The 288,358-nt window shown below is 33.7% G+C and overlaps 1 long non-coding RNA gene and 1 other non-coding gene across 5 annotated transcripts; one reads left to right on the top strand and one right to left on the bottom strand.

The window, feature by feature from the left end:
* Window positions 1–107,666: 107,666 nt before the first annotated feature.
* Window positions 107,667–272,791, top strand: LOC112653926 (uncharacterized). 4 transcript variants are annotated; one of them, XR_007409735.1, is made up of 6 exons: window positions 107,667–107,797; window positions 114,457–114,508; window positions 201,048–201,149; window positions 210,348–210,496; window positions 271,399–271,483; window positions 272,652–272,791. It is a non-coding gene; the product is annotated as an uncharacterized LOC112653926 (long non-coding RNA). The 4 variants fall into 4 exon arrangements; XR_007409734.1 differs by lacking the exons at window positions 271,399–271,483; window positions 272,652–272,791 and adding exons at window positions 216,452–216,850; window positions 217,659–217,827; XR_007409736.1 differs by lacking the exons at window positions 271,399–271,483; window positions 272,652–272,791 and adding an exon at window positions 243,190–243,298.
* LOC112654253 (U6 spliceosomal RNA) lies at window positions 119,692–119,798 on the bottom strand. The gene has a single exon (XR_003132902.1). It is a non-coding gene; the product is annotated as a U6 spliceosomal RNA (small nuclear RNA).
* Window positions 272,792–288,358: the final 15,567 nt, after the last annotated feature.

Raw genomic sequence — 288,358 nt, 5'->3', positions numbered from 1 at the left:
AGATTATTTCCAATTATTAATGCCCGCTAGTAAGTTGAGAGAAAATGAAGTGTAAAAACAAAGTTACGAAAATTTTAATATTTTACATTTGATTAGCTCAACCAAAAAACACACAAAATGCAGTGACTTAAATGTAACCACATTACATTTGAGGTTCTTCTTGAATATGAAATTTAGGCCAAATGTTCTGCTGTCCCCATAAAATTACCCTAGATACAAAATTTCTAAAATATTCAGGGGTGTGGGAAAGTCAAAGTGTAGCTCCTACAAATGAATACTCCATTAAATTCAGGTGGTATAGTCAGAATTTAAGAGCAGAAACTCTGAAGCCAGAGTGGCTGGGGGTGAATATTGGCTCTACTATTTACCAGTTGTATACACATATCTTTTTTTAATAATAAATTTATTTTTTATTGGTGTTCAATTTGCCAACATACAGAATAACACCCAGTGCTCATCTCGTCAAGTGCCCCCCTCAGTGCCCGCCACCCAGTCACCCCCATCCCCCACCCTCCTCCCCTTCCACCACCCCTAGTTCATTTCCCAGAGTTAGGAGTCTTCGTGTTCTGTCTCCCTTTCTGATATTTCCTACCCATTTCTTCTCCTTTCCCTTCTATTCCCTTTCACTATTATTTATATTCCCCAATTGAATGAGAACATACACTGTTTGTCCTTCTCCGATTGACTTACTTCACTCAGCATAATACCCTCAAGGTCCATCCACATCGAAGCAAATGGTGGGTATTTGTCATTTCTAATGACTGAGTAATATTCCATTGTATACATAAACCACATCTTCTTTATCCATTCATCTGTCAATGGACACCGAGGCTCCTTCTACAGTTTGGCTATTGTGGACATTGCTGCTAGAAACATCGGGGTGCAGGTGTCCTGGCGTTTCATTGCATCTGTATCTTTGGGGTAAATCCCCAACAGTGCAATTGCTGGGTCGTAGGGCAGGTCTATTTTTAACTCTTTGAGGAACCTCCACACAGTTTTCCAGAGTGGCTGCACCAGTTCACATTCCCACCAACAGTGTAAGAGGGTTCCCTTTTCTCTGCATCCTCTCCAACATTTGTGGTTTCCTGCCTTGTTAATTTTCCCCATCCTCACTGGTGTGAGGTGGTATCTCATTGTGGTTTTGATTTGTATTTCCCTGATGGCCAGTGCTGCAGAGCATTTTCTCATGTGCATGTTGGCCATGTCTATGTCTTCCTCTGTGAGATTTCTGTTCATGTCTTTTGCCCATTTCGTGATTGGATTGTTTGTTTCTTTGGTGTTGAGTTTAATAAGTTCTTTATAGATCTTGGATACTAGCCCTTTATCTGATACGTCATTTGCAAATATCTTCTCCCATTCTGTAGGTTGTCTTTTAGTTTTGTTGACTGTATTCTTTGCTGTGCAAAAGCTTCTTACCTTGATGAAATCCCAATAGTTCATTTTTGCTTTTGTTTCTTTTGCCTTCGTGGATGTATCTTGCAAGAAGTTACTGTGGCCGAGTTCAAAAAGGGTGTTGCCTGTGTTCTCCTCTAGGATTTTGATGGAATATTGTCTCACATTTAGATCTTTCATCCATTTTGAGTTTATCTCTGTGTATGGTGCAAGAGAGTGGTCTAGTTTCATTCTTCTGTATGTGAATGTCCAATTTTCCCAGCACCATTTATTGAAGAGACTGTCTTTCTTCCAGTGGATAGTCTTTCCTCCTTTGTCAAATATTAGTTGACCATAAAGTTGAGGGTCCACTTCTGGTTTATCTATTCTGTTCCATTGATCTATGTGTATGTTTTTGTGCCAGTACCACACTGTCTTGATGCCCACAGCTTTGTAGTACAACCTGAAATCTGGCATGCCCCAGATTTGATGCCCCAGCTATGGTTTTCTTTTTTAAAATTCCCCTGGCTATTCGGGGTCTTTTCTGATTCCACACAAATCTTAAAATAATTTGTTCTAACTCTCTGAAGAAAGTCCATGGTATTTTGATAGGGATTGCATTAAACGTGTAAATTGCCCTGGGTAACATTGACATTTTCACAGTATTAATTCTGCCAATCCATGAGCATGGAATATTTTTCCATCTCTTTGTGTCTTCCTCAATTTATTTCAGAAGTGTTCTATAGTTTTTAGGGTATAGATCCTTCACCTCTTTAGTTAGGTTTATTCCTAGGTATCTTATGCTTTTGGGTGCAATTGTCAATGGGATTAACTCCTTAATTTCTCTTTCTTCAGTCTCATTGTTAGTGTATAGAAATGCCACTGACTTCTGAGCATTGATTTTGTATCCTGCCATGCTACCAAATTGCTGTATGAGTTCTAGCAATCTTGGGATGGAGGCTTTTGGGTTTTCTATGTACAGTATCATGTCATCGGCGAAGAGGGAGAGTTTGACTTCTTCTTTGCCAATTTGAATGCCTTTAATGTCTTTTTGTTGTCTGATTGCTGAGGCTAGGACTTCCAGTACTATGTTGAATAGCAGTGGTGAGAGTGGACATCCCTGTCTGGTTCCTGATCTTAGGGGAAAGGCTCCCAGTGCTTCCCCATTGAGAATGATATTTGCTGTGGGTTTTTCATAGATGGCTTTTAAGATGTTGAGGAATGTTCCCTCTATCCCTACACTCTTCTCTTTGTGTTTCCTACCACTGCAGTGTGTCTTTCTCACAGATGGAGAGTCATGGGTGAGGTATGTGTTGCAGTAGTCACAACAAAACTTAGGCGTGTTGCTCTGCAGGCCGTTGGCCACTCCGTCCCATGCCGCCTGTATACACATATCTTGTTTCCTCTTTTATACAGCATGAATAATAACATTACTTACTTTATGAGCTCATCATAAGGACTAAATGATTTAACATTTACAAAGTGCTTAAGAGAATTCCTTAGCACATATATGTATGTATTTTTGTTAAATAAATAAAACAAAAAGTTAGCATTGTATATTGTTCGCTTCTATAACAAACAGTCACAAAATGTCAGTGGTTCAGATTAATGGAATTGTGTTTATTACAATCCCATGTGAGTTTGGAGACTCTACTGAAAAACCCTTCTCAAATTACTTAAATAGGGACCCAGGCTACTTCATTCCTATGGTTCTCTCATGTGCCTCCTGATGTGCCTCCCAGGTATCCTCTGCATTCAGCTGATCGGTAGGTACACAAAAAGAGAGTGTGGAGGCTTACTTAGGGTGTTTTATGAGAGGTATACAATTTCCACCCACATCAGACCTTAATGGCATGGCTTTGACCAAGTGGAAGAAGTTTGGGAATTGCAAGTGCATATATACAGGACAACAAAACAGGGCTGATTTGCATCTGATGAACCAGGAACATAAATGATAAATGTCACATTAAGAATTTTATCTGTTCCAAAAGAGTCTGAAAAAACACAGTGCAATGGTACTCAAAATTTACAAAGAATTTCAAATAAATCTGCCTTTCACTTTCTTTTTTATTCCAATAAAGATGTAGGAGTCAGTCTTTTAAAGATGGGTAATAAAATTGGCAATTATGTATCTTTATTTATTTATTTATATATTTTTAAAGTATGTATCTTTTAAATCAATCAGAAACTACTGTTAGTTTGACCAGGTAAATGCAATAGTTTGAGGGTATTTTTGAGGTCTGTTTTTCCTTTGGACAGATCTATTTCCTTCCTTTACCCTTCTTTTCTTGTTTTATGACCCTAAAAACCAATTTTCTGTAAGGCTCATTTTACCTCGAAATATTTCTCAGACACATCCACTTTCCCCCACCTCTTTGGCATAACTTGAGATCAAATCACTATTTTTCTTGCCTGGCCTATCACACTGACTTCTGAATGGATCTCCCTGTATCTACTGTGGCTTACTTCCAATGTATTTACTGCAGCTATTTGGTTTTATCTCCTAAATCTTTTTAGAATTAGCCCCCCCCGCTTTTTTTTTTAAAAAGTCTGCCCCACAAGATTCTAATCTAACTGGACCCGCATTTTCTTTTGGTGTTATTCTCCTACCTGGTCTCTCTACCACACAAATTATCCTTCATTTCTGGGACATACTGTAATGCTTGCTACCCCGGGACTCCAGAAGATGCTATTCCTTATGTTCCAAAGTTTCTTTCTCCAAGCATTGGTTAGTTAATTCCTACTTATGGAGCAAACCTCTGAGATATCTCTTCTTCAAAGAAGCAATGACCACCTAGACTATTTAACTATCTACTTTTACTTGGCACTCTTACTTCTCACTCACAAAGTAATTTTAAAATTACTTTTAAAAATTATTTTAAGTAAATAATTACTGATGCAATTATATATATAATATCTGTGTCTTTACTAAAATGCGATCTATAAGATGGTGTTGTTCAGAACACTATCTCTAGCACCTGGCAGTTGATATCATAAAGAATAGACAGTTAATAATTGTGACTTATTTTAATTCCATTGCCTATGGCTTCTACCTATGTCTCTACTTCTCTCTCTCTCTCTGTGTCTCTCATGAATAAATAAATAAAAAATCTTAAAAAAATTAATTCTGTGTCACCAAATAATTTCATTCATTTGCCAGTTTATATTTGATGTCTCACAATATACTAAAGGATTATGCTACATATTATGGATTCAAATTTGAGAAATACTCTGGTCTTTGAGTTGCTGGTGATGCAGTGGTGGGGGCAATAAAAAAATGAGGGTAATAAAATGTGATAAGCAATATTGGGTACAAAGTTCATAAGGAAGCAGATGAATATATATATATATAAATATATATATATATATACATATGATTTTAATGAGGGGATTTTCAGGAAGAGTAATATTTGGTATTTTTTCCTTTGCTTATTACTGAAGGTCTTAATATCTACTAAATTAGGCAGCATGTGTGCACACACAAAGTCCTGTGAACTTAAATTCTAAAGCCATTACTGATTAGTGAAAGCCCTATCCTTTCTCTGAGAAAAAAAAAAAAAAAAAGATTTGTATCTTTGATGGAGACATTACTGATTGTAAGGAAGAGAGACAAATTCAAACTGAGTGGAAAAAAAGCTCTCTACGAGTTCGTTGTAGGGATACAAAGAAGTACCATGGAATCCAGAGCAATGGCTGGAGGCAGCTAATTGATGATAAATTTTTTGAATCTTGTTTTATTCACACATTTGAGATAAGTGCCACACAAATATCTCAAATTAACCATTTCAAAAAAGGTGGCAACCCAAAAAATTCTCAAGAAAGACTATTCTAAACTACAATTTATCCTATTTGTCTTCCCAAACTGTTCTGCCTTCTTGTTCTTATATTGAAATCTCTTCATTGGAAATCCCTTGTCCATTGCTTTTCTTCACTTTTTGATGTTGCAAATTTATCATTACTGACTCCTCATTGTGAATTTCATATCTTAATGATCTCACATCCCAATTTTTTTCCTAAGATTTACTTATTCATGAGAGACACAGAGAGAGAGAGGCAGAGACACAGGCAGAGGGACAGTAGCAGGCTCCATGCAGGGAGCCCAACGTGGGACTCAATTCTGGGTCTCCAGGACCACACCCTGGACAGAAAGCAGTGCTAAACTGCTGAGCCACTCGGGCTGCCCTAACATTTCATTTAGTAATTCCATTATTTTTATTAGTTTTGTTATTCCATTAATTCTTTAGTTTTCTCTTTTATTTATTCTTTACGTAGTACCTCCCATGTACCAGGTATTGACTTGCTAGAAATATAACAGAGAACAATATTGTTAAGCGCGACCCAGATAACTCTCCAGATGCCAGAAGTATTCAATGTAGACTTTAATTAAAAATTTAAAGAGAGAAATTAGAATTAGCAATCATTTAAAGTGAACAAAAAAAAGCATGATATATAGAAACCAAACATTTGAAAGAGAAGAACTTACCCTCAAGTAACACAGTCATTAGAGGAAAAAAGGAAATCACTAAAGTAAATATAATAAATATCTATGGAATTATTTGGGGGGATTAATAGAGCCCATTAAAAAATATGAGACTCGTTCCACTTTCTCATTAAAGGAAATCAGGGAAGCTGAAAATTCTTTAGCCATAAAATCATAAGAAATTTTCCCTAAAATATTAAAAACATGCTGATACCCTATAGTTGATCTGTCAGTAAGGAAAATTCATAGGTTTTCTCCAAAAAGAGGAAAAACTAAAAATCCTAGTGATTAAGCACATGCTGAAGCTTCAATGGTGGTGGTAGTGGTGGAAGTAGTGATTGGTGGGAATGTTGGGGGAGGTTGCTAATCTTTTTATCTGCTAATTTTATCTTTAACTCTTTATTTTGACATCAGTTCAGAAGCACAGAAAATTTGCAAGGATAGTACACAGAATTCCCAAATATACTTCTTTAAGATTCCCAAAATTTTGAAATTTACTTATGTATGCTTTTTTATTTCTTCAATCTCTCTTTCTCTGCACCCATTTTATCATTTGAGGATTATTTATTGAAATCAAATGAAAATACAATGAACCAATTGTTAAACTAATTTTTAAAAGCTAGGATAATACAACCAAAAGGAGATGAAAAAGAAATTAGGAAATTCTCTAAATTTGGACATGCAGATAATGTGTATACAATCCTCAATACTTTATCTCAAATTCTCCACTGAAGAGGCTTCATTTATATCTGTTTTTAATGAAGAAACTGTCATTTTGGAACTGAGTAACCAAACTTTCAAAGCCTGGATATTTGATATAGAGAGCATTACTCCATTTCAGAATTGGCAGAAACAATTTCATGATATATTACAGTTTTATGTATCTGAGTGATTGTTAACCAACATTAGTTGTTTTAGTTTGTTCATGCTTCCACAGCCACTTCTAACATCTTTGGGGTATAATAAGAGTAAAATGCATTCACTTACACGCTAGAAAGAAAAATGCTTTCTATTTAATTATTAACTTAGGAAAAATGATTGAATACACAAGAAATCCCTGCTCAAATTTTACACTTGATTTCATTATCAGCAATACTTCCGCTAGTTTTAGATCATTTTTCAGCTTATAAACATCTCTTGGAACCTATCCTGTGGGACAATGTTCTCTAAAATTGTTCTCTACGATTAGTTACTTTTCATATAGAATTCATGTTGACAAAATTCCCTTTAAAAAGTGTCTCTGTGAACATAAAGATGAGTTTAGCAAGAACAACTATTTGCTTATCTTCACTCCTCTTCTGCATATGAATACACTTCCCATTTTCTTCTATTGTTGATACACAACTGAAAATTTAAGTTTTACAATTCACTGGATACTCACTAAGTTATCTAAAGGACTCTAGATACCCTTTGAAAATTAGTTTAAGTCTTACTGACTCACTGGGTACTTACTAAGTTATCTAAAGGATTCTAGAAACCATTTTCACTGCTTTATATTCATAATTTATTTGAGTCCTACTTTGTGATTAATCTAAAAATAATTGAAAATATGTTCCTAATACTGTTATTGTACTTAAAAGAGACACAAAACAATAAAATAGTTCAGAATTATAGTTCAAAGAGCAACATTTCCATGTTTGGTATGTGTGAGCTGGTCTCTGCTGGTAATGCTAATAAAAAATGTGCAGTTAATTATTCAGATGGTTGCCAAACCTGAGTTTTATTATGCAAGTAGATCTCAATAAAACTTCCATTCATAAGAAAAACATTCAAATATATTCATTCACTTCATTTTACACAGAAATACACGACCTGAATTTCAACGTGATGCTATTATTGCAATTAGGCCTATATACTATATAAGGTATATTATCTGCTTTTTGCTGGTGGGTGGGGGAGCTAAATTCTATCTGAAGGGCAGACACCAATTATTTTTTGGCTACATAAGGCTTAACAGATGTAGAAATCCTTCAATGAAACAGAATACTTTAGCTTAAAGGGAATATTTCTAAATGCAGTATCAGAAGATAACTTACCTCAGTTCCAGCTCTGTGCTGGGAGAACTTCTACCCACAGCACAAAGGCAACATAGTTGCCCTAATCATACATACTGGACTTCCCATGTGAAGAAAGCAAAGCCCCAGGCCTTCTGTGAACTCAGCTAAAACTTTAATTTGAACAGAATGGAGTTAACTCATCTTCTGATTTAAAACAAAACAAAAGAAAACAAAAAACAAACACAAAAACCTACTCTGATCTAAATTTGTGAGATGAGCTGAGGAACGAGAGAAGAATCACTGGGAAGCAAAAGTGCTAGAAAAGGATTCCTGTGTCAGAGGGCCAAAGGGATTCAGCTTTTATTCCTGACTTTCCTCTTCTGGAACAGCAACCTCTACTATCTTTTTTTTTTTTTTCTTGAGTTCTAGGAGATCCTGCTGGCCAAGAAAATAATATTTTTTCTCTATTTTTCATTTATTCTGAAAAATGAATGAGTCTGTTTATTAAAACCAAGATAGTAGCTTTGATAGGCTGAGATTAAAGTTAGAACAGACTTGTGGTAAAGTTCATGGACTCGTTGAAAACAAGATCTTTTTTATTAGGTAAATTGAGTCAAATTGCCCATTACATATGTCCAAATAATGCTAAAATAAGAAACGTTAAGGTAAAACACTCAGGAACCAATGTATAGGCAAAGTGATTGCAGGAGTGATTTGCAAATGTTATTAATTATTATTATTATTATTATTATTATTATTATTTTTTTTTTTGGTGGATGTGTTCCATCTCAAAGAACACTGGAAACATTTGGTAAATATTAACTGTTTTCAGTAACATGTTGATGTTGCTGATAATGACATATTTTCTGTATTGGGTTAATTTATCAGGGCAGGATACTAATGAGGTTATAGTCATAGATCTTACAGTTAGTTCAGTTCCATTTAGTGACCAGACTTGGACTTCTCACCTTAGTAAGTCACCACTGCTGTGTGTCATTAACTTCAGTAGAGACTAAATTAAAGTGTGAGATTGCATCTGCAAAATGATGATGACTTTAGAAAAATAACTCAAACCTTGTGCTTTATTTATTATGGGTTACTAGTTTCATCTCTGTGTTTAAAAATTAGGCTAGTTTCTATCTTTCATGATTGAGAGATAGAAAATCTCTATCTCTTTTTTGAAGAGATCAAAAAAATTCAGCCCTTTCTTAATTTTGTTTTTTTCCTATCCCTGTGCATATTTGTATAGAAGACTTACTTTAAGGGATCCCTGGGTGGCACAGCGGTTTGGCGCCTGCCTTTGGCCCAGGGCGCGATCCTGGAGACCCGGGATCGAATCCCACGTCGGGCTCCTGATGCATGGAGCCTGCTTCTCCCTCTGCCTCTCTTTCTCTCTCTCTCTCTCTCTCTCTCTCTCTGTGTGTGTGTGTGTGTGTGACTATCATTAAAAAAAAAAAAAGACTTACTTTAAAAATATCTTAAAACATAAATTGATTCTTGCTTAAAATTTGGAAGACTAATTTCTATTCCCCAACAATTATTACATCAGCCACTCGAATGCTTTTGTTTGTCTAATATAGTTTTTCCACTTAATTGCACTAAGAAGAGACACCAACTAACAGTTAAAGCTGCGAATGCAATTAGAATAATTATCTTAATGTTATAAACTTATAGTAGATCCAGTGGGAATTATTAATGGCAGCAGTCAAATATTATATAATTCAAAATAATTTTTTTAACTCCACTGATTTGTGTTAACTTTGTATATTAAAGTGAATGAAAATGAGACAGAACATGAGAGACTCCTAACTCTGGGAAACGAACAAGGGATGGTAGAAAGGGAGGTGGGCGGAGGGGTGGGAGTGACTGGGTCACAGGCACTGAGGGGGGCACTTGATGGGATGAGCACTGGGTATTACGCTATATGTTGGCAAATTGAACTTCAATAAAAAAACACATAAATAAAAAAATAAAACCAAAAAAATAAAGTGAACGAAAACAACAGAAAAGAATAGAAATCACAGTGACGTATAGAGTCAGAACTTAATAAACAAAAAAATTCCTGGTTGTATGGAGAAAACTGGAAGCTCTGTATTCTTGAAAAATAAAAATTTAATGAACTGCTAATCTCATGACAATTTCTGAATTTCTCATATAACAGCTGTAGGTAGCTCACCAGGGCTTTACCTAAAGCTGGTCTCAGAGTATATCAGATTATAACTTTCACTTATTCAATTTGAATATATGGTAAATAGGTGAGATTCTTGAGTGTTTACCTGATGATAATTAAGTGATTTACTTTTCCTTTCCTATTTCTTGAGTTTAAAGAGGAACCCAAATTCTATCACTGTTTTAGTCTATGCTTTTTAATTTTTTTAAAGGTAGATTTATTTATTTATTTATTTATTTATTTATTTATTTATTTATTATTTATTATTTATTTATTTATTTAAGAGAGCCCAAAAGACCATGTGTGCACACGTGGTAGGGGGTTATGGTGTGCAGAGGGAGACTCAGAGAAAGAATCTCAAGTAGACTCCCGCTGAGCAAAAAGCCTGACATGGGGCTCTATCTCAGGATCTTGAGATCATCACCTGAGCTGAAATCAAGAGTTTGACCTTAACTGACTCAGCCACTAGGTATCCCAGTCTATGCTTTTTTTAAATGTAAAAAAGTGGTTCAGGTTAATGTGGGCATCACATTAAATCAGCTATGCTTACATAATCAATTTCCTGCATCTAAGTGTCTGTTTCAGACCCAGCACTCATTAAACACCTTATTACTGGACCTGAATGATGAGCTTTAGGGAACATCAAAATTAACATAATTCTTCCCAATCTTGCTCTGCAAATGACTGCAACTTCAATTCTGAGATTCATTTTATGAAAGGATTTTGCACCTCAGAGAATGTTTCCCTTACTTTAAACTATGCTGTTTTAAGAAGCATGTATAAGTATATACACAATATAGTTTATGTTTGTTTGATTTTACTATAATACAGTAATAATATAATAATACTGTTTCTTAATCATATATAATGCAAATCCCCAGATTATTATATAAATATTTTTTAAAACTATAACATTGGTACACAAAATGTATGTATATACATTATTTGATGTCAATTGGATTACCTTATACATGCTGTATGATTTTTTCCTTAATTGGCACAGGGTTGCCAGATTTATTTATTTATTTTAAGATTTTATTTGTTTATTTGAGAGAGACAGAGAGAGAGAGAGAGAGCATGAGCTTGATTCCAAGACCCTGCGATCATTACCTGAGCCGAAGGCAGATGCTTAACTGATTGAGCCACCCAAGTGCCCTTAGGTTGTCAGATTTAGCATAAACAATTTAAAAAATAAATACAGGTTGCTCAGTTAAATTTAAATTTCAGAAAAATAAAAATATATTTTTCGTATATGTATGTTCCAAATATTGCATGGGGCATACTTATACTAAAATTATTATTCTTTTTTTAAATTTTTTATAATAAATTTATTTTTTATTGGTGTTCAATTTGCCAACATACAGAATAACACCCAGTGCTCATCCCATCAAGTGCCCCCCTCAGTGCCCATCACCCATTCACCCCCATCCCCCATCCTCCTCCCCTTCCACCACCCCTAGTTCGTTTCCCAGAGTTAGGAGTCTTCCATGTTCTGTCTCCCTTTCTGATATTTCCCACACACTTCTTCTCCCTTCCCTTATATTATTCTTAAAAAATAAAATAAAATAAAATAAATAAAATAAAATAAATAAAATAAAATAAAATAAAATAAAACAAAATAATTATTCTTTGTTTATCTGAAATTCCAATTTAACTGGGTGTCTTATATTTTATGTGCAACCCAGGTAAGCAGAGGTTTTTATTTTCTTTTTTTTCTTTTTGTCTAACTCTAGCTTCCTTGCCCCGCCCCTTGATTTATCCCTCCACTGTCCTATACAAGGCAGTCTATCTTAAAATATCAAGGGTAAAGCCTTTGAGACTTTTGTTTAAACCTATATGCTTTTAAAACAACAATAATAATAAGCAACTGAGTACTTTTGGTAAACAAGGTACATGTTATTTATGTATTCAGATTAATTCTCAGAAAAACAAACAATATGCTATAAGTACCAACATGAGCCTCATTTTACAGATTTGGAAAATGAGGCTACAGAGGTTAAGCAACATGACTGAAGTGATGCAGCTAATAAATCACATACCAAAACTTGGATTTAGACTCTGGGATACTGACTCCTGCATCCACATTTTAACTACTCATTGTTTTTTATACATACCTTTATATAACTGTATTTTACAAATATTAAACCTAGAGGTCATTTAGAAAATGCTAATTGATTGAAAACTCTGACTACTGATATTCAAAGAGTTTAGATTATTCAATTTTCATATGCCAGCTCTGGCATTCTTGTTAAAATGGTATTTTAACATATAGTAAATTAACATTATAATAAAGTTTATTTCAAAGCTTTGTGTAGTATAAATTGTGACTTTGTAAAACCTTTCGATTTCTTCAAACCTTACTTCTCTTTTTTTTTTTTTTTCAAACCTTACTTCTCTTATGAATTTTCTCTCTACATTTTTCTTTCATATACATATAAAGGGGTATAGATATTACATATTTTACATATTTGTTATAAAAATATGGATATAAATGTAGAAAATATCTATTAAGATTTTTACCAAGCATGTATGCTTACTCTGAAGTTTTTTTTTCCTTGTTTCTTTTTTTTTTCTTTTAAACTTGTATGCCAGTGTAGGTTTTCTAAAACAAGAACTGTGCAACTTACATGTCAAGCCAGTTTGAAACACATTTAACTGTGGTTATCTGAGTCCCAAACTGCCACAAACCAACCTTAGTGAGGCAGGCTTGAAAGCAGAGAACATCTTACAGCTTTTCTTTGATATCTGAACTATAACATTTTTTTCAAAACACTCGGCTAATAAATTCAGCAGTGTTTGGACAGAAAAAAAAACCAAGGTGTTTCTAAATTAATTGCCACCTACCAAAATTTAAGATAAAAAATTGAACAAATCCATTCACCATTAGCATTTTTAAGTCCCAGTTTTCCATACTAATACATTTGTGATGTAATTGTACATATTAATAATACAGATGTGAATGCCATGTATTCTTTTTGCAAGAATAGGCAGTGATAATACTTAATATCATTGAATAGGTCAGGTCAAAACTATACAAAGCTATTTTGACAGAAATAAGATTATTTGACTACTAGAAAAAAATATCAATATATATTTTAATAAATTTTTTAAATGTCTAGTAATCTATAGACAAAGATTTTCAAGTCCTGGGATCCCTGCGTGGCTCAGTGGTTTAGCGCCTGCCTTTGTCCCAGAGCATGATCCTGGAGTCCCGGGATCGAGTCCCATGTCAGGCTCAGTGCATGGAGCCTGCTTCTCCCTCTGTCTGTGTCTCTGCCTCTCTCTGTGTGTGTGTGTCTCTCATGAATGAATAAATAAAATCTTTAAAAAAAAAAAAAGATTTTCAAGTCCTAATGAATCTGTTGATATAAAAATTTATTATAATGACACACTTCAGATAGAAGTATGGAGATATTACCACTAATAAACTAAAAATAATAAAATTAATTGTAATAAATTTAATTATTATGTTAACAGTGTGTACTGAAAAATTCCTATAGGTCAAGGATCTTTTAAGGGTGATAAATACACTCAATTATTTATTTAACCATTACATGGTCATATTGGGATGGATATTGTCCTAGTCTGTTCAGTCGGCTATAATAACACACCACAGACTGGGTGGCTTACAAAGAGCAGATATTTATTGCTCACAGTTCTTCCAGCTGGAAGTCTGAACTCAGGGTGCCAGAGTGGTCAGGAAAAGACCTGCTTCCACATCACAGACTTCTAGCTGAGTCCTCACATGGTGGAAAGGGATAGGGATCTCTCTGGATCCTCTTTTATATGAGTACTTACTGATCCATGAGAGCTCCACCATCATGCTTTAAGCACCTCCCAAAGGTTCTACCTACTAATACTCTCAACTTTGGTGCTTAGGATTTTAACATATGGATTTTGAGGGGACACAGTCAGATCATAGCAGGTACTATTTTTATCCATTTTTGAGTGAGTAAGTTAGGGCATAGCAAAATTAAACAAGAGGCACAGCATTACCCAGCGCCTATGTGTTGTTTAAACACTAGCAGGTTTAATACAAAATCTGGCTTCTTAAAAGAGATCTGTGAAAGTTCCTCACATGTTGAGGCATAAAGATGTAGATTCAGAGATCAATGTCCTTTAAGTAGAAGAGTGCATTAGTTAAATTTTTATTTAAAATTATTATTAATAAATACACACTTGGTATAAAAATCAATATAATAGTTGGTAAAAACAGAAGTCCTTCTGTCCATCCTTTGACTCTAATATTACAAATAGCACAATTCCACATAAAATCTAATTATTTTAAAAATGCAGAGAAAAAAACGTGATTTTTAAAGTATTTTTTGCATAATTTTTCAGATAAACTGTGGTTTTCTTAGTTATGCTCTAGTTTTAATTTTGTGATGACCTTATTCTATCTATAGCTTTCATACTTTACATCTGTACATTACTCTGTCCAAAGCAAGTATGTTCATTGTTTACTATTCTCAGCCACTATACAAAAGTAGTGTCTTTAACGTCTCCCTGATCCATCAACATACTTTGCAAGGTCACCTCAGAAACAATTACTGTGCCCATTAGGATTTCAGCTTTAGGATTGATTAATCAGCCAATGCAGTAATGTGCCCACCACTGACCCAATCATAATGGCAAGGGATTTGTATCAATGCCACTGGTAACTGGGGGAGAGGTCAGCCCCACTAAAACTTCTGACTTCTTCAAAATGGAGAACATTTCATAGGATATAAATAAATAAATCTGTTTAATTCTCACACTGAGGGGAGATTGAGTTTAATTTTCTTTTTCCTTTGTAGGAGACCACTGCAGACACTTTTATAGGTTATTTTATTTATTCACAAAAATTTCCTTATATTCACTGGACATCACTAAATCTCCATTTTTTAAAAAAATCTGACATTCATAGATGTGACATTTTAATGATAGAATTAGGTATTTGTACATTTCAGGAAATCTTGATTATAAATGTGAGCGCTTTTTCTTGTTCCAATTGTTTTACTTCTTGTTAAAGAGATAAAATATACGTGTATACGCACAACTTACCTGTATATGCACATACAGGTATTTAGATATGATCTTCTAATGGCTGTTCACTCTTCATCCTTTTTCATGTCACTGGTGACCTTTTAAAGTTTTGGAGTGATTATGTACTTTCCAAAATAATATCAACCCATGAGTTATTCAATTTATTATAGTCTAGAGTAATATTATGATAAATCAAACTCCACAATTCCACAATCATCTATCTATAGTCATTGTAAAAAGATGCATTCATAAATCTATATAGTTTATTTTCATGTAGATGCCCATATTTTCACATGCACTTAAGATATGAAACACATACACAGGAACTCATATGCATGCCAATTGATTGAACTTTGACAATTTAAAATTATTCTTTAATTTTAAAGAGTTTCCTGTTTTAAATATTTTATTATTCTGACAAATGATGTTTTCTTGAACAAGTAGTTACAAATTTAGAAAGAAAAGAATCACTTCAAATAAAAGTTTGAGAGATTTATAAACAAGAATTTCAACAATCAGCCCGCCAAATTGTCTAGTTAAACATTGATTTATGAGAAAGATGTTCCTCAGATGAATAAAGGGAAAGAAGAATTCAACTAATACGATCCATAAAACTCAGTGTGGAGTCTATTAGGGCTTGAAGACTTTTTACTTGTTTGGAAAATGAAGCAGATGTTTCACTGAACAGGAGACAATAAAGAGAACACTAAAAATATGCGGCAGCACAGCCACATCTGTGTCAATTTTTCTGACCTGGTATTTTTGAGAAAAGTAAGTCAGTTTTTATTTTCCACTTGTTTTAGTTATGTTCACTGTAATTGTGACACTGAATTCAAATTCATAATTCATAAACATGGGGTTGAGGTGCCAATCTGAAATAGAAGGGATAACTCAGGTTTTATACCTTAATTGATTAGACAAATATACCAGACAGACCAAAATATTGGGAAGGTGCCAATTTTCTTGTTACTAAACATAATATAATCAATCAAGCCATGTATTTCTGGAAAGCAATAAAGTAATTTTCTTCCTAAAAGAGGGCCTCAAACTTGAATTGTTCACATTACTACGCTTTAGCTTTCTGGATGTAATCTATGATTTGAAATTTTCCCTGAAAATGGAATCATTCTTGTCATGTAAGTGTACCTAACCCCTTTTAAAATTTCTTGTAAAATGTTTTTTGTTAAGCTCAAAACAAAGAAAGGCAAGGTTGTTGCTTTTATATAAACTCACTACCATAATAATAACTACCATAAGTTTATGTTTACACACTTCTATGTTGTGTGCAAAGCACATTCCTGAGATATTTAAATAAGTATGTGCAGATATATATAGTATTTTCTCATTTACTTTAAAATTATTAGTATAAAAGGTTTTTAAAATATCTCTTGTAATTAAAATCATTTAGAATTATATAATAGTTTCAGTGTAATTTTTTTCACTTTGGTACATGATTTTGGAGATAAAAAAAATCAAATTATGAGAAACTAACCTAGAAGAACTTCTCTTCAAATAGCAGGAGGAAACCAAAAGATGTCATTAAAAATTTACTATATAGATAAATATTCATCGAGATATTTCATTTATGATTTAATTTGATTCAATTACTTTAAATTGAAATAAGCATATATTAAGGATTAAATTCCCTAATATGAATCAGTTGACTTAAAAAAGAAGAGCTGGAGAGATAGAAATAAATTCCTATAATCAGGTCTACAATTCCTTATCCAAATCCCAGGGGCCAAACATATTCTACAATTGGGATTATGTTTGAATTTTTTAAGGGTAACATTTTGCATGTATCTTGTATTATGTAACTCCCAGGGGGGGTTGGGATGGCATCTCACAATCAGCCATGTTAATACTTCAAATATATATATAATATGAATATTTAATCTAAATGAAAAAAAAAAACAATATTCTTATATTGAGATAGGTCTGGTTTTGTCACTATATGAAAAAAACCTTTTGGTGATCAGAATTCCCTGGATACAGGAATTGCAGGTAAGGGATTTTTGGATAAGTATTACAACATACACTAATTTCTCTATTCATGTTTTCCTCTGCCTTGTGCTCTGAACTATGTAAATGTTCCTGGGTGGCAGCCATTTGACCATAGCCATGAGTGTTTAACAGTGTTCGATGACGAATCATGGTGGTATTTGGGCTATTCCAAGCTTTTAATTATTATTAAAACATGAGAAATTTCATTAAGCAGTTCTGAGAATATGAAGAATAATATAAGGTGAAAGGAATATTCTTTACTATGCTAGGGACAGCGGAATCCAGTCATAATTTTATCAGATGTATTTACATTTATTTACATTCTACATCTCATAATTATAAATTTTCTTACCTGGAGTTCTTTTTCTATATTTTTAATTATTTCATTAAAGTTTTGGCATCATACCTCTTATCTTTATGATTATATGTTTTTGTGAGCATTATATAGTCTGGTCCCAAGTGTTTGTTAATCTTTCATTGAATAAAATTCTTTCCATATTTGTTACTTTTCTTCTCCCCACCTCCCCAACATTACATAAACAGTCTTATAATATTCTGGATATGAATAATTCTGGTTAGAAAATCATTTTTTTCTTCCCTGTCTGGCTTGTTCTCAGAAGAGTGAAATATCCAAAGCACTCTCATTTAGGCGAATGTGTCCTATAGGTTAGCCTATAGGTTAAGCTCAGTATTATCAACTTTGTGCAGCAAAATACATGATAGTTACTGACCCCACAATATACCTAAAGCAATATATTTTGATTACGGAATTTCAGAGGGTATAGAAGGTAAGAGGAGTCACCAATACAGTCTATCTGTGTACAGTTAGCCAGAAGGGTTGACCAGGACATTTCCAAGATGAGAAGAGGTTAAAGAATTATAGAGGACTGAGGTTTGAGCAAAACTCCTTGAGGAGATCATGGGCCTCAGAAGTTTCCATCCTTTTGCCCCTGGACAGATTCATAGAGCTTTAGGACCATTCAGTTCAGAAAGCTAAGAAAGCTTCCTCTGTACTAGCTTTCAGGCCAGAGAATCCTCCAAGCACACACCAAATTTGCAGCTTTCTCAATATCCTTGGATCCTGCAAGTCCCTGGATGGTCATCTCTCAGAGTCAAAATAAGCCAATGCTGAATATCACAGATATCACAAACTTGTGAGTGGTGGAGTGAGAACTTGAAGCCCAGTTCTCTGAGGCCAAGTATTCAGCTATCTTTCCATAATTTTATAGATATTTCAAAAGGTACCTTTTGGTAAGTGGAATCTTTTTTTTTTACTCAAAATATCCTTTCATGAAATGCAAAATTTTATCTGTTTAATTATAACAAATGTCTTAGATATGATTTTGCACTACTTCTGCCAGATACACTAGTAAACAAACAAACAAAGAAAATTAAATGGCTTGACTTCATTATGGACGTAAAGGCAACAACTGAGGAAGAATCTCTATGACCAGTTCCAGGAACTTTACTGAAGTTCTACTTCATCACACTCACATGTATTCATAAACTAAACATTAGCCTTAAAAGAATACCTTTCAACCAGATCAATTTTAAAATCCCAATACTAATTAGTACAAAATGGACTGTCAGTCTTGAGATCTCTATTTCCCTTGGAAAAAGATGGGTTTACTCTATACTGCCAAATGAGAGAAAGTGAATAAAGAGATGTAATTTAACTGTATCAATAAGGGGAAAGGGAATTGCATGAATCTCAAAAGAAGAGAGAATATGTTTGAAAATTGCTTGAATCATTTAAACTTTTTTATTGTTATTAATACTAAAGCATATCCTCCATTAGAAAAATAGTAGGTATAATTGAATTGCTATTGAACAACTTTCAGTGATTCCTTTTTGGGCTGAGACATCAGAATAATTTTATTATAATTTCATAAAATTTTATTTTCATTTGTTTTGTCTATCTGTCAAAAGAGATGACTGATGAAAAGAATGTGTATAATAGAATAATTTTTGCTATTGAAAAGTAGCTAGGCTTCTGTAGATAGAACTCTAGTTTCTATTTAAAATCTTATTATAAGAAGACTTGAAGCTTGTGATTCTTCTATTAGACAATAAGATAGTGAATTTATCAGAAGGTCAAATATTTTTAAACAGATAATTGTTAATGTTCCAGGTAAATTTTATGAGAATAAATTTCTTAAATTATGTTAAACCTCATAATAAGTGGAATTAAATTTGAAATAGGGAAAATTTTTAAAAAAGAATTATTGTTTCAAATTTAAAGATAGTTCCATAATATTAAGGAGAACTATTAAATAAACTGGGCATTTATTTGTATGTATTGTATCATTTAGATCCAATGGCAATTGTGTTGGATTGTGTTCAGAGAACTTCTCACAATTCCTTTTATTAAAAATGCAATTGCAGAAAGAGTTAAATCCCTTAGGAATTTGATATTCACATCTCAGAAAAATACAACACTAAGTGCAAGTTTATATTTGAAAATGAATGTTAACCCTTTGTGTCTAGTTTGAAGCTTCCTGTATTTGTCTAAAACTACATGCTAGAACTTTGTATCTCCTTTGATAAAAATGTGTATAACACAGTTTTGCGTATTCTTGTGCTGCACATGATCTGATTTTTTTAATTTAAAGATTTGAAAAAAAAACCCTGCAATTTGTTTAAATGATGTGCAGAATCCTACTATAAAATGTGAAAAGTATGCAATGTTTTGAATAAAACCAAAAAATGCAGAATTAAAAACATACAATTGCCTTGGGGTGCCTGGGTGGCTCAGTCGGTTAAGTATCTGCCTTCCGCTCAGGTCATGATCCCACGGTCCTGGGATGAAACCCCACATCTGGTTCTCTACTCAGCAGAGAGCTTGCTTCTTCCTCTTCTTCTCCTAATCCTCCTGCTTGTGTGTTTTTTCTCTCTCCTTGTCAAATAAATAAAATATTTTTTTAAAGTACAGTTGACTTAAAGATTTTTTTACAAAGCTTAAATCATCTGAAATTAATAACCTTTATGATTGATAGATCATTATTGTTTCCTAAAAGTCATATTTGGTAATATTATTACTATTTCAGGTTTAAATGTCAACTGAAGTACCCTCTTGATAGCACATTTGAGATCTGCATACTTTCTTTCCATCATCTCCATGGTTTGGGGACCTGTTAAGAGGTTGGACTTGCTTCCTTTTTGTTGATTTTCAGCTTCTATAGCTTTATGGTTGGATCACCTTACCATCCCCTTACCAAACAGTCTGCTCCTGTTTTGGGTCACACTGTCCTAGATGTGAAATATGACCTACTTTATTTATTTATATACCATCATCAAAATACTAAGCAAGCAAATGAAAAAACCAGCTTATGTAGCTGATTTTGTTACAGGCCTAGAAAAATAAATTATAGGTGTTTCCATAAGAACACCAAAGAATGCATTTTAAATATAGAAAAGTTTTTCATTGGCCACTATTCACAAGGTTTGAGGTACCACCATATTTGTTCTTTTATCTACAGTGTTCTTCACTCCCTTTTCCTTCTCTGTTTTTCTCCATCATCAGGTTTTGTTCTGTTTTTTTTGTGTGTTTGTTTTAATTAAAAGCTATTGATTATCTTTCTATCTGCTTCCAATTTGTCTTCTCAAAGTCTCATATGTACTTTAAAGAATTTTCCCAATATATTCTTGGAAGAAAATCCTTTCTAAATAGAACTATAATTCTATGGAATTAAATAATAATTGTTATGATTGGGATCCCTGGGTGGCGCAGCGGTTTGGCGCCTGCCTTTGGCCCAGGGCGCGATCCTGGAGACCCGGGATCGAATCCCACATCGGGCTCCCGGTGCATGGAGCCTGCTTCTCCCTCTGCCTGTGTCTCTGCCTCTCTCTCTCTCTCTCTGTGTGTGTGACTATCATAAAAAAAAAAAAAAAAAAAAAAAAAATTGTTATGATTATTATAATTACATTTTATAATAATATGAATAACAAAATCATTAATAATATAATCATTATTTTAAAAATCATTATTAATAGTATAATCATTCTTATAAATCATCATTAATAATAATATATTAATTATTAATGATATAATCATTATTTTTTCAATCAACTTCCCTTTTCTTCCAGTAAAGTTCTGTCGACTGTACAATAGCCATCTGTTTGCTCCACAAATATGATGTCGTCATGACAAAATACATTCACTATGTGGTTGGAACATTGTGCTGTTGAAAGATAGCCTCCTCAGTTTTTTTTCTTTTCTTTGTTTTGTTTTAAATATTTTGTTTATCTATGAGAGAGAGAGAGAGAGAGCAGAGCAGGAGATAGGAGCAGAGAGGGAAGCAGGCTCGACGCTGGGGTCATAACAGACCCCAAGGCAGATGCTTAACAAACTGAGACAACTTCGCTCCCCTCTCCTCAGTTTTTTAAGTATAGCTGATGCAGTATATCAAATAGTGGTGAGCAATGAAGATATTTTTTTTTTCATTGTGAAAAATGGGACAATGTAAATAAGAGCTAAAAGTTTTCTAACCTTCAGAGGAGATGCATGTTATATGTTTTCTATGTGGTGCTATGCTATGCAGTACATTTTGCTATACAATGTTATCTCTTTCTTCTAGATGTTTGCTTTCAGTTCTATGAAGGTGTCTCTAGGTGACTGCCCAGCTTAAGTTATCCTGAATTTGGAATAGATGCTGAGGTATATGGAAAAGGAAGAAGAGGTTTACAGTAGGATGTTATATTCTGCATCTTTCACCTCTAACTCATAGTCCTATACTCTCTCTACTTTGATGGTGAATTATATTCAGGTACAGAGATCTGGGAATGCTCTTCATCCTTCCTCATTGGATATTAACTCTTCACACTCAATCTCAACCCTAGTGCAGTCTTCTCTACAACTGGGTTCACCATGCCAGCCAAAATTTCTATGCATCAGAGAGAGTCTCCAGTAGGCCTCAGGTAATTGGGGAATAAATTGCCATTATTGCTGCAATACCTTCAGCATAAAGGATTGGAGTTGATGGAAAGTCAGGCTGAATCTGCAGTCAACGTATGCGGGGCTGGCTCCATACACAGATGTTGGTAACTGGATTATTACCCTGAGAGCTTTAGGCTCTGAGGCATGAGTTCCTGCTTTCTTTAACATTGGTGTTGTTAATTTTTCCCATTCTGTCCTCAGTCCCTCTAGATAAGCTTTAACATCTGTTTGAGCTTTGAGTCCTTCAACTTTAACCTCTGCAGGACCGAATTTTCAGAATTGTGAAGTCTGTTGGATCTGAGATACCATCTATAATATGTGCACCACTATCATATGTATCACTAATAGCAAAGGGGGCATGAATCTCTGCCAGTCTAACAGGGGCTCAATATTTTTATATCACAGCTTTTATTTTATTCTCACTGAAATAACTCTTATGTATCAGTCTGTGTAGGCACAAGACAGAAAATGTAAGAGAAATAATTGATTAAATGATTCTAAAACTTCTTTACATTCAGAGTCCAACTTTTTTGACATGGGATCATCAAAGTGCTTATTTTTTCTGACATAACTATCCTCTAATCATCAGCATTATTGATTCATCATTTCCTAAAAGAATGCTGTACTACATTTTCCAGGATTATTATCCAAGCAGCTGACACCATTCCATAATTATTGGTGTCTGGGGGAAGGCAATAACAACCACAGCATACCTGCTTCTTGATGACAATAATTATAAATTGTCGACATTTAGGTATGTGAAAATCTGGAAAAAAATCCAGAAAATGATGCAGTTGCATTTTATCTGGAAATTTCAGATTCTCAATCATCATAACTAAAGGGTGAGCATTTCTGCATTTAAACATCCAGGGCTCGGGCAGCCCAGCCCGGGGGGCCTCAGCAGTTTAGTGCCGCCTTTGGCCCAGGGCATGATCCTGGAGACCCACGATCCAGTCCCACGTCAGGCTCCCTGCATGGAGCCTGCTTCTCCCTCTGCCTGTGTCTCTGCCTCTCTCTCTCTCTCTCTCTCTTTCTCTCTGTGTGTCTCTCATGGATAAATAAATAAAATCTTTAATAATAATAATAATAATAATAATAATAATAATAATAATAAATCCAGGGCTCATCCCCATAAGCATTCCTGACCCTGCATTGGCACATTTCCAGTAGCCAATAAAAAAATTCCATGGGTCACTGAGTTCTTGGTAGCACAAGGATGCATTTTGTCTAGAAAATCTTGCTTCCTTATAACCATAGCAAAATTATGAGCATTTTTAATATCAGTCCTGAGTTTTACTCCAATAAACCCTCCTCATACAGGGCTTGGGAAATCTCCAGAAACTGCTGGTATAATTCATTATATCATGGGATGTGTGGTACCACAGCCCACTATAGTCCTATGCATTCTTGGAAACCCTCCCTGCTTTACCTCTACATACACATGCACTCACAATTATTTCAGCATTTTCCAGGTTGCATGGGAAGATAGGATAGCAGATTATAAGAGTTTATATTTTATTGGTGAGCCACATGCCTTTCCTGGTAGCAGACTAAGGTTAAATAATTGACAAGTACCCTAAGACAGAGGAAGAGAGTCTGTCAGCATGTCTGCAATAACTCTGATTCCTCAAGTCTATAGCCCCAGAAGTAAAACACAGCCTCTACTCTCATTGATTTCTTCAAAGCCACCTAGGGAAGCATTTGTGTATGTGTGTAGGCAACTTTACCAATATTTGAGAAGACAGAGGGAAAACATGAAAATGGAACAAAAAACTTGAATAGTCTTTATTCTTATCCTCAACAACATCTCTGTGGCGATCTGATCTGCAAGACCCTCCTTCCCTCTGCTGTTCACAAATTCTTTTCTTCTTTCTCCTCTGCTCTTTTTCACACTATTTCACACTCCTCTGCTCGCTTTTGCACCATAATCCCTACTATTTTCTTGTCTACAGAAGTTGAATGATCTCTTTTCTGTTTCCTCAGCTCATATATTTATTTATCTAAGGGCTCCAGGAGTTAAAAAAAAAAAAAAGGTTCAAATAGAAAGGAAGCTAGCCATATATGTATGCCATGGTCTATATAGTTCTCAAAGGCTTTGTGGAAGGGTTAGGCTTGAACTCTAATTTTAAGTACAGCAAAAAATGAGAAAAGACAGGAAGAAATTCTAGGCAAGAAGGCAGAAGAAGTAACAGAAGCATGAAGGAGAATCCTGCCTCACTTATTTGGGGAAATTAGCTCTCTATAATTAGTTTTAACCAGTCAGACACTTTAACATAAGCCCTTCTGCTTCACTCCAACACCCTTGCTTCTGCATCGGTGGTAAAGCAGATGCTCACTAAAATCAATTCATGGGTAAGCTGAATTAGGGAACACATTTTTATTTTCCTCTAATTTCCTAAGCCCCACCTTCAGAAGTTCACACTAACAGTTTCTGTGCTTGGTACTGTGAATACATAATAATTTAATTCATTTTAAATTTTCAGCTGACTTAGCAATCATCCAGATTAGTAAATGACTGCATTTAAAAAGATTTAATTTAGTTATGTGATCTAATATTTAAAGCAGTCATTCTGAGAAAACAAACAAATAAACATGTTTTTCAAGGAGGAACAAATAACAGTGCAAGAAAAAGGTTCAGAAAGGGAGGACCAAAGGAAGATACCAAAAATGTGGGCACTTGGAGATATTGAGTTTAGTATGAAGTTAAAGAGAATTTTACAGGATAGGGGAAAATAAAATTTGTTAGGTAAAATTTGTTCCAAAATAAAGGACCTGGAGAGTAGCAAAATAATATTCCTCATATTTTCTATTTTATTTAGGTCCCTCATAAAAAAGACAAACATTTGCATGCATCTGAATATCATCTTATTGCCATTGTTGATTATTAAGGGAAGAGGCGCAGTGAGGGTGGCAGTGTTTGGTTGGAGCTTCACTGTTGCTTATGCTCTACAAAGCCCATGAGTCTTGCAAAGGAAAGAAAGCATCTTCGCTGATGGAATTAAATCATGCATATTTCTTCAAAAGATTTCCAACTCTTCTTGGTTTTATTATCCAAGGCCCTCAGGGGAATTACATCCTAACGTGTTTTAACTTCAGGCTCTCTAAAAAATCCTTTTGTTTCACATGGTACTTGACACTTGGTTGGTGTATAATAAATATCTTTTGGATGTGTGAATGATTGAATATATTATTGAATGTACAACAAGCTTATCCTGAAGAAAGAGAAAAGTTTTACTCTCTCATTTAGCTCTGTGGAGTTCTTGGGATGGTAAAACTAGATTCCTTATATGATGTCTTGGTATACTACTTGCATCATAAATTAAATTAGCCATCTGAATTTTTTCATAAGTATTTTGAACAAATGAAAGTCTTTTGTTCTTTCTTACAGAATGTCAACCACAATCATGGCAGTATTAGATATAAATAATATTTGTATATTTACAATGCTTCATAGATTTCCAAGAGCCAAAAACTTACCTTTTGCTCTGGCCATGCAACTTTCTGGAGAAAATTTCTTTTTTTTTTTTTTTTTTTTTAATTTTTTTTTTTTTAATTTTTATTTATTTATGATAGTCACAGAGAGAGAGAGAGAGAGGCAGAGACACAGGCAGAGGGAGAAGCAGGCTCCATGCACCGGGAGCCTGATGTGGGATTCGATCCTGGGTCTCCAGGATCGCGCCCTGGGCCAAAGGCAGGCGCCAAACCGCTGCGCCACCCAGGGATCCCGAGAAAATTTCTTTGTAATAGGAGAAAGTTTGTAGAAGGTTCTGTGCAGTCCGCTGCACACCACTGTTACAAGAAATGCGGGCAAGTATTGGTATGCTAGTGTTCCTGCAGAGTACTGATCATTTCCAAGGAATTTAAAACAAAAACTTTCCACATAATGGAATTTCCCAACTGAATTTTCCTTCTGCTTAATCATAATTAGTCTACATACTCTATTGAAATTTAGTCTTATCTTTGGAAATTGCATGGTGTTCAGATAATACCATGTCTTTCATCTTGCATTTGATTTCATTCCCTTTGTCATCATAAATCATTTTCTCTATGGGTAGACCAGTCATACTATTTCTAGTTGTAATATAAAGAATCATTGCTGGGAAAGCCAGGACAAAATAAACCTGCAATCTGGTAAGAAAGACTATAAGGTATATACATAAATGTCAAATAACTCTTACAAATTCCAGCTTTTTGAGCAGTGTACATTACATGCACAGAAAACAGAATATAATATTTGGTAAAATTTAACTCCATTCATAAGTTAATTCACATGTGGAAAGTAAATTTCATTTCTTTAAATTTGTTCAGCTTATTTTTGTTTTCTCTGTACTACTGATTATTCACAAGTGAATAATTTCAAGATCAAGGTATAAGAACTTAAGTTAAAGCAATGATCTCAATTCCAAAATCTTATATGGACAAAAGAAGCAGTTTTACTCTTAAACTGGTCTTTAGGGGATACATTCCTGTTAACTCCAAGGCTCGAACAATATATGATATACAAGTTTATGCCATCATGACTGACTGATGATTTCCTATTTAAATGGTTACTCATATGTCCTATCAGGTCATGATTGTTCATGTAGTGATATCAACTAGGCAAATCTTCACTGCACTGAGGAGATCAGCTACTCAACTCTATTTAATGTCATTCTTCCTTAACACTTACAGTAATTGCCTAGGGATGCTTAGACTTGCTTCTAACCAGGCCTGGTTATTCTGTGATGGCATCAAGACCCACAAACCTCTTCACATATTACAAAATATTTGTGTTCCTGAGTTATAATTTACTATAATTTATCTTGCCTATTACATATTGTGAAATATTTGGAGTTATGTTACATTTTTTACATTATAAATTAAGTCAGATGACTGTTAGACTGAATACCAATCATCTACAATGGAAGTCTTTGGAAAGATCACTTTACCAGCACTTACTGTTTAACCTGATTCAAATATTCTCCATTTTTTCCATATATCTCAATCGTATATTGCTTTCATTAATGAATTCGTGAAAAGAAACTCTGACCAAATAATGTTAATAGCAACCTCATATCAACTCACTTCTCCTAAAGAATAACTCCTTTTGCTCTGCTTTATTTCTGCCATACAGATACACAAACATGTAGAATTTATTTCCCTTTTATCTTACTAACCACAGCATATAAGCCCCATGATGTCTAGATCTTTTTAAAAATATTTTATTTATTTATTCATGAGAGACACAGAGAGATGCAGAGAGAGAGGCAGAGACACAGGCAAAGGGAGAATCAGGCTCCCCAGGGGGGAGCCTAATGTGGGACTTGATCCCAGGATCCCGGGATCACGCCCTGAGCCAAAGGCAGATGCTCAACCACTGAGCCACCCAGGTGTCCCTCTAGGTCTATTTTTTGTTCCACTGCTATATCTTCATTACCTACGAAAATATTTGGCACAATTTGAGGGTAAACTAAATACTTGTTAAACAAATTAAGAACAACATTTAGGGCATTATAGATTCATACATAGGGACTAGGACTGAAGGAATAGAAGAATGAGATGGAAATGTTTACCTTTGATTTCTCTGTCCACATCATAAAAATAAATACATTTATATTATTCTTAAGATGTGCATGTGAGCATGTGAAAGTTTAAATGGTCTCTATATAAATTCACAAAGTTAGTCCATGAACCATTTTACAATGGCAAGGGATCAGTTAGCATCATCATCAAAGAAACTTGTATAAAGGTCCTATATAAGAATAAACTGCAAGAAATGCAATATCTAATCTAATACAGCACATGCATCTGATGCAACCAATAGAAATGTATTAGGATGGTCAATGCCTGTTGTGTAAAAGCCAAATGATAAGTTCTCCTAGACTACCAAGAATTATGTTTCTCTTTATATCTCCTCTAACAAAAATTATATAATTTATTTAAATCAGAACATGATATTATAAAAATACTCCCTTGGAGTTAACTTAGTTATTAAATTCGGGAACCCGGTTTTTGCTCTAGATTTCTGATTTAATTATTATTTACTATTTGTCAACATGATTTTTTATTTTCTATCCCTATTCTAACATTTATTTGTTTTGGTGTTGTTTTTCTTTTTTTTTTTTTTTTTTTTTTTTTTTTTTTTTTTAAATTTTTATTTATTTATGATAGTCACACAGAGAGAAAGAGAGAGAGGCAGAGACACAGGCAGAGGGAGAAGCAGGCTCCACGCACCAGGAGCCCGATGTGGGATTCGATCCCGGGTCTCCAGGATCGCGCCCTGGGCCAAAGGCAGGCGCCAAACCGCTGCGCCACCCAGGGATCCCTTGGTGTTGTTTTTCAAGCTTCAAATCTGTTGCATGATATGGGCTTTTATAATAACTCTCTTTTTAAAAATGCAGACCATCATATTTCACTCATTACAGAAAAGTACTGGATTAAATAATATTGATTATTCATTAGCAAATCTTAATTAATTAATTAATTAATTAGTAAATCTTCTCCTTCATTAGTAAATCATCCAAAAATGGAATAATAGCTCATCTTGAGCTATTGTCATCTTGATGGACAGAGTCAAGCATCCTCCGAGCTACATTTTGCTAGTGTTTGGAGATTGATATTCTCTCCATAAGTGGCCTAAACCTAACTACAGGCCATGGCATATATTGTCTCTTTCCAACAAAGAGGTGAATGGACACATTCTCTGTTCTGGCTCCCCTGACTTCTAGGGAATAGCGGCTTTGATCAGTTCTTTGGAGTAATGGGTGTGGTTGAACATTAATCATCACAGGTTGTAGATCTAAGCCTCATTCTCCAACTCAGCATTCCGAGGAAGCCTTATACTTTGGCTTACTGAGCCAAAGAAAATAAGAAAGTGGCTGAGAGGGGAAAAAAAAATCAAATAAATATTTAAAGGGTTAGCAAAAGACCAGAAGAGTGAATGAGAATACATCCACAGACACACAGCACTATGCAATTTTACATTTCTGAGGACAAAGATTCTGTAAACTTCTGAGAGGAGGAAAAAGATGGTCCACATACAAGATGTAAGGAATAATAATGGCTTTAAAGTTCTTAATACAACACTACAGGCATTCACTCTGCAAAAATACTTTGGAACATTTTACAGGAAATATCTAAATTCTTCACCTAGCTTAATATCAATTATGATTAAAGATAAAATGAAGTTATTTTCAGAAGTGTAAAATGTCAAACATTATCTCCCATTATCTTTTCTTAGAAGCAATTTGATATGCATCAATCAAAACAAAGGAGTAAACCTAGACAGAAAATATGATCTCATTTCAGAAAGAAAGAAACTGAGGACTACATGAGATGTTGGTGAAGGGAAGAATGATTAATGACAAATGCATACCAGACTGAAAGGAGGCATAGATTGGTCTAGAGAAAGTCAGAAGCCTCTGGGAGTTCTTTAAGAATTTTTGAGTTCTTTAACAATTTTCAAGCTCTTCAAGAAAATTACATCAACAAATCTTGATGTACTGAAATAGTGAGAGGGGATTTAAACAACTGAAAGACAGTTGGGAGTTGAAATAGTGTCATTTTCTTAAAAAAAATCTGCAAAAAGTTAAAAATGAGGAAGAACTCCAGAGAAAAAATTACGCAAGAAATGAAAATCAACTAATTTATATGTATATATTTGCATATATAAATGTTAGTGGGAGAAGGATTTATAGAATTAATGTAATATAGGGCAGCCCAGGTGGCTCAGCGGTTTAGCGCCGCCTTCAGTCCAGGGCCTGATACTGGAGACCCAGGATCGAGTCCCAGGTTGGGCTCCCTGCATGGAGCCTTCTTCTCCCTCTGCCTGTGTCTCTGCTCCCCCCCCCCCTGTCTCTCATGAATAAATAAAATAAAAAAAAAGATTAATGTGATATTAACAGATACTATTGGTAGCACCAAAATGATCATAAGGCCTTATTGGGAATGGGTGGGATGGTAGAGAAATTTGGGAGTGATACTTAGCCTTTTTTGTAGTATGTTCTGTAGAACTTTTAACTCCATAAATTCTGTTCATGGAGCTAAGATGCATATTTTTCCTGTTTGCCCAGGACTACCCATGTGTTTGTCTGTAGTCTTGGGATAATCATTAATAGCACACCATTCATTCTCAAACGATTCCTAGTCTGAATGATAAATTATAGTGTCACCATGATTTAGAGCAATAGGACTTATTTCTTGCTCATGTTAAATGTAAGGGTTACTGGTGGTTGTACTACTACTGCTTGTTTTTCCTTTATTCTAAAATCTAGGCTAAAAGAACAGCTCCCAGTAGGTTATGCTTTTCTTATGACAAAGGGGAAAGAGCAAGAGGGCAATAAATGAGCATCATGGCTTTTAAAGCTTCTGCCAGAGAAGGACACATCATCACTGTTGCTCATATTTATTGACTAAGGCAAGTCACATGTCTGAACCAGCTGTCAGGGGCGGGGGACAAGGAAGGTACTGCTTGTTATAGGGTAATAAGTGGTGATGTACACATCGCCTACAAGGAAGGAAGGTATAAGGAGAGGAGCGACAATAAATCTGTCACAGTACACACAAAAGTAATACTTGAAAAAATACAGTAGTTGTAGATAATATATGAATAATAGCTAAATAACTGCTGTGAGAATTTGGATTGAAATAATTTCTATTTTGTTTTTTATTTTACCCTAGGCTTAACATATATGGTCATATTTGGTACATCCATCATAAAATGGACATTTTTTAATGTCTGTTTTACAGATGATGTAATTCACATAAAAGGTTAAATAATCTGATCAATGTAATAATTTGATAGAAATAATAAAGCAATCTTGTTACATACTTGGTTGATTTGATCTTTGTAGATGTCTAGCTACTTCTTTCTACCACACCACATGCATCTACATAGAAGAAAAGAGGTATAGAACCATCAGCGGTTTTGGAAACTTATTAAGTTGAAAGTGGTTTAAAATGAGGATATATTTCTTTTCACTGGACATGGGGTTTTACTTTGTTAATGCTGTAATAAATATTGATTCTTTGTTTTCTTACTTTGGAAAAAATGAAGTCTGGTCCTACTACAACATTGTGTTAGGTGGTAAGCGAATGATTACAGAATGAGAAGTATAACAGCACTATGTGACTGCTGCTAAATATGTAGACTCAAAATATTGGTTTAAGACTCAATAATAAAAACATCTGAGTATAACTTTTGATGAAGTCAGTCTCCTACAGGGATAAAATGTGCTGTTCATATAACAAATACACGGGAGCATACAGAAGGTAATGAGACAATCACTTGTAGAAATTTTCATCCTCAAGCCAAATTTCTACCCTTATTAATTCACTTGTGCATTCATTCATTTAACAGTGTTTTAATAATTACTGTGCCAGTAAGAAAAATGTCCTGTGCTTTAAGAGCTCAAAATCATGTGGTGGAGGCAGAAATATATACAAGTAATTGTTAAAGAGTGAGATACATGCTAATACAAGTATATGCAAAAGGCTCAAATAACACAGGATGTGCCTGCGGGTTTGTGACATTTGAGTCAGAGTTAGAGAAAAGTGTGAATCTGCCAGGTTGCTCTCCAGAGAAAGAGGCAGGAAGAGGAGTAGAGAGCACAGGTTAGAGAACATTTCTTCATCGTGGAAGAAGAAATAAAACCCAAACATAGATATTCTCTTCACAGTTTTCTTTGAGATGAACCTTGCCAACGTGAAATTGTGTACCAGTGAATCTTACATCTCATTATTGGTTCTGCTTTATTCTTTTTTTGTTTGTTGTTTAATTTTTTATTTATTTATGATAGTCACACAGAGAGAGAGGCAGAGACACAGGCAGAGGGAGAAACAGGCTCCATGCACCGGGAGCCCGACGTGGGATTCGATCCCGGGTCTCCAGGATCGCGCCCTGGGCCAAAGGCAGGCGCCAAACCGCTGCACCACCCAGGGATCCCTGCTTTATTCTTGACTTCCAAATGCTAGATATGAAAGTCTATCCTTGAGGAATCTCTAACTGGAAGGACCAGGGGAAAGAGGCATGATGGCTTCAATGCACAACGAAAAGACAGCGCTGAAGACTCCGAATGCCTTGAGCAAGAAATTAAAAACACGTAGTAAGAGTAGAAGCAGAAAAAATAGAGAAGGCTAGAAATTCTGGTGCCAGTAAAGGCACTGGAAAGGCAGGGAGGGTCAATCACGATAGGGCTTCCAATGTGAGAGGGTAAAGTTTTGATTTAAGATTGGGAAGCTTTTGATAGTGGAGAAACCCAAAATAACCAAGAAACACATCTGCTACATAAGATCAATGCCATTTTTAAAGCACCAGGATAAATTGGACTGAGTTGAATCTCCTGCTGTGATTCTAACACTCCCACCGCTCAGCTCTTCCCTAGTGAAGCTTTAATGGTTTTACAGAAGCTTTTATTTGTCTGGTAGTATCTAAAGAAGGCTCTCTGTTTTTAGCTGCCAATTCAAACAACCAAAATAACTTGGTTATTGTCTTGTCTCAGGCTTATATTCTTTGAGGTACTAGAGATTTTTCTCTTTCTGAGAATATTAAATTTGAAGTCCTTGACTTTGCTTAATAATTTGTTACTGATAGGGCATCATCCAAAACTAAATGGCATTTGTTATCAGATGAAACTGTGCTCTTACTAAATCTGAACAAACAATAAGCATGCTTGAATATTCACATATAGATAAATGAACATATATGGATATATGTCATGTCAGTTATGTTAACTTTGTGAAGGTGAGCATTTTGTAGCCAAAACCAAACCCAAACCCAAACCAAATGACAATAGAATGTATCAGAGGACTCAGCAGAAGAAGAACATTTATATAATTAAAGAAATGTTTTAGTTTGTAATTTTTGCAACTAAAGCTCTATAAAAAAGAAACCTGGAGGATCCTGGGTGGCTCAGGTGGTTAATCATCCAAATCATGATTTTGACTCAGGTCATGATCTCAGAGCCCCTTCTCAGACTCTGTGCTCAGTAGGGAGCCTGCTTGAGATTCTCTCTCTCTCTCTCCTTCTGCTCCTCCTCAACTCATGCACGCTCCTTCTCTCTTTCTCTCTCTCAAATAAATCCTTTTTTTAAAGAGAGAAAAGTGTTTGAATCCTTGATTGAATATGCACTAAAGTTTTTTCTTCCCTGAATTATCATCTTCGATATTGAATATTGATATGTACTCTAAACATATTGATTTTCACAATTCAGCCAACTGACTTAAATAAAAAAGTAATCAAAGCATAGTTTCATGATGATTAAATAATTATGCAGTAATTCATGATGTCATCTAATTATTATAGGTTTGGTTCAAGGTTTCCATTTATTTTACTCAATATTAGTATCAGGTCTGAGTAACAAGTTTGGCATATTTGGAAAGCAAACAATTATTTATATTCTATACTCTTTTGTAAACTATAACAAAAAATTTTATCATGCTAAAATAAGTTTTATTTCAAGTTTTCTTTATTATTAATTGACAACTAAAATGCCTTGATTGAACATCAACAAAATTTTAGTTTTCTTTAATAAATAACTAATAACTATGAATATAACTTAAATTTTATAAAACAAAAAAAAACAGGTCAGATAACATATGATACACCAAATTTTGATAAATAAATCTAATGCAGAGGAGGAGGATATGGCAATAATTGTAATAATTATCATATCAATATAACCATAGGCTAGAATTCAATGTAAAATTCTCTATTTAAGTAAGGTGTTGTTAATATAATGTCTAGATGTTTATTTCCTTCAAAAGAACTAGATAGCTTGAAATAGAATCAAGCTGAAGGCACAGCTTCTTAGATTAGCTTGTTAAATACCATAAAAGGATGTGACTGGTGAGTGAACATAACATATTTTAATATATACAGTGAAAAATCAATATCTTTTATAGGCAATAAATTTAGACATTTAATTAGATTAATTCAAGCTATGTGTGTGCATTTTTTCTAAAACATTTAAAATTTAAAATACATAATTAAAATTTTATTAGAGATACATCAGATGCTTAATACGTTCCTCAATGAATATTAATAATATAACTTAACTGAAAATATTTCAGCTAAATTCCCTGTAAGACTTAATAGTGTATTGATTTTATCTTGAACATTTCTCTTTTTTGTAATTGTCTAAAATAAAAAATCTACACATTAAAATATGAAATTCAGAGAATTAAGTAAATAGGTGATGAATTTAATCAAATTTTCCCTAAACTTGACTCCCAGAAAAGTAAAATATGTAAAATAATTTTCACATAATTACGCAGAAAATTAATTACATCAATTGACCATTTTATCTCATAAAGTTAATTGGAGGTTAAACTCTTTGTTTAATATTAGCAGATTTATTTGTAAATATGAAAAAATTTTAAAGTTATATATGAATCTTTAAAGTGAATTTCTAAAAATTGTATTTTGTTTAAAGTATGCACAAAAAAACACACAAATATTAATGGTCCAAGCAACAGAACATTTCTAGCATCTGCATGAGATGGAAATCCAGAATAGATGGCAAAGAGTTAGTCATTTTATAGAGCTGTGACCCTGTAACTGTGCTCTTCTATGCAAGTAGCTCACATTAGTGAAAGTGGAAATAGGGAGGTGGAGGGAAGGAGGGATGGAGGGAAGAGACATGAAAATTCAAGGCAATAAAGTGGGAAGCATTTTGGGGTCAGATGCCTATGATCTGACTGTAGTTGTAACAGATGTGAAACTTACCAACGTATTTAGTTTCTCTGTTAATATTGATTTTATCACCTGTCAAATTCAAAAATTAACACCATCTGTACATGGCTATTAGAATGAACAACATAATTTCTATAAATAGCCTACTATCATGCCAGGCATGTTGCATTGAAGGGTTATTTCTTTTTCTTTCTCTTTTTCTCTTCATTCTCCTCCTTCGCCCTCCCCTTTTCCTATCCCACTTCTCCTCCTCCATCTTATTCTTTTTGTTTTTCTTCTCCCTTTCTTTCCTCTGCTATTTTGCCTTTTGCCTCTCCTTCCCCCTCTATCATTGTCACTACCCCAAGAATAGAAAAGGGAATGAATAGGAGCTGCTCCAGGTCAGAGGCCGATGAAAGGTGAGATGTAAGCGAGCCAGGATAATTTACTGTTTTGAAACCATTTGGGAACAGATTAAAAGTTGAGACATTACTTGCTGAAATATGTGCTCAAGGGACGCCCAGGTGGCTCAGCGGTTAAGCGTCTGCCTTTGGCCCAGGATATGATCCTGGAGTCCTGGGATCGAGTCCCACATCGGGCTCCCTGCATGAAGCCTGTTTCTCTCTCTGCCTATGCCTCTGCCTCTGTGTCTCTCAAGAATAAATAAATAAAATCTTAAAAAAAAGTTACTTAAAAAAAATTAATCTAGTTCTTTATGGGGCATTTCATGGCTTAGGTGTGGTAAATCAAGACAATGAATCTGTGTTAACTACATAATTACATATTTTTAAAGCAATATTTGTTATTAAACAGCATCTCCCCAGTTTTCATAGTTTCGTATATCTGAGCTAAATCTAATCAATTTGACTTTGCAATACTCTTGAAATGTTAGTCATTTCATTAGTACTTGGACTGTAGGCAGGTTAAATGAGACATAACAGCATATCTGTGACTTCTGACAAATCTAAAAAATGTTCACATTACTAAAGCACAGTATTATATTGTATATTTGGAAAATATGTGAAAATGCAAGTTATAGTACTATTCATTTGATTATCATGATAATTATAATTGGCTCAAATTTCTCTTTTTGAAAGCTATCTTGTTCTATTCTTGAACATGTATTGGCTTTTATAATAATAAAATAAAATTCTATGTCTATGTGTGTGCACATATTCATTGTAGAAAATTTAGAATGTAAAAATATTATAAAATATAAATAAAATTCTGTGTTGCAAACCAGATACAAAGAGTAAATGTTTGGTTCACACCTATCCAAAGTACACATATGAATTTATATACACATATTTAACAAATGGGATCATAGTGTCTATATCATTTTGCACTCTGAAAGTGTCATCACATTGCGTCATGTGATTGTCCAGTGAATTGACAAATGATAGGAATAACATTCACATAGTATTCCATTCCTGTTTAATTTGGAAAGATGGTTCTATGATTTGATTAGATAGATAGAGATAAGATGATAGATAAATTTCTCTAAAATTGGGAGAAGGTTCTTTCCAAAGACCTCTCTATTTGTGTGTTAAGTCTAGTTGTTCCTAAATATCTAATAGTATATTTTCAAGCAATGTCCATCAATCATTCAGTAGCAACAGACTATAATATTCTTACATGTTTCCTTGCTACAATTGTTAAACAAATATTTTGTATTCCACATCTTTAGCAGAGTTTTTACTTTTCCAAAAATATAATCATTTTCATGACTTTATTTTTCTTGTTTAAAGGAGAAGTATTTCTAAGAAACTTGAGAGTGCTTTTTAAATTATTAATATGAAAGTATACTTTAGGAATACAACCACAGTAATAGATCCAGACAGCACGTCTCTGGGTACTAACATAGTGCTTTCCTTTTAGGTAAAGAAAATGAAAAATATTGATTTTTCAAAGCCGTGTTAGTGTAGAAAAGGTCAGTTATTGACCCTCTGTAGTCTGAATCTTTATATTTTTTGGTCTGCAGATGGCCTATTCCTGTAAACATTTATTTATAGGAAATAACTCATTTTTGAATTTTCCACTTCAGTCATGAACTCTTACATAAAATAAATCTGGTGTTCAATAAGCTTTACATTATACTATTAAAAAATAACTGTTTGATCTTAATCATATCTATACTGGTTAAAAGAGTTAAGATACCAAAAAGTTGACAAAATAAAATTGAGACTGACTAAAATGTCAAGATTTAACATGAAATTACTGTTAAATAATCCCAACAAATTTTATAAGAAGTTTGCACCAAATTAAAAGAGTGACACTTTTGTTGTTGTTGTTGTAATTATATTGTTATTTCAATGGGTTGCTTTGATCAGTTTCAAATAATAAAAATTTCCAAGCAAACTTTCATTTCAGTTGTTGAAGAATCCTCTTCTTTTACAGATAATGCTTCTCTTAAATTTGCTCACTTTTATTTAGTAAAATAAAATAAAATAAAATAAAATAAAATTTTTCTAATAAAAGAAATTTTTATTTCTGAATCTAATGGCATCTCTAGCTCCTTAGGCTTAAGATGATTAACCTGGGAAGACAATTATCTTGTGTTATGGTTCTTTTCAAAATGACCTACTTGGACTTTTTCTGGGTCCATATATGATCCATGGGAAAATACACCTCTCTTTGTCCTACTTCCACTATCCTGCAGTCCCTCTTTCTGACCAGATCTTCCACCCTGCATTGCCCATTCTTACTTCTTATAGTGGGACCTCTCTCCTAAAGTTCTTATATTTGAAGAGGGGCTGTCTTTCATGGGCACTTTTGCTTCAAAGAACTCAGAGAAAGCAGGGTATCATTATTATTAGAAACTATTATTTTTTTCTCTTAAAAAGATGAAGTTTAGCAATGCTGGAGATCAAATCATTTCAGTGTCTGGGTCATGCTGACTAGTACAAAATTATCCCTAAATTGTTTATTCAGAAAGCTATACCCAGATATATTCAGTTTGGCTCTGAACTTATCAAGGTGGGATAGGAGAAAATTCTTGAGACATTCCCCACACAATTTAGTCTAATAATTGGTACCTCCTCATCCTTCATCTTTTCCCTTGTCTGTCATTTCCATTTTCAATTTTTTATTTATTTTTAAAGATTTTTTAATTAATTTATTTGACAGAGAGAGAGAAAGAGAGAGCAAAAGCAGGAGGAATATCAGAGGGAGAGGGAGAAGCAGGCTCCCAGCTCAGCAGGGATGTGGGGCTCAATCCTGGAACTCCAGGATCATGACCTGAGCTGAAGACAGATGCTTAACTGACTGAGCCACCCAGGTGCCCCATCTGCCATTTCCTATTGGGCTCAAGTCATACTTACAAATCTTTAAAGACTGGAAAACAGAACTTGGAAGTAAAAGAAAGCAAATAATATATTTAGCCTTTTTAACATAAAATATTAGACAATGAGAGTTTGGTTACAGTTCTATCTACAGAACTAAATCTTTTTAATATAAGACAGCATCAAAATATTGGGGTTCCAAATCCACTCGAATTTCTATATATGCTATAGCATTTACTCTTCATGTATTTAAGTCACTGCATTACCAATTTATTACTGCATCACAAATTACCTGGAAATATTACTTTTTAAAACTATGGATAGGACCTTACAGTTTCTGTAAATCAGGGATTCAGATATAACTGAACTGGGTTCTTTGGTACAGGATCTCTCTTGAGGCTACAATCAAAGGGCTGGCTGGGACCGCAGTCATTGCAAGGCGTAAGTGAAAGAGGTTCTACTCCCAAGCTCACTTACTTGTTTTTTGCCAGGATTCAGGTTTTCACTGGCCTTGGCCAGATTCACTTGCCCCATGAATCTCTTTATAGGCAGCTGACAGACTAAAAAGGTACATTGCAGGAGAACTGACAACAACTTCTTGCAAGACACATCTATGAAAGCAAGGGAAACAAAAGCAAAAATGAACTATTAGGACTTAATCAAGATAAAAAGTTTCTGCACAGCAAAAGAAACAGTCAACAAAACTAAAAGACAACCTACAGAATGGGAGAAGAAATTTGCAAATGACCTATCAGATAAAGGGCTAGTATCCAAGATCTAGAAAGAATTTATTAAACTCAACAGGAAAGAAACAAACAATCCAATCATGAAATGGACAGAAGACATGAACAGAAATTTCACCAAAGAAGACCTACACATGGCCAACAAGCACATGAGAAAATGCTCCGCATCACTGGCCATCAGGGAAATACAAATCCAAACCACAATGAGATACCACCTCACACCAGTGAGAATGGGGGGAATGAACAAGACAGGAAACAACAAATGTTGGAGAGGATGTGGAGAAAAGGGAACCCTCTTGCACTGTTGGTGGGAATGTGAACTGGTGCAGCCACTCTGGAAAACTGTGTGGAAGTTCCTCAAAGAATTAAAAATAGACCTGCCCTATGACCCAGCAATTGCACAGCCGGGGATTTACCCCAAAGATACAGATGCAATGAAACGCCGGGACACCTGCACCCCAATGTTTATAGCAGCAATGGCCACAATAGCCAAACTGTGGAAGGAGCCTCGGTGTCCATCGACAGATGAATGGATAAAGAAGATGTGGTTTATGTATACAATGGAATATTCTTCAGCCATCAGAAACGACAAACACCCACCATTTGTGTTGATGTGGATGGAACTGGAGGGTATTATGCTGAGTGAAGTAAGTCAATCAGAGAAGGACAAACATTATATGGTCTCATTCATTTGGGGAATATAAAAAATAGTGAAAGGGAATAAAGGGGAAAGGAGAGAAAATGAGTGGGAAATATCAGAGAGGGAGACAGAACATGAGAGACTCCTAACTCTGGGAAATGAACAAGGGGTAGTAGAAGAGAAGGTGGGCAGGGGGTTGGGGTGACTGGGTGATGGGCCCTGAGGGGGCCACTGGATGAGATGAGCACTGGGTGTTATACTATATTTTGGCAAATCAAACTCCAACAAAAAAATATACAAAAAGAGAGAGAGAGAGAGAGAGAGAGAGAACTGACATCCTATCACTTTTTCCTATGTTCTTTGCATTGGAAGTGAGTTCCTTGGTCTAGCTTTCACACAAGGGCACTGGATTGCCCTATTTATGAGATCCAGGGGATAAAGCTGATTGGAAGCCATTTTAGATGCTCCATAATAGGGCTAATCATTTATCATTTATTAGCCTTCTAACAACAGACATACATTTTTTACACCATTGATCAATTTTTGGAGTACTACAAATTGTTTTAGTTCCAAGGCATACAGAGTTGCATAATATCTGTCTTAAAATTCTATCTAGAGTTTAGTTATTAAATGATTCCTCCATGTCAATAAAGATGATCGCATGTGAGATGATCAAAGGCAAAGTAAGAAGCTTTCCATTCAAAAATTAAACCTACAGAAACAGCTTGTCATGTGTGATGCAGACATTTTATTTGATAATTAATACCCTCAAATAACACATGAAAATCATTTGTACACTCTCTCTATATCAAATAGATAAATAAAATCTTAAAAAACAAAACAAAACAGAATGTCTGCCATTCTTATTGCTGTTAGATAACCACAAAGTTAGTGACTGGAAAAAACCCACAAATTTATTATCTTCGTTCTGGAGGTCCAAAGTTCAAATGGGTCTCACTGAGATAAAAACAGAGGCTCTATAACATCATATTATTTTATGAAACGCTAGACTAGATTTGGTTCTTACTTTCCACCACCCCCCCTCCTATTTTAGCTCCTAGAAGTTGCATGCATTCCTTGACTTGTGGGCCCCTTCCATCTTAAAAGCCAGCAATGACTAGTTGAGTCTTTCCCACACTGTATCAAAGTGACATTGACTCTCTTACCTCCCACTTGTCTCTTATAAGGACTCTGAGATTTTATTAGGCCTACCCAGATAACCCAGGATAATCGCCACATCTCAAGGTCTGCTGATTAGCAAAATTAATTCCATCTGCAACTTTAAACCCCTCTTGCCACCTAACATAATATATTGATTAGTTCTTGGAATAAGTACATATACAATTTGGGGGGGGGTGCGTTATTCTACAATCACATTTTGAGATGTAAGATTTAATTGAAGTAAGTTTGGACTACATTTAAATATTTTCAATATACACGGTACATTGTGCAATTCTTTTAGCAACTTCAGAGCAGATCTATATTTATTTATTTGATAAATGAATAAAGCAATACGTATCCATCAGCTAGAGTTGTTTTGACTCTACACAAAGTTACTGCATCTACTAGGCTATGTGTAGAGAGACACAGAAAACCACACTTTCTATTCAGAATCCTTTTGACTTGGACTCTCCTTTGCACTTTTTAGTTGATGGCTACAATTTCCAAATTATATTTTCTTTGTGTTTTATTCTTAAAGTACGATGACCAGAAATGTTACATAAAAAGATATAATGAGAATAAGAGCCACAGGAGGAATAAAGTAAGTAATCAGATAAGGCAAATCTCCATCATACTGTAGTGAATCAAGCAGACCATTTGACTTCTTATGACCTGATCATCAATTGCCTTTTCTCTGTGGGTCCTGATGATATGATTTCTATTCATTATTTTTTCAAGGTTGCCTATTATCTGAGGTTTTCTGAGTATTACAGTATTGCAATCTGACAAAGTCTAATAAATAAACTCCTTATTTTCCTCCCTCCATCTCTAAATCTATGTTATCCATTTCAGTGACTGATTTCACACACAGTTGCTAGAAAACTGAACTCATCTCTGCTCTTTATCCTCCCTTATCTTCCAACTCAATCCTTTTAAGTCCTGTAGTTTTCACCCTTTCACCTCTATCTTCACTTCCAGAGCACACTCAGGCCTACTCAGCTCATACAACTTTAATCTCTGTCTCTTCGGCTCCCCATTTGTCTTCTACATATTGTCAGAAATAAACTTTCAAAATTCACATATGATTGAAATGATCTTCCACTTAAATTTTATCAAGGACACTCCATTTATTATAAACTCTTGAGCCTGGCTTTTAGGGCTTTTTACAATATTACTTGAAACTATTTTTTCAAACTTCTTTGCAACTGTTCCTCTGGATCTATCCAGTATTCTAACCCCCTGATTCATTTGCAGTTTACACAGCACACACATTTACGTACATGTCTTTATTCAAGGCTACTATTAGGTATGCCCTTCCTCTCTTTTACTTCTTAGGTTCCTATAACTACCCAGGAAAACTGTGAAGTCTCCTGCTTCCCTTACCAGCTCCCAAACTGGCTTAAGTAAAATCCAATCCCTGTCTCACTATGTCTTCCACATCTATTTTAAAATCTCTACTATAACAATGTCCTTTTTTTTCTTTCTTTCCTTCTTTTTCCTTCTCTTTCCTTGCCTCCCTCTCTTTCTTTTTTTTCTTTCTTTCTTCTTTCTCTTTCCTTCTTTCTTTTTTCCAGTTTGGCCAAAAAGTATTTAAGCTGGTATTTAACTATCTTGCATTGAGCACCCTGATTTGAACTGAGACAGTATCCTGAATATGTACATATATAGCGTGTGCTCATAGAAATCTAAAATTACACTCAGCTTGAAAGAAAACAGCACTGAGTTGCAGGAAGAATTCCCAATCCAGGGATGTTATACAAATGTACAGAGCAAGATCTGGACAACCTTGTTAAGTTTTTGAGCTTTTTCATCTCCTTCTCACTCTCCCCCAAGTAAACCCTCAGGACATCCCCTCTCTGGGACGGATGCTCCCCTGGGAGCCTGGAGACTTCTATCCTCAGTGTGATATAGCCACCCAATGCAGATTTAATAAATGGGCAAATAAATGACATTAAATGAAAAATAACGCACCTTGGCCTCATTTCTTTTGTGCTTTTCTCCCAGATGTGCACTGACCCATTACTTACAGCAAACTTAGACTATAAATCTTCACATTTACATATCTTTGGAGTTATGTGAGTCAGACTTCACCTGAATAATTTTAAGAGGCTCTTGAGGGCAAAAGAGACAGAAAATGACATGTTCATCCGGAGACTAGATTACATCAATTATTATTACTGGGCTCTATTATCCTACTGCCAGTCTCCCCTCTGTGACCATTTTTATTACATAAATTTTTTATTACTATTATTTTTTAATTTGTGAGTACTAAGTGTGCACAATGGTGCAGTACACGACACAAAGAAGCCATCATTCTTTCTCAGGGTTTTGCAATGTAAGTAATCAAGTTCAATATTTGGGTGTGTTATTTCACACATACACACACATATACAAATACACACACTGCACACACGCAGATATAAATGTCAATAAATTAATTGATTGAAAACCAAAGTACTAATACAAAATGATTAGTAGCTGCCTGATAAGGACAACTTAAAAGGAAATATATGGCAGAGTACAATTTTAAATCATAGTAATTTTTTTCTATTTCTGTTTTTCAGATAGAATTTCAAATAACTAAATAATTTCAGGGTACATTCTGCATATGGCCTTTGGCACCATTACCACATAATCTCAAAGTACCCCACATATAACACAATCTCCTCTCATAATTTAGAACTAGAAAAAGTCTCAGATGGATATATAAGTCATTTAGCAGATAGTTGAAAAGGAGTAGTAAACTACATGAATTTCATGGAATCTAGATCTAGATAGAATCAGGGTTATTTGAGGAAGAGTGTTTGCATAGTTAGCTAGTTGGCCAATAAAATATACTATTTGGTGCAGCTTTTACGCCTTAAGTATGCTAGCGCAGGAGTTCAGAAGTGGTGTCAATGACATGCTTTATTTTGAGTGATTAAAAAATACAAAAGGACTTTACTCCAGTTGGTTTAAGTACAAATCAAAAAAGGGAGAGACAGCAGGCTGTAATGCTTATAGGAATAGATGGAGACAGAAAGAAGGTGAATCACCTGATTGATGATCACCAAAACCAGATCCCTGTTTTGTTTTTGTTTTTGTTTTTGTTTTTGTTTTTTTCTGCTATGATTTCCTGAACTAAAGCCCAATCCTTCTTGAGGCCTGGCCTTGTGACTATTGAGACATTGTGCTCTACTGACCTAATTCCTCCAGAAATTAGTATAGTATGCCTTCAATATTTCATGTATTCTTAATATGCCTCTATTTACAACATGAAGAAGTTTAAGATCAGTAAGAAGTGAGAGGTTGAGACAGAAGAAGAAAAAAAAAAGAAGGGAAAGGATGGATGGAAGAAGGGAGAGAGGAAATGAGCGGGAAGGCTGAGATACTGGGGGTTTGGGAGAGTCCATGAAAGGAATTAAGGATGTAAAGTTATAACTTAGGGGTATTAATTTATTTTTATTATACAGGTAATTTTCAAAATATTTATATTAAATTTTGAAAATAACAAAAAATTATCTCCAAGGTATGTTTTTTAATAGACTATTTTTTGATGAATTTTAGGTTCCTGGTAAACTTATTCAGAAAGTAGAAATTTTTTATTTCAGCATAATAGATACAACATTTATCCATCCAAATACAAAAATTTATCCATCTTATCCATCCAGCATGCATACCTGCTTTTTTTTTTTTAAAGAAACAATTTTTTTAAATTTTTTTTCTTTATTTATTTATGATAGTCACACACACACAGAGAGAGAGAGAGAGACAGAGAGGCAGAGACACAGGCAGAGGGAGAAGCAGGCTCCATGCACCGGGAGGCTGACGTGGGATTCGATCCCGGGTCTCCAGGATCGCGCCCTGGGCCAAAGGCAGGCGCCAAACCGCTGCGCAACCCAGGGATCCCGCATACCTGCTTTATACTTTTTAACTTCTGAAGGAATTGTAAATATTAACTGTAGGTTGATCCATTCACTTTGAGGGATAGTTCATAAATGTCCTTATCTACAAGTCTTTTCTCTTGAATGTCTCAGTCTACTCATAGAACAATTTTCCAATTTCTTTCTGAGGGCTATAAGACTATTGTCATCTTCATGGGAACCAAGTGGCAATAGATAAATAGCAGGGCCTCTTTAACTAGTACACAGAATCTCTTCTCTTAATTTCTCTGATTTCTGTATATTACTCAGCATGGCCTAGTTTCTTGGAGATCACTTCTTCTAGGACAGGAGTTGTTTTCCAGTATAAAAACCTCCAGTCATCAGATGTTAGGAGTTTAGTTACCTGGCAGTATAAAACCAAGAATATGTATAGAAGATTCTAGTTTCTTCAGCCACCTTTCTATTTTCCTCACCTTTCCAAGGCACTTCCTTTAGGGGAAACTGCATGACATGTCTGTGCTCTAGGCACTTAGTACTCAGCTTCCCTACTTTCTCATCCACAATTGTTATCTCCAGAAAAGTAGCCATCCCTATCTGCTATTTTTCTCCTGTTTTCTTTATTTATATGAGTTCATATTTTATTACTACTATTACTGCTATGATTATTATTGCTATTATTATGATTATCACTCATTTTCTGTCAGTTAAATAAAGATTTTGGTACAATTTGAAATAAATATGTTACCATATTCTTCTAGTACTGTTTTTTAAAGGAAGATAATAAAAACATTTTAATTTTCTACAATAATATTGGTATGTTCTGTTTATCAATTTATATCAAGTATTAAAATATAGCATTTCTAAAAGTTCATTTATTTCATGAAAATCTGATAATTTTGTTAGAATAAAGCCACTTACATTATTTCATTCAAGAATTCATATTGATTGCATATCTATTATATTGTATACTCTGTTCTAGATACTTAGGATATGCCAATGAATAATGCATATAAAAATCTCTGACCTCATGGAATTTTCCTTCTAGTGGAGAAGGGATGGATAATAAGCAATACAAATTATGACTAAGTCAATTATATAGCACCTCACAATGTTATAAATATTTTGGCAAAAAAATAGAATACTTCATGGTAAGACACTTGTATTACTCTTTTTATAAAGAAATACAGATCGAGATATTACCAACAAAACATACATGCTAGCCACTTACGTTTATGATTATTATTTTTTGAATATCCATTATATGATATATGATACATGTAATGACCATGTAATGACCAAAACTGATTAGAATGAATTTCATTAAAATCCAATTTTGTAAATACATGTTTCCACTATAAAGTGAGCCTTTCAAAAATAATCACAGAATGACCCTAGTTTCTAAGTATACTTTTTACAGAGTAACTTATGCCTCAGCTGAAATGCAAAGAAACTATGTGAATGAATCATAAAGTATGGATTTTGTAGTTTTGACTTGAATTAAATTCAATTAACACATTACCATTTTTATAATGAAGGGATTTTTAGAACTTATTTGAATGAGTTAAATGTTAGTTACTTCATATTTGCTACAACTCCAGTAGCCTCAATACTTCTAACAAAAAAGAGAATTCCAAACAATGTATTTAGAGAATGAAAACATACAAACTAGAGTATAATTTCATCTATCAGTAGATGGAAAGTTACCTTTATCAATTTTGTTTGATACATTCAGTGAAACTACACCTAACTACCTCTACAGCAGCACCCCTAAGGGATGTCACATCATTGGATATCCATACACACAAATAAAATATATTCAAACACATTTACACTAATAGTATTGGTCTGTTTAAAACATTTGCTAACAACAACAGCAGCAAAAGTTTTTTAACAAATAACATCCTTTGCCACTCTATTCCTCACAGTACCTAATATCATCTGATAGAGATTACAGAGTGTAGCTGTATGTGATATGACCTCCATTCAATGTAACTGACAATTTCTTTAATGGAAAGTGCTTAGAATTGCCCAGCAATTGATTTTGTTTCCTTCCTATAGTGGGCAATGAGTGTTCCTACTTTGATTACTGTTGCTTCATAAAGACATTCAAAACTCCTGAGGAAACAATGCCATTAATGAGAAGCATAATTTTTCTTTTACAATAGTAAGTTTTGTACTGTGCATACCTGAGCACAATTAACATAATTAAAATAAGATTTAAGTTTTACTTTGAAAATTGGGCCAAGATTACTTTTGTATCCAAGAATTTCATGTGAATTCTCCATAAAAACTTTTTATTCTTTCAATATAATCCTTTGTAAAATGGCAGCAGGAATCAACAAGACATATATTACATTCAAAATAAATATTTAAAAAGTTGTAAATGCATATTTTATATGCCTTAATGACTACATGAAGACATTTCTTTTGTAGTGTTTGGCATTCACATCATATAGCTATGCTCCATATATTATTAAAAGATTTTAAAATTGCAGTTAGTTAATTTCTGTTCCAAGATATCTTGTTCTGTGTAAGTCCTGACAGTATTTCAAAACTCAAGAAACTCAAAAAATGTTGCTAAATATCCATTTTTATAATAAGGAAGAGTTAACTAAATCACTCTTATGATGATTATATACACATATGTATATATATTCATATACATTAGTTATGTCTCCATAATTATTAATAGGATTCAAGATTGTACACAATTTTTACACAATAGCTTTGTGTTTTTTATATAAAGTGTTCCTGGAAATGTAAGAAACATTTTTTTTCAAAAGTCATAAATGATACATTTGAGATAAACAAAAATAGATTATTTTGTCAGTATTTTGGGTTAAAATTTCACTCTTGAAAGACAGTATTCAAACACATTCTTTTATAAAAATATTTTATTTTTAAGTAATCACGGGGCTTGAACCTAAACCCTGAGATCAAGAGTCACATGCTCTATTAATTTAGTCAGCCAGATGTCTCTAAACACATTTTTGCTTCAAGTAAATCTTTCCACTCATGAAGCAGTATTTAAAGAAAATATAGAGATTTTAAATCTAATTGGCATGAATACATTAATCAAAAAGTACTTTATTAAATCAGTGGTTGAGAAAACAAAAATAAACTTTCTAAATGTGATAACTTATATTATTAGAAGTAATGCTATTATTACACCAAGCTATATAATTTTTTAACATGTAGAAATGTTTTTCTTTTACAAAGTTTTCCTACTATATAGAGTTTTTCATACATCAATGTTAAAAATTATAAGACAGTCTCAGCTTTAATTTATCTTTGTATTTTTGTATTAAACTTAGTTGTTAACATTGAACCAACATTGAATGTACAAAAAAGCATTTATTTGCCATCAGATATTGGGTCTGGAAGATTCCCACTGAAGCTTCACTTGATTTTCTTTTGAATGATGAAAACAATAATACCCACAGACATGTACAAAGCCCTCTGCCCCCAGTTTAAGTATTTATATATGATATTTTATTTAATCATCATGATCACCTTGTTGGGTGGATATTATTATTAGATTCATCTTACACAAGTGGAAACTAAGCTGTAATTATGTTCAATAATTTTCCTATGTTTCATACCTAACAAATATTGGCTTGCATTAATTATTTTCTTAAAAATATTGAATCTAGGGATCCCTGGGTGGCGCAGCAGTTTGGCGCCTGCCTTTGGCCCAGGGAGCGATCCTGGAGACCCAGGATGGAATCCCACATCGGGCTCTCGGTTCATGGAGCCTGCTTCTCCCTCTGCCTGTGTCTCTGCCTCTCTCTCTCTCTCTCTCTCTCTGTGACTATCATAAATAAATAAAAATTTTTAAAAAAAATTGAATCTACCTTGTCTAAGTATATATGTAAAAAATTCCAGGTAAATCACTGAATACCTACAATGTGCAAAGTCATTTATTTTATACAGATACTACATAGCTAGAAAAATGTTACATGAATAGTTAACATTGGAACTTGAATTAAAATCCAAATAGTCTGTAGCACATTTAAAAATATTTATTAAGTAACTCAAAACTCAAATTGCCCTTGTTTTTATTTTTTTATGTATTTTTTAACATTTTATTTGTTTATTCATGAGAGACAGAGAGAGAGAGAGGCAGAGATACAGGCAGAGGGAGTAGCAGGCTCCATGCAGGAAGGCCGATGTGGAACTTGATCCCAGGTCTCCAGGATCATGCCCTGGGCCAAAGACAGATGCTAAACTGCTGAGCCACCCAGGGATCTGCCCTTGTTTTTCTAATATAAACTTGCTTTAATATTTTGGTAAACTTGATTAGCCAGGAAGAAAAAAAACTTCTAAAAATATTGACCATTTTTGATGAAAAAGTATTCATTAGTCAAAACGTGTTTTATGCATATAAAAACCACCTAGTGGGACCCCTGGGTGGCGCCATGGTTTGGCGCCTGCCTTTGGCCCAGGGTGATCCTGGAGACCTGGGATCGAATCCCACATCAGGCCCCAAACAAAACAAAACAAAACACCTAGCGTTGGAGGATATACATCACTATGATTTTTTTAAGAAGCTGCTTATGATTTTTCTGCAGGTTTAATCATAACATATTTCATGACATTATTTTAATCATTTTGTGTGCTAAATTCATAACTATGGGTTTACATGTCCCAGGGAATCAAATAAAATACTTAGTGCTAAACTTATAATTGTGGGTTTACAAGTACCAGGGAATCAAATAAAATACTTAATCCTTAGCTTATTTCATTCATTCATTTATTCATCCAATCACCTTCTTCCTATGATTAGTCTACCTGCTGAGGATATATTTTGAAAAAGATAGACTGGCTCCTCATTCTTACAGAACTTACATTTTAGTAAGTGAGACAGGCCATAAACAGGTAAAGCATTAAATGAAAGAAGTAAATATGATACTGCTTTAGAAATCAATGGCTTATCTGTAAAAGGCTTTTCAGAGAAACTGACATTTTGAAGGGAAGTAAAGATAAGAAAGAATCTACCAGAAAAGAAGTGGTGAGAAATCTATTTCAGGGAATATTATGCTCAAGGCTCCCAGGTGGGAAGAGCTCCGTGTGTTCTAGGACTGACAGGGGACCAGAATGAGGCTGTAGAGGGAGAAGGACAGAACATAGTCTGAGATGTGCTGGGGAGAAAGACAGGAGCCTGACATGCTGGGGCAAATAGCAGGAACAGAAGCTACTGATAGGTTGTTAGTAGGGGAGTTATATATTCTTTTTTTTTTTGAGTTATATATTCTGATTTATATTTTATACGGATAACTCTTGATCCTGTCTGAGAATGGATGGGAATGGGCCAGAAATGGAAGGCGATGGGGACCAGTTCTGAGTCTATTTTGATAGTCTATTTCATAAAATGACATTTGGACAATGGTGGAGGTAAGGGAATTATGAAGTGGATGCATCTGAGCAAGAATCTGCCTACCTTTTGAGGTGCAGCTTTTGATCTAATGATGAAAAAACTGCACTCTACTGAAGATGGAGGGAAATCCCGCCTGTCTCAGCTCCTCACAACATATGCTGGCTTAGTATTCTGTTCACTGCTTAGATTAAGTGACTGCATTTTCCTGGGAGCTGTTGAAAGTAGGTGCAATAGTCTAGAAGCAGGGGAAGGGGAGGGGGACCTGCCCTGTTTGGCAGAGGGCCCTGTTTTTTGCCGAGTCTCCTGCTGTCTGCCGCTGAGGCCCAGATCCTCCTGCCAGGCCTCCAGAGTCCTCTAATGAGTACAGCTCCTAACAGATAGAAAAGAGGCATCTGGGCTGAGATGCATTGAGAATGGCCATTTTCTAAGTAAAATTAATTGATTGCTATAGCTGTTGAATAAAAACGAGAACAAGTTCAAGAAATATTCATTTCCTTTGAGGTTCATTGTATCACAAGTTTCTCCCATCCCTCTAACCTCTCTTTTTCAATTTTCTTTGAAGTCTTTTTCATCTACATTCTGCCTCTAAATATTAAGATTCTCAATTCTAGTTACCCAACACTCCTGCCCTAGGCCTTTTCACTCATTTCCAAGACTTCAAATATTTATAAGCGGTAAATGTAATATAACTCATTCAGAGTCATCTGAGTTCCAAATCAGATGTCTCTAAACACCCCTTCTTAGAAACATCTATAATATAATATAGATAATTAATATAATGTATTCTGTTCAAAATTTATTGCTTTTCCCCACACTGGAGTGATTTCTTCTCTCACTAATGATACTTCTATCTTTCTAAGTTTCTTTTCAAGTCTGATGTATTAGTTTAAATCTTCTATCTTATCAAATATAAAGAAACCATCACCAAATCTTGTCCATTCACTAACCTTAATGTGATCTATAAATGTGGTCCTGGCCTCTGCCTACCTCTATGGCTTCATCTTGTCCAATTCTCTTCCTCACTCAAATCTTTCCATCCATCTGGTCTGCTTTCCGGCCTCTAATGCTTTAAGCACTTTTGTGACTCAAGGCCCTTCCAGATGCTGTCTTCTCTGCTCAGGGTATTCTCCTCCTTTCTACCTTCTTGCTTCTACCTTGATAAAGGTTAAATTCTACTCAATGTCCCCATTGAACCATAAATGTTACTTTCCAAATATCTTATGCAACATCTTCCTAGTCTAAATTAGATTTTTCTACTTATTTTCCCAAAGCTCTCCCCACTTTTTCCTACACAGCCTTTATCATAGTTCGTCACGACACTTTTGTAATTATGCCTTGTTTACCATAATCTCAAACACTAAACCATATGCTCCATGACAGTACGAATCCTGTCTATTTTGTTGACTATTATATCCACAGGTCCTCAAGTTGCTGGAGATTTGGAGTTCCAAGGTGAATGCAATAAGAATACTTTGCTTGCTTTGTTTGCAATATATAGAAAATCTTATTTTAAAGATTATTTCTAATAAGCAATATGAAATAAATTATATTTCAAAGTTACTGTCTTTTCAGGTAATAAAGAAAAATAAGAATTAAAGTAGCTTCAAAACATGAATAAATTGGGGGATCCCCAGGTGGCCCAGCAGTTGAGCTCCTGCCTTCGGCCCAGGGCGTAATTCTGGAGACCTGGGATTGAGTCCCACATCGGGCTCCCTGCATGGGGACTGCTTCTCCCTCTGCTTGTGTCTCTGCCTCTCTCTCTCTCTCTCTCATGAATAAATAAATAAAAATCTTAAAAAACAAACAACAACAAAAAACTTAAAAAAAAAGATTTGCAGCCATTGATTTTCTCACTTTTTATTCTTTCCAAAATACTGCATGCAAATATGTGTATTTTTTCCACTGGTAAGCCTTTGAGCAAATGGTTGTTGACTAATGATATGTCATTTCTTTTGTGATATAGTTTATTGGTTTTCTCAGAAGGCATTGGAATTCACAACTGGATACTTAAAAAACTTTAAGACCACAGAAATTATTGAAATTTTGAAAGTTAGCATTATACTAGGTTGGACTACTCTTAGGCAATTATTAGATAAACTATTCAATAGGTTATTTAAATGAAATATTTTTAAGTAAAAGAAAGTGACAATAAAAGGAAAAAGCAAGAAATATTGAGACTATCCAATGAAACATTATTTTCAGTAATTCTATTTTTTCTCAAAATTATACAACACAATTTTATTTTTTTCTAAGATTTTATTTATTTATTCATGAAAGACACACACAGAGAGAGAGAGAGAGAGAGAGAGAGGCAGAGATAGAGGCAGAGGGAGAAGCAGGCTCCATGCAGGGAGCCCGATGTGGGACTCGATCCAGGGACTCCAGGATCACACCCTGAGACAAAGGCAGATGCTCAACCGCCAAGCCACCTAGGGATCCTAACACAATTTTATTTAAAAGTATATTATTTAAACATATTCTAAAATATGTTAGGATTTTTGCCATTCTAAATAATAATTATCATTGATTTGTGATTACCAGCTAATAAAGCTTCAACTTAAAAAGAAAAACAAAAACTAATGATATTTAGGAGAGCATATATTATCCTGTTTTAGGGAATGGCTTGCTTGTTGGTTGTTTTATTTATTTTGCTGTAAGTAACCAAAATGGAATACTTTTATGCAAATCCAGAGTTATACATTTAGTATGCAAAACTTGGTAGATGAGAAATAATAAGATATTCAGAGCAACATTTTCTCATTAACTTAACCTTTATATTTTTCTTTTCTTATTAAGTACATTTAAAACTGCATAAAATCTGAATTTTTGGTAGTATGAAAATGTGGTTTGGAGAATGAACAATACACCCATGATTATATGATTTTGACTATGCAATTCTTTGTTATTTCCTGTGTATAATTTACTCCTTTCTTTATAGAATTTATTTCTAGCTCATTCAGTTTCACTAAAAGAGTATCTGAAAACTGTTAAAAGATTCTTTATGCTTTCTAATGTATCAGGAATATCAGCCTTGATAATACCATGATAAAAGTTCCAGGACTTAGCTAAGAGTCCTACTATTGTCTTTCCCCCCTCTCCTCCTGTTTTCCTGCAAATTAAAATCCAGTTGCTCTGTCTGCAAAGCAGTTTTCCAGATGTCTCCAAGTCTAAGTGAAAAAACGACAGATGAAACATAAAAATGGAAAAGGCTTAAAAAATGAAAACCAGAAAAATGAACCAGGTTGGGCTCAGTGTAGTGTGTACAGTCTTGCCTTAATTTTCTTACCGACACCTGTTAGGATCAATATAAATGATAAAACTCAGATCATTAGTCCTAAAATGAAATTCTATTAAAGAAAATATCACACAGTGTAGCTTTTTAAATGCTCAGTCATTCAATTTCGGCAGTGCCAAGTCATTAAAAAATAATTTTATAGGTCTGTGCAAGCTGAGCCATGGATATTTGTTTTTCCTAAGATCTTAAATATACAATTTTAAATAGTGGGAAAGCTGAACAATAAAGACTTCCTGCAGATAAGAAAATAAATGATCATAACTAATATTACATCAAAAGTGATCAAGGCTTTCTTAGAAAAGGCCAAAGAAGACAGAGAAGCCCGGAGAACTTTCCAAATCTTCCTTAGCCAAGGAAAAAACTTATAGAAAAAGAGAATGACAGGAATGCTGCCTAGCTATCAAAACACACCATCAACATCCAAACAAATCCTTCTTTTCATGCTTGCAGGATTACTGATTTTATAATTTGAAATACAAAAATTACCAAATCTTACTCATGTCACTAAATATATTTAACACATTATTTTCTCTTTCTAATAAGCTGCTGGTCTGTTTTTTCTAAAGCAAATTTCTTGAAGCAACTTTTCCATTAATATTTTTATTAGCTAATATTTTGAATTCTTCATACTTAAATCCTGCTCTTCTGTTGTCTCTGACTGAAATGCTCTTTCCCTATCCCTACATATTGTCTCTTTCTTGATAGATAGGCTTTCCCCACCATCTCATTTATACTTTACTTGATTTATACCCTCCCCACAACTCCTTATTATATTATTTTAGATTGTTTTCTCTAAAACAAATCACAGGGACGCCTGGGTGGCTCAGCGGTTGAGCACCTGCCTTTGGCTCAGGGCTTGATCCTAGGATCCTGGATTGAATCTTGCATCAGGCTTCCTATTGGGAGCCTGCTTCTCCCTCTGCCTATGTCTCTGCCTCTCTCTCTGTGTGTCTATTATGATTAAATAAATAAATCTTTTAAAAAATAAAATAAAACAAATCACAATTTAAAATCAGCTGTGTTATTTGTGTTTGTTACTCATTTTCTGTCTTCTCTTTCATGAGACTCTATTGGCCCAAATTGCAAGAACTGATTGGTTTATTATAATCTAGTGCTTTTAATATTTTCTGACACATAGTAGGCACTTTAGAAAATTTTATTTAAATGCAGCATGCAGTTTTTTTTAAATAAAAAGAACAGTGGAGGCAAAATTTTATTATTTTATATATAGTTTGTAACTATATTTCCTTACTTTATCATCTTAATTTTTACTTAATAAAAATTATTTTTATTAACCTTAGAATTCATATTTACTAATATTATTTTATTAACTTTATTAACATTTATGTTAATGCTTGTCTTGCCTCTCCAACAACAATAAGTCACGTGAGTATTTGTCATCTAATTTTTAAAATCTTTCTCAGGACCACGAGGGCTATGGTATAAAAACAGTGCTAATAGTGTTAGTTGAAACGGAAAGAAAACGAAGACTAAAGAAAGGATTGAAGAAAGAGAGAAAAGAAGAAGGAAGAATTGGAGGAACAAGGCAAATGTTGAGGAATATCTTTTGACATAATGGACCCAGTACAGAGGTTTATTCCAAAGAAACATGTAAAAAATAACTCACTTGAGATGTCATTATATTTTAACATTCTGCTATTCCTTTTTTTTTTAATCTATCCTTTTTTAAGAAAATAAACTAATGTACACTAAAATTAACTTTTATCTTTTGATGCAGTCTGAACTTTAGCTCATCTATAAATTTGTGTAAGCACCACAGATGTTTACAGGATTTGAAATGGTTCTTTCATCCCTAGAAAACCCCATGCTGTTCCTCTGTAGTCAAACCCTCTCACCTCCACTAACACCTGGAAACCACAGATCTGTTCTCTTTCCTTATAGTTTTGTCTTTTCTGGGATGTAATACCAATGGGCCAATACATTATATAACTATTTGAGACAACTTTTTCACTTAGCATAAGTGATTCATCCATGTAGGGTTTACCTATAGTAGTTTGTTCTCCTTTATTAAGGTGTAGCATTTCACCATATGGATGCATAAGAGTGTATGTCCCACTGAAAGGACATATTGGCTGATTCTGATCTTTGGTTATTATGGATAAAACTGTATAAATAAACATTTGTAGACAAGTTTGTATGTGTGCATAAATTTTTACTTCCTTAAGATAAAAAACTAAAAATTGCTTCTTAAAAATAAGAATTGCTATATAGTAAGGCAACTATATGCCAAGTTTTATAAGAAATTGCCTAAATGTTAACTTTGTTTCACTTGTATCAACAGTGATGTATATTGCTGGTGCTCTACATCCTGTCAGAATGCTAAGTCTGTGTGTGCGCACACGCCCACCTCTGTTTGTGTGTTGCCATTCAAAGAGGTGTGCTGTGGTAGCTCGTTGATGTCACCATTTTTCATTTCCCCACTGACATCTCATGTTGAGCATTTTTGTGCGCTTATTTGCCATCCTGTGTATCTGCTTTGTTGCAGTATCTTTATAGATATTTTTCTCATTTTGAAATAGTTGTTTCCTGTAGAGTTTTCAGAATTCTTTACATATTCTAGATAGACTTACTCTGTTTGATATCTTACTGGCAAATATTTCCTCCTAGTCTGTTTGTCTTGAGATTTTCTTAAGGATGCTTTTGGCATAGCAAACATTTTTAATTTTGATGAAGTCCTAATTACCATTTTATTCATTTATAATCACACATTTGGTATAATTTCTAAAAACTCTTTGCCTACCTAACCCACAATTAGGCAAATATTCTCATGTTTTTCTCACTAAAGTTTTCTAGTTTTATATTTTATAATTCAATACATGATCATTTTGAGTAGAATGTGTTGTATAGATCAACATTCACTTAAAAAGAAATATACAAATCTCTAAATGTGTCCATTTGCTTAAAGAAACTATTTTTTTTTCATTGATTGCCTTTATAGTTTTGTTAGAAATCAACTGTCCATATTTCTTTAGGTCTATTTCTAGAATCCATTCTACATCTTTATGGCTGTCTTTGTGCCAGCGCCACATTTTCTTTAGTACATCAGCCTTATTCTAAATCTTAAAATCAGAAGACAATCTTCTTTTCCAAAATTGATTTGGCTATTTTATGTCTTTTCCTTTTTCATATAAATTTTAAAAATTTCGGGGATCCCTGGGTGGCTCAGCAGTTTAGCGCCTGCCTTTGGCCTATGGCATGATCCTGGAGTCCCAAGATCGAGTACCACATTCGACTCCCTGCAAGGAGCCTGCTTCTCTGCCTGTGTCTCTGCCTCTCTCTCTCTCTCTCTGGGTCTCTCATGAATAAATAAATAAGACCTTAAATTTTTTTTAATGTCCATAAACAGCTTGCTGGGATTTTTTTTTTCAGGAATTGCATTTAATGTGTGTATCAATTTAGGGAAAACCAACAGCTTAAGAATGTTGAGACGTCTAGTTCATGATACCTGCCTTTTTAATTTACTTAGGCCTTCCTTCATTTCTTTTTCAGGATTTTGTACTTACCAGCATACAAATCATGTGTATATTTGTTAGATTTATATCTACAAACTTCATTTTGTTGGATCAATTAAAAATACTTTTAAAAGCTACTTCTAATCATTGATTAATAGCATATAGAAATATGATTGTACGTGGTAGCTTGTCCTAACTAAACTCACTCATTAATTTTAGGTACTAAAAACTTATTAGTTTTAGAGCTCTTTGGTAGATATTTTGAAATTCCAATTTAGAAAATTGCATCTGCAAATCGAAAGAGTTTTATTTCTTCCTTTATAAACTGTAATTTCCCCCTTCTTACACTGACCAGGAGTTTAAGAAATATATTGAGTAATAATGATGAGTGTAAATCTATACCTTGCTCATGATCCTACAGTAAAAGATTTAGTTATTCACCCTAGGATGCTATCTGTAGTTTTTGCTAATGCCCTTCATCAAGTTCAGAAATTTCTTTCTCTTCCTAGGTTGCCAGATGTTTTATCTTAGATGTTGATTTTTGTTAAATACCTCTGCATCAGTTGATAGGGTCATGTTTTTAAAAATTATTTTTAGTTTATTAAAGCTGTGAATTACATTGATTGATTTTTGAAATTGGAAACCGGCTTAATATTCTAGATAATATCTATTTGATGAAAATTGACTTCATGTATTGCTGGATTCAATTTGTTAATATGTTGTTAAGGATTTAGATCCTATGCTCATAAAGGATATTAGTCAGTAATTCTCTTTCCTTAATGACTTTGGATGACTTTGGTATCAGGGTAATGCTGGCTTCATTAAAGGATCTGCGAAGAATTTCTCATTTATTTTCTGAAAGTGTTACATGCAATTGCTATGGACTTAAGAAATATTTGATAGAATTTGCCATCTGGGCATCAGATTTTTTTCAGAAAGTATTTAATTATGAAATAAATTTCCATATAGATATGACACTATTCAGGTTATCTGGTTCTTCTTGAGTGAGTTTTGAGAGTTACTGGCTTTCAAGAAATTTATGGTCCATTACGTTGAAGTTGTTGAATGTATGCACCTGAAGTTGTTCATAGTCTTCTACTACTTTATATTCCTCTATGTAATATTGCTTTTCATATCTGAGGGATCTGTATAGATACCTTTCTTTCATTCTCGTAATTATTAGTTTATGTTCTTTGTCTCTTGTTGGCAATTGTTTTTCAACTTGGCTAGAGTTTATCAATTTCATTAATCTTTTTCAATGAATCCGTTTAGAGGTTTATTGATTTTCTCCATTGTTTGTGATTTTCTATTATTTCTCTTCTCCCTGTTTGCTTTGGGTTTGTTTTGCTCTTCTCATTCTAGTGTCTCAAGGCAGAGTTTATATTACTGATATGAGACCTTTCTTATTTTATACTATAAGCATATATTATAAATGTCCCCTCAAGATCCTTTTAGCTGAATCTCATACATCTTGGTATATGTATCCTTATTTTGTTCTCTTTGAACTATTTCTAATTTTCCTTAAGACTTTCCTTTTAGCAATGTCATATTTATATATCTTGTTGATCTTTCAACTAATTGTGAGACTTCCCATATATTTTCCTGATATTCATTTCTAGCTTAATTTCAGTATGGTCAGGGAGCATAATTTGTTAAGGTTTGTTTCACAAATATTATGCACTTCTAAATACTCTGTATTCTGTTTGATATAATAGGGTTATATAAATATCAATGAGTTCAAATGAACTGATAATATTTCTCAAATCTCTATCCTTACTGATTGTCTATCTCCTTTTCTAATCTATTGCTTTTAATAAAGTACTGTAGTTTCTTGCTACAGTTGTGGATTTGCTCTTTTCTTCTTTAGCTTACTACTTTTTACTTCCTGTATTTTGTAACTTTATTGTGAGGTTTATATATAATAAAATTATTGTATCTTCTTAGTGAAATAGTTTTTCACTATTATTGTGCAATGCCTAGGAAAGTCTACTATTATGAAGTCTGCATTGCTTAATATAAATATCACCCCTACATTTCTTTTGCTTAATATTTGCATGGTATATATTTTTCTATCCTTTTCAATTTAACCTATTTATATCATTATATGTAAAGTAGGGTTCTTATATATAGCTTAGAGTTGGCTCTCTTTCATTTCTCTAATAAATAGTTCTCGTCTTTTAATTGGTTTGTACAGACCATTATGCTTAATTTAATTATTAATATGTTTGAATTTATTTTTTTAAATATGTTTGAATTTAGATCTAACCAGTCATTCATCACTTATTTTTTGTTTGTCCTCTTTTTTGTTGTTCTGTTTCTTCTTTCCAGCTTTCATTTTGATTATTTAAATATTTTATAATATTCTATTTTATTTTATCTATTGAGTCTATGAATAGTTTGTTTTTTTTTTTTTATTGGTTGCTTTAGAGATTACAATATACATTCTAAACTCTTCACAATGTCAAGGATGATGAAGTGTCCAAGATTTTGTCTCATGACACAGCAAGCAGCATGAACTTCATATTCACATCTGTTCCCCTTTCCTCTCAAACCCCATAGAGGCTTCATGAAGAGCCCAGATGGATGCTGTATACACACTGGGTTTGAACTGTTGCTGAAAACTTAAAGATAGGGAACTCACATTTTTATATTAGCCACAAGCATACTGCCCAGGATGGAGACATTATTTTATCATACTGGAATAAATAAACCTGCCTTCTGCTCTGGATAGATACACTGTATCTGTCTTCAAAGGCTGTTCAGTATACAAGCATTCTTGAAGAGATATTCTGAAACAAACTCTCTGCTCACAAAATATAAAAACACAAAAGACCCACAGATAATTGTATTCAACAATAGCCATCCCTCATTTCAATTCTATCTCAGCTTCTGACAAGTTGTCTCATGATACATCCCTCTCTTGGTCACTCTGATTAATGCGGCGTACAGAGGTTAATTTAATTGGCCTTATACAGTATTTAATTAAGGCTACTATCAAGAGGACTCCAAGAAGCAGGTTGATATCAGTCTTTAGTACTGACCTCAATCATGCTTCTCAGAGTCTTGAGCCAACCAGGTAAACAGATCCCATAAACCACCACAATTTTCTTAAATTTCTGTATTGACCTTTTTACTTGGTCTTATGCATCAATTTAGGTACAGAAGAATGTATGAGCTATTGCATAGACTGTTTAAATCCATAAAGAGGAAAACAAGGTAAACTCTATCATTCGTAACAACGCTGATCAGTGAGTTGAGGCTGATATGAATGACTTTCAGTATTGAGGTAATGCCATTGATAAACACAGCTGAAGCCATTGATAAACACATATTTCATGCCACCTTATCAACTTGAACACTCCTCTTGAGGGAAAACTGCTCAGGGGGTGGATATATATGATTCAGTTATCCCTCTGGGAGCTTCCTTAAGTATCATTTTGGAGAGATATCCAGAGTCTTCTGTTACTGTTTCCTTAAGAATCAGGAAGCCTCTTATGAAAACCTCTAAAGTGTATGTCATCTTGTTTTGGAGGGGAAGGCAAATTAACATCAGGCTCCTAGAGTACAATCTTGAGGAAACATGATGACATTATACTCAAGGAAGAAATTGTGATATTTTGTTTGTTTGTGTGTTTGTTTTACAAGTGTTGAGATCTGTATCATTAGGGGTCATAGGTTTAAAGTTACTCTTAATGGGCTCATAAGTCAAAATATTCCAGCAGAACTGGGACTATGGTAAGACAAGTGGGGTGACTGGGGTGCAAAATGTAAGGAGTTATTTATTTTCAGGTCCATGCAGGTGCTAGAGCTAGTCCTGGTTATGGGTTATATTAAATTCAAATAGTTGAGTCTAGTGTTTTTATTTTTTGTTTTTATTTTTTTTTTGAGAGACTGCCTGAAAGCATCTATCTATCTTGTTTAACTACCCCGGAAGCTATGGAACATTTGCTCACTCAATGACAGAGTGACAATTATGAGAGTGGGGATCAGGGGGACATCTGAAAGTGCTGAAAGGCATTTTGAGTGGGAGGAGCAAGAAATGGGGCTATCCCCTGTTGCTTCTAACATAATTCTTAGAAATATTAAGGAGAATGTTGATTAAAAGTGATTAAATATTGTTTAAATAGTGGTCAGAGTCATCAGGCAGAGAATAACATGTCCAGAAGCCATTTACATTTAAGATACACATCATAATTTGGAAAACCCATGCCAGGGAGTTTGGTTTTGTGAGGAAATCTTCAGGGGCTACTTTTGAGTCTGGAATGGAAGATACAAAGGAGAAAAAACATATATAAAATGCACCGTTGTTCTGTTTGTGTTCTGGTTTCCTTTCCTGATTTACCTTCTGCTCTTATTTTTCAGAACCTTCAGGCAGTTGCTCTATATATTCCATTTTGGGTTTGATAGTCATAATTGTTAGAATTAAAAAAAGAAAAACAAAGGGTGCCAAGTTAAATTTTAATTTCAAAGAAACTACAACTATTTTGTTATGAAAAGAGTGTCCAAAATACTGTAAGAAACACACTTTTAATTAAAAAAAAAAAACCTGTTATTTATCTGAAGTTAAAACCTAACTAGGTGCCCTATATTTTGCACAGAATCTATGAAAGAGATGGAGTGGAGTGGAATTATACCATCTTAGCCAGAATCACAACCAAAGGTATACACCAAAATACTGCTTTTATAACCAGAAATGCAAATACTCAAATTCTTAAATGGTAGTATTTACATAAATGAGTATTGATACATTTGTTTGATAGAATAACATGTCGACTTCTTAAAAAAAGTAATAGAAGAGCATTTGATTGCATGATAAAATATTCATACTTCATCACTACATGAAGAAGTGTTTTACCATAGCTAACTAGCTAGACAGTAGACATAGCTAGACAGGTAGACAGATTGATAGATTGATATGTTCTCCTTTACTCTTGGTAAGTGCCTACTAAAACAAAATTTAAATAAGATCTTGAGTCTTATGTCCAAATTTCAATTAAAGAAAAAACTTCTCATATTTACAATGAAGGAGATCTCAAATTGGATGAGAAAAGATAATCAATAGATGCCAGAATCAAGATGGCAGAGATGTTGGAATTACCTGACAATCATCTTAAGGTATAAATCATAAAAATGCTTCAACAAACATTTATGGGCTACACTGAAAAAAATAAAAAAATAGAAATTCTCAGTAAAGTAACAGTCTCAGCAAAGAAAAAAAATTACAAACAGCCAAATGAAACTTAGAAATGTATAATACAATGGGAAAACCAATGGATGGGTTCAACAGCAGAGTGGAGAACATAAGTCTCAGTGAATTTAAAAATTGAACAATGGATACTACCCAATGTGAACAATGACAAGAAAATGAAAATGGGGAAAATGAAGAGTCTCCAGGACATGCGGGACTATAACAAAAAGTCTGGCAATCATGCCATTGTAGTTCCTCTTTTTAAGAAGAAAGAGAAAATGGTTTGAAAAGGCATTTGTGCAAATAATGATAGAAAAAAGTATCAAATTTGGTGGTTAAACTAAAATTAGAAACTTAGGAAGGTAAATAAATCTCAAATAAAATAATTACCCAGGAAAATTTATACCAAGACACAGTCAAACTTATGAAAACTAAAAACAAAGAAAAAAATCTTAGAAACAGCCGGAGAAGAATGACACATTTCTTATAGAAGACAAAACTTCCAATGATGAATTTCTCAGAAGGAACACGTCTTTCCAAGAAGTGCACAATACTTTTCAAGTGATGAAAGATAAGAACTCTGAAACTGGAATTCTTATATCCTACACAAATTAAGAAATCAAGACATTCTAAGATGTAGAAAAAACTCTAAAAATTTCTCACAAGTTCATGTATCATAAAATAATGGCTAAACACAGTTCTCTAAACAGAAATAAAATGATAACAGAAGAAAAATATGAACATCCCAGAAGGAAAGAACTACCATGAACAGAGAAGAAAATATTAATAAATAGAACAGAATAGACTTTCTTTGTCTACAGCTTTCTAAATTATGTTTGAAATTGAAGAAAAATTATAATTCTATCTTATTTGTTTCTCACTGTATGCAGACACAATATTTTAGACAATTATACTAAAAGTGGAGGTGGGAAGTAAATAGATGTAAAGAGTTTTTTTTTCTTTCAACTTCAATTAATCTGGTAGAGTGCTGACATTAGCAGGCTTTTATAAGTTATAAATATACAATGTTAGTCCTGGACTGGCCACTTGAAAAGCTCTACAAAGAGATATTCAAAAACATTGCAGATATATGAAAATGAATTCTTAAAAAAAAAAAAGTTTAAGTAACCTACATTAATGCAGAAAAAAGAAAGCAGTGGAATTTTTAAAAAGAAAGATAACAACAGTTAAAAAAAGACAAATGTAAGCCTTATATCAACAATTACATTATGTATAAAGACTATAAAAATAGGGATGCCTGGGTTGCTCAGTTGGTTAAGCATCTGCCTTTGGCTCAGGTCATGATCCCAGGGTCTCATGCTTGAGCCCAGCATCAGGCTCCCTTGCTTGTCTGGGAGCTTGCTTCTGTCTCTCTCTGCCTGATGCTCCCTTGCCTGTGCTCTCTCTGTCTCTGCCAAATAAATAAATAAAATATTTAAAAATATCATATATATCTAATAATCTTTAAAAATATCATATCTATATATACACATAACTTAAAAGACCGTGGTTGGCAGAGTGAATAAAAAAAAACCCTGACTAAAACATATGTTCTCTATAGAAACTCAGTTGAAATATAATGAGATTTGTAGATTGAAAGAAAATGATGAAAAAAAGATATAATATGCAACAACGATCAAAAAAAGAAAAAGTGGCTACATTAATATCAGGTAAAATAGACTTCATACAAAAGTTTTTCCAAAACTATGGAAAGAAGGCTATTACATATTTATTAAAGGGTTAATCCACCAAGAATATATGACAATCCTAAATGTGTGTATACTTAAAAGAAAAAAAAAAGCAGAAGAAATTCTAGTCAATTAACATACAGTGTATTAGTTACAGATATAGACTTTAGTGATTCATCACTTGCATACAACACCCAGTGAAAAATGATATAATTTAAATGAGAATTAGAGAAATCCACAATTAAAGTGGAAGACTTCAACATTCTTCTCTTTATATGTGACAAAAAATGACATAGAACTATATACAATTTCCCACTGTCAACCTCTTGGTTTTAATACTGTATTCTAGTTAAGATATAAGTAAGATGTAAGATGTAACCACTGGGGGTAAACTGGGTGAGGGCTTTCTCTGTAGTATCATTGTAACTTCCTGGGAATCTATCATTATAGCCAAGTGTTATTATTCCTGATAGCTATGTTCTATAAGATCACCCTGTGCTCTAAATTAGCAAATACTGAACCAATGCCTCTGGAGGAAATATAAGGTTAGGCTTCTATGAGCTTCTGGTCACATTTCAGTAGTGATCAATACATAAGCTTGTTTTATGTGTGTTCCTATTTAAATACAAGTAATTCTTTAAAATAGTTAATTATATAAAGGATTACTTTATCATAAAATACTAGCTTAGAAGGATTTAATGATTTCCCGATGCAGGGTAACACAGCCATAAATTTCTTCGTCTTTTAGCTGCAGAACAATGCCATCTACTATACTTTCTATTTAGTCATCATTTCAGGAATCTACAACTATAGCTACTTTTTCATTGTTTTTCAAAACTTCATCAGACACAGTAGAATGTAACTACAGATGTACATGTAACTACAGATGCTACTTCCCAAAGCAGCTTCACATACAGATTAGCAACATTTTCTCTTCTAATTTTTCGAATGTATCATATTGTTGATTGCCACTGAACTCATGGTCACTAGCACTGTAACTCATGCCTAAACCAAGCTTACTCTAATACAACACACTTTCTCTCTAAGGCATATATATTATGACATCCTTGTGCTTAGGAACACTAGATAGTACTTCAGCACACTACACTTGGGGGCAATTTAAATAATAAAACCACTAGCAAAAATACAGAAATGTAAAAGGAAACAAAAATAAACAAACAAAAACAACAACAAAAAAACATATGGCATTAAATAGACCATGAAAAGGACACTGGACTATGAGAGCTCAAACAAGAAGGCGAATGTCACCTTGTTCAACCTTAGCTGGGAACATGCATTCAAGAACTCAAAGCCTTTGTTACTCTGTGCATGTCTGCAAATGATCAAGAACTGTGAGTATTGATTTTGAGGTTAAGAACAATTTTAAAAAGATAAAAATGTTGATTATCAGGGCCTAGGGTAAGGGGACGATGGGAAGATGTTGGTTAAGGGATACAAAGTTTTAGTTATGCAAGAATAAGTTCCAAAGATCTAATGTATAACATAGTGACTACAGGTAACAATATTGTGGAGTATACTAGAAATTTCTTAAGATGGTAAATTGTAAGTGATCTCACCACATAGACATACACAAAAAGTAACTATGTGAGGTGATGGGAATGTTAATTACCTTGACTGTGGTGATTCTTTCACAGTGTATACATATATCAAGTCAGTAGGTTATACATCTTAAACGTACACAATAAAAATACAGAGTGGGCGAATATGCAAATGAATCCACAAAGATTGAGGAATGACTGTTTCAGATTATAGAGCTAACCTGTAGGAATTAAAAAATAAGTAACTGGAGGTTGCTGTGTCTGAACATCTCACTACCATTCAAAATATGAAATAGCTAGTGCCCTCTTCCGGAATTGCCCAATACAGAATTAGCACAATTATACGCGGCAACACATCCTGGGCATTACATATTCCAGGAGGGGCATGGCACATAGTATGTCCATATTTGTAACTGCTAAATTGAGAGCATTAGAGACAAACATCCCTACTGTGGGAACTGCTGAGCGCCAAAGTGAAATAACAAGTCATTGAATATTATTTAAAAAATCATACATGTATTATTTTGGAAAGTGGTCAGGAAACTCAAAGCTACTCTGAGAAAACATGCAAAGGAAATCCTCGTCAATTCATGTGGTTCAGTGCTAATGGGAGAATAGCTTTTAAAAGTAAGTAAGTTACTCTCTTACTAAATAGCCTTTTCAGTGTTTAATTTTTTAAAAAGTTATTAGAAAGTGATCAGTACTGGCAGAGCAGATATTAATGAACTGCAGTAACTGTGGTTTAGCCTTAGAAACTAAAAGGTAAGCAACATATGTGCACATTCTACAGAGTAAATAAATTAATCAATTAAATGTGTTTTTCTAAGATCCTTGTCACTTTCAAGTAGATATTAATTCCAAGAAAAATAAATTATGATTAAGACAAATGATGTTTAGTTAGTGGAAATGTTTATGTTGGAAATGAAGGATCAGGGAAAAGAAAAAGTAATATCCCTTTAGGTTTGGCTTAGAAAACAAATCATGTGAAATAACAAAAATATCTTCAGCAAAGATCACTGATGCTTCATGTTTTTAAAGATTTTTATTTACTTTTATTTGAGAGGGTGAGCAAGAGAGTAAGCGAGAAAGAGAGAGAGAGTGAGAGAGAGAGAGAGAGAGAGTGAGAGAGAGCACAAGCACGGGGAGCTATAGAGAAAGGGAGAAGCAGGCTCCTCGCTGAGCAGGCAGCCGGACGTGGGGCTCGATCCCACAACCCTGAGATCATGACCTGAGCTGAAGGCAGATGCTTAACAACTGGGCCGTTCAGGTGTCCCTCATTGATGCTTTATAATCAGTTACTGACGTCAGCATGGCTATAGTGAGATGGGAAAAAAAATCTAAGATAGCGGTCATTAAAATAAAGATCTTATTAGTTGCCAATGTCTTTATCCACTTATTTGGTCACACATAGGCAAATAAAGCAGATCATGATTTGTTCTTTTAAAATAGGTTTTAAGTGCATGGTAACATTTTAGTGACACACTCTTCTGTAACGAATTTAATTAACTACAAGCCTTAGGTTTATTACTGATAACTATCCCACCATTGCTTGCAAAATATACTTGTGGCTAATTCCATTACAGTAGAAAGGCAAAAGCCCTCTTGAAGATCAATATTCCGTTTATATGTCTGATTTCTTCTGCTGGGTGGGTGTGATTAATTAAGCTTAGTGTCACATAATTCTATTTAATGGATTTAAGACAGGATAACTTCAGGTCATAGAGAATAGACAGTGATTTCACAGTTCAAAGGTTAGCATTAATGCATTTCAGTTCATATACTAAAATTAGTCAGTAATAGCAAGTCGTCATCCCTTGTTAGGTAACTTTTCCACTCTTAACCATGTGAAAAGAAAATGTTCTCAATATATACTTTACTTCAATTGCTAGACCAGTGATTTCACAATGGAGAAAACTATATGTGTTTGAACAACTTGAAAGAACTTTTCCAATTATATACTTTGTCCTGGTTAATGAAAAACAATATAGATGTGAATTATATTCATACACCATGAATTTCTTAAAAAAAACACAGACTTAAAATTTGAAATAGTTAGGCTCAAGTCCAGACAAATGAATTAAATCTTAGTTAAAATATTTTTAAAAGGAGGTAGTTTCATTATTGTTCTGTACTTCAATGTCAATCACTGGACCTACTGACACAAGAGTAAATGAAAATATTTTCAAACTCTAGTAATGTTGCTAAGCCATTATGAAGACTTAAAATATTTTGTTCTTCAAGCAGTGGGCATAGTAATTTTTCATAGCATTTGGGAAAATCTTTAAATTGCATGGTGTACTTCTTTCCTCAAATAGTAACAATAGCAATCACAAATAAAACACACAAATAATGTAAATAGTATGTCAGGCACTTTGCAAGCTTTATATAGATTCTCTTATGTAATCCTCACAGCAACCTTATGATATAGGCACTATGATTACACTCATTTTACAATTGAAGAAATTGAGGCACAGAAGGATTACATAACTTTCCCAAGATCACAGAGCTAGTTAGTGGTAAGTTCAAGATGAAAATCCATACCGTACTGCTTTATAGCTTATGTTTCATGTCTACAGTTTCATTACCAAACACTTAGTAATGTTGCTGGTAAATTTTAGATCTTGGGCAAGAATTGTACTCCAATTTTTATACTTTTTGCCCTGACTCACTTTCATATTTGATGTTCCTATAAATAACTGCATGAGGATTGAAAATTTTTACACTTTTCAGGACAAGAGGGTATCCTGGAAATGTGAGGTAACCCACACACTATTTTGTAGGACAAATATGTGAATATTACACACAGATATGTACATTTATACTACATTTTCATAAAATTTAGTCTGCAGGTGCCTAAATCTCACCTTATAGAGCCCAGTTTGAAAGCTCTTCCCTATGACCTACCCTACTAATCCTGTGTTTGTTTAAAATTTTGATACCCTATCAATTATGGATGTCTTTTCATTAAATTTGATTTTTTGAAACACATTAACACATTTATCTTGATTATATGGGGATTTTGCTTGTTTTGTTTTGGTGTTCTCATTGCCCAGGACTTAGAATAGGTGAGTGAGGCATTGGTGTCCCAGACTTACAGGCCAAACTTTGAAACATGAGTAGCTTTTATTGTGGCCAATAAAGAAAATGAAAGCTTACTTCTCAGGTCCCCTGGCTCTCTGAACATCACGTGTATATCACGTGACTACAAATAGATAAAGTTTATGGCCAATTTTCCCTTAACACAGTGGGCTAATAGCTCAATGACTAGTCATTCCTAAATTCCTCATCTTGAGATAACAAAATATTAAATTAAAAAGATCTATTTCATAAAATACTATTTTTATAATAAAATTTCAATATTTAAGATGGCAAATGAGATTCCGTCATTTTACTGACATAGTTTCAGTTTCTGAAGAGAAAAAGAAATTCCTGTGTAATATGATAGATTTGGGAATACTCATTTGTTTTGGAATATAACATGTTTAATGCTCATTAATGATTACCTATGATTAAAATCTATGAATGGCTCTTCGTCATTTCCATCTGTGCCATTCAACTACAAAATATTCTGTAACAAATCCCTGGTACTGCTGCTGAGCCTTAACCCAACAGGCTTTTGTCTTAAAAAAAGCCTTTAAATCTTAAAGTCCACATACAGTTACAAGTTTTCTATCTCATAATCCACATATCATACTTTATGGTAGATTATTAATCTATCAGTCTTTAATATAGGACTATGAATTATTTCATAAATATTCTATGACAGCAATTTGAAAGAAGAAAAAAATGAAATTAGAAAAATTGTGGAGCACAATAAATTATTAGCTGAAGAGAGCCACCTAGTCTTGATGAGGTATTACAGAAGGAAGTTCTAGAGAGACAAGGGAACAGGTTGAGGGGTTTGAAACCTGAAGAGCCAACACCTGGAAAGATCTTGGGATAGGCAAGGAGAAATATACTATAATTGTTTTTAAATACTTAGATTCAATGAATCGTCATGAGTGTATGCATTCATTTTGAAATATGACACTTTCTAAAACAAGATTGCCTCGAAATACCTTCGATAGACAAATCAAAAAGAGTAGGTATATAGTTTATACTCTTGGTTTATTTGGAATACTTATTTTTGTATATTCATTAGCACTCCTCTATTTATTATGAATCCACGCCTATTTACACTTTATGTCTAACAGGACATGCGTGTGAGATTGGGAACAAGAGGGAAGGAGGCAGGAAGCACAACCACCAGAATTTCTTCATTTTTGCATATGATTTTCTGAAGAAATGTAAATGGCTTGTTATTTATGCACTCATTCATTCATCATACATTTATTGATTGATCTTCAAACAATCTAAGATTTCTCTGCTTAGACCATTTGGGTTTGAACTCACATTACTGTTTTTCTGCTGAAACTAGTAATTAAGTTTTATTAAAAATTTTCTGATCACTTCATATAAAGGACCGAAATAAAACTATTTCACAATTGTAACAACCATATAGAAAAGAATATTCTCTGTGGTTTGCTTTGGTGAGAAAATTTGAGAGGGAATGATGGGTGCCACTTCAGGGTGGAAGCTCAAAGAGCTGACACATGCTTCACATCATGTTTTCCCTCTGCCACAAGACTGGTGGCAGGACTTCCTCTCAAGTCAAAGTGACAGAGTGAAGACATGAAGTCATGGAGCAGGGCCAGAGATGACACATGATGGGCAGATCGCTCCAGGGAGAAGTAAACTTTGGTTCTTGTAAACCACTGAGATGCTGGATAAGTTTATTTGCACTGCCACATAACTTAGACAAAATTAAGATATTCATTCCTTTATTTTTTTTTTTATTCATTCCTTTATATGTCAAAAAGTTTAACTTCCTTTTAGACTTAGGAATATTCTAGAAAATTGGTTAATATTATCAAGTGATAGATGGCTATTCTCTGAGATGCTTTTACAATCCTGATCTTAATGTCATTTCTGACTGATTGAAAAAGGAATGCCACAACACGTACTCTCTGAAATTGCTTCAAGATTGTTGGTCATCTCAAACAATGCAAACTAGCCACCCAAAACAAAGATTACAAGGTGTTCTTTTCACCTTAACAAAGAAATTTCAACAGAGGTAAAGATCATTAAAGGAGGAACACAAAGAGGTATAGGAAAATGTAAAAAGGAACCAATAAGGAAGTAAATTAAACACTGCTTCTCACATGTTAGTGATAGCTTACTGCAATGAAAATGTAGATAAAAAAAAAAATTCTTATGCATCCCTTGCTCCTAGAATCTTATGTAAACTTCATTTACATTCATTTTTTCTGACAAACTTAAATGTGGTTGCACAAACTCAACAAATATATATGTAAATGACAAAAAGCTGAAATTTAACATAGTAGTCACTTAACAGAACTACCATATGTCTGAACAGTCATTATGTAGAGAAAACAGTGAGTGAGATTTTGCCTAAGAGACAAATAGATCACATTATATCCTGAAGAATAACATTTAAATGAATTGGGATTATTATTTTTTTGAATGTGCCAAAAGCAGTAGATTTCTAAGAAAGGTGGGAGCTCAGTTTGGAATTTACTGCAATTTATGAATGATGATGAAAGCACTAATTAGAGGCTATAAATTTTGCAGAACCCAAATATTCTGATAAATCTTGATCCTCTAAACTCAGTTAATCTTTGAGAGAAAAGTATACCGGAGCCTATTATGAACAGTTGTCACAAATGTAAAATAATAAGTGTTAAAGAAAAGATACTTATTCATATACAAATGAAGTAGAATTATTGAAAAATTAACATGGAGAAGTAAAAAGGAATATTTTTTAGTTTCAATTAGCATTTTAAAAATTCTTAAAAGGATTTCTGCATATTTCACCAAAAGTGCATACTTGCTGGATTGTAAAAAAAAGTACCCACCCTGTATAAATTATGAGTGATGAATTTAGCTTTTAGTTGATATAGTGGATATCCAAGTTTCAAAACTGTTATTTACTGATAGGTCAACTTTGAAACTAATAGGAAGGATAGGAAAAACACATTATTGTTATATAAATTGAGAAAGAAAGTTAAATTATATATTTTTGGCATTTTATGTTTTCCTAACTTCAATATTTGTGCTGATATTGAAATATATGTATGAAAATATAATTTTGAAAAATATAAAGCTATTTAGGGGTTTGGAGAAAATATTACGATGTACCATAGATCAAATAGCAAGATATCACTTAATTTTTTTCAAAGTTATAATAGCAATGAACTTGAAGCTATGACTCAAAGGTGTTAAGTGGTAAGTGGCTTCTACATTGAAGTTAAAATCATAACAAAATAAGTCCTGACAGGGCTGATATAGGATATTGCCACAGGGCAAATCCCCATTTTCAATCTAACTAAAATATGACCCAACAGACAGTAAAACTCTTACTGTTGTCTAATGTGGTATCACCAGTCACATCTTTAAACTTCAAAGAGCATTTCAGATCACTGCATGGACGCATGGACCCTGATAGACTGACCCTAGTTAGGTACTAAAAGAAAGAAAAGTACAGATAAACAATTGAGGGGGCGGTAAATTATAGGGCATTCTATTATCAGATACCCTAAAACTAACTTTGACATTGATGGAAAATGAAGGTCGAAGGAGACAGAAATGTCAGATTATAGGTATGAAGATACATGCATTTCTTTATTAAACATATCAGATGTCTAATCCTTTCTGCCACGTGTCAGAGCATGATAAGGGAAGATTATAGCTGCCGTCTATGCAGTCCATAATTTATTCTTTTCTTCCAGATGTATCTTTTTGATCATATAATTTATTGAAGTACTGGATAAACCACAAAATATAAAGACAAAAAATCTCTAAGGCATATATTTGCCATGTAAAAAATGTAAAATATATAACTAGTACACATTTTTTATCTTAGTACATTTTGACAAGTCAATTAAATAAGTTACAGTATATATAAAATATAAATGTATACTAATTCAGTATCATTGAAAATATATGTGAATAAGTACTAATTTATACTCAGATTGCCTTCACCATTCTTTTAAGAACCAAATATATTGCCTTGTAAACACTTTGTTTTTAAACTCCTAATGTCAGAGTATAATTTGACTTTTTAAAAATGTTCTTGTAAGGATTTTGTGCACCTCAGGCTAAACTACCTGAAGATGAAAAGTACACTTTTCACCAAAATATCCCTGCCTTTTTGTAAATACTAAATGGGTGATGGAGAATAAAGGGTAATGGGTACATTTTCATTTGTGGTTTTTTTAGATGGATATCATCTCCCAAATAAAATCCACCAAATTAGATTCCTTAAAATATCTTGTAGCCTTGCCTCTCCAGACTTTGTTGTTGTCTGTCCTCTGAATAGATAAAAGGCACAACTGTGAAACATAATTCAGTTAGTGGTAGACTATAATACAAGAATATAAAATGACAAAACACATAATCCCCAAATTAGGTCTTATTACCTATTCTGAGACACAGGCACAGCCACAACTGCAATTACCTAGAAAGATTACCTGTATTTAACTGCTCATTCAGATGGACTCCCAATTCTGTCCCGGGGGTTGTCATGTAAAAATCCCAGCAGATCCTATGTTTAAGTGAAATATTCTCTTCTGTGATGTCACACCAGCTAAGGCTCAAATCGATACTTCCACTAGAATGATAGAGATGGACCACTTTTTCCTCCTGGTGATTTGAAATTGTAAGGGCTATTAAGTTCCTTTTTCTTAATGGTCCTATTTACCTCCCACATAGAGGGAAAATAAAGCTTAATACAAACCAGTCATCAATGGAAAGCATGTAAGTTTTTTTAAAAAAGATGATTTATGAGCTGCATTTTGCAAAATATGACAGCAATCATAGCTTTAGGTTCTGTTCAACTATAAATGATTGTAGGAAATGGGGGAGCGGGGTCGCCTGAGGAAAAGAACATTTATGAATAAGTGTAGAAATCTGAATTAAATGTAGATTTTTAACTCTCCAGGCTTGCCATCAAAAAAACTGTATAGGACGTTCAGAAAGAATGAAACTTGGTCTGAGATTTATAGAGCAATGAGGAGCAGAAAGGCACTGGTTAGTATGAGATATATCTAAACAAACACTAAATTAAACAAAAATAATACCATGTAGGATTAAATATAATGCAAAACTCACAAATGTAATAACTAGTATATACATCAAAAGGGATTGCAACTGAAATTAAGTTCCTTATATCTCAGGGGTGAGGATTAAAGGACAAATGACATGACTTTAGATTTGGAACATTACAAGAGGGGCAAAGATTAAATGGTATATTAATATTTAAATTTCGAGCATTTAAAATGTTCTATGGTCACCAATAAATGAATAGAATATATAACTCCCAAAGTAGTTGAGGAAAACTGTAGGATGTTAAAATTATCCAGTGTAAAAGAAGGCAGGAATAGAGAAAATAAATGCACAGAAAGGCAGAGTATATAGGAAGCACATAAAAGTTGATGACATAAATAAATCCAAATGTAAAAACATAAAACATAAAAACATTCTAGTTATAATATTTTTTTTGAGAGCAAGAATAAAATATACAATTCCAGGGGTGCATAGTTTACAAAAACCTATATTAAAAAAGAACAAAAATATTAAAAGTGAAATGGTAGAAAAAGTTACGCCAAACAAAAACTTACCAAAGGAAGATTTAATACTGATAAAGTATGCTTTACATTTTTCACTAGAAATAAGGAGGACATGCTTGGATCTGGCCTATTTTCCCTTGGATCCACTCCTCACTTTCCCTGGCTGTGCCCATTGATACAGGGTTCTGGCTCTTGCAGGCTTCATGTCACCTGGTCAGAGGGTGGCATTCGCAGGAATGGAAGAGGTGGGCCGAGAGGGAAGTCAGTGTTGAAACTCCTCTCCCTGTGCGTTAGACTGAGTGTCCCCGAGTGGCCCTCTTTTCCCTGTAGCTGAAGCCCTGGCTGGAGAGATCTACCCTGACTCCTCGACTCAGGTACCTCCAGCCCCTGCCTCTCCCCCTCCAGCCCAGTCTGAGTAGGGTAGAGACTTAAGTTGCTAATTCCTAAGCTGTCTCAACACCTCCTGTTGGCCCCTCAACTCTCCTGTGGAGGCTAATTCTTGGTTTTAGATTCCCTCTGTTTGAACCACTTCTTATAGTTTCTAGTTTCCTGACTAGACTTTGACTTCTAGGGATCACCATACGATGACGCATATTTGTTTGTTTGTTTTTCACCAGAAGTGAGTAATGATTCCAATTTGGTGTACACCTAATCCCATAACTTTGAAATATATAACACAAAATTAAGAAAACTACAAATAGAATTAGTTAACCACCATCACGCCAAATTTTAACACACCCAAAGCAAAGTTTCTTTTCGTATACAACATCCTCCTAAGCTTATTACCTGTGAATTCCTATTTCCAAGCAAAGTATATATAAGGCATCAATTGAAAAACGAGTGTTGGGTGCACAATTTTCATTTGTGCTACCCAGCCTCATTCTTTTAAGCACATGTGGAATGCCTACTATGTGCTATTATTAGGCACCTATGGGGGAATATGAGGATGTCTAATTTAGTGGGAATTTAGTCAAGTCACACCATCTTGAGATGGAACAGAAAAGGTAGAGATGCGTAAAGTGCCATAGGAGGTAAGTTGACTATGAAGGAAATTAAAACTAGGTCTTGAAGAATAAAAGGAATTTGTGAAGGGAAAAAAAGTCAAAAGCATATTCATTTATTCTTATATGTATATATCCAATCTTGCTCAGACATTTAGCATTCTGGCCACAATTTCTGGTACTGAGCCTATATAATTTAAAAATACAGTGGTTACCCTTACAGAGCTTGTAGTCCCCTGGGAAACTTGAGAAGACTCAGGAAAAATCTCTTCAGGCTGTGGAAGAGAAAGCTAAGGAAACCTTCCTAAAGGAGAGGATTGAAATAGAAGGATTTTGAAAAATCAAGGAGAGCATTTATCAGAAGAGTGAGAATGGTGGCGCTGGTGAACAAGGGTGGGAAGGGACACTGTTTCAAGTGGTGAGAAAATACTCCCCACGAAGGAAAACATCTCTTTTTACTTTCCAAAAAGGAGGGAAAGAAGATGGAAGAAAGGAAGAAAAGGAGGAGGGAAGATCCCTCCTATTTCCATTACTCAAGCAAACTGAATCCCTATTTCTAAACAAAAGGTTGCCCAGTATGAGACTTCTGTATCTGCAACTCTAGAGTCTTACTATTTTAAACATGGTGATATTCTCAAAAGAGGTGAGACAATGATTTTACTTCATATGTGAACTCTGTCTGCAGTACTGTCAGTCAGGAAGACAGTGGTCCACTTTAACAAATATTTTTGGATTTTTGTTTGCTTTGTATCCCTTTATGTATCCCTTGTATTTACTTTATGTAAAGTAAGTTTCCTGAGCCCAGAAATGTCAGTTCTTAGTTTAAGGTAACTTTGTTCACTGATAGCTCTAGAAGAAACCGTGAAGCAGGAGAAAACAAAACAACTTTATGTCCTCTAGATAGAATTTTCTTCCTATTTTATTTTTCTCTCCTCAATTTTCCCATGGGCCATCAAATGTTCCTCAGCTCCTATACAGGATCGAAGTCTCTGCTTTTGGGAAGTGATACAGATTATGCACTAAACCCGAGATATCAATTATTGACAAATTGCATATTAAAGCCTTTCCTTGTTTTAATACAAAGAAAGAAGTTTTGTAAAATTTCAGGCAGCATTTTTGGCTAATGTGATGTTCTATAGATCATATCAAGGAAGTGGGAAGGGATAGAGCCCTCTCCTGGGGGAAAATATGTTCCTTTCCCACCAATAATTTTACCCCTTCCCAGAAATCTTAGAGGGAAAAGGACCCCCTTCCAATAAAAGAGCCACAAAACCTTTTATCATAATTTTGTTCTCATTTGCTGCCTCCTTTTTCACTTTGTTGCTATCCAGAATCCCTAAATAAATCAAAATATTGAATCCTGAGGACCCTGTAATCTGCATAGAAGTAGATTGTAAGTTGCAAAAGGGCCAAAGAAGCATCATCTAAAAGTGGAACAGAGAACCTCACAGTTTATAAAAACTACAAAGTTTTGGAAATAAAGTCTATTCATTGGTACCACCAGGAGTGAATAGCCTAATTTGCTAATAAAATGTGCTAAAACTGAGATAAATGCTTGGTTTTTGCAAGGCTATTCTTTTGGATTTTGCTTGTTTCATCTTAAAAACACATCTTTGTGTTGCTGAACTAATCCTTCCTGCAACTCATTTAAGGTTTAAAAGGAGAAAGAAAGACACTAAGATGTTATAGGTGTATTTTCATACATGTTAATAGAGTTATCCTTGTATTTAAAATTCCACAGATGCCAGATTACTTAAAAAAAATTCAACATTAACCAAAGCAGTAGCATTTATTATTTAAAGTCATACCTTTAAACATGCCCTCCACCTTGCAGACCTGCAAATATCACTCCCTAGAGAGAAATTATCACTCACACCTCTTATGAAGAGATGTATCACTGTGCTACATTGCATTTCCCTTATACTTCACAAGAAAGAGTTTCAATCAAATAGCAAGCTTGAAAATTATTTTGTAGTTTTCCCCAGAATCTTGACATTTCAAGTTTTTGAGATCCTATGTATTTTAATATGACCTTTTCTACCTAAATATCATATTTTTTGCATTGCATTTTGATAACTCAATAATGTTTTTAAATAAACATTTCTTGCTTTTGACTTAAAAGTACACAGAGCAACATAGCAAGAGCAAGTTCTATTTTTTAATTTAAATTATTTTCATGGCTTTGAGCAAACTTTAACCTTTAAAAAGGCCTGAGTACAATTCTGATTAACATCTCCACTGCTTAGCCTGGTGATTTAGCAAAGATGGACTCTGTCCCCTATAGCAGTGGTAAGCAAACTTATTCTTATCTGAACCAATTGAGAAAAAAATCAAATATTTCCAGGCCACGCATCCTTTCATTCAATATGGAAACTTTATTATTGATTTCCATGATGCAGGGATAGAGAAACTGTCTAAGTGAATGCACAGAAGAATATCAAAAAGAAAACTGACCTTTTTATTAGACATAAACTATTAACATATAGGAGTATTTGTGATTTTCAACATGAATGCTTATCTCTTATACCTATAGAGTACATTAGAGTTCCCAAAGAATATTTATATACCTGTATTACCAGAAAAAAGTATGAATTAAGCATTATTATTTTAAATTAGTAGAATTAGAACCATGAAGTGTGTTGTTTACTCCTACAGGAAAAAATAACTCTAATTATAGTGGTATCACATTTTTACATTCTAGGACATATTGAATCTGATGTACCCTAGATAGTCTACCACCAAAGAATCACCTTTTCTTTTTTATAAACAAAGAAGATATTTTTTAAGAATGTCTATGCTGTGTGACTATAGACAGGGTTTTTATTGGGTTCTAGTGTCTAGTCATGAGCAAGAGGGCTACGGTTTGTTCTCCAGCCCCCACAGATCCCCTGGTTATTTGCTCAATCAGTCTGCCCATAATTCTTCACTCCAAATACAGGAGTAGATTTCTCCCTTAATTCTGCAAAACTCTGCTTAGTTCAAGCTGTAACTCTAAACCAAACTTTAGTGAAAGCTTGGAGATAGCAGGAAGAAATTACAGCTCAGAAAAGAAAATGTTAGCACCAGACAGGGGCCATAAATTCTCCTGGATACCACAAAAGATGAGATTTTACAGGGTGAGTCTTTCTGGCTCTCTGTTGCCTTATTGTCCATTCTCCAGCTGTCAGATGGCAAGGGCCAGTTTATCTCCCTCAGTGGTGATGTTTGAACCTGATTCTACCTTCATCTTCTCTAGACTGCTGCAATGATAGAGCAAAATGTTATTTTCTACTCTCCCGCTCTTGCTCACCTCTAATTAAATCTTGATAAACTTTAGAAATGCAAATAATCCACAATAAATATAAACTTTGAAATTATATTGTGCAGAGCAGTTTGGCTTGAATTACTCCATGACAGCTTGGAATTTGTTTTTTTCTTTTGCAAAAACGAAATGCTCATTAATGTTTTTCATTAATTCCAAAAACAGTTTTTGCTAAAAAAAAAAAAAAAAAATTAAAAACTACTGATGACAGCTTTAAAATATTGTGGATTTTTTCCCTCTCTTTGTGGTAGAGACTGGCAACCGCTCACCAAATCTATTCCCTTTTTTTGGCCATGCTTACCAGCCTCCTTTGCATTTAGGTGTGGCATTTAGCCAAAAGACTGGAAGAGTGAAGAAACACCACTTCTAGACCATACCCACAACAATCTTTGGTGCATGATTATCCATGCTTTTCCATTTTGTAGTTCATGCAGAGGAGCATGACAACCTTGAAAGCCAACTATTAAAGGTGGCAAAGACACAAACAACAGCGAGGTCTCTCAGTCATCACTGGGAAGCGAGAATCTCCTATCTTGAGCAAGCACACTGGATTGTTCAGTAAAAATAGTTTTCAGGTGGTAAACAATTGAATTTTTTAAAACATCATATTTCCTTAACTATTGCATCTCTTTTCTACCCAATTCAGTTTTTAAAAAATCAGGTCATTCTTCAGAACATGTTTCCTTGCTCTATATTTCAGATTTTTTCAGCAGAGAAGCAGAGGCATAGATGAAAGCAATCAAGGCCTCAATCCTTCCTGAAGAGGAATCTCCCTTTTCTGGTTGTTGGAGGTTCTCTCTGCTGGACTTTAGGAGAGCTAGATGAGCTAGGTACCCCCAAATGCATCAATGCTGTCAATTTCCCTGTTTTGTGCCTATAAACCTGGCTTGGGATAAGAACTTACTACAGGAAACCATGACAGATTATGGATTTTAGCTCCTGGATGTTAAGGCAGATCTAATGTCAAATCCAAGGACATTCTCCCCTGTAATCCTCAGTTTCTTCCTCAAGTTCTGTCTCCTTTTCAGGAGTCTGCTTCAGAAGATGTTTCCTTTCAAGTTTTATTGCTTCTTAATTCTGAAAATCTGCATTTGACATTAGAACTTGGGCTTTTATTCAAAAGCAACATGCACCAAAAAACAGCATCCCTAGTTCACGGTGATACCCTTTTAAAGGAAGAAAACCGATGCATCTTGCCCAAAATTGCATTACTGGATATTGTAGAATAATGAAAATATATAACCCTGTCCCTCCGTTTCTGGTAAATGATGAGCATGCCCTGTTGAAGGTACAAAGATGTTATTAACTGTTAACTAAAATAATGTAACAGAGTCAAGGGGAAGGTAATGACTCGTATTAAATTTCACGCTATTTGAAATGAGCACAGTCTGAGTACTGACAGAAAACGGAAGAAAAACAGAGAAGAGTAAAGGTGCATTGGCAAGGGGTTAGGGATCACACCTGAATGGGCAAAGTGTGTAAAAATATCAAGGCCGCAGGCATAAGAGACACACACCACTCTGCAAACAACAACTAAACAAACTCTTTCAAGCGTTCGTGTTTTTCCTTATTAATCCCAAAGCCTCTCAAAAGTTCTTTTCTAGTTGCTTTATTTTTTGACTACTTATCCACTTCTTAACTCCCTAATTAACTTATGCAGATTATGTGAAAAGTCACAAATTCTGTGGAACACTGTAGTGGTTAAGAAATGGTCTTTGTATTTGTATAGATCTGTCTAAGAATCCAAATTCTGCTACTTAACAAAGGACTAAAATGTTACTTAATTCCACTAAGCCACTGCTCTTTACAAGCAAAATGTTATTGACAGTATTTAGCTCATATGGTTACTATGATAAATAAATGAATTGAAAGAAGGTAAATTCCTTACTACCATTATTGATATGGGTAAATAATAAATTGCATTGTTATTCAGTAAATCCAATCTCTTTTTTTTTTTCTCTTGACTTCTCAGAAATGTTCAATAAGAGTGAACACCTTGAAACTGTCCTCTTTTTGGGAGGGGGCATCTTCAGTATATACCTACTCCTGATTGGGAAACACTGGTCTAAACAATAGGAAATACAGTCTTTATTGTGACAGTCAATATCTCTGAGCTGTACTTAGCTACATTTTCAATATTATTTCTAAAAAATACTCTTCATGAACTGTCACTCCAGTCCGACTAAATTTACTTGGTCCTTCAGACATATGTCTCAAATTCTAGATTTTTCATTTCTTCATTATAGTTCTGCTTGAAACTACTCTTTAAGCCATCATTGCCATATTTTTCTATAACCTGAGGGGAATTCCTATACTTTTTTTTAGAAGTCCAGAATTTAATTGTATCATAGAATAACACTGTCCTTTATCACAATCATAAGTGATTGGATCACTACACAAATTGTTCCTTTTCTTTTCTTTTTAACTTCATGGAAGTTGCCCTAATTTCTCCCCATTAACTAACGTTTTTTTTGGGGGAGGGCGGGATTATGAATATGCTTGGATGAGAAAAACTTGGTTTGCATTTTGTCTAAGCAAAAAATATCAGAATTCTGAAATGGACTGTTGTTTTCCAATAGAGGTGAGACAAATTAATCCAGCAAGTGACATTTCCTATGACATGTTTTATGCCCAGCTTGCCACTGGTAATTGAAACAGAAGGTAGAGTGGTTTTAAACCTTCCTGATAGGATATCACTTTACTGTGGTTTGTCAATTTTTGCTTCTCTTCCTGTTTCCAAACAGTTCATGGCTCAGATAAGAAACCAAAGTCTATTTGGAAAAACAGCGTGGATTAGTTAAGGTAGCAGGAGTGACAAAACAAAGATAGAACCTGTGATAGTGGAGCCTGCAATTTTTAGGGGCACTTTTAATCTTCTCCTTTTAACTTTAGGAACTTTGTGCACATTTTCCAAAGACAAGGACAAATTGTTTTATGTGCCTTCAGATTTTATAAAGATTGCTATGAAATTATCAACTACATGTTAATAAACCTTTTCAAATGATAGCTTGCCAATATATGCATGATGTCCCACAAATACAGACATTCACTAGAATATGTAATACCAATTTGTAACCAGTATCTCTATTTCCTACAATATTTCAGGTTAAATATATATTTTTTTCCCACTAAAATATCCTGTTAGCTTTTTTCCCCACACGCACATTTGTTTTACCCAAAGGAGCATTGTGTGTGTGATGGAATGAGATAAAATCTCAAGAGGGTTTATGCAAGTTCAGGTCTTCTGAGTAGCAGATTTCAACATGAAAAAAAAAAAGAAAAAGAAAGAAAGCACTCAAAAGATTTATTAGGAAAAATGCCCGTGAAAGCGAAATAAAAGGGCAAGAGGGGAGGTGGTGCTGGGAAAGCTGTGCCGCTACAAGTAGCACTGACCCTGGTGAAAGGGAGGGAAGCAAAGAAACTTATGGGGGAGGCTTAGATTGTAGAACAGTTACAGCATTTTCAGCAAGGCTGTTGGGGGATATTCAAGGCAACATTGCCTATCAGCGGAGTCCTGTACCTCCCAGAAATGAGCTGCCTTACTGTGTCCATGGCATGTTTAGTCATCAGCAGTATCTCAGCTCAAGGATGTAGATAGATGAAATCCAGTACTCTGGGCTTCAGTCGATTACACTCTTTGATGTCAAAGATCTGAGAGACCATTTTTATGGCAGCCACAGAACTCAGATTCAAATCCCTCACTTAAAGAAGAAAATAGGAAATTATACCTAAACTTGCTCTCAAGTGAGCGGTTATGTGGAAACCTTGTCTCATTATTTGTACAGTGTTATTTGTGATGTTTATATTTTTACTGTTGTTTATTAGAACATCCCATTAGCTTTCCACAGGAAAAAAAAATACCAGTAAGGGGCTTAAAATGAATAGATTCTTTATGCCTATCATTGAGGGCAACCAAGGAACGGTTTGGACAATCATCATCACAAGCCACAGCAGCTTCTGGAAGATGGAATTCAAAGCACAGAGTGAAAGGTATCTCCTTTAAAGAAGCAATGACACAAAGTTGAGACCTTAAATTCTGCTGCAATGAAAGGGGGATAAGAACACAGCCTATGTAGTACAAAATACAGTATGTATAATACAAAATACAATACATATAGCACAAAAGTCCAATAAATGTGTGTCTCTCATAATTCCTAAGAAAACATGTCAAGTCTTTCAACTATATACCATGTCAGATTCTTACAAAATATCACCTAGAAACAGCGGTTGTTTACTCTTAGAGGTCTTAAGTGTCACTAGAGAGAACTTGAAGTCTGCTCACTTTTTAAAACTGAAAGCTGCAATTTTTGGTTGTAATTTGTCATTTAAATTAAAATTTAGGGGGCTAATGACAAGTGAATACACTTCAAGGATTTTTCTATACATTTCCTCTGTTAGTTTATGTGTAGAATTTCCAAGGAAAGCTAAGAGATATACAGTTAGTAAGATGTGGCCAGTGAGAAAATGGTCATAATGATATTCAGAAGACATATGATTATATTCTTGCCAAATGTAGTCATGAATTGTATCAGTGACAAAGAGAAGCTGGTGTTCCTACTAGAAAAGATCAAAGGGATTTGCAAATGCTTGCTTTTTTCTGGGTTCTTCATATCACAGTGAAGATGCCCAGAGATAGCTGGTACAGTTAGCATTAGAGTTATTTTTCTTCTCCATACTTGCTATTTATGGTTGACCAATATCCCAATCACCATAAATTTTATGTATTGATGTTGATTTCTGTATGTAATTCTGTCTTTACTTCCCAACACTGCCCCTGGTACTAACTGTGTAGAGTGCTGAGCCACTGGTGACATTTTAAATCCTGCTTGATCAACTGGTATGAACTACCATTGTAGATCACAGAATAAGAAACCATGAGAAACCTAAGAGAAACTAAGAATCAATAAAATGAGATTGCCCTGTCTTGAAAAGCATGAATATTTTATTCCTCATTATTTTTCTTAGATTACTTAGAACCATTAAATCCCCTCCCCCATTATTTTAAGTGGAAGTTGTTAAAATGATGGGAAGACAATGAACTAGGAAGCAAGGACTAGGAGGGAGTTGATTTTGCACTGTGGATTTAACTTTGGGCATGATATCTATTGTACTGTGCTCTGTATTCATTATATATCACCAATGACCCTCAAGATATTCCAGTACTGGGGAATAGGTTGGAGGCACCTTCTACTTTGAAAATATTTACATATAAATCAAAGATGTAGCTCATTGGTTATGAACCCTGAAGGTGAAAACTTTATAATTTAAGTTTGGGACAGGAATAAGAGAGAAAGGCAGCGATATAATCATGAGCTACTACACAGATCTCCTTTCCATCCTTTGTAACAAAGCTGGAGGAATTAATTTGACTTCAAGCAGAAACATTTTAGCTCAGTAAATCTCATTTTCCTATACATAGTTAATAATAAGAACTAAAATTTACCAAGACTTCTGTAGATACCAGTATTTCCTAATCACTTAATATGCATTTTCTGGTTCAATACTTAAAATATTATTTTGTCCATTTTTGGGGTGAGGAGTCTGATATAGAAAGTTTGTCTGATGTCTTGCCTAAGATCCTGTCAGTAGGAACAAACAAGCTATCTAGAGCCGATAGGCCCAAACACTTGCTTTACTGTTTCCCTTGCTGCTACTCAGAGATTGACCCCCTACAGAAAGGGTATCTCATGGATAAAATTAGGCAATCCGTATCTAAACAACTGACTTTTAAGAATATTTTAGAGGAGATTCCTGAATTTGGTAAGAACCTATATAATTTGAATTTAAAGCTTTTAAAATTCTAAGTTCTATAAAGTTACTCCATTCAGTAACATGCCACTATTGAGAACCAAAAAGCCCCCAAAGCCCAAAAAAACAAAAACCAAAACAAAACAAAAAACAAAGGGAGTCTGATTTAAATTAAAAATATACACTTAATTTACCAATACTACTATTGCTGGGGCTCTGGGTGGCTCAGTCGGTTATGTGTCTGACTCTTGGTTTCAGCTCAGGTCATGATTTCAGGATCATAAGATCAAGCCCTGAGTCAGGTCCTTGGTCAGTGCAGAGTGTGCCTGAGATTCTCTCCCTCTGCTTCTTTCTTTCAATCTGCCGCTCCATCCCCCTCCCCGTGTATATGTGTGCACGTTCTCTCTCTAAAATAAATAAATAATAGTCAATGCTATTATTGGTTAATCAATTCTATTTAAAAGTGTTAGTCATATTTTTAGAACACGTAAAAGTCTTTGGCTGCATAGCAATTACAATGGCCAAAATCCAGAAAAGTGACAACACTGAAAGCTGACCAGGATGTGGAGCAACAGGAACTCTCATTCATGGCTGTTAGGAATACAAAACAGTGCAGACACTTAGGAGGGCAGTTTGATGGTTTCTTACAAAACTAAATATGCTTTTACCAAATGGTCAAGCAATTATACTCCTTGGAATTTAACCAAAGGAGTTGGAAACTTATGTCCACACAAACCCCTGCATGCATGGTTACAGCATCTTTATTCATAACTGCCAAAACCTGGAAGCAACTGAAATGTCTTTCAAAAGGTGAATGGATAAACAGACTGTGGTGTATTAGTAAGTGAAATTTTATTTAGCACTAAAAAGAAATGAGCTATGAACCCATGCAAAGACATGGAGGAAAAAGGCAAAACTATGGAAACAGTAACAAGATCAGTGGTTTCCAGAGACTGGGGGTGGGAAGGAGGAATAATCAAAGCATACAAGATTTTTAGGGCAGTGAAAATACTCTGTATGCTACTATAGTGATCGACACATGTCGTTATACATTTGTCCAAACCTGTAGAATGTGCAATAGCAGGAGAGAACCCTAAGGTAAACTTTGGACTTCCCATGATTATGATGGGTCAATGTTGGTTCATCATTTGTATTAAATGTATCATTCTGACTAGGGATATTGATAATGAGGGAAGATACACACGTGTATGGGCATGAGGCATATGGAAATTCTCTGTACCTTCCTTTCAGTTTTAATGTAAATCTGAAATTGTTGTAAAAAAATAAAGTTAAAATAAGCCTTTGGAAACGCTTGCTTTCATATACTGCCGAGGAAGAGCTCTTTCTTTTGTCTCCCCTCGGTTTTTCAGAATCTCCATTTATCCTTCAGCTTTCTCCTAATTGCTACAGTTCCTCTCCCTGTCAGATGCAGTTTCTCACCTTACATCCATCACATATACACTAGTCTGGTTTTTCCTTCCTATTCTGCTATAATGCCAGTTAATTAGAATGTGGATCTGATGTGCTAAGACATGAGCAGAGAAGTAGTGAAGAGAATTGAGGAAGAAAGAAGGGAAAAAAAGAGAAATAGGTAACTATTTTGGGATACTGTATCTGTCTGTTACAAACTGATAGCTTTTAGGTAAAATGAATTTGGAAAGGATTTGGCTTGTATTTCTCCATTTCTTCTTACTGTTAATAAAAATCTCTCTATATTTTCTCTAATTGCAGCCCTTGGTAACCTTGAGTAGCAACACTCAGAATAACAATAGAGGAGAGAAGAGGGAAAAACCTCTTCCAATCACCTCTTCCTAATTTTCTAGGATCCACATCCTGTTCCCTACCATTTCTTTTGACATTTTTTTCTTATAGATACTTAATCTGTTAAATGGAAACTTACAAACTTGTCTGGGATCCCAATGACCATATTTTTAAAATACTAAATATATTTTAATCCCAAAGTTATGAGCAGCATTTTTAAATACAACCAGTTTCAAAGTTGAAAACAGAATGCAGCTAAATTACACACACATACACACACACATTTTTCGATTCCAGCTATATCTTATTTATGTTGTATAATCTAGTCCAGTATCTTGTATCTGAGGTCCTCTGATCCTGATATCCTGGTAGAAAAATGGAGCATGAATTTGAAGATAAAGAAATGATCACTGCTCTTATATCTATATTACTTAAAAGTCTCATCTACAACTGATAAGAAATCACAGTTTGGAAGTTGCTTATATTTATATCTCTCCCTGTCTTTAGCTCTATGAAAAAAAGTGCAGAAAAGTTATAGGGAAAAAGTTAGAGAATACACTATGGAAGGATTATGTGGTGAGATTTCTTAAGGGGGAATTCTTGCTGGACATGAGAAAACATATCCATGAAGAAGAACTTATCCTCCACTGGAAGACATCCCTGACACTCATTAGAACTATAACATGGGCACTGCTCTCTTTAAGAAAGAACCTAGTCATTTGGTTGGGAAATTTTCCACACGTTTGGTGAGAAATAGGAACAGGATACAACTGAAGGTTTGTTCTCAAGTAAATTGCTAGTGAATGGTGAATTATTTTGCTGAGTGAAGTTTTTCTCTCTAAGACTTGATTCTCAGAGAAATAACCCAAGTTAAAGAAACCAAATTAGAAATGTTTTAAAGGATTATATTATATGAGCTACGAAAGAAATATAGCCACCAACTCCTACTTAAGATGTAATAAAACTGACATCCAAAGACATTCATTAATTTATCCATGTATTTGTTTCTAATTATTACAAATCTGAATGCCTAGAAGAAAACACAGTACATTTGACGTCATAAAAATAAAGACTTTGCTGCACACAAATACAAAATCATCATAAAAGATAAATGACAAATAAGACAAGTATTGACAACTTATAAAAAAAGAATGTTTTACTTTCTACAGAAAGAAGTGGTTTGAGTCAATTATAGAGAGATGAACAATCCTATGGAAATGAAGGATAGAACATGAACACACAGCTATCAGGTTTTGTATCACAGTTTTGTATAAGCTTACAAAAAATTATTTATCATTAAATAAATGCAAATAAAAATAAAAAGAAATACCTCAGCAAATCTATAAAATGCAAAATGTTTAAATGTTGGATACCACTCACAGTAAAGGGATTGTGAGGGAACACAATCAGTGGCATATACTAGAGGCAGATTTCCCAGTTTGTGAGAAGTTTTGCTCAGTTTTGCACAACTCTGACTACAATAACATCATGTAGGTTATTTGAAATTGGCGCTGGCTAGAGGACTTTTACCAGGGATTTTGTCAATCACTATCGAGAAAGAAAGTCTTTTGTTTGTTGTTTAAGCCAGAGAGCCAGTTGTTAAGCATTTATCAGCATACCACTATGTATACACACTATTTATTTATTTATTTATTTATTTATTTATTTATTTATTTATGAGAGACTTAGAGACATAGGCAGAGGGAGAGGCAGGCTCCCTGAGAGAAGCCTGATGCCGAACTTGATCCCAGGACCCCAGGACCATGACCTGAGCCAAAGGCAGATGCTCAACCACTGAGCCACCTCAGTGCTTCTATACTCACACTTTAAAATGAGAATTTAACTGTTTGAGGACGATGCAGTCTCAGCTACAACAGAGCTCTGGATGCCCCACTCCTTCCTGACTCAAGGCTGGCTCTTCACCCTCCTCTAGGAACAAGTTGGTGAGGAAGTCACCACAACCAAGTATTTTAAAGATTCTGGAAAGATTCTGGTGTAACCAAAGGTAATGATTTCCTGAATTAGAATTACTCCAACCCAAATGCAATATAAAATCTGTGGAGAAGGTATGTGCTTACTTGATCAGAGGCACAAAGGAAAAGAATCTCAAAGTGAAAGGATGGTTCAGATGCCTATCAAGACTCAGGGTTACCACAAGATAAACTCCTTGTGGTAAAGGTTCTAAGATAGGATCATTCTGAAAAGAGGATCCATAAGTGACTCACTGATGTGTGCAGTGCTTTTGAGATCATTAAACAGATTATTTCCATGAGTATTGAGCCAAGACTAGAGATGAAGTCACCATTGCATGTGCTTAAATCAATCTTTTTAAATAAATTATCAGTTGTAAATAAATAAATAAAATGAGAATTGAATTGATACAACTTCCCAAGAGTGCTATATATAAATCTATAACCAAATTTTTAATGTGTACCTATTGACTCAGCAATTTCACTTTTATAAGTTTATTTTTAAAGTGTTTTAAACATTTTAAGTAAATGTCTATGAAAAAACAGTGGTCACGGTATGTCTTTTTAAAAAAGCAAAACAAATGGAAACACTCTAAATGTCCAGTGATAGAAAATGACATAAAATACTATGGAAATCTAAATGAAGGGAAAAGTATGCATTCATTTAAAAGAATAAGGAATTTCTATGTATAATGATATGCAAATATCCTGTACTAAATATTATTTGAAATTTTTAAGAAAACAGGTTACCAAATGGTAGATGTAGTATGATTTCTTTGTGTTAATAGACTTGTATAATCAAAAACAAATAAATAAATAATATCTGGAAGGGTAAAAAAAAAGGTTAGTTAACACTATTGCCTTTAGAGAGTGGAACTATATGATATGTCAAAAGAAAAAAAAGTCGATGTTTTCTAATACATAGAATCTTATTAGCACACATATATGATACATACAATTTTATACACATATACTACATATGTCTTATTCTTTATAAATATTCTGGTTTAGATGTTTAATTTCATCAAGCATCATTTTTAAAGGGGAAATATTGTTTTAAATAAAATTAATAATTAAGTAAAATGGTGACATAAACTTAAGTTGTTATTTTTGTGCCTGTTTGCTTTAGTATCCTCTACAGCCATACCACTGAACGCCCCAACCTCGTCTGTTTGCTTTAGTGTCATTGCTTTATAGGGGCTAGAGAATGAGGCCATCCTGCCTGAAGAGTTTACTCTGGCAGCAGAGACATTATTACTCTCCGTTAATCTGAGAAAATCACTTAGAAATCTCAGAAGACTGGTCTCATATGGGATGTGGAGAGATTTATTTTCTTCCTTAACAGAGACTTCATGATGGAATAGATATGTGGTTTATTGAAATTGTCATGAGTACAAGAGTGAAATTAAGCTTGTACATCTATGTTTTTACTAGTGGAAGTATAAATAATTACAATATTTTTGAAAATTAGTTGGCAGTGAATATACTTAGTGATAAGTATAAAAATAGTTTTAGTACTAGCTGACCCAGGACTTATATTTCCAGTATATTTGCTCTAATGAATAATCCTAAGCAAGGAACAAGCTAATGGCACAAAGATGTCCATCATAGCATTATCTATTTTAATGAAAACTTGAATAGAGTTTAACTGTCCATCAGTGAAGAACTTCTAACCAAAGTGAAGCATTACAGTCAATAGAACAAAACGCAGTAATCAGAATTCTTCAGTACCAGACCATAATCAATCATGCTACTTGATAGTTTTTATGTCTCAGTACATCTTCTAACCCCACCTGATGAACGTAAACAAATCTGACTACAGACTATGAGTGCTGCTCACCTGAGAGAACAGCACCATCATCTTACAGATTTACACAAATCTAGTGTCATTCTTTCATTTCCTCCTTTAAGTGTCTCCCATTTTCAATTGCATTGGTTACTGTTATCTACTAAATATTTCTCAAACCTGCATACGTTTCCCCCGCAATGTTTGCCAAAAACATATCCATACAAACAATACTTCTTATTTGGACTATTCTAACAAATTCGCAAATTGGTCTTTTAACATCTTAGCTCCTACAATTCTGCTCTTCACATGCAGCCAAAAGATCTTTTCAAAACAAAAATTTGACAAAATTGTTGCTTCATTCTCTTTTTTTTTCTTTGGATTTAAACAAAGAAACAAATAGCTTTACATAATCATCATACTATCTGTCAAGAGGGGTTTGCTGAGTTTCTCTCTCTCTCTCCCTCTCTCTCTCTCATTTCAGGTGTAGAATTTAGTGATTCAACACTTATATACAAACAACACCTATTGCTCATCATAAATGCCCTCCTTAATCCCCAGCAACTATGTAATCCCATCGCTTTATGAACCTTCCCTCTGGTTAATGTAAGTTTATTCCCTACAGTTAACAGTCTGTTTCTTGGTTTTTCTCTTTTTTCCCACATGTTCTTTGTTTTGTTTCTAAAATTCCACATATGAGTGAAATCATACAGTATTTCTCTTTTTCTGACTAATTTTGCTTAGCATAAACTCTCTAGCTCCATTCATGTTGGTGCAAATAGCAAGATTTCATTCTTTTTTATAGCTGAGCAATATTCCATTGTATATATACCATGTCTTCTTTATCCATTCACAATTCACTGAACATTGGGTTCTTTCCATAATTTGACTATTTTTGATAATGCTGCTATAAACATCAGGGTGCAAGTATCCCTTTGAATTTGTATTTTTATACTTTTGGGTAAATACCTACTAGTGCAATTGTTGGATCATAGGGTAGCTCTATTTTTAACTTTCTGAGGAACCTCCATACTGTTTTCCCAAGTGGCTGCACCAGTTTGCATTCCCAACAGTGTAAGAGGTTTCTCCTTTCTTCACATCTTCCCCAACATTTGTTGTTTCCTGTATTGTTAATTTTAACCATTCTTACTGGTGTGAGGTGATACCTCACTGTAGTTTTGATTTGTATTTCCCTGATGATGAGTGACGTTGAGCATCTTTTCATGTGTCTGTTGACCAGCTATCTGTATGTGTTCTTTGGAAAAATGTCTATACATGTCTTCTGCCCATTTCCTAACTGGATTATATGTGTTATGGGTGTTGAGTTTTATAAATTTTTTATATACTTTGGATACTAACCCTTTATCAAATATGACATTTTCAGGCCTCTTCTCCCATTGCCTTTTAGTTTTGTTGATTGTTTCCTTCATTGTGCAGAAGCTTTTTATTTTGATGAAGTCCCAATAGTTTGTTTTTGTTTCCCTTGCTTACAAAGACATATCTAGTAAGAAATTGCTATGGCCAGGGTCAAAGAAGTTACTTCCCATGTTCTCCCTTAAGATTTTTTTTTTTTCCCTTAAGATTTTGATGGTTTCCTTTCTCACATTTAGGTCTTTAATCCATTTTGAATTTATTTTTGTATATGGTGTAAGAAAGTGGTCGAATTTCATTCTTCTGCATGTCACTGTCCAGATTTCCCAATACCATTTGTTGAAGAGACATGCTTTCTTTCCCCCCTCCCCCATTGGATATTCATTCCTGCTTTGTCAAAGATTAACTGACCATATAGTTGAGGGTTCATTTCTGGGTTTTTCTATTCTGTTCCATTCATTTATGTGTCTGCTTTTTGTGCCGATACCATACTCCCTTGATCACTACAGCTTTGTAATATACTCAACATCCAGAACTGTGACGTCTCCAGATTTGCTTTTCAAGATTGCTTTGGCTGCTCAGTCTTTTGTGGTTCCATAAACATTTCTGGATTTTTTGTCCTAGCTCTGTGAAAAGTGCTGTTGGTATTTTTATAGGGATTGCATTAAATGCATAGATTGCTTTGAGTAACATAGATATTTTAACAATATTTGTTCTTCCAACCCATGAGCATGGAATGTTTTTTCATTTCTTTATTCTCTCTTCAGCTTCTTTCATCAGTGTGGTATAGTTTTCAGAGTACAGATTTTTTATCTCTTTGGTTGGATTTATTCCTAGGTATCTCATTATTTTTGGTCCAATCATAAGTGGGATTGATTCATTGATTTCTCTTTCTGCTGCTTCATTATTGGTGTATAAAAATGCAACAGATTTCTGTACATTGATTTTGCATCCTGAGACTTTACTGAATTTGTGTATCAGTTCCAGGAATTGTTTGGTGGAATCTTTTGGGTTTTCTATATATAGAATATCATGTCATCTACAAATAGTGGAAGTTTTACTTCTTCCTTGCTTATTTTTTTAAAGATTTTATTTATTCACGAGAGACACAGAGTGAGAGAGAGAGAGGCAGAGACACAGGCAGAGGGAGAAGTAGGCTCCTTAGGGGGAGCCCAATGTGAGACTCGATCCCAGGACTCCAGATCACTCCCTGAGCCAAAGGCAGATGTTCAACCGCTGAGCCACCAAGGTGTCCCTTCCTTGCTGATTCTGATGCTTTTTAATTTCTTTCTGTTACCTGATTGCTGTGGCTAGGACTTCCAGTACTGTGTTGGATAAAAGTAGTGAGAGTGGACACCCCTGTCTTGTTCCTGATCATAGAAGAAAAGTTCTCAGTTTTTCCCCAATGAGGATGATATCAGCTGTGTGTTTTTCATATATAGCTTTTGTTATGATGAAGTATGTTCCCTTTGTTGAGGGTTTTTATCATGAGTGGGAGTTTTACTCTGTCAAAGGTTTTTTCTGCATCGATTGAAAGGATCACATGGTTCTTATTCTTTCTTTTATTAATGTGGTGTATCACGGTTATTGATTTGCAAATACTGAGCTACCCTTGCAGCCCAAGAGTAAATCCCACTTGATCATAGTGAATGATTCTTTTAATGTACTATTGGATTCAATTTGCTAGTATTTTGTTGAGAATTTTTGAATCCATGTTCATCAGGGTTATTGGCCTGTAGTTATTTTTAGTGGAGTCCTTGTCTGATTTTGGTCTTAGGGTAATGCTGGTCTCACAGAATGGATTTGGAAGTTTTCTTCTCATTTCTACTTTTGGGCATAGCTTGAGAAGAATAGGTATTAATTCTTCTTTATAAAAAATGTTTTAAGATTTTATTTATTTTTTTAAGACAGAAAATTAAAGCATGAACTGTGGAAGGGGTAGACTCCCTCCTAGGCAGGGAGCCTGACACAGGTCTTGATCCCAGGGCCATGAGGTCATGACCAGAGCTGAAGGCAGATGCCTAATCAACTGACCACTCAGGGGTCAAGCATTAACTCTTCTTCAAATGTTTGGTAGAATTCACCTGGGAAGTCATCTGGTCTTGGACTTTTATCTGTTGGGAATTTTTTTTTTAAAGATTTTATTTTTTTTATTTCTGAGAGACACAGTGAGAGAGGCAGAAACACAGGCAGAGGGAGAAGCAAGCTCCATGCAGGGAGCCTGATGTACTAGATCCCGGTACTCCGGGATCACACCCTGGGCCAAAGGGAGGCGCTGAACTGCTGAGCCACCCAGGGATCCCCCCTTTTTTAAAGATTTTATTTATTTATTCATGTGAGACACACACACACAGAGACAGAGGCAGAGAGACAGAGAGACAGAGACACAGGTAGAGGGAGAAGCAGTCCATTCAGGGAACCCCATGTGGGACTCGATCCTGGGACTCCAAGATCACACCTTGAGCTAAAGGCGGTGCTAAACTGCTGAGCCAAAAAAAAAATTAAAAAAAAAAAAAAAAAAAAAAAAAAAAAAATAAACTGCTGAGCCATCTGGGGTGCCCAATCTGTTGGGAAATTTTTTGATTACTGATTCAATTTCTTTGATGGTTATTGGTCAGTTCAAGTTTTCCATTTCTTCCTGTTTCACTTTTGGTAGTTTATATATGTGTAGTATTTTTTCCTTTTCTTCCAGGTTGTTCAATTTGTTGGCATATAGTTTTTCATAATATTCTCTTATACTTTTTTATATTTCTGTGGTGTTGGTTGTTATTTATCCTCTCTCATTTGTGATTTTATTGATTTGGATCCTCTTTCTTTTTGATAAGTCTGGGTAGGGGTTTATCATTTTTATTAATTTTTTCAAAGAATCAGCTCCTGGTTTAATTGATCTGTTCTACTTGGGTTGTTTTTGTTCCTATAATAATTTATTTCTGCTCTAATTTTTATTATTTTCTTCCTTCTGTTGGCTTTAGGCTTTATTTGTTGTTCTTTTTCTAGTTCCTTTAGGTGTAAGTTAGGTTGTGTATTTGAAATTTTTCTTGCTTCTTGAAGTAGGCCTGTATTACTATATACTATTACTATTATTACTATTACTATTATTACTATTATTATTATATATAATATATTATTATATATATTACTATATATATAGTAATACAGGCCTACTTCATATATATATATATACAAAAAATTCCCAACAGATTGAGCACCCTAGCTGGCTCAGCAGTTTTATGCCACCTTCAGCCCGGGGTGTGATCCTGGAGACTGGGATATCTATCTATCTATCTATCTATCTATCTATCTATCTATCTATCATCTATCTATCTATCTCTATCTATCTATATATATGGATATATCCCTCTAGGACCACTTATACTTGTTTGGACCATCATGTTTTCACTTTCATTTGTTTCTATGTTTCTTTTTTTTTTTTTTAATTTCTTTTTTTTATTTCCTGGTTGACCGTTCACTGTTTAGTAGCCTGTTGTTTAGACTGCATGTATTTGTTGTGGTCTTCCCCAATTTTTTCTCGTGTTAATTTCAAGTTTTATAGCCTTATGGTCAGAAAACATGCATGGTGTAATATCAGTCTTTTCGTACTTGTTGACACCTGATTTGTGATCTATTCTGGAGAAGTCCCATGTGCACATGAAAAGAATATGTATTCTGCTTCTTTAGGATAGAATGTTCTGAATATATCAGTGAAGTACATCTGGTGCAGTGTATGTTTCAAATCCATTTGATACTTTGTTGATTTTCTGTTAGGATTATCTGTCCATTGATCTTAGTGGGGTGTTAAAGTCCCCTATTATTTTATTATTATCAATGAGTTCTTCTATGTTTGTTATTAATTGTTTTATATATTTGGGTGCTTTCATGTTGGGTGCACGAGTATTTATAATTGTTATCTTCTCGGTGGATTGCCCCCTTTATGATGATATAGTATCCTTCTGCAACTCTTGTTGTAGTTTCTGGTTTAAAATCTAGCTTGTCTGACAAATATTACTATTTTGGCTTTCTTTTGATGTTTGTTCACATGATAAATGATCCTCCATCCCCTCACTTTCAATCTGTAGGTGTCTTAATGTCTAAAATGAGTCTCCTGTAGGCAGCATATAGGTGGGTCTTGGTTTTTTTATTCATTCTGATACCCCATGTCTTTTAACTGAAGCATTTTGTCCACGTGCTTATAGGGTAATTATTGATCAATATGTACTTATTGAATTTTACTTTCTTGTCATTGTTTATAGAGATTTTCTCTGATTTTTTTAATCTTTGTCACTTTTGGTCTTTCTTTTCCATTTAGAGTCCCCTTTAACATTTCTTGCAGGGCTAGTTTAGTGGTCATGAACTTCTTTAGGCTTATTTGGGAAACTCTTTATCTCTCCTTCTATTCTGAATGATAGCCTTGATGCACAGAGTATTCTTGGCTACAGATTTTTCCTATTCAGTATATTGAATATATCATGCCACTCCTTTCTGGCCTGCTAAGTTTCTTTTGAGAGATATGTAGCTAGATTTACGGGTCTTCCCTTGTAAATTAGGGATATCTTTTGTCCTGTTGGTTTTAGGATTTTTCTTTATCACAATATTTTGCCAATTTAATTATAGTATTATTTCCTCATACAAATTTCCTACCATCTTTTTTCTCTTCTTCTCCTCCTTTTCTTTCTCCTTCTTCTTCTACTCATAATACAAATGTTATTACATGTGTATAGAGTAACTGAATTCCCTAAGTCTATGTTTATGTTCTTTCTCTCTTTGTTCAGCTTCATTATTGCCCATTATTTTATCTTCCTTGTCACTTTTTCATGTATCTGCTTCTTCCATTCTTGTGAGGTTTCATCTTGTTTCAAATCTCATTTGTTGTATTTTTCATTTCTGTTTTTTTTAACTCTTTTATCTCTGCAGTAACGGTCTCTCTGAAATCTCCCACTCTTTTCTCAAGCCCAGCAAGTAACCTTATGATTGTTGCTTTAAATTCTCCATCAAGCATATTACTTAAATCTCTTTCACTTAGATCTCTGGCTGTAAACTTATCCTGTTGTTTCATTTGGGATGAATTCCTCTATCTTGGCATTTTATCTAAGTTTCTGTCTTCTTTTGTGTGTTAGAAAGCCTGTTCTGTTTCCTACTCCTGAGAATAGTGGCTTTATGGAGAGATCATATGATGTCCAGGATCTGGTGCTTTAGGGAGTGTGTCTGGTGTGTGCTGTGTGTGCTCTGCTGTTGTGTTTTGGCTGCTCTATTCCTTAGGTCAGTCATCTGCCAGAGATCTGCTTGCCTGCAGCGGGCAGTATTTGGTCCTCGACCACAATGTGGCAAGTTTTTACTAGGTGTGCTCTGGTCTGATAGTTAAATGAGACCTGATACTATTTCCACTATGACTGAAGCCCTGCAGAATTCTCTGGTCGGTAGACATGGTGTGGGCAAGGGTTTCTGCTGATGTTCTGGGGAAGGAGCCCAACTGGGACAGAGGCAAACTTGACCAAGAAGGACAGTACCAACAGAATGCAGGGATGTGGGACATGGTGTAAATAGATTAGGCAAGCCAGTCTTGGCACTGCTTTGCTTATAGCAGGTGGCTCCATGTTTATGCAGAGGGGTGGCTGGTAGAAATGGCACTCACTGCCTCCCTTGTCCCAAGAGAGGTGCCTTTTGAACCCCTACCTCTCAATGACTGCACTCTAAGAAGAATGAATTATCTTTTCCTGTGTGCCCCAGGCATTGCTCAGATCTCTGTTTCCACCCCACCCACCCCCATCCCCCACTCCCAGGTTGTTTGCCTACTTTTTCTCCAGAAGTAGGGCAGTGGCCTCAGGGCTCTATTCCAGCCAAACTCCTCTTTAAGGTCTGCTGGTTGCAGGAACTCACAAAAATCAGCCCCTCTAGTTTTCCCAAGTGATGACTTTGGGAAAGTGTACTCCCATGTTCAATCCATGTTTATTTTTGCTTTATCTTTCCAATGTTCATATAAGTTATTTATCACTTTCAAACCCATGCTTACAAGTGAAGCAAAGTTTCAGCGAGCTTGGCATTAGCACATGATCATACAGCTAGTTCAACTACAAATTCAAAATGCTCATTCCTTACTTGACTATTTTCACCTCTACTCTGTGGCAAATTCCTGAGTGAGATATAACTGTATCCCTTTGGAAGAACATGCTTTTTATTCTTAATTTTACCTGTTTCATAATTGTATTCACCTTCTGGGGAAAAGAAGTATGAAACTGACTGCCGTATTTATTTTTATCTCTATTAAACGTAGCTGCCGGGAACCAGCATAGCACAATGAAAAGTGTTCTAACTCAATGGCACACCACTTGCACTTGACTATTTTGAGGCCAGAAGGTATTACAACATAACTGATCTTCCCTTTTGCTCAGGAATCAGGAATAGTCTGTGTGTTCCTGAGAAGAACTTCTGTTAGAGCCTGCCAGCCCATGAATCAGCAAAAGGGTCTCAGGAGTCTTGACAGCTCTTTGTCAAGTACTCATTCAGACCAACAGTGCATAGCTCTGTGGATCTGACAGTCTAAGAGGACAAGCTGCTTGCTATGTTAAAGCAAGCATAAAAATAATGAGCAAAGAAAGTTCATAGATACCATTATGATAGTTGGAGCTAAATAACATATGACATTAATGGCTCAAACTTAACATTGCTTCTATTAAAACCTCTTCTTTCCTTGAGGGATCAGGAAACACAATAAATCACAAGCCTTTGGTACATGAAGCATTATAGGCAAATGGGTTACTTTTACTTCTAACTTGCAGATGAATAAAATTTTCATCAAAAATTAATGGGCTTTACCTATCACGATAGTTGGAAACTGAATAATTTTAACTCAGTTTTAAAACTCTGCAATTTAAGAGCACTGCTTTTGAATGTGTAACTTCTTTTGTGACATGTAACTTTGAATAATTATCTTCCTTCAGAAGTGTATCATATGATTTCATAGATAAGCAACAATTGGAATGTGAAACAGGTCACTCTAAACTCAACATTTTTTTTTTTTTTTTTTTTTTTTTTTTTTTGTTTTGTTTTTTAAACTCAACATTTTTAACTCCATAAATTATCCTATCACAGTGTGCCCAATGAGTAGGGTAAAAAAAAAAAATCTAAACAAGGATTTAGGGCAGCCCGGGTGGCTCAGCGGTTTAGCACCACCATCAGCCCAGGGCCTGATCCTGGAGACCTAGGATGGAGTCCCACGTCGGGCTTCCTGCATGGAGCCCGCTTCTCCCCTCTGCCCATGTCTCTGCCTCTCTGTCTCTCTGTCTTTCTCTCTGTCATAAATAAATAAATAAAATCTTTAAAAAAATAAAAGAAAAGAAAATGCATGTTAAAGGAACTCCTATTATGTAAATATGGCTAAAATTTGAGAAACATTGAATAAATTACCAAATTTCACAGTTGCTAGTTGAATTAAAGTAATAGAACTCTAATAATTGGTTATGTAGGATTTTGGAATGCAAATAAGAAATATTACATGACTTTTTTTGAAATCTTATATAACTTTTAATCAAAGAAAAAAATTTTAAAAAGAAAATAACTAAACATAGTCATAAACTTTTTCTTGCTTTCTTCAAATAATTATCAATTTCTACTTAGTTTGATGGTTATGTGCACGTTCTTTTTTGAGTTCTAACTCGATCCTCCATTCCTATGTAAGGATAAAAATAGAGTAAAACTCAGAAAAAAGGGCTATAAGTTAAAATAGTATATAAAATAATCCATAATTTGTGAAAATATAAAATAATATGTACTAATATCAAAATTATGTATTGCTTAACAAACTTCTTAGTTTATACCTCACGATAATAACACATCAATATGCAAGTATTATAATATTTAATTATAATTCTGAATTCAAAATTCAAACTCAGTTTGAACTCAAACTAAGTTACTGAATTTAAACTCAGACTAGGATTCTTCAAACAAAAGACTAGGTAATTAGGAACCTGAGTGATAATTTTCTTGTAAAATTTTAAATAAATCCTACAGATTAATCTCTGAATACAATTTTGATAAGAAATAGAATAAACTTGATTTAGCACAAGGTTTTGGGTATGTGATTCAAAGAGTGCCTTTATATTATTTTATTTCTGTTTTATCCCATATAATCCCTAAGATTATCACTTCATCATATAGTTCAATTACTCTTGAAATTTCTTAAAATCATGACTTTTCTAGCCAGACAAACCTAGGTCTATACTACAGCTATTGTTCTTACTAGTTGTGTAGACAAGGCTAGGCAATTTACATTTGCTACACTCTAATGTGTCTCATTTATAAAGTGTACAGTACCTATAGTTTAGAGGATTTTTATTGGAATTATACATATAATTCTCAATATAGTTTTTGATAATTAAAAATGAGTCAAAAAAAGATAATATTATTAAAACTATTTCTATGATTATTCTATGATTATTCTATGATTATTATCAGTATTATCAGACACTTTCCCATCTCTTTATCAGAATGAATTGGCACCCAAATATTGGTAATTCTTTTGTCAGGAAAAAAATGTTTCCCACTTGACGTTCCCAACAGATTACTATAAAATGTTATTCACAACACATTTTTTTAAAAGCTCAAATCTTTTAATTATGCTTCTGAAAGCAGCTTTTATTAAAGAGGATGATGAAACATGTATAAGCAACAATAAACAAAAGACATATGACTGGAAAATCTCAGAGATGTGAATGAAAAAAAAAAAGGCAGACTATTGCAGCAGTGTTCTTAAAAGAAATGATGATTGCCCCAAACCATAGGATACTTAGATATATTGTCTTTTTTAAAACTGATAAATTTCCCTTCACATTCCTTATTCTAAAGTTATTGGGGCAGCCAAGTCACGAGTCCTTTCAAATTATGTTTTTTTTTTTTTTTTTTTTTTTGCCCACTTTGTACACAATATGGTATAAGAAAGAGATTTACTTTAAAAAGACAATAGCTAAAATAACTGGGAGGTCCTAAGAAGATTCTTAAGTGGATTTTATCAGCTTGGCATGCCTGGGTAGTTAATTAAGTACCTGACTCCTGGTCCCAGGTCAGATCCTGATCTCAGGGTCATGAGATCAAGCCCTCTGCTTGGGATTCTCTCTTCTTCTCCTTCTGCCCCTCATGCCTCTGATCTGTCTCTCTAAATAAATAAATAAATCTTTAAAATAAAATGTATCACCTTAAAAATGTGGGATATATATATATAGAGAGAGTCTATTTGGCTCTCTCCATGGATTTTATTTTTTTTACTTAACATCTTATTCTTTCTTTACAGAATGTATCTTACATATTTCAATTTGTTCTTTGATTTTCAGAAATATGAGATTTTTTTATTGTGCAGAAGTCATCACCTGACATCAAATTAATGTAACAAAAATATCAGCTGCTACTTATAATATATAATCATTGCACTCTGTTAAGCGAGTTATAGAAAACAATTTTTTTCCTCCCAAGAAAAAAAGTGATAAAGTAGATATTTTTACTTATGCTCAACAAAGGATCTGAGGTATAGATAAGTTAAATTTCTGTCCAAGATCTCACAAGTATTAGTGGTAGACTATATTACAGAATTTAATTAGAAGATTATCTGTTTTATATATGGGCTCTTATTAATGTTTGTTTAATAATGAATATAAGAATGAGTGCCAATCTCACATATCAGTTTTACTGTGATATTTGATCCTTTAATATACTTTGATTATTGATTCTTTCTGCCAAAGATGTAATATGGGAAATTGCTTCATGTCTCAGCTCATAATTCCTGCCTGATGTCACACTTGTCCATATGTGAGTTGCATATATATGAGTTAGTTCTGTGTAATTTGTTTTCTCCTAGCAGAAATCATGAAGTTCATTGAAAAAAGTTTACAATTCAGCAGGTAATTCTTGAAAACTTTATGGACATGAGGCCTTGCTAAATTTATAGAACTATAATATGGTAGCCATATGTTAGAGGGACTTCAGTGATTCAGCTGGCTAAGGTCCGACTCTTGATTTTGACTCAGGTCATGATCTCACAGTCATGAGATTGACCCCACCAGTAGGCTGTGCACTGAATGTGGAGCCTGCTTAAGATACTCTGTCTCCTTCGCCCTTTGCCCCTTCCCTGACTCATGCGTGCATGCTCTCTGTCATTCTCTCTCTCTCTCTCTAAAAAAAAAAAAAAAAAAAAAAAGTTAAAGTCATAGGTTAAAAAAATGTAATCTAACTGTCTAACTACAGGAGCATAAATCGAATACAATTTGTAATGACTAACAGGTGTTCCCAATTTAACAGTAATTGTTACACTTCAGAATCTTAGGAATGAATGGGATCTTGGAGGACAGATATTTTAGTCTCTAATATAATGTAACAATCCTAAAATACTCTTGACAGGTGTCCAGTTAAACTTTGATTGAATACTTCCACAGATAAGGAATTCATCACATTGTAAGAAATCCTGTTCCATTTAAGAAGACCTTAGATACTGTTCTTAGTTTTTCATAAGTCTCTGCTTATCCTAGATTTTTTAGCCATATTATAAGTACTATAAATTCCTTCTGCAAATTTAAACATAATAACCTGCTCTAAGGATTTAACCTCATCCTTAATGATTTTACTTTTAACTTAGATAACACCTAATTGAGAGCTCTAATATTTTGACCTAATATACCTGCTCCAAGTCTGTATAAAATATGCAAGTGAGACCTAATGGCTTACATTACATGAATGATCAGTATCTCATTTGCACACTTTAAGGAATGTAAACCCAGAAATAAAAGTTACCAAACTTTTTTTTTTTTAATTTTACCTATTCATTTGAGGGAGAGAGAGAGAGCCAGGTGTGGGGCTCAATCCCAGGACCCTGAGATCATTACCTGGGCTGAAGGCAGACACTAAACTGGCTGAGCCACAAGGTACCCCAAAAATTACAAAAAAATTTACTGTCTTTTTAAATACTGAAGTGGTCTGAATCTCTATCAACAGATAATGGCTGACTGAGTTATACTGCACTCATAATATGGAATAATGGAATAAAGATGCCACTTTCATCCCTCTAGCTACCCATTCATAGCAAATACAAGATATAGCTCTGGCAGGTTATGCGAGTTGTAGAATAATGTGTGCACGATGACAACTCTTTTCACTTTCTATTGTAGTAAAATATACATAAGTTAAATTTTATTATTTTAACCACTAATAAGTGCAATTCATTAAATACATTTTTAAAAGATTTTATTTATCTGAGAAAGAGAAAGAGAGAGCATGCATGAGCAGGAGGAGGGACAGAGGAAGAGGGAGAGATAGAATCCCAAGCCGACTCCACACTGAACTTGGAACCTGCTGGGGGGCTTAATCTCATGACCCTGAGATCATGATCTGAGCCAAATTCAAGAGTCAGAAGCTCAACTGATTAGGCCACCCAGGTGCCCTGGCATTAAATATATTTATAATGTTGTGTGGCCTCCACTACATTTTTAAGGAAAGTAGGAAAAGACATCTGTCTGATGTCTGAGACATTGTCTCAGATGTTTTCTTGGACTTAAAAAGTTAAAATAGTAAACAGGATGATGTAGATTAACATTCACAGGATATAAAAGAACACAGAATATAAAAGAGAAACATATGAAAGAAAAAAACTGAAATAGTAATAGATGTACTTACATAAGAAAAATACGGAAATCTTTTTGTTGGGGATCCCTGGGTGGCTCAGCGATTAAGCGTCTGCCTTCAGCCCAGGGCCTGATCCTGGAGACCCAGGATCAAGTCCCACGTCTGGCTCCCTGCATGGAGCCTGCTTCTCCCTCTGCCTGTGTCTCTGCCTCTCTCTCTCTCTGTCTCTCATGAATAGATAAATAAAATATTTAAAAAAAAAGAAAAAAGAAATCTTTTTGTTGAAAAATAGCCAAGTTCTCAAAAAAAAAAAAGTCTAGAATGATGAATGAGTGAAGAATGATAATGATGAAGTTTTAGAACTCTAAAAGGACAAATGTAGCATCATTAGAACATAAGCTTCACAATGGCTATTATTTATTATTGTTCGATTTTACTTCTTCAATTTAAAAAATAATACCTGTTTTATATGTTATTGTGCTTATTAATATGGGCTTATTAATAATGTTTGTTTAATAAATGGAAGAATGAAAATGATTGCCAATCTCACGTACTAATTATATTCTGATATTTTATTTTTGACATATTTTGATATTAATTTTCTGCCAAAGACATAGTATTAGACAGTGAGTGGCATAATGGAAATTTCAAACAATAAAGGAAAAATGTCTATAAATTGAGCATTCCTGGAACTTACCTGTATGCTTTAGTAAATATAATACTATTTTTAAATTGAGTATGACTATGACAGAGCATGGTGGTGAGACTAAGTGAGGCAACAAAAGTGCCATTTACAGCCAAACCCTTTTAAGACTCAGATCCCCCAGATGCCTGGGTGGCTCAGGGGTTGAGCACCTGCCTTTGGCTCAGGTCATGATTCTGAGGTCCTGGAATCGCGTCCCACATCGGATCTCTGCTGGGATCCTGCTTCTCCCTCTGACTGTGTCTCTGCCTCTTTCTTTGTATCTCTCATGAATAAATAAATAAAATCTTAAAAAAAGACTCAGATCCCCTTAATTCCACATTAACTACACTCTAAGTTATAAAGGGACAATTTTGAAATGCTAGTGAAAATATCTGTAACTGAATTCTAGTATTGACTTTATACCTGCCTATTATTTCAAATAAACATTATAACAATGTTGCCTTTCTTCCTGAAGATGTTCTATAGCTGTTGAAATATTTTAACTAATAGAACAGGTCAAAAAGCAAGGCTCTTAAGGCCCTAGGAGGATTCTAAGCCAATAAAGGACCCGAATAGTGGATAAATGGTGGGAAAATTCATAAAGGTATTATATGGCTGCTTATGGTGGGGTTGAATTCCAATTGCCCACGTGGTTAACCTAGTCATGAGTGCATGATTTATTGTTTTTTTTCTCCCTTACCTATCTCAATTTCCTTCTCCATTACCAGGGTTTCTGAAGTCATCTCCCAAATAAACTGCACACAAATGCTTTCTCAGGCTCACCCTCTGGTACAATCAAAACTAAAATTAATATTATACAAGAGAGAAAAACTTTTCATGAAATAAAAATGTAGATTTCTCTGGGTGGGGTAGAAACACCCGTCAGAGAATACAAAACAAGATACTAAAAGGCAATTACGAGGAGGTGGTTTTCAGCTTTGACATGTAATAGTTTTGAAGTCATCACTCCTGTCCATTAATCTTGCCAACACCTTTCTTGTATAGATCAGATAAATGAAGTCGCATAGGAAACTGCCATCCCCAAATCTAGAGAGACAAACTTCAGAGAATCACAAATGAAATAAGTTTCCATGGAACAGAAACCATTGGAGCCATAAATTGGTAGGAACACTCAAATGCTAATTTTGACAAACTGCTGGTGATTGAATGTCAACTAGTGTGAGAGTGAAAAACTTCTAGGAGCCCAGTCTTAGGAGGGCCCCATACATTCATGGGTTTCACTTCTAGGAACACTATAATGTTCTCAAGTTGAAGATCAGAGAAAAGTCCCCCGATAGCTCTGGCAAGGGGAAGGAAAAATCACCACTTTAAAATACAACCAAGGTATTCTCCATAGAAAAGATTTACTCTCCAGTGGAAAAGAATATAACTTTTTTACACCTAAGAAGAAGACTATTTTTATAAATTCAGTCACTCTGGTCTTCTGGTCTCATTTAACGGGAGGAAAAGAAACCAAGAAACATTGTCAAAGTGATACCCAGAAACAGGCACATCAAGAGATTGAAATTTTATTATTATGAGTATATGCTTATCATTCTATACACCTTACTCACATCAGTTTGTTTCCAGTAAAATAACAGAATATTTCTGCTGAAAAGGCCCTAAGTCACACCGAGTATTTAAGGGGGAGTTCTTAGTGAAATCTAAACACAATAAAGGAGCAAAATAAGCACACTATTTGAAGTTTCTGATCCCTACACCTATAGAAAACATTACACATTATCTGCACCCTAAGTAAATTAACATAAACTCTTTCACTAAAGGTTTATTTACCTCAGTTTCTGTTTTCTGACATATAATGTTCAGCTTTCAACAAAAAGATGAGAAGACATATTATAAAACAAGAAAAATTACAGCTTGAAGAGATAAAGCAAGCATTAGAATTATAATAATATGGAATTATCACACAGGGAATTCTAAAGATTTATTTATTAATTAGAGAGAGAGAGACCAGGAGGAGAGGCAGAGGAAGACAGAGAGTGAGAATATCCAGCAGATTCCATGATGAGTGTGGAGCCTGATATTGGGCTCGATCTCACAATCCTGAGATCATGACCTGGACCAAACATTATAGTGTTGTTTTAAGGTGACTTTAAATTAATCATAAATGTATATTATAAGCTGTAGGGCACTAATTTTTTGAAAGCATAATCAATATGCTAAGAGATGAGAGAAAATGGAATCCTGTAACACCCTTGATTAATCAAAAGGCAAGAAAATAGAGAAAGAAAAAAGAATATAAAAATAAGTGCAATAAATAAAAAATCTATTGTAAATGATAGATATAACAATACCAATAATCATTTTAAATGGTAATGGTTTAAATATATCAATTAAAATGGTAAAAAATGAATACTAAGGACAACTTTATGCCCACAAATTTGATAACTTACATGATATGGACCAAGTCATTCAAAGGCACAAACTATCAAAAATTATGCAGTAAGTAAATAAAAATCATTTGAATTGGACAGCATATATTAAATAAACTGCATCTACAATTAATCTTCTAAAAAATAAAGCTTCAGGTCCAGATGATTCTACTGGAGAATTATACTATTTAAAAAGAAATAGTACCCGCTCCACAATCACTTTTAGAAAACAGAAGCAGAAGAAATGCTTCCTAACTAATTCTAGAGGCCAGCATCACCTTAAGCAAACCATATAAAACCATTACAAAAAAGGGAAAACTATAGACCAATATCTCTCATAAATATAGATGCAAAAATGCTCAACAAAACTTTAGCAAATGGAACCTAACAATGTATAAACAGAATTATTAGCCATAACCAAGTAAGAATTATTCCAAGTATGCAGGTTAGCTGTATATTTGAAATCCAATTAATGTAAACCACCGCATTAACAGGATAAAGAAAAAAAAACACGATCATATCAAAACACTTAAGATCAGAAACACGGCAAGGATCACCCCTTCAACATTCCAATTCAACATCATACTGGAAGTCCCAGCTAGTGCATTAGGAAGAAATAGAAGATATATGATTGGAAAGGAAGAGTCAAAACTGTCTTTGTTCAAAGATGATAAAATTATCTATATAGAAAATCCCAAAGAACCTAGAAAAATTTTCTGCAACTAATTAACAGCTATTTCAAGGTCACAGAATACAAGTTTAATATTAAAAAGTTGAATTCTTTCCTATATGTGAGCAATCATCAACTGCAATTTGAATTTTAAAGCCACAATTTACAGTATCACAAAAAATGAAGTTCTTAAATATAAATGTAATGAAATATGTACAAGATCTATATGAAGAACATAGCAAAATCCTGATGAATAAAATAAAAGCAGATTTAAACAAATGGAGAGATATTTAGTTTTCATGGACTGGAAAATTCAATATTGTAAAGATGTTAATTTTTTTTTGTTGTTGTTGTTGTTTTTTTTTAGAATTTATTTATTCATTCATGAGAGACACAGAGAGAGAGAGGCAGAGACACAGGCAGAGGGAGAAGCAGGCTCCATGCAGCCTGACGTGGGACTCGATCTGGGGCCCCCAGGACCACACCCTGGGCCAAAGGCAGCGCTAAACCGCTGAGCCACCCAGGTGTCCCGATGTTAATGGTTTTTAAATTAATCTGTAGATTCATCTAAATTATAATCAAAATCCCGAGAAGTAATTTTTTAGATGTCAATAGATTATAAACTTTATGTGAAAAGACAAAAAAAAAACAACAACACATTACTGATAAAGAACAACAAAGTTGGGGAACTCAATTACTCACTTTCTATATTCACTATTACAAAGCCATAGCAATCAAGATAGCATGATATTGAGGAAAAAATAGACACATAAATCAATGAAACACAATAGTGAGCTCAAAAATAGACCCACACAAATTCAGTCAACTTGTTTTTTGGGTTTTGTTTGTTCGACAAAGAAACAAAAACAAATCAAGGCACAGAAGATAGTCTTTTCAACAAATGGTGCTGGAACAACTGCACATCTACATAAAACAAAAAAATCTAGATACAGACCTTATTCTCCTCACAAAAATTAACTAAAAATATATCATATACCCAAATGAAAAACACAAAACAATAACATTTCTAGAAGATAATAGGAAAAAATCTTCATGACCTGTAGTTTTAAGATATAACACCAAAAAATGTAATTTTTGAAAGAAAGCATTGATAACTTAGAGTTTATTGAAATTGAAAACTTCTGGCTCTGCAAAAGACCCTGTTAAAAGCATGAAAAAAAAAAGAGACTGGGAAAAGATATATTTGACAATGGTCTTGCATTCAAAATGTACAAAAAAAGTCTTATACTCAAAAATAGGTAAACAATCACATTAAAAAGTTGGTAAAAATTTTAATGGATACTTTGCCATATAGGATATACAGATGACAAATATACATATGAAAAACATTTAATGTCATTTGTAATTAGGGAATTGCAAATGAACTCAACAAAGAGATACCACTTCACACCTATTAGAATGGCTAAAATCCAAAAATCTGACAATATAAATTGCAGGTGAGGATTCTGAACAAGAGGAACTCTTTATTTGTTGCTAGTAGAAATCAAAAATTACCAGGTGAAGGACCTTATTCAATTACAAAATGAAATGTTATCAATCCATAAGAAGATATGGATAAATCCTAAATACATATTGCTATGCAAAAGAAGCTACTCCAAAGAGCCTGCATTCTGTATGATTTCAGTTACACGGCATTCTTCAATATGTCAAATTATACTATGAAAATGAACAAAGGTCAGTGATTGCCAATGGCTCAGGGAGGAGACTGAAGAATTCAATTGGTAAAGTGCAAAATAATTCTTTAGTGTAGTGAAATTTTTCTGTTTGACACTTTAATGGTGGATATATGACACTAGGTATTTCTCAAAACTCTTAGAACATTACATCACAAACAGTGAATCATACTGCACATTTTGCCTTCCTTCCAAAGAGTGTGGGATGGAAAGGCAGGAAAACAGAGTAAATTCATTGTACAGAAATCTGATAAAGATTACCATCCGATGATCAAGGTTCTCATTGACAGTAGTAAGTCATGTAGTAACTTGAACCCTTGAAATAATGCAATGGGAATGGAACTTTATCTCTATGGTCTTTCTTTCAAAAACTCATAACCTCAGTCTCATCATGAGAAAAAGAGACACAGTACAAAGAATGGGCATTAAATAATGTATCTGACTCCTCAAAATTGTCATAATCATCAAAAATATGGAAACTAAGAAATTGTCGCAGCCAAGTTGAGCTTAAGAAGGCACAACTAAATGCAAACTGGTATCTTAATTGAAATATTAGAAAATAAAATGATGTTAGGTCAAAACAAAGGAAATCTGAATAAAATATGGATTTTAATAATTATGTATCAATACTGGCTCATTAACTTTAACAAATGCACTATACTAACATGTTAACAGTAGAACAAATGAGTTTAGGGTATATGGTAACTATATGGTCTACTATCTATTTAGTTTATTATAACCCTAACATAGTTCTTAACAATCAAATCTATTTTTTAAAAAAGGCAATTATTGGAGAGAGTATTGTGGCAATTATATATAAAATCTAGTAAATAAAATGATGCATTATAACAGCTGGCCAATAAAAATACATTGATATTATAGACATAAACATATCTAATATAAAGGGGAAAATTTATTATTATTGCAATATATGCTATAAAATCATTAATCAAATTTAAAATATTACCAGAATTTAGATGGTCTAGTAATATGACTATTCTATTTTTTTTAAGATTTCATTTATTTATTCATGACAGACACACAGAGAGAGAAACAAAGACGTAGGCAGAGGGAGAAGCAGATTTTTCACAGGGAGCCCAGTCTGGGACTCGATCCCTGGACCCTGGGATCATGTCCTGAGCATGAGGGCAGACACTCAACAGCTGAGCCACACAGGTGTCCCATGACCATTCTCTCTTAACAAGTCCTAAAAACAATGATAAAGCAAATGAGCAACTTATGCAACCTTAAATGAGTCTCATTATAATGAAGACTAAGGAAGTATAATATCACTGTAATGAACAAAATTTGTGGTTGAAGTGCTAGTTAATAAACTCAGATACATATATTAAAAGTTAGAGAATAAATTTCAGTTGTTTCACAGAAAAGAGTTGTTTATACTAAAATCAAATGAAATTATTAGTACTAATATGATAATTCTATGGCTGTATGGATTTCCCAGGGCTGTTATAACAAAATATTATAAACTAGGTGGCTTAAATCAAGGGAGGTGTGTCATCTCAAGGTCCTAGAGACTGGAAGTTCAAAACAAAGTTCTGGGTAGCCTGTGCTTCCTTTGAAGTCTCTAGGGGAGGATCCTGCCTTGCCTTTTGAAGCTCTGGTAGCTTGAGGGGTTCCTTGGCTTTTGGCCAATCCAATCTATCTATCTCTGTCTTCACACGCCTGTCTTCCATCTGCTTCGTGTGGCAATCTCTTCCCTATGTCTGCTTCCTCTTATAAGGACACCAGTCATAATATATTGGGATCCCTAAGCTAGTATGGAATCATCTTAACTTCATACATCTGCAAATATCTTATTTCCAAATAAGTTCACATTCACAGGTTCTGGGCATTAGAATTTCAACCTTTTTTGAGAACACAATTTAAGCTCTAACAGTGGTATACAAGATAACAACACAGTTGTTCTTACACACCAATACCAACCAAATGAAAACATATTTGTGTGTGAATGGGTCTGTGTTTGTTGTGTGTATGTATTTCCTCATATTAAATTCCAAATAACTAAAACATCAGAACATATTTATACACACATTTACATATAATAAATATATAAATAGGTATCACAGATAATATAGAACACATACTTGAATGTACTCGTATTAAATATATATATATATATATATCATAGTTCTCCATCACAACTCATTTCCATGACTTCAGATGATTTAAAAAATCTCTCACTGTTTCTGTTTCCACGGTGGTAAAATGAGATAGCAATAATAATAGGCACCAAGAAGCTATAGTGATGATTAAATGTGTTGCATTTAAGAATGAGGACTAGTATAAAGTAAATTTATAATAATATTATCTAGTAATTAATTATAAGAAATGCAAGATGTATGTAAAGGATCATATAAAGGTTTACCATGGTGCATTAGGAATAATTTATTGAATAAATATTCCCAACCTGGAAAAACATTGTGAAGATAAACATTTCCCTCAATTAAAGTATAGATTAATGCAAACCCAATTAAAACCTAATTTCTATTTATGGAAGAACCTGATAATGATAACAATCTGTCATTTGACAGAATTTTGAAGAAATTTTTGAACAATAATGGTAATAAAAGAGGAGTATTATAAGATATAAAAACTTGATTTTTAAAAATTGTATTAATTAAAAAAAATTGTATTAATTAAACAGCATTATAATGACATGAATTTATTAGACTTTTGTACATCTCATTTGGATCAGTGGACAAATAATTATTTATTTAATATTGTTTCTGAGAATATCAATTATATATTAAATGTCATACTTTGAATTTATATCCAGTATTAAAATGATTTTCAGATGAATATGACATCTAACTGTATGAAAAACCTAACAAATCAAAGGCAAAACTAATTAAATTCTCATGGTGGCAAAATATGTGAAAAGTAGTTTAAAAATATTTACCCCGTAATTCCAACCTCCATAAATTTAAAAAAGGAAAAAAAAATTCTTTGGAATAAAAATATTTGCTGAACTTTAGGAGAAAATAACTAGAAGTAATATAAATACCTAATAATGAAGAAGAGTTTAAATATAGTACATTAATATAACTTACAGAGTTTTATGTAACCATTGAAATATATTTTGTAAAATAATGAGTGAACAAAAGTACTTTCCTATACAATTGTAAATGAATTATGAGGATTAAACTAATGTATTCAATTTGCCCTCCATTTTTGCAAGTAAATAAATAAATGTTTGATAGAAATATATAAACAAATCTAATCATTTTAATTTATTGTATAATGAACTTCCTTATTCACACAATCCTAACAAAAAATAAGAAAAAATAAGGGGCTAATTTTTGAAATTAAACAGAAGCAATAAAACTTTGATTTAGCAGTTTAAGATCCCTTGCACGGGTATACAATTTTATTCATCTCTACCTAATATGTTGGAATAGTTCTTTCTGGCAGCACCCTGAAAGCAATCTGTCCTGTTTCCTTTAAAAGATAATATTTTTCCTGCACTAAATCACAGGCTTACTACCTGACTAAATATGCCATTTCAAAGTATATCAACTTGAACATTTCTTTATAAGTCCCAATATTTTGTAGGAATATCTGACAAGTGTAGACAGACCCTTTCATTGTATACCCAATATTTCACACTGTATTATAGTGGAGAATGATTTGTGTCTGTCCCTTAGTGTTGAATCCTCCAGACAAAAGTCAGCTCTGAGTCAAGTGCCATGAACTAAATATCCATCTCCAACTATTGAGGTTCATCTAGATCCTACATACTGGCATGTATTCTAAATAATGAACAATTACTAATTAAAAATAAATATAGAAAATCTGCAGAATTTAACAAACTTGAAATAAATGTAAGGGTTAACAGATGGCTCATGCCCTTAATATCCTATTGGTTTACTGTGGGAGGAAAAAGATTCAAGAACACAAATTATGTGAAATGTGATCATACACTGGCTTATTAAATCAAGAAAACAATAGTAGCCAAGAAGTTATCAAAATATGAGTTAATAAGATAGTATATAGGTAAGAAAAATAATAGGTCTAATTTAAATTATTTCTAAAAATGATGTACTCTCAGCTCAGGAAAATGACAGTAATGCCACATGAAACATAATTAAAAACACATGCTGTGCTTAAGCAGTACTTGTAGGAAGAGTCTTCAAATATTTGCTATTACCAAAATGTAAATAATTTATGCAGTTTGATTCAGAAAAGAAGTGAGTGAATTAATTTTTCAGGTATAGTTGAATACTATTTACTGACCTAAGATTTCAGAGAGAAACGAAAGGGGTTAGAGGAAAAAAGAAGGATAAATATTACGCTAGCCATCTTAAAGTATTTTTTCACAATTCAGGGCAGCCCAGGTGGCTCAGCAATTTAGCACCTGCCTTTAGCCCAGGGCGTTATCCTGGAGACCCGGGATCGAGTCCCACATCAGGCTCCCTGCATGGAGCCTGCTTCTCCCTGCCTGTGTCTCTGCCTCTCTCTCTCTCTCTCTCTCTCTCTCTCGGTCTCAAGCAAACAAATAAATAAATAAATAAATTTTTCACGATTCAAATTCACAGGTCAAATCTTTTCCCACAAACTATTAGTTTGCTATTACTTATTGGTGACCTTAGGCAAATAAGTTTTCAATGTCTGTTTCTTCATTTACAATAACATTTATAAACCTTGGCATTTTGGACCAGTTTTTTTTTTTTATTATAAGGGGCTCTTCTGTGCATTGTATGATATTTACCAGCATTCCTGGTCTCTACCCACCAAATACCAGAGCATACCTATCATTCTATTATGTAGATTCTCTTTCAAACTGTCATATAGTAATTTTCACATAATATAAAGGTCATATTCCAAGATATTTTAGAGAATTAGCAATATTAATATGGAAAAAGATATACAAAGTATAGAATATTTACACTGAAATATAATGTTATCTTTGTTATATTTCACTCCACATAAAAATTGGACCATGGAAAGGAGGCAAGTTTCTCAGTTTTGTGAGATATATCAAATGAATTTTTATTCAGCATTTAATATTGAAAATGATCCAAATTTTCCTGCATTTAAAATTGTCTATTAAATACAATGGGTAGATTTCTTTTGTTTATTTTTCAAAGATTAAAAAAAATAATTACATGGCAGTTTCAGTTATACCTTATCTGAGTGGTTTAGGTTTTCTTTCTAGTATTTTGTGCTGTTTCTACTGACTACATAAGACTCTTGTGATTTTTTTTTCTCAATTGCTAACATTTATTCACTCTGTTTAATGGTTCTCCATATCTGCTTTCTAAGTGACATTTACTAAAATGCTATATTTTCTCCATATCTCTGTGCAGAGTACATTGATCCTTAATTATTTTATAATTCTTTCCTGCAATTATACTGGATGCTTTTCGTTATTAGATTTGCTTTTTGTAGTAGGATATTCTTCTCACTTTTAATTATGTTGTCTCTTAGAGGCAATTTCCCTCTCCCCCCAATAGTTGGAAAACGTTCTTAATGTACCATATGGTCGTCACTAAATTTTTTTATTTCTTCACATTTGATTAATATTCTTGCAGTGTTATGATTAGTAAACACATTACCTTCTGTCATGTTGTAAGTCTAAATTATTGACCTCAAAGCAAACATTTATGAAAGTCCTTTCATCTTTTTTTTTCAATATAAAATAAACAGCTCTCCTGAGGAAATGCATATTTTCCCTGTATGTTTCCAAAAATAAAGCAGTTATTTTGGAGGCATTTTAATTTCAATGTTCGACATTAACATTATGCTATATTAGTAAAGAATTCAGATCCAAAGTAAGACACTGAAGCTCGAAAGAAAACTTCATTAAATCTTTGGTATTCTTGAATTTAATCATGGTTGCATTTTATTGCTATATATCCATTACGTACATTATCCATCATATTCTATGTTATTTACAATGGTATATTCTATGTTATTTACAATGGTATATATGTTTTTATATATATATAGATAACATTCTGTAATTATGGTATTTTATTTAAAATCAAAACTATTCTGAGTGAATTCATTATTAAAGAATATTTATTTATTTATTTATTTATTTATTTATTTGTTTGTTTGTTTATTTATACCAAACTTCTCTCTCTCCCTGCCCCCACCCTTTCTTTTACATACACACATACACACACCATTGATTATTTTGAGGATCCATTTTTTTTGTTATACGAGATTGCATTGTCTGATTTTTTTATAAGTTTGACTCATGTTGTAATCAGAAAACACTACCTTAGATAAGTATATGAAACATTTCTGTTGCAAATAACAGAAGTTTAACCTAAACTAGTTTAATCTCACCTGGGAACTTATTGTTTGACACAATAGGAAGTCCACATAACACCCTGTGGCATTAGAAATGGCTAGATTTAATATCTTAAACAATGGATCTGAATGCTCCTTTTGTCTCTTAGCTTATTTTTCCTCTCTTTAATAATTTGATTTTTTTTAAGATTTTATTTATTTACTCATGAGAGAGAGAGAGAGAGAGAGTCACAGGCAGAGGGAGAAGCAGGCTCCATGCAGGGAGCCCGACGTGGGCCTCGATCCTGGGTCTCCAGGATCACGCCCTGGGCTGAAGGCGGCGCTAAACCGCTGAGCCACCTGGGCTGCCCAGATAATTTAATTTTCAAGCAGTGTCTTTCTACATGTTGTCAAATGTGGCTTAACTGCAATTCTTGGTTTATACTTTCTTAATATTTAATAACAGAAAAGGGTTCAAGTACATTTTTCACCATGATCTCATTACATTCCTGGAGAGGAATCTGATTGTCTAGATTTGGGTTACACTCCATCTCTGAGTTAACAATTCCTGAGACAAGACAGACATAATGGTCCTGGTTAAACAGGGGTGAGTTGTGGGTGCATCTCTTATGTGGACAAGATAGGAAAACGTACAGACCATCCGATCACATGTTTGTTTTTTTTTTCTCTCAGAAAAAAAGAGAATGCTAAAAAGATGAAAATAGGAGATGTCTCTTCTAGTGTGGTAAGTTTGGGTCTGGCACAAATGCCTAAACTGTTAATTTCACCTGGGAAGTGTCCATTGAATAAATTATTGAACAGGTATTTTGACAAAATGAATTTTTGTTGATAAAATAAATACATTCAGGGACGCCTAGTTGGCTCAGCAGCTGAGTGTCTGCCTTTGACTCAGGGCATGATCCCGGGTCCAGGATCAAGTCCTGCATCAGGCTGCTTGTGGGGAGCCTCTTTCTGTCTCTCATGAATAAATAAATAAAATCTTCATAAATAAATAAATAAATAAATTCAGATGTATTTTGTCACACTAATATGCCACTCTGAAAAATACAGGAGAAGGATTAGCTATCGTATAACTACAATTATAACATAAACTGAATAGCATTCAATAAAATATTATGGTAATTAATTGAATCCTATATTTGTGTACATAGAACCTGCACACGTTAGACAAGCAAAGTAATTAGTGTCTTCTACTTGAAACTGATTAATTCTCTTTTGAAACTGAAGGGAGTTCAGAAGAGAGCAAATAAAGTATTCAATGTATTTTAAAAATAAACTGTAGAAAAGATATAACGCAGGGGAACATCAACTAAATGTGCAACAAAGAAGGGCCAATATTAAAAGCAGATATGAAAAAGATCAGAAAGACAAATCTCACGTCAGAAACAATGAGATTTTATAATGGGAATAAAATACTGCACTGTGACTGAATGGAAGGAAAATCAACAAACCAGAAAAAGCTCAGGGTTAAATGATAGGGGTGAAGAAGACTTTCCTTCATTAACGATGCCATTCAAGGTTGCAAACATACATGAAATTTGGATAAGAAAGTATTAGAATTACTTTTGCACAGCAGTCAATGTTTAAGAAGTCTGGAACAATCGGAGGCATTCTAATCTAGAAGATATCATAATATCTAATATCTAATCTAGAAGATCCTGTTGGGTCCAGAGCTCCAGAGAAGCTAATGACTTAACAACACTCATTAATATTCACACAGAAATGACTTCTGATAAATGTAATTCGTGTTGGATATACATTTTCAGATTAGATATGAAAGATGAGTGAAAAAAATTCCCACAAATCTTTGATGTCTTAAAAACCCAATTTAACATTTCTTCAGTTAAAGCTCTTCCTAACTTTTTGATGCTAAGTAATATTAGCTTTTTTTTCATTGCTAGCATTTATTTTTATTTTAATTTAATTTTTTAGCATTTATTTTTAAATTAATGACTAAAAGCCCTTAAACATGTCCTAAGGGTCAAACATCTATCTAAATTTTATTTTTATTCTTGTTCTGGCTATTTAGTGCCAGAATTGTATTTAAGTCAATTCGGTAATTATTTATTTCTCTCTCTACAGAGCTTTTAAAACTCAGAGCCTTGGACCTAGTTTTTCATTAGAATTTAATAAAACAATAGCTGAGGAGGTTTTTTTGTTTTGTTTTGTGTTTGCTTATCTTCTAGGTCTTTAGCTGTAAGGACAGAGAAAATTCCTCAGAATTTAATGAAATGCTTATATTTAGAAAGGGGGCATGAAAGGGAATAAATTTTATGTTTAACATAATTGCTTGCCTAATCTTCAGAAGTTTGAATAAAGTATCTCCATAATTTAGCATTTATTTCCATTGGATGATGCAATGAATAATGTATTATCCTTTAATAACTAGATATCTTTTAATAAGAATAAAAATGAGCAAGAACTAGAGAGTAAGGTTTATCCACAGAGTAGATTATTTAAAAAATAAAAATAAACCTTCACATAGAAAAATGGTATAAATAATTCAATTAACATCATTAATAGTCATATCTAAGAAAAAAGCAGTTTTTTTTTTTTTAAGATATTATTTATTTCAGAGAGAGACAGAGACAGAGACAGAGAGAGAACAGGGTGAGTGGTAGGAGTGGGACAAGCAGACTCTACACTGAGCATGGAGCCCAGTGCAGGACTCGATGTGAGAACCTTGAGATCATGACCGGAGCAGAAGCAAAGAGTCAGACACTTGACTGAGTCACCCAGGCACCCCTAGAACTACCAGAGGTTTTTTAATTGTTATTTTTTCTGAGTTTCAAGGCATCGCATCAAATTTTATTTCTTTTTATGTCCTTTTGTAAATGCTTCAGTGTATAGCAAAAAGTTACATAATATCTTTATTTTACAAAGCATGATATCTGATACATTGTGGGAAATGTGGCTATAAAATCTGTATTAAACCAAATAAATTATAGTGTTTGATATTCTTTCCTCTTGCAGTCACCACTTAGCCCAGCAATTTTCAGGGTACTATATTAATATTTAAGAGCTGAGTGGAGAGTTCTAAGATTGCTATTTGATTGGTATAGATAAGGGCTGTTATTGGAAGTATATAGAATATTACAGGTTTTCCCCTCCACAGATTTGAAAGCAATCACCTGTAATAGTTATTGGGAAAAAAAAGGAGCTCACTAAAGCAGTAGAGAACATATCTTACTATTTCTCTGATGTACTATTTTTTTTCTACACTTACAGTGTTCTATATGCCATTAAAAACTTTTACCATTCTTGTCGATTTTAGTTAGGCACTTTATGGGGACATGAATAGTAACAAAATTCCAAATGGCCAAACTACAAAAAGCATCATTCCAATACATCTCATTGTTCATCCCATGGAGAGAAAAAGATCTCCTTAGTTTCTGGTTTATCCTTCCAGTGTTTCTTCTTACAGAAATAAATTATATATATCTTTAAATATATATGTATATTTAATTCTCTTTTTCTATAAAGGGTGCTGTATTGAAGATATTCTTTTACACTTTGCCTTTTTCACTGAACAATATATCCCTCGGAATTCATTTTATAAAGATCTTATTTTTTCAAGTTTTTCAAATATTTTTCTACTTTTTTATATTAACACACTGTAAAATTAATATTTTTCATGTACAATATTTTATTTTAATACATATATTTATATATTTGTGTAACCAGCATTGTAATACAAATTAGCCCCAAATTTCCCTTGTGCTACCCTTTTAGTCACAGCCTCTTCCCTCTCTAAACCTGACAACCACTGATCGCTTCTCCCTAAGTATACTTTTGTCTTTGTGATGATGTCATATCAATGCAAATATAGTTTTTAACAATTTGAAACTAGCTTCTATAGCCCTGTGTAATATCTTTACAATTTATCAAAATTATTTACATATATCACATTTATTCATTTTTATTTCTGACATTCTGTTATATGGATGTGCTATGCTTTATTGATACATTCACCCCCTGAAGAACATCTGTGTTATTTGCAGGTTTTGGTGATTATGAAAAGAGCAGCTATGAACATTTGTGCATAGGCGTTTGTGTAAACACAGGTTTTCATTTTTCTACAGCAGATATATGGGAGTACAGTTTCTGAGAAATATGATTTGTGTAAGTTTAGCTATATAAAAAATTGCACAACACTGTCCAGTGTAGCTCTACCATTTTGTATACCAACCAATAATTGATGCAAGTCCCATTTGTTCTGCATCCTCACCCACACTTGGTATTATTAGCATTTTTCATTATAACCATTCTAATAAATGTGGAATAGTATCTCATTATGGTTTTAATTTTTGTTTCCCTAATAGCTCAGAATATTATTGAACTTGTTTCATAAGCCTAATTGCTTTCTGTATATCTTATGTGATGAAATATCTCAAGTCTTTGACTCTTTTTAATTGGGTCATTTGTTTTCTTACTATTGATTTTTGAGAGTTCTTTATATATTCTGGATAAAAAAACTTTTTCAGATATGTTATCTGCAAATATTTCCTTCTAATTTGCAGCTTGTTTTTCTTTTTTTCATTCTCTTAATATCTATTTTCTTTTACTTTTTTATAGCATTTTTGGTATGGGTTTTATTTCTACTAAGTAAAATTTGTCAAACTTTTCTTTTATGCATCTACATTTTTACTCATAGTTAGAAAGCATTTCCACACAGCTAGACTAAAAAGGACTTGACCTTTGTTTTCTTCTAAAGTGTATATGGTTTTATGTTTAGAGCCCTGAACTCTTTGATGTTATTCTTGTGTAATAATGGTATGAGATTTGGATCTAATTTTATCCTTTATCAATGGTTAGCCAATTATTCCAATAATGTTACTTAAAAAGTCTTTTGCTTCCCAAAAGATATGAGATGCTATTTTCATCTCAAATCAAACTCATATTTTTTTTAAAAGTAACTCTGGACGTGTTTCCCTGATTAGTTTGTCTACTTCTGCAACAAAACCATGCTCTGTTGATTATGAAGGGTCTATATTTTAATATAATTTAGGTTTATTCTTTTCCAAAGATTTCCTTATTTAAAATTGATTTTATGTCCATTTTTGTATGTTTATTTTTCCATATGTATTTTAGCATCAATTTGTTTATTCTATTAAAAGTGCTTTGGTTCTCCAGTTATTAGTGACTTTCTGTCTATGTTTTTCTGCATTGTTTCTTTTTTTTTAAGATTTTATTTATTTATTCATGAGAGACACAGAAAGAGAGGCAGAGACACAGGCAGATGGAGAAGCAGGCTCCCTGCAGGGAGCCCGATGTGGGACTGGATTCCAGGAACCCAGGGTCATGCCCTGAGCCAAAGACAGATGCTCAACCGTTGAGCCACCCAGGCATCCCTCTGGCATTGTTTCTAAGTTTATAAAGATTGCTATTGCATTATTTGATTCACTACTATTTATAATTTTTATATTTCATTATAAATTTAGGCTTGTACCTGGAAATCATGTCCTTATTTTCATGTTTAATGGTTTTAGCATTGTATTCACTTTGATATCCATATAACTACATTTGATTTATTATGGTTACCACTTACCTTCATTTTTAGCTTTTGGGAAAAAAATTAAGTGTAGATCTTATAAGATATATAGTCATTACTTGTTTTGTGAATCAAATTTTAAAAATGTTTAAAAGATGATTTAGACCTATTCACATTTATTGGTGTTATATATTTGTCTCAATTATTACATTAGTTTGATAACAGCTATTATATGCATTTCATTTTATTTGATAATTACATATATAATGTATTTCTTTTCTTTTTTCTTCACTAAATATGCCTCCATGCTTAGGCAAGTTTACACTTTTGTTCTACTGCTTACCTTTGTATGAAAACGTTATGTCTCTATTTTCTTAATCTTTTGCTAACTTGTTGATTTTTAATGGTATACATTTTTTAATATGGAACATTTCATGAATTTGCATGTCATCTTTGCACAGAGGACATGCTAATCTTCTCTGTATCATTTCAATTTTAGTATATATGCTGCTGAAGTGAGCTCTATAATGTATGCCTAAGTGATATATCTAATGCTAGTACCAACATCAATAAACATATGCTAATTTTTTTCTTCCCCTATTTCCTTTTATTTTTTGTTGTTGTATATCATCAGAAACATATGACATATATTATATAATGCTTTTTATTCCACCCTCGTCCATACATTCCTTTTCGTCCTCAATCTAGAACTAAGTATATAAAATGTCTATTGTCACTCCTTTTATTGTTATAGTTGGATGAAGTTCATCTTCTAATAGATTCATCAGGAAGGGCTCTTGGGCACACAATTCCTTGAGCTCCTGCATATTTTTTGGGGCTCTTATATGTTTAATTCCTTCACTTAATCTGGATAGAAACAGGCTTGCTGTTTATGAAATTCTTTGTTCACACTTACATTTGAGTATTCTGAAACTGCTGATCTCTTTCTCAAGTTTCTCGCTCTCCATAAATACATGTGATGGAGCCACAGCCAATAGCTTTGTGGAATGTTTTATGTATTTTTTCACTTACAGGAAATTTGAAGATGTCCTCATATTTATCCTAAGAGCATGGATATTTACAGTTTTATTCTTATTATTTTTCTTCCCTTTTTTTGGATGGGTGGGAAGGGCATGTTGCAAGATATATACACACCACTACCATTACTTTAGTCATATATTATCATTATAATAATTCAGAAAATATGTAAATAACATTATCTTGCTACCAAATATGGAGATAAACACAATATTCCTAGGTCACTGTCAAATCAACAGAGTATTTTGCATTGTGGCTTATAGTAATACCACTGTTTGTTTCTTTGGGCTTATGCAGCAATAAGGGCAATGCATCTGATGTAGTTGAGCTTAATGAATGCTTATTGACTGAATAAATCCTAGGGGTTGCTGCATAACTAGTCAAAGGCATAATCCTAGGGTTTATTCATGTAAAATCAATCCAGAACACAGAAATGATGCTTGGAAAAAAAAAAAAATATATATATATTTTGGCTATGTAATCTTAGATGCCAAAAACCTAACAGTCACTGAGCAGAGAATCATGGAAGTCCAACGGCTGATTTTGTTCTCAGTTTGTGCTATATACACATAAGGCTCTTTATTGAAGTATGCATAAGCCTTTATTATCTACGGAGTCAGCCTCCCTCCAGGTGGATTTTTCAAAATCTAAAATGTCTGCAAGGAGTGAAAAGACCAGTCAGCCTTTAGGGTAGAGCAATAACTATCATTCTGCTTTTTCAAAGCCTTGTTACTCAGTAAACAATAATGTTCAGATGACCAGCATCAATATAATTTAAGAATTTATCAAAATAAAAAAAAAATTCAAGTCACTTTCTGGACCTACTAAATTTGAATCCTAATTTTACTAATACCCCAAGTAATTTATATGCTCATTAAAGTTTGAGAAGCACTGCTTTAAAAAAATCCATCCCAATAAAAGATAAAGGAAGGCGTGCTTGGGTGGCTCAGTCCAACCCTTGGATTCAGCTCAGGTGGGGATCTCAGGGTCCTGAGATGGACTCCTATGTCAGGCTCCAAGCTCTGTGAGGAGGGATTTTCTCCCTCTGCCCCTCCCCCTGCTCACACACTCCATAAATAAATAAATAAATAAATAAATAAATAAATAAATAAATAAATCTTTTTTAAAGAGAGAAGGAAGAAATTATGGTTGTTTACAACAGAGTTGAATCTAGTCATAGTATATTTAACTAACAAAAGATGAAAGGGCTGAAGTAGAGCACATTAGGACACTAATGGCAGACTCAAAAGTCAAAGCAGCTGAGAAAGGGACAAGTTATCTTTCCATATCTAGGTATCTTTTCCTAGCATCTATAACTATACATTTGCTTGAGATTCTTAGGAATCTATAGAAAACACAAGCATTTCATTCTGGACCTACAAATAGCAAGCTATATGAACTTAAAAAAAGATATTTTGCTTCTGAGGATCAATTTTCTCATGTGTGAAATAAAATGGTTGGCTAACTATTATGAGCTTGACAATAATGTGAATTTTGTCCTTACAAAAAAGAAAAATCTAGCAATTTACACCATATTAGAAATGATGAAGCTCTTCCTATCTTCCCTCATTCCTTCTTTCGTGGCTAGGAAAGATGTCTCAAGGGCAGTGAACATTTCATTTATTTTTAAATCTTCAAAATTAAGCATAATAATGGCTCATGGAGAGTTCTTAAATGATGTTGGTTGATCAAACTGACACCGACAGTCACTAATGTTGGAGAATTCAGGCATTTCTTACTCAGTAGTTATCTTCTGGCCTCTTTTAGTGATAACTTTTGTTCCCAAGTGTTAATTCAATTCTGGATGTTTACTAAAAGTTTACAACAAGCTAAGCAGTAAAAGATATTGTTCTAGCTTAAGACTACTAACATATAACCCGTTCTATTAATTTTTATTTTCTTTTGATAATATTTCATTTTGTATAAATATACAACAAATAACTGCATTGAAAAATGTTTACAAAAGATATGAATTTGCTGTTACATTACTTGCCTATATTTAGACATAAATACAAATACTGTTACATGGCTAATTAATTTGCTAATATTTAACTATGATGAAAATAAGCATTAGTAATGAAATCACTACATAAATAAAAATATAAATACTTTAGATGCTAATTATTGACCTCTACAAATATTTGTTAGATGCTAATTATTGACCTCTACAAATATTTGTTAGTACATATTACTTCTCAAATCTGGACTAGCAATATGAAGAAAAGTATCTTGCATCCTATCATCATACTTGAAGTGTTATATACATCAAAGAAGCAAAATATTTTACCTTATCTGTGCATTATTTGTACTGATATCTCAGGATGATCTGTAAAATGCCTAATTTAATTCCAGTATTGATACAGATACTAACATACAAAGATTTAATATAATGACCAGTAAGGTAATGAAATGAAATAACTAGAATCACTAATTATTCTCTTGTATCCTCTTGTTGTAGGCTTCAGGTCCATCTAATTTTTAATATCCTGAAAATGCATAAAAACATGGAAGCACCTTTATCTGATTTTAAAAATACCAGATTTTATTTAGAACATAAAAATAGAACACTCAGAATAAAGGTTAAATTTGTTAGTTTTATTATTGGAAAAAAGAGGAAGGTACTAAAACAACTTTTTCTCGACTTAGTAATTCATACCAATGTGTCTAGTACTAGCACTGAATTTTGATGGCCCCAAACAAACATAACCAGAAATTCTAATTAGGAAAAAAGAAGAAAATTTGGATGCTTCATTAATAATTAGAATGTACTCTTACAATATAACCAGAATCAGAGTTCAAAAATAATTTATATTTTAATTAACTTCTTAAATATTTGCATGCAAGTCCAGCACAACTTGATCTTCAAAGACATACTGCATCAGTATTCTCTAAATATTACTGTGGAGAGGTTTAATAAGTTTATGGTTATTATAAAGCTGGAAGTTATAGTTAATTACTTTTTCTCTCTTGCAACCTATTAATAGTCTTCATGAAAATAAATTAGTCCTTTTCCATATGCATGCATTATCACCAAGTGCAGCGATTTACTGATTACAAGGATAGAATTGAAAGGATAAGAACAGAGAGTCACATTTAGAGATACAAACACCTCTCCAACTCCACTCCCCACCCCCTATGCCTGAATCTTATACTAAGTTAAAAGTTAAAACTTCAGGGTTTTTTTGTTTTGTTTTGTTTTGTTCCCATTCTGAATATTCATAAATGGGGCTACTAATAGTACTAGATTTACAAGCTATGTTTAGCAAGACTCCTTTTAATTTTTTTGCTATATTTCTGTAAGCTGTAGAAGAAAAATCTTTATGATTTCACCAAGAGTCAAATCTATGTCTCTTTGCCCTCAGCTGTTCACCATAGCTGCTACACTACTCGTTTCTTTTGATGGCTTTATTGTTTCACTTTCTCTTGGCTAACTTAATATTTGTACATGTACGTATTTATATGTTTGTGCCTAAACAACAAAATAATCTAAAGATGAAGATCAAGATTCAGTTGCTCAAACTACTGCTCATCTTAAGTTAGAAAGTTATGGATAAGCTTCCCATCTCCAAATGTGTTGTGAAGAAAATTATGCATGTTTGTAAAGTCAATTAAAAGTCTAAATGCAGTTAGAACAACAAAATTATTCTAATGAAAGACATGAAAAGAAGCAGATGAAAAAAACAGGCTAGTTTTCTATTCCCTTTTTCTATTCCCGTTTCTATGCCTCCACAAAGAAAACAAACACTAATTTGAAAAGGATATATGCACCCCTATGTTTGTTGCAGCATTGTTTGCGATAGCCAAGCTATGGAGGCAACCTAAGAGCCTATCAATATATGAATAGATAAAGAAAATGTGGAATACTACTCAGCCATTAAAAAAAGAATGAGATATTGCCATTTGTGACAACACAGATGGATGTAGAAGATATCATGGTAAGTGAAATTAGTCAGAAACTGAAAGGCAAATACTATATAATTTCAACTATATGTGGAATCTAAAAAACAAACAAATGAACAAATAAAGACTGGACTCTTAATTACAAGGACCAAACTTGTGCTTGCCAGAGTAAAGGCAGATAAGGGAATGGGCAAAATAGATAAAAGGGATTAAGAGGTAAAAACTCCCAGTCATGTAACAAGCCAGAAAAACAAAAGTAAAGCATAGGGAATATAGTAAATAATATTGCCATAATGTTGTATGGTGACAAATGGTGACTACACTACTGTGTAAGGAATTGTCAAAACAAAACTAAGTGTGAGCTACATTACACTATCACAAGGTGGACCATATTCTTTGTTTTAGTGTAATAAATACAATATTATATTAGTTCCAGGTGTACAACATATTGATTTATGTGTACACTACTTTTACAGATAAACTCCACTTAGCCACAAAAGATACATTTCCATTGGACAGTCCTTTAGCAGCAGCCCAATTTATCCAAGTTAATATTTTTCCTGGGATTAAACAGTAAAATCACAGCATAGTGCAAGGCCTTCTGAGCTTTGGGGTGGCACTTGATTATGGGATTTGTTGAGTTATTTGTATGAAAACAATACCTGCAGCAATTAAAGGTGGGAAAATGTTGCCTTTACAAAGCTATGGATGCTAAAAAAAATTAAAAAAAAAACAAAAAAAAAAACAAAAAAAACAAAACAAAACTATGGATGCTGACTGAGGGATGGAGTGAAAGGAAATCTACTTTTTCTCTTTATTATGATGATAAATTTGTAACTTCAGAGTGGATAAAATATTCTAAAATTTTCAAATTAATATATACAATATAAATATTAATTTTCATAGATTTCTCTTCAATGAAGCACATAAATAAAGTTAACAGATGGGGTGTCAGCCTAGACTGATTTTACAACCTCTACAACTGACAAGGGATGAGCAACAGGAATTTAGGAGGAAGTTTTGCAAAACAACTAAGGAGACAAGAAAAACAACAGGTGATTAAGCAAAGTATATGAATATGCTGAGAAGTTAAACTAGAAAATTCAGATTATATCAAACTAAAGTAATAAATTCACACTAATGGAAATTAAGACTAATACACTAATGAGGCAGCATTTCAGATTACTTGGTTGGGAAAATATAGAAGATAATAACCAAGGTCAGAGATCTGGGAAACCTCATTGGTTCATTGCAGAATTGTAAATTGTCTATATTCTAAAAGGAAAAATGTTGCAGAACTTAGTGAAGTTAGGGATCATACATTAATGTTCCAGAAATCCATTACTGGGCATTTGCCACTAGAGAATCTCTCTCATTGGTGTATGAAGGAACATGGATATGCTCATTTTCATGGGGGTAGAAATTACATATAGGAAAATCTAGATATCTATTATTTTTAGGGGAAAAAATAAGTAAGATTCTGTGGATATATTCTATGTAATACTATCTAGGCAAGAGTTAAAAGCATCACACAGCAAATAGAATATATATTGAATGTGTTAAATCTATTCTTTACCCTCTCGTAGAAACCCTATTTTTGTCTATTTGTTTTTTCTTGTTCTTTTCATTTCTTCATTTTCACCCTAAATAGGATGAATTGCTTTGATATATTTGACTGGTATTTTCTATAACTTTATTTTGCTGTCTGTAGATGTCATTTTTATGGTCCCTCTCTTAAAATATGGCTAATTTTAATAAATTCCTTGTATTTTTAATCATCAAAATAATTAATGCAAACGTAGATTTATTAATGTCATTTAATTTATACTTTTTATTTTATTTTCTTTGTAAGATTTTTTCTAAACTTTTTCTATGCTTTTACTTTTTTCTCCTTTTCTGTATATTTTGAATTGATTGATTTATTCTTCCACTTTTTCCTATACTAACTTGAAAATTCTATACCCTATTTCTATCAATTGTGTTGTTGAAATTTTAAAATGCATATTCAACTAGTTTCAAGGATAATTACTATCATTTCCCACCTACTGAAAAATGTAATAATCATAAATGGTCCTGTGAACTATGCTTATTTTTATCCTGTGTTAGGTTCATCTTGTTGGCTCTTTTACTTCAAAGTTAGACATAATTTTGATAGTGTTTTACAGTTGTTAACATTAATCCATGTTTACAGTTTTTTCTTACCATTTATCTTGCAACTTGGATTATTTTAGGTATCACTTTGCATTTTCCTCTTCCCTGAGAACAAGCTGTGGAATTTTTTTTTTTTTTTAGTTATTAGTTTGCATTTTACTCTTGACTATAAATAATACTTTCTTGTCTATAAAGGATAAATTTGCACTGATTTTTTTTTGATGTGAAAACGTTGGGGTTCAGGAGTGAGCAGTCAAGAAAGAATTCTTGAGACTTCTTCAGTGCAAAAAAGGTGGCTTTATTAAACATGAGGACAGGATCTGTGGACAGAAAGAATTGCACTGTGGGTGTGAGGAGTGGCCCATTATATACTTTCAAATTGGGAAAAGACTAGGGAGAGTGTAAGTCTTTAAGGAATTTGGAAACAAGATTTCCAGGACCTTGAAAGGAGTTTTTAAGAAAAGGTCATTCACTACTGTCCAATAAAACCTTAGTCATGAGATGCTTCAGATGTATATCAATGGGCCATGTGCTTGGAGGATGATTGTTATTAACATATATCTTGGGACAGTAAAAATAAAGGAATTTTCCGAAGGAATTTTTAATTTTTAAAAATTTATTATTACTCATGAGAGACACACAGAGAGAGACAGAGACAGAGACACAGGCAGGGGTAGAAGCAGGCTCCATGCAGGGGGCCCAACGTGGGACTCGATCCCAGGTCTCCAGGAACAGACCCTGGGCTGAAGGCGGCGCCAAACCTCTGAGCCACCCGGGCTGCCCCAAAGGAATTTTTATATGTTAAAGGAGACTTACATGATCCTGGAGGCCAAGCTAGTATAAAACTAAGGTTGCCTTTTGCCCTTAGAAAAGTATTAATATTGAATTGAGCTCCTAGAGGAAGATCACGCTGCCTGTCTCAAGGACTTGTCAATGGGCTGTAACTTGTAAGGAAATTTAATTTTTTTTCTGAATCTTTTGCCTTTGTTCTCCACATCAATAATTTTCTCTAAGTATTTTGGAGCCATTATTCCATTCTGTTCTCTTTACATGTCCTATGTGTGAATTCCTCACACACAATTTTTTCTTTCTCCATATATAATTTCTTCTTTCTCTTTGATTATTTTTAAGATCTATTTTTTGGTAAGTTTTTGTTACACTGAATTGTCATTACATTCTATCTAGTTTGATATGAACAATTATACTATTATATTATGTCTTTGTTGGGAAAGCAGTAACATTAACATCCGAAAAATTTGTTTATTGAACTTTTATTTTATTTTTAACTTTTTATTTAAATTCAATTTAGTTAATACATAGTGTATTATTAATTTCAGGGGTAGAATTTAGTGATTCATCAGTTGCATAAAACACCCAGTGTGCATTACATCAAATGCCCTCCTTAATGCCCATCAGCTAGTGACCCCATTCCCACACTCATCTGCCCTCCAGCAACCTTCAGTTTGTATCCTATAGTTAAGAGTCTCTTATAGTTTGCCTCACTCTCTGTTTTTACCTTATTTTATTTTTCCTTCACTTCCCCTATGTTCATCTGTTTTGCAGATTCATAGAGGATAAAATCATTGTAGTCATCTTAATTCCTTCAGAAGAAACATATTAAATAAAATGCAGTACCTACTCATTATTTAAAAAGCAAAAGAACAGGAGGAAGAGAGAAAAACATCTTCAATATGATAAAGAGCATTTTGAAAAAAATAAAAATAAACAAAAACTACAGTTAATACCATCCTTAATGGTGAAAGAGTACATGCTTTCCCTGTGATATTGAGAAAAAGACAAAGATATCCACTAACAACTTCCTTTAATACTGTTCTGGAGACTATAACAAGCCCAAGAAGGTAAAGGAATGGAATAAATAAATGAAAGGAAAGAGATGCACTTTGGATACACAAAAATTGTGTATTTACATATAGACATTTTATTTATAGGAGGAAAAAGGGAATGTAGATTATAAATGAAGCGTAATATCAGATAATATAAAAATATAGACTTGACATTGACCAAAGATTGTAGAGAATAATTAACTCAATGATATAAACTACCTATCAAGCATATAAAAAGATACTCAGCATCATCAGTCATGAAGGGAATGCAGGTTAAAATCACAATTTGATACTACTACAAACATACTATGACTTTTTAAAAAATGTTAAAATGACTGATACTATCAAATGATGACAAAGATGGAAGAGTAACTGGAATTCTTACATATTCTTGGTGGGGATGACAATAATTACAAGCCTTTGGAAAACAATTTGTCAGTTTCTTATAAATTTACATATACAACCCAGTAATTCCAACCAAAATGTTCTTTATCCTCAATATCCAGAAACTAAAAACATCTCAAATGTACATGAACAGGTAAATATATAAACAAACATATGTATGTGTGTGTGTGTACATGCTTATATAGGAGTAATTTTGATCATCTAAACTACCTGGCTATAGCCTGGCCAATGATCTTAAACCAGTCTTCCCTTAACATAACTTATTTCCTTGACAATTTAAACCCAGGTGCAGAGGCTCTTCATAAGCAAGTTTGTTAGAATTTTGGGACGCACAACTACTTTAACAACAATAAGAAAAATCAGATTTTTAATAAACATAGACTATAAAAGAAAGTAGCTGCTAGATCTGCTGAATTAAAAAAAAATAATTCATGGATTTTTCATTTGTTTTCTTTTGGATTTTAATAGATATATAGTATTAAATTATTAATAAAAGATAAATATCAATAGATTATTAAAATACACTGATGGCAAAAAAGCTTGTCATGAAAAGCTCCATTATGAATAATTCATTTTATTCTAGAAACAGTAATCATTTTTATATATGTTTAGATTAATGCAATTTGAAGTTAATTTGGACAATTATGAATCATAGTTAATGTAACTATGGCAGTACATTTTGGCTATAGTTTCTGAATCTTTAAATTTAGTGGACTGACTGAACTAAACATTGGAGATTCATAACTACAATGGTAGCCGCTTTCTCCCATATAATGGAAGAATGAAGAGAAAATAAAAACAAATATGTAACATTTGAAGAAATCCTCAATAACACAGAGCAAAACACTGCAGGATTCAGTGACTATTGTCATGTCCAGACTCAAAGCTAAGAGACATAAGACATAGATAACATTCCACATGGACACCTAAATATTTTTGGAATTGACAGGAAAAATAAAAAGTACCTCAATTACTAAAATGAAACTGTTGAGGTAAGATAAATGTATCATGCGGTATATGAATATGAGCATTTGAAAGAAGACTAAAACATGTATCTTTTTTTAATATATAAAATGTATGCAATCTAAATAAAAGCGGGATTCAAAATGATGAGTTGAGAGTAGAAAGTAGGCAAGACTGAGTGTGAGGGGCAAGACTGAGTGTGACAGCCAGAACGTGAAAGTTTTCAGACCTACATACAGGATACTTTTGAAAACCCAGTTGTTAATGTCTGTGGGAGGCAGCTAACTATAAGATAATCTAAACAAATGTGGCCAATAGAATGAGAGACTGAAGTGATCCAACTCATCTTCAGATAGTTATTAGAAGACCATTGGTCTTCAGAACCAGAACCAGGAGGTCAAAGTGGAATGAAGGACTTTGTTTCACTGTAAACCATAGTTTCTAGAGACAGCTGCATACAGTAAGAGGAAAATGAGAACAGAGAATAGTGCAAGGGATTTAGGCAACTTATATGGTAAGGGTTGTATTAGATTATCTTATATAAGGAGTAGGGACCTCAAGAGCTAGCACAAGAAATGGAGTAATATCTGCTCATCTCTAACATCACTTTGCTTTGCAAAAGAAAGAAGCTAAAAAAAAAAAAACAAAAAAAAAAAACAAAAAAAAAAAGAAAGAAGCTAGAACATATGTGTTGTCTAAAATCGTACACAAAAATACTAGAACATTTTGTGTATGTCTTTTTTTATAAATATATTCTTTAAGATTTTATTTATTTATTCATGAGGGACAGAGGGAGAGAGAGAGGCAGAGGGAGAAGCAGGCTCCATGCAGGGAACCTGATGTGGGACTCGATCCCAGGTCTTCAGGATCATGCCCTGGGCTGAAGGCAGACGCTAAACTGCTGAGCCACCCGGGCTGCCTCATTCTGTGTATGTCCTAAATCATACAAAAAAGGTAACTCAAAATGGATTAACGACTTGAGCATAAGACCTGAAACCATAAAACTTCTAGAAAAAAAGATAGGCAGTAGTTCCTTGACTTTGCTCTTGGCAATTTTTTTTTTTTTTTTGGATGGGACTCTAAAAGCAGAGGCAACAAAAGCAAAAATATACAACTGAGAGTATCTCAAACAAATGCTTCCGCACAACAAAGGAAACCATCAACAAAATGAAAAGGCATTGTGCCAAATGAAAGAAAATATTTGTAAACTGTATATCTAACAAGGGGCTAATATTCAAAATATATATGGAACTTACTAAAATCAAGAGAAAAAAACCAATCCAATGAAAAAAGTGAGCAGTAGGATTGTTTTTTATATTTCAGTGAAAAATGCCATTGGAATTTGAGAGAGATTGCTTTGATTCTGTATTGCTTTGGGTACTATGGACATATTTAACAATATTAATTCCCCAGGTCCATGAGCAAGGATGGTTCAACATCCACAAATCAACCAACGTGCCTTGAACCTTTGTGATTGCTTAAGCAGGTCAATTTATTCTTGATAGATCCCAGTTGTTGAGGGTGTGCCAAGACCTGTCAGTGTCAGGGAGGAATCCTAGCCTAGTTTCAGGCTAATTGGAAGCCAGACCCTTCCTAATTTTTTGTTTAGTTTTGTTTCTGTTTTGGGGAAAAAAACAGTTAAAAAAAAACCTTACCAGCTTTCAAAGTATGGAAATATGTTTATATACATATATATTCCTGTGGAACTGTAGTCATACTCACTACTTGCCTCCAGACCAGCCAATCGGCAGATGTCCTCTATGTAACAGGTGCAAAAATTGGGGCTCAATTCCTTCCTAGGTAGTGCTGACGAGCTTTAGTTTAGCAGTAGTTTGAAATGCACCTACACTCTACATGAAAGAGATTAGTTTGCTGGTATTAAAGCATCTCCTAGAAGGGCAGGGGCCTGTTGGGACTCTCTCTTCCATGAGGTACTAGCAGGTGCCCTCTCTGCACCCCCTCCTCTACCCGCCTCTACCTTGCTAGTGCCCGGCAAGTGCGTGCAGCCACACCATTCTCCCACTGCCTTGCTAAAGCTCTTCTTCCTCTTCTTCACTAAAGCTGGTGGGCACACACAGTCTACACAGGGGATGCCCCTTTTCACCTGACTTTTGTTGCAAGGGACAGGGCTTGCATTTCTGGGCCCCAAGGAACTGAAACAACCAGACAGTCCTTGTCAGGATACCACCCACAAGGCACTGCATAGGTAGCAGACTGAAATGTACTCCAGTCTTCCTGTGCAAAAGGCCCATGTATTTGTCCTGGAGCTTCAGCCTGAGGGGTATGCTTCATGTTTGCCACACATCTAGAGGCTTCTAATGTGCTTTCAGGGAATGTAGGCGGGGAGATGCCATCTGTGGGCAGAGGTAGCTGTTCCATATGTACCTACAGATTTGGTGTGTCTGTGGGAGGAGGTGAGTTTGTGATTTTCCTACACCCCATCTTTTTTAACTGCCTCCATGTCCTCTCTGTGATGGCAGCGGCAGAGAAGGCTAAGTTAGCCATGCTAACCCATCTCTCCCAATCTAATAGGATAGAGTTCCATAAATAGAAATCAGCTAATTAAGTTAACAACCCATCATTTGATACTTTATATTGATGCTTATTCAGTGCTGGGAACTCTGTCAGATGTTGGAAATACACTGGCAACAAGGTATATGCAATCCTTATATTTAGGGAGTTTAATATTTTAAATGGTGTATAGGCATTGTATAAATAATACCCCTCAAAATATTTAAGGAACAATTATAGTAACTGATACAGAGAAATACAGGATGTTGCTAAGTTACAGATGATAAAAAATACTGGAATCCAGGGAGATAACATTGGTGAACCTAATGTTTAATCCTATAACCCACATTCTAGTCACATTTAGATCACCTATGCAAAGTGAATTGTGGTTAGTCAGTAGTAGCAGCACATTTTATACTTTATACACTTTAGCTATATTTACATTACATGGAGTGAATTTGAAACACTAAATATGTGGTAAGCTTTATTGGTATCCTGTCAAATTGGGTAATTTAGCTCCAAAACAAATGTATTGAAACTCCTGGGCAATTATAAAATATTTCCTTTATTTCTTATAAACCTAGTCAAAATGGCAGGATCATTACTAAAATACTTCTTTTAAGAGAAATACAAATTCCCTACTTGGTATATCCAATTTTATCAAAAGATGTCTGGATGACTTAAAAGGATGTTATAAACACACCAATTTATTCCATTTTAAAGTTAAAGAATCACAAGCAGCAATTTTCAGTGTACTCCATGTTGCCATCTGCAGCACCATAAGTTTAAGGGAAAATTTGAAACAATTTTGATATTATGTATCACAGTACTGATTTATCCCTATTATTTATCATTTAATATAAAACACATTGGTAAATAAAATTCTTGGTGACAAATACCTTCTCTAGGTAAAATTTAGGATGAATTAACTAACTGATTTTAAACATTCTGTTACATCCTCAATACTGTTTTTTATGTGTAAAACTTATGCCCTTTTAATTATGATTTGTATATTGCAACTGTACCAAGTAGACTCATAATGAGGAAATAACTACCTTGCCAAGAGAGCCTGATTTCCTAATATTAAGTTCCAAACTCCATTCTTTACAGATCTCTCATTTTCAAAACATGACAAAACACCATTCCTTCATGTTTTTTCCTTTAAAAAGATTGTGTTTTAAATGTATTGTTTAAGGAGATATTTTAGTTGCTACTTATGCTAACTATCCATATACACATTATATAGATACATAATACATATGTGCTAATTATACCAACGGCACACACAGTATATTTATATACTCCATATGTATTGAAAGCTGGATTTGTAAATAATAAATGTGTTTGATGGAGAACTTACAGAAAACACAGAATTTCTTCTGGAGGTACTGTTGTTTCTTCTTGTTTTCTTTCAGTTAATCTATGAATATATATGGAAATTATTCAGACCAAGCAAATAAAAGGATACAACAGCATTGACACACAGGAAAAGCTTCATTCAAAAAATATATAGGGTGATATTATGTCTGCTGGTGCATTAGTCCAAATAAACTTTGGTATTGCTTTAGAAATAAGCAACAGAAAATTTCTAGAAATACATTTTAAAAAAAAAGACTCCTGAGAAGTGACACTTGCTACACTGTAAAGGAGTTACTTGAAACATAATTATATATAACTCTAATGTCTTATATTTCAGTTTCAAATATTGTATATATATATTCTCTACTCTTTACAGACACATTATTAAGAAAGAAAAGGTCTGTTCTTATCCATATAATAGCTAGTTAAAAGTTGCTTCCTGAGTAAAGATTTGTTCTACTTTGCTGACACCATGTTTTATAGAACAGTTTGAAAAGAAGGGCAATACTCATGTTGCCATGCCAAGCATACAAAAATCTCTGTAAGAGGTAAGTCACCCCCACTCATTTATATTATTAATGAAAGTAACCTATATATGTTTATGTACGTGAAATATAGAGACAGTGGCATACACATATTTTATCTCTATAATTCACTGAGATTTAATAAATACCTACACATATCATCAGCAACCTAATTAAGATGAAGAACATTTCCATCACTCCAGAGAACTCCTTCATGTTCACTTCACTTAGCTCCCAATTCCCCTAAGGAAATCAGTGTTATGATTTCCAATCACCAGAAATCAGTTTTAAGATTTCTTTTAAAATTTAATGTAAATGAAATCATATATTGCATACTAATATGTGCCTAATTTCTCTTCTGAACTTAAGATTTTTGAAATTCGTATTGTTCTTGCATATTTTGGTAGGTTTCTTTGAAACTGAGTAGGATCCCATCATGTAAATCTAGAAAAATGTATCTTCCCATCCCTTAGTTGATGGATGTTTGGGTTGTTTCCACTTGGATATTATTAACACATACTTATAATACAAATTCATTTATAACTTAACTCATTCTGTTTGTCTTTTATACTCTATTTTGCTTTTTAAATCAGAAATTTAGGACACTAATTTAATTCTTATTTATTTTGAATAGAAACACATCAAAAAATTTCCCCTGAAAATTGTTTTCACTACCTCCCACAAAATGTAATATATTATATCATCATTATCATTTAGTTGAAAATACCATACCTTGTGATATCTGTCTTAATCTAGGGAATATTTAGATGTGTGTGGTTTAATTTTCAAATACATGAATATCTTACTTATTGTTAATAATTACTAATTTTCCTCTATTTTGTCAGTAAATACATACTCTGTAATATTGCAGTTTTTTGATATTTAATGAGTCTAATTTTATGGCCTATCTTATGGTTATTTTTGCTGAAAATCCCACGTTTGCCATAAAAATGTACATTTTGCTGTCGTTGGGTGATGTGTTCTAAAAATATCAATTAGGGCACTTGCGATGAGCACCAGGTGTTGTATAGAAGTGTTGAATCACTATATTGTACATTTGAAACTAATATTACACTGTATGCTAACTATTTGGAATTTAAATAAAACCTTTTTTAAAAAAGGAATTTGTTTTTAATGTTGAAATCATCTTTTTCTTACTAATTGTTCTGAACATTCTATATAGCTACTTACTTTATGCATGTTTTACCTATTAAAATAATTTCTATAATTTGGAACTATGATTGTACATGTCTCTTCTTCTTTATGTTTTGTTGTGTGTTTTTTTCTAACTTTGATATTGAGTCCACTGTTTTCATTTCTGATACTGGTTGTGTTCTTTCTTTTTCCTGATAAGTGTGTATAGATGTTTGTAATAATCTTCTCAAAGATACAACTATTATCTTCACTAATTTTCCTTATTTTCTCTTTTCATGGATTTATGCTATTTTTATTTTTTCAACTTTCATTATAATTTTTTAGATTTAGCTTTTTAAAAAATAGTACACACAAAGCAACTTTGAGTTCAAAACAAAATTGAGAGAATAGTACAGAGATTTCCCATATATAGATTCATAGCCTTCCCAAGTATTAGCAGCCTCCACCACACCTGTACATCTGTTACAACTGGTGAATTCACAATTGACACATCATAATCAATCAAAGTCCATAGTTTGTATAAGAATTTACTCTTGGTGTTGTACATTCTATGGATTTGGACAAATGTATAACATGTATCCACTATATGGTATCATACAGAGTAGTTTCATTGTCCTAAAAGTCCTCTATTTTGCTATTAATCCCTTTTCCCCCCAACACTTGGCAACCACTGATCTTCTTACTGTCTCCATATTTTTACTTTTCCAGAATGTCATATAGTCATACAATATGCTGCCTTTCCAAGATTGCCCTTTTTCACTAAATAATATGCACTTAAGTTTCCTCTGTCTTTGCATGGTTTGATAATTGTTTTTATTGCTGAATAATATTCTATTGTTTGGATGAACCACAATGTAATAATCCATTCACCTATTGTAGAACTTCTTAGTTGCTTCCAAGTTTTTGCAGTTATGAATAAAGGTGCTATAAACACTTGTGTGCAGCTTTCCATGTGGACATAAATTTTCAACTCTCTTGAGTAAATACAAAGAAGCACAACTGTTCAATTATATGGTAAGAGTATGTTTCATTTTGTAAGAGGCCACCAACTTCAAAATTAGCTATGCCATTCTGCATTCTCCTGAGCCATGAATGAGAACTCTGTTGCTCAATATTGTTGGCAGCATTTAACGTTGTGAGTTTTCTATTTTGGCCATTCTAATGGGTATGTAGTGGTACCTCACTGTTGTTCAAATTTGTACTTCCCTGAAGATTTATGATGTGGAACATCTTTTTATGTGTTTATCTGTCACCTGTATATCTTCTTTGGTGAGGTGTCTCTTAAGGGCTTTGGTCCATTTTATAACCAGGCTGTTTGTTTTCCTGTTGTTGAATTTCAAGAGTTCTTTGTATATCTTGACTAACAATTCTGTATCAGATAGATCTTTTGCAAATATTTTCTTTCAGTTTGTAGGTTGCCTTTATTCTCTTGATATTCTCATTGGCAGAACAGAAATTTTAATTTTATTCAAGTCCGGCTTATCAATTCTTTCTTTCATGTGTTGTGCCTTTGGAGTCCTATATAAAAATTCATTATCTAACCCAACGTCATCTAAGTTTTCTACATAATTTCTATGAGTTTCATATTTTTGTGTTCTACATTTGTCTGTGACCCATATTTTTAAGATTTTATTTTTAAGTAATCTCTACATCCAACATGAGGCTGAGGCCCACAACCCCGTGATCAAGAGTTACGTGTTCCACTGACCAAGCCAGACAGGCACTGTAGGTCCATGATCCATTTTGACTTAATTTTTGTGAAGTGTGTGAGGGCTTTGTTTAGATTCTTTTTTAAAAAACATATTTATGTTCAGTTTTTCCATCATCATTTGTGGAAAAGACTATCTGCTTCATTATCTTGCCTTTGCAACTTGTTCAAAGATCAGTAGACTATATTTGTAGAAGTTAATTTGTGAGCTCTCTATCCTGTTCCATTGAGCTGCCTATTTTTTCACCAACACCACACCATTTTTTATTAGTGTAGCTTTATAACAAATCCCGCAGTTGGATAGTGTCAGTCACCCACTTTGTTCTTCTCCTTCAATATTGTATTGGATATTCTGTCTTTACCTCTCCCCATAAACTTTAGTATCAATTTGTCAATATCTACATAGCAATTTCCTGGGATTCTAATTGGGATTGCATTGAATCTATACATCAATTTGGAAAGAACTTACATCTTAAAAATATTGGTTCTTCCTATCAATGAACATGGATTATGTATGTCTCCATTTACTTAGTTCTTCCTTGATTTTTTTTTAAAGATTTATTTATTTATTTATGATAGACATATCACACAGAGAGAGAGAGAGAGGCACAAAGACACAGGAGGAGGGAGAAGCAGGCTCCATGCCGGGAGCCTGACATGGGACTTGATCCCGGGACTCCAGGATCGCACCCTGGGCCAAAGGCAGGCGCCAAACCACTGAGCCACCCAGGGATCCCCTTCCTTGATTTTTTGACTGAGCTTTGTAATTCTTCTCAGATATGTCAGGTATATATTTTTCAAATTTATGCAGTATTTCTCTTTTGGGGATGCTCATATAAATGGAATTGTGTTTTTATTTCAAATTATACTTGCACATTGCTAATATATTAAAAAGCAAGTTAATTTTTTGTTTATCAACCTTCTATCCTGTGACCTTGCTTATTAGTTCCATGAGGTTTTCTTACATTTATTATTTCAGATTTTTGAGATAGGCTATCATGTCTTCTGCAAACAAAGATATTTTTATTGCTTCCTTCCCAACCCGTTTTATTTCCTTGTCTTGCCTTATTGCATTAGCAAGTATTTTGCATAAAAAGTGTTAAGAGAGGACATCCGTGCCTTGTACGTGCTTGGTAGGAAAGTTGTGAGTTTCCCACCATTATGTATGTTAGCTATAGTTTTTTGTAGATAATCTTTATCAAATTGAGAAAGTTCCATTCTATTTCTAGCTTACCGAGGGTTTTTAAGATAAATGGATATTGGATTTTATAAACTACTTTTTCTGCATTTATTGATATGATCATATGATTTTTCCTTTTTATTTAGTCCATTGATGTGATGGACTACATTAATTAATTTTCAAATGCTGAATCAGCTTCATATATCTGGAATGAATTCTCCTTAGTCATGGTGTATGATTTTTTCATTAATTATTGGATTCATTGTGGTTAAGGATTTTTTCATCTGTTCTCAAGAGATATATGTCTATAGTTTTCTTATAATATTTTGTCTGATTTTGGTATTAGACTAATGCTGGCCTCATACATTGAGTTAGGGAGTATTCCTTCTCTTTATACCCTTTGAAAAAGATTGCAGAGAACATATAAATTCTTCCTTAAATATTTGGTAGAATTCACCAGTGACTCCCTCTGGGTCTGGTCCTTTCTGATTTGGAAGGGCATTCATTATTAATTCAATTTATTACATAGAGAGAGACTATTTAGATCATCTATGTCTTCTTGTGTGAGTCTGATAGAATGTGTATTTCAGGGAATTGGTCCAATTCATCTCGGTTATCAAATACTGTGAATAGAGTTGTGGATAGTATTCTTTTATTATGCTTTTCACATTCATGGGCTCTATAATGATGTCCTCTCTTTCATTTCTGTTATTAGTTATTTGTATTCTTTTTTCTTAGCCTACATAGTAGCTTACCAATTTTAATTTTTTTCAAATAGCCAACTTCTGGTTTTGTTGATTTTCTCTACTGATTTTCAGTTTTCAATTTTATTGGTTTCTGCTCTCTTATTATTTCTTTTATTTGAATTTAATTCACTCTTCTGTTTCTAATTTCCTAAGGTAAAATATTAGATAATTAATTTTTTAATCTTTTTTCTTTAATATCTGCATACAATGCTATAAATTTCCATCTAAGCACTAGTTTCACTGTATTCCACACATTTTGGCAAGGTGTGCTTTCATTTTCAGTAATTCAATGTAGTTTTCAATTTCTCTTGAGATTTCTTCATTTACCCTTTGTTATTTAGGAGTTTGTCATCTAATCTCCATGTAGTGGGGATTTTTTGAATAATCTATTTCCTATTGTTAGTTTAGTTGCACTGGATCTGAAAGCAGACATTGTATGTGCCAGAATGTGGTCTATCTTGGTGTATGTTTCTGTGAACTTAAGTATTCATTCTTTTATATAATACACCTCTCTATATCTGATAACTTTCTCTGCTTTGAAATTTGTTCTGTTTAAAATTCATCTGCTTGTGACAATTGATCTCAGCATTTTTTTTAAAATTTTTTTTTATTATTTATTTTTATGATAGGCACACAGTGAGAGAGAGAGGCAGAGACACAGGCAGAGGGAGAAGCAGGCTCCATGCACCGGGAGCCCGACGTGGGACTCGATCCCGGGTCTCCAGGATCGCGCCCCTGGCCAAAGGCAGGCGCCAAACCGCTGCGCCACCCAGGGATCCCTGATCTCAGCATTTTAAGTCCCACATTAGATGTAGAAATTACTTAAAAATAAAATCTTAAAAAATAAAATCCATATAGTTGCTCTTTTGATTAGTGTTAACATGGTATATGTTTCTATATCTTTCTACATTCATTTACTTTAAATCTATATGTATTTTTATACTTCAAGTGGGTTTTGAATAGACAAGATAGAGTTGGGTGTTGTTTTTTGATTCATTCTGACAGTCTTTGCTTTTTACTTGGTGTCTTGGTGTATTTAGATCAATGATATTCAAATTGATTTTTGTATATTTGGAGTAATATCTAGCTACTGCCTTCTATTTGTTGCTCACATTCTTTGTTCCTATTTTTGTCTCACATCACTTTTCTGCTTTTTGTGGTTTTTAACTAAGCAGTTTATAAGATTCTATTTCCTCTTTCCTCTTAGCATATATCAGTTATACATTTTTTTACTTGTTTTAGTAGTTGCTCTAGTTTACCATATGCATTTACAATGAATCCAAGTCATGTTTCAGATAACACTATACCACTTCATGGAGTGTGAGTGCCTTAAAATAACCAAATAACTCCAATTCTTTCTTCATACCTCTTTTTTTCTGATATTCATTTCATTTATATATAATCATCCATATGCATAAATATATAAGTATAAATAATAAAATATACTGTTATTATTATTTTGACCAAACTCTCACCAGTTAGGTCACTTAATTTTTATTTTATTTTCACTTATTCTTTCTTCAGTGCTCTTCCTTTCTTTATGTCAATTCAAATCTAATCTATATTAAGTTCCTTCTCTCTAAATAACTTCTTTTAACGTTTCTTGCAAAGCAAGTCCACTAGCAACAAATTCCTTCAAATTTTAATCTGAGAAAGTCTTGCCATCTTTTCACTTTTGAAGCATAATTTCACGGAGTGCATAATTCTGGGTTGGCAATTTTTTCATTCTCATCTACTTTATTAGAGCTCTCAACATATTAATCATAGTTGTTTTAAAATCCTTGTCTGATAATTCCAGCATCCCTGCCATGTCTAGTTTTGATTCTTATGCTGTCTCCTTAAACTTTTCATTTTTGTTTGTTTGTTTTGCCTGTTAGTATACCTTGTAATTTTTTTTAAATGATAGCACGACATGAGGTACTGGTTAAAAGAAACTGGTACAAATAGGACTTTAGTAATGTGATGAAAGGTGTAGGGGGAAGAGTAGTATGTCATAATCCTATAATTAGGTTTCAGTCTTTTAGTTAGACTATGTCTCTGGACTATGAGCTTTACAAGCGTTTCTCAGTCTCTCCACACCACTCCACCTCCACTTCTGCTTAGGTGAAACTGAATTGCTAGAGTGGATTGGACTTAGATGTTTCCCTTCTTCTAGATGAATTTGGCTCTGATAAAACTCTAGGAGATTAGTATCTGGCCAACTAGTTACCCCTTAGGGAATTTATTGTTAATAAGAGCAGGGTGCTCTGGCTTATTTCAGAATGATTCCTGTTCCCTTCCATCTAATGTAAACAGGAAGCTATTTTTCCCCAACATAGTTATAACTTGTGTTACTACACTACACTTTATTGTGCTTCACAGACCCTGCATTTTTTTCCAAATTGAAGATTAATGGTAATCCTGTGTCAAGAAAGCCTATCAGTGACATTTTTTTCCAGCAGCATTTACTTACTTACTTACTTACTTACTTTGTGTCGTTGTGTCACAATTTGGTAATTCTCACAACATATCAAGCTTTTTCTTTATTATTATATTTGTTATGGTTATTTGCAATTAGTGATTACAATTTGCTAAAAGCTCAAATGACATTATTAACAATAAAACATTTTTAAATTAAGATGTGCTTTTTTAGTTACAAAGCTATTGCATGCTTAATAGACTATAGTACAGCATAAACATACATTTTATATACATTGGGGAACCAAAAACCTCATTTGACTTGCTTTTTTGTATTATTTACTTCTTTCTAGTGGTCTTGAGCTGAACTTCAGAGCAATATCTGTGAGGTATGCCAGTCTTTATTGTGGGAAACCAGCTGTGTTCTTGGGAGGTAAAATACACAAAGCATGGGGCCCCTCTATTATTGGGTCCCCTTGGAGTTGTTTAATTGTCAAGAGTTGTCTGCACAAAGCCTCCAGCAATTTGTTGATTACAGTTCAGGTTTCCCACTGGTCACTAACTCCTGCAGATGTTCCTGCTCCAGAATGTTGTGATTCTATGTATCCACTCATCTGTTTCTCAAGCCTAGGGGAGAAGGGCCTTCCCTGCGACATAATTTCTCTTAAGAATCTAAGATTTGTTCACTTTTCGATTTCGTTAGCATTTTACTTGTAAGAAGCAACTACATGGTAAACTGGAAAACCTGCCCCTTAATTAGTCTCTTAAAGAAGGCCCCAAAGTTCAAGTCATTTATTTGAAATATTTCTTTCTATTATATGTTTGGTCTTATATATTTAAAATTAAGTATGCCTTTAGCTGGAGTCCACAATTTTTAAAATATTTTGTTTTTAGATGTTTTCAGTTTTTTTCTTTTTTTCCATTTTTTCTTTTAATTTAATATTTGGAGTGTTTCTACTTTTCAAATATTCTTGCATTTTCCAGATATTTTTGTATTTTTGATTTCCAATTTAACTCCATTGCAGTCAGGTTACACTATGTGTGAATGACTTGAATTTTCTTAAATTGTTACCTATAGAAAAATGTTCTATGTGCTTTGTGGAGAATATATATTCTGTTGTTATTGGGTACTGCTGTATAAATGTCAGTTAAGCCAAAGTATTTGTTTTATTCAAGTCTTCTATAACTTCATTAATTTGGAGATGTCTGGGTGGCTCAGCGGTTGAGCATCTGCCTTTGGCTCAGGGCATGATCCTGGGATCCTAGGGTCGAGTCCCACATCAGGCTCCCTGTGAGGAGCCTGCTTCTGCCTCTACCTATGTCTCTGCCTCTCTCTCTGGGTCTCTCATGAATATATAAATAAAATCTTAAAAAAAAAAAACTTTACTAATTTTCTGTCAATTCCTTCTATCATTATTGAGAGATGTGTTGAAATCCCTGGCTCAGATATAATTTGTCTATTTCTCTTTACAAGTTTATAAAATATATATCTATATATTAGGATATTGTAAATGTGCTATGATATGCAAAACTGTTTAGTATTTTTCTGTTATCGTGATGACATATTTATGATTAAAATTTATTCTATCTGAGATGGTATTCTTTACTACGAAAATTATTTTGCCTGATATAATATAACCATTCCTACTCACTTGCCATTAGCATCAGCATGGTATATTTTTCTTTGTTTTTATCCCTATTTTATTTGTATTTTTGTATTTAAAGTGTTTTTTATTATAGGTAGCATATAGTTGGGTCTTGCTTTTATATACAATCCGATAATCACTGCTTTTAATTTACATTATTAGATAATTTACACTTACGTTATTACCTGTATGATTGGCTTTAAATTTACTGTCTTGTTTTTCATTTGTCCCTTTTTTCTCATCATACTTTTGCATTCTTTTATATTAATTATTTTTATGCTTCTATTTTATTTCTTTTATTGCCTTATTATCTGTGATAGGCATAAATCTTAGATGACATCCAATAAACTCTGCCTTTATATGACACTGCCTCTCTTCCCACCCCTTTAGTATACACCAGACTTGTGAATATATTACTCCTATGATTACAATACATTATAAGGAACATGTGAAAGAACTCTACATTTGTAGTTAAAGTTCTGCTAAACAGAAGACTTTGAGTTAATCAAAGGGAAATCCTGGATAGGCCTGACCTAATTGAATGGACTCTTCTAAAAGTTGGTCTAGAGGTCAGAGAAAAGCTCTCCTACTAGCTTTCAAAAAGCTACCCTGCCATGAGTTCTGTAGTTGCAATGGTGGTAATTATAACCACCACATGATCAAGAAGACCTTGGGCCTTAGATGAGAACACAGTCCTGGATAACACCCTGAATGCAACCTTGTGGAACCTTGTGTAGAGGACCCAACAAAAACATGCCTGGACTCTTAACCCAAGGAAGATTGATAATAGAGTGAGATTATAGGTACATATTATTTAAAGATGCTAGGTTTGTGGTAATTTGTTTATGCAGCAAGTGAAACCAATACATTGATTTTAAATCTGTTTTGGTATTTACAGGTTTAATTTAGGATTGATAGTGTGTAGTTTTCATTTATCACAATTTATCAAGAAATAATATATAATTTCAAGAAAGAGTATTAAATGGTGTATTTTGGATTTCTTAGTTTCTAGCCTGTGTGCTATTGTTGTCACACATTTTATGTCTGCATAATCCCCCTGGTACAGTTTCATCATTTCTGCTTTAGACAGTTATCATTTAAAGAGGTTTAAATGATAACTTAAAAAGACATTGCATTTATCCATAGAGTTACTGTTTCTGGTGTTCATTATTCCTTTGTTTTGAACCAGATTTCCATCTTGTACCATGTTCCTCCTACTTGAAGAACTTATTTTAGCTTTCATTGTAGTGCAGTTCTGCTGGGCTGATATATTCTTTTAGCTCTATGTGTCTGAAAAAGGTCTTTATTTCACTTTCATTTTTGAAATATATTTTTTCTGGATAAAGACTTCTAGGCAGACAGGTTTTTTTTCCTTATTATTACTTCAAAATTATTTTCCGCTATGTTTTTGCTTGTATTGTTTCTAATGTGTGATCTGCTCTCATTATTATCTTTGTTTTTCTGTATATAACATGCCATTTCCTCTGGATGCATTTACAATTTCCTACTTTTTGCTGTTGTTGAGCAATCTTATTGTGATGTGCTTTGGTGTAGTTTTCTTTATGCTCCTTGTACTTGGATGTGTTTAGCGTCTTGAGCATGTGCATTCACAATGTTCATCAGATAGGAAAACAAAAAAACAAAAAACCTCCTATCTCTTCAACTTTTTATCTATCCACCTCCCCCTTTCATTTTTCCTTCAGGATTCCAGTGGCATCTGACTTTATCCCCCAGTTCACTAATACTTCATTTTTTTCTTGTTTTATTTTCCTGTGTGTTTTATTTTGTACAACTATTACTTTGTCTCCAAGTTAACTAATCTTTCATTCTGCAATGTCTAATATGTTAATCTGCATCCAGTGTATTTTTCGTTTCAGTCATTACAGTTTCTGTCTCTAGTTCAGTTCAGATAGTTTTTATATCTTTTATGTCTCTACCCCACATATCCATTCTTTCCTCCATTTTCTTTAATATATGGGCTACACTTATAATACATGTTTTAATAACCTTTCTTATTAATTCAATAATCTATTATATCTGTGGGTCAATTTTGTTTGATTTTTTTCATTATTACGGGTTATATATTACTGCTTTTTTGCACGGCCTGATAATTTTTTATTGGCTGCTCAATATTTTAAGTTTTATCTTTCTGAGTACATGATATTTTTGTGTGCCTATATACACATAAAAATGCTGAAATACTCCATACTTCTTTTTCCTGTAAAAGAGCCTTATCTCTTTCAAAGAATAATTAAGACAGACTTAATCACTTTGATGTTCTTCCTAAAAGTGCCTATTACTTTACAAAGGTAAGACCTAAACTTCTTGCAATTCATTGCTTTGAGTCTGCACATTCCATTGAGTCTGCAGAAAATGCAATTAAAAGTGATTTAAATAAGAAAGAAATCTGTCATTTGATATAAAATAATCTCAGAAGTAATGAGCTTTCAGCATTAGTTATTTCAGCTTCTTTACATCATCAATATCCAGATGTTTTCCACATTTCGTTCTCCATCTTAAATGTGTTGGTGATGTTCCTTTTCATAAGCACTGAAATCATAACTCCTTCCCCATCCTCCTACCGCATCTCCCTGGCCCATCAAGGAAAATCTTTAATCTCTGGGGTTCCTGTGATTCTTGCCTATCCTGCCCCTGCTTAAATGCAATCAACCATAACTCTCCAGTTCTCCTCCCCCACAACCCTATATTTCAGTCTTTCTATATATCAGACCTTATTCTATGCCAAATTTTATCTTCCCTACTCCAATTACACTCTTCAGCTCCAGCACTCTATATGTAAACATGATATAAAATGGCAACCAAATATTTCTCCCCAAATCCTAAGGCTTTATGGGGTTATAAAAGGCTATGTCAAGCCTATAGTTCTCTCCTTTACGACTGGGTTGAATAAAACAAGACATTTTATAAGCCAGGTGCCCAAGCGGCAATTAAAATAGTTAGCTGATAACATCATTGAGTCCACAAAATGTCCTTGAGCCACATTAAGACAACTCTTTTTGCGCTTTAATGATACATGATCAGTCAGATTGCCTATATCAATAGTTCAAGGCATTAAAATATTTTTCCCTATGATATATAACAGGTAACACACTCATTTGGAATATATGAAACAAGTATTTCCTACATATTTTCAATGAATGAAGGAACTTGATGTTATCCTCCTCTTCTAAAATGAACAAGGAGACCAAAAGTGGAAATGAGAATTAGTAATTTTAATGGAATATTGTAATGTATAAAATCATTTATGTACTTTGATTATTGATAATTTGATGAAGAATTATTTCTATCATTTCAATGGGTCACCACACTGGGGTGAGAAACATCAAATAATATATTTGGTTATTGGGCACTCAACTAATAAGGACTGGAAAATCAACGAATTGAAGAGATGATATAGAATGTAATGCATAAATCAAGATTTGTTTTGTAGATAGGCAGTTACTGGATCTTAAAAATAATGGGATTGTTACAGCTTTGTACTAATATAAACTTGAAATTAAATTTCTACAAAAAAAGTAACTGATTACACAACTAATGGATAGATACACTTATTTATTTGAGAGAGAAAGAGAGAGAGAGATCACCAGCAGGGTGGGGGTGGGGAGGCAGAGGGGGAGAGATGAGCAGACTCCCTCCTGAGCAGAGATCCCAACACAGCACTAGATCCCAGGATCCTGAGACCATGACCTGAGCCAAAGGCAGACGCTTAAATGACTGAGCCATCAAGGCATCCCAAATATTTGTATTTCTAGTCAATTAGCAAAAATAAAAATCCCAATATATTTTTAATTTCTCATAATTAACTTTTAGGAAATTATGTGCTTTCCACACATACTATTGTTGCTGTATGTTCTTGTGAACGAAATTCTTCTGATAAGACAAGTAACCATCTTTCCAATCTAATGTTTTTGAGAAAACCAGAAAGTTATATAGTGGCTATGCGGGAGGTAAAAGTATAAATAGAGGACCAGAACAGCGTGGATTTTTGAATAGTCTTAGTAAAAGCAATGAAAATAATATTCTATAACACTGAGCATGAACTTTATCACATTTACAAATAATACAACTCAATATTGCAATTCAAATTTATTTGTTTCTGCAGGCAAAGTTCATTTATACCTTTATTTTGTTTATACTTTTATTCCTACATAAATTATAAATATTGGTATTTTTTAAAGAATATTATATATCCACAGATTAACTAAGTAAATTGAATGAAAAAATGTCATGTTAAAATGGTCAGTATGATAATTTATGCACAATAATAAACAAGTTAAGACAGATATTTAATATAAATCCATCAAATATAGGAAGCAAATTACCCAAATATATATATATACACACACACACACACACACACACACACCTATGCATACTCTATACATGAATAACACTAAATGAAACAATACATTTTTTTGTTCAGAAATTAAGAGAAACTTAAAATTGAGCAATTTAAGGAAGGACTCCTAAAATTAGTAAAATTACAAAGATTAAATGGATGAACTTAACGTAATGTTTAGAGATTTCTGATAATAAAAGTATATTTTGTTAGATACAAAAATGCTTAATTTTACTGAAAAATGTCAATATATAAGAAACTTTAAATATTTATATTCTGTATAATTCAATATATACTATGAAAACAATATTTATAAAACAATTTAGAAGCAGCCAAATTCCTGTATATAAATTACCTAAGTGTCTCATAACATAGCATAGCATAGCAGTATGATGAATATTATATTTATTAAGATTTTTATTGAACATCTGTTGGTTACATTACATTTCAGATACACTTCCAAGCTTGGAAATTACACTGAATGCAACAATGAATAACCGCATACCTGCTTTCATTGACTTTACTTTCAAAAGAGCAAATATATAAACAAATAAACACAAAATATGAGATAGCAGTACTGTGACAAATTCTAACTATGCATTCTAAATTGTTATTAGACATGTCACTGTGAAGCTATGTGTTCATGCACTAATATAGTATAAAGTCTAAAAGCAAAACAATGTAGAATGTCTCAGAAATTACAAGTATATAATATTGAATATGATAGATGATACTGAATTTCATGCAATTTGAATGACATTTATTTTTTGTTATTTGAATGACTTTAGTGTTTATTGATTACTTTAAAAGAACTGCTTAATTAAATTCACAATTAAAAAACTGAAACATTGATTATATCTAAATGTTGAAATTATAAATAGTATGGTAGATTATTGAACATTTTTTTATTTAATTATCATTGGCAGCCTTGTGACATTACTAATAAAGCAAACTCTCTTTAAATTTTCTAGACATGTATATTAGCTGGGAATTTGACAGAAGTGCTCTTATGGGTATAATGCTCTATTAATATGTTATGATAGTCTTTTAATGAAAATCAAGGACATCTATTATCACTACTTAAATCATAGTATATGCTTTCTGCTTTTGGAAATATAATGAAATTATACAATAAAACGCTTCAAGAAACTTTCTGAACTGGTAGCACTTTAGGGTCTGTCAGAGGCTAACTCAACTCACTTAAATATGGCATTCCTGGCAGCTGCCCTGTGACTACAACAGGAGAGGTATTGTCATTCCCATCCTGCCTACTAGTTTCACCGCACCACAGGACCTGGACATACCTGCTGAGAATGCTGGGGTCATGGACGAATCCAAAGCTCACGGTCCTAGTTTTGGTATAGCTTCAGAGAAGATTAAAAAACAAAACAAAACAAAAACAAAAACAAGAAAAAAAAACAACTTGGATGGAAATTTGCTCTGTATATTTTTTCAGCAAAAGGAAAGTGCATCTCCAAAACCGTGTGTAAGAAGTGAAGAAATATAAAGCAAAAGAGAACATTTAGTTTGCAACTAAAGGAAGACAAAAATACAACTTATATTAGAAGTCAGTACATATATTATAGTTCTTTTCCCAAGAGCTCCACTGAGATAATGTTTCTTTAGGAATGTGTAAGGAATAACAGTACTTATGATTTTTCAAAGCTGTCATTTGAGGTGGTCAGAATGCAAGACTGTAATGCTGAATTAAAGTATAAGACAAATAGCAAGCTTTTGAAATTATAAATCCGGTATGCGGTTTTGAGAAGTGAGGTCTTTTTGTTTCAAGTGGGTTATTGGTGAGCCTAGGCAAAACATTCTTTGGAATTGAAAGCAAGGATCATATAACTTGTAAATCTTATATGTTTCAGACCTTGTGTGGTTCAAAAGTGAGAAATTTGCTTGCATTCTGTTGCAATACCAATTGTATTAACAGATGTTTAAGGATGAATGTTCCAAACCAAAGGCATTTGTTTGATATTTCAGCATCGTTTTTTTTCTACCCACATATGTCAAAACAATTCTGAACAGCATGCTTTCTAAACTGCTAGTAATTTCTTTAGAGAAATAACTTTAGAAGCAAAAGTAATTAACTAAGCAAATAAAGTTTGTATAAAATTAGAACCTATTCAAGTAGAACAAAAAAAAATTTTAAAGCTAGTAAAGAGGGATCACAGTTAATTAGTTTAAATTTCTTTTCACAAATACCAATAATCTTTGTACTACTATGGTCCATGTACTGTGATTTGGGTCTTAAGAGTTATCATAGTGGAACTGTTTCTATGGTGGAGTAGGAATGGTTCGCCTTTTACATTATCTTTTTGTATAATTTTTAAATTTACATTTTTAAAATAAATAAATAGGCTTGGGGGCCAGCACACTATACTTATAGAATCAAGCTGACTTATTACTTAATATTCCCTAAGGCATGTGATTCTCCTCAATTTCCCCAGTGTAAACTATAAACTGTCAATGTGCAGGGCCCAGAGAAAAGCAGCACCATTCTGTGGACAACCACCATCATATGTACCAATGAGCAGAAACTCACCAGATGGGTCATTCTCTCTACATACAATCAGGAGACCCAGGTCAGCTTAAGCTGTTGAGTCAACATTTTAAAATTTTTAAAGCACTGTCCACTGTATGGAATCCTTTCCTTTGTGGACAGGCCTAATTATAGTCATTGACAATTATCTGGTGAACAAGTCTTCTAGAACATATGGACATCTATTTCCTACCCATCTCCTCCTTAAGAATCCAGGTACCTCTGAGAATCTTGAGGAAGAGACTGGAAAATAAACAGACTCTTGGCAAAAGAAATGGACTGGAATTGGTCTTTGAGTTCTCTAAACAATGCATTTAAACAGAAATGGAACTTTGATTAGGGCCCTCCACTGACCACAATTCTATAGAGTTGTTTGCTTTGAAAGGTCTAAAACAAATTACACTGTAATTTGATCCCTGGGTGGATCAGTCAGTTTGTATTTGGCTCAGGTCATGATCTCAGTGTCCTCGGATGGAGCCCCTGAGCTTCCTGCTCAGTGGGCAGTTGGCTTCTCCCTCTACCTCATCCCCCCAGCCCCCGCTCATATTCTCTCATACTCTCTCTTGCTTGCTCACTTACTCTCACAAAAAAAAAAAAAAAAAAACCTTAAGAAAACAAATTACACTGTATAAATACAAATAACTAAAAAGATAAATTGTATAATTTATTGCTTTATCTCTAGTCTAGTGGGTTATTAAAAAAATCACAGGAATATTTTTATTTTAGTATTAATCAATGTATACATGTGATTTCATTCCTCTTAGGAAGAATGACCATCAGTTCCTTCAGTATTCAACAGTACTTGCCTAAAGCAAGTACTATTACTTTTGTCCTTAAATTCCAAGTTGCAGATTATGTTCTTATTCCATGTCTATGCAATGAAATGAGGAGTCATTTCTACTGCTAAAGTGCATTTGTTGATTATTAAAAGAGTTTTAGCTATAATCATATCAAATTCCCAAGCTATGGTGGATATTGTTTAAAAAATGCAGAAACCTCACATATTCTCATAAAAGATAGGATAATCTCATTTTCCCATACAAAACCATTTCTGTAAATAAACAAGTCTTTGTAATGTCAAGCAAATGCTTTGGCAAAAAATGGTACTACGGTATAAAAAATTAATTCAGTTCATAGAAGACTGTTAAAGCTTGACAAGTTTTATTCCAAAAATAAATAAAGGTCTGTCACTGTAGGTTTCTCAGACTTTAGCAATCATTCACACAAGATATTATCTGTAATCTCATTGAAAATAAACATGACTACTTTCTACCATGCATAAAAATATATATTTATATTTTATTCTTCTATGCCAAGTGAATTATTCTGAGTTACTGACTGGTTTAAATTAGGTAATTTGTGAGAAATAAGGAAATCCTACAATAACACAGCACACAGATTGCTTCAAAATTGAAATGCTGCTTTAAGGAGGCTCACACAGCAAGATGTCTTTCTTTGCACAGTAAGAGACCCACCTTTTGAGAAATACAGTCCTGCACAGGTTTATAATATCATGATCTTTAAAAAAATTAAAAAAAAAACACATCCTTTCAAAAAGCTGCTCAATATCTACAGATTCTATGAAGCAGAAGTCATGCTGATGTCTAAAAGATTTAAAAAAAAATTAGGGTCCAGCAGGGTTCTTCTTGACCAAATTTTGTGCAGAATCCACTGCAGCAAATTCCCTGTGTGTTTTAAGTCTTCAGTGGAGAATGTATCCAGTCTGATGCTAAAAGAGCTCTTCCTTTCCTCCCTATCCTCTCCAATCCATCTACCACATGCTGGGGAAAAGGAAATCTTTCTTTTCCATCACTTTAGTGGAATGATGAATTCTCCAATCCAGTGGAATCTACTCTTCAGTTTATCTGTCTTAAAAACATATTTGTTGTGTTATGGAGGCCCAGGCCCCCAGAAAAACAAACAGGCAAAAGCATGGCATACCAAAACCTTTCCTGATCTCAGAGTTTTGAAACTTGCTATTGTCATATAGCACTGATCTATCCATTTATCTCCCTGGGCCTCCGTTTTTTCACTAATACAATTACATAGTTGAACAAGCTAACTGGCTAGCTCCCTAAAAGATTGTTTGATTCTAAAATAGAAGTTTTTAACCTGAGTCATTTAGTATTTTCTCTCTGGTTTCCTACAAACTAAAAGAGTTGGTATACCTGCCAAAACCTAATTTACTGGGAAACATTGTTTATAGACATTAGCAATTTGGTAATCACAAACAACTGAGTATATATCTTCTACTAATACTCTACTTCCATGTGGAGTAATCCTATTTTCCTTTTTCCGCTCTAGAAGTGTTAAGAAGATATATCGTCATTGAAAATACCTCCAGTGACAATTTACCTTTTGTTATCTATCTGCTGCTTGTTTTCTTTTCCAAATACTAATTTTCAATGTGTTAGAGGAAATGGTAAAATAGACTGAACCCATATTGCTATTGTAGTTCTCTCTTTTTTTTTTCCCCATCAAAGTATTTTTTTTTAAATTTCTTTATGGTCACAGAAGCTCACAGCTGTCTGAGACACTACCTAAAAAGAATTCTATATCCTTACCCACTACATGAATTTAGAGTCACACACCCCACACTTATCTTTTCACATAGTTGTCCAAAGAACTACTATTAAATAACTTGCTTTAGAACATTCTTTTTGTATCACTACTATTTAGTAAAGTCCACTGGATCTTATTTGTATTTGGTTAAGTTGGAAAAAGGTTCAAATCTGAACAAAGCATAGCATTCTATAAATAGATGCTGCAGGTAGTAACACAATGGCCAATAAGATAGGGGCAGTGCAAAATAGATCCTTAAAGTCAGCAATACAGAAAAAAGAAAAACTAAAATGTTATTTTAAAATTCAACAATTGAGCAATACTCTCTAAGTATTGGAAACAAAACAATACCCATGAAAGGTAGGGCAATTCATCATGTAATAATTCAATTGGGTCTGTGGAAGAGGGTAGAGTTACCCCTGAAACAATTTTTAAAAAACACACCAGAAGTATTGTTTTTGCCCAATTAATAACAGACATAGCTTTCCATAAATGTGTACATTAACATTTTTTCAGTGTAGGAATTACACAATTTAGAGAAAATCTGAAGAACTGGAATTGAATAGGCAATATTATATTTCAGGAAATGGAAAGATCACTTACTGAAAGACATAAAATAAAACTGTAGATCAAGGAGGCTATGATTTCACAAAGTTTCCAGATTGGTGTTACATGTGCATAGCCTGCCGCACAACACATAATCACACCCAGACATAAAAAAAACAGTTTGTATATGGAGTTGCTAGTAAGAGTAGAGAAAAAGTTTAACTCAAAACTTGATGATGGTAAAATAACTTTCAAAGCATATTTTTATCTTCAAATGCTTGATAATTTTTTAAATTTTATTTTTGTGAAGTTAATAAGAAATTTTTTTAATGTTTGAATTAATATTGCATTGTAAGGTAAAATGTGACTTTCATCAACAATGCTTGCGAAACTACCCTGTGCCTCAATAAAAACTTTTATACAGAAATTGTATTAGTGTTTTGAGTCCTGATAATGTAATTGTCCTCACTCTTGTAGTTACTCCCTGACCACGCAACGATGGCAACTGCATTGTGTCTAAGCTGATTCTTAACAAAGAGGACCAAATTATAAATAGTCCTACATTGATAAGAAATTCTACTACTTTTTTTTTACAAGTTACATTTGTCAAAGTGAATGGAATTAAATAAAAATGCATGCAGGATTCAATATAGAATTTTAAAATATATACTTATTTTATTATTTATATTGCTCCCCATATAATTTAGCCATATTATTAAAAGAGCAGTTTGAATGGATTAATGTTTCCTGTTCGTTGAGAACATTAACAAAAAATAATATATCCACTACTTAATATCACGGGTTAATTGCTAATATTAACCAGGATTTATCCTGGTCCACATTATCTTCTTGCTTACTTGATTCCTTTGATTTCAATTATATTCCTGACAGCTTCATTCTTTATTTTAAAGGTTTGTTTATTTATTAGAGAGGGACAGAGAGAGAGAGAGAGAGAGCTTGCACACAAGTCAGAGGAGAATAGCTGGAGAGAGAGAATCCTATTGAGCAGACTGTGGTGAGCGCAGGACCCAATGCAACTCAATCCCACTACCCATGGTATGGTATCAAGATATGAATTGAAATCATGAGTTGGATGTTTAACCGACTGAGCCACCCAAGCCCGTCCTCTAACAATTTCGTAGTTATATTTTCATGCTAACTTCTTTCTGGAACTCATGTGAGGATTACCAATTCTCTCTTTATTATCTTCAACCAGATGACCCCTGACACTGTTGGTAGACAAATCTAACACTGAGCTTCTCACCTTTTCCTCTGACTCATATATGTTCATTTCTTTATATTTCTCCCATTTCCCTTTTATTGTCATGTCCTCTTGTTTTCCCATATCTGTTTTTAGGCATGGCTCTTTTAATAGACTTTAAACTTCCAAAGGAAATCCTATCTCGTTCATCTCTGTATTACTCATTCTATTGCAGAGTACAATTAGTTACATGACACAGAGCACAGAATCTGGAACCAGACTGCCAAGGGTCAAATCTTACGAAGGCATTTTAATAGTGATGTGATATTGAGCAAATTCCTCAGTCATTGTAATAGTTTTATTATTTTTTTAATATTAGAAAATGTGAACAATAGTTCCATCTTATAAGGCACTATTCAAGATGAATTGGGATAACACATATGAACTAAATAGAAAGTACTAAATTACTGTTCATTACAAATTTTTATTATATTTAGTATTATTTCATTTCCATGCCTGTCACAGTGGCCAACTATATGTACTGAATAACTAAGTCAACTAAAGCCAGCAAAGGAACTAATTTACAACATTCCTAAAATGCACTTGACAAATAACTACAAATATCTGGTTGAAAGAAGAGATGTAAAGTTATTAAATTCAGTTGTTGATAAATATTTCATAGTAAATGTGTTCTCTGGTACAAGAAAACTATAGGCCAAAAGCTAAAGTTATGAAGCATATATTTAGAGATTATTAAAACTATAGTCTTTACAATTTCATCTAGAACAGTAGTTACATTAAAAAAAATAGCACAGCATAAAATTTTCCCAAACATATTTATCATATTATATCAAAGAAGAGTTTCTCAAGGTATATTCTGGAAAATATTGGTACAAGCAGATAGCAAGTACTTGGAGAATAGAGCTCTGGCCAATAGTTTTGAGAGAGAATGTGTTAAAGAGCTAAATAGATTTGTTCATTGCAGTACTTCTCAGAACTCTTAACACCGTAATTTTTATTTTGAGACCTTGAAATATATATGTATAGGACAGAGTTTTTCTTAAATTTATTTAGGCTTTACTCTATAGCATCAGTTAAGACTAGTGCTCTATCAAGCGAACAAAAAAAAAGGAATTTAAACTTGTATTTGCTTATTTATTTATTTATTGGTTTGGTTTGAATTCAACCTGCATGGGGGATTCAGTTTTTGTATAAAAAGGAACAGAATACAGGAGAACAGAATTCTCCTAATAACATCTAGTAACATTAGACTTTTTGTCACCTATTTATTTTGCTAATATTCTTTCTTGGATTTTGCAGAGCCAGTCAGTGCATATAGTCTTCCTTATGGACGGGATAAGGAAGGGAAAAGTTACAGACGTCATGGAAAATTTCTTGAGGACTTCTCAGTCTCTTTCCTTTCTTAGCATTTTATAGGTGATACTGTGTCTAATGGGATGGCCAGATTTTCTTTGGTGGGGCCAGTTTAGAGAAAGTTCCTTCAGATAACCTGGAGGGAGAATAAAACAGTTTATTTTCCTTATAACTAAGACAGTGTCATTTATATGTTTTTTTTTTTTTGTTTGTTCAAAGGGAAAGTAGGATTCAAAACTTCAATGCATATTTATTCAAGTATATCTCATACAAATTCAAGAATTAAAGTCATCTGCCTTATGTAATTAAAATTCTTAGGGGTACTTATAATATAATTGAATTATAAGATGCCCTGTGAGCTTTTGAGGGAGAAAACCATAAAACTAAATGGCTCTCTGGCTGACTGCAAAATGAATGAAGCCTCTATAATTCATTAACAGATGATCCCAAGATCCTTAAAACTTGAATAAATAGTCAGACCTCTTAAAATTTTTTCTCTTAAAAATCTAAGTAAAATACATGCTTAATTTCCTTTTCTTTATAAAAATAAACACATGAACTTTCCAAATGACCCACCTTATTTGTAACTTATTTTTTTAATTCTCTTTCCACTCCCATTCAAATTAGCTTGTTTTCCATTTTTAGTTTTAACTGTTTTTTTTCCACATTTATGAATGTTTCCTCAGCAAATAACATAGAAAAGGTAAAATATAAAACAGTGCCTATTATGCCACAGGTATGTGCCCACCCACATGCATGTTGTGATTAATAATTTTTTCTAAAAGTGTATTACTAAAGCCAAGCAAGGAGAGAGAGGAGGAGAGAGGAGGAGGGATGGAGAGAAAACAAACATAGGTAAAACACACAGAATACAGAGCTGAATTGTAGTGATTTTGAACCTAATCCATTCCTCTTTCTTGCATGCACTTGTTCATTTTGTGGAAAGTAGAAGCTGAAAGGACAAGATTCCCTCTGATTATTGATCAATGTGTATGTAGTGTTGCAGCTCAAAGAGGAGAATGCAGATGCCATAGTTGTTGCCCCACTTTGTGCATGCCTCTATCTCTATCACCAGAACCATTAATTTAATTAACGTAATACTTCACCATAACCCGGTACAGCCACTGTAGATACTGGAGACTGAAATACACCAGTGAAAAAGAAAGACTGAAATACCAATGACAATACTGATGTGCTGTAGAGGTTTTTTCATAGTCTTTTTACTCAGATGTAGCATTTTTATTTTCATTTTAACTGTTTTATAATCTTAATACTTAATGTGTAAATCCTTGCAATTCTATTTATTCCAAAGCATCATGAATATATCTGTATTAAATACATAACCAATACGCTGCTGTAATAGAGAAACAATTATCTTAGAATTCCCAATTCAGTGTCTTTAAAAAAGATTTTACATAAGACATGGTAATTCTTATGCTTAGGATGTGTAGTGAGTACCTCCCATAGTTATTATATTTGTCATAAGAAGTTCTTTTAAAAAAATTAACAATGTATGAAAACTGCAACATAAGTGGAATTATACAGCATTGAACAATTGCACATCTGCTTTTTTGATCTTATACTAGCTCACTTGTTTAAAATAGGGGCTATTTGTTTTATTTTTTATTTTTTATTATTTTTTAATTTTAATTCCAGTATAGTTAACATAGAATGTTACTTTAATTTCAAGTGTGCAATGTAGTGATTCAACAAGCCTATACATCATTACTCAGTGCTCATCAGGATAAGTGTACTCTTGATCTTCTTCACCTATTTTATTCCTTTTAAAATTGTTTTGTTTAATGCAGGTATCAGTTAGGTTTCTCTCTTGGTTACTGTGAAAACATGTTATTTTTATTGTATCTAGAGGGACATACTCCTGACATATTTTATTAAATTATATCCTGATAAAAGACTTGTTTTGTAACAAAATTCAAAATGTTGATTCTAATACATATTTTTCTTAACCTTCTGAATAAGTAACATATACATAGATGATAGATAGAGGTGAAGTATAAATTCAGTTTAATGGATTATTTTATGTTATGAAGATTCAAAGCTATTGAGAAGCACTCCTTTTGCATTCCAGTACACCTACCATTCTCTCCAGAGAAAAACCAATGATCTGATTTCTTTTTTTCATGTTTTGATTTCTAAACACTATCTATAGGTCATACCTATTTTTGAACTTTAAATAAATTGACTCTTGCACTATGTGTACCTTTGAATTTTCTGCATTTTCTTTCTTTCAATATGATTTTTGAAATAGTCATCATGTTATAGCTCATAGTTATAGCTATTAATTTTTATTATGGTATATTATTATACACAAATACATATATTTAATGTAAATAATATAAATAAAAATAGATTTATTTATCCTGGTGATGGAAATTTGAGTTGTTTCTAATTTGAGGTGATAATAAATGCTATAATGAACATTCTACAAGTTTTTCAATGCACATATGAATACATTTCTTTTTTTTTGGAAGCAGTAATTTTTTTCAAGTTTGTATTTAAATTCCAGTTATTTAACTTAATATGGCATAACTGAATCTTGGGATATACATGTTTAAGTTCTTTAGCTACTACCAAACTGTTTTCCAAAGTAACAGCAGGATCTAAGAGTTTTCATTGCTTAATATCCTGACTAATTTTAAGTGTTATCAGTCTTTTTAATCTTAGTTATTCTAGCAGGTATATAGCAATGTATGTTGTATTCTCTGACAGCTGATGAGATAAAGCCCTCTTTCACCAACCACCTTACAAGTTGAATAGCATGTCTCTTCACATATATGCTTCACTTTATTTTTTGATGGATTTATAGAAGTTTATTTGTTTTTATTACATCCTAGATATAATCCATTTATCAATTATATATACTGCAATATATACTGCAAATATCTTCTCCCGTTTTGTGACTTTCCTTTTCTTTCCTTAATGCCTTCTTTTGATAAACAGATGTTCTTAATTTCAATGCAGTTCAATTTGTTAAATAGCATTTTTTTTTGTTTATTCCATTTTGTGTCTTATTTAAAATACCCCTGGTCCCCAAATCAAAAAGATGTTCTCAGTATATTTTGTTATCTAGACTTTCACATTTTGATCTTTAATCAATTTTAAAATGATGTAATATAAGGTTATAAAGAGTCAGGTTCCCTCTGCCTATGTCTCTGCCTCTGTTTTTCTGTGTCCCCCATGAATAAATAAATAATTTTTTTAAAAAAAAATAAGAAAATAAATAAAAGGGACCCCTGGGTGGCTCAGTGGTTGAGTATCTGCCTTCGGGTCAGGGCGTGATCCTGGAGACCTGGGATTGAGTCCCACATTGGGCTCCTTGCATGGAGCCTGCTTCTCCGTCTTCCTGTGTCTCTGCCTCTTTCTCTCTGTGTCTCATGAATAAATAAATAAAATCTTTAAATAATTTTTTAAAAAGATTTTTTCCAATAGATAGCTAATGGAAACAGCACCATATTGAGGTGGCCATGCCTTGTCCCACAGTAATATAATATGATGTTGGTCATAAATCAATGTACATGTATGATCTACTTACTGATTTCTCTCCTGTTTGCTTGTTTGTCTTTGCTTCACTAACAATACACTTTTCCTAATTATTAGAGCTGTATAATAAGTCATTATATTTGATAGAGTCAGTATTCTCACTTTTGAAGAATGTCTTTGTTACACTTGTCACTTCACATCTTAGTAGTTTTTTCAACTTTTCGCTGAAGTAAAATGCACGTAAGTCTAAAGCTCAACAAATTTTCTCAACTGAAACACCCTCCTCTTATCACTCAGAATAAGAACAAGAATGAAAATAGTACCAATACCTCAGAACACCCTGTCTTACTTCTGTCTACAGAACACTACTCTCTTGCCCAGGATCATCATTGCTCTGGGTTCTAACCGTATAGCTTAGATTTGTTCGCATTTTTCCGTTATATAAATGGAATCATTCAGAACTCTTGTGTCTGACTTCAGTTGCAGAGCACTATATTTGTGAAATTCATTTCAAATAGTTGAAGGTAGCTGTTCATTTTACATTGCAGTATAGTGTTCCAACCACATCAAAATTTTTATCCTTCCTATTGCTGATTCATGTGTGTTTTCTACCTTTTGTCTAACATAAATAATGGTGCCAGAAATATCCCAACACATGTATTTTCATGAACCACAGATCCATTTTTGTTGTATATCTAAGATTAGAACTAATCAGATATAAGATATTCTGTTACTTTACTTATCCACGTTGCATGACAAATCACTTCAGAGTTTTAAACAAAAACCATTTTGTTTGCTTATGATTCTGAAGTCTGGACTGAACACAGCTGGGTGGGTTTTATCTTAGTGTTGCTTCCTCATGTAGGTTGAGGATGACGTTACCTGGAATAATGGAACAGTATGCCTAGTAGCTGCATGTAGTTAAAGAAATTCTGTCCCTGTAGCCAGTTCATGTAGTCTCCAGAGGGATAAATATATTTCTCACATGTTGCCTAAAGTTCCCAATAATGCAAAACACAGGACCTTTGTTAAACTCACTTCGAAAACTTGCACTGCATCACTTTACCACATTTCATTGGCAAAATCACTTTATAGGTTTGGCCAGACTGAAGAAATGGAACGCCACAAGAGCATGGATAATGAGAGGGTCATTAGAGGTTAACAATCAACAGATTACCACATTTACCTATGTAATAGTTTCAAATTTGTTTTGTTGTTGTTTTGCTCTGTAACCTTCCATTCTCATACTGAGGTTGCTAGGTATTAAAATTGAAATTATACTGCTGAGTGTTCTCTCTTTTCTATTCCCTGAAACTGTTTATGAAAATATCTTTTTCTTTTTTTGATATCTGAGGGAAGTATATTAATATCTCCTTTTCCATTTCTAATATTGGTAAATTTTTATTCATAACTTCCTGATAATTTTTACTAATATCTTACTAATCTTTTCAAAGAAGTAACTTTTGATTTTTGTCAATTTTTTTCTCTTTTATAACTTTTTCAGTATTCTTTAATTTTGGGACTACCTTTATTATTTATTTCTACTTTCTTTGAAATGAACTTACTGAAAAAAATGAAATGAACTTAGTGTTATTTTATTATTGTCTTGAAATAAAAGATTTAGTTCATTTTAAGCCTTTCACTTTTTCTAATACATCATGAGATGCATTTTAAACTACACATTATTGTAAACACTAATGTCTACTCCTCCACTTTATATGTCATAACTTCATTATAATTCAAGAAACAGTATTCAGACAGATATTAGAAATGTTATCTCCATTTTTTCAAGAGATGTTTTTTCTCTTTTGTGTGGCTTTGACTTACAAATAGTAACAGGTGGGCTAAGAAACATGCATCTAATTTTTAAAAATTCTATTTCTAGAGTTTCTTTACCTGTTAAAGTCTCAAATTACCAAGTTTTTTAGAAGGATTTATTTATTTATTTTAGAGACAGAGTGCACAAGTTGGAGGAAGAGCAGATGGAGAGGGAGAGAATCTCAAGCAGACTTCCCACTGAGTGTGGAGCCCATTGTGGGGCTCAATCTCAAAACCCCAAATCCATGATCAGAGCTGAAATTAAGAGTCAGATGCTTCACTGACTGAGCCACCAAGGTGCCCCCCAAATCACCATGTTTTAAAGTGTTAAGTTACATGCTATTGAATGCTGCCTGCTTCCTTAACAAAACCAATGAGACTAGTATGAATCAGGTATACTGTATGTCAAATACTAAAGCCAGGCAAACTTCCATATGACAAAGCTGGTATCTTTAGCACTTTCTGTAGAAGTGAGGTATCACTTAAAACAGTGACTCAGCTTTTCTTTCACAACCGTGCTCAACCACTATTATGAAAGGCATGAGAAAATTCTAGTACTAGAGCATTGGGAAGTATATAAACTCCAAAGAACTCCTACTCATTGCCTATGTGGCAATTTGAAAGAAATCAATGAATAGACAAATAAGCATTTATTTTACTCTTCCTTCATTTTTTTCCTATTTAAAAAAAAAGTGGTATCTCAAAGAAGGCAAAACTTGGCAAATCGTATTTGCTTCTGAGCACTGAAGTACCTCAACCCTTGGAAAAAAACACATCAAAACAAAAATGCAGTCCTTGCTATTAGAGATGTTTTTATTTTTAAGCAGTAGCATTTAACCAACAAAACCTCTAGGAGAATTATCCACAGCAATTTTCTATGTTCTTAATATGACAGACATCAGAAACATCTCATTTAAACTTTTTAGTATAACCACAGATCATCATCAATTATGGGAAACAGGGAACTGATTTATCAGTATTAACATACTGATAAACATTCAGTTTATCTAAACTGATTAACATTCAGTTATTTTTTTTTGTATATTTTTTATTGGAGTTTGATTTGCCAACATATACCAAAACACCAGGTCCTCATCCTGTCCAGTGGTCCCCTCAGGGCCCATCACCCAGTCACCCCATCCCCCCACCCACTTCCCCTTCCACTACCCCTTCTTCGTTTCCCAGAGTTAGGAGTCTTTCACATTCCGTCACCCTCTCTGATATTTCCCACTCATTTTCTCTCCTTTCCCCTTTATTCCCTTTCACTATTTTTTATATTCCCCAAATGAATGAGACCATATAATGTGTGTTCTTCACTGATTGATTGACTTACTTCACTCAGCATAATACCCTCCAGTTCCATCCACCTCGAAGCAAATGGTGGGTATTTATCCTTTCTGATGGATGACTAATATTTCATTGTATACATAGACCACGTCTTCTTTGTCCATTCGTCTTCCGATGGACACCGAGGCTCCTTCCATAGTTTCTTATTGTGGACATTGCTGCTATAAACATTGGGCTGCAGGTGTCCCGGCGTTTCATTGCATCTGCATCTTTGGGGTAAATCCCCAGCAGTGCAATTGCTGGGTCGTAGGGCAGATCTATTTTTAAACCTTTGAGGAACCTCCACACAGTTTTCCAGAGTGGCTGCACCAGTTCACATTCCCACCAACAGTGTAAGAGGGTTCCCTTTTCTCTGCATCCTCTCCAACATTTGTTGTTTTCTGTCTTATAAATTTTCATCATTCTCACTGGGGCGAGGTGGTATCTCATTGGGGTTTGGATTTGTATTTATCTGATGGCAAGTGCTGCAGAGCATTTTCTCATGTGCTTGTTGACCATGTCTATGCCTTTTTTGGTGAAATTTCTGTTCATGTCTTTTCCCATTTCATGATTGGTTTGTTTGTTTCTTTGCTGTTGAGTTTAATAAGTTCTTTCTAGATCTTGGATACTAGCCCTTTATCTGATACGTCATTTGCAAATCTCTTCTCCCATTCTGTAGGTTGTCTTTTAGTTTTGTTGACTGTTTCTTTTGTTGTGCAGAAGCTTTTGATCTTGATCCAGTCCCAATAGTTCATTTTTGCTTTTGTTTCCCTTGCCTTCATGGATGTGTCTTGCAAGAAGTTGCTGTGGCCAAGTTCAAAAAGGGTGTTCCCTGTGTTCTCCTCTAAGATTTTGATGGATTCTTGCCTCACATTTAGATCTTTCATCCATTTTGAGTGTATCTTTGTGTGTGGTGTACGAGAACAGTCTAATTTCATTCTTCTGCACGTGGCTGTCCAATTTTCGCAGCACCATTTATTGAAGAGACTGCCCTTTTTCCAGTGGATAGTCTTTCCTGCTTTGTCAAATATTAGTTGACCATAGAGTTGAGGGCCCATTTCTGGATTCTCTGTTCTGTTCCATTGATCTATGTGTCTGTTTTTGTGCCAGTACCACACTGTCTTGAGGATCACTGCTTTGTAGTACAACTTGAAATCCAGCATTGTGATGCCCCCGGCTCTGGTTTTCTTTTTCAGTATTCCCCTGGCTATTCGGGGTCTTTTCTGCTTCCACACAAATCTTAAAATTATTTGTTCCAACTCTCTGAAGAAAGTCTATGGTATTTTGATAAGGATTGCATTGAGCGTGTAAATTGCCCTGGGTAGCATTGACATTTTCACAATATTAATTCTTCCAATCCATGAGCATGGAATATTTTTCCATCTCTTTGTGTCTTCCTCAATTTCTTTCAGAAGTGTTCAGTAGGGGATCCCTGGGTGGCGCAGAGGTTTGGCGCCTGCCTTTGGCCCAGGGCGCGATCCTGGAGACCCGGGATGGAATCCCACATCGGGCTCCCTGCATGGAGCCTGCTTCTCCCTCTGCCTGTGTCTCTGCCTCTCTCTCTCTCTCTCTGTGACTCTCATGAATAAATAAATAAAATCTTTAAAAAAAAAAAAAAGAAGTGTTCAGTAGTTTTTAGGATATATACCCTTTACTTTTTTGGTTAAGTTTATTCCTAGGTATCTTATGCTTTTGGGTACAATTGTCAATGGGATTGACTCCTTAATTTCTCTTTCTTCAGTCTCATTGTTTGTGTATAGAAATGCCACTGACTTCTGGGCATTGATTTTGTATCCTGCCACATTGCCGAATTGTTGTATGAGTTCTAGGAATCTTGGGGTGGAGTTTTTTGGGTTTTCTATGTACAGTATCATGTCATCTGTGAAGAGGGAGAGTTTGACTTTTTCTTTGCCAATTTGCATGCCTTTTATTTTGTTGTTGTTGTTGTTGTCTGTTTGCTGAGGCTAAGACTTCTAGTACTATGTTGAATAACAGTGGTGAGAGTGGACATACCTATTGTGTTCCTGATCTTAGGGGAAAGACTCCCTGTGATTCCCCATTGAGAATGATATTTGCTGTGGGCTTTTCATAAATGGCCTTTAAAATGCTGAGGAATGTTCCCTCTATCCCTACACTCTGAAGAGTTTTGATCAGGAATGGATGCTGTATTTTGTCAAATGCTTTCTCCACATCTATTGAGAGGACCCTATGGTTCTTGTTTTTTCTCTTGTTGATATGATCTATCATGTTGATTGCTTTATGAGCGTTGATCCACTCTTGCACCTCAGGGATAAATCACTCTTGGTCAAGGTGAATAATCTTCTTAATGTACTGTTGGATCCTATTGGTTAGTATTTTGGTGAGAATTTTTGCATCTGTGTTCATGTTCATCAGGGATTTTGGTCTACAATTCTTCCTCTTGTTGGGGTCTTTGGTTTTGGAATTAAGGTGATGCTGGCCTCATACAACGGGTTTGGAAGTGTTCCATCCCTTTCTATCTCTCAGAACAGCTTTAGCAGAATAGGTATTGTTTCTTCCTTAAAGGTTTGATAGAATTCCCCTGGGGAGCCATGTGGCCCTAGACTTTGTGTCTTGGGAAGTTTTTGATGACGGCTTCAATTTCCTCCCTGGTTATCAGCCTGTCCAGGTTTTCTATTTCTTCCTATTCCATTTTTGGTAGTTTATGGTTTTCCAGAAATGCGTCCATTTCTTCCAGATTGCCTAATTAATTGGCACATAGCTGCTCATTATATGTTCTCAAAATCGTTTGTATTTCCTTGGTATTTGTTGTGATCTCTCCTTTTTCATTCATGATTTTATTAATTAGAGTCTTTTCTCTTTTGTTTTTAATAAGGCTGGCTAATGGTTTATCTATCTTATTAATTCTTTCAAAGAACCAACTACTGGTTTTATCTGTTCTACAGTTCTTCTGGTCTCTATTTCATTGAGTTCTGCTCGAATCTTTATTAACTCTCTTCTTTTTGGTGTAGGTTTTATTTGCTGTTCTTTCTTCAGTTCCTTTAGGTGCAAGTTTAGCATGTCTATTTGAGTTTTTTCCAATTTTTTGAGGAATGTTTGTATTGTGATGTATTTCCCTCTTAGGACTGCTTTTGCTGTGTCCCAATGATTTTGAACCGTTGTATCTTCATTCTCATTAGTGTCCATGAATCATTTTAATTCTTCCCTAATATTCTGGTTGACCCTTTCATCTTTTAGCAGAATGCTCTTTAACCTCCACGTGCTTGAGTTTCTTCCAAATTTCTTCTTGTGATTGAGTTCAAATTTCAAAGCATTATGGTCTGAAAATATGCAGGGGACAATCTCAGTCTTTTGGTATCAGTTAAGACCTTATTTATGACCCAGTATGTGCTCTGCTCTGGAGAAAGTTCCATGTGCACTTGAGAAGAATGTGTATTCAGTTGTGTTCAGATGCAAAGTTCTGTAAATATCTGTGAAATCCATCTGGTCCAGTGTATCATTTAAAGCTCTTGTCTCTTTGGAGATGTGCTTAGAATATTTGTCATTTGCAGGAAGGACTGTGTTGAAATCTCCCAGTATTATTGTATTATTATCTAACTATGTCTTTACTTTGGTTATTAATTGATTGATATACTTGGCAGCTCCCACATTAGGGGCATAAATATTCATTATTGTTAGGTCTTCTTGTTGGATAGATCCTTTAAGTATGATATAGTGTCCCTCTTGCTCTCTTACTACAGTCTTTGAGATAAACTTTAATTTATCTGATATGAGGATTGCTACCCCAGCTTTCTTTTGAGATCCATTTGAATGGTAAAAGGTTCTACAACCTTTCAGGCTGTAGGTGTTTTTAGGTCTAAAATGAGTTTCTTAAAAAAATAAATAAATAAATAAAAATTAAAAAATAAATAAATAAAATGAGTTTCTTGTAGACAGCAAATAGATTGATCTTGCTTTTTTATCCAGTCTGAAACCTTGCTTCTTCTGATGGGATCATTAAGCCCATTCAAGTTCAGAGTTACTATTGAAAGATACTAATTTAGTGTCTTCATAATACGTATTCAGTCACTGTTTTTGTGTATTATTTCTTTGGGCTTCCTCTTTCTTTTACAGGGTCTCCCCTAATATTTTTTGCAGAGCTGGTTTGGTGGTCACATATTCTTTCAGTTTCTGCCATCTTGGAAGCTCTTTATCTCTCCTTCTATTTTGAATGAGAGCCTTGCTGGATAGAGTATTCTTGGCTGCATGTTCTTCTCATTTAGGACCCTGAATATATCCTGCCAGCCCTTTCTGGCCTGCCAGGTCTCTGTGGAGAGGGCTTCTGTTAATCTAATATTTCTCCCCATATAAGTTAGAAATACCTTGTCTCTTGCTGCTTTCAGGATTTTCTCTTTATCTTTGGAATTTGCAAGTTTCACTATTAAATGTCAGGGTGTTGAACCATTTTTATTGATTTAAGGGGTTGCTCTCTCTATCTCCTGGATCTGAATGCCTGCTTCCTTCCCCAAGTTAGGGAAGTTCTCAGCTATGATTTGTTTAAATATGCTTTCTGGCCCTGTGCCCTTCTCGGCGCCCTCTGGAACTCCAATTAAACGTAGATTTTTCCTTCTAAGGCTGTCATTTATTTCCCTTAACCTTTCCTCTTCGCCTTTTAATTGTTTTTCTCTTTTTTTCCTCAGCTTCCTTCTTTGCCATCAACTTGTCTTCTATGTCACTCACTCTTTCTTCTACCTCATTAGCCCTCGTCGTTAGGACTTCAAGTTTGGATTGCATCTCATTTAATGATTTTTAATTTCAGCCTATTTAGATCTAAATTCTGTAGTCATGAATTCTCTTGAATCCTTTATGCTTTTTTTCCAGAGACACCAGTAGCTTTATAATTGTGCTTCTGAATTGGCTTTCTGACATTGAATTGTAATCCAAATTCTGTAATTCTCTCTGTGGGACAAAGAGTACTGTTTCTGATTCTTTCTTTTGTGGTGAGTTCTTCTTTCTAGTCATTTTGCTCAGTGCAGAGTGGCTAGAATCGAGTTGCACTTGTTAGAAGCACAATCTCTTCTCTCTGTAGTGTTCCAGGTATTCTCTCTTTAAATCTCAGGTTGAATTTGTAGGTTTTCAGGATTATTTGAAAGTTACCTAGGTAAGTTGATGGGAACAGGTGGCTTGGGGACCCTACTCCTCTGCCATCTTGCCCCACCTCTCTCACATATTCAGTTAATTGATAAGATCCTTATAGTAATACCTTCCACAAAACAAATACAAAAGCTGGGATAAAAGAGCCTGGAACATATTTATATTGCTTTCCAAGGACAGATTTTATTTTTCAATTAAAATACCTTACAAATGTCATCTTTGTTGATAGTTCTGTGATAATGTTCTGTTATATTTATTGAGAAAAATTAAAATACAAGCCATATATTTGGACATACTTTTATAGAAAAATTTTAATTTTAAACATGGTTTATTTAAAATCCCTCTTGCTATTACTCTAAAAGTCAACATATATTATGTTGTAATTAAATATACTTATTCTATAAATATTCCAAAAAACCACCATAGTATAAAATACTTAGCTCAGATACATTGAAACTGTTTAGAAAATATTTTTTCTAGGTAATAGAACTGCAGAAGTTTGTGGAAGTAGAGGTTTTTGTTTGGTTTCAGTTTTGATGTAATATACACAGCCCTAATTACATACGCCCCAAAATGAAAGAAAATGTAAAAGATGAATCTTTTACTTTAGCAGAGGCGTAATATTTCTCTTTTTTTTTCTTCTTTAGTTGCATGTTCTTATTTTAATTCCAGTTAGTTAACACACATGGCAACATTAGTTTCAGTGGAGAGTTTAGTGATTCATCATTTACATAAAACACCCAGTACTCATCATGACGTGCAATATTTCTGTCTCACTTCAAAATCTAAAAATGCACAACATAAAACAGAACAAAATATCAGTGATACCATGAACTGTTTTCATCTTCTGATATCCATTCTTTCCCTTCACAACACACACATGCAAAGAAACACAAACACACATGTTCATATATATTCAAATTTAAATTTTCCTGTATCATGATCATTCAATTAGTCATTTTTCCTCTGCTCAGTTGAAAGAATTCTCAAATTTGATTTTTAATATTTACTAAATTGATTGATGTTGTGGTATTAGTTTAGCATAGTGATCACAACAGATAAACATTACTAATTTGTGAGGATCTTTATTTAAAGCACCTGAAGCAATTTAATGGTAGCTCTAAACATTTATTTTTTAGGATCTGATCCAAATACCCACTAATTACCAACTTTCATGGAAAATTAAACTTCCATTCATGGTAGAGTGAGGACTATGTATAAGGACATCCTAATCTAAAATAACATTTCAGTATTATATTTGAATAAATTTATAATCAGACCTTCTAAGAAATATTTTAGAAGAATTTCTAATATTAGAGAATGACTTAAAAATGGAAACATACAAATTCATCATTTTCTAATACTTAGAGATTTGAGTGTCAAGAGTAATTAATAACTGAAGAATGAAGACTTATAGAATCTAAGAAGATTATCACCTATTTCTAGTAAAATTAATAGAAAAAGGCCTCAGAGTATTCTTTTCTAGTTTTGCATATTATGATAGCATATTCTTCATACAGCAAATATCTTAGGAGGTATGTTAGGAAAGCTTATCCTCACACTTATTAAAATAAAAGTTTCATTGGTTTTAGAGTATTGTTATTGACACATACAATTGTTTAAGGAAAAAGTCAATGCTATATGATACTGTCAGTAATACATTAACAGAAAACTATAAGTAAATGGTATCAATTTCCAACAGTAAACACACCAAGCAAAGTAGCCACAAACCGGTATACTGCAGAGCTAAGGGAAATCTGCAAAAGAGATGAAAAAGGAAGTCAAACATTAGGAAACTGAAGTTAGGATTCACAGTAGCATGGTCCAAGTTGGAGAGATAAGATTTTCTATAACTTGAAATAGAACTTCTGTCCTGGCAGAACAAAACAAAGTAAACATGCATGGTTACGTGCACATGCACACACACACACACTATATTATATATATATATATATATATATATATATATATATATATATATATAATATTCAACAAATATTACTAGAAAATAAGTAGGAACTAAGTGTGTCAGTAAGCTGCCATTGTCCTTGGTAAAGATTGAAACTGCTTCACTTATTAGCATTTTGAATTACCCATGCGATTTTCTTATGCCCAGGACATTTGAAAGACACTAGCAATGCAGAAAATACAGGCAATCCACTGAAAAGAACAAACTCTAGATTTCCTTTGGACCTTATTATTTAGCTTTGAAAAAAGTGTTTATTCTTAGAGAGATTTTTTTTTTCTGCTTTTCTTCAGGCTGTATAGATGTTCAGGAAAATGTCACTGCTGATCTTCTCAGGGTGAAGCATTCAAACTAAATCTGTATAAATATCTGTCAATGGGAATCTCAGTGAAGTCAGCTATTTAACTAAATGACCTTTAAGATTTCTCCCCAAAATAAATTCCGTCTATTTCATGAGAGGTGAATGGAAATAAATCAATGTACTTTATAACAAGTGATTTTACTCAGCATTCAATAATATTTAAGGTCCCACTATTTACTTGAAATTGCGTGGTATCAGAATATCATGGAAATACAATAGATTTGGATGCCATTATCACTGGTTTGTTATTCTAGTGAGGGAAAAAGTTACAAAGTAAAATTAGGTATTTGCAATTATAGTATTTGTAATAAAATTAAAAGATGGAGAAACCCAGAATACTTACATAAGTGCTGACAAAGATGTGGAGCAACAGGAACATTTATTCATTGCTGGTGGCAATGTAAAACAGTGCAGCCACTTTGGAAGACATTTTGGAGGTTTCTTAGAAAACATACTCTTAACATAAGATCCAGATATCATACTCCTTAGTATTTAACCAATGAAAATGAAAACTTATGTCCACACAAAAACCTCCACACACTCAACTATAGAGGCTTCATTCAAAATCATGAAAACTTGGAAATAACCAAGATGTTCATTAGTTGAATGGATAAATAATTTGTGGTACATTAGGGAAGGAAATATTTAGTGCTAAAAAGAAACTAGCTATCTAGCCATGAAAAGACATGAATCTTAAATATGTTTTACTAAGTGAAAGAAGCCATTCAGAAAAGTCTACATAATGTATGATTCCAACTATATGACATTCTGGAAAAGGGAAAACTATGGAGACAGTAAAAAGATTAGTGTTATCAGGAGCTTGGGTGAAGATGGAGGAAAGGTGGAGGGATAAGCACAGAGGATTTTTAAGGCAGTGAAAATACACTCTATGTTATATGTTATGGTTATAACAAAGGCTTCGTGTCATTATACATTTGTCCAAATCCACAGAAAGTACACTACCAAATGTAATCACTAATTTAAACTATAAACTTTGGGTAACTATGATGTGTCAATGTGGGTTCATCAATTGTAACAACTATACATACTAGTGCAGGATGTTGATGCAGGGGAGGCTATATATGCACAACGGCAGAGTGTGTATGGGAAATCTCTGTACTCTCCTCTCCGTTTTGCTGTGAACCTAAAACTCCTCTAAAAATTTAAAGTCTTTAATAAAAAAAATTGCATTGAATAGATGTTAAAGGGATTTTAATGGAGATATTATCATGATTAAATGTACATTTAATGGCACATTTATCATGATTAAATGTACATTTAATGGCACTTTTGTTGGTCTGTGGAGTGTGTAATTGAGGAGACAAAGAGTAGAAGTAGAAAAGCTTTGGAGTGGTCAACATGAGAAATTTTTATCTTCTCCGTCAAGATGGTGGTAGTAGAAATTAAAATACATTGACATATATTAGGAATATTTTGTAGATAATACAATCAACAAATTTTTATAGATTAGATGTGAAGGTGAAGAAAGAAAACATAGAATAAAGATGTATTAACAGTTTCTACCATTAAAAAAAAAAAACATAGTTCTACCATTAATAGTTGAGTGGATTATGGTACCATTACAAACATGGAGTGAACACACTTCTGTTTTTCTGAGACAATCCTAATTTACACTCTTGTACCCTAAAGTGTTCCACTTACAGAAAATATATGTTTGGCATGGTTTCAGAGAGAGTGGAGATGGTAGTTAGCTTTGTAGAAGTTGAGATATATAAATAATTAAAGTGGAGTTTTACAAATATCACAATTTTAAGACATTTTCAAGTAGAGAGTCTGATGTTAGATGAATGTATGAACTCAATACTTTGATCAAATTTTGGGATTGAAATACTCTCTTTGGAGGTGCTTGAGATGTACCTATTACCTTTGTGTAAAAGAAATATGATCCTTAAGCCTATCTGATTTTATGAATCTTTTGGGAAGTGCCAGCTTTTTAATTGAGCATTTTATCTTCTCTGACTTCTGTAATGTTTTGAGAACTCTGTACTGCTAACATAAAAATCATGCCAAACCACTTTTATTTCCTTCCTTTCCTATGCTGATCAGACATAATGAGAAAAAAAATATGCAATTTTGCAATTTTGGCTTCATTTCATAACCACCCTAGAACTTCAGGAGTACCTCAAAACTGCTTGAGTTTTATTAACTTTATGTAATATTTAATTCAAAATTTCCAAATTTAAGTGCAAACATCAAAGAAGTTTCAAACTTAAAAGAATCCTTCTAAGCATCCCCAGCATTCCACCAATACTAGTTTGAGAAATATTTCTCCAAGAAACTGAACTATGTATTCCATAAAATAATCTCACTGGGTAGAGGAAAAAAGAAATCAAGTTCAGGGCTCCTGCACAGGCTGAAATTTGAGGTTCAGAATACAGAAGAGGAGAGAATTATACAGAAAAACAGCTTAAAAATCTGCATGTAGTACTCTTGTGTCTCTGGCCAAATTATAAGCTATATATCAGCAGGGTTAAGACTTGGCATGACCTGGAAGAAATTGTCTGCTGCGGACCATGTCTTGAATCAGAACTACCCTAGCCCTCCTGAAAGGGCTATTCTGGATCTGTCCCAACTAGTTCCCAAATAAACCATGACAGAGCAATCTGATCCAATCATAAATATGCCTGCAAGAATAAAAATCTACAATCGGTAGAGAAATAAAATCTAGAATCTCAAAAAGGTAGTCATCCAAAAGATCAGGATATTTCAAATACGAATTTATAAAGCATGTGAAAAAACAGAAAAATGAGACAAAAAGCCATCAATGGAACAAAACCTAGAGGCAGGTCATGTATTGGAATTAGCACTAAAGCAATAAAGGTTAAAATCATGTGTGAATAAATGGGCAACCTCACAAAAGAAACAGAAACTATTAAAGGGATTAAATTAAAATTCTAGAACTAAAAAAATAAAATATCTAAAATTTCATTACATAAGCTTAACAGTAAATTGGATATTGAAGATTAAAAAATCTATGGATTAAAAAATACAGCAAATGAAATTATGCAATGTGAAAAAAGTGGAAAAAGAAAGGAATGAAAGACAATAATTCAGGGATCCTTGGGGGTCTCAGGGGTTTAACGCCGGGATCTCAGGATCGAGTCCCACATCCAGCTCCCTGCCTGGAGCCTGCTTCTCCCTCTGCCTACGTCTCTGCCTTTCTCTCTCTGGGTCTTTCATGAATAAATAAATAAAATCTTTTTACAAAAAAGAAAATGAACAAACAGAAGAAAATAGAAAGTCTGTTAGATAAGATTAAAGCAATTAAAGAACCATTAATAGTTATTAAGATAAGAGAGAAAAAAAATTACCAATAAAGAAAATGAAAGAGAGGATGTCACTTCCAATTATTACAAACATAACAAGTGATTATAACAAACACATTTATTTCAAAACAGGGCATTGTGGATAAAATGGAAAATTTCCCCCCAATATTGCAAAACTAACACAAGAAATGGAATATGTGAAGTCTTTATCTGCAAATTAATCTTTTTTAAAAAAGATTTTATTTATTTACTTGAGATAGAGAAAGCATGTGAAAGAAAGAGAGAGAGAGAGAGATTTGGAGCTGTGGGGAGGGGTAGAGGGAGAAGCAAACTCCCTGATGATCAGGGAGCCCAATGCAGAACTCTTGATCTCAGACTCTGGGATCGTAACCTGACCCAAAGGCAGATGCTTAATGAACTGAGCCACCCAGGCACCCCTCTGCAAAACAATCTTGAAGAAGGATAATATTGGAAGTATTATACCAACTAATTTCAGTTTAGAATAAGCTATGGAAATTAACAGGCTTGGTAATAAGCATAGGCAAATGGACCTACGGAACAGAAAAGAAAGACCAGAAATAGACTCATACTGTCAAGTGATTTTAAGGAAGGCATTGAAAATCAATGGTGTAAGGAAGTTTTATCCCACAAATGGTGCTATAACAATTCTGCATGGAAAAGGATAAATTGCAGTTACCTTCAAACATATATAAAAAAAAATTTCAGATGGTTCACAAATATAAATACTAAAGCAAAAATTTTATTTTATTTTACATTTTAAGCAAAAATTTTAAAGCTTGTAGAAAGAAACAAAATATCATCATAATTGGAGCTTGCAACATTTCTTTAAAAAGGAAAACAGAAAGCAATCTATAAAAGAAAAATGCTAAATTGTATTTCAACAACTACAGACACTTCTCTCATCAAAAGAACTTTTAAGATGAATAAATAAGCTATATAGAGAAAATATTCACAGCACATATATTTGACAAAAAGAAGCCATGTGTACAGAATATATATAAAACTCCTACAACTCAATACTAAAAATGACAAAATATTCAATAAAAACAGTTAAATGAGCTTAAGAAACACTTTACAAAGGATAATAGAAAGATGAAAAAAAAAGAAAGATGGACATTCAATGAGCATCTTAAAAATCATTCAATATCATTAGTCGTCAAGAAAATGCAAGTTAAAATTACAATAAGATACCATTACAGGTCTACCAGAATGGACAATTAAAGACCACCATCACCAGATGTAGGCAGGTATGTGGAATAACCAATGGGAGTACAAATTGGTACAAAAACCATGACGGCTATCCTGGCAATATCTAATAAAGTTTCATATTCACCTCGGCTGTAACTCAGTAACTCTGTTCCTAATTAACCCAGGTTAATTTAAATGTATGTCAACAAATGTATTCGAATACAAAGGCTTATTAAGGCTAATATTCATAATAGCCAAAGCTGAAAACAAATCAAGCATCTCTAGTCAAGAGGTAGATACTATAAAAATGAAAAATAAATATTATACAATGCCAGTAGAAAAGAATGAACTAAAAATACCTTCAAAAATATGGATAGGGATCCCTGGGTGGCGCAGTGGTTTGGCGCCTGCCTTTGGCCCGGGGCGCGATCCTGGAGACCCGGGATCGAATCCCATGTCGGGCTTCTGGTGCATGGGGCCTGCTTCTCCCTCTGCCTATGTCTCTGCGCCTCTCTCTCTCTCTCTCTGTGACTATCATAAATAAATAAAAATTAAAAAAAAATAGATTTAAAAAAAATATAGATAAACTTCAAAAATATTTTGCTAGATGCCAGTCTCAAAAGAGTATGCATTTATGAGTCTATTCTTACATTCTCAGGAATTTCTGCAACTACAGGCAAACTAATCGTTTATGTTTGAAATCAGAACAGTGGTTTCCTCTGGTGAGTGACCAGGGTTGACAAGGAGGAAGCACGAGAACCTGGAAAGACAGAAACAGTTCATAACTTCGTAGAGTCATACCTCAGTGTACACATGAGTGTATTTGTAAAAATTGTCAAGTTACATATAGCATCTGTGCGTTTTAATCCTTATAAATATTAAACTTCTTGTAGGTGGATTTACTTATCTCCCAATTATATTTTGTATTTGTTTTTTTCTCTTTTCCAATTAATTTTTGTCTACTATTTGTCCTTTTGTGAGCTCTCCATACACAGAGTTATTATAGTAGGCCCTACCACATGGATAGCTGATGCATACTTATGGAAAGAACAATTACATTTTAATTAGGGATTTCAGAAAGCAATAGCTCACACTGAAAGATGATTACAATGAAGGAAATGCCAGGCAGCATGAAAGAGAGAGAGGGTAGGTGGGAAGGAGACAGTGGTTTGTTGGAACCTAAGCTGCTACTGGCCTGATAGAGCCTATTATGCACATCCCATTCCCAGTATCCATGGAAAATGGCAAAAGTTTCCAACCAGAGCTACTCTTCACCACCAATTTCCCTTTTTGGAGTCTCTTTACTATCAATGCACTGGAAATGAAATTGTCTTGCTCTATCTCATATCAAAAGTCATACAGTCATCTCTCAAATTCTACACATTTAGGAGAATAATGAGACTATCTCTGGAACATGGAAAGTCACACCATGTAGATGATGGCTAATAGGTATATATTTCCAATGGTAATTTTGTAAATTTTTGTTAAGACATGGCATCATATAACTAAAGAAAAGATAATGAGATTATTCAGATTTCTAAAATAATTAGCAAATAGGAAATAGGGAAGTAAATGTGAGATAGAATCTTTAAGCCAAAATAGTGACTAAAAGAAAATAGCAATCCGGGAAGCCTGGGTGGCTCAGCTGTTGAGCGTCTGCCTTTCGCTCAGGGCATGACCGGGGAGTTCCAGGATCAGTTCCACATTGGGCTCCCCAGGGGGAGCCTGCTTCTCCCTCTGCCTGTGTCTCTACCTCTCTCTCTGTGTGTCTCTCATGAATAAATAAATAAAATAAAATAAGATAACTAAAATAAAATAAAATAAAATAAAATAAAATAAAATAGCAATCCTATGTTAGCAACAATAAAACAAACAAACACAATGAAATAGCTTGAGGAGTAGAGCATTCATGGAGTAGTGGGCAATCATGGAGAAGAGCTTGGAGCTTTACAAAACAAAACACAACACAACGAAGAGAAACTGTAATAAAACCCCATGTGGTTGTTAATCAGGTTTATCTCTCCTGATGCAGCAACCACTTGAAAGGATTACTGTTTAGTACATGGAAAAGGGCATAGACAAAATGGTAAATCTTTGACAAGCTTTCAGAAAGTCAAAGTAGCAGGCTTTTAAAACTCATCTCAGAATCAAATTTTCTTTAAATCTTGTTAGACTCATCTTTCTGGGACCTGAAACAAGTCAATAATTAATAATAATAATAATAATAGGATAAAGTAATGTTACTAAATTATGTAAAAATGAAATACAAGCATATATATCACATTTGAAGTAATTCAGCATTTAGGGAAAAATTTATGACACCACAAGAAAGCATGATTTATTGTTCTTTAATAGAATCTAAGATTCTCATATATATGCTGGTTTTTATCCTTAAGAATTGACAGGAGCAAAAAAAAAAAAAAAAAGAATTGACAGGAGCAATCTTTAAAATAACTACTTGGGGCAGCCTGGGTGGCTCAGTGGTTTAGCGCCGCCTTCCGCCCAGGGCCTGATCCTGGACACCTGGAATCGAGTCCCACCTCGGGGTCCCTGCATGGAGCCTGCTTCTCCCCCTGCCGGTGTCTTTGCCTCTCTGTCTGTCTCTCTTTCTCTCTCTCTCTCTCTGTGTGTCTCTCACGAATAAATAAATAAAAATCTTTTTAAAAAATAAATAATAAGTAAATACAATAAAATAACTACTTGGGAAAATCCAATTTAGTGTATATGCTCATTTTTTAAATTACATAAATATACTAGAAATATATTTTGAATTTTAAAAGTCTAAGATTCTTTATAGGAAAAAAAAAAAAACACAAATAAGCCTAGTCTGTCACCTTGTCATACTTTCTAAACTATCCATCTTTATCCCAAAGAATTTTATTTAAATAAATCAAATATCCTCATAAATAGCAAATAGACATATATTTGGCAATAGAGGACAACATTTCAGTGTTAGTTATTCCTTTAACACAGACATTTGAAAAAATCAGTACTTGCTTTGAAAAGTTTTTAAAAACAATGCATGTAGTTTACTGTTAAAAAACACCTTTTTGGAATTGTATTGGTTTTCACTGAAAATTAACTTCTCTTTAGAAGTAAGATAATTTAAACATGCTTATAAGGTAACTATTTTCTTAACTGTAACAGATATTCATTCAGAACTTAAAGTGATCTGTTCCACCTCATTATTATACAAGGGACTGACTTACTTAAAGAGTTTTCCTATATACAGAAAGAGAAATAACCATCCTTTACAATCAGTGTGATTTAAATCTGTGTTCCCAATTTCTCAAACCAAGGAATGACTGAAATTACCAAAATTTACCCCAGATTTCTAAAAAAAAAAAAAAAAAAAGAAGAAGAAGAAGTCAAGGGAATATCAGATTTTACTGAGGACTAATTCTAGAGTTATTGTAAAATAAGATCTTCATTTTCTATTTTATCATAAAATTTAGGATATATTCCTTTTTATCAAGCCTCATCTTTGAGCAATTAAATTATGTGGGGGAAGGGACACCAGATGAAATTCATGTAATTCACTATACAAAGAGGACTTGATGCAAAGATGGGAATGGCAGTTCTCCCTGGAACCATAAAATAGGCCCTGTCCCCAAGGGCCGGGCCTATTTTAGGACCTAAAATATTTCAATTGGGGTTATCCTACTATCTCCAGAATGTTAAATATAAATATTTCATTTACATAGTCAATAAGCATGTACTGAGCGATGTTTATGTACTCAGCATTATGTAGATACAAGGGAAATTTAAAACACGTAATCTTCCTGCAAGGACCTTAAAGTCAATACAATTAAATGATAATTCCAATATTCAATATCCCGTCCTCTCAATTAATTAGCTGAGGAAATATGGTCAGCTTACATGATCAAATGGAAAAATGGCGAAGGCATAATATTTAAAGTCACAGTAGCACTATGGTTTTTGCATCTACAAATACGTATATGCTATCCCTACTTCCAAACAACTTATTCTAAAATTCAGGCTTTTCAGGATGGATGTTAAACCAGATAAGGCGGGGGGGGGGGTGTCTCATTCTTTAGAATTCAGGTAAAAGTAGTTTGGGCTCTCATTCTAATATTGGGGAGGGTTAGAAGGGAGTGAGATGAAGGAGCTGACACTTCACCTAATCACCTCTGATACCATGTATGTGGGCATTCTTCATTTTCAGTTATTTTTGCAATTGCAAATTTTTGCTTCCCTTCTCTTCGTTTCTGTTGCATACACTCAGACAGCAACTCATTTTCATGTCCCCCAAACTCCATTTCCTACTGAAATTACTTCAGATAAAACAAAAGAAAGGATGTTTATGCACACTCTATAATAAAAGGATAATTCATGGTGCTACATCTTGAGGATGCAGACCAGATCCCCTTATACTTCCCATTGAACTAAGTCATTGGGAGAAGAAAAGAGGCCATGAAAATATGGACTATGATTCAGGTTATAAATTTCCACATATTTATAAAAACCTGCCTGATATTTTTCAACAGTTATATAATAAGTCATATTGGTGAAGCAATTAGGCAGCAAGCAATGAGAAAACTATTCTTGGAAACTGAAAGATGGTAATTCATGCTATATATTTTTTTCATTCACTGCAAAATATTTAATACAATTAAATTGATTTGCACAGTGATATTTTGGAAGGCAGGTAATTATAGTGATTATATGTTCCAACTCAGTAACATGGTATATACATACAATGGCTGGGGAAAGGAATCAGGCAGGTAATCATTTAAATAGCATTTCTTGAGCACATACTTAGAATCAAGACTTGCATTCTGATTCATACCAGAGGAAAAACAAAACACCCACAAGAACAAACAAACAAAAAACCCTATAGGCTATGACTTAATAAGTTTACAACCTAATTGGGGATACTAATCATAATTAGCAAAAGAGTAAGATAAGAGCTAAATAGTGGCCTGCACAGAGCATAAAAGATAAAATATATAGGCTTATCAGCCCCAAAATAATGGTGTAACTGACTTTACAAGTCAACTATCCACTGATATTTTAGTTCTTTTGGGGGGAGTTGGGGAACATTATAGGATTGTATTTCTCTTACCTCTTTAAGTTAAATATGGCCATGTCAATTAAATAGCCCCTCCGCCCCCAGCAATTTCGGCTCTAAGTTGACTAATTTCTCCTGAGTTCACACCTTGTTAAGAAGAACAAAATGCTCTGGTATACTTCAAAATTGCTACCTTACCCCTCCTCCCGCTGAAAGCACCAGGGGATTTTTTTAAGATACCTGCTGTGGAAAGTTGGCTGAGTTCCTGGGGTTTCTGGAGGCAAATCTCTAATATTATGAGACCTCCTCCTATGACTGGGTATCCCTAGAGTTTTTAATTTTCAGGCTTGTCCACATTGAGTCTCCATCTATTTGTCAATCATAGTTCAGGTTTTTCTATGTGGACACTGGTTCCTGCAGTGGCTTCAGCTCTGAGTATCTGCTCCAGTGAGCCATGACTCCTTGAATTCACTCCTCTGTTGCTCTAATCTTGAGAGCAGCAGTTTGCCTTGTGTCCTCCTCAAAAGAGTTGTAGAGTTTTCAGTTTGTTCAGCTTTGTACCTTTTGTTAGGACAGAGCAATGACTTCTAAATTCCTTACGTGCAGAACTGGAACCTGGAACAAAAGTGTATCCTTACCTTTAAGTTCAATGCCATGACTGAGTAAGACTTTAGTCTGATACTGTCTGGGATTAGGTCAGAATACTTCTCACAAGGAGAAATATATATTGAATATATAATATATGGTAAACCCAACATTAGGGATCATTCTAATTATCCTTCTTCCACATATTTGATAACATTGCATTCTGTGTGTGGAATTTAGACATGATCATATAACTTTTATTGGCCTATAAAATATTATTGGAAGTGACAAAGCACTTTATATATCCATACATATTAAGATTTGTGTGCTAGTAAAATTATCTGTTTATGATACTTTCCTTGAACTGTCATTGCTAGATCTGAAGGAATGTATATTATCAAGGCATTTAGTAAATATTGTCAAATTACTCTCCATAAAGGACATACTAACATAATACCATGCTCAATGCATGACCGTTCCTATTTCATTGCCTTAATCTCTGATATTACACTTTTTGTGTGATTGTGTGTGTACGTATATTAAGACAATATGTTATTTTTCCTACTTGTTTTTTTCTGAAGTGAATATTTTCATATCTTTTGGACCAATTGTATTTATTCTTCTGTGAATTGCTTTTCCTTTGCTGTCGATTTTTCTGTTGCAATACTGTGGTTAGGAACATACACTTTTACTATGATGACAGGCAAATGTTTCATTCCCATCTCTGTATTGTAACAGATTGTGTGGCCTAGGGTATTTTACTTAAAATTTCTGTAAACCTCAGATCATTGTCACTCAGAGACCCAAGATGACAGATGTTCAATCTCAATACATGATTCAGAATCACCAAAGCAGAGAAAGGGAAAATGTGCATTGTATACTGGCTCTTTAAGCTTCTACCTGGAAGTATTATTCATCAGTTCCACACGTATTATATAGATCAAATCTAGTCAGATGGCCACATTTTCTTTCAAAGGGAAACATGGATATGCAATCTTATCATGTATCAAGATTATTTCTGAACAGCCCCACAACTACCACAATCTGCTTTTGTAGTGTTCAATCACACTATCAGGTGAAATCCACAGTTTCTGGGTGATGTGCCATTGATGTGTTATATTCTCTCTTTCTCTCTCGTGTTCTCTTTCTTAATGTAATTTTAGTTCAGCATATCAGGTTTTGATGATACACACTTACTCTCTTTACTTTAAAGATTTTATATAACTAAAAGGTGCCACAAAATGAGTTGGACCTTTCCTCTGAAATACATTAGTCTATTCAAGTTTTTGATAATTGGTAAGAAGGCCTTGATTTAATCCTTCCATAAGATTTACTTCCAATCAGTTTTTATAGCTTAAAAGCCTATGTATCTATCTCTCAAATAAATAAATAAAATCTTTAGGATAAAAGAAAAAAGATCGTATGTGAATATGAAAGAAAAGTGAGTTGCCAGGATGAAAGAGAGAGACAGAGAGCACTGGCGGGGGGTGGGGGGCTGGGTGGAGCACAAGCATGGTGGGACTTGAGTGAGGGGTGGGGAAAGCAAGAGCAAAGGCAGAGGGAGAAGGATAAGAAGACTCCCCCACTGAGCAGGGAGCCTGTTGCCATCTGGATCCCAGGACTGAGATCACTACCTGAGCAGAAGGCAAACACTTTTCTTTAAAGATTTTATTTATTTATTCATGAGAGACACACAGAGAGAGGTAGAGACACAAGCAGAGGCTCCCCACAGGGAGCCTGCTCCCCTCTCTCTAAAATAGATCTTAATAATAAGGGAAACTGGGTACATGATATTTGGGAACTCTTTGTAACTATCTTTGCAATTTTCTGAAAATCAAAATGTGTTTAACATAAAAATGTTATTTAAAAAAGTATGCATATTTGGTCTATATAAAAATTACATTCTAGAATTCAGAGGAAATGAAACCTTGTTTTTCTATTAGTGATTTCCACTTATTTATAAGATCTTATTTCCATTGATGTGAGGTTAACATTAACCTTTTACATTAAGTTACAGCCTTCTTAATAATAATTTAGTTTCTTTCAGGTTACTTGAACCAATTCAAGTTTCTAACTCCTCTTCTTTTGCTGTCATAGATGGTTCTGGACACAGGGAAACTTATGTGTCATAATGATTATGGGGTGTAAATTCTGGTTAATGTAAGCTTGTCTAGGATCCCACTGGCTTTCATCAAGGAGATACCCAGCTCTGAGTTTGTTAAGTTTCGAAGTCTCCTTTGTTACTGTACTATGGCCCCCAACTCTGCTCTAAAATTTTAGCTATATACCTTGTTTCAAGTCAGTTTTATCTGAAATAATCCAGTTACATTTCTTTTGTTTTTATACTCGTATCCTTTTATTTTCAACTCAGGCCTTCATAATTAAACTGCTTTTCCATATCCTCTCCAACATTTGTTTTCTGTCTTTTTGATAATCATTTTAACAGGCTTGAGGTGCTATCTCATTCTTATTTGATTTGCATTTCCCTGGTAATTAGTGATATTGAACATCTTTTAAGGTGCCTGTTGCCATCTGTATGTCATTTTCTTTGGAGAAATGTCTATGCAGATTCTCTGCCCACTGTTTTCATCAGAGTTGCTTCTTCTTTTTTTTTTTTTTTTTTTTGCTATTTTCTCTTTATATATTTTGGATATTAACCCCTTATTGGATATATGATTTATAAAAATTTTCTCCCACTCGGTAGGTTGCCTTTTCAGTTTGGTGACAGTTTCTTATGCTATGCAGAAGCTTTCTAGTTTGATATAGTGCCATTTGTTTATTTTTGTTTGTTTGTTTTCTTTGCTTTTGGAATCAGATCCAGAATTTTGATACCAACATACACGTCAAGGAGCTTCCCACCTATGTTTTCTTCTAGAAGTTTTATGATTTCAGGTCTTATATTCAAGTCTTTAATCCCTTTTGAGTTAACTCTTATGTATGGTGTAAGACAGTCCAATTCATTCTTTTGCATGTGGCTGTTCAATTTTCCCATCACTCTTTATTGAACAGTCTGTCCTTTCCTCACTATATTCTTGGCTCCTCTGTCATAAATTAATTGACTCTGCATGTGTGAATTTATTTCTGGGCTCTTTATTCTGTTTCATTGATCTATATGTATTTTTATGCCAATAACATATTGTTTTGATTACTAAATTTTTAAACTATAGCTTTGTAGTATAGTTTAAAGTCAGAGCATGATACCTCCAACTTTATTCTTTCTCATGACTGCTTTGACTATTCAGTGCATTTTGTGGTTCCATATAAGTTATAAAATTATTTGTTTTGGTTCTGTGAAAAATACCACTGGGAATTTGATAAGGATTGCACTAACTGTAGATTAGAACAGCTATTCTCAAAAAGACAAGAAATGATAGGTGTTGGGTAGGATGTGAAGAACAGGGAAATCCTATGCACTATGTTATGGGTGGGAATATTAATTGGTGTGGCCACTATAGAAAACAGTATGGCAAGCACCTGGGCAGCTTAGTTGGTTAAGCATTTGCTTTCAGCTCAAGTCATGATCTTAGAGTCCTGGGATTGAGCCCTGCATCAGGCTCCCTGCTCAGTGGGGAGTCTGCTTCTCCCTCTCCCTCAACCCCTCACCCCTGCTCATGCTTGCTCTATCTCTCATTCTCTTTCTCACTCTGCAATCTCTCAAATAAATAAATAAAGCCTTAAAAAGGAAGAAGAAAAAAATACTATGGTGTTTCCTCAAAAAAATAAAAGAGAGAGAAAGAGAGAAAGAAAACTACTATGTAATCCAGCTATTCCATTTTTCCATTTCTAAGTATTATATGAAAAAAAGCAAAACACTCTCTTGAAGAGATGTATGCACCTCTATATTCACTGTAGCATTATTTATAATAGTTAAAATATAAAAATGACCGAGGTGTCCACTGATGGATGAATAGGTAAAGAAAATGTGTATATACACATACACACACAAAATGGAACACTACTCAGCCATAAAAAAAGTAATTCATCACAACATGAATGGAATTTGAGGGTATTATGCTAAGTAAAATAAGTCAGATACAGAAAGACAATATAGTTTCACTTATATGTGTGATCTACAAAAACAAAACAGATGAACAAACAAAATAAAACTAGTATCAGAGGGAGAGAAAGCAGGCTGAGGGTGATCCAAAAAGAAGAGGGCTGAAAAGTGGTGAAAGAGCTAAGAGGGTCACGAGCTACAAATTTCCACTTATAAAAGAAGTCATGCATGAAATGGGTAAAGACACAAATTGGTGATGGATAGTAGAGATTGCTTTGTAGTGTATACACAAATCAAGTTTATATGTTGGATACCTGAAACTAATAAAATGCTATATACCAAATTTACTCAGTAATGTTTTTAAAGTGTCTCCCATATAAATACCATAGAGTGAAGTTTACTTTTTTATCTAGTTTGCCAAACACTTCCTTATAATGAAATAGCTTAATTGATTATATTTAACACAATTATCGATATGTAAGGTTTAGGTCTTTAGCCTGTTTTCTTTTTTCACATCTTTTCTGATCGATTCCTCCTTCCCTTTTATTTTACTTTTGTAAGACACACGCACACACAGATGCATATAAATATACATACTTATCAAATTCCAGTGTTTTGAGGTTTTTAAGCCATATTTCCTCTTGACATTATTGCTCTATAGCCTGATGCGTTTCTTTTAGCATCTCTATGGCTGTGTCTGCTGAAGAATAATTCTCTAAGCTAGTGTTTAAAAATGTTTCAATTTTTGCCTTATTTTGAAGAACAGTTTTATGAGTTATCAAATATCCTAGCCAGACATTTTTGTATCCTTCATTGCCTCTAAGTTTATTTAATGAAAAATTAGCCAGCATTTTTATTGTTTTTCCCCTATAATATCTCTTTATTCATGGCTACTTAACACTTAACATTTTGTTGGTTTTCTTAGTTTGCCTCTAAGATGTCTAAATTTTGCTTCCTTAATATTTAGCATGATTGAGGATTACTAATCTTCCTGAATCCATGAGTTGGTATTTTAGCCAAAATTGACAAATGTTCCAACATCTTTAACATGTACTTTAAACATCTTTCCATATTCTTTCCATTCTTTCTGTATGGTGCTGAATTATACAGTTACAATGCTCGATATTGCCCTATTTCTCACTGAGGTTATGAACCTCTATTCTTATTCTGATTTTTTCTTGATATTTTAGTTTACATCATTTCTATTGTCTATTATTTATTTTTAAAGGTTTTTTTTATTTATTTAAGAGAGAGAGAGAGAGCACAAACAGGGGAGGGTGAGGGAGAAAATTAAGCAGACTCCTCTCTGAGCATGGGAGCCCAAAGCTGGACTTGATCCCAGTATCCAGGAATCATGACCTGAGCCAAAGACAGACTGAGCCACCCAGGAGCCCCTCACTTGTCTTTTTAAAGTTCACTTATCCTTCCTTCTGCATTGTCCTTTGGTTATAAGTGCTGTGTAATGAATGCTTTATTTCAGAAATTGCATTTTTATTTCTAGAATTTCGTTTTCTTAGAGTTTTTACATTTCCAGAAATTTACCATATCTTTATCTGTTATATACAATTCCAGAAAAATCTGTTATATACAATTCCAGAAAATCTTTAGCAAATTCATTACAGTTTCTGTATAGACATTATCTACTAATTCCAACATCTCGGTTATCTATGGCTCTGCCTCTGTTAATAGTTTTATCTTTTCATTATTAATCACATTTTCCATTTCACTTTTATTTCTATTAACGTTATTTTTGTATACTGGCCATTGTTGCAAGAATGTTGAAATTTGACCAGGCAGACAGTCATTTTATAAGTGGATTGCCTTAGTTCACTAAATGCTTGTTTTTAGTCTTTGTTAGGGTGTTTTGACATTTGCTGAATTGTCTCAATAATTTTTCTGTAGTTGCTTTATTTGAATCAGAATCTAACAAGATCAAACTCGTATTAATTTGATGGTAAGTCTTTTAAGTCACTTTTAATCTTTCCATTATTAATTCCTCCCATTTTGCATATATCATATTTAATGTGGCTGTTGAATAAATTAGGGGAATCATTTCAGTTTTGAAAGATAACTATCAAATATGGGAGACAATCTGAACATCAAAATGCTCTTAAGCTGTAAAACCAGGCTTCCAAAAGCCATCCAAAATCAGTAATTTTGATGTCTGGCTTTTTAAATCGAAAGCAAGTTCTGGAGAATGGAAACAAGAAGTTTTTATGCTGAACAATGACATAGAAGAGAGTAAACAGTCACACAAGAACTTGGTTGAGGTAATAAATTGGAATTCAGGAAAGAGAAAACCCTAATATAAGTCTTATCTTTTTTAAGAGAACTAAGAACTTATCTGTATATTAATGCCCAGGATTTGGACCAGAAAAGCCATAAACCTATTAGGTAGTTCATAAAAACATTGTGCCTTGGTCATGGGTTTGAAGAAAATGCTGGGATTAATAAGCAGCAGAAAAGATTTATAGGGACTGTCATTGTATTAAAGAAGATTCTCCAAAAATTGACCTCGACTTTCCCAGCACACATTTAGTCAAAGCAACTAAAAGAATGAGGTTGTATCCAAAAAGCACAGGATTAAGATAAGAAATAAGCAAGTTATTTAGACTCTATGAAGAGGGGCCATGACAGGTGTTCACTGATATCTGTCACAAAAGTTGATAAACTTAACTCAAAATATTATTTGAACAAGATGTGCTGCAAGGAAGCACAGGAGGGCAGAGGATGATACTAGATAAGATTCTACTTCCTTGAAGGCAGAACAATTTGTGACTGCCACTGCTGTAGTGGTACCTTAAAGTATGTGAATACAACGGGAAATGGATGCAATCCTAAAACAATGATTGGTAATCCTAAAACAAAGAGAAATTAACTACCTTTCCCAGAACTCCAAATCATTGGTAATAGTATTTTAAAAGCCAAGTGAATTTCAATTATGGAGAAATAAAATGCAAGACCTCATGGTGATGCAACTTCGTGACTGACAAAATAATAAAACCCAGAAATATTCAATTAGTACTATTAGAAAATAAGTCTGATTTGATATGTCTAAAACTAAACATATTTAATGCCTAGAATTTAACGTTAAGTAATTAGTTGACACCTAAGCTTCCTAAACTCATACATTCATTTTCCACAAAGAAAATTATTCCTTATTATTTATATTATTTCCACAATGTAAGTAAACCAAATGTCTGATATAATTCTTGAGGGACTGAAAGCTTGGAAGAAACTATACTATTTTCCAGAAAAAAGGGAAACAATTTCTAGACTTATTTATAAATCTATAGGTTCAAATAAGAAGACATTCTCATAAAATGTCCATATGTAGTTTTTCATTTCTCTTTTATACTCTCTTCCAACCAACGTTGCTAACAAATAAAATAGCAGTTGAAAGTAAATTATAAACACACTAACCTCATCCTTATGCATCTATATATTAGTTATTACTGACTGTGTGATAAGCATGCTCAGGGTATCAAATCTCACGTTCCATAACAATTCATTGCAATCTCTGCATTTATTTCTTCAGAATTATGTATATATTCATCACAATATCATTTGATGAAATTCTGGAGTGTTGTTTCACTATCTCTCTCTTTTTTCCAGTTGATCTCCACTAGATGTGTGTGGTCAAGGGAATAAAAATTCTAAGAGACACACTTAAAATGTGGCTTCTAGGTCAATGCTCTGACTAAAACTGTCTTCCCTGATTATAATCTATGAACCAGATATGGAATATATTTCCAGCTTCAGGTTCTACAGCTTTATCTTAGGGGATTCGGAGTCTGGTTTTTATTATAAATGAAGATAGCTTCTGTGAAAATGGGGAAAACTCTCTTATTACTTTCATGTCTCTTTAAAAAAAGTTTTAAGTTCTTCAAGTAAGTTTAGTGACTTCTGCATGAGAGAAAAGTATTCTTTATGCTAATGATGTCTCTTTGGATTCTGATAAATATAGACCTATTTAAATTTAAGATTGATATGTCATTCTGTGTTGGATTGAATATCCACTGTTAGATAAACAGTTCTGCTGACTATGTGTAATTTAACTCCACTACAAAATCTGTGGGATACCAAAATAATGCAATTTTTAAAACCATAATTGGAATGTGTTAAATTATGTTCTCAATTCTCAGAACAATGATTGTCATATGAATAGATTTATGCAGTGCCATTTTCTGTTTCATTATAGTCTTTGTCATAAGAAAAATGTGGTAGAATTTTAATGTCTCATACGTTCTGTCAATTACAGGATTCTACTATACAGCTTTGACCTTTTCAGTGTTCTGTGATTCCATTGGCTGCTCACTGCATTTTCCCCTTGCTTGCTGTCCCGCTAACCTGTAGGGAAGAGAGAGAATGGGCAGCCAATTAAAGTGCAGAATATTGAAAAGGTCAAAACAGTACAATCTGTTATCTATACTCAGAGTATATCAGAAACTAACCAGATGTTGTAGTTGTTCTACAAGGACAAGAAGAAAAAAAAAAAAAACACCCAAAAAACAAAAAAGCAATCACTCCTCATTTCAGTCAACAAATGTCAAAAGCCACACTTTTTTCTGAATAACTCAGTTATTTTTGAAATTAAAAAGTGAAAACCCATCTCAAAGGGAAGAAAAAGTATAGTTTTAACAGTTAAGTCAATTTCTTTGGAAAATGTTAAACATTCATGCCTATATACCTGAATAGATGCAAAGAAAACATCACTATGTAGCACCCTTGGTCTTTTTTTTTTTTTTAAATACTACATAACTTTAATTTGTTCTGGTATTTCACTGGTTTTAACTATCATGGTTGTCTAATCTTTTTTAAAGAAAATATAAGGGGCACCTGGGTGGCTCCATTGGTTAAGCGCCTGCCTTCAACTCAGGTCATGACCTCAGTATCCTGGGATCAAGCCTGCATGTGGCTCCCTGCTCATCTGGAAGGCTGCTTCTTTCTCTCCCTCTGACCCTCCCCCTCTCCTCATGCTCTCTCATTTTCGCTCTCTCAAATAAAATATTTTTAAAAAATAAAGTATAAGTAATACTATAGGATCCATCACATAATTTAAAATTTTAGTCATCTTCCTTTTTCGAACTTTTCCATTTCCACTTTTAGAATACTAAATTCTAACTTTTAAAATGATATGTAATACCTATTATTGTGATGAAAACTCTGTTTTGTTATATGGCATGGCAGCATTGCATTCCATGCTCACTTTTATTATTCATTTCATGATTTCAATTATATTCATTCAGTGTCCCCAAGAAATAAACTGATTTTAAGTTGATAATTATGACCTAGATTTATATATCTCACATTAAAAACAACAACCAATATCAGGCAGAGATTCTACTTCCCCCTCTAAATTTTACTTTGCCTGTTTACCATCTTTATTCCAATTTTATGTCCCTTTTTAATCAATTTGTTTAGTCTGTTTAAGCAAACATTACTCACTAGAATTTTATATTACACAGAAATGCAATTATTACAGAATGCTTTAGAGGTAACCTAATAACATCTGGTGTTGAACAAGTTTGAGTACAACTTGACAGCAATGACCTTATGCAGATATAAACTGAGTATCTGTTCCAGCCAGATAAGCATTCGGAGAGAAACATTAATCACATAAACTTTGAGTTTATTCTATTCTTTTTTGTAGTTATCTTTTAAAGTGCTTAGAACTCAAGTATTTACAATATATAGACATACCCGTTTCTCTATTTGATGAGTCTCTTCCTTACTCATATTCTCTATTTTGCTCATTTTTAACCTCTCCTCTCACACAGTAAAGGGTATGACCAGTCTAACACCACATTTGCACCATGTCAGAAAATTATATTTCAGGACGAATATTTCATTGTCAACTCTCAGAAATCTGCATGTTTCAATAAAAGTCAAGTCCTATCTTCAGAGCAATGTGGGAAAATCAAATTACTAACTTTTAAAACAGCAGACTTTAGAATAAATTTCTCTGCATGCATTTGTATTTCTAAGGAATAAGGGTAACAGTTCAGAGGGAGGATAGAGTACTCATAAATCAATAAGTGTATGTTTTACTGTCACCTACAGTAGCAAGATATTATCAGATATAAAATACTGTGCTTCAAGAGAGAACATTGGAAAATGGAGTGAATAGGGAAAACATAAGTGGAAGTACATTATGAATTGAATACTGGAAGAACGACAGATGAAAGAGGGGAAAAAAAGGTTATGCACAGTAAAAAGAATCTAAATCTGTAAAGGAGAAATACACCAAGGTTAATAGTTAAAGTGACAATAAAGGGTAGTTGGGAGTAGCTGGGGGAATGGCACAGAAAAAACAATTCAGTGCTAGTTTCTTGTATGAGAACAGAAAGCTTGGCAACCATTATATATTAAGAAGGATAGAGGAATGGTATAATTATTTCTGTGCAACGTTTATTAGGAGGTTAGTTTTGTAATATAGGTATGGAGTAAACAGGATTTTACCTAGCATGACAAAGGTAAGACTGAAGAGACATTGACATGTTGCAATAAGAAAAAAAAGTTAGTGGATATTAGTGATAGAAAGAATACACAACTTAAAGAAGAAGATTAAAACGGGAATCATAAGAATGGATGACTAACAAAATGTGGCAGGAATCACATAAATTCATAAATTGGAAGGTAAAGGTAAAAGGACCTCATTCAAAACTGTTTGATATATATATTTTAAAGATTTTATTTATTTATTCATGAGAGACAGAGAAAGAGAGAGATAAGCAGAGACAAAGGCAGAAGGAGAAGCAGGCCTCCACGCAGGGAGCCTGATGTGGGACTCGGTCCCGGGACTCCAGGATCATACCCCAGGCCCAAGGCAGCACTAAACTATTGAGCCACCCGGGCCACCCCCTGTTTGATATGTTAACAAGTGTTTGGCACTCTAGTATCCAGAACTGTTTGGCAAAAGCTGCTTCATTCATTCATTCATTCATTCATTCATTCATTCAGAAATTAAGTGGCGAGGCCCTTCTAGGTGCTAAATGGTGCTACACAGATCATGAGAAAGATCAGAGAAAACATGGGGGAAAATACCTCCTAAACTCTATCTCTAGTTTCCTGAGAAAATTCCACTTCACAAGGAGCTTACCTTCTTCTAGCAGGGGGAACTGACCTCAAACAACAACGGGGGGGGGGGGGGGGGAAATATATATAACGCCACATAAAGATGGTATTGAGAAGAAAAATGAGAGTAAGGGATAGTTAGGAAGGAGGAATATTATTTTAGACTAAGAGATCAGGAAAAAAAATCTGCAAAGCAATGCTATTCTAACAGATATCAGAAAAAGATATTATGCAAAAAAGAAAGTAATAAAATTATTTGATTTGTGACAGTATGATTTATATTGTTTTACATATCAAAATGCAAGTGTTAAGTTATTCCTAAGATGCTTTCGTATCATTATAAATTCCATAAATACTGCCTTACCGACTTTTTCCTTATGGGAATATATATTTTGGTTACTGGTGCTTAATATTCTTAGGTTGAAACTAGAAATAAATGTTTGTTAGTGATCTGGGAAAGTTTCTATGTTGCTGACATGAACTTCTTACTTGGTTAAACTATATACTTACACCTGATGTTAAACTTGCTATTAGGTAAAAAATAAACAAACAGAACAAAAAACTTAGTGCTTTCACTGATAACAGGTTTAAATAATCTTCAAAACTTATATGAGTGGTTTAAGTATGACAGTGTAGTAAAAACCAAAATCAATTATGAGAAATAGTAATCCCTCCCGCTTAAATGTGTCTTTCTCTGCCTTCATCTCTTTGTGTTACTCTCAACATCTTTCTCACATTTTTTTTTTTTGGAATAAGATAAATAAATAAATAAACAAACAAACAAACAAACAAACAAATAAATAAATAGGCTCTTGGAAAATGGACTATTTGACACAACCAGAATAATATAGTTTGATTTCTCATTTAGTGGACTCAGTTTTCCAAGTGTTACAAACAGATAATCTTATCCCCGAGGTTAACAATTTGATGTAAAAGGTGTATGTGACATAGGAGTCACTTTACCTTTCCCTAAAAGATCAGCTTATTCTCACTTCTATATTTTGGTGAATAGCATCATAATGTACCCAGTTTTGATCTTCTTACTGGATCTTGTGCCCAGTTTCTCTTCTTCCTTCACCCAACCCAAGCAGAATTTGTACATTGTTTTATAACTAAAATAATCCTAAGTAACACCAACTTCATTGACTTCCCACTGCCTAATAAATTTGTTGCAAATTTTAGACATGTAAGAAACACCTATCACAATCAGGTTCTAATCTCTCCTCGGTAATTATCCCAGAAGCTCCTTTCTGGGATACATTTCACATAAAATGGTTGGACTGCAATTTCCCAAAGTTCATGATGCTTTTCCTCTATTTTTATCTTAACAAAATGTAAAGTTACTGCCTTTTTTGTGTAAGTCACATTCGTCTGCATATTTCAAGATATAGCTTGTTTTTCAGTAAATCTACCATAATAACCCCAGAAAAGGCACTGCTCTCTCTGAAGTTTTAGAAAGCTTGGTACCATTTTATGGCATTCACCATGAAGGTGTTATAATGGTTGTAAAGTGCTTGGGATTCAGAATTTAAAAGCTTAGTCTCAAATTTGGAAATCTTATTAATTAGTTCTATGACTTTAGTTAAAATACTTAATAATTTGAAGCCTTGGTTTCTGAAACTGTCTTAAGGAACTGTTGCCAAATTTATCCATTTGAGAAATAATAATTGGAAATAGAGATTTTTGGCAAAATGTTTCAGTGATGTGGTTGTTTTTTAATGAGTTGCTTGGTGAATTTTCTTTTTATGAAATGCTCTTTGATAAACTGATTTCGGGCAAGTATGTTAGTTTTATAGGACTATAAAAACAAAATAACCACAGACTGGATGTTTTAAACCATAGAAATTTATTTTCTTAGAGTTCTGGAGGCTAAAAGTCCAATGTCAAAGTGTCAGCAGGTTTGGTTTCTTCTGAGGCCTCTCTCTTTGGCATACAGGTAGCTGCCTTCTCACTATGCCCTCACATGTTTTTTCTTTGCTTGGACATTCTTTTTTTTTTTTTTTTTTTTTTTTTGCTTGGACATTCTTGGTGTCTCTTTCCTGTATATCCAAATATCCTTTTACCAGGACACCACTAAAACTGGATTAAGATCCACCTTGAGGTTTTCATTTTAATTTAACCACCTCTTTTTTTTTTTTACATTTGTTTCTATTTAATTTTGATTTGTCAACATTTAGTATAACACCCAATGCTCACCCATCAAGTGCCCTCCTTAGCGCCCATCACCCAGTTACCCCATCTCCCCACCCACATCCGCTTCAGCAACCCTTTGTTTCCCAGAGTTAGGAGTCTCTCATGGTTTGTCTCCCTCTCTAATTTTTCCCAGTCAGTTCCCCTCCTTTCCCTTATAATACCTTTCACTATTTCTTACATTCCATGCATGAGTGAAACCATATGATTGTCCTTCTCCAATTGACTTACTTCACTTAGCATAATAATCTCCAGTTCAATCCTTGTCAAAGCAAATGGTGGGTATTTGTCCTTTCTGATGGCTGAGTAATATTCCATTGTGTATATAGACCACATCTTCTTTATCCATTCATCTGTCAAGAACACTGTGGCTCCTTTGACAGTTTATTAACCACCTCCTAAAGGCCTCATCTACAAATTAAATATATATATATATATATATATATATATATATATATTCCTCTATCCACAATAAATAAATATATAAATTAAATATATATATATATATATATATATATATATATATATATATTCCTCTATCCACAACTAAATGTGAGAGAGGAATGGAAATATTTCAGAAACATGGTATGTGATAGTATACAGAAGTGTTAATTTATGTACTTTCCTTCTCTACACTTCCTAGGAATCAGTTCCTAGGAAGTGTAGAGAATTCTCTCACAATGCCACAGGAAAAAAAATGATTGCATTACAGAAATGCAAAATGCAAAATGTGCAAATATGATAGATATAAAATGGTATCTCAAGGTTTTAATTAATACCTTTTATCACTAGAGGTTTAAGTATATCTTCTTATAGAAATTCATTCATCTGAGTCCTCTATTTTTCTATAAAGAATTTTCTGTAGTTATTTTGTTTAATTTGTACAAGTTCTAGTAATAGAACTAGATCTTTGTGTTTTTAAATATAAAAGATCCCCCTTTAAATATCATTATTGAAAAGATATTCTATTTTTTCTTCTATTAATTTCAACGCTATTATAAATTTTTAGATCTTTAACCACATGGACTTCACCTTTGTACACTGCATTGAATAGGTATCCAACTGTAATTTTATATATGTATATATATTAGATACATAATATATATGCCAGCTTTTCCATTAATGTCACAGGATCAATCTTTTATGTGGTATCACATTAATTTTTTATCATATTCCTATATGAAACTTTGGTTTATTTTCTAAGTTTTTTTATGGCCATGGTTTTGAACTATACCTAAATATTTGGTAAATTAAATTTTTCTCTATCAAACATAGTCATTGCTGTTATTTTAAAATTTCATTATGAATTTATGTATCTATTTTCAAAGTTAATTTTAAATCTATTTGTCAAATTCCTTAGAGAATACTAGTAGAAATTTATTGAATTCCACTGAGTTATGGTTTATGTGAAAATTCATATTGTTACATTATTTCTGTCAATATATATTATATATTTTTATTATTTTGTGGGTTATTTTAGAATGTCTAATGTGTGGTGCAAATTTGATGGTCTTGTTTTGGGTAATATTCACCCAGTTTATAGATCCATTAAATAAAATGGGATATGATTTTATATACTTTGTAAACATAAGATATAAATTTTTCTATTGATGCGTAAACAGATTAATGTAACTGGTAATTTCTGTCAAGATCCTAAAACACAAAATATCCTTTAATTAGAATAATATGTTTCACATTATATAGACCCATAAAGCAATCTGTTGATGGAATTAATGAGCAAAGGAAGGTAGCTTCAGGAGTTTAATAATTTATTAAATGGTTAATAACAGTTATTTTGTGAAGCCATCCCAAACAAATCCTAATTATCAGTGAAAAATCTGTTGTATAAAATATAAGCATTTTCTTTTGTACCGTGTAATTTTTGCTAAAATAATGTTTAGTTTCAGCAATCTATGTTAAAGCTGTATTTGGCAAAAAGGATTAGGGCATTTGTTTGCCTTTTGCTAGAATAATTTAATCATTGACTTTATTGTTTAAAACAAATTGATATAATGATTGTTTCACTGATTATCTCAGAGATAATCATTGATCAAAAAAAAATTACCAAAAAAAGTGTCTAGATGTTGCCTTGCAGATTTTTAAATAAATATAATCTAGACAGTTTAAAACAACTACTCTTTCTGTTATTGCATTAACTTGTACAGGCACAATGTTATTATTCATTATAATGAGCTAAATGAACTATGACTTCATAATAATACAATTTAATTGTAATATACCAGGAAGAGCAATCTAAAACATGTTGAACTCCCTTTGAGGACACTTCTCCCTATAGTAGACAACTTGGGATGACTGAACATGGGACTGATATGTTTTCATCTTCTGGAATGCAATTAGCTACTTGAGATGGCTGCAACTGTGTCTGTTTTTTATTAGCTATCAATTTATTTGATCATGTAGTTTGTCTTTTTGGGTCTTTTTTTTCTTCTTTTCTTTCCTTTCTTTCCTTTTTTTTTTCTCTTTTTTTGTGATGATATATTTGCTCTACCTTGTTTTCTTTATGCTTCACTCATGTTTAATATGGACAGTTCCATATGGACAGTAAAATGCAAACCATCCATTTACTCTTATACGATGCCTGACTTTCTTTGCACTTATTTGTCTCCATATCTAAGCTATAATTTGAAGGAAAGTTGTATACCTAAGTCATTTTCTATAACATATTTAAGAGGGTAAAGCTAGACTATTTTGATAGTCTTTATGAAGGGAACTTAGCTTTGCTTTCTTTGAGGTTTTATTGAATGTCTTATTCAAAGGTCTGCTCTTGGGTTAAGGATTGAACCACATTCTGATTGAGTGATTCACTTTTTTAAAAACAATTTTTAAAAATATTTTATTTATTTATTTCTGAGAGACCGGCGGCAGGCGGGGGGGTGGGACAGAGACACAGGCAGAGGGAGAAAGAGGCTCCATGCAGGGAGCCCAATGTGGGACTCGATCCTGCCTCTCCAGGATCACACCCTGGGCCAAAGGTCCCGCTAAACTGCTGAAGGAAATGTTTAAGTCAATCTACTTAGGGATTGGTCTGAGTTTAAATTTGTTGTTGCCATTGTTTACAGATATCTTTTGTTTTAGGGTGAGATTTGGTTTCTCAGAGCAAAGAGTGTTTGCTTCTGATTTTTGTATAGTGCCTCAAAAATAGTCTCTTTGATGGTTCTTGTTCTTCCCCTCTCCCTCTCCCAGCAGTTTTCCACTGTTACTTGTTATTCAAAACATGTTATCTTGGCAATCAGTGGTGGAGTGGAGGATCCTTTCTATTGCTTTGATTAATCCTCAATCTTAGGTATATACATGTCTCTGGGTCTTAGGAGTCTGGCCTTTTGGTTTTTTCCTCCCCCTTCCCCAACTATAATTTGGGGCCAGACATACTATCTTATAATTCCCCAGGAGTAAGTTTTATTTATTTTTTCTCTCCCTTTCCCTTTACTCAAACACAATAAATTTTTACAAATGCTTTAAGGAGAACAGGGATCTTGTCCTTTTGTCCAAAGTTTAAGGCTCTTGTTTGAAAGTAAAGATAAGATTGAGTAGAACTTGTGCCTTCTAGAAGATTTCTATTCCTCTTGCTTAGATCTGCATCACAATACTTATTTCTTAAGGTTCTTTTAAATCTTCCCTGTGAGTTCTCTCCAAGATGATATGGACTCCCACAGCTTATGAGACTCCTCAATATTTGATAATATCCTCCTAACTCATACTTGGTCTTGGACCATTTGTCAATTTTTCTAGTTGAACTTTTCTTACTGCTAGCTAGTTGAGTCTATCCAAAAAGAAGCACTTCTCACATCTTTCTGTCTTCCAGTACCATTACTCTACATTTTTGGTCAGTAGATTGCGCTGCAACTTCAGCAATCAAAAGGATTTTTAAAAAGTAATTTTTCACTGTGAGAGTGGGACAAGGTTCCTTTTGGATATCTTGATATCCCTAGCTGGCGCTGGAAATGTGTGGAATTTTGTAATAGTAGGAATTATTAGTTGTCATTCCTTATTGCTTATAATTCAGTTGATTAAAGCTGATTAATACTCATGGCTATTGACAGGATACAGGTTGATGTTATTTGCATTTTATGGTGGAAAATGAGTAAGATACTGAAAAGAAAAGTTCAAAATATGATCTTTATTAAATATCTGAAGACTCTAAAATTCAGGAAATAAAATATTTATTGCTTTTGCAACATTGGTACTTTTTCAAATGTAATGGATGTGTAAAAAATTAAATGCAAATTTGTAATAAAGATCTATTATGTTCTTTAAACATGCTGAATAATGGTGACACCCATCCAGCACACACACACACACACACACACACACACATATAAAGAAACACAATGTCCTACTGAGAATGGGTTCTTATAATTAAACAGTGAACAACTTTTTATATATTTTATATATAAAATATATATAACTTTATATATTTATATAGATTTTGACTACCATCTAGCTCATATACTGTCAAATATATAACTCAGGAACCCTGGGATACTGTTTTAATGGCTCTACGAAGCTTCCAGAATATGCAGCTGTGGCAGAGTAATGTTAAACTAATATCTTGTCTAGGAAAATGACTGTAAAGTGACAGTACAATGCATGTAGAGTTAGAAAAAGAAGGGATTATATATTCAGAAAGACTAGTTTTAGGATCTGCCAAAATAATTTTCTTCTCCCAGCAAGTAAGAGAATTGTATTTACATAACTTATATTTTAAAAGAAATTAAAAAAAAAATTAAAAAAAATTTAAAAAAAATAAAAAAAAATAAAAATAAATAAAAAAATAAAAGAAATTTAACATTTTATTTTTTTCTTATTTTTTAAGATTATTTATTTATTTATTTATTTATTTATGAGAGACACAGGAGAGAGAGAGGCAGAGACACAGGCAGAGGGAGAAGCAGGCTCCATGCATGGAGCACAACATAGGACTCCATCCTGGGACTCCAGGATGATGCCCTGGGCCGAAGGCAGGCACTAAATTGCGAGCCACCCAGCCGTTCCTCTTATTTGTTGTTGATCATAAAAGTTCTCTCCTGTCCAAGAATGTCACTCAAAAACACATACTCTGTATACAAATACTAATGCAACATCATTGATACTGTTTTTGGTTTCTTTCACATTAGGTATTCACTTTTCTCTGAGATATCAATTTTTTCAGTTTTTTTAAAACACAAAATTACTTTCACTTTATTGAAACTTATATTTTGAAAATGTGAAAATAGCATCAGAGATTAAAGGATGGTGGTTATATGAATATTTGCTACTCTAATAAGTTGGAAAAATATAATAAACTAGGTGACTTTGAAAATTCCTAGATTCAAAGAAAGTTGACATTAAAAAGAATAATTTAATATTTATTTTACATAAAATAAAAATTGTACCTTATCATTTCAATTATTGACCTCCTTTATTATAGTTTATCCTTCTATATATAATCTATATATTATTAAATCTACATCTAGATATGTATTTTATTTCTATTTTCTATTTCTAGGACTTCACTATCAAGTGCTCGAATATAAAAAAATATCTTTCCTGCTTTTAGACATTTGTAATTCTTTCTCGGTGTTGTTTTCTATTCATGATGATAACATACAATTATTTGCTCTTTGTGACTCAACTAGGGAATTTTGCTTATTGGTTTGTTGATATACCTACAACATTTTTAATTCTCTTTTTTTTTTTTAAATTTTATTTATTTATGATAGGCACACAGTGAGAGAGAGAGAGGCAGAGACATAGGCAGAGAGAGAAGCAGGCTCCATGCACCGGGAGCCTGACGTGGGATTCCATCCTGGGTCTCCAGGATCGCGCCCTGGGTCAAAGGCAGGCGCCAAACCGCTGCGCCACCCAGGGATCCCTAACATTTTTAATTCTCAAAAAGAAGTGCCTATGAAGTAAAAACAATGGCATAAATACAAACGGCATAGAAAAGCAAAAAATATGCTTTTGAGAAAACAAAAATTTCTGCTTTAATGTTGCCAACTAAATTATGTTTGGTTTAGCAAATTTGAAATATTTTTATACTCTGAGTACATATTAAAATGGCCGTAGATAGTTGTCTCCATTAAGTAAAAGAAAAAAAAAAGAAAAAAAAAAAAGAAAAGAATTGACGGGTGGGATATTCTAAGAGGAAATGAATAGTTTCTAAGAGGTTTTTTCTATATGCTGGGTATTTCTATTCTTATATGACTATCAAACTTTTTTTTTTTTAAATCTAAGTTCAGTGTCTAGGTTGTCTCAAAAAGACAATGCTGATATACTTTAGATATAGAATGTAAAAATATTGCTGAAGGCATCATCCTGACCTTTTTCTAAAGTATGTGCTGCAATTGTATCTCTAACATTACTGGCTTATATCATAAATGAAGATTTGTGAAGTAGATATAATTACATATAATTAAAATAAAACCTTGTTGAAAGAAATGATGATCTCAGTGCCATTATCCAATGCTTCAGAAAAGGTAAAATACTGATTATTTGGATAACTTTACATATTTCTTCATATTTATATATATTTAATATTCTTAAATATTTCTTAGTGTCCCATTTGTCTCATATTTTCTTTCTTCTTTTTTTTCTTTCTTCAAATTTCTAGTATAATTTCTCTAATGCTTTTTTTCTGTAATATCAATATGCTGTTTGGTGCTTCTGTTACAATCTCTCATTTAGCAGTCATGTTATCACAGAATGATATGTTTTAATCTCACTTTACCTCTTTTTCTTTCTGTTCTAGCTTCATAGATATTATGTTCTCATGATCTTCAGATCACCAAATAGTGATCTTCCTTCACTTAAGTTGTATCTTCATCATGTCTAGCTGAGAGTACTCTCATGTTCAATAATGTGGTCCTTATACTCAGGAAGAGAAGTCCCTGTTCTGGGCTTCAAATTTGGAAGTCTCCACTTTCATGCTCCAGGTATCTGGGAATCCAGCATTCCCTGATGAAACAGGGACTTGCCTGAGTGGACAGACACATCTATAGTGAGAGCAGGATAGAGTCAGGAGTGGGAAAAATCAGAAATATAGGCTGTCCCTAATGTCTGCTGTGGAAGTGCCCACAGTCCAAGAGTTTCAAATTATAATTTGGATTTATAGATCTTTATGGAATTACATTTTTTTCAAAGTAGGAGATAAAATATATTGACATTTTATTAGTTTGGTTTATGACTTTTAAATATTTAGGCTTATGGCTTATGAACTTCCATTCATATACTTGCTTTAAGTACTCCATGAAATTCAGACCTGTAGATATCCCGGATAATCTAGGCATCTGAAGAAAAAAGTTGACTATTCATCTGGATGTTCCTTGAAGGAGATGTACATACAGAAGCTGGAATTATTTTTTTAAGATTTTATTTATTTATTCATGAGAGACACACACATAGAGGCAGAGACACAGGCAGAGGGAGAAGCAGGCTCCATGCAGGAAACCTGATGTGGGACTTGATACCTGGACCCCAGGATCACGCCCTGGGCTGAAGGCAGGTGCTAAACCTCTGAGCCATCCAGGGATCCCTCTTATGCCTTAAGGCATAAGATTTCCAACCTCTCATAGGACACACTTCATTGTACTGGGACTTCCTAATGGATGGATCAGTAAGTATAAATGCACTCCTCAGGAGCAGTAAGCTAGTTCTTAGAAGAATGTAGAGAAGTTCTGCTGACCTGCATTCTTAAGTGACACTCTGAAAAATTTCTTCATGCTTGTGTTTTCTATAATTTTACTTTGGGATTCAAACTCCTTCAATAAGCATCTTCTCACATGTAAGAGGGACTATTTTAGATTTAAGTCTTCCCTATTTTTATTTTACTATACACTTGATCTTGCTATTCTTACCCCTAACCTGTGATGATAAGCAAAAGCTTAGCAGTTGTTGAAATAGGTCCCATTTTGAGAGAAAAAAAATGCACTTTGATTAAAATTTGGGATATGCAAGAAATGTCAAAGAAAAAGAGGACATGGTATCATGAACTCTTTTAAAATCGTGTTTAAAAAATTGTTCTTTGTAGCGTAAGACTAAGATAGACAAGGGATGTTTGCAACTAAGTGAGCTAAGTGAAGATCCTTGTTAACTGAAGAGTCTGGTTGGGGTAAAGGTGCTCAGTAAGATTAAATGTAGTGACTATACTTTTATTTATCCTAAGTTGCAGATTCCCATCTCATGCTTTCTCATTTTCAGTATTAAGAAGATAAGTACTCTGGAATGTCAAGTTGTTTCATCACAGCAACTCCTAAATTTCATAGAATATAACTGATGAGTTGGTTGTTAATAACTAAATTTGTGAGTATTATCTCTATATCTTCAAAGATACTTCATGGGGGGAGGGGTTGGGAGTGAGAACAGTTGAGATTTCTTGCATTTCAGTACCTGCTTAAGATAAGGTAAAATTAAAATTGTCTGTGACAGTTTTCTACACACACACACACACACACACACACACACCACATACATGTGTTCTTCTCCTTCCTGGAAGGAGTGACGGAATATAAATAACGAAAAAAGCTCCACAAAATTATAAATCAATAAATTACCATGCAACCAAAGTAATGCACATTTCAAGGATGAAGAATAATTAATCATCAAACTATGATATCATATCAGAGCACACATGAACTCAGGTTCACTCGTCCTATTAGCTATATATATATATATATATATATATATATATATATATATATAGTCCTAGTGAGCCAGGAATATACCAGAAAACTGGATTAAAAAATCTATAGTACATGGAGAAAGAACTCACTATAATTAAAGTATGGGGCACTGGGCTGGGTCTAAAAAGAATGACTTACCATTCTGGAATGAGTAATTTTGAGCAGAATATTGAACCTATAACTCAGATTATCCTCTCCTCCTATGAACAGTCGCCTTGCTCAAGTCTTGGTAGAAATACCTCTTTTCACATATGGTCTTATGAAGCACTGAAACACAGGGAGATGAAAAGAGAAGATGTTTCATGTATATTTGTATATATTATTTTTTATTTCTTTGACCATACAGCTATGGAATGCTGTTTAGGTTTGGGAAAGTCCATGTCGGTGAGTCTTGGTGGGAACAATAAACACTTTCACACCTAGAAGCTAAAAGAAACGCTGTGAATTCAGCTTCCTTTGCACCTAAGGCAGAGGCACATGACCTCAGTTCAGTTAATCAGACACATAACATCAGACTAACATGCTGACATGGGATGGAGATGGAAATATCTATCTCTTGTTCTCTCTCTGTAGCCCTAGTAGCTGCAAAGTTTGGCTGCTTTTATATAAGTGGAAGCAATGGAAACCTCTAGCATCTAGTTCTATTAAGCACCAGATGCAGTATTTTTTCAAAGATCAAGTTTTAATGCTGCTTTGGAATTTTTTTTGGAATCGTATCTTGAGCCTTCTTCTCCAAGCCTCTCAAAAAAATCTCTGAGTTGCCTCCATATCCTTTTAAGTTCCTTTTCTGCTTAATCATCCAGTTAGTCCTCCCTCAGTAATTCCAAATATGAATCCTAATTGCTACAAGACTATAAAACATAGGTGAAATTTAAGGATTGCTCTTTCTTCATCAAACAGGATGAAGTGTTGCCTGGTAGAGCACACTACAATTTACTTTGAATCAATAAAAGCTAGAGACAGCTAGTGGTGTTAATGTCCACATTGGTCCTAAAAGCAGCGGCCACAAACTATGATAATTTGGCACACCGATGCCTGCAGTTTCAGCTAGTACACTTTGGTACTAATGGCAGTTTCAGTGAGTGCCTTTTGATTTAAGGGGTTTTAGCTGAAATCTGGCATAAATTGATACCAAAAGTGACAGACAATACCAATGGCTTGGAAGGCAAAGGGAGATGATGTTGCCTTTGTTTGGTCAGTCACTAGTGTGAGGTACCTCCTGTGACTACCAAACACCCACAGCTAGGCAGAAAAGGAAACTGCTGAGTCAATGGTAATTAAGAGAAACTGCTCACAATACCGGTTAGACAGTTCCTGGTAAATCCCTGAAATATCTGGGGATGAGGGATAGTGGGGCTTCAGACAGAGTTCCAATGAATTCTTCAGTGGGGATGGAACTACAAAAATATTCTTTATTACTAAACCAATCTGAAATTTTCATTGATTATGAAATCTCTATGAGACAGAGAGATGAGAATATGTTTGGCTGGAAAATAAAAGTTTTTAAAGGTATTAGAGGTGTCTTGCAACAACAACAAAAAATAGCTTCTGACCAAAATTTTATAGTGCTAAAAGGACATTCATTTTCTTTATAATTATTTGTTAAACTTTTGTGTGCTTTGCACTGTGGTGCATATAAGCAAATACAGGAAGAAAGGTGTGCAGAAATGTGGTAAATGGCAAGAGATGGAAATGAAAAAGAGGAAGTGAATATTCTAAGAAACATTCAGAAAGGTAATCTTATAAAAGAGTACATGATGAAAATGAAAATGGCAAGAAAGAGTTTTAAAATCAAAGAAGAGAATATAAACCTTCAAAAGGCTTGATTAGTTTTGTTGTCAAAGGGATCTCTGAATGCTTAAAAATTCATGTTTGTGTGAACTATAGAATATATTAATCTATTGAGGATTTTGTATAAAGGTCTATTACAGATATTTTATTGACGTATTTTGTAAATTGACATTCATCAGACTTGCTTCTCATATGAATATTTTTCCTGTCTCTGCTTGCTGTGTATTGGTTCAAATAACTGGCATTTTGATGACAAGCGCAAGTGCTAGTACTTGACTGAGCTGTTCCTACAGCTGAATTTGTGTGGAAGCCTTTCCCATTTCAGATTCTAAATCAAATCAGAAATCAAAGTTCTGAATATAAAGGATCATGAATAGAACAGCTCTGTATAGATTTATCACAAACTAAATTAACCCATAGACTAGAATGGAATGCTAAGGACATCTTTCAATTAGAACCAATTGGCTGTTGAAATAAAATTTTGGCAGCCAAAGAATACGAAGCAGATTGCAGAAAATAAGCCCCATGAGGGCTTTATTTGACATAAACACAAGTTTCTCATGTCATTCTTAGTATGTAGCTATGGTAATTTCAATTACTTTTTAGCACTTTAACATGCTTGCCTGTATCCAAAAATTTTCTATTTAGAAATTGATATCTTCTTGAGACTTAGTTTCTTACAATTTATTTTAGTTTTCTGTAAATTTGAGACAATGTTTTATTTTATGAAACATGCCTGAGTATGTTCTAAAACAAAAGTTATCTCTATCTTTTCGTATCAGATAATTTTGAAAATTTAGAAGAATCTATCTTTTTAAAAATTTAACATACACAATGAATTTAGTTTTAGTATCTTTTTTCACATTTCAACTTATCAAAATTTCTCTCAAATTGTACCCATAGACTAGTGATGCATTATACTTGTAATTGCTGAGTTCTTGTGTACCCTTATAGGTATACTGGGGAGGAGTAATAAAAGAAAATACATTTATTAGTAAAGTAAAGGAAAGTCTCATTTTTAATGAGTTGAGTTCTTCAGTTGGAATAAAGAAATGTTTCAAATCATGCAAATTCTTTATAAGGCTAGGAAAGTTTTTATATAAAGGATCTAGAAAATAGGCATATTATGTATACTCCTACCTTTTCATGGAAAAAATAATTATTTCATCAAACAGTATGTCTCTTGTCTTTTTCTCTCTTGTTGTTTTTCCCCAATTGTTTTATTTTTGATTCTCAGATGAGAAAGGAAGAGGTATAAATATAAACATTCCAGGCATAGATTATCAAGGTATACATGGTGCAGCAAAACACTGAATGAACAGTGTTACATGGGAGTAACAAACAAATCTCTACTGCCATGTTTATTGGTACCTTACAGAAGTTACATGATTTCTAGAAAAAATTTAGGATTTTTAAAACCTTTTGTACAGATATTTTCCAAAATGTATTATAGCTTGAAATGCAAAATATTCAGGCCTGATTTTTTTTTCATTTTGTTAATATTATGCAATTCCAGATGAAACTGTAGGAGTTTAAAAAAAAAAGAAAAACAAAAGGAAACTGTAGGAGGTTTAATATATTATCTTGAAAAAATCAAAAGATCATTATGAACTGTACAGATATACATAATTTAAATTGATATAAAAGATATCTGAGCTGACAGTATTTTTTCTTAATTTTCTTAAAATGATTATATTAAACTAAAACCATTCAATAATCAAGATGATTAGTCTTTGGTTTATAAAACATAAGATGCTAATGTAGGGGATCCCTGGGTGGCTCAGCGGTTTGGCGTCGGCCTTTGGCCCAGGGCGCGTTCCTGGAGTCCCAGGATTGATCCCACGTCGGGCTCCCGGCATGGAGCCTCCTTCTCCCTCCTTCTGTGTCTCTGCCTCTCTCTTTCTTTCTCTAGATCTATCATGAATAAATAAATAAATAAATAAATCTTTTAAAAAAAAAGATACTAATGTAAAATCCAAACTAAAAAATACAAGAACAATTTAGAAATCAATGTACACTAGCTTTAACTATTTTACTTACATATATATCATTGGTATCATAAATAATGGTGTTTAAGTATAAATTAGGGCCACAAAAGACAATAGCTAAAATATGGCATGAATAATTTATATCCTCTCATCTACTTTTAATGAGAATATCTTTATCTGATACTGATATATTCATCAGAGTCTTGAAAGAGAATGCAAATTCAGAGAATAATCATTATCTTAGAATGAGAACTACAAATTGAACAAAAAAGACTAGTATTTTCTTTTTTAGTCTGCAAATCAATAGTTTCATACTTTAAATATATTTATTAATATATTAAGGCTAATTTATTTTTCAAATCAGATACCTGCCAGTTCCAATGACATCTAATGCTAATTTTAGTTAAATACTTCAAGAAAACTATTACTTTTTTTATCTTTCTGTTCATTCATTCATGCAGTGTTCATTCTCAAAGGAGTGTGGAGGACTTGCTATGCAGTTGTATAGGAACTCTCTTGGAATCTATGTTTATTTTTATGACTTGCAGATAACCAAGTGAGGTCTAGGAATAACAAAGGAAAAAAGTAAAAGAAGTCTGGGTCCTTAAGGTGTAGAGAGCCACATCTCAGTGTGGAATAACCAATCTCTAGACTTTGCTTCTCTGTAGGAGGAAAAAATAAATAAATTTTTATCTCATTTAAACTACCATTGCTTTGCAGATTAACCGTGGCAAATAACACGTTTTCTGATTTGCTTACTATTATAATAAAATAAAATAGGAAGAGTGTTGAATAGGTAAAAAAAAAAAACAGTAATCAAAGAGTCTATGGAGTAATGAAAGAATCACAGAATGTACAATTTAAGAGGAAAAACAAAGAAAATAAAGATCTGGACATTTTTGTTTCTTGACTCCATCTTCTAGGCAAGTGTAAGTAAAGTTTTGGAGTAAGGATGTTGTGAAACAGACTGAATGAAATATTAGAGCATGTGTTCTATTTATACAACAGAGAGGAACTCAGATCTGCTGATTTGCATGCTGGTAAGGGTAGGCTTAATTATCAGAAAAGAGTAAAGCTTTAATTAAAGGCTGGGAAAGAAGATATATTCTCCCAAAAATCAGTGATCTTGAGAGAAGACTCTGAGCAGCATATAAGAAACTTAGCTCCAGCTACAGATACTTCAATCAGTCTAGTAAGACCCTAAGCCAAGGACCCAGCTAAACATGCATGTCTTTTGGATAAAGCAGTGATAGATGTCTTTTAGGAGGGTTCTTTAATCATGTGGAAAGTTCTTGGCCATCATCAAATAAATATATATATATACACATATTGATAAATATACATAAATATATCATATATTATATCATAGAAATATATATCTCATATATATCTCATATATCTATATCAATAGAAAGTTCTTGGCCATCCATCCAAATATGTATATAATATGTGTATATATATATATATATGTGTGTGTGTGTGTGTGTATATATAGAGAGAGAGAGATTGAGATATATATATTGAGAAATATAATTAATCCTTGGTCTAAACTAGAATGACTTTTGCTTAAAAAAGGGGAAAATCCATAACATATATAACTTTAATTCCTCAAATTGGCATATTTCTGAAAATGAAGTCATATTAAAGGTCAAATTATGTAACAGTATTCTGAACAAATGTATCGCCTACTCTTTCTCTAAATTTGCAACTTATTTCAATAGGACTATAGAAATGAGCTATAGCACTGGCTCAATAGCTGCTTCAAACTGTAGACCAAATTTTATCAATTAATGTTCTCTAGTACAGGAGATCTGTACTAAGTGCTATAGGGGAAAAATAAAAGATTAAAAAAATATTTTCAAAACAAACTTTTAAAATCCCTTGCTTTTCTACCTTTTACTACCTGCTGGCAATCTTTTCTGAGCAGTACTTTCAAGTACTTGGTGCACCACCCTCTCTTGAGCTTTGGGAGCCTTCTCTTTGTGTCCTTCAGTGTCAGGTATAACTTGAGGTATCCTTTCAGCTAGAGGGACCAAACACATCATTCCTACCACCATGCTGTGGGGACAAGCAATCAATCCCTGTGGCAATACCTTTTGGCCAATCTTGATTAAAAATTTAATACATTTAATAAGGAAAGGCAAGAAAATAAGGCAAAGCAACATGTTTTTCTCTTTAAAATATGCTAATTTGTGTTAAATGAAAAAGACAATTTAACTTATCTGGCCTGGAGACTACAATAATGTGAAGACTTTGACCTTCCTTTATTTCATGCATGTAGTACACTGCCCAATTTTACCTCGAATTTATACGAACCCCAAGATACTGAATCATCACCTACATACTTTTTCCTCAATCCTCATTAATTCTCTGCTTGCAACAGATGTTCATCTCAATCAAATATATAAGTGACCACCAGTTTGCAGATAAGGAAATTAGAATATGAATAAATCATTTATAAAATATTTAGGAACCAACATCTCTGTCAATTTTCTTGAAGGTATATAGCAATTCAAAACACACAATTTGGTTATAATGAAAATGTTGCCAGCTTGATAAACAGTAACAATAAAGGCATTAATAATTTTGTTGTTTAGATTTGGTCTTTCTAAATCTAAATTAAATTTTAATAAGATGGGGTAACAATAATATTTTAACAATTTTTTAAACATTTAATTTGTTTATTCATGAGAGACACACAGAGAGAGAGAGAGAGAGAGAGGCAGAGACACAGGCAGAGGGAGAAACAGGCTCCATGCAGAGGCCCGACATGGGACTTGATCCCGGGACTCCAGATCACACCTTGGGCTGAAGGCTGAAACTCAACCGCTGAGCCACCCAAGAATCCCTATTTTAACATTTTTAAATCCATCATGATGATATAATATTTATTATTTTCATATACCTCAAATACAGAAACTGAACCTAAATATTACTAGGAAAATGTTAACAAAATAAAACTAGGAAAATGTTAACAAAATAAAACAGCTAACATCTCATAACATAAACATAACATCTCATAAAGCATCAACTGTCGTGACTTCATTAGCTTTCCTTACAACTTCCCTAGCAACTATGGTAAGGTCTACAAAAATAGCTAGTCATGTAGATGCTTAACAATAATCCTTAAACTTGCTGAATACATTCAAACCTTTGGCTTTCACTTTAGGCCTTTATTTATTTTTAAAATGTATTGTTTTAAGTAAGTCTCTCAATCTATTGTACTGACAAATTCATATCATTTAGAGCAACAGCATTCAGTTATTCAAATACTACTTATGGGGCTTCTCTTAAGCAAGCTTTCTAAATCAAAAGAGGAGCAAAGGCACTTTGGCTTAAATTTGTTTGCAACCTAAACCACATTTATTGGTTAGACTGATATGACATGTATTAATCTGTTGTTATTAAGCTAGTTTTATGAAGGGTTTGCCACTCAGTTTTGTGAGAATGGACGGTGACAAATGTTATGGTTGCTGTCTTTTCTAAGGCTTATACCTCTGGAAATGTAAAATGAGTGGAGTATCAGTTCCTTTCCTTGTCTGAAAGCAACATAGAAAAATAATTTAGCTACATTTGTGTAAGTCCAATCCAACACACACACACACACACACACACACACACCACCACCACCACTATCACCACCACCACCATCACTATGTGCAATGACTCAGCTTCACAGGAATGAAGACAGATGCCTGTTTCAATGAAGAGAGACAGAGATGGAGAATTTCTCATCACCTGTAGCATTTCTTTTTTATGAACTTTAACAATTTCATACTGAGAACATAGCAATGTTGCTCTTACTATTTGCCATTTATAGTCAAAGGTAAAATTTTTTAAAATGTGATTTGGAAATAATATTTGCTGACATTTCTAAGTAATAAACAAAATATTTCCTTTCCTATTATAAGCCTTTGAAAAATATTACAAACATCAGGGGACTCATTTATAGATTTGACAGCAAAATTCCTGGCTAACCTTGGTGTCTTTGAAAAGGAGCTAAATTGCTTCAAGGCTACATATGGAAATGGCTAACAATACTTTCTGTTACATCAAACAATAAAGAAAGCTTCTAATAAGCTTTGCAGTGTATTTATTTCTTTACAGATGTGATCTGGAGACATTTCATGCAGAAGGAAAGTAAATGGGGATGAGGGCTTTGCACTGATTGTTGCCAGCAGCTGGAATGATCCTAGTTTGGAACACTTTCCTTTCTCTGTGTCCACTTTCTTTAGTCCTTCATGTCAACCAAGTCTATGCCTCTGTGGTCATTACCCTCATATCTTTTGAAGCAAAGGAAAGAGAAGACAGACTATTGTGTCTTTTCCTTAACTAGTAAAAACGTCTTTTCTTTTCCTAGGAGGGAAATGAGCTTGGCTAATTCATTTAAGGATAAATATTTTAATTGACAGTAACTGTATTCATCACACTTATGAAATAGATAATAGTTGTTATTGAACAGAACTCTGTGAATTAAAATATGTAAAATATTTTGGTGACTCATTATATAGTATCATCCATAAAATTCTATTCATAATGTAAGAAAATTTAATGAATGTAGCTATTCATCTTAATAAATTATGAAGTGAATTATAAAGAATGTTGTAAGAAGGCTTGACTGGAAGATCATGATAAGCTATTATGCATACATTTAGTAAGTGAATGTAAACTATTACTAAATACCTCAAATAGCAAGTAATTTAGTATATTTAATTTATTTTAAGGGGAAAACAGTCTCGACAGGTTTAAGAAAAAATATTTATACTTCAACCAAACATTAATATTGCATTTGAGCTAAGGAGTAGGAACACACAAGAAGACTTTAACCTATCTCTCTTTGTCAAAGCACATAGCTATCAAAGTCAGACCATTCTCTTTTATGTCCTTTACTATCTTGAAGAGAAAAGGTCATGTCCATTCTCTCAAAAGCATTTCTCATAGAGCTACCATTGTATAATTTTCAAAGATTATATCTTATATAGTCATGAACTCTTATAACTGAAAGACCTTAAATATTTAATAAAATTTTCTAATTTTAGAGATGAGTACTTGAGTCAAAAAGATGTATCCACAGACATGTGAATCATTACTGCGAAGTGAAGACTAGGAAACTTAACTTCTTGTGCTCAGTCCTACGGTCTTTTCACAACACTCTACTTCTACTCCGGAATAATTTTTCAAGACAAAGGTAATAATTTATGTTAATCTGGTTTAATAAACTATGCTGCAGTCTAAAACAACCATCAAAGACAAATCCAGTGATTTAATACAGTAAATTTATCCTCATGCAACAATCATGATGTGTTTGGGTAACCCACTTGGTTGGCTGCTCTCCGACTGTTCTCAAGCCTCCTTTGGTGTAATGGGCTCTACAATCTCAATGTGAGTGTCTATAACCATAGCAGGGAGAGAAGGAACATTGAGAGCTTACACCTACCGTGCTATGCTTTGGTGTAGATTCTTATGCATCACTTCTGATTATAATCCTATAAGATAGAATTAATCTTCTGACCCCATCTAACTACAAGGGTACTGGAAAAATTGTCATTCCTGTACCCAGGAAGGAGAAGAAAAGTAAGTCCTGGTGAAATATTGGTAATGTCTTACTGATAATGTTTTTCTCACATCCAATCTTTATTTTATGAGCCATCATGTCTGTTAGAGGTTGGATAACTTCTGCCAATTGTAAGGTGTATAATTTATGCTTCATACAGCTTTTTCTACTACATATTAACTTATTTGGACCACTGGTTTTATATTAATTTTTTTGTAGCTTTAGCACCATATAGTGCTTTGTATATGATAAGTATCCACTAATGCTTTTTTAAATGAATAAATAAAAATGTAAACGAATGGGTAGCTGGTTACTCTTCACTACTTTCTTATGAGTAATTGTATCACATTATTACTACTCTGGCAAGGTATATTCATATCCTACTTTTGCTTCAAATCCAACCTTCTCAGTACAGTCATATCTTAAATGGTCAATAGGAGTGTCACCTCCATCCAGTGGAATTTTAGAGCTCTATCAGAAGTACTCATTTATTACTTTCATGTATCACATTACACTGTGAGGCACTGGAAAAACAGAAATAAATAAACAGCACAGTGGTCAAGATCAAAGGATTGGAGTTAGCAGCTGGGTTCAAATCCCAGCTGCTGTCAAAATTTTTGACCTTGGCAAATGATTTAAACTCCTAGAGAGTTTATAGCCTTAGCTACATTATTTATAGCATGAGAATGAAAATAATGTAACTATTTAATAGATTTTAAAGCATTACATGTGATACTCTGTAAAACAGAGTAGAAAAAGGCTTGAACCAGATGATCAATAAGTTCTATTATACTTGGATATTAGATATTATATATTTGACATATAAATTTCCTCTCCAAAGCTATATAGTACACCCCTAAGGTCAGGGACTATGTTGAATCTTTGTTACAAGGAAATTCAAGTACCAAGGTCAAAGGCTTCCCTTTAGAAATCTTCAAAAAATATTAAATAAAAATGATATTTCTAGAATATGGAAATCTTCCCAGGAAAACTAGGCATATCTGGAATTCTGTAATTGAGCTAATTAGTTATGAGGATAGCAAAAAAGATATTTAAGAGGACTAAGTTTCCCCAAAAAAAGAATGCAAGTGATTTCTTTTAACTTCTTTGTACAGTCTCAGACTAATAGTGAATTAGAATTTTTCATGTATTATTTTATGTGATAAATTACTTTTATATTCTACCTTTATAATATGTATTTATGCAGAAAATCCACTATACAAACAATGCATAGAAATACAGTAGATAAAAATAATATGGGAGAATTTCTAACACTTCTGAAATTTAGGCACATATATTTCTTACATAATTTTAGTTCAGACTTGAGTGAGTTAAATTCTTTAAAAGGAAAATAACCTTTACACTCTAACCAGGAAGTAGGATAATTGCATCATTTTATCCTCACCTGGAGACATAACTATTATTACTCAACACAAATATTTATGAAATAAATTAGCAACAGAAGTATTAAGTAACTCACCATGAAGACCCAGCTAGCAAGTGGCTGAGCTAGAAATTAATCACATATCTATATTTATATGTTTATTTTCTGTTAGGCTGTCAGGTACAAATAATTAAGTTAATCATATTTTTCACCTCATGCACAATAGTCCTTGGTCTATATAAAACTTTTTATTTATTTTACATAAGTATAAATTTATATATAATCAATTTGTATGGATCGTAATATAAGAACACAGTAACCCAATAAAAACAGACTCTAAGGTAACAAAAATCTCTTTGTGTAGTCTAACCCCATCTTGTACCCTCATCTTTTTGCCCTTGAAGCAACCAACACCCTGAACCTAATGTCTTAACCTGTTTTTATATCAATTTATCTCCTAAAAAGTATATAATTGTTCTTTTAATTTATAAAATGTGTATAATGTTGCATGTAATCTTTCAGATTTAAGCTTTCACTTATTGCACATTTAGCCATATCATAGCCTATTACTGGACATACATTCATTTTGAGTACTGATTATATTCTATATGTTGAATATAGCCCCTAACTTTAAATTTCCAGAAGTACACTTCTTTTTTTTTAAGATTTTATTTATTTATTCATGAGAAACAGAGAGAGAGAGAGAGAGAGAGAGAGAGAGAGAGGCAGAGACACAGGCAGAGGGAGAAGCAGGCTCCATGCAGGGAGCCCGACACGGGACTTGATCCCAGGTCCCCAGGATCACACCCTGGGCTGAAGGCAGGTGCTAAACCACTGAGCCACCCAGGCTGCCCCAGCAGTACATTTCTTTAAAGGTTTATTTATTTATTTTTGAGAAAGAGAAAGTATGTATGTACAAAACAGGTGGAGGGACAGAGGGAGAGAATCTCAAGCAGACTCTCAGCTGAGTACTGAGCCTGTGGCAGGGCTGGATCTCAAGATCCTGAGATTATGACCTGAGCTAAAATCAAGAGTCTGATGCTCAACTGACTGAGTCACCCAGATGTCCCAAAAAAGTACATTTCTTTAAAGATCCGTAGCATGTTACCTAGAAATGAAAAATTCAAAATAAGCTAATAAGGGTGAAATGTTTTAAATATTTTAAAAAGACAAACAATGTAAAAGAAAAAAAAAAACAGTGTTACCATGTATTAACTGTTATTCATTTGGAATTAATTATGTTTTTGTTTAAATACGTTTATGACCTGATTACTTCTGCAGATGAGTCCATTTATCTATGTGTAAATTGTAGGATGATCCAAGCACAGAAATGAATCAGCATAATTAAGGAGCTTTATCTGTGGTAAACTATATTAAAACATTTCATTATATTTTATCATTAGGTATAATGCTGTCTGTGAAAAGTATTGCAGACAGAATTTCAGAAGATTAGAAATTACATCCTATGAGTAAAAGGCAGCTACAAACAGTTTGACTCAGGGGTAGCCTCCTCTGTAAGGTCACTGTTGGAGCAGGTAATAGTGTAGTCTTGAGTTTATTGGTAGGCTAGATTGCATGTTGCTAGGAAAATCTCTGAGAGCCGAAAATTCCCATGCTAATTTCCTATTTTGTAAAATGGAATAATAGTACCTTTATTGTATGAGTACAAGTACTTTTACAATTTAACTTTTAAGGAACATTTTTAGAAAAGGAAATAACCAATTGTATCAGATTGATTCTCAGTGATCAGAATCCTTCAATAAAGAATGAATTCCAAAGAGTATCACATCCTTAGGGGATGACTAAAAGCACTCAGGATACTGCTTACAAATGGCCAGGATTCCGTAGAAGCCACTCATTTATTAGCAAGAAAAGTCTCTTTGGAAGTTAACTGTGAATCTCCTATAGCTACCTCCTGCTTGGAACATGGAGAATCAATTAAGAACTGTATGACTTGTCCTTTCCTCTACCAATCCTCTCCCAAAATCCAACCCTTCCCACTAGTAGCAGGCATAGATCATTCACAATATGCCTAAAAGAGAAAAACTCTGACAAACTGCATTTTGTAATTCATCTTGAAAAGGCATTTTTTTTTAGGGCATTCATTATGCATTTAAAGAAAAGAGAGCACATGTAACGCAAGGTAAGGTATCACTATGTTAGCTAGTGACACATTGATTGGTAGGATCATTGAGGTGCAGCAGGACGAGGCCAGGTTTGCCTGCCTAAAACTATCATGAGCTGAATTAAAATGGAGGTCCCCAGAGGGCAAAATAAAGTATGACAATAAAACTATTGGGTTTTATGTTCTTTTAAATTAACAGGAGGATTAAATGAAGCAAATTTAAAATGGCTTTAACAGAGTTTCAATACCATAAAGGCAAGAAGTTAAGACTCTGACCATGTTTTACTCTCCACCTGCTGTTAATGTGTGGCAGTACAAATTCCCCTTCAGAGAGTAACTGTAAATCTCTACTTAATAGGCCTCAGGATTTACTAAAAACAACTCTGAAAGGAAACTTCCTTAAGTTAGAATGTTTTCTTAGAATTCATCCAACTTTCTGTTTTACAGAAAAACTGGGACTGTAGGCTGACCTTTCACTCTTATTTTGACAAATGTGTAAATTAATTTACTTGCAGTTGCATTCTTGGACATTATTCAGGCCCTTAAATCTCTAAATTTTCCTGCTTTCTTGCCCTCTACTCACCTCTGCAGTCCTGAATTTATTCACCTTCTCTTTAGGGTATGAAACTGCCCTATAATGAAGGGCAATCTCTTTATAGCATGTTTACATATGTGTACCTAGAATATCCAAGACACTACAGTAACAACAAGAGACTCCCCCCTTTATAAAGCTGCAATGTGCCTAAGTGTTTCTTCCACAATCATGTGGCCCTCCAAGGGAGTATAGCCCCATAGCATGCATCAGGCTTGAGCACTTCAACAATGGTAAATGCACTCTTTATATCCTACTACATCCACCCTTCCATATAGGCCATTAATTGAGAAGCTTTTATGGTGTCCTCACATTATATAATATTGTCCAACTCAACCAGAAATTTGAAACTTGACATTGGCTTTCATCACCAGAATAAATAAACAAACAAACCTGGATCTGTAATCCAAACAAAGCTTGATGAAATAAAGTCCTAAAATACAAAAATGTATATATTCTTTTCATGTTTTTTTTTTGAAGGTTTAGCTGAAGTAATGCATGTAAACTTCTTAGATGCATGCCTGGCAACTTGTACCTGCCCACTGAATTATTTTATATTAAAAAATATTATGACTTTTTAGATTAAATAGGAAACGTGAGTTGAGGGTCAAAAAAGTCTATGTGATTATGTACTGTGCTATTTTTCTCTCACACAATTGTTTCTATTTATGAATGACATAAAGTCCACATCTCCATTACGGAAAAAAAACAACAACCAACTTTATACATAAATTAAAATCAGTACTTCAAAATATAGAAATGAAATGACCACAACAACATCCTTAGGGCCATGATCCTAAATTTCAATTCAATAACATTAAATTAAAATTATATTTGGTATACAAGGAAAGCATCTAAAGATTACACTTAAATCAAATTAAGAGCACTTAGGCACAATTATCACTAGCGTACAATTTGAGTCACTTGAGATAAAGCATTAGCAACTGGCTTAACCACTGGCAAAATAGCATCTGAGTTCTAAAAATCAAAATTTAGATGAATACTTTTGTACTTTCCACTTAAACACATGCAGAATAAATTATGTTCTTATATCCATAGTGTAGACAAGAAATGAATATACATGTGTAGAGATTTTTCTAAGATTTTATTTATTTATTCATGACAGACACATAGAGAGGCAGAGACACAGACAGAGGGAGAAGCAGGCTCCTTGCAGGGAGCCGGACATGGGACTCTATCCCGGGTCTCCAGGATCACACTCTGGGCTGAAGGTGGCGCTAAACCCCTGGGCCAATGGGGCTGCCCCATGTGTAGACATTTTATCTGGAAGCTTGGAACCAATTTAAGAGCTTAACAACATCAATTGTTCATCTGTCTACTATGGGAACTATAATGCTAATTAATATTTGGAAATAAAATTATTTTTCTTTTTAAAAATGCCATTCCTTTTGAATATAATAATCATATACTTTTTATAAAAGTTAATATTATACCTAAAAAGGTGAGTTTTATAAAGCTTTGTTTCAGGCAGGAAACAACAAATGTTGGAGAGGATGCAGAGAAAAGGGAACCCTCTTACACTGTTGGTGGGAATGTGAACTGGTGCAGCCACTCTGGAAAACTGTGTGGAGGTTCCTCAAACAGTTAAAAATAGACCTGCCCTACGACCCAGCAATTGCACTGTTGGGGATTTACCCCAAAGATACAGATGCAATGAAACGCCAGGACACCTGCACCCCGATGTTTATAGCAGCAATGGCCACGATAGCCAAACTGTGGAAGGAGCCTCGGTGTCCATCGAAAGATGAATGGATAAAGATGATGTGGTTTATGTATACAATGGAATATTACTCAGCTATTAGAAATGACAAATACCCACCATTTGCTTCAACGTGGATGGAACTGGAGGGTATTATGCTGAGTGAAGTAAGTCAGTCGGAGAAGGACAAACATTATATGTTCTCATTCATTTGGGAAATATAAATAATAGTGAAAGGGAATATAAGGGAAGGGAGAAGAAATGTGTGGGAAATATCAGAAAGGGAGACAGAACGTAAAGACTGCTAACTCTGGGAAACGAACTAGGGGTGGTAGAAGGGGAGGAGGGCGGGGGGTGGGAGTGAATGGGTGACAGGCACTGGGGGTTATTCTGTATGTTAGTAAATTGAACACCAATAAAAAATAAATTAAAAAAATAAAATAAAGCTTTGTTTCTTGGAAGATCAAATGATATAGCTTCATAGGCAAAGACAATTCATGTAAAATTCAATCAAACCTTTGACTAGTGCTGAAACCTGCATCAGAGTTAATCATCTCATCCTTACTTGAACATTTCTAGCGGTGAAAAAAACACTCTGCTTTTTTAGGTGGCATATTCTTACTGTCAATCTCTCTTAGAAAAAGAAAATTCTTTCTTGAGATAAAACATTAAGGTTTTATTTATTTATTTACTCATGAGAGACACAGAGAAAGAGGCAGAGACACAGGCAGAGGGAGAAGCAGGCTCCCTGTGGGGAGCTGGATACAGGACTCCATTCCAGGATCCCAGAATCAAGACCTGAGCCAAAGGCAGACGCTCAACCACTGAGCCACCCAGGTGCCCAAGAACATTTAAGTTTAGTCATTTCATGTATTTATCTCACTTATCTGGTCTATCTAAAGAACATAGATTTACTTCTCTAGCATCTGAAGACATTGGAGTATCTAACCTTAGCTAAATTCTCTTTACTTTCAGATATTTCCAGAGTCCTCAATCTCCAGGTCAATCCAACATTAATTATGTTCTTTTAACTGAAGCTCTTATTCCAACTATGAACTTATCAACGGAGAGAAAACCAGGACTATTATCTTCCCTGATCTGGAAATTTTTCCTTGTCTGAAAATTTTATTAGTTTGAAATTTTATTAGTCAGGTCTTATTTGAAATTATAGTAATTATTGGCATACATTACACTTGTAGTCCGCCAAAATTTAGGATTTTTTTCATATTAGGTATGTACACAGAAGACCATGGTAGGACTATGTAATAGATTTTTCATCTAAATGTGGTATTTTATATTTCACTTTTCTTCTTTTTAATCAATGTTTTCATGATTTCAAATCATTCAAGTCATAATAGAAAATTAATTTTTTAACTCTCAATTATTCTTTTATTTTTTAGTACTGTGCCAGCCAAAATTATAAGGACAGCTGATGTATTTAAGGTTTTTGGAAGATACAGGGTATTTTATAAACTTTTGCAAAGCTACCAATTTTTAACTATTTAGTACATTATCATTATAAGCATTTGTACTTGCCATTCTGTGTAAATGTGCAAGTATTTCTGTAGGGTGTATCACTAAGTCATATGTAATGCAAAACTCCACCTTTCCTAGATAATCTCAAACTTTATCAAATATTAGACTAACAGTTTTGTGTAAAGCATTGTATTGGTTTCTATCTTTGTCAACATTAGGTGTTGTCAGACTTTAAATCTTTGCCAATCTGGTGGATATGTGATATGTATACTGTATTTCATTAATTTTTTTATAGTGTTGAGTCCTTTTCATAGATTAATTGGCCATTCGGAAATCATAGAGTGAAAGGACACTAGCATGCTAGTGCCAGGCAAAGTGGCTTCCAGTAATGAGAAATTATTTAATAACTACTGCTTGTAAAATATTTCCTTTCAAGGAGGCGGTATGTAATTTTTTATTCATTTTTCAATTTGAATATACATCTTTTTCCTTTTTAAAATTTTGGTCACCTATCTATCTAATGATCTATCAATCTAGAACATTAGTCCTTTCTGATTATATGTGTGTTATATATGCTGGATATCTATGCCTTATTTTTGCTGTTTTTTAATAAGGGGAAGTTTATAATTTTACTATGGACAAATTTAACAATTTATCCTTTATAGTCATTAGTTGCTTCTGGAAACCATCTTTCTCCCATTTTCAGGTATTGGCATAGTATTTGCCTAACTCCAATATGCTTGTTCTTTACATTCTTCATGATTTCCAAAGTCCATCTTTTATGGGTTTCATATATCACATTTTTCAGTTTCATTGATATTTGCATTCAAAATTTGGAGCAATGGGATTTTCGAGAACATTAAATTTACAGTTTTTCCAAGTATCACTCACAGTTTACATGCATTGGAAGCATTTAGGGAGATTGTAAAATACGCATTCTCAGATTCTCCTACCCACTTAACTAAGTCCATTAAAATTTCCAGGTTCCCAGATTCATTCACATACACACACACACACACACACACACACACCTTTTTTTGTCCTTTTGGTTACTAAAGTTTGAGAAGTAATGGGTAACTCAAACAACTTATTTTAGATATACAAGAAGTAGGATCCAAAAAAGTGACTTACTCAACACCATTCATTTATTAGTGCCAGGAACTAAACTAAAACTCCTATGTATGTAAAAAGATATTCTCATAGTGTTAAAGTAGACAGTAATGATCATGGATGGAAGAGAAAGACATCTATTAGGTATCAAAGGGGAGTGAGGCAAACTGGTGCAGTTGGGAAATCTCTGGGGCCAAGGGCTAACAACCAATGTCATTCTGTGTCCTCCCCTGATCTTTCCATCATTATAATATCATTTACATTATGGTTTGGCAAGATGTCTACCCCTAAAGTCATCATAACTGTTCCCATTAATCCAAATAATAAAAGGAAAGGGGTGGCACCTGGATTCCTAGAAAGGGCATGCCCTAATGAATACTCCTCCCCTAATCACTCAAAAAATAAAAACTTGTAGACACAAGAAATTTGGGGCTGTTTCTCCCTCCAGCCTGCCTGCTCTTCCTCTAAGAGTGTACTTTGGCTTAAATAAACTTTTCTGCTTGTACCACTCATCCTCTCTGTCTCGTCTTCCATGAATTCTTTCTTCTGAGGAGACCAAGAGCCACCTGCAATTTTCTTTAGATGGGCCAGGTCAAGTCCTCAGGGCCCCAGATCTCCCCAGTCTATCAGGCAACCATAGGTGACTGTTTCTTTTTCTACTTTCTCCTACTTCACCATTTCACTTAACCATACAGACTGAACCTTTGTTTCTAGTTATTAAATTTAATGGAGCTCTCAAAAAACAAAACAAAAACAAAACTCTGTACTCTTTATCACACTAAGAGATATATAGCTGCCCACAGTGCTACCCAGCCGGGCTACGTTTCTTAGCCTCCCTTGCAGTCATATATGACTGTGTCTTTATGAGTGGAATGTAACCATTAATAACAAATTTAACATCAACAAATTTCACGCCTGGTACTTAATACTTTTGGCATCTCTCTGTATGATCTTCAACTCCTTTATTCCTGTTGGGATCAGCAGAAAAATCCTAGCGTACTGGGTTTACAAATAACAACAAGCAGGGATGTACTGCTAACTTTTCTGATCTCTTTCAAACATAAATATAAGATAATTGAATTTACATGGTTTTAAAATTATCATGTATTTGAGTCTCACTGTAATAGCAATATAGCATAACTACTGTTTGAATGTTTATAATAAAATAGGCAATTTTACTTCATTATCAAGAGGATCTATCCATATAATCAACATATATGTTTACTCTAACTTTAGATAAGACAAAACCAAGTAATTTTCCAGAAAAAAAATAACAAAAGAAAGTATATTGGATCTCAAGTTAATTGACTAGAAAACAAATGCTTGGATAATTCATATACATATCCAAATTTAACTTAAAATGGTGCTACTATTGACTTATATCTTTCAGAGAATTATTCACAGTGAAAAAGAGAAAACACTTCTTTGGAACTGTGTATTTTTTTTCCCCTCCAACTTTTAAGTGGTATTTGAACTGATGGGAAATTTAAAACTATGCTACAGAGTCTATCAAATAAGAAGTTGATGACTAGAAAATGTGGTTGTTAAATGTCACATTACTGTCTTCTGACAATCTTCTGTCTTTTGGAGCACGTTTTATAGCTTTGCTTCACTTGTAAAATAATTTAATAGAATGATTATAAGTGTGTTAATCTTAACATAAATGACTGTAGGTTACTTTACAAAAAGTTGAAGAGAGCTTCAAGAACTTTGGTGGCAAAATACAATGAAAAGTTATAAAACACTGGTAAAATATGTTACTCTAAAAAGTTTGACACTAAATATTTCATTGAAATTTTGCTGATATTCCTTTATGAATTCATATTAAATGAGGAGGCTCTTTTATGTAGGAAAATAACCTACAGCTGTCTTCACACCCTTCCATGAAGCTGTCATTGAAAGGTTAGTGATATCTTTCTATTTTACTTCAATGCGTGACCAGTGGAACTACTGAGCTTTCAGTAACATTAAATTAAAAGCCTCATAAAGGTTTTACTCATTAGAATGCTGGTATTTCTTAGCTAATATATAAGGACATGCAGGGAGGTACATATGTATTAGGAGTTAACATAAACTAAAAAGCCTGCTTCAAGTAACTAATGTGTCCTAAAGCTACAGGATGTTGTTAGTGTTCTAAAATCTTCAATATTTTTGAACATCTAAAGTTAGAAATAGTGCATAACATCTAAAAATAAATTATTTGGAAGTCTCTGTCTTCTGGAAAAAATACAGGTACATTCGAAAAAAAGTCAATAGCTTAAAGTGGTCTATTTTATTTTTATTTTTTTAAGATTTTATTTATTTATTTATTCATGAGAGACACAGGGAGAGAGGCAAAGTCAGAGGCAGAGGGAGAAGCAGGCTCCATGCAGGGAGCCTGATGCGGGACTCGATCCTGGGACTCCGGGATCATGACCTGAGCCAAAGGCAGATACTCAACCGCTGAGTCACTCAGGGGTCCCAACTGGTCTATTTTAAATAAAGAAATTATATTATTTATGGCTACTATATTCAGATTTTAAAGGCTATTTTTATGAATTTTATTTAATATTTTCAATTATGTCTTAACATTTTACAAGTTTTTAAAAAAGCTTTTAATTAAAATTATAGCTGTACTCAATTATATTTTAAAACATGCCATTATTACTATTATGATCCCACAGATTCAACAATTATCAGCTCATAGCCAAGCTTGCTTCACCTATAAACATAGCTTTCCCCTCATCTGTACTACCCATACACAGTGGATTTTTTTGAAGCAAGCTCCATGCATGATATCAGATTATTCATTTGTATGTCAATATAAGTAAATGTCTAAAGCATAAGAAATCATTTATCAATGTATACCATAGGACAATTATCATTGTATCACGCATACAAAATTGAAAATTTCTTAACTTTCAATGAAACAATTCTTATTTGAATCAGAGTCAAAATAAGAAATAAACACTGAATCAAAGCCTTATTACTTATTTTATATTTGACTCTACATCCCCGAGAAACTGTCTTGAAAACTCTAAGGATTCCATTAAGACTTGGGCTGATTTGAAGTACTTTTCGAAATAAATTTTGTTATTATAGTATAAAATTAATTCAGGAAAACATACAAGACAGAAGAGAATAGATTGGTTACTTTTTACAAATTAAACACATCTATGAGCACATCTATTCTGATCAAGAAAGACATTCTCTCATCCCTAGAAGATGCCTCAGAGCATCTTAGTGACAGCTCTTCTCCTCCCCAAAGGTAACCACCTTCCTGACTTCTAATGCTGTGGATGTGCACTCCCTGTATTTTAATTTTAAATGTATCTTCATGGCATTGCACAATATATATTGTTTGGCATCTGATTTATTTCACCCAAAACCAGGCTTATGTGATTTATGCATTTTGATGTGCAGTTTTAATTTAGTCTCTTTTCTAAATAGTATACCACTAAAAAAATTGTAATTTACCTATTTCTCTATTAGTCTAATATTGACAGACCTTTTGTTGTTTCCAAGATTTGGCTATTATAAATATTTCCGCTAAGAAAATAAATCAGTATATCTTTTGTTCCCAACATTTCCATATGTTGGATGTAATCCCAGGAGCAAAAGTGCTAGGTCATAGACTATCTGCATCTTCAACTTTAACAGCTATCTCCAGATATTTTTCAAAGTAGTTATACAATTTTTATTCACAATACTAGTTTATTGAGAATTCTTATTAATTCTCATTCTTGCCTAAAGAAGATATTACTAGATTATCGGACTTTTTACTTTGACCCAGCCTTGAGTGTCTCTACCGCTATCTCATTAGGAATTATTTAAAATGTATCCATGGCTCTTAAGATTGAGAAGTTTTTCATCTGTTTATTGGCCATCTGGGAATCAACTAGCATCTTGATATTTCTCAGGGTCCATTTAAACAAGAGTATTTCATTAGTAGAGTCATGCATTTCCACAAGGTGGCACATAACATCTACATATCTTCCTTTTTATATATTGATGGACTGATAAACATTGCCTAGATTCATTATTCTACTAGATGTTGGAAAAATAATGATATTCAGAATCATTTATCCTTCACTTTTAGTTGAAACATCTCTTTAAAGAAACTTAAACTTCCCTTCATCAATTATTTGGTTTTCATGAGATGCTGTTCATGCAGGAACTGGGTTAAAAAAAAAAAGAGTATCTTTGTTGTTTACTACTTTTCAGAATAATAAGATGTTAAGCTCTCAAATTCTTGCTGCCTTAAGAGTCCTCAATTCCAGTCTAGTTTTCTTTAGCCTTCAGCTTTTCACAAGACTGAAAACATCACCATTTTCCATCTTCCCTAGCATTTTACAAAGAGGAAAAATTAATGAATTCTGACATATTTGATACACTTCAAACACTGAAGTTATTATTTTTATTGATGTTCAAGTATCCTGTCTTTGGCTCATGTCTTTCACCTCTCAAAGATCCCTGTTTCCTTCTAGTTATAGATTATATCTGATGTTACAAGTACTCATAGTAAAGGCTTTAGTCCATGTTTCTAGGCCTATTCTTTGAATAGAATCAGGAATGATTAGACAGAAAGAGAAAATACATTATGGGCTCATACTTATGTTTCCAAAACAAATCTATATTTCAGTTATTTCATTTAAATTCAGGGTTTTTGTTATGCTGATAATGTTGGATATCATCAACACTAATATAAAATCACCTGTAATACTTTGTGTGTGTGTGTGTGTGTGTGTGTGTCAAGTTATGTTAAAAGTTAATAGGCATACAGAATAATGGACCCCAAAGATGTCTGTGCTCTGTTCTGTAAAACCTGTGACCAAGTTACCTTCCATTACACAAGAGATATTGCAGATGTGGTTAAGGGTATAGAGAGTGTTCTGGATCATTCAGATGGCCCACATGGGTCCTTAAGAGAGGAACAATATTTTCAGTTGTGTCTGATCTCTGAGAAAGAAGACAGAGAAATAACACACGACAAGAATGAGATCCACTACTGTCCTCTCTGAAGATAGAGGAAGGGGAGCATGAGCCAGGACATGCAGCAGCCCCTAGAATATATGAACAAATCTCAGTTTACAGTTTGCAAGAAAACAGATCTCAAACTTACAACCAGAAGGAACTAAATTTTGCCATAAAGCTCAGTGAACAAGAAAATAGATTCTTAGGCAACTTAGTTTTTAGTCCATTGACATACATACTGGATTTCTAACCTGCAGAACTGTAAGATAATAAATTTGTGTTGTTTTAAGCCACTAAATTAGTGGTAATTTATTACGGCAGCAATAAAAAAATAGTATAGTTAACTTCAATTTTTTTTCTTTCTAGTTTACTCTTGGGAATTTTGTTTTCCATTTTGATTTTATTTACTTTATTTTATGTAAAATGTTCACATGTTACAACATAAAATCTACAAAGCAAGATATTTACAAAGAAGTTCAGCTTCTATCTGTCCCCTCCACTCTTCTTTTTCTTTCACATTTACGTTCTTACAGATTTATGGAGTTATATTTACTCAAGCAAAAATAAAGAAACATTCATATTTCTATCCCTAAATTTTTCATTTTTTATTTTACTCTTTAAAATAACGTACTCTAAAATTGGCAATTTTAGTGTATAGTTTTATGAATTTTAATATATAAATAGATTCATTCTACCACTTTCACAATTAGGATATAACTAATTGTGATAAATGAACAATTGCTCATTCCATCACTCCCCAAACTCCCTTGTGCTATTCACTCTATGGGAGGAACAGCACCCTCTCTCCATCCATAACCCTAGTAACCACTGATTTATTCTCCTTAACCATAGTTTTGTCTATATGAGAATGGAATAACTACTTTCATTTACTACATACCTAAACATCCAACTATTCTTAAGACCAAAAGTCAGTAAACTTTAACTGAGAGAAATGAAATCATATCTCTAAAATTTATGTATAGACTTATTCATATTAGCAAATCACCAAAAGCAAACCCAAATACTAATCAAATTAATAAAAATCAAATGTTATATTCATGTAGTTGAACAGCACAGTTCAATAAAATGAATGGGCTACTGACACAGCAATAATGCAAGTATCTCAGTAACATGATAAATGAAAAAAAAAAGTCAGACAAAAAGTTAACATATTGACAGATATATATATGTCGCTAGTATTCACATCCAGGTAAAACTATTCTGTGGTTGCAGAAATAAGCACAGAAAGAATAGTAGTTGCTTTTTGGATGGATGATTGAACTGGAAAGGAACATAAGGAAGCTGCTTGAATTGATAAAAATATTCTATACTTTGACTGAAATATCATAGTTTAAAAAGTTTATAAAACTGATCCAAATGTGAATATAAAGCTTTTGCAATTCACTATATTTAAATTACATCATATTTGTATAAAACAGCAAATTTCAAAAGAAAAAAAAGTCTGAGAAATTTCCAAAAATAATGATAGATATAAAGTCACAGAGAAAAATCTTAAAAGCAAACAGAGAAGAAAAGGCATATTATCTTCCAAGGAAGAGCTATAAGACGGATTTCTTAAAAGAAATAATGAAAAATCAAGTAACAAACATGCTGGCTGCTAATAAATGAAAGAATAATAGCTATAATTCTAATACAAAAATTTTTAAAACTGCGAATGAAATTAAAATCAAAATCAGATAAAAACTAGAGATACAGCTGCCAATAGAACTACAGATAAAAGAAAAAAAGATCATAAATAAAAGAATGAGAATCCAGACAGAAATGAAGAACAATGTGAAAATAAAAATATATTTTGACTGTGGTCTCTTTTTTCATTTAAATACATGGCAATAATAAAGCAATATTGGGATAATTTCTTTTTTTAAGATTTTATTTATTTATTCTTAGGGGACACACAGAGAGAGGCAGAGGCACAGGCAGAGGGAGAAGCAGGCTCCATAGAGGGAGTCCAATGTGGGACTCCATCCCAGGTCTCCAGGATCAGGCCCTGGGTGAAGGCAGACACTTAAACCACTGAGCCACCCAGGTGTCCCTGTTTCATTTATATTATAAAATAGAGAACACTAATACAAAGTCAAATGGAAAACCTGAATACTTTTATATATCTTAACTAAAGTTAGTTACTATTAACATCCTACAAAGCAGGACTAATTGGCTTCAAAAAGCATATTCTCCAAATATTTAAGAGAGGGAGAAAACTAACAACAACAACAAAAAACTTTAAAAAATGACAATGAGATCGCACAAACTCTCCAGAGAATTTTTTTAAAAAGCAAAACTTTGGCAGCACTTCACCAAAAAAATGGCTATCCAAATGTCTAAGAGGTGCCTGGCAGGGAAATTCCAGTTAAAATCAAAATATTATACTGCTACAGATCCATGAAATGGATAAAGTGAATAAAACAATACCAAGTTCTAGTAAGGATATGAAGCATCTGGAACTTAATACACTTTTCAATTGTAAAATGGAACAAACTTTCAGAAGACTCTCTTGCCAGTTTACATTATTGCTAAATATACTACAATCCTAGTTATATATCCAATGGAAATGTATACTAATGTCCACCAAAAGAAATGTACGTGTTCCTAACAGATAAAAAGGCAATAACCATATTACCCAACATCAAGATATTTATGAATCATCGAATTGACAATTTGTCATATAGTAATTGTGATACATTTCAACAAAAACTATTAACAAGATTGAATCAATTCTTCCTACACATAAAACCTTCGATGACTCTCACAAACATAATAAGACACAAATAAAGCTAGCCTTGAAAGATAAGATTCCATTTTATAACAACTTGCCAACAAGTTCACAAAGTTGTTTCTATCTTATTAGAAATCAGGTGCGCCTTCTTAGATGAATAGCGAAGGAGGGATCATGAGGGAAGCTTCTGAGGTTCTGTTTTTATTTATTCTGTTCTTTATCTTTATTTAAGAACTGGTTTCACAAGACTGTTCACTTTGTGAAAATTCATGCAAAAATACCTATAGATTTTCTATAGCTAGGTTACATGTTATTAAAATATTTAAAAGAAAAAGAATCATTTTATAGTTATCAATTCTTTCAAAATTGTTTTTCTTTCTATGTACAAATATATTATTCTATCAGATAATTCTAACACTTTAGAATCAGATATCAAAATTAGTTGTAAGATATGTATTCTTCTTTTAAAAAAGATTTTATTTACTTATTTGAAAAAGAGAGAGAGAGAGAGAAAGAGAGAGCATGCACGAATGTGGAGGAAGACGAGGGACAGAAGGAGAGGGAAAAGCTGACTCCATGCTGAGCAAGGAGCCTGACTTGGGACTCAATCATCCAAAGACCCCAGGATCATGATCTGAGCCGAAGGCAGATGCTTAATTGACTGAACTACCCAGGCACCCCTAAGATGTATATTCTCGATGATAGTTTAAAATTATTTTCAAGATATTTATACAGTCTGTTAGTTTTAATAAAAAGCTTATGTCAAACTTTACAAAAACTATAAAGTTATCATATTAACTATCACACTGGGTTCTATTTACCATACCCTCACATATCCCCACATAAATCAAACCCTATATACACAGTGTGCACACTCCCAGTATTTGGGAAATACGCTGCACATCAAACAATATCAACAATCTAAACAACTATATTTCAATAAAACAAATCTGTTACTCATTTTAATTCCTTGTAAATTTATTTCTCATCACTTAGTACATAATTCTTAGAGCTTTTACAGAAAAAGAATATAAATCCTTTGTAACTTTTTTCCCTGGATATAAAATAGTGAACATTAAGACTTGCATAAAACAGGCTATAATAATGTTTTATTATTTTGAATATATTTCTGAGGTTGAAGATATTGGAAAATCAAGGTCAATGTAGTTATCTGACTTTTTATGTCTGAAGACATTAAATTTCTTTATTTGAAAGTAGAAATTATTTTAAAGATTTATATTTTAATCATTATGGTTTAATCATTAAACACTGCTAAATGAAATAAAAATATTCTCCAAGTATCAAAGTTATCTCTCAAGCCAATGTAATATGTCGTATATACATGAATGTATACGTGCATGAATGTGTGTATGCGTATGTGAGAGGTGTGTGTGTGTGTGTGTGTGTGTGTGTGTGTGATCATAACTGAAGTAAGGAAATTCTATTCCTCAATTACTAGTTATATAAGCTTTAAAATTTTTGCTTGTTTTTGAACCTGACACACCTGGAATGATATGTATGCTTTTTTCTATGTTATTGGTTGCTTGCTTAGCATTTTGCTTGTGAGAATCATTAATTTGGCAGGGGGGGGTGTTGCATCAGTATTTATTTCATTCTTCCTGAAGTATAGTGTTTCATATATATATATATATATATATATTATATATATACATATATAAAATAATTTATTTATCAATTCCCAAATTCAATTCTGCTATTTTGCAGGGGCGTTTTTTGGCTCTTCATTATTTCTATACATTTTTAAATTTTCACACTAAGTTATTATGAGCTGGCAGACAGTGATAAAGAATTTCTTCCATAAAACTATAACCACATATTCCCAGACACTGTAAGTATATGACTCTACTAACATTAATATTCATCTTTACTGCAACAATTACATATTAAAAGTATCAAGTATTAAAATATTGAGTCACACAGTTCAAAAGGTATATAAAATAATGAAGCTCTGTTCAATTTATTAGCAGAAATCCACTGTTATTTTTTACAAGAGAAACTCGGAAGAAAGGGAAAAAACACTTCACACAAAAGTATTTGATAAATAACATATTTTAAGTAAGTATGGGGTATATAGGGGATTTTCAGAAATTTGATGATTATTACTTTTTTAAAATAACAAAACACCTTTATCTCTTAAGAACAATTTACTAGCTAAAGACACATTCTATGCATCCTCCACAAAATAAATGCAACAGTTTACTCATAGTATTTATTAGCCTCAGTCCCATTCTTTTTTTTCTGCTCCCTCTTTTAAATTATGCCCCAAAGTAGAAACATTAAGGCTTTTTTTTTCTCTTGTTGGAGATATTAACTATGTATAATGTGGATGTGTTCATAAACTTTCAAATAGGTATTTATTTATTTTTTTAATGGACGTTCCCTAATAACAGAAATAATCACTGTGAAACTTGGTAAAAATCAACAAAGCAATAGTTGCACCAACCTAATATATACTAGAACAGATATGGTAAATGTAATGTAAAACGAAAAGTGAGCAAATAAATAGATGCTACTTTTCATGAAAGAAGGGGTAGAGTATTGTTCATTGTTTTCGGAGTCATTATTGTATATAACACTAAAATATATATAAACTATTGTGCTTCTCATTTTGTCACCTAGACCCTTTAAATGTATAGGTTCATGAGTTGCTGACATTTACAAACTACCTGCATCACTACCCATATTCTTTGTTCCCTAGTCAATCAAAAGTCAAACCTATAACCCACAGTTGGAATCTTACTCCATTGTGACTTTTTAGATTTAGCTCTTATAGTTCTTCACCCTTTCCCTTTTGCATCACCAGTATCTCCCTCTTTCCTAGATTGTACTCATTAGGAATATAAACATATTATAGAAACACCTGCAATTTAAAAGAAAAACAAAATCAAAATCCTTCCAAGATCCAGTGTTCCACAAGCTCCTAATCTGTCTATAGATCTGTATGTATAAGTAATTTATATATATTTAATATCCTTGGGAAAACTATGAACAAGCTCTACAACTGATGTACTTCCTCAGTGCCCATTCACTCTAGAATCTTCTTAACACATGGTCTTTGGCAATCTTTGGAGCCAGAGCCATTAGCCACCTCTTTTTCCACATATTATTTAAGTTTTAGTAGAAGTTACTCCATCAACCCTTAAAATATATCCTCTCAATTTTGAGACACAATCCTCTCTTCATCTGCCTCCTATTTCCACTCCCAATTTCCATTTTCTTTTTTTTTTTCCAATTTCCATTTTCATATGTTCATTTTTACTATTCCTTTCTTCCGTATTGTCTAATCTGCTGTTAATGCCATCTATGGTATTTATCATCTCAGATACTACAGTTTCCAAGAATTTGATCTACATAATTTTAAATATTTTCCATGTCTCTACTTTATTGTTTCCCCTTTTTGCAATGTACAATACTTAGAGCTGTTTTAATGTCCTAGTTAATTAATTCTATCATTTGTGTTATTTGAATCAGTTTTGGTTGACTGATTTTTCTCCTCATTATGTTTCCTGTTCCTATGGAAGCTGATAGTTTTTTTTTTTTTAATTTGATGACAAACATTGCAAATTGTACTTTTGCATGCTAGATAGTTTTTATTACTATGCATATTCGTCAATTTTATTTTGGGAAGTATTCATTTTCAAACAGTTGGATTGTTTGGTTCTTGCTTTTAAGCTTTGTTATATAGGATCAGGATAACATTTGAACATTTGATCTAGGGTGAGTTTTGTCTCACTACTAAGTTATGCTGTGTGTCTTGTGAATTGTGGGATTTTCTACTCTCATTAGTTAGATCATAATTATTTCAAGTTTGGTGTAAAAATCCCTTTCCTGCCAGTTCTAATCCTTTCAGATAATTCTTTCTCTGGCCTCAAGTAGTTTTCCTTAAATAGATGTACTAGTCTAGACCCATATGAAGACTCAACAGCCTCACTGCAGATCTCTGGAATTCTCTCTCCATGTAGCTCTCTCCTTTCTGATACTCTAAGAACTCTAGTTTAGTCTTCCCAGATCCTCAGCTCTGTCTCTTCAACTCAGAGTATTTGTCAGGCCCTTTCAAGTTTCCTCATTCTTGTACTACATCCTGCAAACTCCCTCCAGGTAGGAAGCTGTAACAAATAGTTGGGCTTATATATTTTGTTCCATAATTCTCAGAGACCACTTACACTTATCGTGTGATGTCCATTGTCTTGTATATTTTGTCAAGTGTCTTACCTTAGGTAGAAGAACATATCTAGTCCCTATTCCTCTTTGCCAAGGACAAAAGTCTTAGTCTGAGTTTACCCTAATGCTGAATCAGATAAATCTGGGCCATAGGGAGAAATGTCTGGTTTTGCCAGGGACATAAGGGCCTGAGGCTGTGCGAGTAACAAAAGGACAAAGAAAAAAAAAAAAAAAACATTTTTTGACCCAGAAGAGACTGTCTTAGTCTTTAAATTGGCAATATGCAAATTAGTCAGATACTTATAACACTTGTCTCAGACAGTGGTTAGAAAATATACTAAGTGTAACATCCTATTAAAATTTTATTTCAGAGGAAGCATGTAAATCTGATAGAAGAAAATATTTGTAGCATCACACTTTTCCTTTCCCAGTAGAAAAAAGAGTAGGAAATGTACAGTTGCCTTTGAAAAGTGGCTGCAAGAAATTCCATATGAGAATTTCTTGTTAAAAACTGCTACAGGATTATCCATTTTATTATCAATGCTATAATATTCTTTAAAGAAAAGGGGAAAACACACTTTCTTCTCATCTGGGTTAATCCAGTGTGACCACAAGTCAACTAATATTTGAGAGGTGACTAAGTAGATGATCTCAACAATGTGACATTTTACATCATATCTTGTTATATCAGCCATTGACTCAAAAGGATACTGATACTGTTAAGGAATTTCTTCTTCAGATTTTGTGGCTCAGTGGGTTAGGCTCATGACCTTATTATCAAGCTGGACATATTTGCTTTGTGTGAGGAAACCTTTTGTTGCTTTTGGGGCAGGAAGCTTTTGAAGTTCTGTAGACTTCTTGTAGTAGCACAGAGTCTATATACATTTGTTGTATTTTGCACTGAGAAATGGATTTTTCTGAGACGAATTCTTAAGTATTATGGCTATTGCCATGGTTAGTACTTTATCTTTTAATAAGAGCTCATAAACCATATATTTGTAACAACAGATTAATCACTACTCTTTGCTCAGTTGAATAAAACTTAGGATGCATTCACACTGCACTGTTTTCCCCCCCCCGATCACTTACTTAATTCATTTAATCATTCACTCATTCATTCATTTATTCACCTACCCATTAATTTATCAAACATTGAATACCCACTCTTTTTTTTCTAAGACCTTATTACTGAAACTGAAATTTAACAACATAATTGAAACCTTACCTTTGCTTTATACTCATTCTTTATTTATAGAATTGTATTAGCTATTTTTGTAAGAATGTTTCCCAACATACAGTTTAATTCATTATAAGGACATATGAAAGACGTGTGCGTACAGATTAAACTTTGTTTTCTGAGAATTAGTACTCAATCAAAATTTCTGAGATTCTGACCTAAGAGGGAAGTAATATAGTCTTGAGCCTTGTACCTCCAACCATCAAGGGTAATTCATACTCAGGCCTGAAGAGAGGCCTTCAGGTAGCAGGATTTATCTTAGTTGGATATACTACCCAAACAAATCTTTAAAAGCAGCTAAAATTTATTGATCATTAACTATACCAGGCAGTGGCACAAATTTTTTCTTTTGTTTAATCTTGAAAATAGTTGAAAATAGTTTCTTGAGCCAAGTACTACACTTAACCATAATTTTGCAAATAAAAAGACCAAGGCTCAGAACAGTTAGTGTTTAAATAGGAACTTTCCTATTTAAACACATGAAGTGTCAGAGCTGAACCCAGGTCATTTTATACAAGAGCCATATACTTAATTAATTTGTTGTATTATTTCCTTAATTCATTTATGGTGCCCAGAATCCCAGTCTTTCTTTCTCTTTGATGGTGCTTTAGTGCTTAATTGTTTTAAGTTATGAACTTGTTTTGTATTTCTTAAATCTCTTGTTTTGTGCTCATATTAATGTTATAGTTTCTTTTGCAACTTCAATACTGATGGCCTACTACTTTTGCCTCTCAGAATTATCATACAAACCAGATTAATTGTTATGCAAGCAGTTCAGGGCTTCTCTTATAAACTCAGATGGCAATTCAGCAGAATTCTTTATAAAAATAAATTCTTAAAGGAATAAATTTAACAGCTTTTTATAGTTATTCCAGAAAAGAAAGGCTGGCCACTCATGGACTAGGGCTTAATATTATGGATCTGTTCCTACTAACAGTCAGATAGGGCTTAAACAAATAGTAATTTAAAAAGATTGGACTGATTATGCCTATTTCTCCCTTTCTAGTGACAGATATTATTAACTGTATTTTTTGAGCACTTGTTTTTTATCATAAATATGATGTCCAAACAATTTGCATAAAACAAAAACTAGAAATATGAAAAATACAACTCAGGTATATCTCTCTTGCACAATCACAATCAATATTTTAGAACATGAGTTTCCGAATTTTCTTAGCATAGGTTATTTTTAATTTGTTTTTAATTTTATGATTCTTTAATTATACATATTCTTTTTTAAACATTTTATTTATTTATTCATGAGAGACACACGCAGAGAAAAAAGAGAGAGAGAGAGGCAGAGACACAGGCAGAGGGAAAAGCGGACTCCATACAAGGAGACTGACATGGGACTTGATCCCAGGTCTCCAGGATCAGGCCCTGTGCTGAAGGCAGCACTAAACCGCTGAGCCACCCGGGCTGCCCTAATTATATATATATTCTTAAATACATTTTTAATCATGAAACTTTAAATTGATTAAATCACCTTATAGCATACATATGTCAAAATTTAAATGTCCCATGATTTCAAATAACACTGAGATGATTTTTCATATTTGATATTTTTTCCATGATCTAGAACTCAGAAGTGAATTTTTTAGAGCAAAATAAATGTGTCTGAGCCTGTATTTAGGGTATTTTATGGTTCTCTTGTGAAAGATCCCTTATATTACACGTGGATCTGATATTCATGAAAGACAGTGTACCATAGAAGACGGTGCCATGAAAGTGCTATAATTTTAGGTAATATATATGTGCCTTGTGATCGTGTTCTTGCCTGTACTTTAACATTCACTTCTACTATGGAATGGTTAGCTGTTGTGCCTGTTGGACCTTATGACTAAATAGACCTGATTATACCTGATGAACAGTTCTATGTTCACTCAACAACATGTCAGGAGCTATTTTTTTAAAAATAGAAAAAAGTAAAAATAAATAAATAAATAAGTAGAAAAAAGTTTTTTTGGCAGCATGATGGTCCTACTCCAAAACCTTAGGAAATTTTGCTGAGAATTTCCTACTGGGCTACCAGAGACTCCACACTATATACTTATTTGCCACTTTTACTTTAGCTGTTTCAGCTTTGCTGGATCTTATGGCTGAGTTGTCAAGACACTTGTACCATAACCTGTTTGTTGTTTGTTTTTTTTCCCCAAATTTCTCATAATAGTTCCAATCAATATTTGCAGCCTGTGGAGGCCTCTAAAATGGATCAGAGTAGTATTCTCAAATGTGGGATATGTTTCCTTCCAGCTCTAGGCATCCCACAATATGCTCTCTTTCTTAGTGGTAGGTGGTGAAAATGTAGATGTCCACCAACCTCTCTGTCTCATTCCAGTCTGTAATGTCCCATTTTTTAAATATAAGAATCCTAAGCCTAATATAAGTGACCTGCCAAAGCTGTAATTCCAGCACTTTTCACATCTTCCTGCTTTTACAGTTAGACTCTTGCCCTGATTATCCCTGCTGGTCTCTTAAATGCATTCATAAAGGCCCCATGAGTTTCACAGCATGCCTTGGGTTGATAGTTGGCTGATCCAAACTTCTTTTCTTTTCCAAAACTTATTAAGCAGTTAACAAAGCCTTCTAATTAACCAATTCTTATAATTAGTATTTCTTCTCACTGTTCAAGTGTTATAACTACCTCATAACCTATACTTCAGTTTCTATGTATATTACCTCAACCCACTAGATGAGAGTCTCTGTAACTGTGATAGTATTTACTAGGGACTGTCTTTATCTTTATTACAGGTAGCAACGGGGTCATAGTTTTCCTCTAATGGACAAATGATTCAGTCCCACAATTACAATGGGACTGTCTGCTTCCTAGGCCTATTCTTAGGTACTAACTTTCTCAGTCTAGGTTTCCCTGAAAGTTGAGCCTGAAACTACAGCTTATTGAAAATACTTTATTTGGAAGTTATCCCATATGCTCAAGTGAGGCATAAAGGCAGCAATACAGAAAGGAGGAAGGGAGGAAAAGCCAATAATAGGGTACATTATTAAAGTGGCCATTTCTATCTACCACCAGGGCTCAATCCCCTGGGATCTTGTTTAACAGCCTAATGCGGTGGTTATCAGAACTAGTTATCATGGGAACAAAAAGAAATCTTTTACTCTTATCCTGCCTTTGTCAAGAGTAGTCTTTTCATAGGTAGCATTAACACCCTGGCTGGATTGCTCATGCCTGAGGAAGAAATGGTTCCTTACACATTCCATGCTAAGATCTCAGAGAGGCTCAAAGGCAGTAAACAAGAACTATATCAGATCGCACCTATGTGAATCTAGTCAAAGTAAACATCAAACCGGCTGGAGTATGCAGTAACATACTAAAGATTTGAAATGGCATATGAGGAATGTCGGGTGTGGGTCATCTTATTCTCTTTTATATCTCTTCCTTTTCCCTTATGGGGGACAAAAGAGAAATATCAATAGCAGCTCTTTTTCTTTCCTTCATTTAAATTCTGTTTTGCTTTTTATTTCATGTGGTTCTAACCTTCATTATATTTCTTCATTCTCATTTAAGAAAAACAGCAAATTTTGCCATGACCTCTGATGAATTCAACAAGTGTCAGGTTTCAGAGATTCAAGGTAGCATGTGGGAAAATTAAATTATATATATATATATATATATATATATAATACATATTTTTATATATTTAAATCTCTACAGATTTTGCTAGACTGATATTGTCCTCCTGGTACATGTAGTATATTCACATTTATTTGTCAATTTTGATCTGATCTAACTGAGGTCCAAAGAGTTTTATTGTCCTTTGCTTTCCTTTCTTGGATTGCTGTAAGATTAATTAATTTTCAATTCTGCCTGCCTTCCATCACTCCATTGGTCATAACTGTGTAACCATACTATATATTATTTTTTGATAAGCAATTCACATTGTCTTCACCACAGCCCCGCCCCATTTGTGAAATGGTACTAATATTTTTATTTTATAATCAAGGCCATAATAACATGTAAAATCAAACTGTAAATTAGCTATGTAATCAAGATGAAAAAGGTTATTTCTATTAGTTCTCAAAGAAGATAAATATTTTATCTTATTCTATGAAAATTATTAAATACTAGTCTATAGCCAAGGTGAGATAAAAATAATTGCACGAAGAAAGAAAAAAAGTTAATTTAGTACCTCTGTGATTTAATTTCTTGCTTGTGTGTGAGGGATGAAAAAAAGATAGTTTCATTAGTTGATCTCTGAGTCCCTTTCAGCTCTAATATTGTCTATTTCTAAGTAAACTCTGTCCTTGTCATTACAAGTATTGTTCTCATATAAGAGACCCTGATTAATAAACTGACCATTCTATACTGAGCCATGAGGGTGTAGTCAAAGCTCCTTTGAATGAAAACATTAGAAACTTACTCCAATTAAAGAAAGAGTGGGTGGAGAGGAAAAAATTTATTGTCAGCATTTTGGGTTATCCATGTGAAAGCCAATACAGGAAGCAGAGTTATATCTCACTAGTGACAGGAACGAGGAGCTCTTAAATGAGAAAATGAGATGGCTCTCTTTAATTCTGAGCTACATGGTCTCTTTGGCCTGTATGTTACAACATACGTGCTTCACTCTTTTCCCTGGGTACATAGATAAGATTAGCATGCCCGCAGCCAAATAAGTCATCTCAACCAAGTTTTGTTACACTTACCAGTTTAAGGGCATTACAGAGACTAACTGAAATTTCTCTGAACCAATTCCAAATTCAAGATAAGAAGTTTAGGATTGGCCTGACTTCAACCAGATATCTGGGCAAATCGACTGTGACAGGGGGCAAATCTCATAGCACAAACTTAATTGCCAGAGTGCAATTCATAGAGCAGAGTTTTGTTGAAAGTTAGGAAAGTGCAGATTGAGAAAATACTCTAAAATGAATCTAGTACACACGGAAATGATGAGATTATTTCAAAAGGTACAAAGGATGAATTGTTAAAATTGATAATCTTCCAACTAGCAAGTATAAACTTCACAATATTAAAAAAAAAACTCATTGTGACATATAATACTGGATTTCTATAAAAACAATAATGAATTCTTTTCTATGGCATTTTCTCCATTTGAACAATGAATTTTGCGTCCATATTTGTTCTATTCCTCTACAGAAGAGGTGCTTCCTATAAAAAAATTATTCCAAGTAGTCATAGACATGTGCACGACAAAGTTTTAAAGCCTCAATATCTCTGACTAATTAAATGTCTCTTTGATATAGCCAGTGGCAGGAGCTTTCATGATGATGCTAACGACCTGTGAAATCTAAGCAGCTCAGAAGTTCTAAGAGCACAAATTGGGAGCATGGAACCATAAAATAAAAACTCAGCAATTCTTTTTAACATTTAGGGTTTACTGTAACCAAACTGAAATATGATAGTTGTGAACTAAATTTCTATATGAAAAACTCAAGCTTAGTGTGAAATGAAATTTAGCAAAGTCGATGTAATACGAATGTACTGAAACAAGTGTGGATAATAGAAATGCTAATAGGTGCTTAAGTGCATGCTATTAAAAAAACGAAAATGTGGGAAAAGTAAAGAATTTCTTTAAAAAGGTGAAGCTGCTGTATCTGATTTTCTATTATATTTCATCCATATCAATCATTTGGATAGTTGTATGAGATTTTATTATTATAGAAATTAGAAAAGTAACCTATATACTTATATACATAAAAAAATTTAGATTAAATTCAAATTAAATCCAAGCAATTCTCTCCTTTCCACTATTAATCTACTAATTACAGGCCACTGATCCTTACTCCTCAGTCAACAGAAGTCACTGATACATCAACTATATATTAGTAGCAAAGGGGGAAAAATAATTTTTTAGAAAGACATTTTTTTAAGATTTTATGTATTTATTCATGAGAGACACAGAGAGAGAGAGGCAGATACACAGGCAGAGGGAGAAGCAGGCTGCATGTAGGGAACCCGACATCGGACTTGATCTCAGGTCTCCAGGATCAGGCCCTCGGCTGAAGGCCACGCTAAACTGCTGAGTCACCCGGACTGCCCTAAAAAGACATTTTTTAAGGTAACAGGAAAAATAGAAATATTTTCATAGACTGGGCTAAACTTCGATTTTTGGCTACTGCGTATAAAACATTTGGAAACTTCAGTCAGTGAGTTAGGAGCAGTATTAACCACACTATGATTACAAAAATATATAAAATGTATGATCACCCCATGAGAAAAAAAAGCTACTTTTAAAAACATAATATGGGATCCCTGGGTGGCGCAGCGGTTTGGCGCCTGCCTTTGGCCCAGGGCGCGATCCTGGAGACCCAGGATCGAATCCCACATCAGGCTCCCGGTGCATGGAGCCTGCTTCTCCCTCTGCCTGTGTCTCTGCCTCTCTCTCTCTCTCTCTGTGACTATCATAAATAAATAAAAAATTAAAAAAAATAAAAATAAAAAAAATAAAAAATAAAAAATAAAAACATAATATGATAAAATAAATTTTTTATCTCACATATACAAATCTCTCATTGCTATAGCATTCTTCAGTTTTTTAATCATGAAGACATATGCAGTCTGAATTCTTAGTTGAAATAGCACAAAGGGAACCAAGGTCAAAGGGACTGAGTTATCACATGGTTAAGGTTGAGGTCAGAATTTATAATCTGATTATCATCTTCTATATAAAACTGAAACCAATTTCCATTTGGATTTATAACACCGCTAATGCTCATTTTTTTGAGATCATGACAATCCTCTGAGAATAGACACATAAAAAATTGAAATGACAATCATTTCATGATGGCAGGCCACATCAGAGTTATGTTCTTCATCAATACTACTTTAAGGGGCAAAGAAAATGAGTAATTTTTTTAATAAAAATTATCTAACTCTTCTTAAACTCAGCAGCTTAATGTGAAGTGAGGAGTTACAAATATTTTCATTTTACTTCTAGCACTGTTTAGAATAAGGGTTCTTGAAAACTGGTCAATATTGTTTGAGAGGCAAAAAACTTATGTGTTATTAATGAATAGAGTTTTGATGCCTAAGTTACCAGCCCTTTAAGAGATTATCTAACAATCTCACACACACAATCACAAAAGTAAGTGACACAGTAGCATCAAGGTCCACTTTCTCCTATATACGACTTCCTGATGCAAGATAGCACATTTTCATGACCTAGTCTTCTTCGAGAAGATAGATGTGCCTGGTGTAATTGACACTTCTTGACTGTGTTATATGTTTTTCAAATGGAATGGAGTATAAAAGGGGCTTTTCCTATTCTCTAAGAATTTCAATTAAAGGTTCAAAGCAAGACATGATTAATGATTTATGTTCCCACTTTCTAAGAAACAGAGCCACATACTCAAAGGACTTACTAACAGGTAGCTAAATGGTCCAGTGATCATCAACCTCAATAGCCTATATGAGAGAATACTAGTGATTTAGTAGAGGAAGAGTTTCTTTAAAAAGAATTCCAAAACCCATAACTACTCTAGTGGTTTTTCTTCTCTCTCTAAATTATGGAGGAAAGAAAAAGACTATCTCCCATAATTCAAGCCAATTGAAAGGGAGTCTAAAGAAGCAGTAATACAAATTTTGATGGTTATAAGAAGAAAAATAAACATCTCAAGTCTACTTGAATTCATGACAGATGTCTAGGCCATGTAACTATTGGAATAGGAAGTTGAGAGATTCTTGAGAGAATTAACAAGAACCCTCTGACGTTTGGAGGAGAGTCGTAGAGATTGACACCTTCAGCAGATGCTGACTTGAATATCTCTAAGTGACAATAAAATTATAAAGAGGACCAGTTGCTTTCTGAGGTAGTGGGCAAGGGGTTGAGTTTCCACACTTTATTCAATGAAAGGCAACTGAGTTTCAGTTTTCATGATCCGATATTACCCAAGAGAACCATCTTCTGGTATTAGCATTGGTAAGAAAATCACTACTGTATCAAAGCTGAGGGAGTATGACAAAAGTCAGTTGGAGAATACAATAGCTATGTTAGAAAGTGGTTAGAAAGTCCAGGGGAGGAAAAATAAAAAAAGAAAGAGAGAGAGAAAAAAAAAAGGTCAGAAGACTCTCCATTAATTGACCTTGAAAGAATCTATATACTCTTAAAAGAGCTAGCATTTTAAAAATGTATGTGACTTAGCCAAGAGAGAAATACAAATTTAAAAAGGCTAAGTCAGGGACACCAGGGTGGCTCAGTCAGTTAAGCATCTGCTTTCAACTCAGGTCACAATGGGATTGAGCTCCAAGTCCGGGTCCCTCCTCAATAGGAAGTCTGTTTCTCTCTCTTTCTCTTTCTCTGCCTCTCCCCCTACTCATGCTCACTCTCTTTCTGTCACATATAAACTTTTTTTAAAAGCTAAATTAATAGATCTCTATGCTGATTCTGAAATCTCTTGACTCAATTTGATCTTGGAGGAGCTAAAATCATTAGATGAGGGTTCAGTAATGAAGGTTGAAAGAGGGGAATGAAAAATAGATCATGCATCCACTTACACTGAGGTACATTACACTGAGGTAGCAATGAGAGCACTGGCTGGGGTTCATGGAGGTCAGGTTGTGCAGAAAGAGGAAAAGCTAATATTTTGAATTTAATGAGAGATTAAAACTAACATTAGATTTAGATTTCACTTTAAAATGTGAAAATAAGACTGCTTTTATTTTTTTTTAATTTTTAAAGATTATTTATTTTGAGAGAGAGAGAGAGAGAGAGAGATCAGAGGGAGGGGAAAGGGAGAGAATGTTTTAAGCAGATTCCCTGCTGAGTGAGGATCCTGAGGCAGGTTTTTATCCAACAACCAAGGAGATCACTACCTGACAGATGCTTAACTAACTGAGCTACCCAGGTGCCCAATAAGACTGCTTTTTAAAACTGCTTCTATTACAAGCTCATTCAAGGGATTTTGTACTCTTCATTAAAAATCCAATAATCATTGGTTCATCTCTTCTTTAGAAAGATGAAATTTAGTAACTACTGTGGTCATTAGTACCACTCACCAAGTATTTTGGATATCTACCTTCTCTACAATGTTATATGGCCAAAAAAAAAAAAAAAAAAATATATATATATATATATATATATATATATATATATATATATATATGGTATATACCACACTGACAAAAGTTTTAATGAACTTACAATGATTCCTCCTATTTATTCTCAACTTCTTTAGTAATCAGGGATGAATGTGTTGAAATGATGCTTAGGAATGTCTGGGTCGCCATACCAGAAATCTGGCATGAACAGATTTTATAGTAAAACACATGTCATTACCATCCCTTGAAACAACCTTGGCTCATTTTGTCCTCTCAGGTATCAAAGTTAACTCCAATATTCTTAAACTAATCTTTTTATTATTTTCGAAATTCATTAAAATATATTCTACCTCTTTTCATTCATTTGTTATGTGGTAATTTTTCTGACGCCACAAAGTCCATAATTAAAGTTAACAAATGAAATTACACTATGGATATTTTTCTCATAAGGAACTCTATTGCACTCAAAATTGTTTGCATTCCTTTTTAAAATGATATATTTCATAAAAATAAAAAATTTAAAACAATATTTAATGAAGAAAGTTAAAAAATGACATTACAGTGAATATGATGTAAAGGCTGTTAAAAAAGGCTGAAGTTTGAAAGACTCTTTTAGATAGAAGTTATCTCAAATATATATGGATATATGTTCATATCCATATATAGATCATACTCATATATAGTTATACCATATGTGTGCATTGTTGGAGAGATATAATTAAAAACAAAATCTTCTACCAACCCAGATAATTTCTCCACAAAAGCATAAGATTAAGAAACCACTTTTGTTATCGAATTAGAATTAAACCAGAGTGTGATGTGCATCACAGACAATCTGCTAAAAGACTGCAAAGGCAGAAACAAATTTTACACTTTTATATAGCCAAGCAGATACAGCTCATTACATACATGTTCTCAAGATAAACAAAACTAGTCCTCAAGTAAAGAGAACTTGACAACACCATTTGTCAATCTTAAATTCACTGGGGTGATCATCTATGTTTGCTAATTGCCTTTATCCAAAAATAAAAAATAAAAATAAATAAACTTCTCACATCTTTATGACAGCAGGTAGGTAGATTTGGAACCAGTAGCTTATTGAAGTTACTAAGCTTCTATCCTCCTATGAAAACTGGGTAATAAGAGTACTTTCTTAATGATTACATTTTAATGAGGTGATTTCCAGACCCTGGAGAAAGGCATTCTTGAGTTGCAACACAGACATAATAAGTCTTATTTTGCTTTTAAAATTTACATACATTTCAAAGAAACAGGAAAAGAAGTTACAGGTTTTCTTAAGTAAGAAAAGAGAGAAAGCAAAGGGAGCTGGGAGTCATCTCTTCTCTTATTTCCAGGAGGGAGAATTAAGGTTCTTATTTTTAATTAGTTATCACCCTTACAGTACATGTGTAGGAACTTTCCCAGGCATTGTATTAATTTAAGAAGTAACAGTAGTTGACAATCTTTTTAATTTTAAGAAAATAAAGCATCTTTTGTTCTTCCAATATTTTAAACTCCCAGGCAAAATTAACTTTAGAAAATCTACTTTACACTAATCATTGAAATAGGCTTTGCTTTCTCAACTTGTTCTCATGGTCTATTGTCAACAATGCTTGTTAATACATAATTTAAAAATACCTCTCTAAACTGTATATCTGAGTTTCTTATGGCACAGGATGGCATTTTTAGTTTAAAAGACTTAAATGTTAAAAAAAAAGAAAGATGTTGATGTATTTAATGCATAAAATACATGCAAAGATAATAAATGTACTAATCAAAGATTTTTTTACAAAATTAACAGTGATTATGCCAGGACCTGGTAGGATAGAACATTACCAGAAGCCTCCCTTGTGCCTACTACTGCTCACTGTGCTTCATCAAAAGTAACTACCATCCTAATCTCAATAACCATAGATCAGTTGTGGAAATTTTTGAAATTTATAATTATGGAATATAGAGAATTCACTCTCTTATGTTTGGTTTCTTACACTTATAATCATGTTTGGGAGGTCTATTTTTGTTATGATGTACAGAATGCAAAGTTCATTTTCAGTACTGTATGGTTTTCACTGAAAGAATCTTCCATGATTTATCTACCCTGGCATCGATAGATATTTTGGTTATATTAACTTTGGGGTTACAATGAATAATGCTACTATCAATAATGATATGTATGGCTTTCCTGTTAGGTATATGCCTACAAGTTGATTTGCTAGGTCATAAGATATGAGCTCATCCATCTTTGATTGATATTGGCAATTATTTACTAAAATATCAATTTAACTTTCCTAAATCAGTGTAGAAGAGAATCAGTTTCTCTAAATCCTAGTTTCTCTCATTTTAGCCACTGTCATATTTCATTTGGGCTGCTAGAACAAAATACCATAGACTAAGTAGGTTACAAAACCCAAAAATTTACTGCTTACAGTTCCAGAGACTGGAATGTTTAATTGTGTAAGATCAAGGCACCAACATGATCTGGTGAACCCATTTTCCTGATTCATAGAGCGCTCTTCTCATGCATTCACTTAGTAGAACTGGCTAGGTTGCTCCCTGGGATCTTTTCTGTAAGAGTATAAATCCCATTTACAAGAGTTCCACCTTCAGGATCTAACCACTCGCAAAGTCCTTACCTACCAATACCCTCACTTTCGAAGGTTTGGATTTCACTATGTGAAATTGAGTAGATGGATGGAGGGACAAACATTCAAAGCACGGCAGCCACTTTTTGTGTGAATAACAGCATTTCATCATAATTTTACCTTGCACTTCCCTAACAAAGACACACAGATTATATATATATATATATATATATATATATATATATATATATATATGAGAGAGAGAAACAAAGGTATATATATCCTTGTGTGTATAAGTGTATGTGAAGTACTTACTCTTTTTCCTTTTTCTTTTGGTCTATTGCTTCTCTAGACTTAATTATGAAATAAATTATAATTTATTTGGGATACATATATTGCAATTAACTTCTCTAACTCAGAGACTTGCTTTTTACTCATAGCAGTATCATTTGACAACCCAAAAGTTATTAATAATAGTACTATTACCAATTTTTTTACATTTCCTGTATCTTTTAAAGAAATGTTTTACTATCCCAATTCATGAAGACATTTTCCCACATCTATTCTAAAAGCTTTATTAGCTTCATGTTTCACATTTTGATGTAAAATTCATCTATAATTTTTTTTATTCTTTTAAGTTTCCATATGGACATCTAATTGACTCTATCGTTTATTGGAAAGATTATTCTCCCCAAGTGCACAGTAATGACACCTTTCTCATAAATCAAGGAATTGTATATGTATGGGTATAACTTATCTGTTCCTTCGGTATGCTTACCTACTACTGCATCTTTACAGACTGTTACCATAGCTTTACAAAGTATCCATCAGTATGCATCCAGCTTTATTTCTCTTTGGGGCCCAACAGTTTCTGCTAAGAAATCTGCTGTCCATATTATTGTTGCTCCTTTCAAAGTTGTCTTTTTTATCTGGCTACTTGTGATTATTTTTTCCTCTTTCTTTGGTTTTCAGCACTTTTCTCACAATTTGTGTAGATGTGCTTTTCCATATATTTATCCTGCTTGGGTTCCATAATGCTTTCTGAATATGTATATTGATGTGCTTTTGTCAGTAAAAGGAAATTCTTAGTCATTAACACTTTGTTTTTTTTTTTTAATTTTTATTTATTTATGATAGTCACACACACAGAGAGAGAGAGAGAGAGGCAGAGACACAGGCAGAGGGAGAAGCAGGCTCCAGGATTCAATCCCGGGTCTCCAGGATCGCGCCCCGGGCCAAAGGCAGGCGCTAAACCGCTGCGCCACCCAGGGATCCCGTCATTAACACTTTGATATTGTTTTTGTGCTGATTTCATTCTATCCTGTTCTCTTCTGCATTTGCCATGCTTTTATCTGTATGATTTAGCTTGGGTGTTTTCTAATGATCTTTTAGTCCATAAATCCTCTTGTCTCTACAACTTAATTAATACTATATATTGATTTCCTAACTTCAGTTATTGCATTGGTAAGAAACAGAATTTCCAGTTGATTCTTTTTATAATTTACTGTCTTCAGACAAAATTAGTCTTGTCTTCTATTAGACATGTTAATCACAGGATGGTAATGATTTGATCACCCCAATGTCTTTATAAAGTTTAAGTATTACTTCATCTTATAATTTTTTCTTTTTAGTTTATATAGTATTTCAGATTTTTTTCATGTCCTGGGAATACGTCAGTGAACAAAATAGTGAATAAACCCTGCCTCCGATGCAGTTCTAATGTGGGGAAAGAGCCAATAAATACCAATAGACAAATAAATATGGTATGTCAAGTAGTTGTAGGTTTTATGGAGGAAAATAGGTGACCATTACTCTGAAAGTTAGTCATCCTGCTCCCAGCCAATCCTGTAATTGCCTAATTGATTCATTAAAAAGTGACCATGGCAGCATAGTAGAAGTTATAATGGAAACAGAATATAGGATTTCCACTCATCAGAGCAGAACAGGTTATAGCCACTGCTCAATACCAGTATACCCATAGCAGAACCCAATACTTAGCCCCTGTTATGGCACCATTCCCTGGGATTAGCAGCCAAATCAACTGGTGAAAAGAGGTAATATTTTGTTCTCACTAGGTAGACATTTACCCTAGGCATGGAATGTCCCTGTCTGCAATGCTTCCACCCAAGACCTCTAACAATCAAGGGAATAGTGAGTTGCTAGTACACAGTGAGGACTCAGAATAATATGTCTAGAAGACAGGTAATTCCCTGAGAGGTCTCCTGATACCCTTAAGTCCTATGATTAAAGTCATTGGAAAAGTTGTATCATATTAGGGAGAAGTATCACTTTATTTATTCTTTTTATTTGAAATTAGTGTGTTTAAAGAGATATGTATGGGTACTAAGTGATAAAATGTGGACTGTATGGACTTTATAATATGTTAATATAGCAAAGCTGAACTACTTTTCCTGGAACAGCCTTACCTGTATGCTTTTTGACAAAAGCAGTCCATAAGACACATTTTTGCAAAGATTTGGAGGAAAGAAATGAAGCATCAAGTCTATTAATCTTTATGTGCAAAAGGTACAGTAAGGTCATTGGGCACTTGTGAGCTCACACATGTTGCTTTCTGCTGGCTAAATTTGTATAGCCAGGAAGTGGGAATGAGGCAACAATATATGTGCAGCTGATATACATTCCCCTGGCTCCTCTTTCGGCTTCTATGAATCCTGGGTCAGATGTGTGTTTACCTCCATGAAGAGGGATAGTAGCTTCTCATGTAAGACAACAATCTCACCATAGTCAGAAGAAATGATAACCAAAATAGGTTCCAGTTAACCTTTGTGGGTTCCAGTCTTTAAATGATTCCCAGTTTATCTTTGCTTTCTTTTTTATCCATCTTTCCTTCCTTGTCTATTTTTCTTTTCTGTCTGCACTCCAGCTTTCAAGTTCCAACATAAAATCTGAAATCCAAAGTCTGAGAGAGCCAACAATAATTCTTCTGTTTGTCATACTGAACTCTAACTGAAAACACTGGAAAGGGATATTTTCGTAGAGGGGAACCATGTTGGGTAAACATTGAAGAGGAAAGGGAAGGGAAGGAAAGGGAATTCATTTGTCTTGGACTCTCAGAAGTTGACCAGGACAAACTGAAGTTAAGAAATAGGTATCAAAGTTAAAACCAGTAAAATTATTCACAGTGAAATTCAAACCAGAATTCATTATTTATGAAAAATGAAATAATTCATTATTCATGGATTCCATGTATGTGAATTTGCCAACTCACAAAAAATTATTTATAATTCCCAAATTAGTACTGCGAGTACTTTCAGTCATTCACATGCATGTGCACAGGGGCAAAACTTCTGAATGTTTTCAATTCTTGAAAAGACTGGCTTGTTTTATGAAGATATTGGCAAATGAACCTATATAATACAAATGACCTCCAAATCATTGGCTCAAGACCATGCAATATTGTTGTAGGGTATATTAAATAAGGTGTCTTTAAGCAGAAACACATATAAAACAAAGCTGGTTGATGAAAATGTGAGCAGTCTCTCAGGAACTTAACCCTATATTTCCCCTAGGAGGAATAATTTCCTATTGACTAATTGAGTGATTGTGGAAACTGTAGAATATTAGCTATCCTGAATAATAAAATGGAGAAATAAAAAAAGAAATATACATATAATAAAATAAGTGACATATATTACTCTTATTTGAGATAGAAAATATTATATACTAAATATAAGTGATAGCTATTTTTAAATTGGCAGACATTGCAATAAATTGCTTGTGTGATATATTTTTCTCCTCACAAATATATCTAAAGAACCGGCAAAGTTCAAACCTTAGAATTTATGAGCTCACAGATGTTTTTATTAGGTCTCTGGATTAATAGACACATCTAAATTTTTATGTATGTTTTAGGTATAGACCAGCAAGGTATTTAGAAAATGAGTGAGAACCTATTGTAGAACTTGCAATCAAATAATAATGTAATAGTTACATGTTTTCTCAGACTATGTTCTTCATACAAAGGCAGCATGCTTTCCTAGAGAAACAAGCTGCTAAAGCAATGATGAGCTAATGAGTTATTTAGTAGAAGAAAGGATTCTATTGTGGGTAAAATATTTCATTTCATAGTGTTTCTTATTATTCTACACAGTTATCACAGAAGTGGTAGAGAGTGTAATTTAGGCCCTGAAACTTTAGGAAAGCCAAGATTATTCCATTTTAGAAGCTAGCAATAGAAATTTTTGCTATTTTAGTCATTAGATTCATTATTAGAATTAGTGAAGTGTGTGTTCTGAGGCATCATGAGTTTTAGGATCCATCAGTAAATGTCTTGTTTATTGAACATTCAGTAATAATGTTAATAAGATACTGGATCACATGGACATCATGAACAACAAATCAATCTCAAATAGCTGACCCATATAATCATATTCTGCATCTGAGCTCCTGAAGAGCAGCATGAACTCAGAAGCACTAGCCAGTGTATATTGTATAGATTCATACCAGAATTCAGGCCACAGGACAAATATTAATACAGTGAAGCAATTTCTTACTGAATAGGGCTCTGATAGGCTTTATGGATTAATATAGTATTCAGGGACTAGCTTAGAACAAGAAAAAGCTGCCAAATTTTTTGATGATGATAATCACAATGTCAACCATGCCAAGTGATCTGCTTCATTTTCTAATCAGGCATTAGGTGTTTAGTTATTGACACAGAATATATACTGACAAGGTTCCTGATACATTGATTAGATATTCTTCGTCTTATTCTCCTGCTGTTAGTAGTCATTATTTATGTATTATCATGAATAGTTCTCACTAAGCAGTAGCAGTTCTTGTACATTCATAAGTTCATAAATGTCTATAATGGAGGAATTTAAACTCAGTGAAAAGAAGGTCCTTTATGATGACAGAGATAGAGTCGAATAAAACAGAAAAAAAAGTTGTCATCCAGAAATAAACTAAATTCTCTAAGCAGAAGACAAAATAAATAGGAGAAATAGGGCACACAAACTGGATTTTGTAGTATATGAAAGTGTGCATTTCTGTTCATTTTTATATTTTGTGATGCTTAGCTTATACTGTGCAGTACAGATAGTGAAGTAAGAGGATATGGTTAAAAAATTATCTGTAAAGGGTAGTATAGATTCATGGGTTGTTGTCAGTAGAAGAATGTAATGCCACTTTGGACCAACAAGCAAGGATTTGTTGGCTTGATATTTTGAATTACTATACCTTTATGGTAAAAAGAAAAAAAAGTGGTCATATACCTGCGTATCAAAGATAACCAAGGATCTGACAAAGAAAAGTACATCCAGTTTCCATTTTTCTGGGAAAAGCTTTCCATTATTGAAGTACATGGCCCACAGAATTAATCTTATTACATTAAAGTATTTAAAATGTAATGCATACTCTTTGAAAATAAACATTGAACTGGCTAATATTATTTTTACCTACTAAAGTGCAATAATAACTTTTCCTCTTTACAACTTTAAGATATGCATCACGAATTGGTTATCTACAATTGCTACTATGTAACAATTGCTATGCTTAAAAAATTTAAATGAGATATTGACTATGTCATACTAGTTTTCTGGAAACTTTATATTTCTAGAACATAGAAGTCAGCCAGTAAGTCATTCATCATTTAAATATCTATTGAGAAATTATTACATGCTGGGTTTTGAACCAGAACCAGTAATACCACCATATACTATACACAGGTAATAAAATAACAAATAGATATTTCTTGTCTTCAAGAAACAGTTTAATGGAGGTGACAAGTAAATAAACAAATACCAAAATACAGGAGGTGCTATGATAAAGAATGTGCAGTGTGCTTATGCAGGGCGTGACCCAACTCTGGAAACGCAACGAAATATTCCCAAAAATTAGTACCTGAAAGAATCTTTACACAGAAAAGTAATAATTTATTCAGTCACAATGAAAAAAAAAATAGCTGTGCTAGAAGACTGGATGCCTATACAATCTTCTTATCCCCTCCTGCAGATAAAACTAAAGCAAGGCAAAATATGTTGAACGAACATCGAATCAGAACCATAAAGTTAGATAAGTGCATAAAATATAGGCTATGATAGTTGGATGTATCTACCTTTCATTAGCAACATTCTTGTAATTAGTACTACAAACTGACATGCCAGTTGACCATATAACCTGACATCCATGGGGATATTAAGGATGCCAATAGAAAAGTTCAAGGTGGTTGACTAAAAGCTGCAATGGGGTAATGCTTATATGTAAACTTAATATTTGCCTTTGGGTTTTTCTATCTTCTATATTTATAAGGCAGATCAACTCCTGACTCTGGTAATGTCAAAGTGCTTTAAAAATAGTCAAGATTTTATTTTACAAAAAAAGAGATTTTATTTAAAAAACTTAACAAAGTATGCATTTTGTAATAGGGTGAACATCAAATTAGGAACATTATGTCAGAGTTAGACAAAAATTTTGTTACAGACTTCAGGCAAATCTCTTAATCCCTTTGTCCTTCATTTTCCTCATTGAAAAAATAAAAAAACTGAATTACACAATTTTATCTTCCAAACTTGCCTTTAATCATTCAGTTCCATGATTATTGTAAATTGTTTATAAAAGTTCAAGAACTACTTCTATTTCCAAATCTGCAGTGATGAATTCACTATGATTGAGTTTTGTATTGCTAACTTGAAATGTACTATGATAAAGAAATGCTAATATAAATGAGAACTTCTGGATTATGGTCCAGCATGTAAGAAGTTTGAAAGTCATCATTCCATTTTACCAACAAAAAGCTAAAGAAACTGGAAAATCAACAATCTTATATCTGTTAGAGAAGCAGGATCACAGGGAAAATTGCTGTTCCAAAAATCGGAGAGAGACAGGTGTACCCAGAGAATCACAATGTAAAGTGCAAGCTTCGCAGGAACCAGGCTGGGGGAAGGAAACTTGAGACTATAATTGATGAATGGCTGGAGACTAGTGTGGACAATTCTAAGGGTTAAAAGCTGCAGGGAGACCCAGTCATCTGGGTACCTCATAATTTGTGAGTTTTACCTCCTGAATCTTTACCAGGTTCTTACAGTGAATATTGAAGAAATATCCCCTCGTGCTTCTAGTAGGAGAAAAAGAAAAGGAACCATTTAGAAATAAACCTGAGCATTCTGTTCTTTTTAATAAGGCCAGCCTTGAGGAGGAACTACTGAACCAGAGCCTAACCTGTCGGTTTTATCAGAATTTAACTGATCTGGGAGAAGGAAATACTCAAACTCTGCCCACTTAGACATACCATCCAACCTAATGTGGAAGTAGAAGAGAACTCATAATCACGTGCACGTCACAGTCCAAAGTCACAGACTCACTAAAAGACTGAAACATATTTATTACTATAAAATATCCCTTCTCCCCAACACCTTGCCACCACATTACTAAAGTTCTACTTAGAGCAGTTCCTTTTGTCCAATATATTATGCCCAGCTAATATATATAATAATTATATATAAATATAAATATATATACATATATATAAAGATATACAAAAGGGAAAACACAAAGTTGGAAGAGATAATCAATAGAATCAGACTCAGGTATGGCTGGAATGTTGAAATTATCAGCCTGGAATTTAGAACAACTATGATCAATTTGATAAGGGCTTTAATGGGTAAAGTAGACAGCTCAAGAACAAATGGGCAATATAAAGAGAGATGGAAATTCTAAGAAAAAAAAAACAAAGAGAAATGCTAGAGGAAAAAAAATACTCTTCTAACAGAAGAGAACAGAAATGAAAAATGCCTTTAATGGGCTTATTAATAGATGATGCAGCTAAGGATAGAATCTCTGAGTTTTATGATATCTGGACAGAAACCTCTAAAACTGAAAAGCACAGAAAAAAATAAATAGAGCAAAATATCCAAGGACTGTGAAACAACTACCAAAAGTGTAACATACACATAATAGAAATAGCAAAAGGAGAAGAGGAAGGAAGGAAGGAAATATTTAAAATAATAATAACTAACAATTTCCTCCATTTCATGACAGATACAAACACACTTATCCAGGAAACTCAGAAAACACCAAGTAGGATACATGCCAAAAAAACTCAACTGAAGTACATCATTTTCAACCTACAAAAAAACAAAGATAAAAAAATTTAAAGAAGCCAGAGGGCAGAAAAAAATCTTACATATAGAGGACCGAAATAAGACTTACATCCAACTTCTACTTTGAAACCTAAAAATAGGAAGAAAGTGAAGTGAAATATTTAAAGTGTTGAGAGAAAAACAAAACAAAACCCAGCAACCTGCAATTCTGTATCTGAAAAATTATTTTTCAAAAATAATGGATATATAAAGTTTTTTTTTCAGAAAATTAAAGATAAGGGAAACTGTTGCCACATGCCTTGAAGTAAAACTGAGATGGTTAGAAAGAAGAGAAAGTGGAATTATGTAAAATACTCAAAACTACAAAAGGTAGAAAAAGAGTAGAAGACAAAAATAGAAACAAATAGGTCAACAAATAGAAAATAGTAACAAACACTGTAGTGCTCCAACTTTATCAATAATCTCTACACATAATGATTTAATTGCACCAAGAAAGCAGAGATTATGGGACCCCTGGGTGGCTCAGTGGTTGAGCGTGTGCCATAGGCCCAGGGTGTGATCCTGGGGTCTGAGGATTGAGTCCTGCATGGGGCTCCCTGATTAGTGGGGAGCCTGCTTCTCCCTCTGCCTATGTCTCTGCCTTTCTCTCTGTGTCTCTCATGAATAAATAAATAAAATCTAAAAAAAAAGAAAACAGATTATCAGAGTCATCAAAAAAACAAGACCTGACTATATGTAGTCTACAAGAAGCTCCCTTTAAATATAAAGACATATATGGACTAAAAATTAAATGGATGGGTAAAGACATACCATAACACTAATCAAAAGAAAGCAGGAATAACTATATTAATTTCAGATATAGCAGACTTCAGAGACAGGGAAGTTTTCAGGGGTAAAGTATTATTATATAATAATAAAGGTGTCAATTCGTCAGAAAAACACAACGATCTTTAATATGTATCTCCCTAACAATAGGGTGTCAGCACACACGAGGCAAAAACTGATAGAACTGCAAGGAGAAATAGATAAATCCACTATTACAGTTGAACACTTCAATTCCTGTCTATCAGCAATGGACAGATTCAGCAAGAGGAAGATCATTAAAGACAAATATGAATTCAGCAAGAAAAACTGGATATAATAATGGACAACTAGGGACTATGTCATCTAACAAAAGGAGAATACACATACTTCTCAAGATCATAAGGAACATTTACCAAGATAGACCACGTTCTGGGCCATAAAACACACCTTAAAAATTTTATTTTTAGTTTTTTTTATTTTAAAAATTTTAAAAGAAGAGACATTCATTTCTATTCTTAGACCACAGTAGAATTAAACTGGAAACTGATAACAGAAAGATAACTGGAAAATTCCTAATACTTAGACATGAACAACACACTTTTAGATAATATATGCAACAAAGAAGAAATCTCGAGGAAACCTGGAAAATATTTTGAACTAAACATAAATGAAAACAAACCTTAAATTTATGGGATGTGAGAAAGTAGTTCTTTTTTTTTTTTTAAGATTTTATTTATTTATTCATGAGACACAGAGAGAGACAGGAGAGAGAGAGAGAGAGAAAGAGAGGCAGAGACAGAAACAGGTTCCATGCAGCGACCAGGACGTGGGACTTGATCCTGGGACTCCAGGATCATGCCCTGGGCCGAAGGCAGGTGCCAAATCACTGAGCCACCCAGAGATCCCTAGAAAGTAGTTCTTAAAAGAAAATATATAGCAGTGAATTAATATATTAATAAAATCTAAAATCAATCACCTAAATTTCCACCTTGGGACATTTTTTTTTTAAAAGATCGGAGAAATCCAAAGTAACCAAAAGAAAAGAAAATACTAATAAAATAAAAGCAGAAATCTATGAAATGGTATACAAGAAATCAACAAGAATATCACAAAATCAAGTTTATTCTTAATACAGAGAAATAAAATTTATAAGCCTCTAGCCAGTATAATTGAGAAATAAAGAGTAAACAAATTACTGATATCACAGATAAAACAAGGGCATCACTACCTATCCCGTGGACATTAATAAGATAATAAAGGAATACTATGTAAAACTCTATGCCCACAAATTTAATCATCTAGTTGAAATAGACCAATTCCTTGAAAAACACAATCTACCACTCACACAAGAATAAACAGTATGAATAGTGCTATATCTATTTTAAAAATGAATCAACAAATAATAACCTTCCAAAACAGAAAGTGCCAGGCCCATATGGATTTAAGGTCAATTCTATAAACATTTAAAGAAGAAAGTCTATCAACTCTCTACAATCTTTTTCAGAATAAAGAAGCAGAGGGGTTACTTCCTTATTCTGTATGCCAGCATTACTGTAATAATAAAACCAGACATTGCATTAATACTAAAAACAAACAAAAAACTACAGACCAATATCTCTCATGAACATAGATGCAAAAATCCTCAAAATATTAGCAGTTCAAATCCAGTAATGTATAAAAAAAGTTTTTACACCGTGAACAAGTGGGACTTATCCCAAGAATGCCAGATTAGATCAATATTCAAAAATCAAATAATGTAATAAACATCACATCGACAGGCTGAAAAAGAAAAATAAACCACATAATCATATCAATAGATGCAGAAGAAATACTTGCTAAAATCCAACACCCATTCATGACAATAAACTAGTAAACTAGGAATAGAAAGGAGCTTCCACAAAGAGTATCTACAAAACAAACAAACAAACAAACAAAAAAAACTAAACATAACATCTACTCAATGAAAAACTCTAGCCTTTCCCACTAAGATAAGGAACAAAGCAAGGATATCCCCTCTTACTATTGCTTTCAACATCATACTGGAAGTCCTAGCCAATGTAATTAAAAAAAAAAAAAAAACATAGGTAAATAGATCAGGAAGGAAGAAATAAAATTGTCTTAGTCCACAGATGGCATGATTTCTCTTCATTGTAGAAAATCTGAAACAATCAACAAAAAAACTTCTGGAACTAATAATAAGTGATGTTAGCAAGGATTCAGTATACAAGATTAATATACAGAAGCCAGCTGTTTTCCTGTATACTAACAGTAATCAAAAGTAATCTGAAATTAAAAACATATCACTTATATTAGTACTCCAAAAGTGAAATACGTAAGCATAAATCTAACAAAATATATGCAAGATCAATATGAGAAAACTATAAAATTCTGATGAAAGAGATCAAAGAAATTGAAAAAAACAAAACAAAACAGTATTCCCTGTCCATGGGTAAGAAGACTCAATATTGTCAAAGATTCAGTTCTTCTTAATTTGATTTATAGATTCAATGAACTCTCAATCAAAAGCCCAGCAGGTTACTATGGAAATATCAACAAATTGATTCTAAAGATTATATGAAGAGGCGAAAGACCTGGAATAGCAAAGTTAATAATGAAGAAGAAAAAAGACTACTAACGTGGACAACTTCAAGCTTACCATAATGCTACAGTATGTCTTCCTTCAATAGGTGAATGGACAGGTAAACTGTGGTACATCCAGAAAATAATATATTATTCAGCACTAAAAAAAAAAAAAAAAAAAAAAAAGAACTGTTGTGAAGCATTGAGGATTTTAGGGCAGTGAAACATGAAACTATGTTGTATTCTACTATAGTGGTGAATAAATGTCATTGCACATTTATCCAAACCCACGCAATAGAACATTAAAGTGAATCCTATGAAGACTGTAGCTTTTTATAAATAATGGTATGTCAATGTAGGTTGATCAGTTGTAACAAATGTACCAATTTGATGTGGAAATTTGATAATAGAAAGGCTATGCATCAGTAGAGGAAGGGGGGCATAAGGGAAATCACTGCATCTTCCTCTCAATTTTGTTATGAATCCAAAACTGCTCTAAAAAACAGAATATTGGAAAAAGAAAAAAATCTGCATTCAACACATGATTTTATAAGAAATAAACATTTTTAAAAGATAAGTAATAAGAAAAAGTAATTTTTTATTAGTAAGGATGACAATACAGTTTCCCTTCTGCCTATTTTGAACATACTTATTTTTCAGTATAAACATGGTCTTTGAACACCATAGTTTTTAAAATAATTTTTAGGAATTGAAAATCATAAGTAATTACACATGGCAGCAATTTCTGTATTAGAATTTCCAAATGTTAAGGCTAATCATGGCACTGGAGTTATCACAAAGGATTTATACATAAAGAGTATTAAATGTTTTCCTTCCCCAAGCAAAGAGAATTTTAACAGTTCTTAATGTGCTTTGTAAAAGCTACTGGTGATTGTGCCTTCATGCCAGGCTGCAGCGATAGTGATAAATGGTGTTGATGCCTTAGGGTGATACCTAACTAAATTAGCTGGTAAAACTAAAATTGTGCTCATTTTCAATTTTTAATACTGTGTAGTAGTGATGGCTGTTCAGCCACCATTCAATTGGCTTTGCTTACTCTGTGATTTAATTGTTTATAAGGAATTAATGAAAATTTAGAAATGTATAAAAAGGGAGAAATGTGCTTTTACTACAAATACAGAAAATAAGATATGCTAACAGAAATCCAGGGAGCCTTAGGAATGTTAAAGCAATTCCATTTAAAAGCTTTTTCTTCTTTTTTAAAATTTTTACCTTGTTTTAATTACTAAGAGACAACTTTTTGTCAGGAGACTAAAGAAACTCAAACTTGTGATGAAGTATTATGAAATTATAAAGGCTGGAGATGAGATGTATGCAGAAACATATAGAAATATATTGATAATATCATTAATTTATCTTTTAGACTTTCTCCCTTTTTATACCTACTTTTCAGGCTGCTGCTAGGTGGATAATTAAGATTACATAATTATTACCATTATTATGGTGCAACATGTGCTTTTGCAAAAAAAAATGAAAGGTAGTAATAATTATTTCCTTCATATCTTTGTTTATTTACTATATTAGATATAAAAATAGAAAAGGAGAGGAATCAATTGCAAGGGATAAAAGTATATTTTTAAAAATGTAATCTCAGTATGTAACTATAAGAGAGGAGGTTACAAGCCATATGTTGTTCAAAAATTGTTAAACTACACAGAGTTCATGCCAACTAGGAAGCATCATTATCTGTTCATTTATAAGCACCTTTACAAAAGGCAAAAAAAAAAAAAAAAGTGCAAAAAGTTAGAAGCAGAACTCTAAGAACTGGCACCCACAGACCATTAAGGAATATTTCAGGCCAAAGTGCTCCCCTACAAAACCTTTTTAAAATCCAAGGGATGTGATCTCTTTCTATCTTAAAATTTGTGCTTACTGCTTGCTGCTACATGTAAGAGGAGGGTTTTTTGTTTTGTTTTGTTTCTTTGATGCCCTGGAGGGTAGTTTTGCCCAGAGAAATGATTTTTGGGGTTTACTTCAGTTTACATAATTTCTAATTTACTGAAGTTACAAATCTAGATGCACAAAACTCACTCTAGGTAATTAAGACTATAAAATATAGCATTCATGTTTTAGGTAGCCTTTGCAAATGTTTGAGGTCATTATAAAATCCACAAACTTGCACATATTTTTCAACTATCTTTACACATTTAAAATATTTGATTTTTCTTTATTATCTCTATTAAAATCCTCATGTCCTTAATCTGATAAGTATTATAAGCTGTGGTCCAGGAACCTCTGGACAACTATCTTATATAACTACTTATGGAGAAGGAAATGTTTGGGGTGGACGTCCAGGTTTCCAAAGGTAGTTCCAGAACCCCATAGTAGCAAATAAAGGCAAAAAATATAGATAGATAGATAGATAGATAGATAGATAGATAGATGATAGATAGATAGATAGATAGATAGATAGATAGATAGATAGATAGATAAATGAGTTTCAATGCACTGGAGTGAGTAAGAAAAACAATTTAATTTTACCTGCATTATCCTTTTCCCAAAGCAACATAGCTTAGGGCCATGACAAATCTTCATCAGCCTATGATTTAACCATGAGAAAAGGATGAATATGTGAGTGAGTACCCAACCTCTTCAGCTGTACTGGATATTGCCAAAGAGACTCATTTCCCTTTTACTCCATCAAGAGTATTGAATCATAAGCTATATAACTGGGGATCAGAGCAGTAGAGGCTGGCAGAGCAGTAGATGAGACTCTTAGGGCATTAAATGGATGTGGATGCTTTCTAGCCTTGTAGATTCCCATCAGGAAGCCTGTGCACAAGCCACTGAGTATGCTTCACCTGAAGATCCCTCACATTGGCTCACACATACCCCCAGCACTCCATGTGCATCATCTAAACACACCCCTATCCTCTGGCTGGCTCTCTGTATATATGCACCAGACTACAGCAGTGACAGTGAGCTTTGACATGTGGCCATTGTGAACCTACATAAAGCTGGTCCAAATCTGAGAGCCAGGGAGAAACCACAAACTTGGATTTTAGTACCACATTTCAAAAAATAAAAGATGCTCTCAGCACTTGGCATAATATTTTGCATGATTCAGAGAAATCATACAAGCTTAAGAAGTCTGCCACTAGAAGAAACAAGAAATATGGAACAGGTGTACCTATAGAACACCTGAGCTAGTCTCAGAATGTTTAGCAGGGCTGATGCTGAAGGCAGTAAGTGAACATTGGAATAAATGACTGCTAATTCACATGTGGTGACTGTCACAAAACTTTAAGGCATATGGAAAATCAAGGAAACATGACACCAAAGGATCACAATAATTTTCTAGTACCTGAACCCAAAGACATTAAGATCTGCAATTCAAAAAAAAAAAAAAAAAAGAAAAAAAAGAAAAAAAAAGATCTGCAATTCATCCAATGAAGAAGTCAAAAAAGCTGGTTTAAGGAAACCCAATGAGCTCCAAGGAAACACAGAAATATAATTAGGAAAATAATATACAAACAAACAGTTTAACAAAGAGATAGAAATCAAAACATAGAACCAAACAATTTGTGGAGCTAAAGAATACAATAATGAAGGGATGACAACATTGGAATAATAGTGTGGGACTTCAATACCCTACTTTCAACAATGGATAGATTATCCAAGCAGAAAATCAATAAGGAAACATTGGAAATGAACTACACTTTAGACCAAATGAACCTAACAGACACATACTGAAAATTTCATCAAACAACAGCACAATATACATTCTTCTCAAGTGCACTCAGAACATACTCCAGGATAGATTATGGGTTAGGTCACAAAACAAGTCTTAGCAAATTTACAAAGATTGAAATCATAACAAGTATCTTTTTTAGCAATACTGATAGGAAACTAGAAATCAAAACAGTGGAAGGCTGGAAAAAATTTTTTCAATGTATCGAAATCAAGCAACATACTTTTTTTTTTTTAAAGATTGATTGATTTATTAATGAGAAACACAGAGAGAGAAAGAGAGAGAGAGAGAGTGAGTGCAGCAGAGACACAGGCAGAGGTAGAAGCAGGCTCTACGCAGGGAGCCCCACCTGGGACTGGACCCTGGGTTTCCAGGATCACACCCCAGGCAAGGCAGTGCTAAACCTCTGAGCCACCCGGTCTGCCCAAGCAACATACTCTTGAAGAGCAAATAGGTCACTAAGAAAACCAAAGGGAAATCAAAAGATATAACATGAAAATATAACATACCAAAACTTATGGGATCCTAGTAAAGCAGTTCTAGGAGATAAGTTTATAGGAAAAATGCCTATATTGAAGAGTGTCTGGGTGGCACATTTGGTTAAGTGTCTGACTCTTTTTTTTTTTTTTTTTTAAGTGTCTGACTCTTGATTTTGGCCCAGGCCGTTATCTCATGGTCATGAGATTGAGCCCCGTGTCATGTTTCATGTTCAGTGCAGAGTTTGCTTAAGACTCTCTCCATCTCCCTCTGCCTCTCTCCCTATGTGCACTCTCTTTCTCTCAAATAAATAAACAAAACTTTTTTTAAAAAAATGCCTATATTGAGAAGAACGATCTCAAATAAACAATCTAACTTTATAGCTCAAGGGACCAGAAAAAAGAAAAAGTTAACCCAAACTTAGCAGAAGGAAATAACAAAGATCAGAGCATAAATACACAGATATCAGAAAAAGATTGTTTTGTGTAAAGATGAACAAAATTGACAAACCTTCAGCTAGACTAAGAAAAAAAGGAAGAAGATTCGAATAAAACCAGACATGAAGGAAGAGACAGTGATACAAAGAATAACAGATGAGTAAGAACAACATATGCAAATGTAATACAAAGGATCATAAGAGATGACTAAGAATAATTATATGCCAATATATTCCTATCTTAGGTAAATTAAATCAAAACGGATTATAGACTTAAAAAATGGATTAAAGACTTAAGACCTGAAACTTTAAAAGTCCCAGAAGGAAACATAGGAAATTAGCTCCTTGGACATTGGTCTTGGCAGGTTTTTTTTGGATATGACACAAAAGGCATGAGCAACTAAAAATAAAATTAATGGATAGGACTACATCAAACTAAAAAGATTTTGCACAGCAAAAAATTTCATCAAGTAAGTGAAAAGTCAACTACAGAATGGGATAAAATATACAAATCACATATCTGATAAGTGGTAAACATCCAAAATATATTTGAAAATATATTTTGATATATTTTAATATCAAAAATATAATTCAATAGCAAAAAAATACAAAATCCAATTTAAAAAAAAATGGGCAGAGAAACTGAAATTACATTTTACCAAATAAGACATACAAATGACTAACAGGCATATAAAAAGGTTCTCAATATCAGTAATCTTCAGGGAAATGCAAATCAAATCCACAGTGAAATATCACCTCATACCTGTTCGGTTGTCTATTATCAAGAAGACATGATATAACAGAAGCTATCTAGGATTTGCAAGAGGAATCCTTGTGCACTATTGGTAGAAATGTAAATTGGTGCAACTTCTATGGAACACAATGTAGATTCCAAAAAAAATTAGAATTAGAACTACCATATGTTCCATCAAACCTATTTTGTTTATGTATTCAAAGGGAATGAAAGCAGGACATCCAAGAGGTATCTGCATCCCCATGTTCATGGCAACAGTATTCACCTTAGCTAAGAGTTGAAAACAACCTAAGTGCCCATCAACAAATGAATGGGTAAAAAAGATGTGAGATACCCACACACTCTAGAGTATTATTTAGGCATGAAAAAGAAGGAAATCTTGCCATTTGCAACAACATGTGTGGGCACTGAGGGTATTATGCTAAGAAAAATAAATCAGAGAGAGAAAGACAAATGCTGCATGACTTCACTTATATGTGGGACCTAAAAACACTAAACTCTTAGAAACAGAGATTATAAAAGGGTGGTTACTAGGGGCTGTGGGGTTAGGGAAATGGGAAGATATTGGTCAAATTGTATAAACTTCCAGGTTCATGATAGTAAGTTCTGGGGACCTAATGTACATCACGGTGATTATAGTTAATAAGACTGTATTATATACTTGAAAGTTGCCAAGAGAGTAAATCTTAAATGTTCTCACCTTAGAAAAAGAAGTGGTAATTATGTAATGAAATGGAGGTGTTAGCTGACAGTACAGTGGTAATCATATTTCAGTATGTAAGTGTATCAAATCAACATGCTGCATACTTTAAACAATGTTATATGTCAATTACTTCTCACTAAAGCTATAATATATATAATAAATGTGATACACGTATAAAACCAGGAAAACTGGAAAAAGAAAATTCTGTTAAATTTAAGTTACTATTCTTAACCATAATTAGCCATCATAAACAGACTTTTAAGATGTTTCCTGTAGATGAGGGAATCTCTCCATCTTTTCAATTCATCTTATTTCCACTATATTGGACCTTAATGACAGAAGTTTCTAGAGAAATTATTGTATATATTAGATCTTACATGGATATAACTAACAGAGATTTGTTCATTGGATTTTGGCATACTAGAATTAGAAAACCTTGTAAACATTAAGAGAGCTAAATTTAAGAAAAAGGTATACTGTGTATTTCTATGAAGAAACAAACCTCAGTGAACACTTGTTTTAGAATTATATTCCTGTCTTATAAATAAATGTCATTTAAGAAAATTTGGATATTTGGGCACCTGGGTGGCTCTGTGGTTGAGCATTTGTCTTCAGCTCAGGTCATGATCTTGGGATCCTGGGGATCAAGTCCCACATCAGGCTTCCCATCAGATCCTGCTTCTCCCTCTGCCTATGTCTCTGCCTCTCTCTGTGTCTCTCATGAATAAATAAATAAAAATCTTAAAAACAAAGAAAATTGGATAATTTAGAAATACTTCCATCTTGAAGGGATTATGTCAAAAAAAAAAAAGGACAACTGTAACCTATTGTTACACTTTCTTAATGTAATGGACCAAGATTAATGAGTTAGGACGTTTCCAGTGTCATATTTATTTTGTTAATACCCAAGGCAAGATCACTAAAATTTCTTAATATATTATTACATGATATGTATCATCACAAAATTTAGAATGCGGGGACCCCTGGGTGGCTCAGCGGTTTAGCACTGCCTTCAGCCCAGGGTGTGATCCTGGAGACCCGGGATCGAGTCCCACGTTGGGCTCCCTGCATGGAGCCTGCTTCTCCCTCTGCCTGTGTCTCTCCTCTCTCTCTCCGTGTCTCTCATGAATAAATAAATAAAATCTTTTAAAAAATTAGAATGTATTTATATCCCCTCTCATATGGCTAGTTTATGTTGATTTAAAATTCAGTACTACAATCAGAAGAAATACTTTGAGAATTAATTACACATGCCAGAGAAATAGCAGCAACCACTGAATATTAGTTAGACCACTTCCCAGGTACAATTATAGAATACACATTAGAATATACAAGCCTCTATCTAGTCCAGAGGAGAGATCTCACTGGGAATAGATAAGAAATTGGTTCTGAGAATCAAGCCTAGGGCATGCCAATAATTATAACACAATAATCATTGCTGTGTTTTGCATTTTTAGTATTCTATATTATTCACTTTCAATAGGAAAATTTGAAGAGTTCACTACACATACCTAATTGCTGTTGCTTCCTGGAAAACCACTTTTTTGGTGAAATTATTCTCTCCAATTTTAACTTTAACTTTTTAAATCCAGAAGCATGTTACAATGTGCTCATATTAATGGTAAAATTAAATTACAATATTAATTTTGAAATTATTAAGAAGGAAAAAGATATTGCATAGTTCATTTGTAGTTTGTCTCATTTAGGCCTTGCAGCATAGACATTTATTAATTTTAAAACCTTTTTATATCCATTATGTGACTTGTATAATAGGTAACTATATCCATGAAGCCATTACCAGTTTCCAGCATCCTCAGGGATTTTTCATCTCATATAAATGATCAGAAGTTAAATGCTTTTAATTGAACATTTGAGGCTCTTTCTACATGAGATTTCCTTTTTTCTATCTGGGTATCCTAGTGCAAACAATAACAACAAACCCGTGTGGAAGTGTAGCCAATCATAGAGGAGGGGACTCTTAAAATATGCTTCCTTGGAAGGAATGTGCCCTTATAAAAGGGTTATTCTGAATTTGTTAATCATATCCCTTTGTTTTCTTGTTGTTTTTTTTTTTAAGATTTTATTTATATGAAAGAGAGTATGCATGAGCTGGGGGGAGGGGCAGAGGGAGAGAAAGCCGCAGACTCCCCATTGAGCAGGGAGCCCAAGTGGGGCTTGATCCTAGGACCCTGAGATCATGACTTGAGCCCCAGGCAGCTGCTTGACTGAACGTACTGAGCACCCAGGTGCCCCACTCTTTGTTTTGTTTGTATAATTTACCTGTTTCTGAACTGTAAATAAATAGGATTACAAAACAAAACAAAACTGAGTTACTTTGGGAAGTTCAGCTTATAGTTTTGAAACATAAAAGAAAAGAAAAAAAAATCCGGAAGTTAATCAGTCTTTCAAGACCTCAGAAATAGCATCTTAAATAAAAGCAGCTAATTTTACAAAGCCCTTACTGGTACTAATCATTGTTCTAAACTCGTAACAGACATGATTTCCTTTAATCTTTATAACACCCTGTACCATAGGTTTTTGGAGATAGGCCAGTAATTCAAAGACCATCTTGTAAAGAAATTAAAAGTAATTAAATTTAAAATACAGACACTAGCACTATGTATTTTCATTTTCAGCATGGTAATGAGTTAGTGTTATCATTTATAAGAAATACATTATTTAAATATGTTAAAATATGTATTTTTATTAAAAGGAACCTAAATATATTCTTTGAGAAAAATTATTATTTATTTATTATTTTATCAGAAGTCGATTATAAAATATATTTTAATTAAAAATGAAATATATATGTGAGTAAATAGACGCAAGGAGTGGTAGTAAACAAACAAACAAAAAACAGTGGAAACAATGGGAGAGATGAGTTATCAGAAATGATACTACTATTTATAAAAGTCATGTGACCTTAAGAAATGGTACTCATATGAAGGAACTGCAAGGTTTTCTCAAATTCATAGACCCCTAGATTTAAACAAGGATAGTCATTAACATATCTGGGGAACAAATGATTTGGAAATTTAATTATGTAGTATAGAAAACTATGTTATTACAGATTTCATTTGGAGAATGAAGAATTGGATAAGTACAACTTAAATATAAGAATTTTGGATTACAGATCCATCTCGTTTGAGTTATAAAGTCATTGATGTGGAATAAGAAAAAACAAGATTCAATTATACAGTTAGAATAACCTAAAGAAAAAAAAAAAAAGAATAACCTAAAGAGTCTTGGCAGCAGCAAGGATTTTTAGGCAACCTCAATTGTATTCACCAAGCCTAAATTGCTTGAAATTATATAGCTATTATCTTAGGAGACTAACATCTTTTCAGGCCATAAAAATATGTAAGTCTAGAAATATTTAGAAGAGTCACAACTCTCTGTTAATATTGCTGCATGTTGGGGCGCCTGGGTGGTGCAGTCAGTTAAGCATCCAATTCAGTTTCAGTTCAGGTCCTGATCTCAATGTTATGTGATAAAGTCCCACATCAGGCTCCATGCTCAGCACAGAATCTGCTTGGGATTCTCTCTCCTTCTATCTCTGCCCCTCTCATGCTCTCTCTCTCTATCAATCAAATAAATAAATAAATCTTAAAAAAAGAAACCCTTGCACCTTTAATGATTTTCACTTTAAACAACTGTAATGGGTAGCCCGGATGGCTCAGTGGTTTAGCACCATCTTCAGCCCAGGGTGTGATCCTGGAGACCAGGGATCGAGTCCCACATCGGGCTCCCTGCATGGAGCCTGTTTCTCCCTGCCTGTGTCTCTGCCTCTCTCTCTCTCTGTGTCTTTCATAAATAAAATCTTAAAAAAAAATAAAATAAAATAAGCAGCTGTAAAAGTGTGTACTCTTTTGTGACTGTTTCTTTCATTTAATACCTAAGAGTAATGAGTGCACAAAAATAGTCATAGAAGTTTTATTAATAATGGACAAAATAGAAATATGTCTCTCAAGATAAAAATTAAAGAAAAAATGTGGTAAATCCATACAGGATACTCAGAGAACTAATAGGCAATATCTTGGAGTAATCTTACAGACATGCTGTTTTATGTAGAAACTTACTAATTAATACATCATCCAGATGTATTTGGGAGACCTCAAATTTTATCATATCTACAAGTTTAGTTGAGAAGAACTGGAGCTGTTTCATAGGCTACTGCAGGTTCCACAGCCAGGACAGATCCATCTGCCTATTACCTAAAGCACAGATGAGTGTAACTCCTCCTGGGTCCCTTGGTATATAGAGCCCACTATATGATTTCCTCAAAGGCACTTTTGTCCATGAATGGATGCTAAATTTTTGTTGTTCTAGAGTAGCAGGGGCAACCAAGGAATGTCTTTTGCCACCACTGACTTTGCTGGCATCACCTTCCAGTTTTTTCTTTACTCTTGAAAAATCATTGTCATCGAAACCTGCCATACCATTAAAATATGAAAAATTAATATTCCTTAAGCATTTTTCCTAAACACTGCAACAATAAACTCAATTACCTGGGTCCTTCTACTCCTAAATGATAGGGAAGCATACTGCAATCTGTTGGTTCATAATTTAGAAATTAATTTTGGTTCCACATGACTAAGAACAATTGGTTCTTACAGTGAACACAATGATTATGTTTGCTAGAAATGTAGCATCATAGTTATCTCTGCTTCTATCAGATTAGGAAAATGATCTTGTCAAGGCTGTGGCTTCCCACCTCTTGTTTTTATTTTCTTGGTAATTTGTAAAATGTTCTATTGTTAACCAGTCCATCTGGTTCAAGTACTTTTTTTTTTTTCTTTACATGTCCTTTTTACAGATCATTGACACTGAATAGATTGTTTCGAGTTTATGTGACTACTCAGACTGAATTAGAGAAATGGCAAGATCCATGAGAGATCATTTTATCCTACCAGATAGGACTATACATAAACTATCATAGTAAGACTGTTATGAATACTTAAAATTTTTGAGAAACAACAACCAAAGATTTTTTTAAATTTGAACTTAAGCTATATTCCTTACATGGCTTAGACAAATTTTTTTATCCTTTTGTAATTTGCATAATCCTCAATTTTGAATTGGTCCACATACCTAAAACTGGTTTTATGGTTTTGGTCTTGACATATTATTTCTCCATAGTTTTATCTTTGATTTATCCCTCTACAAGTATGCTTCTGATGATACCTGTACCATGCTATCTTTTGATTAAAAAATAAAACACTATTCCCTGCTAATGTGGCTACTCGGTAAGCCACTCAAATAAGCCAGCTGACTCCTTCCCATGATCACTACACACTCAATGACACCTGGAAACCTGTTTTATAGGAATAAATAGTTTTATATATAGTTACATATAAAAAGAAAAATATAAGAATTTGAGTTGAACTGGATCATTTCAAATATTAAAAATGAAAAATCAAGTAAAATAAAAATAAGCAGGAGTAAAGCATAACTTTCAATTATTATTTTTACTTGCTTAATTATACATGCAATGAATTCAAATCTCCAGCTTCCTACTCATATTTATTTATATTTCTAATTTCAAAGTTTAATCCAATAAATAATTTATATCTTTAACATTACAATATTATTCTTTTTTTAGAAGAAAGGGACATCTCTCCACTGGAATTTTAAACATTTTTTCTGATTCTAATCAATTTCAAACATATTTTTAACATTTAATATAACATTTTATAAGTCTTAAAACCGTGTTTTGAAGCTCCTTCTTGTATTTTTTTATTAAAAGGAGTTAATTGCTAAATAAATGCTATAAAGTTCTTCCTATATATGCCTGCCAGTGACTGTGATGCTAGGTAGACAATGCATAGTCATTGCTTCCAGCTTTACTGAGCTATAAATGACAAAATTGTAAGATATTTAAAGTGTGCAATGTGATGATTTGATATGTATATGCATTGTGATAGGATCTCCATTTGGTGATATGCCATTATTGATATATTTTTTCCATTTTATGTTATGAAATCTTTCTCATTCATTTAGTGAAACAGTTTCACTGAAAAGAAAAGTAGCTATATCTTTGCCTATTTATTCCTACCAAAATTTTAAAAATCACTTAACATATGCTTAATTGTGAGTTTCTGTAAAATAAAATAAAATGACCTATTTGTGGTAAGTATTTCTAAAAATTAATTCAGGTGACAATTAACTGAAATGTTTTCTTATAGATTAAAGAATTACTCCTTCAACAGATAATCATGGCTCTATGTCTCTAGCATTGCAGAAATACTCTGAGGCTTGGACTATGATAGTCCAGAGCTCTACTAAACAAGTATGGACAAGAATGGGGAAAAATATCGGAACTTAAAAAAATAGTTTGATTTGCACAAAAATTAGTTCTTTACTAATTAGCTAGTTAATCAGGATCACAGACTACTCTGAAAAGTCTCCAGGCATCCAAAATATCTATACACATCTGGTAGAGTTATCCATGATTACTGTATTCTAGGTTGACTGTCCATGTTATGATCTTCCCAATTTCCTGTTCATATTCTGTGTGCTGACATTTAGATGTGTGCTGCATTCCCAGGGCTTACAGCTCTTTCCTTAGGCCATACAGTAGAGATAAAATAAAAAGGGAAGGTATTGTGATATAGATTTAGAGGAACACTGTACTAAAATCCAAAAAAAGCAGTAAAATACTGATCTTAATATTGATTAATATGTGATCTTGGTTGAGATATAGAACATTTGAGTTATGTTTTCCAAAATAGAAGTAATGTAACTTTTCTCATATAATATTTTAAAGATTACATGAAACAATGAATGTGAAAGCCCCTAGGTCAAAAATAATGAAGAACATAGTAATTCTTCCTCACTGAAATTTATATTATTTTAGACTTTTATTCTCTAGCTAAAATTCTGAAAAAGTATTTATCACTGTCCCTGATAACTCATCTGTGTGAGCATTTGACAACCTATTGAAATAAGCTCTTCCACTGACATGTATCACTTTCTGAGAAGCAGAGAAAATATTTGAAACTTCCAGAGCACAAGGGTGGCAGTACTTGATTTATTTGTTCTTTGGCCTTTACAGAGTCACTTTAGTAGAGAAATTCATGTAACTTAAAAGAACTAATGATTCCCCCTAAATTGATAACAGATTACTTAAAATCTGGAAAACATGATCTGTTGTTTTACTTACTTTTCCATTGTTCTTAATAACTAGAAATTTATCAGCATAAAAGAGGAACATCTTAAAATATATATGTATGTATATGTAAATATATTTCATTTTATGTCTTTATATATTCCAAAAAGGTCCTACTTTAATTCTCTCTCTATATATGTGTGTATGCATGTATCTATATAAAATAATGTCTGCATACACACACAAACAAAAAACATAAAGATACGCTTACAACATGCTCTGCCAAAAAAAAAGGACATTTTAGAAAGTATGTCATGCTATGATTTATGCTGTTATAACACATAATATTGTTATGCATACAAATTTTTTGAATAAAAATAAATTTCACATGTCATCTCTCATGTCCAGTGAAATTGCCTAATATATTGACAATATGGCATAATGTTTACGATTAAGTTTTTCTAGTTTTGGATGATGTTAATTCTAAAATTAGTTCTTATATTGAGAAAAAAACATAGTTAAATATTAGGCTTATACATTTGGCAACTTTCAGTAAGACATTGTGACTGATACTTATTAACAATACTCATTTAGATCAAAATAATATAAGAAAATATTTTTTACTTGATAGAAACAAACACCCATTCATTGACAGTAGTGATTCTTTCCTTTAAACATATTTGCTATAGAAAAGGCATGACTCCAGTGGTCTGACCCTGTGAACAATCTCTACCTAAATTTTAGGGGTGCTTAAGTGGCTCAGTGGTTCAGCATCTGCCTTCACCCGCGATCGAGTCCTGCATCGGGCTCCCTCAAGGAGCCTGCTTCTCCCTCTGCCTGTCTCTGCCTCTTTCTCTGTGTATCTCATGAATAAATAAATAAAATGTTTAAAAAAAAAACAGCAATACAAATCTTCTATATGTAAGTAGGTAATGGCTTTGTCACTTATATGCAATTATATAAAGTATATTATTCATACTAAATTAATATGTTCCAGCCAGAGAACAATAACAATTTGAGTGCAAGAACTACTACCTAGAAGTAGATCTCCCTTTTGAATGAAACAATTTGTTGAAAAAAGCCTCATTCAAGAAGTTTTCTATATATAAATAGTTGTTATTGAAGCTAATACCGTGAGCATACTATGTACAAGTCCCTATGTTAAAATAAATATTAATTCAACACATTAGTATTTCCAAATTATAGATGAAGTCACTGAGAGGAGATGAAATAATAATCCTACTGCAATGCATACACTAATTGTACTCAGTAGCTTTATGAGTATTTCTGTAAAGCAACCAGATAAACCCTACGATTATCACTCTTCAGTAACAAGGAAGTTTGTCTCTCAGGCACTCTTCTTCAAGCTTTGATTAAATTGTCTAAACCTATTTTAGGTAATATACAATAATTTTATGTGGAACCCACTGAATAGATGAAGGGGGAACAGTTGTGTCAGAACTCAACATATTCTTGCCTATCCTGGTGATCCTGTTTTACTGCGTACAGATGAATTTCTTAGAAAATGATCTACCTTGTTTCTAAGAATGGGCTCTGGTGAATTCTCCCTTAAGAAGAAAATGAAGTGTTTCTGTTGAAAATAAATTTTAAATTCTGCTAATAGATAAAAATAGAATAGTGCATATAAATGCACTATAGTTATTTCTGTAACAATTTATTCAACTTTCAGACAGCCAAAGTAGTTTGGCTTTAGGAGACCCTTTGGCTAAGGAAATCTAAAATATTATTTTATTTTTTCTTTAAATATTGCTACAAACATTTTTAATTTAAGTTTATTCACTTTATTATTTGTATTTTGATGAATTTAAGATAAAATGATTACAAAATAGCCTTAAATGTTACAAAATTCCTTAAGAATGGGACGTGTCAAAAAAAAAAAAAAAAGAATGGGATGTGTTAGTAAAACAAATAAATAAAAAACTGTAACTTCCTAACAGGCTTGAAAGCATTTCAGAAAGCAATTCCTGAAAAAAAAAAAAAAAAAAGAGTGACTCAAATGGTAATGTAAGTCCAGTATGAAGTGTTGCAAAAACCTGCCTCCTGGCATGGAGCCTGCTTCTCCCTCTGCCTGTGTTTCTGCCTCTCTCTCTCTCTCTCTCTGTCTATCGTAAATAAATAAAATCTTAAAAACAAACAAACAAAAAAAACCTCCTGCCTTTTAGGAATTTCCCTCTCCTTGTGGTCTGCTCTGTGATCCTTGACTTATGGCTTTATGTCCTGAAAATGATGGATAATTTACAAATGTTAAGAGAAATAAATCATGTGCTTACCTATTATATTAATACAGAATAATTTAAAAAATCTTGTTAAGATTTTAAAGTCTTATCATTTTAATATTTTCACCTATCCATGGAGATCTTTCCCTCTATCTTTTCACTGCACCCTAACCCTGACTGCACCCAAAAGGTACATGCTTTCAGTGGGCAAACACCTTAACAGCCAAGGGCTGTTAGAAAAATATTCAATATTAGAGTAGATTGATAACACTTTAAACTCATGATCACAATTTCAAATTAGCACTCAACAGTGCTACAGTGTACAGTTATACTGCTACGTTTTTTTTCTCAGTTCAGTGCCCTATTCTCCACAGCAGTGATTCGGAAAGTTGTGGTCCATGGACGAGCAAAATCTGCACCAACTTTGAACCTGTCATAAATGCAAATTATTCATTTCATACAAGTCTACTAAATAAAAAATTCTGGGCCCCTAGCCCGTATCTTCAAATGTGACTGCTTTGGTAACAGCTCTTGACTTCATGTTTCTTGTGCTTCAGATGCATATTGCCATTTACATACTGAAGAAGGCCTGTATGATATCTCATGAATATCTTCAAAATAGTGTATCAAAGTGTCTTTTCTGTGAGTGTCTTGCCGTATGCACTGCTATTGCTGTTATGTAAGCCTCTCCTAATATAACGTGACTATCATTCTTAAAGCTTCTCTCTCCCTTTTCCAATGCTTCATTGTTCATCGGTCTTATAAATATTAACCCCAGATACATGTGTAGCAAACCTCCACACTTCTCCAGTATCATTACTGCTTTCATAACTTAGCCCTACATAACATTTTCCTGATATATTCCATTGCTTTAAATATGGTTTTATTGCTTCTAACCTATAGGGTTTTAGATAATCCATCATCTTTTTTACCATTATCTTCTTAAAAGAAAAAATCATCACCCTCTCTTACAGATAACCTCTTCTGGCTTCTCATTTATTAAATCCAAACCCATAATATAACGTCAAAGAACATAGAGAGACTTTCCATATTTTCATTCAATCTTTTGTAAACCATATAAGTTTGACTCAGGACACCACTCTGGAACTTAGTGTCCACACATTTTATGCTCATTTGATACTACAAACCTGAGTCTCACTGATTCAATAAATACTATCAGCCTCATTAAACATCTATATTTTCCTTTGTTCTCGGTAAGGAACAAATTGGTCACTTATCCAATCCTCTCTTTATCTTCCTTAAATAAAAGCAAAGCAAAACAAAAACACAACTTTGCTTAGCTATTCATTCATGTGCTACCCGCCCCCAGAGAAGATGACTGTCATCGAGATTCTAGGTATCTTCTCTGATTAATATCAGTCAGTCATGGTGGCCCCATTCTTTTCTCACTAATGGATTTGCCAATGGCATGTGATCCAAATATGGGAAAACCTGCTAAGAAATCCTTGAGAAGGACTGTCGATTGCTAAGAAAAAGACCAAGCAGAGAAGTCCTCTTCTGTCTCTGGAAGTGACTGTGTTTTCATGTAAACAGTTATATAAGGGGATTTTATACATGTGGATTTTATACATTCTTGCTCTCTTTTATTTATTCATTCACATAGTGGGAAATTTCTAATTTCACTTTAAAATACTCTCTAATTTCACTTATACATACTTCTAGTTATATGTTTTATCTTTTAAATACACATTTTAAAATTATTTTTATTATTTCCACAGTCCATCTTCCCTGAAGTAATAAAACAAATATTCTGTATTTTTCTATCTCTGCATGTTACTGAATCTGGAAGTGATGCCCCAAACTGCCTGATGATGACACACTGATGATTGAAGACATACTTTTACTTATGAACCTGAATTTATGTAACATGATAAATGTCCTGTTTTTAGAGCAAGTGTGAATGGGGATTTTCTGTAGTTTAGAGCCAAGAGCATTACAATATCTTCTCTTAATAAAACAAAACCTTTTTCAATTGTGTGTCTTGGTTTCTCATCTCCCACATGACACTATTATTGAATTGTGCCCTGGGTTTCTCCCTTGTCTTTATCTGAATCTTCTTTGATACTTTACACATTGACCTTGGCCCAGAATATGGTTCTTTTTTTCTTGATGCAATTCATGATTCTCACTCATGTTTAAAGACATATATAGCATATCTTTTCTTAAACTCTTTATGGTGTTTTACCTAATTCTTAGGCAGTTAATTTTCATTCATTTTATTGTGATTTGACTGCAAATATTCTATACTCCTTTATTCACAGTGTGTCCTATTTTCATTTCTTTGAATATCCAGGACTTTTATTTTAATCTATTTACACAATGCCAGCATCTAACACTGTGAGATATATCAGATCTTCAATAAATATTTATAATTTTTTTAATTAAAGGAAAGCAACTATCTGAGAAGCTATTAAATATCTATTAATAGGAGTGTTATGTATAGCAATAACTCTAAAGCTATTTTTGTCCTACCTGAACAAATTACTCAAAAAGAATGAATATGACTTTAAAAATAACGTCTCCACAAAACTGGGAAAAACTCTAATAAGAAAATGCTTTCACAATTGCTGACTTTTTGAAAGAGGACAAGAACTGCTATTTGAGAATTGGGCTATAAAAGAACAAGTTAATGTTCCAATGAAAATTCCTAGGAGGCTGATACAGTCCATTAAAATGAGGGGTATTTGGTCACTTCACTGAATTACTTTAGAGAAAACCTTAGGCCTTGATGAGTGCTTCCAGAAAACTGGAACATTTCAAATACCACACAATGCTGTTTAAGAATGACTCAACTTCTTTCTATAAAGCTAATATATAATTGTCATTGATACATGAGATTGTTGATATTCACATATTCTTTAATTTTACTTAAAAATTGCAAATAGAAATAAAGGCCTCTAATAAGAATACTTCCAAAAAGAGAAAGCATGATGACAGGCTATAAAAAAAAAATTTGGATTTGCTTTTTCATTTCTTACTGTGAAATATAATAGTAATATTATCATTAAATTAATAATTTTACATTTAATATTGAGCTCCTTAATTTCAATAACTAGAATATTGTACAGTTTTAAATCCCAAAAGTTAGTGTACTTATTTCATTGCCAAATAAATATATACAATAAATGAAGAAAATGTACCAAATATGCCTAAAGCAAGTCACTATGCAGAGTGTTACTACCATGGGAAAACATTTATGAAATGTAGACTCCACTATTACATAACATCTGGGAAGAAAAAATAAATACAAAATTAATTAAACATTTTAAATGTTATATGATAAATGTGAAACACCAAACAAGGAGACAGAGTTAGGGTCTTAAGCTTATAAATACCGTAGTGAAGTGATTTAAAAATAAAACAAGATGAAATCAGAGAGGGAGACAAACCGTAAGAGACTCTTAATTACAGGAAATAAACTGAAGGTCTTTCTAAATATGCAGTCCTTGAGGAGAGAATTTATAGATTTTACTGTTTGTATACACTAAATATCAGACATCTTACTACTGACTATATCACAGATACTCAGTGACTATCTGTTTAATTGAACAAGGGGTTATTGTTACAGTTTCTTATTATGATACTGGGCAACAAAATCAACCATGGTTTCATTCACAACCTGTGACTTTCCCAAATGTGTTTTGGTTTTATCTTTTCATGTTTATAAAAGGATTTAAAGATGCTCTTTTATTACGGAAAAAATTTATTGACTTGCTCCCAGCAGAGAATCAAATCAAATGTCTAGATCCATTCAAAATTTGAAGTACAAAATATAGATATATTTAAAGAGTCAGATTAGGGCATTTTTTAACTAGCATAAGTATGATAGGAAGAATAATTTGGGGGAAAATGTGGAATACTTGAAATATCTTGATTTACATATCCACAGGCAATAGTACCAGAATTATATTTCTGTGTGTGTGTGTGCATATATGCCAATTACAAGGCTTTTCAAGAACATAAGTGCTTCCCTCATGTATGAATTTTTAAAGCTTTGGTGGAGGGAGTATCTTATGTTCTTACAGAATATAGAGGGTATGGACGTCATACATCTTGATTCCCACATTCTTATAGGCCTAAGTCTGTGGATTCTCTCATTCACATCTTACCAGGTAAGCTCTAGCATCTAAAGCTTTTAAACACAGGCCACACTGAGTTCAGTTTAAGCCAACCAAATAATAAGCCACCTGAGTCACCTCCAGTGCATAAGGTAATGCATTAAATTCAGGATCTCTAAGAAATTCACTTATATAAATAGTATTTGTGTCCTCCTGAATTCATTTAATATATTCTCTGGGTTTCTGCAGACATAATAGCAAAGTCTTGAAATTCTTTTGGTGTTTAACCTATTTCTTTCTGGGTCATAGTTATATCTTTCCTCCTGCAACATTTTGAGATTTGACACTAGTTATGGATCTAACAGTACTAAAGAGTGTTGTGATATGTCTTGAATAGAACTGGCATCCATTCTCTCTTAAGGATATAGAATTTAGGGATCCCTGGGTGGCGCAGCGGTTTGGCGCCTGCCTTTGGCCCAGGGCGCGATCCTGGAGACCCGGGATCGAATCCCACATCGGGCTCCCGGTGCATGGAGCCTGCTTCTCCCTCCGCCTGTGTCTCTGCCTCTCTCTCTCTCTCTGTGACTATGACTATCATAAATAAATAAAAAAATATTTAAAAAAAAGGATATAGAATTTACAAGAAAAGAAATCCCAATCTCCTCATACACAGGAGGGCAATCTACTTCTACCAACAAATGACACTAAAAGTGACATAGGAGATGAAGATTTTCATCTCCATTTCATCTACATCCTCCAGATGTTTCCATTTCAAGTTTTAGTGTTTCCCAATCTATATCATAACTTTAACATAGAAAAATGGTAAGATTGAATGCCACTAATAGTGTAACTCAATATGCCACATAATTATATTTTTGGTCTTTGATTTCTGCCTTTACATTTTGTCTTTGATTTTTCAGCAACAGTAGTCTTTCCTTGTAGTCTCTCAAGGAAGTGCTTTATTTTTTCAAACTGTGACTTGAAATTAAAGGTCAGGAACTTGAACTTGTCATTTGCTTTCAAGTCCTGCAGTGTACACAGAATCCATCTCACACCACAGTTGTTATAGTCATCACTACAGCCATAACAGACAAGTCACTGGACTCCCAAGGCACTTGTTTTAATTGGCACTTCACCACAATCAAACACTGACCACCGCTTGATTAATTATGATGCCACTGAATGTCCTAGAATATTAGCATCTCACTTTTAATTAGGAAGGAATTAACACTGTGTTAAAGCCAAATGATACAAAACCAATCTGCAAATCCCATCTCTGTGGATCTATCTCCTGAAACCATTATGACTACCGATTCTACATTAGTTAGGGCCCTGTCAAGAAACAAAAACCACACAGTACATCTGAATAGGGAAAGTTTATAATAAACATTTATTAACCAGTAACAGAAATTAAGTAGTAAAATGCAAATAAAGAACATGGAATGTTCTATCAATATGGCTGAAGCAGAATACTCCAGGAAGGAAAATGTTTGAAATTTCCTCTACACATATCCCTGGTTCTGATTTCATGGGAAGTGGTGTGTCTGTAGCCACTATGGTAGTGCAGGCCAAGCAGGCACACAGAAAATTGCCTACAGAGGTGAGGCATCAATGAAACTCTCCAGGAAGTTGCCCACAGGCTGTGCTAAGCTAATGAGAAGATGACTGCAATGTCTGCAGAACTTACTGGGAAGCTGCTTGCAGTAGTGCAGTGAAACACACTGCAGGTGAGCACCACTAGATGTTCAATATGCTGCCCAACCATCATGTCAGCAGGCAAAAGAGAAACATTTACAAATTCTAGCTCCCACATTATAAGCAGCTCAATAAGGAGTGGATTGGGAGCTGAGATGCAATAAATTGGTAAGTAGCACAGAAACAGACTCAAGGTAGGTCCATATGTTGAAATTAACAAACATTTAAAATAACTATGATAAATATGTTAAAGAAGTATGTTAAAGAAAAGGTAGAAACTCTGAATATAATTATGGAGAATTACAGAAGAATAGAAATAATTTTTGAAGACTATGTAGAAATTTTACAAAGTAAAAAACAATGTGCTATCACAAATAATCTATTCAACAGAGGCCTGAAGAAAGTAGAATAAAAATTTAATTAATGAACTTGAAGATAAGTCAATTAAAGGTTCCTATATTAAAAGGAAATACAACAAATGAAAGAGCAAAAAAAAAATTCAAAAAACAACTGAGGCACTGGACACATTTTAAGGCCTCCTCCTACGTGGGACCGTGCAAAAAAAAGGGGGGGGAGGGGCGAGATGGCGGAAGAGTAGGGTCCCCAAATCACCTGTCCCCACAAATTACCTAGAAAACCTTCAAATTATCCTGAGAATCTATGAATTCGGCCTGAGATTTAATGAGAGACCAGCTGGAATGCTACAGTGAGAAGAGTTCGCGCATCTATCAAGGTAGGAAGACGGGGAAAAAGAAATAAAGGAACAAAGGCCTCCAGGGGGAGGGGCCCCGCGAGGAGCCGGGCTGAGGCCGGGGCGAGTGTCCCCAGGACAGGAGAGCCCCGTCCCGGAGGAGCAGGAGCTGCACCGACCTTCCCGGGGGAAAGGGGCTCGCGGGGAGTTGGAGCAGGACCCAGGAGGGCGGGGATGCCCTCGGGCTCCCGGGGACACTAACAGACACCTGCGCCCCGGAGGGTGCGCCGAGCTCCCTAAGGGCTGCAGCGCGCACGGGGGACCCGGCGGGACCCGGAGCAGCTCGGGGGGCTCGGGGGCGGCTCCGCGGAGGGGGCTGCGGGGCGGGAGCAGCTCGGAGGGGCTCGGGCAGAGGAAGAGGCTCCGTGTGGAGGGGGCTGCGCGGTTCCAGGAGCAGCTCGGGGGGGCTCAGGCGGCGGCTCCGCGGAGGAGGCTGCGCGGCCCGGGAGCGCGAATCCAACAGCGCAGGCTCCGGAGCACAGGGCGCCGGGACACAGCCCAGGATCCGGCCTCCCCCGGGACAGGCAGAGGCCGGGAGGGCCCAGGACAGCGAGGACGCTCCTGCCCCAGCTGAGCAGATCAGCGGCCCCGCCCGGAGCCTCCAGGCCCTGCAGACGGAGTTCCTGCTGGAGCTGAATCCAGGTTTCCAGAGCTGCCCCGCCACTGGGGCTGTTCCTCCTGCGGCCTCACGGGGTAAACAACCCCCACTGAGCCCTGCACCAGGCAGGGGCACAGCAGCTCCCCCAGGTGCTAACACCTGAAAATCAGCACAACAGGCCCCTCCCCCAGAACACCAGCTAGACGGACAGTTCCAGGGGAAGCCTAGGGACTTAAAGTACACAGAATCAGAAGATACTCCCCCGTGGGTTTTTTGTTTTTTGTTTTTGTTTTTTTGTTTTGTTTTGTTTTGCTTTTTGATTTGTTTGCTTCCCCCACCATTTTTTCCCTTTCTTTCTTTTTCTTTCTCTTTTTCTTTTTTTTCTTTTTTCTTCCTTTTTTTTTCTCTTTCTCTTTTCTTTCCTTCTTTCTCTCCTCTCTTTTTCTCCTTTTCCCAATACAACTTGCTTTTTGGCCACTCTGCACTGAGCAAAATGACTAGAAGGAAAACCTCACCTCAAAGAAAGAACCAGAAACAGTCCTCTCTCCCACAGAGTTACAAAATCTGGATTACAATTCAATGTCAGAAAGCCAATTCAGAAGCACTATTCTACAGCTAATGGTGGCTCTAGAAAAAAGCATAAAGGACTCAAGAGACTTCATGACTGCAGAATTTAGAGCTAATCAGGCAGAAATTAAAAATCAATTGAATGAGATGCAATCCAAACTAGAAGTCCTAACGACGAGGGTTAATGAGGTGGAAGAACGAGTGAGTGACATAGAAGACAAGTTGATGGCAAAGAGGGAAACTGAGGAAAAAAGAGACAAACAATTAAAAGACCATGAAGATAGATTAAGGGAAATAAACGACAGCCTGAGGAAGAAAAACCTACGTTTAATTGGTGTTCCCGAGGGCGCCGAAAGGGACAGAGGGCCAGAATATGTATTTGAACAAATTCTAGCTGAAAACTTTCCTAATCTGGGAAGGGAAACAGGCATTCAGATCCAGGAAATAGAGAGATCCCCCCCTAAAATCAATAAAAACAGTTCAACACCTCGACATTTAATAGTGAAGCTTGCAAATTCCAAAGATAAAGAGAAGATCCTTAAAGCAGCAAGAGACAAGAAATCCCTGACTTTTATGGGGAGGAGTATTAGGGTAACAGCAGACCTCTCCACAGAGACCTGGCAGGCCAGAAAGGGCTGGCAGGATATATTCAGGGTCCTAAATGAGAAGAACATGCAACCAAGAATACTTTATCCAGCAAGGCTCTCATTCAAAATGGAAGGAGAGATAAAGAGCTTCCCAGACAGGCAGCAACTGAAAGAATATGTGACCTCCAAACCAGCTCTGCAAGAAATTTTAAGGGGGACTCTTAAAATTCCCCTTTAAGAAGAAGTTCAGTGGAACAATCCACAAAAACAAGGACTGAATAGGTATCATGATGACACTAAACTCGTATCTGTCAATAGTAACTCTGAACGTGAACGGGCTTAATGACCCCATCAAAAGGCACAGGGTTTCAGACTGGATAAAAAAGCAGGACCCATCTATTTGCTGTCTACAAGAGACTCATTTTAGACAGAAGGACACCTACAGCCTGAAAATAAAAGGTTGGAGAACCATTTACCATTCGAATGGTCCTCAAAAGAAAGCAGGGGTAGCCATCCTTATATCAGATAAACTAAAATTTACCCTGAAGACTGTAGTGAGAGATGAAGAGGGACACTATCTCATACTTAAAGGATCTATCCAACAAGAGGACTTAACAATCCTCAATATATATGCCCTGAATGTGGGAGCTGCCAAATATATAAATCAATTATTAACCAAAGTGAAGAAATACTTAGATAATAATACACTTATACTTGGTGACTTCAATCTAGCTCTTTCGATACTTGACAGGTCTTCTAAGCACAACATCTCCAAAGAAACGAGAGCTTTAAATGATACACTGGACCAGATGGATTTCACAGATATCTACAGAACTTTACATCCAAACTCAACTGAATACACATTCTTCTCAAGTGCACATGGAACTTTCTCCAGAATAGACCACATAAAGGGTCACAAATCGGGTCTGAACCGATACCAAAAGATTGGGATCGTCCCCTGCATATTCTCAGACCATAATGCCTTGAAAAGAGAACTAAATCACAACAAGAACTTTGGAAGGACCTCAAACACTTGGAGGTTAAGGACCATCCTGCTAAAAGATGAAAGGGTCAACCAGGAAATTAAGGAAGAATTAAAAAGATTCATGGAAACTAATGAGAATGAAGATACAACCGTTCAAAATCTTTGGGATGCAGCAAAAGCAGTCCTAAGGGGGAAATACATCGCAAAACAAGCATCCATTCAAAAACTGGAAAGAACTCAAATACAAAAGCTAACCTTACACATAAAGAAGCTAGAGAAAAGACAGTAGATAGATCCTACACCCAGGAGAAGACGAGAGTTAATAAAGATTCAAGCAGAACTCAACGAAATCGAGACCAGAAGAACTGTGGAACAGATCAACAGAACCAGGAGTTGGTTCTTTGAAAGAATTAATAAGATAGATAAACCATTAGCCAGCCTTATTAAAAAAAAGAGAGAGAAGACTCAAATTAATCATGAATGAGAAAGGAGAGATCACTACCAACACCAATGAAATACAAACAATTTTAAAAACATATTATGAACAGCTATACGCCAATAAATTAGGCAATCTAGAAGAAATGGACGCATTCCTGGAAAGCCACAAACTACCAAAACTGGAACAGGAAGAAATAGAAAACCTGAACAGGCCAATAACCAGGGAGGAAATTGAAGCAGTCATCAAAAACCTCCCAAGACACAAGAGTCCAGGGCCAGATGGCTTCCCAGGGGAATTCTATCCAACGTTTAAAGAAGAAACCGTACCTATTCTCCTAAAACTGTTTGGAAAGCTAGAAAGAGATGGAGTACTTCCAAATTCGTTCTATGAGGCCAGCATCACCTTAATTCCAAAACCATACAAAGACCCCACCAAAAAGGAGAATTACAGACCAATATCCCTGATGAACATGGATGCAAAAATTCTCAACAAGATACTGGCCAATAGGATCCAAGAGTACATTAAAAAAATTATTCACCATGACCAAGTAGGATTTATCCCTGGGACACAAGGCTGGTTCAACACCCGTAAAACAATCAATGTGATTCATCATATCAGCAAGAGAAAAACCAAGAACCATATGATCTTCTCATTAGATGCAGAGAAAGCATTTGACAAAATACAGCATCCATTCCTGATCAAAACTCTTCAGAGTGTAGGGATAGAGGGAACATTCCTCAACATCTTAAAAGCCATCTATGAAAAGCCCACACAGCAAATATCATTCTCAATGGGAAAGCACTGGGAGCCTTTCCCCTAAGATCAGGAACAAGACAGGGATGTCCACTCTCACCACTGCTATTCAACATAGTACTGGAAGTCCTAGCCTCAGCAATCAGACAACGAAAAGATATTAAAGGCATTCAAATTGGCAAAGAAGAAGTCAAACTCTCCCTCTTCGCCGATGACATGATACTCTACATAGAAAACCCAAAAGTCTCCACCCCAAGATTGCTAGAACTCATACAGCAATTTGGTAGCGTGGCAGGATACAAAATCAATGCCCAGAAATCAGTGGCATTTCTATACACTAACAATGAGACTGAAGAAAGAGAAATTAAGGAGTTAATCCCATTTACAATTGCACCCAAAAGCATAAGATACCCCAGGAATAAATCTAACCAAAGATGTAAAGGATCTATACCCTCAAAAGTATAGAACACTTCTGAAAGAAATTGAGGAAGACACAAAGAGATGGAAAAATATTCCATGCTCATGGATTGGCAGAATTAATATTGTGAAAATGTCAATGTTACCCAGGGCAATATACACGTTTAATGTAATCCCTATCAAAATACCACGAACTTTCTTCAGAGAGTTAGAACAAATTATTTTAAGATTTGTGTGGAATCAGACAAGATCCCGAATAGCCAGGGGAATTTTATTTTATTTTATTTTATTTATTTTTTTTTTTTGTCAGGGGAATTTTAAAAAAGAAAACCATAGCTGGGGGCATCACAATGCCAGATTTCAGGTTGTACTACAAAGCTGTGGTCATCAAGACAGTGTGGTACTGGCACAAAAACAGACACATAGATCAATGGAACAGAAGAGAGAACCCAGAAGTGGACCCTCAACTTTATGGTCAACTAATATTCGATAAAGGAGGAAAGACTATCCATTGGAAGAAAGACAGTCTCTTCAATAAATGGTGCTGGGAAAATTGGACATCCACATGCAGAAGAATGAAACTAGACCACTCTCTTTCACCATACACAAAGATAAACTCAAAATGGATGAAAGATCTAAATGTGAGACAAGATTCCATCAAAATCCTAGAGAAGAACACAGGCAACACCCTTTTTGAACTCGGCCATAGTAACTTCTTGCAAGATACATCCACGAAGGCAAAAGAAACAAAAGCAAAAATGAACTATTGGGACTTCATCAAGATAAGAAGCTTTTGCACAGCAAAGGATACAGTCAACAAAACTAAAAGACAACCTACAGCATGGGAGAAGATATTTGCAAATGATGTATCAGATAAAGGGGTAGTTTCCAAGATCTATAAAGAACTTATTAAACTCAACAGCAAAGAAACCAACAATCCAATCATGAAATGGGCAAAAGACATGAAGAGAAATCTCACAGAGGAAGACATAGACATGGCCAACATGCACATGAGAAAATGCTCTGCATCACTTGCCATCAGGGAAATACAAATCAAAACCTCAATGAGATACCACCTCACACCGGTGAGAATGGGGTAAATTAACAAGGCAGGAACCCACAAATGTTGGAGAGGATACGGAGAAAAGGGAGCCCTCTTACACTGTTGGTGGGAATGTGAACTGGTACAGCCACTCTGGAAAACTGTGTGGAGGTTCCTCAAAGAGTTAAAAATAGACCTGCCCTACGACCCAGCAGTTGCACTGTTGGGGATTTACCCCAAAGATACAAATGCAATGAAACGCAGGGACACCTGCACCCCGATGTTTATAGCAGAAATGGCCACAATAGCCAAGCTGTGGAAGGAGCCTCGGTGTCCATCGAAAGATGAACGGATAAAGAAGATGTGGTTTATGCATACAAGGGAATATTATTCAGCTATTAGAAATGACAAATACCCACCATTTGCTTCGACGTGGATGGAACTGGAGGGTATTATGCTGAGTGAAGTAAGTCAGTTGGAGAAGGACAAACATTATATGTTCTCATTCATTTGGGGAATATAAATAATAGTGAAAGGGAATATAAGGGAAGGGAGAAGAAATGTGTGGGAAATATCAGAAAGGGAGACAGAACGTAAAGACTGCTAACTCTGGGAAACGAACTAGGGGTGGTAGAAGGGGAGGAGGGCGGGGGGTGGGAATGAATGGGTGACGGGCAGGGGGGTTATTCTGTATGTTGGTAAATTGAACACCAATAAAAAATAAATTAAAAAAATTTTTAAAAAAAGCAAAAAACAACTGAGATCTGTAGGATCAAATCCAATGGTCACATGTATCGATTATATGACATTCCAGAAGTCAAGAGAAAGAGATTTTGCAGAAGATTATTTGAAAAGTAATGGCTAATAATGTTTCAATACTTTTGAAATACCAATTCCCTCTATATCAGTTGATAAACTTACAATAAACCAACACAATCTCAGTAGATTTTTCATAGAAATTTCTCAGAATCTAAAATTTATATGAAAATGAAAAGATTTGTAATAGCCAATACAATATTAGAAAAGAAAAAATAATGAGGAACTTATACTACTTAATTTCAAGACTTAGTTATAAACCTACAATAATAATCAGAAACATAGGTAGAGCAAGAGGATTTAGAAATAGACTTACATGTACAGAATCAGTTGTTTCATAATGAAAAGAACTGAATCAATTCAATGGGAATATAAGGTGGTTGTTTTTTAACAATGATGCTGGAAAAAATGAACACCTATTGATTAAATAAACCTCAATTTCTATCTCAGTTTATGCAGACATTAATTTGAGATGAATTGTACATATAAATGTAAAAGCTAAACATAGGGGCACCTAGTTGACTCAGTTAAGCACATTCTTTGGCTCAGGTCATGATCTCAGGATTCTGGGACTGGAGCACCACCTGAATTGGACTCCCTGCTTAGTGGGGAGTCTGTTTCTGTCTCTTCCTCTCCCTCTGTGATTTCTCTCAAATAAATAAATTTTAAAATCTAAAAAAAAAAAAAAAGAAAGAAAAGCTAAACACATAAAACTTCTAAAAGAAGCTATAGGAAGATATGTTCTGGATTTTGGAAGAGCTAAGAATTAATGGATAAAACAAAAAAACACATAAACACAGGATATATGTGACTTGATAGTAAAAAATTTTTCTGCTCATTAAAAGAGAAAAGAAATCATATGCCCATATAATGACTTATACAAAAATGTATGTGCTTTATCCATAATAGATGCAAATTTGAAACAATGAAAATGACCACTAAGTCGAAGAAAGGAAAATATAGATTTGTTATATATTCAAGTTATTAAAAAAATAGGCTACTGATACAAAAGGAAATATGGATGAATTCTCCAAAATACTATGGTGACAAAGTACAAAAAAAAAGTGAACACAATAATATTAACTACAGTTATGCAGTACTCTACAGTACCACAATGCTTCCAAAGATCCTGATATATATATAACAGTGTGTATATATATAAATGTATATATGAGTGTATTCATATATATATGTGTATATTCACACACATATATGTATCCATTATCTTTCAAATAAATTACAGGATCTTAAACATGTTTATAGAAGTGGTAAAAATGTTAAAAATAGGGCTGTCTGGAAAACCTTAATTTAACAGTCTTCCTTTTTGTCCTTGTGAAACCATCCTCTCCTTATCATTAAGCAACTTCATAATAAAGAAATTTGACTTTTAATAGATATGTATCTATGAATCCATAGATTCACTCCTTTAGTTCTCTCCTGTCTTTGTAAACTCACTTTGAGAATTTCCCACTACATTGTAAGCACCATGGGACAGGGATTTTGTCTGGTTTGTTTAGTGTTATTTTCTGAACTTCTAATAAGGCTTGGGTCAATGAGTATTTGTTCAACAAGTAATAATTTACAAACAAAAACTAACTAACCAAAGGCACAAAGTATTTTTTTTCCTCAAGTATTTAAAAATATTTTGGAGCAAATAAAGTTTTATATCCTTTTATGGCCTATAGAGGACTTTCTGTTAAGAAATTAGGTTCTTCTCTCATAGTTCACTTATTCCCTTGCCCTCTATTCCCTGTGGGCAGACATATTTGTCAGTAAACAAGAGAAGATGTATTACTTTTAATTAAAAGTACACATGTTACAAGATAACCAATAGGTAAAGCAGAGATAAGATACCAGTGGCCTTGATAGATAGCTGGTCTGACTGAGCAGCTCCCTCTTATCTCACTTGCACATTTATCAAAGAGTTAGCTTCTGGCCTTGAAGTGTGGCCATGAAGGAATCTCAGAGGCTGGTTATTTGATAGTGAGATGACATACTTATAGCTCTTGACCCTGAATACTCCAACAGTGTCCTGGCTCGTGTAAATTTTGCAGTTCTTGAAGAGTTTGAATTATCCTGTTCAAAATGACTCCTGAACATCTTTTTCTTTTCTTTTCTTTCTTTCTTTTTCTTCTTTCTTTCTTTCTTTCTTTCTTTCTTTCTTTCTTTCTTTCTTCTTTCTTTCTTTCTCTTTCTTTCTTTCTTCTCTTTCTCTCTCTCTCTCTTTCTCTTTCTTTCTTTCTTTCTTTCTTTCTCTTTCTTTCTTTCTTTCTTTTTTTCCTTTCTTTTTCTCTTTTCTTTTCTTTTCTTTCTTTTCTTTTGTCAAAGGATATAATGACTTTAATAAATACAGAGTATAAAGTCTGTTTTTGTTAGAATTGCAGGCTACAGGCCCAGTGTTTGGCTATTCCCATTTTAACATTGTTTGGGTTGCCAGAAGAAAGAGAGATAATGAGTAACTCAAACTGACACCCCGAGAAAAGCCAGGGATCTTAAAAACTTTATGTTCTTGCTCATTACTTTCTACTCAGCTGTCTCCTTTCAGTTTCTTAAGACAGAGATAAATAGCCATTTCCTTGTTGTAATGGCTTACCTGCTAGTGGGAAATCCTGGTTGGATATATACATATATATATATATATATATATATATGTCAAATGGTAAGTCTTTTGTGGATAGAAGGGTGTGTGTGTGCAAAGCTTTAAAAACATATCATTATAAAATGGTAAATATAATATACTACGAAGTAATAATCTTCAAATTAGGGTATATGTAACCTAGGGTCACATGAAGATTTTCTGAGGGAACAAAACAATCATATATATGCTTTCATGAACTTAGCATCCATGAGAACAAGCCAGTGTTTTTTTCTTTCTCTTCTCCCCTTAAGCAGATTTCCTCATTCATTTTTCAAAAGATAGTATCACAATTGTGAATTGCCCTACTATATAGAATTCATCAAGGGCAGAAATAAAAGAGATGATTCAAAATTCTGACTTAGTGTCAGAAAGTGAATGATAGTAATGGCAAATATTTTATACATACATATATATATATATAATATGATTTCCAGATTCTAAAGAACTGAGTGACAATGCCTTTTAATAACATTCTTCCCATTCTTATGTGCATTCTTGTTAAAACGGTTCATAATGATTTATACATACAAAAATGCCAGTATAGGAACTGTATTGATCCTGAACTTTGTGTCAATTGAGCAATATATGATATTAATCCACAGATAATTTTTGAAAAGAAAAACTCCGAGATATTTTTTAAAACTTTTTTATAACTATAGCAATGTATAATATTTTTTATCAGTTATATACTTATAGTAATGATTAGGATACTCTAAGAAGAAAATGAGCTTTAAACCACATTAGCACAGAAAAAAATTCAAGTTTTATATATAGTCTTTGGTGATTGGTAAAAGGCTCGAAAATACAAATATACTAGAATACAATTCTATGTGAAACGTACAGTAGAAATATAGATTCACAAAGAAAAAAGATACAAAATGTTAAAGGAATAGTTTTTCATGTATTTTTAAATGGATGATACTGAATATCAAAAATTACACAAAATATCAATATTTGTAACACACTGAAATTTATAATCTCTTCAATTGTGTATATTTAGAATATGGCTTGCTATGTAACTTAGTAATGTGAGAAAAGCACTTTTTGTTTTCAAAATTCTTTCAAGGTTTGCCAGGAAAAAAAGACTGAAGACACTGATACAAAGCAGTCTGTGTTTGACAGTGCTGTTGTGACTTTGCATTTTGCACTTCTTTCTTGTCATGATATAATTCTTGATTTTATCAATCACCCAGCTGCTGATTTTACGTGCCCCTTCTCACGTAACTAGCTGTGAACATGAAACCAAAAGAATATGGGACAAAGTGGTGTATGCTACTTATGCATGATCACTCTAAAGAAAATTGCTTGCCTGCCACTTCGTCATCCCACTTCGTTGTCACTCTTTAAAAATTCGTTGGGCTATGACAATGGCTGAAGAGTCATTGGACTCCAAAATGAAAACCACACATGAGAGAGATCAGGGCCATTAGCCGACCAGCCCCAGAGGGCTCACCTCTGATTTTAAATATTAGTGAAATAAATAGGTCTCTTATTAAGTCGCTATTTGGAGTGTTTTTTATTCATAACAGCAATATACTCTAAATAATGTAAATGCTAAGTAGAAAAATAAATGGAAAAGCAAATAGCTCCATTATTTCAGAAGATGTAAAAATGTCAATATAGTATAGTGAATAAATATTGTACTGAATTGTACTGAGCATAATGAGCTTATATCCCAGTCCTAGCTTTGACATGATAAGGTTGTTTTCCTTTGGACAAGTAATTTTGCTTCTCTAAAGCTGTTTCCTAAGTAAAGGGAATGGATCAGATATCCTTAAAGTCTTATTACTTAAATTACAGTGCTTTTCTTCTTTTTTTGTAGAAAAGACCAGAGGAAGTTTCAAGGGAAGTTATTTAAATTGGACCTTGAACAATAATTTAACAAATGCCCTTAGGAGATCTGAATCACAGAATAAAAGTACAAATCTCCTGGTGTCCGCTAATAATATACATAGAGAGAATAAATTGAGTTCATAGGACAATCATATTCTGAAAGCACAGATATGTTTATTGAATACAGCAGCTCAATAGAAATGCAATGGTTGCTTAACAGATTATTAACAGTAACTAACCCATTCTTATATTTAAATGATCTTGTAATTCTAACTCTTAACAGACTCCAATATATGAGAAAGTAATGCTAGGCTGAC

The sequence above is a fragment of the Canis lupus genome, chromosome 3 (assembly GCF_003254725.2).
Source record: "Canis lupus dingo isolate Sandy chromosome 3, ASM325472v2, whole genome shotgun sequence".
Lineage (NCBI taxonomy): Eukaryota > Metazoa > Chordata > Mammalia > Carnivora > Canidae > Canis > Canis lupus.
The sequence above is the reverse complement of the archived record's forward strand: the minus strand, read 5'-3'. Positions and strand labels throughout refer to the sequence as shown.